This window comes from Homo sapiens, chromosome 1 (assembly GCF_000001405.40).
Source record: "Homo sapiens chromosome 1, GRCh38.p14 Primary Assembly".
Taxonomy (NCBI): Eukaryota; Metazoa; Chordata; class Mammalia; order Primates; family Hominidae; genus Homo; species Homo sapiens.
The window spans coordinates 13,662,582-13,890,625 of NC_000001.11; the positions used below are offsets into that span (position 1 = coordinate 13,662,582).

General features: G+C 43.2%; 1 protein-coding gene, 2 long non-coding RNA genes and 1 other non-coding gene across 17 annotated transcripts, besides 20 other annotated features; 2 read left to right on the plus strand and 2 right to left on the minus strand.

Annotated features, from left to right (window-relative positions):
* The first annotated feature begins 7,612 nt into the window (after positions 1–7,612).
* On the plus strand, positions 7,613–12,137 carry LOC105378612 (uncharacterized). The gene is made up of 3 exons (XR_946968.2): positions 7,613–8,070; positions 8,949–9,135; positions 11,660–12,137. It is a non-coding gene; the product is annotated as an uncharacterized LOC105378612 (long non-coding RNA).
* A 12,328-nt stretch (positions 12,138–24,465) lies between these two features.
* Positions 24,466–29,311, minus strand: LOC105376756 (uncharacterized). The gene is made up of 3 exons (XR_946969.3): positions 29,197–29,311; positions 26,153–26,245; positions 24,466–24,756 (listed from the first exon to the last, which is right to left on the minus strand). It is a non-coding gene; the product is annotated as an uncharacterized LOC105376756 (long non-coding RNA).
* A 4,177-nt stretch (positions 29,312–33,488) lies between these two features.
* LOC124900446 (small Cajal body-specific RNA 11) lies at positions 33,489–33,618 on the minus strand. Its single transcript, XR_007067400.1, has one exon.
* Positions 37,360–38,129: a silencer, noted in NCBI's record as "silent region_288". NCBI's record gives its function as "represses an Ori minimal core promoter by ATAC-STARR-seq in GM12878 lymphoblastoid cells {active_cell/tissue: GM12878}" and the evidence as "EXISTENCE:reporter gene assay evidence [ECO:0000049][PMID:35858748]".
* Positions 37,607–162,498, plus strand: PRDM2 (PR/SET domain 2). Of its 14 annotated transcripts, none has more exons than NM_001393986.1 (10): positions 37,607–37,719; positions 52,960–53,033; positions 68,419–68,536; positions 70,198–70,301; positions 79,424–79,576; positions 86,780–86,906; positions 110,497–110,607; positions 115,837–120,250; positions 153,846–153,989; positions 160,578–162,498. In NM_001393986.1, exons 2-9 carry the CDS (start codon positions 53,025–53,027, stop codon positions 153,964–153,966), a joined length of 5,157 nt encoding a protein of 1,718 aa, NP_001380915.1. In that variant the 5' UTR covers positions 37,607–37,719; positions 52,960–53,024; the 3' UTR covers positions 153,967–153,989; positions 160,578–162,498. The 14 variants fall into 14 exon arrangements, with proteins under 14 accessions (NP_001380915.1, NP_001129082.1, XP_047285950.1 ...); NM_012231.5 differs by lacking the exon at positions 37,607–37,719 and adding an exon at positions 41,173–43,064; NM_015866.6 differs by lacking the exons at positions 37,607–37,719; positions 153,846–153,989; positions 160,578–162,498 and adding exons at positions 41,173–43,064; positions 123,934–125,500.
* Positions 40,113–40,462: an enhancer, noted in NCBI's record as "active region_215". NCBI's record gives its function as "activates an Ori minimal core promoter by ATAC-STARR-seq in GM12878 lymphoblastoid cells {active_cell/tissue: GM12878}" and the evidence as "EXISTENCE:reporter gene assay evidence [ECO:0000049][PMID:35858748]".
* Positions 40,523–40,572: an enhancer, noted in NCBI's record as "active region_216". NCBI's record gives its function as "activates an Ori minimal core promoter by ATAC-STARR-seq in GM12878 lymphoblastoid cells {active_cell/tissue: GM12878}" and the evidence as "EXISTENCE:reporter gene assay evidence [ECO:0000049][PMID:35858748]".
* Positions 68,190–68,499: an enhancer, noted in NCBI's record as "active region_217". NCBI's record gives its function as "activates an Ori minimal core promoter by ATAC-STARR-seq in GM12878 lymphoblastoid cells {active_cell/tissue: GM12878}" and the evidence as "EXISTENCE:reporter gene assay evidence [ECO:0000049][PMID:35858748]".
* Positions 68,560–68,619: an enhancer, noted in NCBI's record as "active region_218". NCBI's record gives its function as "activates an Ori minimal core promoter by ATAC-STARR-seq in GM12878 lymphoblastoid cells {active_cell/tissue: GM12878}" and the evidence as "EXISTENCE:reporter gene assay evidence [ECO:0000049][PMID:35858748]".
* Positions 68,840–68,929: an enhancer, noted in NCBI's record as "active region_219". NCBI's record gives its function as "activates an Ori minimal core promoter by ATAC-STARR-seq in GM12878 lymphoblastoid cells {active_cell/tissue: GM12878}" and the evidence as "EXISTENCE:reporter gene assay evidence [ECO:0000049][PMID:35858748]".
* Positions 86,468–86,857: a silencer, noted in NCBI's record as "silent region_289". NCBI's record gives its function as "represses an Ori minimal core promoter by ATAC-STARR-seq in GM12878 lymphoblastoid cells {active_cell/tissue: GM12878}" and the evidence as "EXISTENCE:reporter gene assay evidence [ECO:0000049][PMID:35858748]".
* Positions 86,468–86,977: a biological region, named in NCBI's record as "ReSE screen-validated silencer GRCh37_chr1:14075835-14076053".
* Positions 86,759–86,977: a silencer, noted in NCBI's record as "fragment chr1:14075835-14076053 (GRCh37/hg19 assembly coordinates)". NCBI's record gives its function as "represses an EF-1alpha promoter that drives an FKBP-Casp9 reporter gene in an ReSE screen in K562 erythroleukemia cells {active_cell/tissue: K562}" and the evidence as "EXISTENCE:reporter gene assay evidence [ECO:0000049][PMID:32094911]".
* Positions 86,928–87,237: a silencer, noted in NCBI's record as "silent region_290". NCBI's record gives its function as "represses an Ori minimal core promoter by ATAC-STARR-seq in GM12878 lymphoblastoid cells {active_cell/tissue: GM12878}" and the evidence as "EXISTENCE:reporter gene assay evidence [ECO:0000049][PMID:35858748]".
* Positions 87,488–87,537: an enhancer, noted in NCBI's record as "active region_220". NCBI's record gives its function as "activates an Ori minimal core promoter by ATAC-STARR-seq in GM12878 lymphoblastoid cells {active_cell/tissue: GM12878}" and the evidence as "EXISTENCE:reporter gene assay evidence [ECO:0000049][PMID:35858748]".
* Positions 118,312–118,480: a silencer, noted in NCBI's record as "fragment chr1:14107388-14107556 (GRCh37/hg19 assembly coordinates)". NCBI's record gives its function as "represses an EF-1alpha promoter that drives an FKBP-Casp9 reporter gene in an ReSE screen in K562 erythroleukemia cells {active_cell/tissue: K562}" and the evidence as "EXISTENCE:reporter gene assay evidence [ECO:0000049][PMID:32094911]".
* Positions 119,571–119,730: an enhancer, noted in NCBI's record as "active region_221". NCBI's record gives its function as "activates an Ori minimal core promoter by ATAC-STARR-seq in GM12878 lymphoblastoid cells {active_cell/tissue: GM12878}" and the evidence as "EXISTENCE:reporter gene assay evidence [ECO:0000049][PMID:35858748]".
* Positions 130,200–130,700: an enhancer, noted in NCBI's record as "H3K4me1 hESC enhancer chr1:14119276-14119776 (GRCh37/hg19 assembly coordinates)". NCBI's record gives its function as "activates a minimal SCP1, AML or CMV promoter by ChIP-STARR-seq in primed H9 embryonic stem cells {active_cell/tissue: H9 hESC(primed)}" and the evidence as "EXISTENCE:reporter gene assay evidence [ECO:0000049][PMID:30033119]".
* Positions 139,170–139,943: an enhancer, noted in NCBI's record as "H3K4me1 hESC enhancer chr1:14128246-14129019 (GRCh37/hg19 assembly coordinates)". NCBI's record gives its function as "activates a minimal SCP1, AML or CMV promoter by ChIP-STARR-seq in primed H9 embryonic stem cells {active_cell/tissue: H9 hESC(primed)}" and the evidence as "EXISTENCE:reporter gene assay evidence [ECO:0000049][PMID:30033119]".
* Positions 140,717–141,490: an enhancer, noted in NCBI's record as "H3K4me1 hESC enhancer chr1:14129793-14130566 (GRCh37/hg19 assembly coordinates)". NCBI's record gives its function as "activates a minimal SCP1, AML or CMV promoter by ChIP-STARR-seq in naive H9 embryonic stem cells {active_cell/tissue: H9 hESC(naive)}" and the evidence as "EXISTENCE:reporter gene assay evidence [ECO:0000049][PMID:30033119]".
* Positions 141,491–142,263: an enhancer, noted in NCBI's record as "H3K4me1 hESC enhancer chr1:14130567-14131339 (GRCh37/hg19 assembly coordinates)". NCBI's record gives its function as "activates a minimal SCP1, AML or CMV promoter by ChIP-STARR-seq in naive H9 embryonic stem cells {active_cell/tissue: H9 hESC(naive)}" and the evidence as "EXISTENCE:reporter gene assay evidence [ECO:0000049][PMID:30033119]".
* Positions 148,798–148,847: a silencer, noted in NCBI's record as "silent region_291". NCBI's record gives its function as "represses an Ori minimal core promoter by ATAC-STARR-seq in GM12878 lymphoblastoid cells {active_cell/tissue: GM12878}" and the evidence as "EXISTENCE:reporter gene assay evidence [ECO:0000049][PMID:35858748]".
* Positions 151,295–151,344: an enhancer, noted in NCBI's record as "active region_222". NCBI's record gives its function as "activates an Ori minimal core promoter by ATAC-STARR-seq in GM12878 lymphoblastoid cells {active_cell/tissue: GM12878}" and the evidence as "EXISTENCE:reporter gene assay evidence [ECO:0000049][PMID:35858748]".
* Positions 181,631–182,205: an enhancer, noted in NCBI's record as "OCT4-NANOG hESC enhancer chr1:14170707-14171281 (GRCh37/hg19 assembly coordinates)". NCBI's record gives its function as "activates a minimal SCP1, AML or CMV promoter by ChIP-STARR-seq in naive H9 embryonic stem cells {active_cell/tissue: H9 hESC(naive)}" and the evidence as "EXISTENCE:reporter gene assay evidence [ECO:0000049][PMID:30033119]".

Genomic DNA, 228,044 nt, shown 5'->3' on the forward strand with positions numbered 1-228,044 from the left:
ATTTCACATAGGCACCCCACCCCCCCAAAGAAAAGAGGATTCAGCAACAGGCACAGCAATTTGCCCAAGATGACAAAGCTAGAAATGGTGGAAATTAGCCAGGAAGTCACGCTGACTCCAGACTCTGTGTAATTTACATGTCTCAGGCATTTTTACAAGAAAAAAAAAAAAAACCAGGCACAGTGTCTCATGCCTGTAATCCCAGCATTTTGGGAGGCCTCAGTGGGAGGATTGCTTGAGCCCAGGAGTTCGAGACCAGCCTAGGCAACCCCGTCTCAAAATAAATAAATAAATAGCTTTTTAATCCTCTAACCTAGCAATTCTGCTTCTAGAGGAATTGTTTTATAATTGTTTATAATGGCAAATAAACTGTCCTACATGTCCATCAAGGAGAGCGTGTTTACAAGACTTGTAGTATGCTCACCCCATGAAGTATTTTACACACAGTGATGAAAATGAATCCACGATGGCCATAAATGTTAGAAACGTAAGACTGAATTTTTAAAAGCCAAAGACCACACACCATATGATGACATTTTGAAAGCTCAAACCCAGTAAAAGAAGATAACACATTGTTTTGACAACACACAGCTTAGGTAAGCAGATTTTTTTTTTTAAGTCAGAGAGTGATAAAGACAAACTTTAGGGTAACGATCATCTGGGAGGATGGATCTAGGGAAGCAGAAGAAGGAATTAGGGGTGGGGGTTGTCCAAGTAAATGTGAGGCCTTTTGTAATGGTTTAATTCCAGGATTGACAAGCTAGAGCCTGCAGGCCAAATCTGGCCCTTCAACTGTTTTTGTAAATAAAGTGGGTTTTTTTGTTTTGTTTTGTTTGAGTTGGATTCTCGCTCTGTTGCCCAGGCTGGAGTGCAATGGTGCAATCTCACCTCACTGCAACTTCCACCTCCTGGGTTCAAGCAATTCTGCCTCAGCCTCCTGAGTAGCTGGGGTTACAGGCACCCACCACCATGCCTGGCTAATTTTTGCATTTATAGTAGGGACAGGGTTTCACCATGTTGGCCAGGCTGGTCTCTTTGGTCAGGCTGGTCTCGAACTCCTAACCTTGTGATCTGCCCGCCTCAGCCTCCCAAAGTGCTGGGATTACAGGCCATAAAGTTTTATCTGAACACAGACACACCAATTTGTTTACATATTGTCTATGCCGGCACTCACTCTACAATAGCAGAAATGAGTAGTTGCAATGGAGACTATATGGCCCATAAAGCTTAAAATATTCGCTATCTGACTCTTTACGGAAAAAGTTTGTTGTGACCTCTGTTCTTGCCTTGGATTGAGTAATAGAGTCCTCTCTTTAATAGCGGTAAGACATTCACCTCTCTGGGTCTCAGTTGCCCTATCTGTAAATAGGGATGATACTACTCTGTGAAGTAAGAAACTGTATCATCCTTTAATGTATGGAAAGTGGATTAGTGGTTTTTTAGGGCCAAGAGGTGGCGCTGGGGGGAGATGAGAATATGGAAATAGGGACTGACTACTAATGAGTAAAAAGTTTCTCTAAGGGGGATAAAAATATTGTAAATTAGACTGTAGTGATGATTGCACAACCCTATCAAAAGATCCACGGCTTCCTGCGGGATTTCTCAACCTCAGCACGATTGACATTTGGGGCTGGATACTTCCTTGTTGTGGGGCTGTCCTGTCAATGTAAGATGGTGAGCAGCCTCCCTGGCCTCTACCCATTATGGGTAGTGATGCCAGTAGCACTCACCAAGTTGTGAAAACCAAAATGTCTCCAGACATTGCCACATATCCCTGGAAGCAGCTAGGGGGAGTAAAATCACCCCCAGTTGAAAAACCACCGTTCTATAATAATAACCTGAGAAATTTCCTCTGCACAGCATTACCATAGAAAGGAGAGTCAAAAGTCTTGGAGTAAATAGTAGGACCTTTTTACCATGGAAAATGATCAGCTTTGAATCACTGGGCAGGGACTGAACTGGGCAAGTCTTTGCAAGGGCAACTTCCAAGGAGCAACAAAGGTGGCACTTGAGTAATTTGGAAAGTGATACTAAGCAAGTTGGAAGGCTGCTGTGTTCCGCTCATGAAAACATCTGCACCTAAGTGGTAAGAGTTAGCTGTGTGGTCCTGGCCAATTTCCAGCCCAGGTGACTGCAGTCTCCTGTTCTTAGTCTTCCCTCCAATTTCTGTAGGGCATGGTGCTTTTCTTTACTTCCTGTTCCATACCTGATGACTAAGCCATCATTAGTCTCTTCTAGTGATTAGTTAGGAAATATTAATTTTAAATCAGCAAAGCACTAGGGGAAGAAAAGGACAACTTGGGTTTCCCTTTTCATCCCCAAGGGATGTAACAGCGCACCCGTCAAATCCTTGGTGGAGAGAGAAACCTCCTTGAAATTATCTTGCCAAAAGAGAAAAACGGATTAGCCAATAGTTCATAAATTTGAAAGCATAGGGCTTTCTTTTGATGAAGGCCACTTCCTAGAGGAATGGAGAGGAAGCTTGATCACAGAGTTTAGACACAGTTGAAGAACCCAGTGCTCCCCATTTCCCCTCCCATACATGTCTCTAATCTGATGGTCCCCTTACATCCCATCCTTGCAGGAAATTGATTCTCTTTCCAGCCTTTGCTCAATCCTTGCTCCCATTTATTTATTTTATTTATTTACTTTGAGACGGAGTCATGCTCTGTCACCCAGGCTGAAGGGCAGTGGTGTGATCTCGGCTCACTGCAACCTCCACCTCCCGGGTTCAAGTGATTCTCCTGCCTCAGCCTCCTGAGAGCTGGGATTACAGGCAGCTGCCACCACACCCTGATAATTTCTGTATTTTTAGTAGGGTTGGGGTTACGCCAGGCTGGTCTCGAACTCCTGATCTCAGGTGATCCACCCGCCTCGGCCTCCCAAAGTGCTGGGATTACAGGCGTGAGCCATCATGCCCAGCCCCTTGCTCCCATTTAAACCGTCAGCCCCGAGCTTCAACCCTTAGAGGCCTGGTTTCTGCCCAGCATCAAAGTGAATGGGATAGTCCTAAAGGGACCAATTTGTCTAGATTGGTCCAAGACTTGGTGGATTTTAGCACTGAAGGAGGTCCCGGGCAATCTTTTGGTCCCCAGCAAAACGAAAGGGTTGGATAGCTTAACTCCCTGAAGGCCTCCTCCATATTTCATCTCTTGTAACCTCGCAGCATCCAGGTCAACCAGTGATTGTGCGTCTTAAAAAAACAGAGCAAACCACTTGAATGAGACAAGCAAATTGCAAATTAACTGCAACTCTTCCTGATGCCCACCAGAGGGCTCCTTCTTCCACATAAACAGCCCTGCTGTGCCCAAAGGAACAGAACCTTCCGGACTAGGAGCAATCAAGTTAAGACGGCTCTGACAGTCACTGCCTCACAGCAGAAGTAAAAGAAGAGGGCTACGTCAATGTCATTTCTGCCTCTGTTAACAAACAGAAAGCACTGCTTATGAAATGGGTTCTCCATTCGTGTTCCAGGAATAGCCTTTATTCCAGGTCCTCACCGGAACCTTGCAAAGTGGGAACCGCTGGTGAATGGCCTAAGGTCACAAAACCATCAAACTTCAAAGACCGCAGTCTTTCCACTGTACCAAGTTACCTTGTTATTTCAAAGAACAGTGAAATGAGAGCGTTACAAGCTGTTCCCTGGGCTTAGGGCTGTGGGTGTGGACAAGGGAGGCTGGATGTGGACCCAGTGCCTGAAGGGGAATTTGGTCAACAGCCATAATGAAGAGCAGGAATGGGGGTGGGCGTGCAAGGGCATCGCTTCACCATGTGGACACCAACAGGAGCAAGAGAGTAATGGGGAGGCAGGGACAACCAGCCCTTGTAAATTCCCAACTCTAAGACAGCTGACAGCAGCAGCTACCATGGCTGCCCCATCTCAGGGAGCTCAGAGCACGCAGCAGATGGGATGCAGGCAGAGAGTTCAAGGCTATTAGGCCTCAGCACTAACCAGGGAGTCCTTAAGGGAACCAGGTGGGACTGCGTGTGCCCCAGGCTCCAGGCCACCTGTGACTGCCATCTGCCAAAGGAAACCGACAGAGTCACCCCAAACCAAATTAAGAACCAGAGTGCCAAGAGTACCCATAAAAAGAAAGGGTATCTGCCAGTTGTTGTTAAAGCAAAGAAAAAGGAAGAACATGGCAAGTCTACAAATGAGCCATGATATGTGTTAACCCTGGAGTCAGTGCAGAGAACACACAACATTCTAGAAAGGGTTGGGGTAGTTGCGTGGGGAACTTCTCTTAGAACCGAAATCTTTTTTTTTTTTTTTTTACTTTTTTATTTTTTAATTTATTATTATTATACTTTAAGTTTTAGGGTACATGTGCACAATGTGCAGGTTAGTTACATATGTATACATGTGCCATGCTTAGAACTGAAATCTTGCAATTCAGTTCGATTTAGACTCCTCTGCTGCTTTCACCCTTTGCAGACAGGCCCAGCAGCCCTGGGGTTTGCTTGTTCTCACTTTCTTCTTTTTTGGAGAAAAATTCAGCATTAGGTTTCACTATGGCATAGAATAGTTTTGGTTTTTTTTTTTTCTTTTTGTTTGTTTGTTTGTTTTTTAGTCAGTCCCTACCATTTTGACAATCACACTTGGAAGACCAGCTGAGCTGTCAGGAAAAGGACTCCTTTCTGCATTACTTTAACCAAAACAACTATGGTTTTTAAAACTATACATTAGGCCAGCCGAGCGTGGTGGCTCACACCTGTAATCCCAGCACTTTGGGAGGCCAAGGCGGGTGGATCGCTTGAGGTCAGCAGTTGGTGACCAGCCTGGCCAACATGGTGAAACCCCGTCTCTACTAAAATTACAAGAATTAGCTGAACGTGGTGGCACATGCCTGTAGTCCCACCTACTTGGGAGCCTGAGGCAGGAGAATCGCTTGAACCCAGGAGGCAGAGGTTGCAGTGAACCGAGATCGTGCCACTGCACTCCAGCCTGAGCAACAGAGTGAGACTCCGTCTCAAAAAAAACCAAAAAAACCCAACAAAAAACCCCCTATACATTAGATTACTTTATCAGCCCTAGCTTGCCACCAAACGAACTAGGTTATCATTTCTGAGTTGCAAATAATTCTTTCCCCATGGATATATTTTTATCCAGAGTAACATCTGTCTAATTCAAGACTTGAAAAATAAAGCCCACGTGATTTCAAGAAAATGAGCACTTTTAAGTCGTGAAGTATGTTGTAGCCTAAAAAAGAAAAACGTAGTCTTCCAAGAGAACCATCTCTCCAGTAAGAAAAAAAAAAAGTTCTTTGACTGACAGCTCTTTTCAAGTGCAAATGAGAGTGACAGCAAGAAGAGGTTTAAAATTCTCATTGGGTTGGAGGATACTTCTGCTTTTTTAATGTAAATATTGATATGTAATCTGGGTTTGCCCTGTCAGAAAGCATTCATGCATACAAACATGCTCAGGTTTTTTCTGTTTTGTTTTATTTTGTTTTTTTGAGACAGAGTCTCGCTCCATCACCCAGGCTGGAATGCAGTGGCATGATCTCAGCTCACTGCAATTTCCACCTCCCGGGTTCAAGTGATTCTCCTGCCTCAGCCTCCCAAGTAGCTGGGACTACAGGCACACACCACCACACCTGGCTAATTTTTGTATTTTTAGTAGAGACAGGGTTTCACCATGTTGGTTAGGCTGGTCTCTAACTCCTGACCTGGTGATCCACCCGCTTCAGCCTCCCAAAGTGCTGGGATTATAGGAGTGAGCCACTGCGCCCGACTCATGCTCAGGTTTTTTTTGTTTTGTTTTGTGTTTTTGAGACAGAGTCTTGCTCTGTCACCCAGGCTGGAGTGCAGTGGCGCGATCTCGGCTCACTGCAAGCTCTGCCTCCAGGGTTCACGCCATCATCCTGCCTCAGCCTCCCAAGTAGCTGGGACTACAGGCGCGTGCCACCACCGGCTAATTTTTTGTATATTTAGTAGAGACACGGTTTCACCGTGTTAGCCAGGATGGTCTCGATCTCCTGACCTCGTGATCCGCCTGCCTCGGCCTCCCAAAGTGCTGGGATTACAGGCGTGAGCCACCGTGCCCGGCCTCATGCTCAGGTTTTTATACATATGCTCCAGTTCCTTTCCTCGGTAGACCCTGTATTCTTTTCTTTCTGTTTTGAGATGGGGTCTCACTTTGTGGCCCAGGCTCGTCTCAAACTTCCAAGCTCAAGTGATCCTCCTGCCTCAACCTCCCACATAGCTGGGATTACAGGCACTTGCCACTGTTCCTGGCCTGTTTCCTTTATAATGCCCTTCTGGGAAGGCAGAGAGTGTGCATTGTGGCTAATTTCAAGAAGGCAACTCTAAAGAGCACCCCAAAAACTTGCCCATAAATCAGTGAAAGAGCCAATATGATTATATAAGTGACGATCTCATTGTTTTTCTATCTGGTTAAAGTTTTTTTCACCAGACTTGTGAAAAAAGGAGTTGAATATACCGATGTCCAAAACACACACTTCCATATAGAGCGGGAGGGAATGTTGTGGAGCCACCATGGACAGAAGGGTGGCAATACGAAAACCTCAATCAGTGTTTCTCAGACTAGCTGCATCTGTAGGGTATTTAGTGGAGCTCTGCTGTACAGGCAGCTATCTGCATTTAGGTCAACATATTTTAAACTTCATTATAGTTCTTTGATACTTAAGCACTATTGATATTTAATAGTGCTTTGATATTTAATATTTGATATATAAATATATGTTTGATTTCATATTTGATTTACTATTTGATATATAAAAGCACTTTGATATTTAAGCACAAAGAGGCATTTTAAAATTAAGAATAATAATTGTTTATATTAGTGAGCAGGATAATACTCTCTTCTCTTTTAAGAAGGCGTCCATCTTTTTGTTTTTTGCTTTCTAGTTAACACATAAAGTTTATTTTTTTAATTTATTTTTAAATTTTACTTTAAGTTCTGGGATACATGTGCAGAACATGCAGGTTTGTTACATAGGTATACATGTGCCATGGTGGTTTGCTGCACCCATCAACCCATCATCTAGGTTTTAAGCCCCACATGCATTAGGTATTTGTCCTAATGATCTCCCTCCCCTTGCCCCCCACCACCCGACAGGTCCTGGTGTGTGATGTTCCCCTCTCTGTGTCCATGTGTTCTCATTGTTCAACTCCCACTTATGAGTGAGAACATGTGGTGTTTGGTTTTCTGTTCCTGTGTAAGTTTGCTGAGAATGATGGCTTCCAGCTTCATCCATGTCCCTGCAGAGGACATGAACTCATTCTTTTTTATGACTGTGTAGTATTCCATGGTGTATATGTGCCACATTTTCTTTATCCTGTCTATCATTGATGGGCATTTGGGTTGGTTCCAAGTCTTTGCTATTGTGAATAGTGCTGCAATAAAGATATGTGGGCATGTGTCTTTATAGTAGAATGATTTATAATCCTTTGGGTATATACCCAGTAATGGGATTGCTGGGTCAAATGGTATTTCTGTTTGTAGATCCTTGAGGAATCGCCACACTGTCTTCCACAATGGTTGAACTAATTTACACTCCCACCAACAGTGTAAAAGCATTCCTATTTCTCCACAGCCTCGGCAGCATCTGTTGTTTCTTGACTTTTTAATAATCAAGAAGGCCTACATCTTTCGTTGATGATGGACAGGTTGAACCAAAATCTGGTTCCAAATCCAGTTGGTTTTGTCTTGTATTTCTTACTAGTTGATATATTGGTCAGTCTGCTTTCTGTTGCAAGTGATAAACCTCAAATTAGCTTAATTTTTAAAAAAGGAATTCATTGACTTGTGTAATAAAAAAGTTCAGGGATACATCTAACTTCAGGCACGATGTCATCAAGAAACGGTCCCTCTTCATCTCTTGACTGCCTGTTTTTGTTTTTGTTTTCTGTGTTGCCTTTATTCTAGGCCTCTGTTCCAGTGATGGCAAAGATGACCCCAAGCTGCTCCAGACTCACGTGCCTTACTGCCTATGCTTTGAAAACGACAGAGAGTGTTCCTTTCACAGAAAACCCTGTGGCCGGGTGTGGTGGCTCATGCCTGTAATCCCAGTACTTTGGGAGGCCAAGGTGGGCAGATCACCTGAGGTAGGGAGTTCAAGACCAGCCCGATCAATATGGAGAAACCCTGTCTCTACTAAAAATACAAAAAATAATTAGCCGGGCGTGGTGGCACATGCCTTGTAATCCCAGCTACTTGGGAGGCTGAGGCAGGAGAATCGCTTGAACCTGGGAGGTGGAGGTTGCAGTGAGCCGAGGTCGCACCATTGCCCTCCAGCCTGTGCAACAAGAGCGAAACTCCGTCTCAAAACAAGAACAACAACAACAAAAAACAACCCTGCAAAAATCTCCCACAGGGCAGATGAATCACTGATCCGTCTTCCCAGATGTAAAGCCATCGCCATGCCCTAGAAATGCTGAGCTCATTGGACAGGTAGCCATCCCTCAAGCACGGGAGGGCGTCTACATGGACCACACAGCCTGGAAGCAGGGAGGGGTAATTTCCCAAGAAAAATGTAGGATGCTGCTGTCAAAAAAAGTGGGGCCTGTCTGGGTGTGGTGGCTCACGCCTGTAATCCTCTCACTTTGGGAGGCCGAGGCGGGCGGATCACCTGAGGTCAGGAGTTTGAGACCAGCCTGGCCAACATGGTGAAACCCTGTCTCTACTAAAAATACAAAAATTAGCCAGGTGTGGTGATGTGCGCCTGTAATCCCAGCTACTCGGGAGGTTGAGGCAGGAGAATGGCTTGAACTCGGGAGGTGGAGGTTGCAGTGAGCCGAGATCGTGCTACTGCGCTCCAGCCTGGGCAACGAGCAAGACTCCATCTGAAAAAAAAAAAAAAAAGTGGGACATAATGCCTCATAGGTAAAAACAACACTTGTCCACTTCATATACTAACTTAAAAGTTCCTAATTCATAATTTGTGACATTGAGAATGGCAGCAAGCATTTGGTGGCTCTCCCAGGCAGCTCTGAAGATGCAGCTAGAACAAGGACTAGAAATCACAGACCGATCTCTCAGGGAAGTCTCCTTCCCAGGCTGCTTCCCAGGCTCACCCAACCAGCAAGTCCATTTGAAGCTGGAAGATTCTGTGTCCATTTGGGAGGTAGTCAACTATGAATTCCTCTCTCCACTTTGGCTGCTATTGTCAGGTAAGCATTCCTTTTTGTTGTGTTGCATTTGAATGTGTTACTAAGATTATTTCCAATAATACTTCATTGAGTTACTTCTTCATGGAGTATAGAAAATTCCTGATTTTTTTTTTTTGTACTTTTTAGTGGAGAGGGGGTTTCACTGTGTTAGCCAGGATGGTCTCGATCTTCTGACCTTGTGATCCGCCCGCCTCAGCCTCCCAAAGTGCTGGGATTACAGGCATGAGCCACCACGCCCGGCCTTTTTTTTTTTTTTTTTTTTTTTGTGAGACAGTGTCTCGCTTTGTCGCCCAGGCTAGAGTGCAGTGGTGTGACCTCAGCTCACTGCAACCTCCGCCTCCTGGGTTCAAGCGATTCTCCTGCCTCAGCCTCCCAGGTAGCTGGGACTACAGGTGCCCACCACCACACCCGGCTAATTTTTGTATTTTTAGTAGAGACAGGGTTTCATCATGTTGGCCAGGCTGGTCTCAAACTCCTGACCTCAGGTGATCCGCCTGCCTTAGCCTCCCAAAGTGCTGGGATTACAGGCGTGAGCCACTGCACCCAGCCTGAAAATTACTGATTTGTAAGGAAGAAGAAATCAAACTCTTTATGATTAGACCAGGTGCATCACAATTTGATCTTAAAAATCTGAACCTCTTATAGCTTCAGTGCTAAAATCATGCAGTGTCATCCCTTGAGTAGGAGGCTCAGGTTGGCTGTGAAACTCAACACACACAGCACCAGTCTTGATAGAAGTCGTTCTGATTGTATTATCAGAGCAAGGAAGAAATATTTTTATTATCATTCAGTGTTGAGAATGTTTTAGTTTCCCTTTTGTTTCCTCTACAATCTATGAGTTGTTTCTTTCTTCTTTTTTTTTTTTTTCTTTTTTGAGATGGAGTCTCGCTCTGTCACCCAGGCTGGAGTGCAATGGCACGATCTTGGCTCACTGCAACCTCCGCCTCCTGGGTTCAAGCGATTCTCCTGCCTCAGCCTCCCAAGTAGCTGGGATTACAGGCATGTGCCACCATGCCCGGCTCCTTTTGTATTTTTAGTAGAGACGGAGTTTCTCCATGTTGGTCAGGCTGGTCTCGAACTCCCGACCTCAGGTGATCCACCCCCCCTCGGCCTCCCAAAGTGCTGAGATTACAGGAATGAGCCATCGCGCCCAGCCAAGTTGTTTCTTAAAGTTATTTAGTTTTCCAGACATATGGTATTGCTGTGGTCATCTTTTGTTATTAAATCCTAATTTTATTGCATTATAGCTGAAAAACCTGGTCAATATGTTATGTATGATCCTGTTCCCTTGGAATTTATTGAGGTTTCTTTTATGGCCTAATTTATGGTCTATTTTTATTAATATTTTTTCCATATGTACTCAAAAATGTGCAGAAAAAGATGATATATTCTGGCCAGGCACAGTGGTTCATGCCTGTAATCCCAGCACTTCAGGAGGCCAAGGCAGGAGGATGGCTTGAGCTCGGGAGTTCAAGACCAGCCTGGGTAACAGCAAAATCCCATCTCTACAAAAAGTATTCATAAGGCCGGGCGCGGTGGCTCACGCCTGTAATCCCAGCACTTTGGGAGGCCGAGGCGGGTAGATCATGAAGTCAGGAGATCGAGACCATCCTGGCTAACAAGGTGAAACCCCGTCTCTACTAAAAATATAAAAAATTAGCCGGGCGCGGTGGCGGGCGCCTGTAGTCCCAGCTACTCGGGAGGCTGAGGCAGGAGAATGGCGTGAACCCGGGAAGCGGAGCTTGCAGTGAGCCGAGATTGCGCCACTGCAGTCCGCAGTCCGGCCTGGGCGACAGAGCGAGACTCCGTCTCAAAAAAAAAAAAAGTATTCATAAAAAAATTAGCCAGGCTTGGTGGCATGTGCCTGTGGTCCCAGCTACTCAGAAGGCTGAGGTGGGAGGATGGCTTGAGCCTAGGAGGCGGAGGTTGCAGTGAGCTGAGATCACACCACTGCACTTCAGCCTGGGCAACAGTGTGAGACTCTGTCTCAGAAAAAAAAAAAAAAAGGTATATTCTATTCTTTAATATACAGAGTTTCTTCTCCCTCTCACAACTGTATACATACATATTATACAAACATATATTAATATAAGTAATATGTATTCTATATAAACATATGCATGTGTACATATGTTTATATATGTATATTTATATAGCTTGAATTTATTAATTATATTTTTTAGATCTTTGCTATCTGTGTTTTTTTCCCAAAGAGAAGTTTTTGTTTTTCTTTTTAAGAGACTATGGGTCTTGCTGTGTTGCCCAGGCTGGACTCAAGCTCCTGGACTCAAATGATCCTCCTGCCTCAGTCTCTAGAGTAGCTGGGACTAGAGGTGGGCACCACCATGCCCAGCTTTTATCTGTATTTTTGATCTCCTTGTCCTATGAGTTTCTATGAAGGTTTGTTGACATCTCTAATGATACCTCTTGATTCATCTATGTTTTAAAACTCATTACTCATTGCTTGATAAATGTTGGAGCCGTAGAGTTAGCAGCATGTATGCTTACAATTGTACACTCTCAGTGAGAAGCAGGATGAAGAGGAGGCAGTTTGTCTGGACTGAGATCCACGAACCCTGGGAATCTGGAGGCAGAGGGTATTGTTGAGATGACCAGAAAGCAGCCAGTTGGCCCACATCTATTTCATCAAGTCCTCAGCCCAGTGGAGGTTTGTGCTGCCCTCAGACACCAGTGACCTGGGATTTCTGCAGTCAAGAGGGAGCTAATAATGGTGCCAGGGTCACTTGGGGGAAGAAGCAAGAGCAGGACTTAAGATCTTTCCCCCAGTCTGAGCTCTTCATGCCACCGCCAGCTGCTTCTGCCCCGGCTGGAATCACCAACATCCCACAGCCCCTCCTGGGCAGCTTCAGTTAGGATGTCTAACTTCAGTTCCTGTTTTCGTTTGTTTGTGGAAACCATACTCTCTGTTTTTTAAGAAATCGTTTCTCACAGGAGGCTGAGGCAGGAGAATCGCTTGAACTTGGGAGGAGGAGGTTGTGGTGAGCTCAGATCATGCCATTGCACTCCAGCCTGGGCAACAAGAGTGAAACTCCATCTCACAAAATAAAATAAAATAAAATAAAATAAAATAAAATATAAAATAAAAATCATTTCTCCAAGGTTGATTTTGGGGGCAAGGAAACTGCAACCTGCACTGGTTTGCCATTTTGACACAAATCAGAAAAATTACCCCTGCATCCAAAAAAAAAAAAAAGGTGTTCACTTAGTTTTCCCTTCAGTCATCTGTGGTACTTTCCTTCTCAGCCTATGTATTCAAAGTGTACTTACAGCTTAGTTTATTGCACCACATGCTCAAAGGATGTAATTCAGTGATAGAGATTTGATTATCTTTGCAATTTTAAAAATGAAGGTAGAGTTGGCATACCATAAAATCACTCCATTAAACTACACAATCCAGTGATTCTTAGCATATGCAGGAAGTTGGACAGCAATCACCAAATTGCAGAAAATTTTCATCACCCCAAAAGAATTGCAGAAAACGTGCATCACCCCATTTGCAGTCATTTCTTTCTGTCCTCAGCCCTGGCAACCACACATCTATTTTCTGTCTCTGTGGATTTGATTTGGTATTTTGGCTAATTTGTATACGTGCAATCATACAATATGTGGCTTTTGTGTCTGGCTTCTTTCACTAGTATAATGTTTTCAAGGTTCATTCTTACTGACTATTGGTGCTTCATTCTGTTTTACAACTAAATAATTTGCATTTTTGGGCTATTAGAAATGATGCTGTATTGAATCTCTGTGTGCAAATTTTTGTGTGAACATATGTTTTCGATTTTCTTGGATATTTATCTAGAAGTAGAATTGCTGGGTCACACAGGAACTCTTATGTTTAACTTTTTGAGGACCTGCCAGACTATTTTCCAAAGCAGCTGCATTATTTTACATTCCCATCAGCAATGAATGAAGGTTCCAATTTCCCACATCGTTGTCAACATTTGCTATTGTCTGCCTTTTTGGTGATAGCCATGTCAGTGGTGTGAAGTAGTATCTTATAGTGGTTTTGATTTGCATATCCCTAAAGACAAATGAAATTGAACATCTTTTCATGGGTTTATTAGTCATTTGTATATCTTCTTTGGAGAAATGTCTATACAAATCCTTGGCCCCTTTAAAAATGGGGCTATTATTCTTTTTATTGTTGATTTGTAACAGTTCTTTATATATTCTGGAGATCGGACCCTTATCAGATATATGATTTATAAATATTTTCTCCCATTGTCTGGGTTGCTTTGTACTTTCTTAATAATGTCCTTTGATGCACAGGAGTTTTAATTTTTTTTTTGGACTAGGGTCTTGCTCTGTTGCCCAGGCTGAAGTGCAGTGGTGCAATCTTGGCCCACTTCAACTTCTGCCTCCCAGGCTCAAGTGATCCTCCCATCTCAGCCTCCCGAGTAGCTGGGACTACAGGCACCCACCACCATGCCTGGCTAATTTTTGTATTTTTTGTGAAGATTGGGTTTCGCCATGTTGCCCAGGCTTGAACTCCTGAGCTCAAGCAATCCACCTGCCTCAGCCTTCAAAACTGCTGGGATTACAGGCATGAGCCACTGCTCCCAGCCAAGAGTTTTTAATTTTGATGAAGTTCGAGTTATTTGTTTTTTTCTTTAGTTGTTTTTGCTTTTGTTATCACATCTAAGACACCATTGCCTACCAAATGCTATAGAGATTTACTCCTCTGTTTTCTTCTACAAGTTCTATGGTTTTATCTCTTACATTTAAGTATTTTGAGTTAATTTTTTTTTTTTTTTTTTTTGAGATGAAGTTTTGCTTTTGTTGCCCAGGCTGGAGTGTGGAGTACAATGGCGTGATCTTGGCTCACTGCAGCCTCTGCCTCCTGGGTTCAAGCAATTCTCCTGCCTCAGCCTCCCGAGCAGCTGGGATTACAGGCATGCGCCGCCATGCCCGGCTAATTTTGTATTTTTAGTAGAGACGAGGTTTCTCTGTGTTTGTCAGGCTGGTCCCAATTGAGTTAAATTTTATGTACAGTGTGAGAAGTAGGTGTGTTGTTCCATTTTGCATTACTATAAAGGAATACCTGAGGCTGGGTAATTTATCAAGAAAAGAGGTTTATTTGGCTCATGGTTCTGCAGGCTGTATAGGAAACATGGCACCAGCATCTGCTTCTGGTGAGGAGCTCAGAAAGCTTCCACTCATGGTGGAAGGTGAAGAGGGAGCAGGTGTGTCACAGGGTAAGAGAAGGAGTTTGTTGGAGGATAGTACCATACTCTTAAACAGCCAGATCTCCTGTGAACTCAGAGCAAGAACTCACTCATTACCATGAGGATGGCACCAAGCCATTCATGAGGGATCCACCCCCAAGATCCAACACCTCCCACCAGCTCTACCTCCGACACTGGGGATTACATTTCAACATGAGATTTGGAGGGGACAAGCATCCAAACCATATCAGTTGGGGGTCCAACCTCACTTTTTGCATGTGGCTATGCAGTTGTTCCAGCACCATTTGTTGAAAAGATTATTCTTTCCCCATTGAATTTTCTTGGCAATGTCAAAAATCAATTGACCATAACTGTATGGGTTTATTTCCAGTCTCTGGATTCTATTCCACTGATGCATGTCTGTTCCTATGCCACCATCACACTTTTTTTTTGAGATTGGATCTTACTATATTGCCCAGGCTGGAATCAAACTCCTGGATTCAAGCAACTCTCCCACCTCAGCCTCCTAAGTGGTTGAGACTACAAGTGTGCACCACTGTGCCAAGCTTTTATTTTCAAATTGTATATATTTAAGGTGTACAGTATGATGTTTTGATATACATATACAGAGTAAAATGATTACTATAGTCAAGAAAAGATTACTACAATCAAGCCAATTAACATATCCATCATCTCACATAGTTAACTTTCTTTTTTATGGTAAGAGCACCTAAAATTGTCTCTCTTAGCAAATTCTCAGTATATATAATACAAAATTATTAACTGTAGTACTCATGGTGTGCATTAGATCCCTAGACTTATATTCATAACTGCAACTGTGTGCCCTTTGACTTGTGTCTCCTCATTCTTTCCCTCAAATCCTGCCTCTGGTAACCACTGTGTTACTCTCTGTTTCTATGTATTTGACTTTTTTTAAAAAGATTCCACATATGTGAGAGATGATACAATATTTTTCTTTCTGTATCTGGCTTATTTCACTTAACATAATGTCTTCCAGTTTCATCCATGTTCTTGAAAATGGCAGGATCTCCTTTTTATGGCTGAATAATATTCTGTTGCCTATATATGCCACAAATCATCATCCAGTCATCCATTAAACGACACTTAGGTTGTTTCCAGTACTGCACTCTTGATTGCTGTAGCTTTGTAGTAACTTTTGAAACCAAGTAACCAAGTAAGAATCCTCTACCTTTGTTCTTCTTTTCTGAGGTTGTTACATCAGTATTTGATATTTGAATATTTCATGCAGACAGCATGGATTACAATGACATCTGTTTCTTTTTACTCTTTCAGTAATTGCCACTAGAAAATTTAAGATTATGTATATGGCTCACATTCTATTTTGATTGGACAGCACTGATCTGAGGTAGGGCAGGTTCCTGGGATTGGATGTTCTGGGCTGGGATCTTTTGTGATTCTCTCGGCCCTTCTCTCTTTTCTGTGTAAGTGTTATGCTCAAGCTGTTTCATGTAACGTCACAAGTGACTGCAGGTAAAATTGGGGTGACATTCTTTTTTGTTCATGTCTAACAGGAAAGAGGAAAAGAGAAAAACAGACTATCAATTGTGGGATTTTAGCTCTTCCCTTCACTTGAATTGTCTCCAGAAATAATCATATGTCCAATCCCAGTACAATAACAGCTTCCAGGAGAATGGCACTGTATTAGTCCGTTCTCATGCTGCTAATAAAGACTTACCTGAGACTGGCTAATTTATAAAGGAAAAGGTTTAATGGACTCATAGTTCCAAATGACTGGGGAGGCCTCACAATCATGGTGGAAGGCAAAGGAGGAGCAAAGTCACGTCTTACATGGTGGCAGGCAAGAGAGAGCATGTGTAGGGGAACTGCCCTTTATAAAACCATCAGATCTCTTGAACCTTATTCACTATCATGAGAACAGCACAGGAAAGACCCACCCCATGATTCAATTACATCCCACCAGGTCCCTCCCACAACACGTGGGAATTATGGGAGCTACAATTCAAGATGAGATTTGGGTGGGGACACAGCAAAGCCATATGAGGCACACACTGATTGGCTGCATTCTGATTTTCCCACCTATTATAGAAAAAGGAGTGGGATTATCATGATTAGATTAGCCTATTCCAGCTCCACCTCCAAGACGATATCCTCTTGGGGAGGACAACTGAACAAAATATGGCTTCTGTTATGTAAGCAAAAAAGGTGAAGACAACCTGGGCAGACAAACAGCAGAGTCTGCTCCATCTAATTTCAAACTTCTTTCTGTTGGTGTTTCTCTACTTAAAGAAGCAGGGTTATTCATTCTATTCATCTTTATATCCCTAGCAGCTAACATGGAACTCATGATGGTGGAGGTCATCTGACTCTGGTGGTAACAAAGCTTCATTGATGAGTTTTGGGGTTCCCATGGACAGCAAGCAGATCTCATATAACTGAAGATCCTAGCTTCTTTCTCAGGTTTCCTGCAGTGTTTATTTGGAATTTAACTTCTAATGCAGACAAGAAAATAGAATCAAGGGGCCAGAGCTAAAGTGTCTTCACATTGTATCTTTTTTTGGTGTTTCTAACTGGATCTGTGATTTAAAGTTAAAACATTAATCTGTAAGTTCATACAGACCCTGGTTCCATAGTAAAAAGCTGATGGCAGGTACAGCTTGCTTTCTAGATCTTACTGAGGTTAGGCACAGAATTTAGCTTTGATAACCAACTTCTCCATCTCTAGTTCATTCTGCTGTCATGTGACACCATACCTTCCCACAGGGTGGCTCCTCTCTACCCCATAGCCATATTACTTGACTGCTTTCTTCCCAACTTTATTGCCACCAAACTCATTTTCTTCTAATTGGAAAAACAGTTTCTTCGGAAATCATTTTCTCTGCCAAGGTTGGCGTCAGTTTCATTTTCCTGCATACTTTCCATGGGTTTGTTTGAATTACAGATGGCTTAACCTCTCATCTCAGTCTCTTCCAGCATCAGTACCTCAGAGCTCTTGGAAATAACTTGATCCTCGGAAAAACAAAACTCCACTTTCTAGTCTGACTTTCAGTATCATTCATAAATTGCCAGTGTTGCATGGAATTTTCCTGCCTGATCTCTAAATGGAAAAGAGAGTCATGGTATTGGGAACAAAAATTGGCAATTTGATTTTGATTTTTTTTTTTTTGAGATGGAGTCTCACTTCGTTGCCAGGCTGGAGTGCAGTGGTGCAATCTCGGCTCACTGCAATCTCCACCTTCTGGGTTCAAGTGATTCCCCTGCCTCAGCCTCTTGAGTAGCTGGGATTATAGGCGCCTGCCACCACGCCCGGCTAATTTTTTGTATTTTAGTAGAGACGGGTTTTCACCATGTTGGCCAGGATAGTCTTGATCTCCTGACCTCGTGATCTGCCTGCCTTGGCCTCCCAAAGTGCTGAGATTACAGGTGTGAGCCACCGCGCCCGGTCTTTGATTTTGATTTTTAAGAATTTTTTTCCTTTGTAAAGAATTTTAGGCCAAGCATGGTGGCTTATGTCTGTAATCCCAGCGCTTTGGGAGGCCGAGGTGGGAGGACGGCTTGAGCTCAGGAGTTTGAGACCAGACTGGGCAACATGGCAAAATCCCATCTCTACCAAAAATAGAAAAAAATCAGCCAGGCATGTGCTTGTAGTCTCAGCTACCCAGGAGGCTGAGGTGGGAGGATTGCTTGAGCCTGGAAAATCAAGGCTTCAGTGAGCCATGATTATGCCACTGTACTCCAGCCTGGGCAATGGAGTGAAACTTCATCTCATAAATTTTTTTTTAACCTTTAACATAGTTTTATCCCTGAAATGCTGAGAGAAGTAATAATCATGAGATACTTTCATGCATTTTTATTATCTTGGCAAGATTCAGCTTAGCTTCAGCCTTGTTCTGGCTTCTGGCTCTCTGCCAAAGTGAGGGGTGCTCTTCACTTTCATATTCAAGAAGACACAATTTTTTTTTTTTTTTGAGACGGAGTCTCACTTTGTCGCCCAGGCTGGACTGCAGTGGCGTGATCTCGGCTCACTGCAAGTTCCGCCTCCCAGGTTCACGCCATTCTCCTGCCTCAACCTCCCGAGTAACTGGGACTACAGGCGCCCGCCACCACGCCTGGCTAATTTTTTGTATTTTTAGTAGAGACGGGGGTTTCACTGTGTTAGCTAGGATGGTCTCAATCTCCTGACCTCGTGATCCGCCCACCTCGGCCTCCCAAAGTGCTGGGATTACAGGCATGAGCCACCGTGCCCCGCCAAGGAGATACAATTTTTACAGCACACTGAACTCATAATCCCACCCCTCCCATATTCAATCCACAAACATGTTGAGTACCCGCTATGGGTAAGGCACTGTGGCAGAGGTAGAGGAGATATCCCTCTTTGATGAACACATGCCACCATGTCCTACTATGTGAGAGATTCCATCATAAATGGCTTATTTTTATGTGCATTGTCTCTAACTTCATAACCTCCCACTGAGGCAAGTATTATTGTTATTAAACCTTTGGCACTATCATTGTTATTCATGGAGAGCTTGTAAGGTTTAGTGACTTGTCCAAGGTCACACAGCTAGTAAGTGGTGGAGGCAGAATTTAAACCCAAGACTACTAAGTGCAGAGCGTAAAGCTGACTTTCACACTGCTATGAAGAAATACCCAAGACTGGGTAATTTATAAAGGAAAGAGGTTTAATTGACTCACAGTTCTGCATGTCTGGGGAGGCCTCAGGAAATTTACAATCATGGTGGAAGGGGAAGCAAACACATCCTGCTTCACAAGGCGGCAGGAGAGAGGAGTGCCAAGCAAAGGGGGAAAAGCCCCTTATAAAACCATCAGCTTTCATGGGAACTAATTCACTATCATGAGACCAGCATGGGGGAAACTGCCCCCATGATCCAATGACTGCCCACCGGGTCCCTCCTATGACACATGAACTACAGTTCAGGATGAGATTTGGGTGGGGACACAGCCAAACTATCTCAGGTACTAATTAAAAAGTGCTTTAAACAGATGCCTATTGCAGGAGACCCAAGAAGGAGGGCTTCCACCTGGGAGGTCAGGAAAGGTTTCTCAAAGAAAAAGGCAGTAAATTGAATTGTGAAGGCTAAGAACATATTTAGGAAGCAGAAATAGAGGAAAAGAATTCTGAGGAGCAGTCATATTCTGAGCAAAGTTATGCAAGTCTGTGATGGGTTAGAGGAAAAGTGTGAACTGGAATTTGATGCATCTGGATGTGTAAGGTGTCAAGTCTGGACAGGGAGGTGAAATAGATCTGTGGAAAGATCACAAAAGGATTAGGAAAGCATCAGAGAAGGGGTGATTTGAGATGTGAGGGAAGGGAAATGGGAGGAATAGATTTCTGCTCCCGAGGAAGATGAGTGTCAAGATTGATATTGTCTGACTGAAGATTGGTTGGGTCTGAAGAAGGCAGGGACTGAGGGCCAGAAAAGGTTTCTCTACACCCTTTAAAATCAAGGTTATGGATCCAGATTTCTACATAAGATTGAGATATTAATCATATCCTTCAATATTTAAGGGGAAGTAGGATGGAAAGTTGTCATTGCAAACATTTCTAGAACTGGAATGTTGATGTTTGCACCCCAACTCACTTTTCACATCAGACTAAATGAGTTTAAGTGATTTGCCCATACCCATTCATTAATGTATTTGTCCCACAAGCATCTGTCACACGCAGGGTGCTGTGACAGGTACAGTAACAGGAATAAATAGCCTTGGATCCTGTCTTAAGGGAATTAACAATCTAGTGGTGGAGGTAAGTCATGCGTGCAAATACAGCTGGTCCCCCACTTACAGTGGTTCGATTTATGATTTTTGACTTTACAATGGTGCAAAAGCAATAAGCATTTAGTAGAAACCATATTTCAAATTTTGAATTTTGATCTTTTCCCAGGCTATCACTATGTTTCACTTTATTCACTTCATTATAAAATAAACTTTGTGTCAGATGATTTTGCCCAGCTGCAGACTAAAGTGTGTTCTGAACATGTTTAAGCTAGGCCAGGCCAAGCTCTGATGTTCTGTAGGTTAGGTGCATTAAATGCATTTTCTATTTATCATATTTTCAGCTTAAAATGGGCTTATCAGGTTGTAACCCCATGATAAGTTAAGGAGCATTCATACTGAAATTATAAGACAGAAAGTTCTAAATGGGATCAAAGAGGACTGATGAGCTCTAGGAAGAATAGACAGTTTAGAAATGGAGGGGGGGCATTTCTCCACACTGTTGGGTGAGGAAGAACCAGGAATGGCTCACAAAGAGGCAGGTGGGCAGGGTCTTGAAGAGTGAAGAGAATGTGAACTCGTGGACAGGCAGAAGGGCTTCCCTGGAAATGGGGAGTTAGGAAGAGAAGCCATATGCCAGGGGCGGGAATGAGTGAAGGGAATAAAGGCAGATGAAGCTGGAAGGTAAGTTAATGTGATGGCGTGCGAGGCCTTGACTTCCAGGCGGAATACACCGCCTTAATCAGCAGATTGTAAATCCCAGTCCCATAAAGGCAGGGCCAAGGTCTGTCTTGCTCACACTAAATCTCCCAAACCTTGCACGGTGCTCAATAAATCTACACTGAATGAATGAATGAAGCTGGAATAATTGAATCTCACTTTGACACCTAGTTAATTTAGTGATACCCATAACAATTTTTTTCACAGCTCTGGCTCATTCCATCTAAACCTGAACAGTGGGGTAAAAATAGGTAAAGGATGCAAGGTGGAAGGAAAGCAGCAGATTCTGTTCTTCCAGAACCCTCAAGAGAAAAAGGTTATTTAAGAGAAATAATAATTTTGACACTTGATGATGTTACATTTGCATTCTTCTTTTTGCTCTTAGTAACATCATTATAAATTTTTTCCAATAAATGCCGTGCGTGTGTACGTGTGTGTGCACTAGAACATAAGCATATTTTGTGTGAGAAATATACATATTTCTAACACAAATATGTATATCCTTTAAAAACATTATCAACCAATAAGAAATGTATGTGCATATTTGTATATATAAATATATTTACATTAGTATATGTAATTACATTTACATTTGTAATTACATATACATGTCTGTCTATTGGTTGATAATGTTTTAAAAGGTGTTTATATTAAAAATAAATACTTTATGTTATATAATAGTACTGAAGCAGAAACAAAAATTTCACTAGACCTCATGTCAAGACTCATCTGAGGCCGGGCACAGTGATTCACACCTGTAATTCCAGCACTTTGGGAGGTTGAGGCGGGTGAATCACCTGCCGTCAGGAGTTTGAGACCAGCCTGGTCAACATGGTGAAACCCCGTCTCTACTAAAAATACAAAAATTAGCCTGGCATGGTGGGGGGGGCCTGTAATCTCAGCGAGCTGAGATCGTGCCATTGCACACCAGCTCGGGCAACAACAGCAAAACTCCATCTCAAAAAAAATAAATAAATAAAATAAAATGACTCATCTGAATGTCACACAGTAATCTGCAGCTAAAGACATGAAAATACTAAAATATCTATAAACATGATCACACTTGTCTTTACTGTAATGTATTTTTTTTTCATAGTAAGAATCTTTACTGGAAATTTTACACGCACAGGAAAAGAACAAAGTGTAACCAAATGCAGATTTGGCAGCAAGCATTTAGTGCTACCCTTTCAGATGAAATATTGTAGATGTGAAAAACCAATAAAACCAACTTTAGCTACAAGCTTGGCCTCCAATACAGAAATAGTATTAGTGTATCACTGTATCATTGTTTTGGTTTATTTATTTATTTATTTATTTAGAGACGGAGTCTTTTTCTGTTGCCCAGGCTGGAGGGCAGTGGCGTGATCTCGGCTCACTGCAACCTCGCCTCCTGGGTTCAAGCAATTCTCCTGCCTCAGCCTCCCAAGTAGCTGGGATGACAGGCGTGCACCACCACGCCCAGCTAATTTTTGCATTTTTAATAGAGACGGGGTTTGCCACGTTGGCCAGGCTGGTCTCAAACTTCTGACCTCAGGTGATCCGCCCACCTTAGCCTCTCAAATTGCTGGGATTATAGGCGTGAGGCACTGTGCCTGGCCTGTGTGGGTTTATTTTATGTATCAACTTGGAGGGTGTTTCTGCATGAAATCAACATTTAAATTGACAAATTTAGGGTAAAGCAGATCGTCTTCCATAATGTGTGTGGGACTCATCCAGTCAGTTGAAGGCCTGAATAGAACAAACAAACAAACAAAAAATGGCCTCCACGAGCAAGAGACAATTCTCCAGCACACTGTTTTCAGACTTCATCTGCACCCTCAGCTCTCCTGGGTCTCAAGCCTGCCAGCCTTTGTACTGGAACTGGACTGTTGGCTTTCCTGGATTTCAAGCCTGCCAGCCCATACTGCAGATTTTGGACTTGGCAGCCTCCACAATCACATGAGCCTATATGCAATTAGCATATATACATATATATTATCCCGTTGATTCTGTCTCTCTGGAAAGCCCTGACTAATACAATCTTTTTTATTTTTATTTATTTATTTGGACATGTTTAAGGTAGGCTAGGCTAAGCTCTAATGTTCAGTAGGCTAGGTGCAGTAAGTGCATTTTCTATTTAGGATATTTTCAACTTAAAATGGGTTTAGCAGGATGTAACCTCACGATAAGTCGGGGAGCATTGGTAATGAAATTATAAGGCAGAAAGTTCTAAATGTGATCAAAGAGGACTGATGAGCTCTAGGAAGAATAGAGAGTTTAGAGATGGGGGTAGTTTCTCCACACTGTGGGATGGGGAAGAACCAGGAATGGCTCTTCTCCATCCCACAATATCATTGAGTAGCAATGTTGATGTGATTTTAGTGGTAGCCCTTGGCAGAACTGCGTTTTCTGATCTTAACTCTGTTGTTATGCTCCCGCTTGGGGAGGTTACAAAAATCAGGTGTAGGACACACAGTATATTCAGACTATAAGGATGCTGCTGAGATAATGGTATAGAAACATCTGTTGTATTCACTTCTTTTTTTCTTCTGTTTTGCTTTCTTTACCTATTTTCACCCTATCATGCTGTATGTACGTGTGTCAGCCAGCCAGGTTATTTTAGGAATTAGATGGAATAGGAAAAAAAACCCAAATGAATGTGTTAATGACTTTTCCTTATACATTTAGCTCAGAAATCTTAGCAGAAAATTTTCAGCGAAACTAGCAAAATTGAATCACCATTACGATATTGACTAGCCTCATACATACCACTCTTATAATTATATTCAGGCTTTTTGTATTGTAACTGCTTGTTAAATATACATTACAGACCTAGAGAAGATTTTTTTTTTTCTGTTTTCAAGTCAACTTTTGTTCTATTATTTAGTAATCTTCCAACTCCGGGAGAGAATATGAATTTTTTGAATTAAAAAGGATGTTATAAGTGACAGTACTTTTGTTCTCTGATTCAAAATAGTGACTATATATATAACATATACATTTTACGTTATATAAATATATTTGCCTATTTCATATTGTACTTTCATATATTTACATTTTTATTTTGTATTTTACATACGTATTTATATGTATATTTTTACATATCCCTATACATATAAAGTAATGAGTTTTTTTTTGTCATTGAAAGAACATTCTCATTTAACTGCAAATGTAGTTAAAATTTCGTAGAGACATCTTAAGAGGATTCAACATGAAGTCTCAAGTTATATAATTGTGGTTTTCTTTGTTTTGCATTGTTCCCCATATGTCACCTGTGATAAAGCTGAATTGCATGTGATTTTTACTTCACTAGTTTTGTTGAAAAATACCAAAAGTTTTTAGAAAAATGTGTATAAAATGTGTATTTTAGAGTGTTTCTCACAATGTAAGAGACAGCCTAACTACTACTCTATTTCTAACTCAAAATATCTCTCATTGTCAAATATTGCTGGTTTAGTTTTCAATTATAAAACAGTCCTGGGGTAATTTATATAAATACAACCAGAATAATAGATTTTAGAACTGGAAGGGATCATAGGGGTTTAGTCTAGCTTCTTAATGTTACATATATAAAAATCAGGCCCAGAGATGTTAGGTATCATAATTAAAATCATACAGATTCTTAAACCACGAATTCTTAGAAACAAAAAACACTAAAAAAGTTTTTAGTGGCTGAAAAAAATGTTTTAAAAAGAAACACAGGAGTCAATTTTATAGGTAAGAGTCATTTATAATGTTACATCAAAGATGGGTTTATTCCCTGCTAAAATATTTGTTTGCTGTCATCTAACTATAGCCATAACATTTCACCATGGTCAACTAGAAAAAGCAGTTGAGGTATTGTGATTTGTCAAGCCATGTGGGATATAAGAAACAATTCATAAGAAGGCCTATTGCTAATTTTAATCATGTCAGAAGAAGGAAAGTTTAACAACATTGTCCAGGGAGTGCGGCTTCCTCTGGCGTTGGTTTCTCTCTCTGAAAGTAGACATAATCCTGACTGGCATAAGAGAATGTTAATGAGGCTTCAGTCTTGCTAGTAAATTTTTTTGACATTTGCTCTCAGAGTAGCATGCATAAAAAGAGTATTATTAATATTTAGCTTTCCATAGTGCCATCATTATGCATTGCATCATGAAATCAATCTAGGAGACAAGGTCCCCCTCCAGTCTGCATGAAGCATGAGTTTGTTGATATTTTTAGATCAGGTACCCGCAGTAAGCGGAAATGAAGCTCTGGTTTTCTCATTGTAAGGGGGTTTTAGTTGGTTGTCGGGCATGCTGCCTCTTTGCCTCTACTAAGCACAGTCTTCACGGATTTTATAATGAGGAGCCAGGTGGCATGAAGAACATTCATTATTAAGAATAATGAGAAAATGGTATAATACAGAAAAATAAACTACAACATCCCTATTTTGACCAATGTATTTAACCTTTGCACTAATCAACTGTTTCCTCCCTTAATCAGAATGTTATTGATTAGAGTTCATGCACTTTCAACAGGGGCAAAAACTGGTTCTTGAGGGTCACAAAATCTTAACCATAAAACAGTAAAAAATTCCTGGCCATAAATTCTCATAATAAAAACCAAACACCAAAAAGTTCTCAAAGGCTGAAACAGATATTTTAACCAGAAGCACGGGAGCTAAACTTATATTTTAAAACTGTTTATAAGTCCAGAAGTAAACCCACCCATATATGGCCAAATGATATACAAGGGTATCAGGATCATTCAATGGGGAAAGACTGTTTTTTCAACGGATGGAGTTGGGAAAACTGGATATCCACATGTAAAGGAATGAAGCTGGACTCTTACCTTACACGATAAACCAAAGTTAACTCAAAATGGATCAAAGATCTAAGCATTAAGAGCTAAAAGTACAAAACTCTTAAAAACTTCGTGACATTAGATTTGGCAATAATCTCTTGGATATAAGAATAAAATCACAGGCAACAAAATAAATTATAGATACACTGGTCCAGATCAAAATTAAAATCTTCTGTGCATCAAATGACACAATCACCAGAGTAAAAAGGCAGCCCACAGAATAGGGGAAAATATTTGCAAATCATATATCTGATAAAGGATTAATAAAGAATCCTACCATCCAACAATAACAAAAACAACCCAATTAAAAAATGAGCAACAGATTTGAACAGACCTTTTTCAAAGAATATATACAAATGACCAGTAAGCACCTAAAAAGATACTCAACATTACAAACCATTAGGGAAATGAAAATCAAAACCACAATGCAATCGCATCCCACACCTATTAGGATGGCCACTATCAAAAACAGAAAATAAGCATTATTGAGCATATGGAGAAACTGGAACCTTTGTGCACTTCTGGTAAGAATGTAAAAATGGTGCAAACCCAGGCATGGTGGCACATACCTGTAGTCCCAGCTACTGGAAGGCTGAAGTGTGGGGATCGCTTCAGTCTAGTAGTTTGAGTCCAGCCCAGGAAACAGAGTGAGACCCCCATCTCTAAAATAAATAAATAAATAAATAAGTTGCAGTCACTACAGAAAACAGTATGGCAGTTTCTCAAAAAATTAAAAATATAATTATCAAATGATTCATCAATTCCACACCTGGGTATATACCCCAAAACATTGAAAGCAGGGTCTTGAAGATATAGTTGTACACTCATGTGCATAGCAGCATGATTTACAATAGTCAAAAGGTGGAAGCAACCCAAATGTCCATGGGCCAATGAATGAATAAATAAAATATGATATATACATGCAATGTAATACTATTTAGTCTTTAAAAGGAAGAAAATTCTCACACATGCTACATCATAGATGAACCTTGAAGACACTATGCTAGGTGAAATAAGCCAGTCCCAAAAAGACAACTACTATATAATTACACTTACATGAGGTAACTCATCAAATTCATGGAAATAGAAAGTAGAATGATGGTTGGCAGGGATTGAAGGAAGGGGGAATGGGAAACTATTGTTTAAATGGTATATATTTTCAGTTTTGGGCCGGGTACAGGGGCTCACGCCTGTAATCCCAGCATTTTAGGAGGCCAACACAGTAGGATTGCTTGAGTCCAGGAGTTTGAGACCAGCCTGGGCAACACAGTGAGACCCTGTCTCTATAAAAAATAAACAAAAATTAGCTGGGCATGGTGGGACGCTCCTGTAGTCCCAGATACTTGGGAGGCTAAAGTGGGAGGATCACTTGATCCTGGGAGGTCGAGGCTCCAGTGAGCCGAGATCATCCACTGCACTCCAACTTGGGTGACAGAGCAAGACTGTGTCTCAAAAAAAAGTTCGGTTTTGTAAGATGAAAAGAATTCTAGAGATGGATGGTGGGATGGTTGTCCAACAATGTGGCTGTACTTAAGTGCCACGAAACTGTACACTTAAAAATGGCTTAGATTGTAAACTTTACTTGGCATGTATTTTTGCCACAATTTTTTTAAAAAAGCTCTTTATAATCTTACATAAAAGATTAGCTTATTGCCTGCTACAATATGTTTGCTCTCCAGTAACTGTAGCCATTATACCTCACCAAAGTGTCTAAAGCACAGATATTCTATTAGTCCATTTATCATGCTGCTGATAAAGACATACCTGAGACTGGGCAATTTACAAAAGAAAGAGGTTTAATGGGCTCACAGTTCTACGTGGCTGGGGAGACCTCACAATCATGGCAGAAGGTGAAGGGCACGTTTCACATGGCAGCAGACAAGAGAAGAGAACTTGTGCAGGGAAACTCCCCTTTATAAAACCATCAGATCTCATGAGAATTATTCACTATCACAAGAATAGCATGGGAAAGACCCGCCCCCATGATTCAATTACCTTCCACAGGTTCCCTCCCATAACGTGGGAATCGTGGGAGCTACAATTCAAGATGAGATTTGGGTGGGACACAGCCAAATCATATCAGATATTTATACAGTACATAAACAGATATACAGTACATCTATGATACTCAAATTTCACAGCAGCAGGAGGAGCAATTAGGGAAAAACTGTCTAAAGAAGTCGCTGGGGAGGGAAGGTAAGGGAAGAAGGGAGATATACTTCCTTTCCTTGATGAGTCTGCAGTCCATACTCCAACTGAGTACACAAATGTCTAAAGGTGAGACTTGAAAGTCACATACTGAATAATCTATAGCAGGGTTTTAAAAAAGACATTTTTGGCCTGGCACGGTGGCTCATGCCTGTAATCCCAGCACTTTGGGAGGCCAAGGCAGGTGGATCACGAGGTCAGGAGATCGAGACCATCCTGGCTAACACGGTGAGACCCTGTCTCTACTAAAAATACAAAAAATTAGCTGGGCGTGGTGGCAGGCGCCTGTAGTCCCAGCTGCTTAGGAGGCTGAGGCAGGAGAATGGCGTGAACCTGGGAGGCAGAGCTTGCAGTGAGCCGAGATTGCGCCACTGTACTCCAGCCTGGGTGACAGAGCGAGATTCTGTCTCAAAAAAAAAAAAAAAAAAAAGACATTTTCGATATCTGGGGCTGAATAATTCTGTGTTGTGGAAGGGGACTGTCCTGTGTATTCTAGAATACTCAGTGGCATTTCTGGTCTCTACCTGCCAGAGGCCAGTAGCAGCCCCCACCCAATTAGGACAACCCAGACTCTCTCCAGATTTTTTTTTTTTTTTTTTTTTTTGAGACGAAGTCTTGCTCTGTCACTCAGGCTGGAGTGCAATGGTGTGATCTCGGCTCAACTGCGATATCTTCCTCCTGGGTTCAAGCGATTCTCCAGCCTCAGCCTCCCGAGTAGCTGGGACTACAGGCGCCTGCCACCATGCCCAGCTAATTTTTGTATTTTTAGTAGAGACAGGGTTTCACCATATTGGCCAGGCTGGTCTCAAACTCCTGACCTTGTGATCCACCCACCTTGGCCTCCCAAAGTGCTGGGATTACACGTGCGAGCCACCGTGCCAAGTTCTCTCTAGATATTTCAGAATGTTCCCTTGGGGGCCACTGCTCTCCAATTAGTTAAAGTTAACTATAATTTGGCCAATGAATGAATTTCAAGTAGAGGCTCATATAGGTTGGTTAGCAGGCTTATGAACCTAGCTCAGGTGTCTCAGCCCTGGCAGGTGTTGGCAGGTGTTTGTCTTGGCTATGACACCTGTATGGTTCCCTCAAATTGTTTAAATGATGACTTAAATGTGACAGAGGAATGCCATGTGTTTTTGACCCTGTTTGTGCAGCTTTGGAAAGGTATTATTATTCTACTGTTAGCCAAAACATCTTATAATGACAATACAGTTTGAAGTCTTAGGGAGGGGTGGAGGAGGGAAACATATAGTCAAGTTAAATTGGAAGAAAAATGAATTCAAAGTGCAGGCCCTGAGTTCTTACTTAGCTATGGCTAATGTGTTTCTATTTCAGAGATCGTATTTAAATTACAAAATGGTTGTTATCAATCAACATTATTGACGGAGGAAAGACTTGTACTTACCACTGTTTGGATGGCGGAGATGTGTACCACTCTGTTCACACTCTCAGGGGCTTAAAATATGGTTGGGACTTAAGATACACACACACAGGCAGGGCTTGGTGGCTCACGCCTGTAATCCCACACTTTGGGAGGTCGATGTGGGTGGATCGCTTGAGCTCAGGAGTTCGAGACCAGCCTGGGCAACATGGCGAAACCTCGTCTCTACAAAAAATATAAAAATTAGGTGGGCATGGTGGCACATGTTTGTAATCCTAGCTACTTGGGAGGCTGAGGTGGGAGAATGACTTGTGCCTGGAAGGTTGAGCCAAGATCGCACCACTGCACTCCAGCCTGGGCCACAGAGTGAGATCCTGTCCAAAAATAAAAAATAAAAAAAGATACACACATACAGCAATTAGACCCCGAGGCAACACAGTGTATGGACAATTGCTGATGGAGGTTATCACTGGATTCATAAAATGAGGAAAGAATGAATGTGGGCTCCACTCCTGTACTGGGTTGAACACTGTCCTCCCAAAATCCATGTCCTCCTGGAGTCTCAGAATGTGAACTTATTTGGAAATACTGTCTTTGAGATGTAATTAGTTAAGATGAGAATGAGCTGTGGTCGCAGTGGCTCACGCCTATAATCCCAGCACTTTGGGAGGCCGAGGCGGGCGGATCTCCTGAGCCCAGGAGTTTGAGACCAGCCTGGGGCAACATGGCAAAACCCTGTCTCTATTGAAAAAAAAAAAAAAAAAAAAAGATGAGGTCATACTGGACTAGGGTGGGCCTTAAATCTAATGGCTGGTATTCTTATAAAGAAAGCCGTGTGAAGACAGAGAGACACAGAGAGAAGATGGCCAGATGAAGACAGGGACAGATTGGAATAATTTATCTACAAGCCACAGAATGTCAAGGCAACCACCAGAATCGAAGAGAGAGGCATGAAACAGATTCTCCCTTAGACTCTGCAGAAGGAACCAACCCTGAGACACCTCTGAGGCTGTAAGAGAACACATTTCTGTTGTTTTAAACCAGAGGTCCTCAACCTTTTGGGCACCAGGGACCGGATTCATGGAAGACAATTTTTCCACCGACTGCTGGGGAGGGGTGAGGTGGCAGGGATAGAGGGATGGTTTTGGGATGATTCAAGCACATTACATTTATTGCGTACTTTATTTCTATTATTATTACATTATAATATATAATGAAATAATTATACAACTCACCATAAGGTATTAGGCTGGTGCAAAAGTAATTGTGGTTTTTGCCATTAAAAAGAGAGCAAAAACCACAATTACTTTTGCGCCAACATAAAACAATCAGTGGGAGCCCTGAGCTTGTTTTCCTGCAACTAGATGGTCCCATCTAGGGGTGATGGGAGACAGTGACAGATCAGCAGGCATTAGATTCTCATAAGGAGCTCACAACCTAGATCCCTTGCATGCACAGTTCACAATAGGGTTCTTGCTCCTATGAGAACCTAATGCTGCCACTGATCTGACAGGAGGCGGAGCTCAGGCGGTAATGCCAGTGATGGCGAGTGGCTTTATAAATACAGATTAAGCTTCCCTGACTCGCCTGCTGCCCACATCCTGCTGTGTCGCCCAGTTCCTAACAGGGTATCGGTCTGTGGCCTGGGGGTTGAGGACCCCTGTTTTAAACCACTGAATTTGTTTTGTGGCTCTTGGTTACAGTAGCCTTAGGAAACTAATGCAACTATGGGAAGATTTCATCAAAAAGCTGGCTTCTGAGGAAAGGCAAAATTTGGATGCAGGAGAGAAGGGGTGAGGAGTGAATCTTAGACAGAAAGCGGGGTGAAGAAAAATGGAGAGCACGGCATTTCTAGAATGCAGATGGGGATGGTGAGAAGCACAGATCCAGGGTAAGAGATGGTTCACCTTGGTGATGAGTGAGCACTGACTGGGTAGGTAGGACGGGTCATCTCATCTACAGACGCCCCTGTAAGGCAACACACTACAGCTTCGAATCTGGGGAAACAAATCCAGGCTTAGCGTTTTACTATCTCAGTGCAATCTGCTCATTTCTGGACCTGATTTATTTTCTATTCCTTCTCATGCTGCTTGCTATTTCCAGCTGAAAAATATTTTCACTTCATGTCTTTGCTGTCAATGTATATGTTTTATTCATGTTCTCGGTGGCGTATTAGTGAATTCATTCTGCCTTCAAGGAAGGCTTAAACTTCCCTTTGTATTCTCTGGAACAAACTGCATGGGTCTTTGAGCTTGTTACACTAAAAGTTTTGAAAGGAGTGACATCTGTTTGGGAAATTCTGAACTTTTCACCTAATTTATTAATATGTTTGGTTCTAGAAAATGTGATATAAGAAATACAATGGAAAAACCTAGCAACAGTGCTCTGGAGTTTTTTTTTTTTTTTTTTTTTTTTTTTTTTTTTTTTGTAGAATGGAGTGAAGTTATCTCTAGAGCCACATATTTGAATTGGTTAGAAATTTTAGCATCTTGGGCCGGGTGTGGTGGCTCATGCCTGTAATTCCAGAACTTTGGGAGGCCGAGGCAGGCAGATCACTTGAGCCCAGGAGTTTGAGACCAGCCTGGGCAACATGGCAAAAACTCATCTCTACTAAAAATACAAAAATTACCCGGGCATGGTGGCATGTGCCTGTGGTCGCAGCTATTCTGTAGGCAGGAGGACTGCTTGAGCCTAGGAGGTCAAGGCTGCAGTGAGCTGTGATTGCACTACTGCACTCCTGCACTCTAGCCTGGGTGACAGAATGACAGAGTGAGACTCTGTCTCAAAAAAGAAAAAAAAAGAAATTTTAACATCTTCAAGTCAGTTTTCTTTTTTTTCTTTTTGAGACGGAGTCTCGCTCTGTCGCCCAGGCTGGAGTGCATTGGCGTGATCTTGGCTCACTGCAAGCTCCCCCTCCCGGGTTCACGCCATTCTCCTGCCTCACCCTCCCGAGTAGCGGGGACTACAGGTGCCCGCCACCACACCCAGCTAATTTTTTGTATTTTTAGTAGAGACGGGGTTTCACTGTGTTAGCCAGGATGGTCTCGATCTCCTGACCTCATGATCTGCCTACCTCGGCCTCCCAAAGTGCTGGGATTACAGGCGTGAGCCACCGCGCCCGGCCTTTTTTGTTTTTTCTTAAGAGTAATAATGAAAAGGAAAAAGGTGTGGGGAGCGAGCCATCACGGAGCACGCTGGGAGCACAGGAATGCGGTTCTGGTTTCACACCAGGACTAGCCTGCTTTGTAAGTCCTGTCTCCTCCACTGGATCCTAAGTTCTTGGAGGAGAGGGGTGGCGTCTTTGCCCCTAGTGCCTAAGAGCATCTTGATGACCCGAAGCTGAATGAACAGCGACTCATCATGGACTTTGACATCAGAGAAGTCCTTCAATCCTGCCCCCTTATTCCAGCCAGCTGTGTCTCTCAACAATCTGAGCTTCAGTTTCTTCATCTGCAAAATTAGCAGCTGTTGCTGCTGTCGAGATGATGAAAAGACAACGTAGTATAAAGTGCCAGCTCAGACTTGGGGCTCAGTAAAGGTCACCCCTTTTCCCTTTCTCACATAACTACATTTCACCACTGCCAAGATCTGCCTATACATTTTGAGGCTGCGGGGTTTTTCTCACAGAAACTACGCAGCCAAAAGTGCCTATGACGCGGTAAGATGTATCTTTAGCCCCCAGAGTTGCTATGTCTGGACTTCATGCGTGAAGAGCGCAAGTTTCAGATCTTTTAGTGGCTGGCGTGCTTGCTTGGATGCCATTCCTTGCTCAGGTAAATGACGTGGCACAGGGATGGCGGGTGGAGAGAGTAAGGTGATGTAACAGAAGAGACGCTGGATTTCATAGAACATGATTTGCAGTCGCAAGAAAAGGGTCTCTTTTTTTTTTTGTTAAAGGTAAGCGATGTGTTATCTGAACAAAAGGTGAGTTCATTTGATTCAGCTGCACTGGATTCTCTTCCTTTGCCCATGCCTATGATCTTTTAATAGCTGTTCTTGCCTGACAGTCCAGGGACAGGATTTAGAACGGTGGCTTTATGCATCCAATGTTTTCTAATAATTCTAGCAATGAATAAAAAAAAATGTAAAAAAAAATCCTTCCCAGCCCCTACCGTGAGTATGTCGATGGAGGAATGACTAGTTAGGCACATGGAGTAGCATGGTTGTGTGTACCAGTTCCTGGTCTAGCTCTCATGCTTGTGTGTGTGCATGTCTGTGTGCGTGCATGCATGCTCTGGGGGTGGGGAGGTTGCTTACTAGAGAGCTAAATGGTCTATGTTCAAAACCTGGTTCCATTATTTTTTTTTCCATCTTAAATTGTCCTTCTCTTGCCTTGCAGAGCTAGTCCTAGTCTTATGACAGCCTTCCTAAGCTGAGAGGGAAATGGCTGTGTGTCCTGCCAAACTACCCTATCAGCTTGGTTGTATTACTAATGAGGCAAGTCCTTTTTTTTTTGAGACAAAGCCTTGCTCTGTCGCCCAGGCTAGAGTGCAATGGCACAATCTCAGCTCACTGCAACCTCCACCTCCCAAATTCCAGCAATTCTCCTATCTCAGGCCCCTGAGTAGCTGGGATTACAGGTGTGCGCCACCACTCCTGGCTAATTTTTTGTATTTTTAGTAGAGATGGGGTTTCACCATGTTGGCCAGGCTAGTCTCCAACTCCTGACCTCAAGTGATCCACCCACCTTGGCCCCCCAACGTGCTGGGATTATAGGCATGAGCCACTGCGCCTGGCCAAGGCAGGTCCTTGAACCCTTCCTAGCTTCAGTATCCTCAGCCGTAAAGGAGGATAGTGCTTATCACACAGGTTATGAGGATGAGTGAGAGAGTGCATGTAAAATACCTAGAACAGAGCCCAACAGAGAATAAGTATTGTTATCATTCGGGGAATTTGAAGTCCACTTATTCTCATTGGCAATGTACGGTAAACTCTTGGATCTCAGCTGTAAGATCTGCAATCTTTTTGGAAGCGCTACAGGCATTCCAGCTGCTATGCAGGGCAGGAGTGCTGTGGTTCCTATTATAATAATATGAACAATATACTGTCATTTATAGGCACAAGGTGCAGTCTGCAACATACTTGCTGTAATACATCCACATTGAGAGGGCCATGGAGAAGCCTTTTTTTCCAATTAAAAATATCTATTTAGCATTTATCGTGTGCCAGACACTCTTCTGGGTAGTGGGATGTTGTGGTGAATGATGATCATGTCTTCCATCACGGTACTGCCGCAGCAAGGTACAAAACCGGCCAGAACTGGTACCAGGTGTACTGGGGTAGAGTGGAGTTTGATTCATGTTGTCGACTTGGACAAAGAGTATATTTTTATACTTCCATCCCCATACAGAAACAGCCTGCAATACATTTCACCTTTTCAAAGGGGCAAAAGAGTGATATTTAACATATCACATGGATAATAAGTGCTCATTAAATTGTATTCTTGATGGCTCACATCTTTTTTGGATTACATGAATTATATATAATTATTTACCCTGAGAAATAGCACAGGTTGAAAAATAGACATATGTTCAAGAAATACACAGATGAAAACCACACAATGGCTGATTAAGGGTGGGGGTACCTCAGAGGAGACACCCAGCGTGGTAGGCTAAACAATACATTTTACCTTTTCAAAGAGGCAAAAGAATGATATTTAACATATCACATGGATAATAAGTGCTCATTAAATTATTGTATTCTTGTTGGCTCTGATCTTTTTCGGATTAAACAAATTATATTTAATTATTTACCCTGAGAAATAGCACAGGTTGAAAAATAGACATATGTTCAAGAAATACACAGATAAAAACCACACAATGGCTGATTAAGGGTGGGGGGAACCTCAGAAACGCTGAGGAGACACCCAGTGTGGTAGGCTAAATAATGGCCCCATACCTAAATCCACATCCCTAACGTCCAGAATCTGCAAATGCTACTTCATATGTAGTCTTGCAGACGTGATTAAGTGAAGGATCTTGAGATGGCCAGATTATCTGGGTGGGTCCTAAATCACATGTATCATTATGAGAGGGAGGCAGAGGGAATTTGACCACATACACAGGAGAAGATGACATGAAGATGGAGATAGAGATTTGAAGATACTGGCCTTGAAGATAGAGTGATGCAGTCACAAGCCAAGGCATGCTGGCAGCCACCAGAAGCTGGAAAAGGGAAGGAGCAATTCTCTGCTAGAGACTCCAGAGGGAGCCCGGCCCTGCTGCCACCTTAATTTTGGCCTAGTGATACTGATTTTGGACTTCTAGCCTCTAGAGTTGTGACAGAATAAACTTCTGTTGTCAGGGTTGGGATAATTTGTTACAGCAGCCACAGGAAACTAATATAGCCAGTCACTTTGGATTAATGAATTAATAACCGGAAAGACAACTACTGGCTACTCTGTTAACCAACCATCTAGTATCCATTCTGGTTCACCGTGCCACTTCTGATTTAACATCCTTTATTTTCCTTTTGCATTCTATTGAATGCCAGGTGGCCCATAGCTTTTCTCTTAAAATGGTGATTTCTATGTCAGTGTTTTGATGGTGGATGGAACAGTGGGGTCTCCCTATTTTCTTCATAGATACCCCAGATAATTTCGATGCATGGATCCAGTTGGAAGGTATTAATCTAGGTAAGGGGTGCAGAAGTCTGATGACTTTGCTCCACAACAGAGAATACTACTTTGATGACAGGCACGTGGTATCTCCCAGATCTAGGGTCTCTTTTCCTTGAATAGCGGAAGAAATAAGCAAACCCTTGAGGTTTGATTTATTTCCTTATTTTCTTAAGCCCTGTCACTTCTCAAGGCCTTAATAAAATTTACTCTAATGAGGTGATCTTCATTTGTTTACTATAACCGACTCGATCATCAGCTATAGCCTCATTCTTTTTTTTTTTTTTTTTTTTGATACTGAGTCTCGCTCTGTCACCCAGGCTGGAGAGCAGTGGGGCATCTTGGCTCACTGCCAGCTCCGCCTCCCGGGTTCACGCCATTCTCCTGCCTCAGCCTCCGGAGTAGCTGGGACTACAGGCGCCCGCCACCACGCCTGGCTAATTTTTTGTATTTTTAGTAGAGACGGGGTTTCACTGTGTTAGCCAGGATGGTCTCGATCTCCTGACCTCGTGATCCACCCGCCTCGGCCTCCCAATGTGCTGGGATTACAGGCTGAGCCACCGCGCCCGGCCTAGCCTCATTCTTTTACAATAAGATAACATGATATATGTTGATACAACACGTTTTCTTTCTTTTTTGAGATGGAGTCTGTCTCTGTCGCCCAGGCTGGCGAGCAGTGGGGCGATCTTGGCTCACTGCAAGCTCCGTCTCCTGGGTTCACGCCATTCTCCTGCCTCAGCCTCCGGAGTAGCTGGGACTACAGGCACCCGCCACGTCGGCCGGCTAAATTTTTGTAGTTTTAGTAGAGACGGGGTTTCACCGTGTTAGCCAGGATGGTCTCGATCTCCTGACCTCGTGATCCACCTGCCTTGGCCTCCCAAAGTGCTGGGATTACAGGCGTGAGCCACTGCGCCCGGCCAACACGTTTTCTTAAGATTAAACCTGTTACATAAATGATCGTTCATAATTTTTGGAAGCACACCTGCCCTTAGTATCCTGTTTTTCCACTGGGTGCTTTCTGCAGATGGCCAACGTAGCCATCACATTCGGATTCTTCCTGACTTCATTCTCAGAGGATTACTTTATCTTGAAGTGCTGAAGGCTCCAGGCACCATCTATAACGACAACTCCCAACTTTCCAGCTCATCTCCAGCCTGTGCTTCTCCCCGACTCAACTCATTTTCAACCACGTGCTAGGCCTCCACCCTTGGATGTCGAAGAGCCATCTCCAGTTCCACCCAGTTCATCTTCATCAGAACATCTATGAGTCGTCGTCTCTGCAGTCCATTTGTTTGCCCGCTTGGGAACAGCAAGCTCCTTAAGGGCAGGACTACTACCGCGCTCTCAGAGGCGCTGCACTGGAACATCGCGGGCACAGGGCAGCGTTGGTCACTGCTCCTGGGTACTAGGGCAGCAAATAAACCCAGCAGCTGCGTCTGTCTGCCTGGAGTTGGATCTTTTTGGTATAGATCCAAACGTAGAAGTATAAGGTCTACGTTTATGTACTTGTCAGATATTTAATGACCTCCAACGATAGACATGCCCCCCCAACACCTCCTTCAGTCTTTTTGATTCTTTGAGAATCTTTGAACCACGCAGGATCCTAGCCCTAGGGTGCGGTCGGACTTGCCGCGACGCCAGCCGCCGGGGTTCCTTCCCGAGGCGCCGCCATGGGATCCGCGGTGACCTACGAGGGGCGGCTGGGTGGTGGCCATTGGGCGACGGCGCAGGGTCAAGGGCCGGGCTCTGGGATCGTGGGGAGACCGGGGGTCCCGGAGCCCCCCAGCCCCGCAGGCCACTGCCTCGCCGCCCGACGTCACTTCCGACTGGAGTCAAGATGGCGGCGGCGCGGCCGCGGGCGCCGGGGCCGGCGAAACAGCGGCGGCGGCGGCGGCCCTCGGTGCTCTGAGGCGCTGGCGCGGCGGGCGCGGGTAAGGAGTGGCGCGGGTGGGCGGCCTCTGGGCTCGCGCCGGGACGCTGGTCCCTCCCCCCGAGGAGCGCGGCGGCGACGGCGGCGGCGACACGCTGGGGACCCGGCGCCGCAGGGATGGCCGGGTCGGCGGACGCGCCCCCTCAGAGGTCCCGGGCGTGCCGGGGGCCCCGGGACGAGGCGCGGGCCTCCGGGTCGGTGGCCCCGCGGGTGGGTGGCGGCGCCGGGCTCCTCCTTGTCGGCCGTGGGGTCCCTGCGGCGAAGTTCGGGATTCGGTTTGTCGCCGTGAAGAGCCGCGCGCCCCGCGGGGGACGCGTGCGGGCTGCAGAGACTGGCCGGGTGCGGGCGGCGGTGGGGCCACCTGGGGCCCCACGTGGGGCCGGGCGCCGTCCCAATTGTCAAGCCGCTGTGCTTTTCTCTTTTGTGTTCCCACTGAGTGTGTCTTGCACATTTGCACTCCAAATTTGTTTTGTGTCTTGCGTCTTTGTGTTTCCCAAATAGTTTTTGTGTGGTTTTAACCTGGAGATTGTCTCCCTCAATGTTCCCATAGACCCACGGGTGTATGTGTGTGTGTGCGCACGCGCGCGTGTGTGTGTGTTACAGACGTGCAACTCTGTTACTAATTTTGCTAATAAAGCTATCAATGAACCTCTTTTGATGGTGGTAAGTGAGACATGAAGTAAACCTAACAGGTCAGTGTCATTCCCCAAACCTTCGTGGTTCTTTCGATCCACGCGTGAGCCACCGACCCTCCGGGCTTGTAGCTTTGTGTCGGGCTGTGAGCTGCGGCAAAGACCCCATAGTTAACCGGGAAGTCCTGATTTCCTTAACTACGCAGCTGAAATTTCCCCTAACAGAAATTTCGTGCTGGCCCCTCACTTTTCTTTTAGTGTTGTATTGAGATTTTGGGTGTATTTGAGACGTGGAACGTCTTTTGCTGAATCCCAGTAGGTCCTTAGATCCCTTTAACCAGACACTAGAAGAATCATTTTTACCCCAGAACTCGACTAAAATGTTTAAGTTTTTGTTTACTCCAGGTTTATTAAAAGTGACCGAAACTTTTAACAACAAATGGAACTCTTCAATGATTTCTTTTACAATGGTACACACTTCGCCTCGGTTTGATCAGTTGTGTCCAAGTATTAGAAAAATGTAGGCCTTTTAAAAAAAAACATGATAGGAAATTTACATATATTAAGGAGGAGGAACTGAGACACACTGTCATACGTTCTTTTTTAGTAGGGTTCTGTGTTTTTGAGATGGTCCAAACTGCCCCATCACTCTTGAGGCTTCCGGACTAACACTTATTGGCCAAATTTTTACATGTAGAATCTTAGTTTAGCCTTGAGATGACCTTTAAAGATCATTTTTATTAAACCCCCTCATTTCGAGCTATGGAAACAAATCAAAATTCACAGTGGAACTAAAACTCATTTACATTTTCTGTGATTCCAGGGCTCTTTTTACTCAACACATCTGTTTTGGTTTGATTGAAATAAGTTAATACATTTTAAGTGCTTAGAAAAGTGCCAGAACATGATAATACTGCTCAGTAAATGTTTGCTTTTGTTGATTCTGAAGGTGGTTTCTTTAATTGAAAGGTTGGTATGTTCAGGTTTGTTTTTTCCTTATTTTGTGGACAGGGCCTGAAACAGTACAGTTTAAATCTGTAAGAATGTATTAATTTTGTAAGTACAAAACATAACAAAAGATTCTCACTGTAGAAAATTGGAAAGTAGAGAAAAGCACAAAGAAGAAACAGAAATTGGGCATAACCTTCCCCTCTTCAGATAACCATTGTTAACGTTTGGCAGATCTTCCTGTCTCTCTTGGTGTGGATATGCGTATTTCTTTCCTTATTTTACAGTTCATTCACATATATATATATTTATTTACATTTTATACAGGATTGATAATATAGTGTGTATATTGTTTGCAACCTGTCTTGCCTTATGATACGGTGAGCATGTATCCATGCCACTAACTAGTCAATATTATGTTTAATGGCTATTTAATATGTGGATGGGCCGTAAGTTATCAATCAAGTCCATATTGATCTGTAAGGTTTCTCAAGCCTGAGTTTTCTTTTCATTAAGATTTGTTTGAAAGTTTTTTTAAAATCGTGGGTTTTAAAGTTCTGTAATCTTTTGAGATTACAGTGAAAAATATAAATTCTGCTTTTTAGCATCTAAATAAGCATTTTTCTTGCGGGTGCAGTCATAAGAAGTAACACTCAATTTCAGCTTCCTTTCTTCCGTTCTTGGCTGTGGCTGTGCAGTTATGTACATATATCTGCGCCTATTCTTTTGATGATTATTTTACGTTAGATGTTTATTTATTCATGAGACTGTTTCTTTAAGCAGCCTGTTTCTTTTCAAGTTCCAAACCTGATTTACAAACCCTTTTTAAGTCCTGTTAAATCATAGACTTTCCAGGATGGAAAGCACCTTAGGTTATTTACTATTTTCATGTCTTCTGAGTAGCTTTTCATGTTATTTTTAATACTCATGCAGAAAAAAAACCAAAACAGCGGACTTCTACTAGAAAACTCCATAATGGGGAGTGGAAGAGGAGGAGGTTGATGGTTGGGGGAAAATCGTCAAACTTGCATGACGATGGGTAGCTAAGGGAGTTTCCAGATGATGAGGGACATCACCTGACTGTCCTTACCACAGATAACTGCCGCCCTGTGTCTAGGGCTTCACGCTTTGTGCGCTGAGCACCAGCTATGCTGTCACCTATGGTTACAACATTTGGTTAGAGGCCTGGGGTGGTGGTCCATCTCTCTCTTTTTGAAGCTACAAGTTTCTAGTTAGAGCTATAAAAACCACCTTTATGGAGTGTCTGAAAGCTGTGGACTCCATTACTGAAAACAATACTTAGCTTCCATTAAAGCAGAGTTTCTCAACCTCTGCACTTACTGACATTTGGGTGAGAGAATTCTCTGTTGTGGAGGACGATCCTGTACACTGTAGGATGTTCAGCAGCATCCCTGTCCTCTATCAGGGAGATGCCAGTAGCACCTCCTTCCAGTGTGACAGCCAGTAAAATCTCCAGACATTTCCAAATAGCACTTGAACCGCTGCAGTGAAGGAAGGCTCATCTAACTGTATGGTTGAATTATTGAAACAGATTATTGAATCTCTTTAAGAACTGTAAGGATAGACTAGATGGTTTACACCTTGAAGCCAAGAAGTGGACTTCAGGTCTGTCCACGTTCCTTTCCACCTTTGGTTTTGTGACTTTATTGAATGGTCAGTTTCAGCACTTTTGCTTCGGCATCAGTTTTGTGGCATGAGGTAAAACAATGTGAGGTATCCTGGAGATCATAAAGGAGTTTTCATGACGTGGAATCAGCATTCTTAGTATGCAGATTAAATTATGAAATTTGAATAAATTTGCATAGAGTTGATGCGTGGTAAATAATTTAAGCATATAGACCATTATGCTGAACAGCGCAGAAACAACTGTCTTCTAGAAAAGCAACTTGGTCCAGCAACCCCTTGAAGATTGATGGTAGAGGCTATGCTGTAGTTTTTCCGAAACCTGTTTTTTTGAAAACAACCAATTTGAGGTTATGCACAGAAATGGTGAGTTTGCCCTGAGGCAATAAGGCTTACTTTTGAAGTGCTTACCTAACTTTAACTTAATACATTATAATTTAAAGATAGTTCATTGATCTTTGTGGAAAACATGCAGCATTAATGCAGCTTTCCTCTAGGGGGAAAAGTATAAGTTGCCAAATCCTTATTTGTAATCTTTCTAAGTGTAGATAGTATTGATTGAATTTTTATTGTGGCATACGTAATCTTTAGTCGGAATGTATTGATAAATAAAACGTGAAAAGAGATGTGCTTTTGGAGCTACATTTGGTAGGGGTGGTTTTCTGAATTACAGAACATCTGTATAATTTCACTGGAATGAATGCATGTGTCGTTTAAATATTCTTTCTTAAAGAGAATGCCTTTCATTCCCCACCCCCACCTTCCTGAGGCATGAATTAGAGTTATTGTATGTAGTAAATCTGGCTCATTTGGAATGAAATATGCTTACAGTATTTTTCTTAGTACTGTATAGTATTTATTCTTAGAGTCTTGGTTCATGTCATGCCTATACTGTGTTTTCATTTATTAGTCCTTTGGAACATGCAATAAAGGAGATTTTACTGAATACTTATTATTTTCCAGCCATTTTGGTGAAAAGAATATTTTGTAGCTCTTGCAATAAATCATACTCTGGGTTTTGCTTTGAAAGAGCTGAATTACTTCTTGGCACAGCTTGTCTGAAATATGTAAAGCTAAGTGCAAGTGTTAGTTTGATTATAGGGGGCAGTCTGTCTGGAAATTGGTAAAACCCACACATTTTATATGTGCTTATATGTAGTTCTATTAAGACCTATGTTAAACTCTGGTGGGATAATTCCGTGGCACTTTCACATAATTTAAATTATGCCATGTAAGAGTCACTAAACCCTTATATACTTCAGTATGAATCCTGTACATTGCCCAAGACCTTGTTAAGAGAATGTAAATTAAATATAAATTGGAGTATCAGTGTAAAAGTGACATTCTAAATGTTCCTCACTCTGCGAGGCTTATTTTTTAGGGACTTTGCTATAATTCTGAAAGACTTAGTTTTACAGTACATCTGAAAGTAGGAGTTTTCAGAAGTATGGCTCTTGGGATAAATTTAGATTCTTAATTGTGAAGCTCTGTTACCACTTGTTAGAAGGCAGGTCAGCTCACCTGCTTGGGGAGGTAAATATATGAATGCACTCTCGAGTAATTTAATGGAGCCCTACCTCAATGTACAGAATGACAGTATCACAGATCAAGAATGGAGTACGAGTGATTTTCGGCTATGGTGGGGGTAGGTAGGTCACTTGTCCCCTGTTGTCTCTTACTATTTGTAAAGTGAAGACTATGATTAGTCTTTTTGATCGGGATGGTTTGAGATGAATAAAGAATAGGCAGGCAATTTGGATACTTTAGGCTTTTCAAGAACATTAGTAACATTTTTTCTTAGATATTTCTCCTAATACAATGAGTGTTGTGAAATAACATGGCAGTTATTGTTGAGAGAAAAGCCTTCCCAGTTATGTATTGAGTCCTTAGGCGTTTTGACCTTCCCTCCACTCTTACAGAACTTGGTGGAAGGGGCCACTATGTTTTCTACCTCCTTCCGTGCCTTTCACAAAGCCACATCCTGCACCGTCTACCCTTCTCTGTGGATATTTTTCCGCTTGGCAATTTCCTTTCCTGAGGCACCCACTTGGGACATCTGAATCTCCATCTCCATGTTGATGGCCCGTTTGTGCTTGGACGTGTTCTTCCACTTGAGACTGAGGTACTTTTCCCGGGAAGGTCGGGCATCTCCTTAGAGTCAGTAAAATGGAGCTCACTGGCCAGGCGTGGTGGCTCATGCCTGTAATCCCAGCACTTTGGGAGGCCGAGGCTGGTGGATCACGAGGTCAGGAGTTCGAGACCAGCCTGGCCAACATGGTGAAACCCCATCTCTACTAAAAACGCAAAAATTAGCCGGGTGTGATGGTGGGCACCTGTAATCCCAGCTACTTGGGAGGCTGAGGCAGAAGAATCGCTTGAACCTGGGAGGCGGAGGTTGCAGTGAGTCGAGATCGCGCCACTGCACTCCAGCCTGGGAGACAGAGCGAGACTCCGTCTCAAAAAAAAAAAAAAAAAAAAAAAATGGAGCTCACCACCTTTTACTTAAATATTGTCCCTACTCCTGACTGCTCTGTCTTTAAAATATATTCAAACCACCATTCCTGCAGTCACTCACATTCCAATTTTGGGACTCATCTTTGCCATTTCTTTTTTACCTCCTGTTCAGTTAGCTAACATTCTGCCCATTCCTTCCCTCTGCAGTGTCAATCATATTTTTTGTTTCAGCTCTTGACTGCAATTCAAACCCTAATTGCCTGTTCTCTTGGATTCTGAACTGACTTGCCCAGCCCCAGTCTTTCTGGCTGCCCTCTCCTCACCTACTTCCTTATTCTTTTCTGTCAACGTAATCTTCCTAAAATATTCAATTTTTCTTGCCAACACTGCCTTCTTAGTCCATCCCAGGTGCTAAAGCTGCCTTCCTTCTGGGCTGCTATGAAACCCGGCTCCTCTTACAGGTGATCATAGGCTCTGCTTCTCAGTCATTCTTCTTCCATCTTTCTCCACAGACCTTTTGGAATAGGGTGTGGAATAGGATTAGCAACTCCTCACACGGTATCTGAGAACTCTACCACAAGGTCAAGTTTAGATTTAACCTGGAACTAAGAGCCCCCAAGAACTGCCCATCTGTTCTGTCCTTGCTCTGCACTGAAGCTCACTTGAGTTGCACTGTTTTGCAGACTAAAGCAGACAAACATCAAAAGACAGTCTTTCATCTTTTTTTTTTTAAATCATAAATGGTTAGGCATTTCTCTTTACCTTGAAACAAGAACTAATGATTTATTTTGAGGAAATATACATTTTTTTTCCAAAAAAAGCTTGCATGTATGTAGTTTTAAGGGCCTCTTAAACTGTAGAATAGTGTACACACTTTGCAAACAGTAGGCATTGCCATTATTTTTAAATGTTTGTGAGAAGTAGTAACATATTTAGAGAATAAATCCCAAATCTCAAATTATTTAAAATAGAAGAGTCACTTTCTACCAAAACTAAAAAAAAAAAAACTTAATAAAATCTTCGGAGAAGACCTATAGAATCTTGTAGTAATATAAGTGTGCCTGACACCGTAGCAAAAGAGTTTAAGTTGTCATTTTATCTATTATGACTTCCAGTTTTGCTTTAGGTTGTTCACCTGTGAATTCAGGAAGCCTCCCCACCATTTATGTGCAGGTTGTATGGAAAATGAAAAGAGCTTCGAGCAGCTCCTTGTAAGATGCCTCTGTTGCTCAGAGAGTCTTCATGTGAGACATGAAGACTTTGGTGCCAGGACCACTACCCTGCCCGTGCTGCTGTAGTGTTCTTCCGCTTTTCAGGAAATTCACAAATCTTTTGCAGGATTCCTAGACATCTCTTAATTTTAAAAGTAACATCTGCATTGGCAACTCCAGTGGAAAAATAGTACACAGGGGTCAACTGAGGATTCATTTTGTTTTGGGAATTGTGAAATGAGCTATCATATGGCATCTTGCTTTAGAAATTTTGTCTGAGTTAGAAGCTTGGCATTTGAGCCTTAGTCAAGAATTGATTTAATTTTCCTTTTATAAGTTAAAGTTTTTATACATCTAATGTAGGGAAAATGTCAGAAAAGAATCTTTCATGGAAACTTCTGTTACTTTAATACTGTTTTGCAGGAGGTAATAATGGCCTTGAATCTGAAGCATAGTTCTCATCAGAGAGCAAGCACTGATTGGAAAACTCTTGTATTCTGACCTGCCCCCAGATTTTTACATTTGTATTTCTTGGCAATTAGTCTTAAAAATAAGGAAAGGAAATTAACATTTTAATTCAAGAGTCCTTTGATTGGATGGAGTTACTTCATGCAGGAAAATTGACAATAATTCTTTTTTTTTTTTTTTGTACTGTTGGAGGGGAGGAATATCCTATAGTGAGAGCTAAGATAATATGTTTTAATTTCTTTAGAGAAACTGGGTAGTTTTAATAAGGGGGTTGCAGGGAATTATTGTAGGAACCCTAAACAAAGCTTGAGATTTGTGATGTAATAAATTACATGTTCAGTGGAATATGACTTAGGTGTATAAATTTAATCAAAAGTATGAGGGAGAGCATATATTAATAGCTGTCAATAACAGCAATCAATAATAAAGAATAAATAATCAGCAACTGCCATACGTTTACTTCTGAGCTGGCACATTATTAATGGATGCTTGGAGCAGTAGATTTTGAAAATTTCCCCTTTAATCTTTTTTTTTTTTCTTCCCAAGTAAAGGAAGAGTTATTCTGACAGGGAAAGAACCCTGGAATGCCACAATCTAAATGCGGATTTATAGTCCTTTCCTAGCATATCAGCAGGTCCCTTATTTGCCATTTTGATATGGTGTTATTTAATTGCTCTAGGCCCATTGGAGCCGGAGGGCTGTTGACCTCAGAGCTCTATAAACTTAAATATATCAAACAAAAGCTTGAATCAGTCTCATTTTCTCACTGGAGCTCTGCAGCTCCAAAGCCACTGAGAACAGCAGACCCTTGGTTTTTCTAATCTGTTACATGGAAACTGTGTTATTAGTATCAGATCGTCCCACCTGGAGTAAACTCGATACACTCCACTTCGCTATTTAGGTTTCTCTGCTCTATGCATTCGGGGAGTCAGGGCCTGCGATAGTTGTCTGTCTGTCGTGTTCTAGGCCTCACTGAGGAAACTGATCATTGAAATGGGAGAAATTACTGGTTTATTTGTGAACATTCTATTCTTGTATCTCTTATATATTTGTAGGTAGGGAAATTGCTGTATATGATATACTCTGTGTTAAACATTGTCTTTTGGTATTGGGAGAAATCCTTCGGTGGGTGAGAGGCGTGAGTGGTTTCAAGCAGAAGGAATTTATTGCCTCTGGTTCAGCAGCTTGCCACACCTTTCCTGTCTGCGCAGTCTCTCTCCACACACATAGAATCTCCTTATTCTTAACGTATCAGGTTTGATTTTTCACTTTATTTAATTTGGTAATATAGTCTGCACTTTAATACCAAGGTTGGGGCTGTATTTTTTTAGTACGAAGCTAGATGATTACTCTTGTGAAATTGTATTATTTTAGAAAAGGAAAACTGATGAATTTTCATTTAGCAAATTCCTGGGCAGATTCAATATCTGTGCTTTTGTTTAGTCTAACAAGTGGATACTACATGTTTTCATATTGACATCTGAAGTTTACAGTTTTTTTTTTTTTTACCCAAAGTATTTTTATTGCTATATTAGCAGTGGGTTTTTTGGATATGTTTTTAAGGGCCACATAAAAATAGATTCAAGGAACAAATTAAATTGAAGTCCTAGATTTAAATGTTTGGTTTAAAGAATTTTCTACAACAAATTTCAACAGATTCTAATCGTGGAGTCTTTCTGAAGAAAAAAAGTTCACAGATTGTAATTTAGGAATTGTGCGTGGTAGTTTTCTATGACAATGAATACCTTAATAGCATTTTAAAATCAATAAAAACTGTTTTTGAGAAGTTGGCATATTTCAGACATTTTTATTATTTTTCTAGAAGTTTCAGGATTGCAAGAATCTTTTGGTCAGAGTAAGGTCAGTGTTAGACGACACTACAAATCTAGTCTGCTAAAAGCTGCATCATCTCTGTATTTGCTACAGTATTTATTTGCCTTGAGAACTACTTTCTGTGGTGATTAGCTTTAGAATTTTTTTTGTGTTGGCCATGAACTTTCTAAGACTCCTTTCCCAAAATGGCAACTGTTTTTCTTGTGTCTAGTCCATGTTTTCATTCTGGTCTTTTAAATTTGATAAAAACGTATTCTCTTACTTATTTCTGTTTTACTCTTTATCCATAAACTTCCTGAATCATGAAAGTTAAAGTTTTTTCTGATTCTTGATGTCACAATGTAGAATTTTTTGTAACTTAAAATAATTATAAAATAGTATAAGTGACCTCTATGTGTCTATTGCAAAGTTAATTATTTTCCAGTTACTCCTCCCTCCCTGCCAGAGATCTAAAGTGATCCTAAAGAAAATTGTAAAAAATAATATCAGTGATTTAGAGGTGAATGTACAAATCAAATATGTATTTTCCCAATTCTGTCCCTTGCCCCACAGATGTAAACTAATCTTTAAAAAAATCTGTTCTCCTACTTTGCCTTTCATATAGATTTGTAGATTTTTACAAGTCCGTAAAGGGCAGATATGAAGACAGTTTAAGTGTTACATGCATTACATTAATGCTAGTTTGTGTCTTTGTTTAGATAAACCTGCTTTATTTCAGAGGATTGGTAATAGAGGGTGCTGGGGCTGCAGGGCTGGTATGACCCAGGGAAAGGGCTGTCCCACATGTGTCTAGATTTTCTGGTCTCTGGACTTCCGTGTCAGAAGACAGCAGCTTAACAGTTGTTGAGGTTGTGTTGACACTTTATGGGACTAGTGTCTTAGTAATGACTCAAATTATTTTATTGTGGTTATATTGATACTGATCATTAATCATCAAATCATCTTTATGCTATTAATAAATGTTTCTAAGACTGATTTGTCTAGAACTTGAAAGCAATATCTTGAAAAGTTAAGTGCATATACTCATGTTATTAAAAATGTTAGATATGTAAAATAGAGATCAAGCTCTTATTTTCTAAGAGTGCATGCTCTTCTGGGACTGATAAATATTAAGGTGGGATAGAAGGGATATGTTAGACTTATTCGAGGGGTGCTGTACAAATATTCAAGAAGGTTTGATTAGGCGTGGAAATGCAGAAAAGAAACTAAGGCATAAGCCAAGGTCAGAGAAGTCCTAGGGATTTAAAGATTTTCAGTATCTGCTGTTAGCAAAGCAGAGGCACTTAATTGTTTAGCACTTCAAAAAAGAGCATTTGGCCGGGCGCGGTGGCTCACACCTGTAATCCCAACACTTTGGGAGGCTGAGGCGGACAGATCACGAGGTCAGGAGATCGAGAGCTTCCTGGCTAACACAGTGAAACTCCGTCTCTACTAAAAATACAAAAAATAGCCGGGCGTGTTGACGGGCGCCTGTAGTCCCAGCTACTCGGGAGGCTGAGGCAGGAGAATGGCCTGAACCCGGGAGGTGGAGCTTGCAGTGAGCTGAGATCGTGCCACTGCACTCCAGCCTGGGCGACAGAGTGAGGCTCTGTCTCAAAAAAAAAAAAAAAAGAGCATTTGGTAGAATTGCTAAGGTTTCAGTGATACGCTTGGAAAGATTTTTCTCTGCCTCTGCACTGCTGGATTGATCATTCCGTTTCACACGTTTGATAAAACCTTGGCCTGGAGATACCATGTATTAGTTAAATGGGTGTGTAAAGACAGGACTGTTGAAGTCAACACTGAATATGAAGGTTATGTAGGATTGCCATGGCACTTCCACGGGGGTTTTGAGCAGTGCTGGAGGAATCTTAAGGAAGTTATTCCAAACATTTTTAGATGCTGTAGTTGCTTTAGTATTCTATTGCAGCTCGTCACATGGTTACCACATTCAGAGGTTCTCAGTTGGAAGGGCATTTGAGAATGTGTGTACGTATTTTCGATTGTCAAAATGATTGGAGGCACTGCCAGTGTTGATTGCTCAAAGCAATGTTAAGTGCCCATAAGGAAAGGGACAGTCTTGCTCAAGGAGTTGGCCAGTCCAAAATGCAGGGTTCCTCTGTTGAGAGACTCCGCCCAGGTCTTACTTCTTTTCCTTTTACACCCCTTGTTTTTGATATAGTTGAATAAAGAATTAAGTTTTTAAAATAACATTTGAGAATTCACTGTCAGATTTACAGTGCTTTTGTTGTTGTACAATATTTTATGTATATAGCTTGACAATTTTGTGAGTCCAAGAGGGAGAGAGGAAAAAATGAGAGTCTGGTTTTTAGCAATTAGGATTTGGAAGTAATAGGGAGGAGGCTCTCCCCACACAGATATATAGTGAATCTTTAAGAAAAAGATGTTATGATCTTTCTTTTCTCTGGAAAGAAATAAGTGCATTCTCATTTGGACAGAGAGGAAACAGGTAGTGTAGAAAGAGAAGATTATTAATTATGTAGCAGTCTGAATTTTATTCTAACCTTTTTTTATTAAGAAAAAGATGATAGCCTGGGTAACAAGGTGAGACTCCATCTCTACCCAAAAAAAAAAAAAAAAAAAAATTAGCCAGGCATGGTGGCGCGAGCCTGTAGTCTTAGTTATTTAGGAGGCTGAGGTGGGAGGATCACTTGAGCCCAGGAGTTCGAGGCTGCAGTGAGCTATGATTGTGCCATTGCAGTCCAGCCTGGGTGAGAGAGTACTACACCATCTCCAGAAAAAAAGAAGAACATGAGATTCCTTGAGATAATCAAATAATGCAATGTTTTAAGTACTATTGTAATTATTCAATATCAGATGTTAGGATATCTCAGTTGTCTGAATTGTGCCTACAAGCTAGCAATGACAAAAGGTGAGGAAAAGAAAAGAAGTGTTAAATAAAGAGGGAAAACATGAAAAGCAGATGGTAAGAAGAAGGCAGCATCTCAGAAAACAGCAGCTCCATCCTCCCATGCCCTCAGGACCAAAACCTCAGTGCCATCCCTGACTGACTTTCTTTCTTTCATGCCTAAGATCTAAAACTGCAGCACATTTTGGGTGCTCGAGACCATCATGGCCAACATGGTGAAACTCCGTCTCTACTAAAAATACAAAAATATTGGCTGGCCTTGGTGGCACGTGCCTGTAGTACTAGCTACTCAGGAGGCTGAGGCAGGAGAATTGCTTGAACCCTGGAAGGAGGTGGGGGCTGCAGTGAGCCAAGATCACACCACTGCACTCTAGCCTGGCGACAGAGCGAGACTCCGTCTCAAAAAACAAACAAAAAAAAGAAATAAAATCTATCCATCCATCCGTCCGTCTGTCCGTCCAGGATCCAGTTACTTTTCACATCTCTTCTACTGGCTGAGCCATGCCCCCATTGTCTCTTGGTTAGACTGGGCATCAGCCTCCGACATTGCCTCTTCATGCGCCCCTCACCGACTCTGCACCAGCCACACCAACATCCTGGCTCCCTCTCTGCTTCCCCAGGCTGCAGCCTTGTGAGGCTTCTCGCTTTTGCTTCCACCTCCACCTCCATATAACATTTCTCCCCATACTTTCCTGGTTTGAAGCTCGTCCCTTTCCTGGCTTTTATGTAGACTGCTCCTTCTCAATCCTTCTCTGACCACACTGTTGAATTTGCATAGAGATTGTAGTAACTATCTCCCTCTCCATAACTCTTTATTTTTTTCTAAAGCGCTTTCATTTTCTGGCATGCCACATATTTTACTTATGTATTTACTGTGACTGTCTTCCCCAAAAGGGCAGTGATCTTCCTCCTTTCCACTGCTCAAGGGCAGTGCTTGACACATAGTGGGTGCTCATGGGGAGGCAGGAGTAAAAAATTGGTGAAATGTAGTTAAGATGCATTAGCAGAAACCAAAATTATGAGACCTTGACCGAATTATCTTAAGCTCTTGTTAATTGAGGATACCAGTGCTGTGCTTATTTTGGTGAAGGGGACCTGAGCTGGTTCATTGAAGGCAGCACAGTGCCTGCAAGTCCTTGGAAGAAGCTTCATAAATGATAGTGATGATGATACCGATGATTCTTGTGAGAGGGAAAAGGCAAACAAAGGGAAATGGTAAAGCATTATAGCTCTTTCCAAACATCTTTTATTACAACATTTGCATTTTACCGCAGATGTTTTTTGTTCTGTTCCTCAAAGAGAACTCCCCTGAGCCAGTGTTAATAAATCTACCTATAAAAGCTTTGTCAGAGGACACGTGAAACCCCTAACATCTTATTCACCTGGGGGAATAAGGTGTCACGCAGGGCCACCACGTGGAACTGGATAGTAGTCAGTAGGCGTTTCTGGTCGAGGGTCAGGTGTGCACATCTGAGGGATCACTAACCTCATCACTGTTTAATACCAAAATATACATTTTTTTTTTTTTGAGACGGAGTCTCGCTCTGTCGCCCAGGCTGGAGTGCAGTGGCACGATCTCGGCTCACTGCAAGCTCCGCCTCCCGGGTTCACGCCATTCTCCTGCCTCAGCCTCCCGAGTAGCTGGGACTACAGGCGCCTGCCACCACACCCAGCTAATTTTTTGTATTTTTTAGTAGAGACGGGGTTTCACCGTGTTAGCCAGGATGGTCTCGATCTCCTGACCTCGTGATCCACCTGCCTTGGCCTCCCAAAGTGCTGGGATTACAGGCATGAGCCACTGTGCCCGGCCCAAAATATACATTTTTAACTTGATAACAATCTTATGTCTTAGAGAAGAGGGTTGATTATGTTCAATATGTGATGTTTACTAAGGCAGGACATGTAAATATAGATGAGAAAGATGCTCAGTATTAAAATGTAAAGGAATGGACTTCATGGTTTAACTTGCAATTCTCTGGCTTTTTTTTTTTTTTTCCTGAGTACTTGCTTACCAAGAGTTTATATTGGTTTGGCTAGCAGTGAGCTGTCTAACAAGATGCAATCTCATGGAATACATCCTTATGCCAATTATGAATAAAAGTAGTTCAGACGGCCAGGCCCTAACTTAAATATAGTGCCTTTGGTGGTTAAGGGTGATCAGGTGAGTGGTTAAATAGATCAAGAAAAGGAAAGAAAAATCCAACTACCTTATTAAAAAACAAGGGTAAAATGTCAAAACAGTGGGTAGGCAGTAGGAAGAATGTCACTAAATTATGTATTCTTTGGGTTATTAACAATTAGAACATAATGTTACAATGTAAGCAGAGGCTTGTGGGTCAAGGAAGGAAAGATAAGTTATAAGCAAGTGCATAAAGAAATAGGAGAATTATGCCTAATGGTATGTGTATGTAAACGTGGGAAATGTTTAGAACCTTACAGTGGAAGTTCTACTTAAAGTGTCATGATTTAATTTATTATGAATTACATCAAATGACTCAAGGCATACGTTGCAGAAAGGACCATTTTCAGAGATTATTATTTAGAAACAAGTATGTCATACGCATTTACAAGAAATAATTTTGTCTTTTTATTTTACTATACTATGAATACATGGAACATGGGTTTTTAAAGGGACAATGTAGCTGTTTCCCAACATCTTTTATTAAAACATTTGCATTTTACTGCCAGTTTTTTGTTCTTTTCCTCAGAGAGAACTCCTGGTGGCCAATGTTAGTAAATTCAACTTTCTAATTCAGGAACTTGAAAAACAGAATAATGTAATGGGGTCTAATGGTGTTTACGTACAACACAGTATTGGTAAAAGAAAAAGACACTTATATTGCATAATAAGGTACTCAATAATGCTTTGTATTTCTATTAAGAAAGCTAATTTATTTCTTCTTAGGAATGATGCAGTTCCAAAGCAAAGATTTGATGTCCTCCTAATGAGTCCGCTTTCAGTTGTAGAGTACAGTGAAGCCCTAGCAAAGAGTAGTAAGAAATCTATTTTACTGGAGATAATAAATCTGACAAGGAAGCTCTCAGCATAGATTGAAGTTGATTTGGCATAGAGTTGCTTTATAAATAGCCCTTTCAGCAAACTCTACAGTTCTGTATGTGGTTTTAAATCCCTGTAAATTTGTAGGCAGGTACATATTACAATTGTCTGTTTTTCTTTTTAGGGTTCATGTAATCAAAGAAGTTTCTTTGTTGTGTGTATCTTTACAGAACACAACAGGAATTGAAAATGAATCAGGTGAGTTTAAAAATCAGAATTTATACAAATACATGACCTAGATGTTAGACCAGCTCTTGATTTTTACAAGATAGTAGCACACACATTCATTTCTCCTGGATTCTCATTTTTGTTTCTTAATACCATTAATTAGTTCATTGTGTTCATACCGTGCATTTGTTCGTGCAGTGGAATGTGCATTGTTTGGGCGTGGGTTGGCGTTTCTGTGGTTCCCTGAGGAGAGGACTCATTCTTAGGGATTTTCATTAAGACTTTCTTTTTGACCTCTCCCTTGCCACACTCTAGTGTGAGTTTTTTGTGTGTGTTTGTTTTGAAGCTTATTAAGCTTTCATTTTTAGCGTTTTTTATTTTGTGATTATTTGTTGGTTAAAAGACACATGCACACGTATGTTTATTGCGGCATTATTCACAATAGCAAAGACTTGGAACCAACCCAAATGTCCAACAATGATAGAACTGGATTAAGAAAATGTGGCACATATACACCATGGAATACTATGCAGCCATAAAAAATGATGAGTTCATGTCCTTTGTAGGGACATGGATGAAATTGGAAATCATCATTCTCAGTAAACTATCGCAAGAACAAAAAACCAAACACCGCATATTCTTATTCATAGGTGGGAATTGAACAATGAGATCACATGGACACAGGAAGGGGAACATCACACTCTGGGGACTGTTGTGGGGTGGAGGGAGGGGGGAGGGATAGCATTGGGAGATATACCTAATGCTAGATGACGAGTTAGTGGGTGCAGCACACCAGCATGGCACATGTATACGTATGTAACTAACCTGCACAATGTGCACATGTACCCTAAAACTTAAAGTATAATAATAAAAAAATAAAAAAAAGAGAGGATTAAAAGTTATTTATAGAGACTGCAAATGATCAAAGAAGAAACTTTAAGCATTTGTCCTTGAAAAACCTGTTCTCAGAATAAAAACAAGAGGGCAAATATTGAAATGTAAGATGTGTTTCTCTTTACAGGAGATGTGGGATTACCTGGTGATTAAATTATTCTGCTATGGATATTTTCATAGCTTCAAGGGTGTTCTGATAAGTAGAGCCAGTTATGTGGATCTAATAATATATTCTAGAGTAGGATTCTTATTTTCTGGTTTCAATATCATCTCTCTTGTAGTTACAGAAATACGTGGGTGTCAGAAATGTTTTCTTTTTAAAATGTTCATAAGCACTTACTTTTAAAATATGAAGGACAAAACCCAAAATATGAAGTATGTAATTTTTTTTTTAGTCCTTAGCTTAAAACTCTCAGACTTGAAAACATTTTGTATCCCTCATCAACTGAAACTTTAGACACCTTTTTTTTCATGTACAGGTGACTCTACCTAGAGATCACAAGTTCAATTTAATTAGCTGGGCCAAGTTTAATACATTCAGTCCTGTGCTGCATTGAGAGATGTGAAATTTTTGGATTCTTTTGATTTCATTACTTTCTTTATCAGAAATGTTTATTTTAATGCAGAGGACATATGTCATAAAAAACGAATCTGGCGAACACATGGGGCACATGCTTTCTATTATTTTAAAACTTGCAGATTTATTGACATGCTTTTGAAGGCAAATTATTTTTGAAATGGTGAGATGGGGGAGGGAAAAGAGAACAGAGTGGATTTTCACAGTCATCGTCCATCAAAGTTATACTCATATATATTTCATAGATTTCATTTATTTTCCTATTTTAAGATTGATTCTTATTACGAACCTGGTCACCCAAAGGAGCTCGGTTCTCTGCAGTCTAGGAACTGTTTTGTTGGAGGAGTCTTGATCCTGCGTTAGAATGGTTGTGAGTTCTTCCAAAGTGGAATCTAAATGTTAATATTGTTCTTGTTGCATCGCTGTTCAGAAATCATTTATTTGATATGTCTACATCTTTAACCTTAGGATTAATTATGCCTTAATTCTTGTACAGTATTAGACTTGTAATATTTCTAGTGAATTAGACTTGACACTTCAAACTTTTGCTTTATATTTCCATTATATCAAACTTGTGTTTAAAAAAGTCTGCTTGCCAGTCAAAAAGTGGTAGCAATAACTACTACTTTTTTTTTTTTTGGCTCTTTTATAATTTCGTTTTGCTTTTGACAAGTTTTAATATCAGATCTGCAGAAGACCGCCTTTGATCCCAAATGCCAAGTATCAGTGGAAAAGTGTCCTCTTATGTTTCTAATGGTTAACACATTTCTGATTTGGGTGTAATTTAAATGGTCTGGTAGTAATGAAGCTTTTATTTGGATTATAAAAATTGCCCACTTTTTATGAGTAAAATTTTTAGCATCTTTTGTTATATTTTCATTACTAGAAGAATATTAGTTATATGCTGTTTAGACCCAATTGTTATGGCATAAAATCTATCAGTGTTTTTCAACAATCACCCCAGTCATTCTTCAGGGTTAAGACTTATTTCAGGATAATTTACAGTTTTCCCTTCTCGTATTTATTGCTGTCATTTTCAGACAGTGAAAATGAGCAGTAAATGCTTGAAAAACTGAAAAATAACCACACAACAAAATTCAGATATAAAAAAGTTTGAACTTGAAGAAGATTGACTTATAAATAAAATCCCGATGGTTATTTTAGGGTTAGGTTATTCTCCCCAGGAATGGATCAGCATTGCTTTGATGGGTTTTAATTGTCAGTTCTGTTTCTTATGATGGGTATGGTCTCAAAGACAATAGCATAGAATAATTTGTTGATATATGCCTGACAGTTGAGTTTCAGGGACTGCAGGATCCTCGTCATGGGCATATCATATTGTTTGTTATTGATTCCTTTAGAAGAAGCAGTAGAGTCCACAGCCTGCCAGTACTTTCAGCACTGACTATTGAGGCGGCATTCTGGACTGTTGCGCTCAGTTGTATCAGTGTGTTCCAAGTCGGTCCTAGTGTGATAGCTCCCTCTGAGCCCAGCTCTCACAAAGCTCCCCGACCTACATATTCTTTGCTTTCTTTCTCTTCCCTTCTGTTCTTCACTCAAAACTCACCCCTTTCTTAATATCTCTTAACCTCTCAATTAGAGCCCAGCTTGCTCTGCATGTGAGTCTTCGATCCTTCCGCTTGAGCCCATGCCTGGGTGGCAGCGAGAGCAGTAGTCATTGTGCCTCCTCCCCTGGCTCTCCATGCTCCCTTCTCTCCATTCTCAGATCGTAGGTATCCTACTTGCTTCATTAACGTTCCACACCCATCCTGATACTTAACTTTTGAGATGTTCCACTGTTTTCCTTCTTATTTTCCTAGACTTATCTAGGAATGGCTTTATCTCAGGAATGGTTCCATTATCTCAGTTGTCCCTAAAATTCATTCATTCCTTCCCTCATTCATCGTGGACAGACTGTATCCCAGCATGTTATGGGTTCTGCAGTGAACTAGGTGGGCAAGGGCTCTGCCAGTAACATACTCCAAGAGGGAGACAGTTAAAAAGCAGGAAGACAAGCAAGGTAATTTCAGATAGTGAAAAGTGCTGTGAAGACAATTAAACAAGATCTTGTTATAAAGGATGATGGGTAGAGGTGAAAGAAGGTCTTTGGATTACATGGTCAGAGAAGGCTACTCTGTGGAGGTGATTGCTAGTAGAACTGAAACTTAGGTAATAACCAGGAACCAGATAGACACATGAAGATCTGGAAAAAGAAAATTCCAGGCAGAGTGAACACACAGTAGTACAAAGACCCTGAAGTGGAAATGAGCTTGGTAGTTCATGAAACGGAGAGCAAGCTATGGTCTGGAGCTTGGCCCTATCAGGGGCTCTGGGATAAGAGGACATTGGTGTGAGAGGCAAGTTTTATAGGGCCTTTAGGGCTACGGGACAGTGACACAAGCTGATTTTCATTTTTAGGATGTCCTCCCCACTGTGCTATGGAGACTGGATTGTAAGGGAGCAAGAGTGTGGTGATAACGTGTGTTCACTACTGAGATTAACACCATGCTTTAGGACAGTTTCTTCAGTTGGACGACTTAATGGACCTGACAGCTTTTTGAAAGAGGGTACTTTTTTGTATTTCAGAACTAATTTGACTCCTGTTCTTTTTAAAAAATGGTGTATAAGCATTTCTTGGTTTGTGTTTTCATCTGTTTATTGTTATAGCAGTCCTGCTCATTTCTTAACCAAATAATTTAATGCCATTTCAGTAAACTGAAGCTTGTTTGATTTTTTTTTTCCCATCGTTTGTTCCAGCATAGTAGCTTAGATTCTTGTTTGCAAATCTATACAAAGATGGGTTCGTAGAATTTTAGCGATTTTAATATGGTATGATTCTAAGCTGTTTTTTGCTTGTAACAGTTACTTTGGTGATTATTATTAGTCTATTGTAGCAATAATATATATTTTAGTATGAATATACTATGAATTGTTCTTAATATTAAGGAAAATTGGTCTAATCTATTCCGTCATGTATTGCTGCCACTTTCCAGTTAGTTTTGATCAAGTCAATATTTGAAACTAGGTGCTTTAATTAAATAGATTAAACTGATATAATACTTGCTGATAATTCTCTGGGCAAAGCATGTAAAAGGAGTTACTTATATAAATTTAAATGAGACGCTAATAAAATTTGCTTATTCTTATATACTTTTAAAAATAAAAACATTAGTATGTGTTGACCATGTAAGATGGTACATGCAGCTTTATGTAACAGCAGCCAATGCCAATGTTATGCTGTAGAGCAGAGTTACCTTGCTGATTACAGTCAATGTTTGTCTAAAGAGTATGGAGAGAAGGGCTGGGTAGGGAGAGTGGAGGAGGTTGGTTCTGTGGTTCATGTACCTGGAGCAGACCTGAGGAGGGTGGAGTAAATGGTCAAAGAAGTGTGGGCTCAGCTCTGGGGTCGCCAGAAGGACAGAGTAGACTTTGCCAGTGAGGTGGGGAACCTTTGGAGGGTTTTGAGGAGAGGGCTGTTAGAGTTGAGTTAAAAAATTCTTAATAAATACAAATAATGAAACTATTCTACAGGGCAGAATCAGGACTTGGTTACTGGTTGAAAATAATAATAATAAAAAATAGTAACTTACCGTGTTTCATATATGTCAGGCACTAGCCTAAGTGCTTTCCGTTCAGTAAGTCATTTACTATTGATTGCAACCACATGGGGTGGGCACCATTACTATCCCTATTTAACAGATAAGAAAGTGAATACAATCGGAAATATTTTCTTGGTGCATTAAAGTTTCATTTTAACATGATTTAAAGATGAGAATTTAGGATTTATTGACCTGTTTAGTTATTTGACTTTAAAAATCAACTTTGAGGTATAAGCTGCATACAGTAAAAGGTAACTGTTTTAACTGTATAGTACAAGTTTCACACCCGTGTAACTATCACTGCTGTCGAGTCATAGGACATGTCTGTCACCCCAAAAAGTTCTTTTCTACTGCTCTGAAGTTAGTCTTTCCCTGCCCAAGGTCACTACTGATCGGCTTTCTGTTCCTACACATTGGTTTTTCCTATTCTGGGGTTTCATAGGAGTGGAATACATATAGTCCTTGCCCTTTGCTGTTTGTCTCATTTTGGTCTTTATACTGTTTCTGAGATTCAGCCATATTGTTGCATGTATCAGTAGTTCATTTCTTTACGGGAGCTGTTTTATGGGAGACCATCTGACCATGTAGATATGTCTATTCATAATCTTAATTCCAAAGAGTTAGCGAAACCCTGGGATGGCTTTCTATCTTTCATCTTAGTTATCTCTCCCCCTTTTTTCTAATTCTAAAAATATATATGATATAAAAAGTTGAAACCACTTTCACTGTTTTATCATATTATTAATATAGAAGTATATTTTTTATAGATAATTATAAATATGAATCTGATTTTTTCACTTTAAAAAAAGACTTCTAAGTAAGGTGGTTGCTATCTGTTTTGACTTAAACCTCAACTAATAAATGTGTAGTTTAGGAAATTAGCATGTTGAATGAATAGTGGTAGCCCTTGAAATCTCATTTTGAATCATGTATTCTACTAGATAAATTAGCAAATTTTAGAAAATCTGGGACCTTGTCTTTCTGAATGAAAATATTATTTGTGAAATTCAAAAAAAAATTAACAACCTGAATAGCATTTCCTTAAGTCAGTGGAATGAGCTTGTGGCAAGAAGCCTTTCCTCTTATGTTAGGATAGTAACACTTCGGCAGAGAAAAAAGCTGTGGGACTGTTTTTCTCTGCCTCTCCTTTGATGCCCTCTAACTCACTCTCCTTGGTCAGTTCTGGCAATGTCATTCCAGCTGTGTGACCTTGGGCAAGTCCTCGGCTTATTTGTGTTCACTTTCTTATCTGTTAAATGGGGACAGTAATGGTGCCTACCCCGTGTGGTTGCAGTCAATAGTAAATGAGTTTATAGATGTAAAGCCCTTAGGCTAGTGCCTGACATAGGAAACACCGTAAATTATTATTTATTACTGTTATTTTTCAGCCGGTAACCATGTCCTGATTCTGTCCTGTAAAATAGTTTAATTACTATTACTGCTTGAATTCAGACCCAAACATCCCTTCTCTGGGCTATTACAGAAAGCTCCTGATTGATTTCCTCGCCAACGTTTTCCTCCCTATGGGACCATTCTCCATAGGCCTTACAGAACATGCAGCTCACCATCTGGGAAATCAGAAAAGCCAGCGGTCGTTGCGAGTTGTTGGGAATGTTTTCGTGGAGGAGCTGGGATTTGAACTTGACCTGGAAGGATGTGGAGGATATTGATCGTCAGAAGAATTGAGGGCCAGGTGAAAGTCTAAATTGAGAAAGGCCCAGAGTAGCAAGGGGACCTAATGTGGTGAGGGTAGGAGGGGCCAGAGGGTGTGCCAGGAACCCAGATGCCTGTAGGGGCCAGGGATGACCTGTAAGAGTAAAATGGGGATTTTTCTGTGATTTCTTCCAATAGAATTTTTTTTTTTAAATCCATGGGTAGACCGAACAAACCCCATCTGAGATGAAAGGCTGTAGCCCACAGTTTGTTGCTTTGGATGAAGATAGTTTGAGAAGTTAAAACTCAGTCTCACCAGTAACAGCCTCAGTGGGAGGCAGTAGAAAGCTCCTTCTCCTGCTTACCAATCCCCTGTCCCCACCCTCACCCATTCCCATTCTGTATTAGAATCTTCTGGACAAGAGGAGGGGATGAGCCCTCAGGTGACTTATTTTCTTTGCTTCTCTTGAACGTTGACAGTCTCTAAAGCCAGCAGACCAATGACTAGATTTTATTTAGAAAGTTTAAAAAGCGTTTTGAATCAGATACTTTGTAGACTGCTTATTCAAGAAGACAAAAGGTTCAGAGAAGTTGAATGTAGAGTAGCCTAGATGCCAGAAAGCCTCACCCCATCTCGTCACTCTCCTGCCCAAACCCTCTTGTGTCATCCCACCGCTCTCTGAATTGAGTCCAGCTCTTTGCCCTGCCTTGGTTTTGCATGTTCCAGTGGTGGCTGCCTCTGCTTTCTTCCCGTCTCTATTCTGGTGCAGCCGCGGTGGCCTCTTTTTATTCCTGAACAGCCCAGGCCCCTTCTCTCCTTGGCATGTTTGCCTGGACTGCTCAGTTCTTAATACATGACTCATTTTCATCTCTCAAGTCCAAGTCCCTGTGTGACATCTTCTCTGAGAGGCCTCCCCCTGCCATCCTAACTAAAGCACTGCACTGTCCCCTCCTTATCTCTCCTACATCACTCTTTAGGTCACTGAGACGTTGAACACCCCTAGTCTGCCACATTAGCTTGGGGTGCAGGTGGGCAGGACCTGCCCCTTCTCTTGGTTGCTGCGTTCCCCAGGTAGCGCTGCTCCAGCACATGGACACTTGCTGCTAATATGTGCAGGATGATTGGAGATTCCTGAATAACTTCAGGTTGGAAGATGTCAGTGGCAATGGGAACTGGAGAAAGGAATTGGACGTGACAGATTTTGAAGGATCAGCAGCAGGGTTTGGCTCTGTTGACCACCCTCACTTCCTGGAGTCTTCCCCAGCTTTGGTGATGCCATGTGCTTGGTGCCTCTTTGGCTCTGCGATGACTTCTAGGACTGGGACTCATTTGCTGTGCTTCTTCTTCCGTTTCATTCTTTGATAAGGGCATTCTGAGGGCTTTGTTTTCGGCTGTTCTCTCCTCTGCTTTCCATCGAGGATTCTCATCCACTTCCATGGACTCCATGGCCAGCTGGGGCTGTACTGCTCTTACAGCCATCTCTCTGTGCCCAGACCTCTGGGCAGTTGATTGCCAGGCATTTGTTTGCCCGTTCGCAGTGACCACTGCTCTGAGCTGGGCACTCTGTGCCAGGCTGTATCGAGGCGAGTAAGCACAGCCTGCCTGTCTACAGCCCTAAACTTGCCTCTCTGGAGAGGTGATTAACCAAGCCAACCAGGAAGGGCTTTCACAATACACAGGGCACACTGTTGCAAGTTGTGGAGAGTGTTGTAACAGAGCCATAGGGGAAATCCTACTAGGTTAGGATAGTGGGGACTAGCTTCTAGGAGGCTAAAGTGTTCTCTGGGTAGAGCCCAGGCCTGGAATACAAATGCAAATTGGCCCCTTTTGGTAACCTCACCTTGCTGGGGTCTCAGCTTCACCACCCTGGGGTTTAAAGTATTGGGAACTTTTCTTCTGCTTTTTTCTCCATTCCCTGCAGGAGCCTAAACGGGCATTGACAGTAAGTTGTTGTGTTTATTAATACTCTGAAGCCATTGCAACTTATCTCAGTTTATTCTGGTATATTTTGCTTTTTCTCCTTTAGAGATTAGCAGTGAAACCCTTCAAATGATAAAGACTCTTGTGCCTGTTTGGGGAAAGCAAATGTCACAGCCATGTTTTGTCCCTAACTTTGCATACTTGACACTGCTCACACTCTTTTCACATGTACATTGATGTAGAAAGTTATAGAAATTCCTTTTCATGGCTTTTTTTTTTTTTTTTTTGAGACAGGCTCACTCTGTCCCCAGGCTGGAGTGCAGTGGCACGATCTCGGCTCACTGCAACCTCCGCCTCTCAGGTTCAAGCGATTCTCCTGCCTCAGCCTCCCGAGTAGCTGAGACTACAGGCAGGCACCACCATACTCAGCTAATTTTTGTATTTTTAGTAGAGACGGGGTTTCACCATGTTGGCCAGGATGGTCTCGATCTCCTGACCTCGTGATCCACCCATCTCAACCTCCCAAAGTTCATGGCTTATTTTTAAGGGAAAATGTATAAAACAAAGTATGGAAGAAAAAGATATTGCAGGGCATAAAGGGAGAAAAAGGAAGGAGGAGGAAGAGGGGAGAAAGCTTATAGTTGTAACGCTTGTAGTTTTTAATGTTAACAGTTGTACTCAGGAAGTGGGGGAGGTGCCCAGGAAGGGGAGAACGTAGGACATGAATGTTTGGATTAAGCCCCCCTGCCTCCCTCCACTCTTGTAGGTTTGGTCTCTAGGAGTCGGTCCTGTCTTCTTAGCCCTGAGAGGGGAGGTACGATGGAAGACTGGAGGCGGTCTTAGTGCAGTAGCAGCTTGAGCTTTTTGATGATGTTTGTTGTATCTATGGATGTTTACCATATTGGAAATTATAACAAAGTATTTTGAAATAGTTATAGATCCACATGAAGTTATAAGAATAGTGTAGAGAGTCCTATGTACTCTATTTATTTTTGAGAAGGAGTCTTGCTCTATCCCCCGGGCTGGAGTGCAGTGGCATAACCTCGGCTCACTGCAACTTCCGCCTCCCGGGTTCAAGTGATTCACCTGCCTTAGCCTCCTGAGTAGCTGGGATTACAGGTGTGCGCCACCACGCCCAGCTAGTTTTTGTTTTTTTAGTAGAGATAGGTTTTTACCATGTTGGCCAGGTTGGTCTTGAACTCCTGACCTCAAGTGATCTGCCTGCCTCGGCCTCCCAAAGTGCTGGGATTACAGGCATGAGCCACTGCGCCCGGCCCAAGTCCTGTGTACTCTTTACCCAGCCTTTTCTAGCAGTAACATCTTACAAAGCTTTAGTACAATATGAAAGCTAGGAAATTGATTTGGTATAATAATGCTAGTTAGACTACAGGCCTTATTCATAAATCAGAAAAATTTAAAACATAAGATTAAACAATCACACATTTCATAAGCCACCAGAATGATGACATTTTCACACATGATAGCCTCCAGAAAACTCCACTCTACACATCTGAGAGTGAAAAAGGCAGACAACATCTTAGTGTTGTTATAGCAATAGCTCTGACCTTGTGGGCCCCAGAAAGGGAATTCTCAGGTGTCCACGGACTGTGAGGTATGAGACCCCACTGGGTTGGTGGTTAGAATGTAGACTCTGGAATCTGTCTGGATTTTATCTTGGCTCCACTACTTCAAAACTATGTAGCTTGGGAAAGTTACTCAGCAGGGCTGCTCTGTGGCATAGTATTTGAGAATCCAGACCCTGAAGCGAGATTGTCTGGATTGAAATTACCTAGCTCTGCCACCTGCTGGCTGGGACTATGGGCAAAGTTTAGTTTCATCTGTAACGTGGAGATCATAGAAGTGCCTATAGCAATTGGTAGTGTGCAGATTAAATGAGGTGATAAGTGCTCACAGTTGTATCTGACACATCTTGAACGCTCCATCTGTGTTAGTTGTGATTGTTACTGTTGTGATGATTAAATGAGGTAATGCATGTAAAGTGCTTAGCACAGATCTTGGCTCAGAGGATGGAATAAATGTTATATTCCCTAAGCTCCTCACCCCGTCCAGCATGGAAAGGTCATCCTGGGTCAGAGAAAATGTATCAGGAAAGCAGTAGAAGGGCCCTTCAGAGGCTCCCCAGCAAGGTCAAAACTCGTGAATCAAAATCTGTCCAAGGTTTCTTGTCTCAGGGAGCAGGAACAGAGAAGTTCTTCCTCTAGCCAGTGGGCTTCATGAGGAGGGGGTCCTAGCATGGTGCTAGCTCTGAGCAGACACTCAGGGAGTATGTGTTAATGACTGACGGATGGGCTGAATGAAGGAGAGACGCTTTGGCGATTAATTGGGGGAAGAGAAGCGGGTAGTGACTTTCTTTGAGTTTGAGGTAGGAAGTTGGAAACATCGAATTAATGAGATCAATTAATAGTTAATAACTAAATGACATTAAATTGACTTAAATTTAACATGTTAAATTTAATACATACTGTTCCAGATCTGTTCATTGATACATGTTTAAAGACTGTACTTCATTAAGCAGTCAAATAATGAGTCCTCATTGAGGTCAGCTAATAGGGAAGCAGAGAAGTTCTTTAGCTTCTTTCATATCACAGTGATCAGTGTTAAAAACCCATGAGACAGGAACATACTTCTATTCAGGGGCAGCAAGGACAGGGCGTACTGGGAGACGCCAGCAGCTGGGGTGCCTTGCGGAGCTTGCGATCTGCTCTCTGCTCTCTGCTTGATGACTTCTATTCTGCTTATTCTGGGTAGACAAGCGAATGGCGATGAGTGTTTCTCAGAGACCTTACCCCTGCCTGCCCCTCCTGCCTCAGTTCTAGCTGCTTCTCCTACCTTCTCTGCTCTGGACACATGGGTCTTTTTGCCTGGATACTGCGTTTCCTCTTAATTTGAGATTTGGTCCTGGCTGTTTTCTTTTCCTGACATGTTTCCCCAATATTGTCACAGATTCCCTTTCTACTTCTAGAGAGGCCTCAGCATTCTGTCTGAACAGGCATCTCCATCCCTACTCCATGACTGTGTTCCTTTTTTTTTTGAGACGGTCTGTCAGCCAGGCTGGAGTGCAGTGGCACGATCTCGGCTCATTGCAACCTCCACCTTCCGGGCTCAAGCAATTCTCTTGCTTCAGCCTCCTGAGTAGCTGGGATTACAGGCATGAGCCACCACGCCCAGCTAATTTTTGTATTTTAAGTAGAGACGGGGTTTCACCATCTTGGCCAGGCTGGTCTCGAACTCCTGACCTCAGGTAATCTGCCCGCCTTGACCTTCCAAAGTGCTGGGATTACAGGCGTGAGCCACCACGCCTCGCGTTCCCCTCTTTTTTTTCATTCGCCACTGATCGGAAGGCATGTGTCCCCTTTTTTGTGCTTGAGTTTTCTACAGGGCATCAGCCATTGTATGTATGTGTTTAATTTTGTCTCTATTTCTTACCAGAGTGATGCCGTGTTGAGGCAAGCGTGCTGCCTAGAACATTGCCTGGCCTGTAGCAGGGATTTGGAAATATAGAAATAAATAAATAGAGTAGATGGTGCAACTTATTTTAGACAAGATCAATCTGGGAAATAGTGCCAGGATCAAATTGTGATTCTTTAGTATAAGAATCAAGATGAACCTGTTTAGATATGATATTACATCTTATCCTGTCAGGATATGTACCAAGAAGAGATCCCAGTTTATGAGTATGTGGGGGAGAGAATTTTTTGAAAACATTCCTTTGTTCCTAAGGTTCACTTGTACATTGGTTGCTTGGAATTAATGGCATACCACATTTTCTAAAAAAGGATTCTTATATTGATCCAGAAGAATACCTACCTCAATTTCAAGAAATTCAGGCACATGTGGAGGAGATACTTCCTGATAGATGACCCAGCTCTTTCATTTATTTCTATCCCTCCTTTTTAAAAAAAGCTTTAAGTTAGCTTACAAAGAGCCATGTACTCATTCAAGTATTTAAGTGACAACAAACATTTGAAATCTACTGCTAAGCTGGGGGAACACAACACTGAATAAGATAGACACCATCTGTCTTCACTGCAGTCTCACAGAGGAGGCACACAGTAAACACACAGCTATACAAATAAGCATTTAAAATTGTGGTAAGAGCTGTGAAGGAGAACCAAGGAAGAAAAGAGGGTGGTTCTATTTCAGAAGTCCAGCCCATGAATCTACCTTCTACTTCTCAAATCATTGATTTTCTAGAAATGTTCTAGGCAGTTTGCAGCCATAGCCACGGCCATGGAGAGTCCAGCGGGGCTGTGGGGAAGAAGGGAGGGAGGGCCCTGGGGCTGCCCAGCGTCTGGGTTGTGCTGCTGTGAACTGAGGTGCTCTGTTGTAGTTTGGTCTTTTTGTAATGTGAAGGATACGACAATAACAGAAAAAGCTTTCCTCTGCTGGGTGTATGAGTCCAAAAGGAAAAACCAATGGGTCTAGTGGGACAAGATGTGGAATAAAGGAGTAATTTAAAAGAAAAAAAAGACAAAAAATAATGGGTTGACTTAAAACAGATAAACAAATACATAGGATTTTTTGGTATTTCTTTTTCCCATGGCTTCTCTGCTGAGGTCCTTCATGTTCTCGGGCGCTTCAGAAATTTTAATACATGTGATCTCTAACTTGTACTCAAGTTACACATTTCTTGTGGGAGTGACCATTCCTGCCTTAAGCACCATCTCCTGCTGACATTTCCATGGAAATCTGGAAGTTTTAGGTCAGAGGTTCTTAGATGATATTCCAGCAGAATCTTAAGTGAAAACTCCTTGATGATTAGGACTGACTATAGGCACTCGAATCAGACAGATATTCAGATCCAGGCTTTGAGCCCTTTAAGCAATGTCTCTAAGCTCTAATTCCCTGCTCTGTGTGGAGAGGGGGAGACACTGATAATACCTGTCTCTTGGACTATTTGGAGTACATTCTACCCAGCATGTAAGACAGCACAGTGCCTTGAGCGAGGAAGTTCTCAGTAAATACGAAGTTGTCATTAGAATTACTGTGAAAGTGCCTGGAAGTATCCGTTTAGGTTAGCAGACATGGTGACTTTTCAAAGCGGCTGTGCTCCTGGGGAGGATAAATGGTGCTGAGTGTTTGCCTAGGGTCCCAGCTGAGACGGAAGAAGAAAATCCCCTTTTACTTTACTAAATGGCCAGTGCTGATAGGACATCACTCTGGCTAATATTTGTTAATGTCACTTACTTTATCAGTGTTATGAAATAATCATTATGTAGCTTAGGATGCCAATGCCAACTACCAGTGTAATACCTTTTCCCTCTTTGGAAATAAATTGTTCACATTTCCAAAAATCCAGCTTATAGATTAAGAATTTAAAAATGGGGACACTATATTTAGAAGTGAAAAATGTCTATGGTTAATTTATTCACACTTTAGCTAATTAAAAATACCATAAGACCATTTTCTGGGGCTAATTGGCTATCTTATGTTTTGGAAAATGTTTCAGGGATATTGTTGGGACAAAGGTGTAAATCAAGCAGGAACAAAGCATTTGTGTGTCTGAAATGGAGGCTCAGTTGGCTCGGCTCTGCACGAGAGACAAACCTGTCTCTAGATGCCCTCTCTTGGGCTCTCGAGCTTGAAGCAGGCCAGAGAGTAGATGACCATGTTTATAATGACTGTGAGATTTATTTCTCTTGAAGTAGACTGTTGATAATTAATAAGCCAAAAATTGAAATGCTGAGAGTATGCCAGTTTGGATGATATTCTTTTCTTGGTACATATATTCTTGAAGACGACAAGAGCTTCCTGGTTGTGGGAAAAATTAATCTTTTTTGTTTGGGGTTTACTTTTGCCTGTGTTGGTTCATTTAAAAGTCCTGGAGAAGTGTTTCCCTGTGCAGTGAAATGAAACACACTCAGACTACAAAGCCTATCATTCTTAGCAGTGCCGTGATGTGCACATCAGCTCCGTAGGATATATGGTGTACTGGTTACTAGACCCTTGGTGTTCCTTTGATTTGAAAGTTAATGAGAAAATAACAGTCATATTCTCCCAGTTGGCTCAAATCTCTCCCTTCCTTACATACATATCTAATAGTAATCTTTTCTTAAGATTATGATGAATTCCAGCCTAAACTTTGATAAATAATTTAAAAAAATTCTCTGTTTCTTAGCAACTCTGTGATATCCTGGTGACTTTGCTGTTTAGTGACTTGGTAAACAGTGGTAAATTACTGTTTCCTGGAAAGGTGGCACTTGCAGTAAGGGACCACAATAAGTTGTCGTGTTTTGGGGTGGAATATTCAAGCCCCATCCAGTTAGGGGTTGTTGCTGGAGGGCAACATGGATGGGGCAGGGTTGGAGGGCCCCAGTAGCCTTTGTGGTGTGTGCTGAAAGCATTCATTGAAGTGGGCAGTGTTGGTTTTTATTTTTTAAATGTGCTAAGGTACTGATGGTAGCCTTTGATTTAGAAGTAAGCTTATGCTATATTTTGCTGCCAGATTCTATTTGTGTTTAAAGCAGTATGGTGGCAGAGATTATCATATTTTGGAAATGGCCACAGGTGGCTGGAACAAAATAGAGTAACACAGACATGCTTGAAGGTTGCAGTGGTTTCCTTTGGACAGTTACAAACAAGCATCAAAGCAGCTCCTCAAATGCTTGACATCATCGTTTTGGTCTGTCTTGCCAGCTTCAGGTTTCGGTTACATTTTTGCATACTTGCTTATTGAACCAGAAAAAAAAAAAAACCCATGATTTGAGTTTTCTTTCTTTTGCTGTGATCCTTCCATTTCTTGACTTGCAGAACACTACTGAGCCTGTGGCGGCCACCGAGACCCTGGCTGAGGTACCCGAACATGTGCTGCGAGGACTTCCGGAGGAAGTGAGGCTTTTCCCTTCTGCTGTTGACAAGACCCGGATTGGTGAGTGCTCCTCCTGTCACGGAGCAAGTCAGGCAGTAAAGAGCAGGTGGCAGTGAGGCTTCCTGCAGGGGCATGTCAGGTAGGGAGCGCACCATAAAAGCAGCAATTTACCCTTGACTTAGAAGATTATATGGTGTTGATGCATTTTCTAGTCAAGAATCCAGGTTGGACATGGGTTGTAAAAATAAAACCAGGAACACACAAACAGACACACACACAAACACACACACACACACGTAGGTCCCATCCCTCTTGCCTGAGTGTCCTCCTCCTCTGAGTCTCCCTGCTGAGCCTCACCCCACAGAACGTGTTGTTCCCTTCTCTCTGATTTCACCATGAGGAGCATGATTGTACCATTATATTCACTTCATTGTTTTGTAATATTTTTACACTTGGCTCTGTTATTGCTTGTGAGTGCCTTTATTTCTTATGTATCTTTGTGCCTCCAGTACCAGATACTTTGTGGACCCTCAGTAGATACTTGAATGAATGACATGCTGTGAGTGTATCTAAATTCTTCTGGCTGGGATTTCTCCTTGAACACAAACCAGGCGCGTGTGTGTTTGGTTTTTATGTGGCCTAATCTTTAGACAGAAGCTAAGGAAGTAAATTGTAAAACTTTAGTCAAAATACAGTCTTGGAATATATCATATTTATATCCCTGTTTCTTTTTTTTAGATGTACTTCCGATATCCCAATTTATATGTACATATGTATGAAAAAATTTTAATACATGCTTTTAAAAATTCTCATTGGAAACTTATTCATTGAGCAGTTTGAACATATTGTTCAAATGAAAGTGGTTGATTTTATAGCTCAACTGATTGTTGACTTACATAGCGGACTTACAGAGAAGTGGAATTTGTACATCCTAGCAGGATAGGACTGGCCCAGCCTTTACCCCCCATTCTGTATATGAGGAAACTGAAGCCAAAAGGTGAGGGAACCGATCTAAAGTGATGCTGTTGACTGCTGGGCCAGACTCCTGCCATTTTACTGTCTGCTTGCTCATTATATCGCTTTCCGTTATGGTCAGTGCATAGTAAATAGAAACAACCCTAAGAATACTGTGGATGAACAGCTATTTTGGCTGTTAGAAACTCTGAAAAGTGAGCCGTTCCAGTAGCTAAGTTTTCAGGAAGCTTAGTTAGGCAGGAAAGGGTTTTCTACTTTAAAGCAAATGAACTTCAAAACTATTTATTCATAAAACTATATTTCTAACCCTTTATAAGAACAAGTCATGTTCATTAGAGACAATTTGAACTTTATAAACAAGCAGACAGAGGAGTTCAAAAATCAGTTGTAGTTTCACTCCATTCCAATATTTTTTCTCTTCAGTTGTTGTGACTGTGTTATTCAAGTATTTGTGATCCTACTGTACGGGTAGTGTTACATGTAAAACATTTTAAAAGTATATAAAACATTTTTTTCTAATCGTAAAACAATATAGGTTCTTTATAGAACAGAAGAGTATAAAGAAGAAAAATAAAAATCCCCATTGAGGACTTGACTTAATTTAACTTGATCTCAGGCTATTTTAACATTAGCTTGATTTAGGCAGTCTAGCCTTTTAACTGTTTTGTGAAACTTAAGCGATTTTAATGGTTTCAATCTTTAAAATAACCATGATACATTATAAAAATACTGATTTTATTTTCTAGGTGTCTGGGCCACTAAACCAATTTTAAAAGGCAAAAAATTTGGGCCATTTGTTGGTGATAAGAAAAAAAGATCTCAGGTTAAGAATAATGTATACATGTGGGAGGTAAGAAGTAATTCTGATTCTTTGTTTTTCAGAGTTTTATGAAATAATTATTCTGTTCTCTCAGAATTTGACATTTTGAATTTAAAACAATCATTTTAATGTGTTCTTTAAAGTCAAGAATATTTTTATTAAAGAGAAAATGTGTTTCCCTGGATACAGACTGCTATTTATATATGCTTTTGTATTTTGAAACTGCTTGGCTGTCCTCAACAATAAATGTCAAATCCATGTTTTACATTGCCGTGTCCAGGGTGTTTTGCTTTGCAACTAAGACCGTGACTTCCTGTTTGATGGTTTGTCACTTCACAGGCCGCCACATAAACCCCATAAAAGACACTCTATGGTGGCTGCAAAGAAAGCACTGTTAGGTTCTTCTCTATATTTTAGAAAGTAATTTCTATGTTGCTAGGATATTCAGTTGGATATATTTAGCATATGGCACATATATAGAGCTTGTAATTTTTCAGGAGTTTTTCATCTATTAATTTCATGTTTTCCCAGCAATTCTGGAAGACAGCAGGGCATCTGCACACTCCTTTGAGAGGAGAAGCAGTCAGGAGACAGAGCTGAGCTCTCCTTCCCTGGGGGGCTCCACCCGGGAGGCCTGTAGATGCAGAACTAGAATGCATCTCTCCTGCCTCACTGGGAGGCAGTTAAGGTTTTCATTGCATTGCCTGAGTTCAAATCCTACCTCTAGCTTCGTGACTTGCAGCAGGGGACATAGCCTCTGGGCTAGAAAACCCTCAATTAAAAAAATAGAGATAGAAGATATCTCCTAGGATAGTTGTGAAGATAAAATTTGTCGTTGTTGCTTTTGTTGTTCCCTGGGGTATTGCGTAGGAATTCAGCATTTGTGATGAATTTAGTTCAAGTCAGTGCCCCCTGGAAGCCCCCCTGAGTTCTTAAAGGAGCTCCATGGTGTGACTCCTTTTCAAAACAAGTTAAGTTTTTGGATGATGAGAAAAAGCATTCCTGTCAGATTGTCTGAAACTGAATCACATCTGTTTTTTCACACATTAACATAGAAAAGCCTAAAAATAAAGTATGGCTAGGAAGTGTGTGGACACTTTTCATCAAGAAGTTCTGTGGCATTTGTATGGTTGAAGTATGCTGCTATTTTTCTTTATGCTCTAAGCTGTTTCCCAACTTGAAAAATCTGACAGTTTCTCCCAATAATTTTGAGTTATTTGTTTCTTATGAATTTGTTATAATGTATCTTCTGACTATTAACGGGGGGTGTCTTAGGAAATGAGGATTTACCACAAGAGTCATTGCATTCTGTTATTTCACCACTTTTGAGGTGTAAGAGTTCTGTATTTGTAGAAAAACTGCCCGGCCAAAAAATGTGAATTACTAAAGATAATGCCTGCATGATTAAAAATGTCTTGACCACAAAATTATGCTCCCAAATAAACTGCATTTTTAATTTTAGATGTTTCCCAAGGGAAACTAACAAATTGGCTCACCAGGTTTAACACTACGTTTAGTGAGAATAATGTCAAGGAACCAGAAACTGCTTTCTCTAGTGCTGTGTTTATAACACTAATCTTGAACAAATGCCATCAATATTAAACTTAAGTTAGTAGTACCTATTTTATCCCATGTAACAACTTGATGTTGTTGGGCATATTGTATAATTTATTAATAGTGCTTTTTGTACATTAAGCTTCATTTGCATTGAGATTCATACATAGTATGACTTGATAGTTGTTGAAAATTTGGAACCATGACTTATTAGAATTTCTTCTATAAACCTGTTAACATCCCATTGTTAATGTAAGATACTTCTTATATACTGTACTACTAGAGTTTGCAAATCTTTGATAAGAATCCTAGTTCTTATCAAGGGTGCCTTTTGTCTTCCTGCAATTAAAAAAAATCTCATTCAAGTAGTTCTGACTACAAAATATACATCTGATATAGAAACCTGTAAGCCTTTTGCTCTGTTAAAATAAAAGTGAATAGATATGACATACATGTGTAAGTATGTATATGGCAAAGGAAGTATCAATTATAATGTAAATATTTCTTAGAAGAAAATGACATTGAGGTAAGACTTAGTAGTTTCCTACTAACTTATTCCAACTCTGCTCTTACCCTCAGACCTGCATCAGAATGCCTTGTATTAATGTAACAGAAATGGCTTATCATCAGAATCTCATCTTGGCATTTGTTCTTCCATCAAAGCCCCTAAGACCAGCTTATCTTTTAGCAGCAGGGTCTTAGACCCCAGCCAGAATTCCATTTTAAAGCTAATCTAAGACAAAGTGTTAAATTGCTCTCCTTGAGCCCTTGATTATCTAACCCAGTCTTAAGTCCTCTAAGCTTTCACTGAAAACATTCTGTTAAATCAGAAATAACAGGAGAGAAACAGTAGAGTATCCTCAGGGTGAATGCACAAAATAGGTTCTCACAAGAAGAGAGCGTTCTTCGATGAGTTTCTGGCAGGGAGCCGCTAGCTAGCTGGCGCTCGGGACTTGGTGTTTTCGTTCTCTTGACTCTCCCCATCCGCACTGAGTAATCTGCCATATTTTAAAACCACCTCTGATAAAAGCCTTTTAGATGTACTTTTATGGGATTCAAATTGCTTCTAATTAACAGAACTTTAGAATTGCTTGGGTAAGAATTATTTTAGTAAGCTTTTTTTTTCTTTTCTTCTTTTTCTTTCAAATACACTTAGTTGTTTTTGGAGCAGTTTTAGGTTCATGGCAAAATTGAGCAGACAGTACAGATAGTTCCCAAATACTCGCTGTCCCCACACATGCACTGCCTTCCCCATTATCAACATCCTACAGCAGAGCGGGGCATTGGTCAGCCCATGAACCTGCACTGACATATCATTATTACCCAAAGTCCATAGTTTACATTAGCGGTCACTGTTTCTGTTATATGTTCTAATAAAGCTTTTAAAATTTAAAATTAATACATGCTCACTGCAACATAATAGAAACAACACAGAAAAATATATACAAGAACATAAAAATCATTGAAACTCCTATCATCCAGGCGCAACCACTGTGAACATCTTCCTGAACATTCTTTTAACTCCCTGCTTAGCTGCTTCTCTATTTTCAGCCTCACACATACACTGGTACATTTACAACCTATATGTAGAAATTGATTCAATTGAGATCAAACAGCACATGCAGTTTTTAATGCTTTTTTTTTCTTTCAGTATCTTGTGGACATATCTATGTCTACTACTTATTTACGTTATTGTTTGTTTCTTTTCTTTTTTTTTTTTTTTTTGAGACAAGGTCTTGCTCTGTCACCCAGGCTGAAATGCAGTGGCATGTTCACAGCTCATCCTCTGCCTCCTGGGCCCAAGTGATCTTCCTGCCTCAGCCTCCCGAGTAGCTGGGACAGGCCTGTGCCACTATGCCACTATGTCCAGCTAATTTTTGTATTTTTGGTAGAGATGGGGTTTCACCATGTTGCCCAGGCTGGTCTTGAACTCAGGGGCTCATGGGCTCAAGCGATCTGCCCGTCTCAGCCTTCCAAAGTGCTGGGGTTACAGGTGCGAGCCACTGCACCTGGCTTATTTACATCATTATTCCTATGCCTACCCACAATTTCATTGTATACCATTCATGATTTATTTAACTAAGCCTTATGTTGGACATTTAAATTGTTTTAATGTTTTTATGATTATAAATAATTTTTCAAAGTATAAAACTCATTGTATATAAATATGTGTTGACTTGTCTGATTATTTCCTTAAGATGAATTTCTAGAAGTATAAATGTTGTCAAAAAGTTATATACATTTTAACTTTTTATAAATTTTGCCAAACATTTTCTCTCCAGAAGGACTGTACTATTAATTATTTATACAACCACCAAGAGTATATGTTTCTTGCCAGCCTTTTAAAATCCAGTATTGTTAATCTTTTTAATATTAAATTGTTAAAAATATCTATTTTTGTAGAGGAAAACCAGTGGTCACTGCTTCTATTAATATTTACATTTTATTCATTCAGGCAACAAATTTTGAGGTCAGGAGAATAGAGGGAAGAAGTAGAATTGCATGTCAGTTAAAATTGATAGAGAAATTGTCTCTGTATAATGAGAAGACTTTAATGTAATTTTTAAAAGATATATAAACTTTTTTATCAGTCAGCGCTGCTATGATTAAATATTAACAGGTGAGTTTTATAGTCTTCGCTATCTCAGTTCTTCTGATTTCAAATTATTTGTAAGTTAAAATTGCAGGCAAGAAGAGAAGTCAACCAGCTGATTCTGCAGAACCTTTTCTCAGAAAGTACTTTTCAGCTCTCAGTGCTGCTTTCTAGCAGTAGGGAAAGGTTTAGATCACCAGGGAAATCCAACCTGCCACCTGTTTATTACAGCGCTGGAGCTAAGAATGGTTTTTACATTTTTAAAGGGTTGGAAAAATAAAAATGTTTTGTGACATATGCAAATTATATGAAATTCGAATTTCAGTTCATGAGTAAAGTTTTACTGGAACACAGCTCTGGTCATTCATTTAAATATTATCTATGGCTTCTTTTGCCCCATAATCACAGAGTTGAGCAGTGGTGATGGAGACCATATGGCCTGCAAAACTGCAAATATTTGTGTGTGGCCCTTTACAGAAAGTTTGCTGAGCCCTGGTCTTGATGTGTAGGGAAGAGTAGCAGTAGGAGTGAATGTGGTGATGTCTGGTTTCAGGTTTGCTGAGAAGCTGAGTGGTTAATAGCAGTGCATAGGTTTTGAATGAAGTAATTAAAGGTGTGGGATGGCTGTAGAATTGGTTGTCATAGAAACAGATGAGCCAATTACATTCCTCTTCTCTCAGGAACTGTAGGACAGACAAGGACATTGAAGTACAGAGAATTAAGTGATCTTTTTGAACAGGTTTACTTGTACTCAGATTGGCAGCTTGGTCTGGTGTAAAAAAAAAAACTCTCTTTGGGAGTTTATTTATTCATTCATTTAACCCCTATTAAGCTTTTAGCACATACCAGGCACTGTCTTAAGTTCTTGAACACCATGCTTGGCATAAAATGTTTGTGGTGTTATAAACTACTGGTAATACCTCATGGAAATTTTTATTTGTGGAATAAAGATATACTAGAAGTGACCTAGATCTTTCCACAGGCAAGAAATCTGAGTTCTATGTGGCTTCATGAAGTTCCTAACAAATCTGTTAGGAACTTACCCTCATTTAAAAGTAGGAATAAAGAAAAAAAAAGATGATCTCACTTTGGTAAAAAAGTGTTTCAGTGAAAGCCTTTTTTAAATAAGGGCCTTTTTAAAAATAATATTGTTAGAATATTAGTCCTGGAATCAGGCCAGGAGCCCATTTCTTGGTTGCTTATTCAGTCTTCTTCCTGTTAGCAAAGCCCAGAGACTCTTACACTTTTTTTGTGTTGTGGACCCTTTTGAGAATCTCCCCCGAAAGTACACAAATGCACATATGTGCACAAAATTTTGCATGTTACTTATACGGTTATATGGGATTCTTAAACATCTGTGGTTCATAGATAGAATTTCTGATTTAAGAGTGAAAATAAATTATTTGTCCAGTGGCCGTTCACTGGGGGTCTACTGTGAACCAGTCAACATTTGTTGTGCATTTGTTGCTGGGAGATTTTCCAGAAACATTTGTGTAGTTGTAGTATAAAATCTAGTTAGTCTAATTTTAAGAGAGGGTCTGTTAGTGCGGCTTCAAGGGCTCGAGAGGCCAAGCTATTTATTTTTTAAACTTGTATTTTAGTATCTCTATAAAAGTAACCTATGTTTTGGGAAATGTCCTCTGACAAGTGGGCTTATTGAAATAAAATGTGCTATCACCTGTTAGATTCTCTTTTATTTCCTTATTCTAGAATTTTCAGAACATTTTAGAATACAGTGATGTATTAGAATAGTTCTTAAAAGAAGTCTCTGATCTCCTAAAGTAATCTGAGGAGTGAAGTAGTTGATACTGAAGACCCGTTTTTGTCTGTAGTCACCAGAAATTTAATTCTGTAGGATGTCAGTTTTATAATCTTCAACAAACCCTTCAGGTATCTAATTCTGTAACTGAAACACAACTGGAATTTGAACATACCAAGAAGGTATAGTATTTTCTCGGTAGCAATGTCAATAAAATCCTTTATTTAAAAAAAAAAAGGCTTTCATTGAAACACTTTTTTACCAAATTGAGATTATCTTTTTTTTCTTTATTCCTTTTTTTTTTCTGAGACAGAGTCTTGCTCTGTCGCCCAGGCTGGAGTGCAGTGACGCGATCTTGGCTCACTGCAAGCTCTGCCTCCCGTGTTCACGCCATTCTCCTGCCTCAGCCTCCCCAGTAGCTGGGACTTCTGGCACCCGCCACCACGCCCGGCTAATTTTTTTGTATTTTTAGTAGAGATGGGGTTTCACCGTGTTAGCCAGGATGGTCTCAATCTCCTGACCTCATGATTCCTCCCGTCTCGGCCTCCCAGAGTGCTGGGATTACAGGCGTGAACCACCGTGCCTGGCCTATAAATGCTTTATTCAATCATCAACGTATTGTGAATGCCTTTATGCTGATCAATGTATTTCCACAACATCTGGTTATCTTTGCTGTCTTCTAATTACAGAAATAATGCATGTTTATTGGAAAAAATTTTCAAGTATATAGGTATATCTAACAGGAAATAAATCGTGCCATATAATCTAATTAATCATTTGCACCACAGTACTTTTTAGTGTCTAAGGTTTCAGCTATATGGATGGACCATAATTTACTGAGTTAATTCCATATTGTTTTCCATTTAGCCATGAATTGGAAGCAATTTACAGTAAACCACACTTCTGTGAACATTTTTGTATATACATCTGGGTACAATTGTCCAATGATCTCATTAGAATGAATTCCTACAAGTGTATGTGCTGGTTAGTCTGTGTATATTTTAAATATATATATATATTTTTGGTCAGGTACTGCTAAATTCTTCACAAAATCAATTTGTTTTCTGTTCAGAGGTGTTTGGGGGAATATCTGTTTTTTCACACCCTTTCCTATCTTTAAGAAATTTTTTTTGTGTGCCCATTTAAAAGGTTAAAATTGTTTTGCTTTCAAGTTATTTTTTATTAACTAAGTTTAGTATTATGAGGTTTTGGCTACGTGTATTCGTTTGTGAATTACTTCTTGGCCTATTTTTAAAAATTGAAGTGTCATCTTTTTCTACAAAAGCAAGTATTCTCTTTTTGTACATCAGTCAGTATGACTTAGAAGATGCCTTAGTCTCCTTTGAAACAAAATGAGTTATGTATGAATAAAAATTGTACTCAACTGTAACACTTTGCTTTTTGCAAATGGCTGTATTGACCTGAGAGCCAGGAAGTTGTGGCACAACCTATATTTTTATCCTGAGGCAGGTAGATAGACTCCAGCTACCTTGTGAACTGTGTGGTTTTCTTGGCAACTATCTCTGTGTTTGTCTCCGTAGTCTCATCAGTCTCAGTAGCTGTGCCAGTATTTGGGTGGGGAGTGAGTGGGACTTTGCCATCACTGCAGTAAATTAAAATGAAACTTATTATCCCTGAGCCCAGGGGCAGTTTATGTTGCAGATGGGGTAATAATGTAAGTTACTGTGTACAGATACTCTCCTTGGTGCCTATGATGATTAAAGTAACTACAGTGCACCTTCTAGCATGGTACCTGTTACGCAGTAGGTGCTCATTAGATGTTGGTAGTTCAGTTAACTAGGATGGTCAAGGAAGGCAGTGATACACAGAAGACAAGGAGATCTGAGTCGAAGCCTTTCTTTATGACAATTAAACAGGTGACTTTGGGAAAGTTATTTAACTTTTGAGCCTCAATTTTCACATGTTGAAAGGAGAGCTAATAAGCCTGCTACATAGGGTTAAATGAGATAATATGTCAGGCATGTAGCATTATGCCTGATGTTTGACTTTCAAGAGGAAGAAGGCAGTGTTAGGGCCCGGTAAGGTGGATGCTGCCCCTTGGCAATCACAGGCCTAGACACCCAGGCATGCCCAGAAGAGCAGCATCCTCACCATCAGCGGGGGGAGTGGGAGCTTTGTTCCAGAAGGAAAGTTGCAGTAAAGAAAGGTGATTAATGTGGGTACGGGAGGGAAGAAGGCATGAGTGGTGGGAATAATGAGAAAGAAATGGAAACATCTAGATTATATCCTTTCTTCCTAAAAATAAAGTAAAAGACTCATTTCTTTTGCCCAGCACGTCTGTCAGCCAGTTGATTCTGCAGTTCTGTTTCAGTGCCTACTCGAGTGTTTTGTAGACTGGTTTTGGGAAAATGTGTATATGTATGCATGTATATACAAAATTAAAGTTAAAAATAGTTGCCAAATAGATGTTCTTTTAAAATGAAGGATGATAAATAAGTGCTGGAAGCATCTGTGGGAGGAATTGGTGTGGGTGAGAAGGGAAGGCTTCTTGCAAGAGGAGATTTGATTTGACTCCTGGAAGGGGTTGAGGTTTTGGTCCTTTTCTTTTTGAAGGCCACTGATATTTCCCAGAGTCTATTCCATCACCCCTTCATCCTTGCAGATGCTCTGGATGGAGTATGTTTTAAGGGTCAGTTGAGTTTGCAGAAGCATCATATCCTGTCACCCATGTGCCTGGTTCACAATGCGTGTTCACTCCTGAAGTCCCTGCCACCTCTGCCAGAAAGGGACCTGCTGAATTGTATAGCCCTGCAGGGCCAGGTGCCATACTCGATTAGCAGAGCAACCCAGAAAGCTTGGGATTTGGGTGCTGCTGAATACCACTGCAAGCTGTTTTCCTTTCTAAGTCACACTTTACAGAGCATAGTTGTCATTTGTCTCTGTGTACGTATTTGTAAAGCATTTGGAGATCCCAAGCATGCTGACTATAGCTCTTTAAGTTTGTGTGTGTGTGTGTGTGTGTGTGTGTGTGTGTGTGTGTGTGTGTAGGGGTGGGGGGCGCGGGGCAAACAAACCTAAATAGAAAAATAATGAGAATTACAGTTTCGAATTTCAGTTTTCACCTTGTATTTTTCTTTTCTCTGTCGCTTGTTTTGTTTTTATGAAATGCTTTATATAGAGTACTTGCATATAATGAAAAAGAATTATCCTTAAAAGTTAAAAATGGAGGCATTTTAAAGATACTCCTATTTTAACAAAAGTTTTTTACTTTTCTCCATTTTCAAGGTGTATTACCCAAATTTGGGATGGATGTGCATTGATGCCACTGATCCAGAGAAGGGAAACTGGCTGCGATATGTGAATTGGGCTTGCTCAGGAGAAGAGCAAAATTTATTCCCACTGGAAATCAACAGAGCCATTTACTATAAAACTTTAAAGGTAACAGCATTAGAATTAATTTACTGTTAGTTACGCTGCTTGTGTTTTCCTTTTTCTTTTTTTGAGACGGTCTCATTCTGTCTCTCAGGCTGGAGTGCAGGGGCTCCATCACGGCTCACTGCAGCCTAAGCCTCCCCAGCCTTGGGCGATCCTCGGACCTCAACCTCCCGAGTAGCCAGGACTATGGGCACATGCCACCACACCCGGCTGAGTTTTGAATTTTTTGTAGAGACAGAGCTTTGCTATGTTACCCAGGCTGGTCTCAAACTGCTGGGCTCAAGCGATCTACCTGCCTCAGCCTCCCAAAGTGCTGGGATTACCGGCACAAGCCACAATGCCTGGGCCTGCTTATATTTTTCTAATGCTGTCCTTAGTTGTGACTGACAATGACTTTGCAGACCTGGGAGGGATTATATTGGGAAGTGCTTTATCCACACTCTTAAGGTTCTGTGTTTTAATATATGGTTACCTGTGTGTGTCATGGAGCTAAAGCATGAAGATCGTGTTAAGTAATTACACACTGCATCTTGAAAGATACTGATGAGTTAAGCATGTGGCAGCTGCTTCCCTTCTCCTATGACACAGAGGCATTAGGAACTGTCTGGCAGATTTATCCTACTGTAAGAAACTATCAGTAGGTATGGTGGGTCTGTGTTAACTGAATACACACTGTTAGTCTCTGATATTAATGCAGCCTTGGATTAGCTTTTCTTTTCCCTAAATTTTACTCAGAATACAAATTGAACAGAACATGTTTCTTCCTTTCTGCCAAATTTTTCTTTGGAGATATTAATTGTTGAAAAGAAGAAGAAAGTCATGTTTTAGGATTGGTAATGAGGTTATGGAGCACATTCAGGGACATGAGTGTGAGGAAGCGTGGAGTGTTGCTGCATTTCTTTGTTGAGCAAAGGCCATATCTCCCTCATTTTCATGGGTCACATTCTTTAAGAAGACAGATCCGGACGGGCGCAGTGGCTCACGCCTGTAATCCCAGCGCTTTGGGAGGCCAAGGCGGGCGGATCATGAGGTCAGGAGATTGAGACCATCCTGGCTAACATGGTGAAACCCCGTCTCTACTAAAAAATACAAAAAATAAGCCAGGCATGGTGGCGGGCACCTGTAGTCCCAGCTACTCGGGAGGCTGAGGCAGGAGAAGGGCGTGAACCTGGGAGGGAGGGTTTGCAGTGAGCCAAGATCACACCACTGCACTCCAGCCTGGGTAACAGAGCAAGACTCTGTCTCAAAAAAAAAAAAAAAAAAAAAAAAAAAGACAGATCCTCACATTATACATGGAGATATTCTAAGGCAGAATTTCCAGCCTGTTAAGATGGATGGTTGTTGCTTTTTGCAATAGATAGCAAAATTGCTATAAGGCAAGTTTCTCTTTATTCACTTACTTCCATTAAAAATGTCATAGGTTGGAGAATAGTCTATGGAAAAAATGATCTCCATGGAGTTGAACACTTTTGATGAGCACACATTTCAAATTGTGGCCAGCTTTGCAGTGTGCTGTGTTTTGTTAGTGTAGTGGCAGTAGGCCTTCTGAAGTTTAGTTAACCTGTAGCTGTTTAATTTTGCTGCATCTTTCCTGACATTGTTAGCCAACTAGACTGCCTTTTATCACATTTATACCCAGGTCCTTGTATCCAGTCCCTGCAGATTTTTTGTTACACTTTCTTATTTAGGACTTTAAAAACCTTGTTTTCCATTTTTATTCTGCTGGATCGTAGTAGCATGCTTTTCTAGTAGGTATTACTCTACAATTTTCTTATATAGGAGTGTGAAGTTGGATTCAAGAATGCATTGTTTCTCAGAAGTATTTAAAGGAGAAATACATATGGTTGAATCAGTGAGGTTGAATCCTGGTGGAGATGAAATACTAGCTAGGGGATGAATATGAGACAATCAAGGTAATAGGAAGGAAGTTTTGGAGGCATGCAAGCTCATGTAGATATTAGGACACTGCAATTCCTTCATTGTACTTCAAGTTAAAATGTGTTCATCTCTGATGCAAATTCACAGAAACACTGAGAATCAAGATAGAATAGTGGTTAGGAGAGTGAACTCTGAAGCCAGACTGCCTGGGTTAGATCTTGACTTGCTGTGACCCAAGGCAAGTAGGTGTGACCTTATTAGCTTTGTAACCTTAGCTAAGTCCTTCTGTGTGCCTCAATTCCCACATTGTAAGATACAGGTAATTATGGTATTGACCTCATAGGATTGTTGTGATGATTGCATGGGTGAATACGGATAGAGCTCCAGCACCTAGTAAGTGCTTATACATGATTGTTGTTATTTTTCACAAGGTGGTATGGTGTCATGGTCAGGAGTGGGGACTCTGGAGCAGACTGACTTGTGAGCAAATTTTGGCTTCTAGATATGTGACCACGCAAAGGATCTCTCTGTGTCTTAGTTTTCTCATCCATAAAGTGGAGGTAATAATAAAACTGCTTCATAGTTTGTTGTGAAGGTTAAACAAGCCAATATATATATATATATAAGGTTCTGTGAACAGTTCTTAGTTCAGTGTAAGTCCTCAAGTGTTAACTAGCTATACTAGTACTATTATTTTTACCTTTGTCCGAAATAACATAGTTCTGATTTTTGCAGACCTCCCCCAGTCTTTATCTTTGATATCTGCTCAAGTATGTACAAAGCCTTTCAGATTTTTTACTAGTGATTATCTAACTCTATTCTTCTAGATTAAGTGTCCCGTGGGTTAGGCTTTGTGAAGAAATTACATGTGCTGCTCTGTGGGCTCTGTATCTTCTCAACTTATTATTATACCCAGATAATTGGGAAATCTCAACACTGGTTTTGTTTGTAATATGATTAGAAATGATTTAAAATTCCTGAAAGTTAGCTGTTAAATCTGCTATCTATTCATTTCTCTGTTCATTAGTTTGGTGAATATCTATTGAGAGTCTACTGTATACCAAGTACTCTCCTATAGTAGTGAACAGGACAGACAAGGTCTCTGGTCTGGAGGATGTTTCGTGTTATAGGGGAAGAGGCAGATAATAAGTAAATAAGAAAGTAATTTCTGGTAGCGATCAGTGTGTTAAGACAGGGAAATGTGATAGAGACTAGCTAGGTAGGAGAGGGCTGCTTTGTCTCCAGTGAGTCAGGGAAGGCCTTCCTGAGGACAGACGTTCGAACCCCACTCCTTGGATAGGAAGGAGCTGGCCATGCAAAAGGTCTGCTGGAAGAACAGTCCAGGAAGAGGAGTGGTAGGAGCAAAGACCTTGGAGTAGGAATAAGCTAATGGTTTTTTTTTTTTTTTTTGAGACAGAGTTGTGCTCTGTCGCCCAGGCTGGAGTGCAATGGCGTGATCTTGGCTCATTGCAACCTCCGCCTCCCAGGTTCAAGCGATTCTTCTGCCCCAGCCTCTTGAGTAGCTGGGACTATGGGCGCATGCCACCATGCCCAGCTAAATTTTGTATTTTTAGTAGAGACGGGGTTTCACCATATTGGTCAGGTGGTCTCGAACTCCTGACCTCGTGATCTGCCCACCTCGGCCTCCCAAAATGCTGGGATTTACAGGCGTGAGCCACCGTGCCCAGCCTTTTGTTTGTTTTTTATTTTAAAGGAATAGAACAAAAGCCCATGTGGCTGTAGGGAGGAGGAGAGGAATCTTAGGAGATGAGGCTGTTGAGGTCTGCAGGGATGGATGAGTTTTAGGCTTAAGTGCTGTTCACCCACTGGCGAGTTGAGGCCGAGATCTGACCTATGATTTTTTAAAAGACCGTGCTGGGGACTGGATCGTAGGTGGGTATGAGTGGATGTACTGTGTGTGTTTGAGTGATTCTGGAATACTTCTCTAATTTTCTAATATTTCTGACACATTTTTCTAATATTCCTTACCCAGTATAAGGAATATTAGAACTCTTGCTTCTTCCTGATTTGTTTGGTAAAATTTCAAGTTTTATTTTATATATGCTGATGTTTAAAGGAGAGAATATGGAGCAGATTCTTGGTTTTATACCTGTTTGAACCCAAAGAGAAAGTGGGAAGAGTTTAAAATCTTTGTTGTTGTTAATTTTTTTAATATTAAAATATATTTAAAAAGAGGTTGTTTGGTCTTTTGACTTTATTTTTTTAATGTGGATTTATATTTCCTTTGTTGAAGGGAGTAGTTTTTCTTTTCTTCTGAACTTGACTTAAAAATGCTAACCAGTACAGAAGAAAAAAACCAATATATTATAATATGGAAGAAAACAAGCCTTGGTTTAAAAAAAATACTATTATTTTTCCTCTTCATAGGGTCTATTGGTGTAGCTGTTTTAATATAAAGTTGCGAAGCATATATCGCTCCGTAATATAACCATTTCAAGTTGCTAATAATTTTTGTTTTGTTTTCTACTACTTGTTTTTATTTATTTATTTATTTATTTATTTATTTATTTATTTATTTTTTAAGATAGGGTCTCACTCTGTCTTGTGGGCTGGAGTGCAGTGACACAATCTTGGCTCACTGCAGCCTCCACCTCCCAAGCTCCAGTGATTCTCCTACTTGAGCCTCCTGAATAGCTGTGACTACAGGCACACACCACCATGCCTTGCTAATTTTTGTATTTTCAGTAGAGACAGAGTTTCGCCATGTTGCCCAGGCTGGTCTCAAACTCCTGCGCTCAAGCGATTCGCCTGCCTTGGCCTCCCAAAGTTCTGGGATTGCAGCCATGAGCCACTATGCCCGCTAATAATTTTGAAGGCTGTTTAGCAGCTAACGAATGTGTTCCTCTTGATCTAACACTTCACCAGTGCTAGAAATTTTATATTTGATTTGTGATACAGATTCTGGTGTGTTTTTACTTTGTGTGTTTTGCAGCAACAAGAATATCTTAGGACATGAGTGCCCTCCCAAGTAGAGTTTGTGTGGATATTTAACTTCACCAAGTTGCTAGTTCAGTTAGCACTTCACTGACAACTGCAGTGGAGTGAACAGGGAAACTTAAGCTCTTATTCTTAGAGGTATCTTGAAAATGTCCGGTGGTATCTTCTAGCCAGTTCTCTGGTTATACCATTTCAGTGGGGGAATATATGGGGAATACATTTGTCTTCACTCCTTCCCATGCTCTTTTTTGCATTGGTTTGAAGACTTTTCATATTTCTGAGAACTCTAGTCATTTCAAATATTAGTTGATACCACTTCAATATGTGACTTATAACAAAAAAATAGAGAAAGTATACATTTGGAATTTACACAATCTAGAAACAGTTTACTTTAACATAAGCCTGTTCTTTCAACAGATTAGTTCATCAGAATGCCAAAAGGCGTTCTTGATGGCTGTTTTAATTTATTAATATATATTAAAGTAAGTTTTTTGGTTAGATTTAACTGGTTCAAGAAGGGAAATCATGTATTGGTTCAAAAATAAGAAAAAGGCAGATTTTAGCCTTCTTAGGGGTGGGTGAGAGCCAAGGAAACAGCTGCCTTGTTTTAATTTAAAGAATTTAGAATATTTTTAAATTTGGACTGTGTAGACAGTGAGAGTTCTGCAGAGAATTAAACGAAGTAATATTCACTTTTGGGGGCTTTATCTAGACTAGAAGGTATGTTGAAGTGAGGAACTATTTTGTTTCTAAACCGTAGGTGGAATCTCCCTCCCCGCAAAAAAAAAAAAAAAAAAAAGAAACAAAAAACAAAAAGGATCACTCTCTTGGATAACCATTGTGCAATGATCCAAATCAGGAAGCTAACAGCAACACATTATTTTACTAGCTAATATGTACACCTTACTCAGGTTCTGTCAATTGTTCCAATCATGTCTTTGTAGGAAAAGAAAACGTTTCCACATTCAGTTGTTATGTCTTATGTGTTTGGCTGGTACCTTAGTCTTTGTCTTTTATAACCTTTCAGTTTTGAGAACTGGTTGGTTATTTTGTAGAATGTCCCAGAGTTTGAGCTTCTCTTATGGTTTCATCATGATTAGATTCGACGTATGCATTTTGGGCAGAAATCTACCAGAAGTGATGCTCTGTTTTCTGTGCATCGTATCAGGAGACATATGATGTTGGTATGTCTTATTACAAAAGTGTTGTTTTTTTTCTTTTGTAATTAATAAATATTTTATGGGGAGATATTCTGAGGCTATGTGTTTTGTTACTCCTCAAACTTTTACCTACTTTTAGCATCCATTTATGATTCTTGCCTGAATTAATCATTACTGTGATGATTGCCAAATGGCGCTTTTCTAATTCCAACATTTCTTTTTTACTGATTAGTTGGGATCTCCTTTAAGGAAGAGCTTTCCTTTTTATTTACTTGTTCATTCCTTCCTTTCTTCATTCATTCACATGAGGCTGGACTCACGGATTCTCATTTTATTCAGTGGGTTTTAGATAGAATTTTACTTGTATTGATACCCTTGTAACTTTTTTAACAGATCATTTGTTGTGAGAGAAACCAATAGGCTGTTTCCCCAAATTCTAGGGGTGTGAACTTTGCACTCAGTGGATCTTTTCTTCGGGATCTTGTTCTGGGTGGAATCAATTTGATGGTGGCCCTCACTACTTCCAGTCATACGTGGCTTAAGAATGTGATGGTTTAGGAGCATAATACATGGGAGATACTTCCTGCTGTATTTAAAAGTTAAAATGTGGAAGTTTGATGTCCGGTCCGAAGGGCGAGGCACGGACCTCCCTGGACCAGAGCAGGTTGGTGGCCCCGGGCGGCCTCCCGTTGGCGGCTCTGGGATAGAAACCGCGGCGCATTTGTAAGTGCTTGCGCGTGGTTCCTCCTCGTTGTCCTGTTGAAGTTGCTCTTGGTCTGGAACGCGCGCTAGTCGTTGTCTTTCAGCACTCCGCTTTCCACACCGCACGCTTTTCAGTTATGCTTTACATTTCTCCTCGACTTAGATTTCGTGAGCAAAATGGGCCCATGTTTTATTTTTTCTCGTGCGTGGGCCGTCGTGAGGCTTTAAACAGGAAACTGGGACAGCACCCGGGCTCCGCTACCCGTCACCGGGCCTTCCGCGCCCCTCGCCCCACGCCGCGGGTGCGGTCCTCCCTCCAGCAGAGGGTTCCGGGCGCCGGCGCGGCCCGCACGGGGCCGGGAGCCCTTCCTGCCGGCCGGGTGCGCGCGGCGCCGCCGACAGCTGTTTGCCATCGGCGCCGCTCCCGCCCGCGTCCCGGTGCGCGCCCCGCCCCCGCCAACAACCGCCGCTCTGATTGGCCCGGCGCTTGTCTCTTCTCTCCCCGCAGCCAATCGCGCCGGGCGAGGAGCTCCTGGTCTGGTACAATGGGGAAGACAACCCTGAGATAGCAGCTGCGATTGAGGAAGAGCGAGCCAGCGCCCGGAGCAAGCGGAGCTCCCCCAAGAGCCGGAAAGGTAGGAGCCCCCCGGCCCGCCCGCCCGGCCCCGGCGCCACGCCCGCCCAGGACGCCGCCCTGCCGCCCTCGCTGCTGCTGGCCCGACCGCGAGGCGGGTCGCGGGCTCGGGCGGCGGCGCCCGCGGCATCTCGGTGACCTTTTCCGGACTCGGCCCTGCCCCGGCCCCGCTCCCGCCCTGCGGTCCCGCTCGGGCCCTGCGATCGCTGCCCTCCCGCCCTGCCGACCCGGCCCCGCTGCTGAATCACGGCCGCCGCGCGCTCGGGCTGTTTCTTAACTTGTGACTTAGCTCCTGGGCGGCAGAAAGTGCGCGGACGGCGTTCCGGGGCCGGACGTTCCCCCGCTGGCACCCCAAGCCGCGCTCCGCAGCCGCGCGCACGGCGGGCGCCCGAGCTTTCTCGCGGCTAGCTTGACAGCCCCGGCTCCGCAGACTCGGGCCCGCCGCGCAGGACGCGGGCCGCGTCGGTCGCGGAGTCGGGGTGTGGGAGTGGGGGAGGCAGAGACAGTGAGAGACAGAGACAGGAGGCGGCGGGGAGGGCAGGGAGACTGCGGGTGCGGTGGGCTTCCGAAAGGATGCCCAGGGGGATGTGGAAGTTAGAGAGCGTGTTGTTTTGTCGTTTTGACTCAATTCTCATAGTTTTACGACTTCTGATGATTTCGAACAAAAGGTAAAGTGTAGTCACACTTAAAAAGGGAGGGGATAATTTCTGGGTAGGAAAATAGTTTGGTTGGCTGTATCATATTTCCAGTGGGCATACTGACACGTTGGGGCTTTTTTTTTTAATGAAGAATTTTAATGTGAATTGGGGAATAGTTCATAGATCCCAGTTTGAAAATATGCCAAGGCACAGTATGGTTAGTTTCTTATTGATACAAATACAGGTTTGTGTTTTTTGTTTTTTTGTTTTTTTGTTTTTTTTTTGCTCTCCTTAGGTCTTAAGTAGATTTCTTTTTAGTCATCTGAACGAACGAGTCCATCCTTTATCCAGAACATTGCAAAGTGAGTTGTGGAAGTCATACTGTAAATAAAATCATATCGTAAACTCGATTTGGGAAAATGTTAAAATCGGCATTAAGGAATGTAGGCAAGAAGTCTGTTCTGATTTTTCAAGTATGTATTCTTTGTATGTCACCACAAAATGGAAATAGAATTAATTCCCCCGTGAAACAGTTAGTAGGCCTATTACTGAATATGCATTGTCTATTTATTGAATGTGATGTAGTCACTGCTTCAGAGCATTAAATGCTTTTGATCCTGAATCAGACGATCAGAGTCTAGAAAATTCCCAGTTTTTTTTTTTTTTAACTTTTAACTGAGTTCTGGGATTTTATTGCTATTAGGCTTAGTGCTTAACTGTTTGTAGTGAAAACTTTTTATGTAATTCAACTTGTTTCTTTATTTAGTATTCATTTTGTTTATAACTAATGTTACCAGCCTTCCGGGTAAGTTATTTGTAGGGGGCTGGAGATGGGGAGGACAGTACCCTCTTTACTGTGCCACTAATCATAACTAACTCCTGTACTTAAATAGATTTGTAGTTTAATAGCAACCTTACTTTAACGCTTTTCTCTGTTTGGCATACTTTAGTGTGCATGTTTAGAACATATGTCATTACTCTTTTGCTTTTTTGTTTATCTGTTTATTTTTCTCTTGGTTGGATTTGGGGAAAAACTTGAACATATACTTTTTGTTTTATTAGTGATATATGAACTTAATAGCTGCATTTTTATACCTGCGTAGACTGTTGGTGTTTCGTATTAAATAGTTCATATTTCTTATTATCCTATTATTTTGTACTACTCTGGGCAGCCTATAACCCAGAATCCTAGGTTTTAATTAATTAAAAGACTTATGTTTATGCAGAGCTCTCTGTTGGAACTTACAGTCTGTTTTTAACAGCTTACTGGTTAAAGAGACCTATTTGCTCTTTAAGACTTAAACTTTGGAGAGTTTAAGTAATGAGTCAAACCTTTTTTACTTTTAAATTAAATACTCAGTTAAAACCAATTTATAGCTTGCAAAGACCTGAAATGGAGTCTTTTTTTTTTTTTTTAATTAACTCAGTTCTGTTTAGGTCTTATGTGTGACCTCAAACATTTAAATAATATCTTTTCAGGCAGTGATGTCAGAGAGTGAATCAACATAAATGTCATTCAGAGGCAGTGTTAACTTAGTATTGCTGAAAGCCGCATGTTGAATACATAGAGCCGACAGGTAGATTGACAGTGGGCTTGACTTCATTTTCGTTATGAGACAGAGAGAAAAACAAAGGGCTGAATTCTTCATAGTTCTGGACCTCAGCTCCTTTGCGTGACAGCTGCTATACTTACAGCTGTGCATTGCATGTGGTGCCTTTCAGAATTCATCAGATCGCTGGTGGATCATAAGGCGTGTTTGGGTAGAGCAAAGCCCTGATTTCTTTATATACAAAGTAGTGGCCCCTTCTCTCTCCCCTCATCACCTTTCTTCTCTCCTCCCCTCCCCTCCCCTCCCCATATTCATTCATTCATCTAATGTTTATTGAGCCCCTGCTGTGTACTAGGCACTCTGCTGGGTTGTAGCACACAGTGATGAGCAAAAAAGCAGCGGCGACTCTTCTTATGGCGCCGACAAACGTTAAATCAGTAAATAGCTGATCAGTGCCTAGACAGTTGGCATGTAGTAGGCCCTCAATAAATATTCATTGATTGGCAATGACTCACACAAATGTGTTAGGAAGGAAAAGAATGCAGTGCTATGAGAACACAGTTCATATTGTCTGCGACCTTGGAGCGTGCATTTTTGCCATGGGCCAAAGATGGATATACATCAGCATTTTAAACTGGACTTTAATTTGGATTCCCAGATTTGTAATTGAGCTTCACTTTTTACATATCTGAGCAGCCTCTGTAAAATGGAAAATAAGTTCCTTAGATGGAATAGATTAATCTTTCAGGTAGAGAGCAAGGAGGGTTTTTAGTGTCAGGTGTTTCAGGCTATTTTAATGTGAACCACAGAAAAATTATAATTATAAAATAGCATAGAAACGGTCAAATTTAGAAGTATTTCTCATCTTCTTGATTTCTGTCCCCTGTTTGTTTTGGTGAGAAATGAGAAATTGAATTTGCTTGTTAGCAGTAAGCAATGACTGTTGGCAAATGCTCTTCCAGAGTGTAGATTATAATAGCAGAGTGTTTTCCCTGCTCTCTCAGTTACATAAGAGCCTTAACCTGAAGTTCTTTTACCTGGAGAAACAACAGTGGCTTTCTACAAATGGGCTTAGTGGAAGGAATGAAAAAGACGGGATGCCTGGGCGTTTACCAGGTGTGCGATCTTGGACAGCTCATGTCACCTTTCTGAGATGAAGTTTCCCTAGCCTTAAAAATGAATATCATCATATCGATGATGCTTGTGCCACCTAACCTCACAAAGTTGTCAAGAGCAAGTGAGATAATAGAAACATGCTCTGTGAAGCTGTGGGCTCTTGGGAACTGTAAGTACCACTCCTTAGAACATGGCTGGCGTTTACTTCCCTGCTACTTGCGGAGGAACTACTGAGTTGGTGACTCATTTAATCAATGGGGATTTATGGAGCACCTGTGTAAGCCCAAAATAAGCACTGGGTCTCTTCTTTCCCTCTTCCCTCCTACGTCACAGCCTCATTCTGTGCTGATTCACCCTTATTTTAGGTTCTAACCTATTGACCTCGCTGTTCACAGCAAATTAAGAGAGAAGAGTTTATAGCGGCAAGAAGTTTTTATACCTGAAAGCTGGATAGTGAAGAAGACAGAAAGTTTATTACAAAATCGGTAATGAATTATAAAGAACAAGTTCCTTAAGGTCAGTTAGTAGGTTCAGATAGTCCTTCCTAAAAACCGTCAGTAGTGCCTGAGAATATCAGCTATAGCTTATAAGTATTTATCTCAGCGACTCTTAGTCACCACAGAACAGTTAAATTATAATCAGCTTAGCAAAGTAATATTTTATCTGTCTCTACGATCAGAATTGTTTAAATTAAAAACCTTGGTACTGTGACGACACTCAAGTTTTTTGAAATTGTACATATTTGAAATTCTTCTCTAAAGGTGCGAAATAACAAGCCTTTAGAAACTTAAAATATAGGGAGGTAAGACAGCCACATGCAAAGATAACTCAGTCTAAGGTAGTCTAAAAAAAGTGCAACACGGATGGTATAGGCAGTAAGGACTATTGACCCTCCCTAAGAGAAGGAAAAAGGGATGCTGAGCTGGGCTGGGCTGGCTAGGGAGCCTTTATGTAGAAAGAGTGGCAGGATGGGGATGTTTCAGAAGAGAGAGAGGAAGGAGGAGGACATCAAGAGGAACCTTGGGGACTGAGAAGTTGTGACTGTGTGGATGGTCTTCCCTTCTGTTACTTAACAAGTATTCCTTGCATCTGTGTCAGGCACTATTCTGGGTGCTGGAGTTTCAGCAAAGAACTAAAATGACAAGGGTCCCTGTTCACATGGAATCACATTCTGGAGAGTGGGGAGTACAGGCCAACAGATGAAGTAGGTAAACCTTGTCATGTCAGTAGTGTTTTGCAGGGTGGGTGGAGGAGGTATGGCCTGACTGTAGGTGGGAGATCAGGGGTGACCATTCTGAGGTTGTGACATAAGTGACACAGGAAGTTCTAGGGGCTGAGGTCTCCAGGAAGAGGGACCTAGTTCTATTAGCAGTTCTACTCATGTAGAAACCTACATGAGTATTTTTGGATTATGAAACTCAGTTCTGCAAATGGACATATATTGGCCCTTTTTCTGCCAGGCGCTGCACCAAGTGGCTGGGTTGGTTGGTGGGGGAGATGAGAGAGATGACTACAGCAGGCAGCATCCTCCTCCAGTGCGGAGTCTCCAGTCCGTTTCATGACAGCCACGCACAGGTCAGACTTAGTGGGTGTTCTGGTTGATGTGGGAGAGAAGGAAAAGGACACTTTCCAAAATTGGATAACTTGTCCAAGATCACCCTACCAATGAGTGTCACAGTCAGAATTTGAACCAGTTTTCCCATGCCTTTTCTTCTACATAATGTGGAGCTTTTTGTCCACTCCTACATGCAGTTGACAACAACAGAAGTGACAGCATTGGTTCCATTTAAAGTTGAACTTAGAGAATACATTTAATAAAAGCAGAGAGTGGACGGGCTTCCGTGGAGTTTGATCTCCTAACCTTTCGTAGCAGCCAGCAGCTCTGTTTCAGGCTCTAAGCTGAATGACAGAGGCCTGGCTGTGGTGTCTGAGGATGATGGTAGATGGGCCCTATGCCTACTGGGTGCCTGGTGGGCAGGTCCTGTGCCCACTGACTTATAGGGCACTGGCCTGTGGTTCCTGTTTGCAGGTGCTGGAGCAGGATGTGGAGTGCTTGGACATGGCAGTATTCCTGTGTCTGGCTTTTTGCTGGCAAGCTTGTGGCATGAGACACAAATGAGCTGTTTCTGGGTTGGTCAGTCTTGGAGGGGCCTGTCTCTGCTGTAGCTTTCTGGCTGCCTCCTAGCTGAGGGTGCCTTTGCTGAGCATTGAATGTCCCGTCTCTGGTGGTTGCCTGCCAGGATGAACTCTGCTGCTGTTATGGTGGCGGTCTGTTTTTAAAAGCTCAGTACGGTTTTAATTAGTAGTTTTTCAACAGTAGGAGTTCGGGAATTATAAAAAATTTGCAGTTCTGCTGCTGCTACTGAATTGCTCCAAATTTAGATGAAAATGTTGGTCAGTATTTTCGTTTTGTGCCTTTGATTCTTATGTCTATCCTTGTTTACAGGGAAATTATGTGGATTAACGTAAATTTTTCAAAGCATTTTGCAAATTTTTTAGCTGTATTTTAGTGGGTGGATTTGCAAAAATCCTAACATATGCCATGATTAAAAAGTTTTAAATATCATAATTGAGTGTATTGGGAACCATGCTGTGCCCTATTTTTAGGTGGTTATTTTGGTTCTCTTGTCCATATGTAAATTGGAAGGTAAGACTTGCCTAATACAGAAATAAAGTTCGATTATGATTAAATTTTCTAAACTATATAAAAGAGGTAACAAGATCCTTATAGTTAGTTCAAAATACTTTAGTTGATTTTTACAAATCCACTTATAATTTGAAAGTAAAAAACCTAATTTCCTGTGTTTTCCTTAAATATGAACACTAGGTTATTTTTCTAAATGATGAATTTTTATTGTTTTTTTTTAAACTCGTTCAGTGTTTTTTTTTCCCTAGACAATTTCATGTTCCAGTTTACAGATAGCTGTTACGACATTCAAACCTAATGTTCGTGGGAGCATTATAGAGAGGAGGGTGTAGTTATTTTATTTTTCAATAAAATAACTTTTAAAGTTTATTTATTTTGTAGAGACAGGGTCTTTCTGTGTTGCCCAGGTTGGACTCGAACTCCTGAGCTCAAGCTGTCTCCCTGCCTTAGCCTCCCTAATAGCTGGTATTACAGGCTTGTACAGGGTGTAGCTTTGTATTTAAAGTTGCCTCTAAAGAATTGAGGAATTGGAGGCTGGGCGCAATGGCTCACACCTGTAATCCCAGCGCTTTGGGAGGCTGAGGCGGGTGGATCACAAGGTCAGGAGATCGAGACCATCCTGGCTAACATGGTGAAACCCTGTCTCTTCTAAAAAAAAAAAAAAAATACAAAAAAATTAGCTGGGCGTGGTGGCGGGCGCCTGTAGTCCCAGCTACTCCGGAGGCTGAGGCAGGAGAATGGCGTGAACCCGGGAGGCAGAGCTTGTAGTGAGCCGAGATTGCGCCACAGCACTCCAGCCTGGGCAACAGAGCGAGACTCCTTCTCAAAAAAAAAAAAAAAAAGAATTGAGGGCTTGGATAAATATCCCAAGAACACCATTGTGGAGGTTAAAAATAGACTTTTCTTTTAGTTAAATGTTGTATGGTGAACTGAAGCTGAAGTTTCAGGTAGACTGGCATGGTACTTTGTTGGCATTCAGATGGCTTGTTTATATTTCACATGCTGCCAAGTACAGGCCTGAAGTTTTATTTTGACCATCCATCTGGCTCAGAGTGTTTTATTAATATTCCTAATTTGGTTGAAATAGTTTAGAGGAGCTGAATGACATGGAGAAACAAAAGTTACTTGAAAATGCTATTCTCTAAGTGAAAAAGAGAAATACTGCAAGTAGCTGTTTTTCTTTTTGCCACCCAGATTAAACCAGTTTTCATACATTACAAGAGTTCTTGGATGAATTCATTTATTACAATGTATTTTGATGTGGACATATGTCATGACTTGACACTTATTTGCACATCATGTCATTATGCCATGAATTGCTCACTTCTGTTGATGGTGACAATGACAGCAGTTACACTCGTTTCTAGCATTATGTTGGTTGCTCTGTGTATACCATAGCTAATCCTCCCAATAATCCTGCGAAGTTGAGATCCATATCCTCATTTGTAGAAGAGGAAACTGATGCTCCGAGGGGTTATGTGCTTTGGCCGAGTTCACACAGGTCCTAAATAAAAGGCTCTGTCTGTCTAAATCCAGTTTTTATGCATGATGTTTCTAAGTAGGACAGTTATACTGTATAAATTGCAGTGTTTTATTTGCTTTACTAACTAGCCAAGGTGAATTTTCACTGCTCACTGTAAGAAGTGCCCACTTTAATTCTAAATACCAAGACTATGATTAAGTGAAGTGTTTGGTGTAGGAGAGACCAGTCATGGTGACACCTTCAGCTGTTTTTGCTTTGGAGATTTATGGATTGCATAGGTATATTGTATTCCTTCAAACACCCCAAATAGTTTTTAAAAACACAGATTGCATTTTTACTGCTTTCTAGCTATTGTCTTTCAAGTGTTTTTTAAATGACATATTTGTTGGTTTAAGTTTCTAATGAATATTTTCTTTCTCTTAGGTTTTATATTATTTTGGCATTAGTTTTGAAACCAAAAGAGCACAGTAAGACATTGCTTTTGCCTAACTCCCTCTGCAGTGCAGAGGATCGAGTTTAGGATTATAGAGCTCTTTCATTTTGTCTTATTGATGAGAAGCTTTAGCTGTCAGCTCTGCAGCACTGGTCTTGTGTTGAGACTGGGTTAACAGTCTGGTTGTTCCACCAATAAAAATACACATTTTAAAGTTTTCTTAAGCTGAATGTTATATAGACAATGAACATGCTTTTTAATTAATGTGTAGTCTAAAGATTAATTACAGAAACTGTAAGTGCAATTCTGATTTGTTTGTGGATATAATTGAGTTACATCATGCTTGTTAGTCTTTTCAGCTTTAGGTGGTGACATTTTGTTTTTTATTTGTTTTGCCAAAATGTTTATTTGCAGAGGTGGATAGCTTTTTTTTTTTTTTTTTTTTTTAACTTTCATTTAAGAGGAATGCACATGAACTATTTGAAGCAGTACCTTCCTAAGAGGTTTTGTTTGCTGATAAAGCTTTCCTATTCTAGCTGCTTGACTCATACCAGAGGAGAAGCATTAAAGAAGACCAGAAGGTGAAAAGAGTCACCCTAACCTATCCATGTGTGCTCTTGAATTTTCCTAAGGAGGGGCACGCGTTGATTTCCTCATTGTCTTTATCCCACAATAGATTCTTAGAATATGTATGTCTATATAAAATTTTTAAAACTGCTTGAGTTTGTAGCCAAATGTAATGTGGCTTTTTCTACTTGGAACTTTTACTGAGAGTACTTTATTTGATTGTTAAGACTTAGTAAGTCGTAGCCAGGCGCGGTGGCTCACACCTGTAATCCCAGCACTTTGAGAGGCAGAGGTGGGTGGATCGCCTGAGGTCAGGAGTTTGAGAACAGCCTGGACAACATGGTAAAACCCCGTCTCTACTAAAAATACAAAAATTAGCTGGGCGTGGTGGTGGCTGGAGCCTGTAATACTAGCTACTCGGGAGGCTGAGGCACAAGAATCGCTTGAACTTGGGAGGCGGAGGTTGCAGTGAGCCGAGATCGCACCACTGCACTCCAGCCTGGGCAGCAGAGTGAGACTTTGTCTCAAAAAAAAAAAAAAAAAAAGTAAGTAGTTAACACCCGCCCCAACCACCCAAACATACTGTAGGCAAGGCAGAACTACAGTTTGTAATCTATGCTTTCAATTTTCAAAGGTCTTTAGCATTTTTCTTTCTGTTCTAACCTGTTCTCTGAAAAATAGGAGAAGGTAACTTTGTTTAAAAGGTTAAAACTTGGTGCGTATATTAAGAAAATATCCTAAGGGATTCTGGGTAAGAGACTAGAAAATTCTCAGTGTTCTGGAGCATTTATTGTAGCTGCTTGCTATTCCTGCTTCTGTGGCCATGATCCTGAAATTTAAAAATATTTTGATGAAAGTTTTAATAATCTAGTCAACGTGTAGTTATTTTAGATGCTTATATATTAAAAGTACATACCATTTTTTATTTTTAATAGACTATTTGAATAGTTTCAGAGGCAAGAGATTTATTCTAATGAATAAGATAATGATACTGTGTGTGTGGTATATAAAAATAACAGTTTATAAGATAAGAATATAACATCTAAAATACTGCTAATTTGATACTTTTCATGACTTTCAATTTTATATGTTCTTGTTAGTTTAATCAGTGTCTGAATGATGAAAAACTAATTTCACTCTTAGTGAATTAGCTGTCTGTTACCAGTTATGGAGAGTAGCAAAGGATTGGCCGGTTAAAAAGAAAACTAATTCAGCATTGCTTAGGCTAAAATTCCCCTACCCTTTTTTTTTTTTTTTTTAAATGAAAACTACAGCGATAAACAATCTTTTTTCTTGTATTTATAAACCTACCTCTTGGGGCAGTCTTTTGTAGATTTCCTGAAACACCACATGCCAGAAAAATGAAGGCAAACTGGTTTGTTCACCCATGTTTAGAACCCCAAGACGGAATTATGTGCAATGTTTGAAGTTGCAATGCCGTTTAGAATGGGCAACAATGCAGTTTCTGAGCCTTTTGTTATTCTTTTTACCATTTGGCCTCTCAGGTTCAGTTTTCATTCTGTTGCCAGTTTGAGATGTAGGATATGCCTTTCTGGTTCTGTTGGCTACATTTTTGTCTTTCATGTTTGGGATTATCAGAGCCTGCTTCTCTGGAATAAAGAGATTACTGGCCATAAGCAGAATGTCTAAGGGCCTGTGAGAAATGAGAGTTCCTACTGTCCACCTCTTGTCTTGGTGCTTTTGCCATGACGATGTTAATGTTGGTCATAGCTGGGTCCCAAGTCTTCTAATCTTCTGTAGCAGGTTTACGCTGTGGGCAGCACCATGATGATAATAGTTGTAGTTTTGATCTTTTATATGTGGAACAATCTCCTTGACTGTTTACACACGATGGACTGTAATTTTTGTAGGATTAGCACTAATGTTGAAATTATAATTTCCCTTTGATATCCAAGAAAATAAGGAAAAAGTATCAATAATAATAATAAATATCATATGTTGTCAGTGGTCTCAATCTTGGATTTTTGGACCAGGGGTTTAAGATTCCAAATCTACTTGATTTTAGGAATTTTGTTAATTGCTAAAGGTGTGATCCACAGTGTCCTTCCCTTGTTAGGTGGGTCATGGGCTTGTTTGATAAGATCAAATTTGAGTGGTAAGCTTAATACCTATTTTTAGTTATTATAAATCCAGGAATTCAGGATAGAAGATAATGTAAATTACTGTTTGTATGCCAAGATAAAATTTGGGGTTGTAGTAGAGTGCAGAAAATATTAAATCAAGAAAAAGTGATACTTACTCAATTTCTGTCTGACCCTTTTAAGTTTTAAAGACAGGATCCTATAAATCTCATGGGTGATTGTCAGAAAGTACATGGAATTGGTGAACTTTGTTTTCATAGCAAATGATTCTTGTGCTTCCCCCTACCTTCAGTTTCTATGCTAAGCACATTAAAAAAAAAACCTGCCTAAAAATTTTTTTTAGTGGGTGGGAATATACTGCTTGGGCTTCAGTGTTGCTTTTGCATTAGATGCAGATTGATCAGTACTTTGAAAATGGATAGCTTGTTTAAAATGAGCCTGGAGTGTGCGTGTATGTTGGCTGGAGGGGAGAGGGGGAAAGTTGCTGACCCAGCTATACCTTGAGTGTTAGGAGATGTGCAGCATGCAGAATTTATTGTGATACACCAGAACATAGCTTTGGAATTAAGAGACCAGATTCACATACCAGCTGCACCAGTTAATTGCATTGTGACTTCGGATGGGTTACTCTCCATGTTTTGGTCCTTAATTTTTCTGTCTATAAAATGGGAATATGAGCTACCTACCCTACAAGGTTGCTGTGAGCATTAAGTGAGAACATTATAGGAACATTCCTGGCACACCAACCTTTGGTTCATCCCATTGTAATGGTGGGCACCAGCAAAATACATTCTGTGGTAACTGCCGTTCTCTGGCCGGTTGGCACACTTCTAAAAAAAAAAAAAAATGAGCAGTTTCACCATCTTGTGTAACAAGTTCTCTTAAAATCCATATATTTTCCTTTTGCATCGTGGAGTGAATTAAGTGGGTTTCAAATTAGTTAAGAGTAAAGGGCCTGTTTGGATCTGCACCTAAATAGCTACATCGTGGCACTAAGGAATTCTTCATGTGCAAGAAACCTGCTTCTCTCTTAAAAGCTGTCTTGTTTCACTGTTAACCAAACGAGGACACCTGTGGTGACATAGGTTGGTGCATTAGGTAACTCTTGGAATTTGATTTGTTCCATTTGCCTGGGCAGAAGCAAACACGTCTCACTGTTTGCTCGTCTTACCTTTATGTGGTCCAAAGCACTCATGACAGTTATAAGAGGATTTTATGTGAATGAATTTTTCTTAACATTTTCTTAGGTATTAAATTATCAGACAGCCCTGAAAGTAATTGTGTGGGAGCAGTTTCAGGGCTGTATATGACAAATTTTTTTTTACAGTCTTTCTGGGTGTGAAATCAGGAAAAAAACAAATGGACGAAAGGACAGTTTTCTTAGAAGGTGCTAATTAATTTGACGATACCAGTTTTCCGGGAAGAAATGTCCCGATGATCTGTGCAGCATCTTGACTGGGCTTTCTGAGGAGTTGGAGTTCTTTTTCAGCAGTCGCACAGGTACATTCCTTCTGTTGATACACAATGCTTGTACAAACTCACAGCTTAACTTTGTAATAACACAGGAGTCCCTGACCCCCAGTGTTGTCTACCAAATGTTGTGTTTACGTCCGTTTGTGACTGGGGAGAAGGGCCTTAGGTGTTACTTGATACTCAGAAGTCTCCTCTCCGAAAGATTAAGAACCACCACAGTGAACCAGTATGTTCAGTTTTCAAACTCAAGCAGAGACAGTTAGGAGCAATAAAATCAGTAGGTTACAGACTTTAAAAATGAAATACACTCACAGCTTACACTGTTAGAGCATTAGTATATACTGATGTGGACATGAGTGAGTGAGTGACAGAATTCTCTCTAACTTCTGTCTTCATTGGACTTGTACATTTTTATAATAATATCTGGGTGGGATCCTGTGAATCAGCGGAGAACAAATGAACAAAACAAATGGATGAATTAGGAATTGTTAGTGGAAGCAGAACGCCATTGTCTTCATATGAAGGAACATATGCCGACAATTTAGATTTGTAGGCGTGCACTTTCTGTAATTTGTTTAGTAGCATCTGTGGATACTCCTTACAATCGATTCCATTTATTGAGTCTGTGCCAGGCACTGTGTGGCATTCGTTTTGTGCATTACCTCATTTACTTCTCTTTGACAACAGTATCCGATCAGTATTACCAGTATATATCAGAGCTGGTTCCCATCTGCCTCGAATGGGATTATTTCTTGTTAATCAAATCATGGCCCAAGGGCTGCGCAGCAGTGTTTCATGCTATTTCACTTTTATGGGTATCTGTTTTTGTGGACCAAACTTACCTTGAGGACCTACTATTGTGAGTGCCACCACCACACTGGGGAAGGGGACAAGAGCCTAGCCCACTGTCTCGCCTCAGTTAGCGTCAGCTCTTTGCAGGGAGCACGAGTAACCTTGGAGACACAGGAACCTGCTGGGAGCAGGTGAAATGAGTGCATAGGTTGAGAGACCCTTTCCACCAGCCATTGGACGCTGGCCTAGGAAGGACTCCTGTTTCAAGCCCTAGTCCTCTGTGAGCCTTCCTCCCAGGCTCAGTTTGTTCCCTGTGGTCATTACTTTACCCCTATATTGGCAAAAAATAGAAAAGCCTCAGCTCAAGGACAATGTGGGATAATCCTTGGAGACCAGCACCAAGGAAGATTGTGTGCTTCTGAAAGGCTCCATTCTCAGTGCCAGAGCCTGTTAGCAAGGCCAGGTCCACAGCGCGCGCTCCTCAGGCTTCCCGGCTTTACCTGGCTCCCTTGGTGGATGGAACTTTACATCCTCCCCTGCGATTATGTGGATGATGTGTCGGTCCGTGAGTGCTCATAGAGGCACAGCTGCAGGCAGGAGGTGGCTGGGGCACAGTTGAGATCCTCCACAGCAGTGGGATCTGTTTGATCAGCAGCAGTGGAGCTGAGTCTGAAAACCTGTGCTGGAATAAAAGTGCCTCATTTCATGGTGGGCCGAGTGATTAGGTAGCTTAGTATCTCTGTAAATGCTCTTGTTTTTATAAACCTCTGCTAAAATGTGGCATATTCAAATGCCGTTGCTTAGTCTTTGCATTTTTAAGAGAAGCAAAATAAAGGCTGAGGTAAAGAATGATGATCACAGCCAACTGCCAAGACATCGACCCTTAGGTTAATACTGGCAGGCATTCAACATGATTGTTTAAATTAGATATTTGATTTAAATAATGATGGGTATAAGAACCAAGTGCGGTGAACAGGAAAAAGAATATGGGGTATGTGGCTGTTTGGAAAGAGGAAACAGATGATTTTTTTGTTTGAAGTGATGATGTGTAGCATGGAATTGAAAGATGTCTACCAAAAGGTTAACAGGGTAATTTGAATGCTAAGCATTTTTGGCTATTTAATGGTATCTCTTGTATTTTTAATCCCTTTAAAGTCTTTATAACTGTGTGTCCATTGTGGGTTTGATGTTACTGGGGATTGTGGTTTTTTTCCTGAACGGTTTTCCTGAGTTTTATGGGTAGGCAGTAGACAAGAGAGAAACACTTGAGCAGTACTTTTTGCCATCTAGGCCAAGTACAAAGTAGAGGCTTTTTCCAAATAGCACTTGTAAAACTGCGTATTTTACAAAATTTTAAAGTGTTATATTTTGTCTCAACCAATAAAAACATTTTCAATTATCTCATTGTTTTTACTTTTGTTGGCGTCTTCTTTATGAAAAATCATGTATTCATTTTTTTGTGTGTAATGTAACCAAGTGCTCATCTGAGAAAATACAATCAGATAGAAATATCATACCCTTATCAATACTCTCTCACTGGGAGCCACCTGCCAAAATCTGAATGTATATCCTCTTGATTTTCCTTAAATTTATCTCTGTGGATATATCGTAGCCTGATTTGATTAATTAGTCATGTGGCTTGACCATTGTTCATATGGGCATTTCTGTAACCAAATGTGAAGAATGAATTTTGAGTGTTTTCATTGTATCTTGTTTCATATTTATGTCAAATTTTTACTCCTTGAAAATATTTTAAAACGATGTTGTAGTTAATTCATCAGGATGCAGTATTGTAAAATTTGTCATGGGCTTTAAAGGGGGAAACATGATTTTCTTCTTAGCTGAGAGTAAGCAATTCTCGAGGGCGTGGCTGTCTCTTCTGTTTTCAGGGTTGCCAGGTACTGGAAATGCACCTCCTCTACAACACCTCCCACTTTGGTTTTTTCAGCCACGGGGGGCTGAGTCCATAAGTTGAATTAGGTTCTTTATTTTGTAGTTGCCTCGTCACTATTTATATGTAAGGTTTTCAGATTTTAGGTACATTTTTCAGGCTACTAAAAAAACGTGAGAAAGAAACCTAGAAATTGATTATGAAGTAGAACAGGTCAGCATCTTGTTTATATTTAATTATTCTCCCAAATCATTTTGTTCATGCCACAACACTTTTTGAGGCTCCAAAGAAGGTAAGGAAACTTAATGCTTTCTTATCTTGAATTTGGTGAAGTTTGTTTGGGAAGCCCTTTCTTAAGATGTGGAATTATCCAGTCAAAACCACTGAAAGCCTTTTTCTGACAGCATAAAAGCTCGGACTCCCTTCCGATGGATCTTTGCTATTCTCCTATCAGCCTGACATTTGGAAGAGTTAGGGTAGCCTGCAGCCTCCACAGCTGCAGAGGCTGTGCAACAGCCCCCCTGGTGGGAAGCAAGCATTTCAGGAATTTATACTGCAATCTGCAGAACTGCAAAATCTAAAACTTTTCCATTGTTTCTGTTGGAAGCAAAACCTAGAGTTGTGTTTTAATACCATGAGCTACCTAAAACCAGAGAGGTTTTATTTTTATAATTTGCCTCCAGGATTACAGATAGTTCTTGGTGACTTTAACTGCAGAAAAAGATTTGAAATTATGCCAAACGAGCTTAACAGAATTTTTTACTGTCAGATAAGTTTCAAAGTTATTTTAAGTGAAAAAGGAAACTATAGAAAATGCATGGCATGTTAACTTTTATAAAAACTAACTGTTGCAGTGTCTTACTACTTCAGATCTATGGGGCTTGCTTTGCCACTGATCGCGCCTTGACCAGTTGTAACAGCCACTTGTGATCCTCTGATAACCACACCCACCCCGCTGCAAACCTTTCTGAAAGCATTTCTGGTTGAGGCACACTGGTGCCCCCATCAGTCCTTCTGCCCAAGTCTCCCAGTTCTTTTGTTAATGACATTTGATGACTTCCAGAGTACCAAGTCATTCTCTTACATTAAAGCATACATTAAGAATATTGAAATGAACTGTTAATTCCTTATGGAAAACTTAATTTTAGGTATCCATTTCCAGCTTCTCTCTTCCTCTCTATCATCAACCCAACTGTAGAACGTTAAACTACTAGGCACATATGCAGCAGAGCTGAGGTCTAATTCCAGTCGACCTTCACCATCTCACACATAGCATCACTTGGCTATTCTTTTGTTTTTTTTTTTGAGATGGAGTCTCGCTCTGTCACCCAGGCTGGAGTGCAGTGGCGGGATCTAGGCTCACTGCAGCCTCCGCCTCCTGGGTTCAAGCGATTATCCTGTCTCAGCCTCCTGAGTAGCTGGAATTACAGGCGCGGTGGTACCGCGCCTGGCTAATTTTTGTATTTTTAGTAGAGATGGGATTTCACCGTGTTGGTCAGTCTGGTCTCGAGCTCCTGACCTCGTGTTCTGCCTGCCTCGGCCTCCCAAAGTGTTGGGATTACAGGCGTGAGCCACCGCACCTGGCCTGCACTTGGCCATTCTTAAGATAACAACTTTGCCATTATCCATCGATTCCTCTTCCTTACCAACACAATCTATTACAGATTGTAATTTTTAAAAATTTTATAGGAGTCATTTAACATGTACTTTATACTTTTCTCCTCCCAGTTAAGCCTTTTCATCTTGCTTTGAGAACTCTAACTTTACTCCAAACCAGATGTATCCTGAGTGATACTAGTGCCACAGCTGGCCTGCTGTCACGAAAGACACCTTTGACTTTGAAAAATTTGAAAGGCTGTATATTATAATGCATTGCTCATTCTTACCTGAAGTGCAGGTGACGGAGATGACCTTCAAGGCTCTTTTTGCTCCAGAGTGTTCTGGTTCTTCTCTCAGCCTTGAGCATAGTGAGTTCAACATCTACCCTGTTCCCTAGGGTCTGTGCCCTCAGCTTAGTCATATGCTTTTGTCAAAGCCTTTCTTCAACCTAGTGTGAAAGCATGGTTCCAGTCTTCAGTTTCCTAGGAAGGGCCCTCTTATGTAGGGGCAGGAAGAAGAGGAAGACTCTGCAAAAGGGTGAGATTCTAGATAGTAGTGTCTTAAGGCTGGGACGAGGAATTCTAAGAATGAAAGAAATACCAAGTTGTCAAATGTGAAGGAGAAACTTGGGGCAAATAAAGCCTGAAGAACTGTTGGGTTTTGTAATTATGGTATTAGTGATAGCCATGGGAATTGGATGCCTGTAGAGTAGAGAGGGTGGAAATTCAGTTGCAAGGATGAAGGACTGATGGAGGGCAGAGGAACTGGAGGCAGCAGGCACAACCCACCTTGGTGAGTTGGTATCAGCCCTGTTGGGAAGCCCGTGTCCTCGATGACCATTCATGGTACAGCTGTGGAAATCTCCCAGTTGGAGTCTTGTCTGCTTTGGAACCAACTGTGAAGCTCCCCAAGTGAAGATCGGATGGACCTAACTTCTGTGCACAGATATTTAATTCTGATTTTATCCTTCAGAGTTGGATAGCTCCCCAGTGAGGAGGCAGCACATCTAGAGTTACATATAGTTTTAAATTTAATTCATTTAAATCACCAAATGCATGAGCCTTCACTGTTGTGATGAATTTTTAATGTAACTTGAGCAAGGCTCCCAGAATTTTGCATTCTCTCTACTGCCTGAACATTTTAAGGTGAAACATTATTCTCTAGAATTTCCTACTGTGTCTGTCCAATTTATTAGGCTAGTAGAACATAGTCCAGACCTAGGTTAAATTTTTCATGTGACGCTTTAGGCAATTTTAATTTTGTAACTCATATCCCAGGCATCAGTGGTATAATGCTATACATAGTCTTAGAAAATAGTCATTATGGCTGTTGAATGTCTTTGTATGGTAACTATTTCACTACAAAATCCAGTTTTATTGATATTACTCAGTGGTGAATCATACTTGTTCAGATCAGGGTTCTGTGCTGTTGACTTGTTTCTGGCACAGGATAAAATAGAAATAAAAAAAAGCATTCCAATTTGATTGTTGCTTTTTTTTTTTTAAACTATAAATGCAGTTTAAGTCTTTGTTTTGTTTTTGAGACAGTCTGTCGCCCAGGCTGGAGTGCAGTGGCACGATCATGGCTCACTGCAGCCATGACCTTCTGAGGTCGAGTGATCCTCCCACCTCAGCCTCCCAAGTAGCTGGCACCACAGGCATACACCACCACGCACAGCTAATTTTTTCTATTTTTTTTTTTTTTTTTGGTAGATACGGGGGTCTCACTATGTTGCCAAGGCTGGTCTTGAGCCCCTAAGCTTAAGCAATCTGCCTACCTTGGCCTCCCAAAGTGCTAGAATTACAGGCATGAGCCACTGTGCCTGGCCGATGCAAGTCTTTATGCAACTTTTTTCACTTGCACTTGAAACCAGTGAAATAATGGATCTGTAGAGTGCTTTGTAAAGTAAGGTATGCTGCTGGATGCCGTGACTACATCTGTAATCCCAGCACTTTTGAGAGGCCAAGGCAAGAGGATTGCTGAGCCCAGGAGTTCGAGACCAGCCTGGACAACAGCAAGATCTTGTCTCTACAAAAAAGAAACAAAATTTAGTCAGGCATGGTATCACATGCCTGTAGTTTCAGCTACATAGGAGGCTGAGGCAGGAGGGATCACCTGAGCCCAGGAGGTCGAGGCTGCAGTGAATCGAGATCATGCCATCGCACTCTAGCCTGAATGACAGAGTGAGAGACAGAGTAAGACCCTGTCTCAAAAGAAAAAGTATGCATATTAAGTCATTATTGATATTAAGAAGTAACTATTAAGAGAAAGAACATTTTTAACATTTTGTCCTTGAGTTTTTTTTTTTTTTTTTTTTTGAGACGGAGTCTCGCTCTGTTGCCCAGGCTGGAGTCCGGTGGCGTGATCTCGGCTCACTGCAAGCTCCACCTCCCGGGTTCACGCCATTCTCCTGCCTCAGCCTCCCAAGTAGCTGGGACTATACTACAGGCGCCCACCACCACGCCCGGCTAATGCTTTTATGTTTTTAGCAGAGACGGGGTTTCACCGCACTAGCCAGGATGGTCTCGATCTCCTGACCTCGTGATCTGCCCACCTTAGCCTCCCAAAGTGCTGGGATTACAGGCGTGAGCCACCGCGCCCGGCCTTCTTTTTTTTTTTAAGATGGAGTTTTGCCCTTGTCATTCAGGCTGGAATGCAGTGGCACGATCTCGGCTCACTGCAGTCTCCACCTCCCGGGTTCAAGTGATTCTCCTGCCTCAGCCTCCCAAGTAGCTGGGATTACAGGTGCCCTCCACCATGGCTGGCTAATTTTTGTATTTTTAGTAGAGATGGGGTTTCACCCACCATGTTGGCCAGGCTGGTCTCGAACTCCTAACCTCAGGTGATCCACCTGCCTCGGCCTCCCAAAGTGCTGGGATTACAGGTGTGACCCACTGCTCCTGGCCCTTGAGTTTTCATTCTGGCTTTACAGCTACTGTAGTCGTGTGTCATTGGGCAAGTTATTTCACATCTCTGCCCTTTGGGTGTCTACCTTGTAAAGTGATTTATGCGTTGGGACTTTGGGGGCTTCTAGCAAAATTGATCCATTAAGTGGCAGGGGCATCAGTTTTACAATAAGGGCGCACAGTACAGGCCCAAGAATGAATATACTACATTGGTCTTATTCTCAGCAACTAAGTACACAGTTAAACATTATTTTTGGCATGTGAGCACCTTGATGCAGTAGATAACTGCTGTTTTCCTTCTGTTGTATTCAATTTCTCATCTTGATGTATTCATTTCTTTTCCTCATGCACATAGTGTTGTCCTGTCCCTCTGCTGTTCCTTGTCATCATTTCCATTTCACTTCCCTTGTGTTTCATTCCTCTTTCTTGTCTAGACCAAGCGGAGCAGCCAGCTGGCAGTAGCGCCCTGTAGGACCCCCAGGACCCGATGGTAAGTGCACTTGTGTGCTTGCCAGGCCTCCCAGCGGCTCCTGCTCCTCTGCCTCACAGAGAGAAGCTCACAAATGCCATCTCCCCTCTGTAAATGTCCTTATGGGTTTGGTTTTTTCTTTTAATTTGATGACATATAGGACAGAAATCAGGTGTCAGAAGAAATCAGTACTGGTTTAAGGAAATGTAGCAGGTTCCACCGCCTGTTGCTGCAATATTTGGCGGTTGTGAGGGACACCAAGCCTGTGTATGTGTGGGCAGGACCCCTGGTTCTGCTTTCTGTTCTGCCATAGGCTAATTACTTCCCCTCTGGCGCTGGCCTTCACTTTCTCCCACAAAATTGAAGGCAGGACAGGTGATTTCAATAGCCCCTTCATCTCTAGTCCAAGGCCCTCACGATGAGACGTAACTTAACTGATGGTTCTCATGAAGATTGAGAACATTGTTCCAGGTGTCAGATAATCTCAATTCCATGGATGAATGATATAGACTTGTGATAGACTCATTTCCTTGATAAACTAAGTGTGTTGGTATTCACCAAATTTAGTTTGGTGGTAAATTTAGTTCTTCATCTCTCCATTTTTAGAATTGGCTTATTAGTGTTATTCAAGTACTTTTTGTAGTTTTTAATACATGTATAGACCGTCGAGTGTGATCCAGAAATGCATTGATCTAGTCCAGTGGTTCTTAACCTGGGGAAATCTTCTCCCCAGGGGACATCTGGCCATGTCTAGAGACTTTGGATTGTCACAATTAGAAGGGGGGGTGCCACTAGCATCTAGTAAATAGTGGCTACAGGTGCAGTTAAACATCTTCCAGTGCATCAGACAGCCCACCCCACAGCCAAGGATGATCTGGCCCAGATGTCGTTCATGCTGCGGTTGAGGCGCCTTGGTACCCTGTAGTGGTCTGTGGCGGGATCCCCTCCTTAGTCCTCTGATAAGATACTGGAGATGTACCTACTGCAAATGGCTTCTCCTCACAGTGGATTGGGTTTCCAGGGTCATGGCTTTTAAAGAGGACACCTGGAGAGAGAAAAGGGAGTTCTCGCTGATTAGGTTTTGTTTGTCCAATAAAGGACATTTGACATTTAGTATCAGCTAGGTGCTCTAACATTCTTTTAGGTAGGGAATAAAACTTAAAATAGCACTTATGTTTTAGACAGTTATGTGATTTCATTTTGAGTGCATCTTAATGGTATTAAGATTGTACTTCCTTTTGTTAAGATATAAATCTAGACATTTTACTTATTTAATACTCTATTTACATGTAGAACAGTGTACTTGGCTTTTTATATGACCTACAGACTGGGTTTGTACAACACTTGGGAGGTTGTAGAAAAATCTTTGCATTTTTTTTTGCAAGTGACTGTATTACAAGAAATTGACATCGGTTTTTCTATTAAATTTTACACTGTGGCCCTTCTTTAAATGTGTGTGAGGTTTATGCAAGGAGTGAAGGTTTAGATTACACCTCTCCATTTTAATTTATTTTAAAAGCTCATACTAAGTAAGTACTAAGTAAATGATCAGTAAAAAAAGGCCACATTCCTTGGCCTGTTTGGGGTTACCTGAGGGGTATGTCTTATAAAAATGTCATTGTTTGGGTTCAGAGAAAAAGTTTCTGAATATGATTTTTGAATCTGTGGGCTACACCAGGAACTCTCTCTTCACATGGTAATAAAAGAAGCCGTGAATTTCCTCACACATCAGTTGCAGCACAGAGAAGTTATGTTATGTCAGTAGTCATTATATTTGCATTATGGATGTGGGTGGGCGATAAGCATTTTGTTTGCTCTCAGTAATCTAATACGGGCTGAGCATCACACACAGGCAGAACTAGCTTATGTCATAAGCATAAGAAAACTGATGGAAAGGAGGTAGAATCCAAATTCCCTTAAACAAAACTGGATCCCTGAAGAACCTTTGTCATTATCTGATTTAGACAAAATGCTGTTAAGTTGACAAAGGGAGAAAGAGTCACAAGAGGACGTTATGCCTGTGGAAAGGTGCTTAGATGTTTGTGCCCCTTATGGAGGGGATTGGCTTATAATTCTTCACCTGGAGACGTGTGTTGGTCATCTCCATGCAGATCCTTCACTCTTGTTATCACCAGAGTGTGGTCCCGGTGAAGTGTGTGCTCGTTTTTTGAGTTCCATTTTAAGTGCCTTTGGAAATGAATGGATAGACAGGCTATCAGGAATTTATTTGCTCAAACCCTGATAAACGTAGTGGCAAAAACATCGGATTTCCTATGGGCTGAAGAATTAGGTATGTAGGCCGGGCACGGTGGCTCATGCCTGTAATCCCAGCACTCTGGGAGGCCGAGGCAGGCGGATCATGAGGTCAGGAGATCGAGACCATCCTGGCTAAGATGGTGAAACCCCGTCTCTACTAAAATACGAAAAATTAGCCGGGCGTGTTGGCGGGCGCCTGTAGTCCCAGCTACTCGGGAGGCTGAGGCAGGAGAATGGCATGAACCCGGGAGGCGGAGCTTGCAGTGAGCCAAGATTGTGCCACTGCACTCCAGCCTGGGCGACAGAGTGAGACTCCATCTCAAAAACAAAGAAAAAAAAAGGTGTTTAAAATGGTATTTTAGAATTTACGTTTTAAGACTAACAAGCAAAATGACTGTTAAGGTTATGTCTCAAATTTTTGTCAAAATCTGGTGGTGTTTTTTAGGATTTGTTTTTGCTTTGTATTGTATTTGATGTTTCTACTTTTAATCTAGATGTTTTCAATGATGCTATTTTATGTCTCTGACCTCATTTTTGTCTGTTTACATTTTTAGCTAATTATGCTTCCCGGTAGTGATTCTCTGTTATGGAGTATGTAACTTTACGTGTATATAGCAGCTTTAAGTCGTTTTTAGTTTGATTTTACTAATGCAGAGATAAAAGGTGTCAGAGGCTTGTAGTTCTGGAAGCTGGTGGAGGTTTGTCTGGGGGAGAGCAGCGGAGAAAAAGGAGGATTGTTACGGAAGAATGGGGATCTGTCTGGATCTGAAGACTGAAACACCAGCTTCCAGAAAAATAGAAATCTGGTAATTAAAAAATGTAAAAGAAAGGTTGCAAATTCTGGTTAAATCCTAAAGAAACTGGGCTTCTGACTTCTTCAGTATTATTACTCCTATAGATAATTGTTTCTTATCTTCATGACTTTAGTTCCGTTGTTCCAACTTATGAGAACGATGTTGCAATTTAATCTTACCTTGTAAACGTATGGTATCACTTGGAATGCAGTCAGTGTTTCTGAATTCCATCCTCTGAATTGTTAATGAAATATTGACCTGGACTGGACCTACAGTCAGATCCCTTAGGGCTCTCAGAGTGCCATGCTGGTGGACAGTGAATTATTCATAATTACTCTGCATTTGGTATTTGAGCCATTGTGAATGTGTATCTTTTGAAATTCCGCAGAATCTCTGCTTCTCTTGTTTTGCTTCCAACAATTATGGATAATCATGTCTTAGCTAAAAGGGCCCCAAGTTATAACATACTGTTTTTCTCTAATATGCTTCTTACAAATAGCCAATCCCTATTAGCTGTGTGGCATTGAAATTCAATGCTATTACTAATTTTCCTTTGACATCAATAGTAACGTTACCTCATAATTTGATAGTCATTATAGCTATGAAGGGAACTAATGCCCAAGATTCTCAAAAATGCAAGATTGATGTGTTTCTTTCTTTTCCCCTCTGTCATAATTTACCTATATAACAGAGTATTTACAGTCATCATTCATTCCTTTCTTTAGGAATCCAAAGTGGTAATTGCCCAGGAATATACAGTGTTCTTGATTGGATTAATAATTATCTTCAGTAATTCAGAATAACACATGAGGGAATGAATGAATGAATAAATAAAAAAAAAATGAATGAATAAATTAAAAAAAATTGTGTTTCAGGGAAGAAAAAATCCCAGGAAAATAAAAACAAAGGAAACAAAATCCAAGACATACAACTGAAGACAAGTGAGCCAGATTTCACCTCTGCAAATATGAGAGATTCTGCAGAAGGTAAGCTTGTGATATTGGCTTGGTCTGAATTGGGTGTGTATGTACCCAGTGAATTTAACTTTGTATCTCTTTATATTGTCCTTCTGAGAATCATTTAGGATCTTTACGAGGTTAAACAGCAAAAAAGCTGCCTAAATTTAATGTGGTAAGCTGAGCCTTCTATATGCTACCTTCCCTTCAAACAATTGTGAAAGACTTTTCTTCTTAAAAATGAACTTGTTCCTTTGTTAAAATAAAATGAGACCAGGTGTGGTGGCTCACACCTGTAATCCCAGCACTTTGGGAGGCTGAGCCAGAAGGATCTCTGGAGGCCAGGAGTTTGAGGCCAGCCCGGGCAACATAGTGAGACCCTGTTTCTACAAAAGAAAATAAGAAAATTCACTAAGATGATGGCATGTGCCTGTAGTTCTAGCTACTTGACAGGCTGAGGTGGGAGGATCACTGGTGCCCAGGAGTTAGAGGCTACATTGAGCTGTGATCCCCCCACTGTACTCCAGCCTGGGTGACAGGGCGAGACTGTCTCTAAAAAAATAAAAATAATGATAATAAAATGAAACATATGATTGCATTTAAAAATAGCATGAAGTTCAAAACCATCAAAAAATAGTGATAGCAAGGACATGAGGAGGCACCTGGGGTGCTCGCTGTTTTCTATTATTCATCTGTGGAATGGTCACATGGGTATATATATTTAGTGAAAATTTTATCTTGCTATATACTCAACTATTTGTACACTTTAATACATGTACGTTTTATACTTCAAATTAAGCATTTACTTACAATGTCAGAGACTTTGATTTTTGTATAACAGAACAAAAAGTATACAGAATGAAGTGTGTTTCTGTTTTTTGTTGGAATTTAAATTCTTATTTTGTCTCTTCGTGTTTGTCCCCTTAAAATTTTCTCCTTTATAGTCCCTCTGGTGATAATATTCTAGGCCTGCCACGACGTAAGAATCCAACCAAGAGGCATGGATTGAAAGTTAATCAGAAAGACAGCTTGCCCTCTGCTCATTGCAGTTGGGCCACCATATTGAGACTATTGATACAGAAGGGAAGGAGGTGTGTCTTAATTTGCCATGGGCAAATTTTTGCAGATTGCAGCTTACTTGAGTTGTTTATAGTGAGCCAAGTAGGCAAATTTCAGAAGACAGGTTTGTGACTCTTTTAAGAAATATTTGTAGAGGAAAATAACCAGAATATTTTGGATGCCTTTCATAACCATTTTTAAGCACTGTTTGTGATGATAACATTCATAAAAGATATAATTTTCTGTGAAACAAGAATAGTCAAGTTCATTTCCCAGAGTCTTAAGACTAAGTTCTGCCTCCTCATTGCAGGTGTGCCGAGAGTTTTTTTTGAACAACAAAAATTACTAAGGAACCTCACTACCTTTGGCGGTAGAATTAGAAAACAGATTCAGCAGTCACCTACTCCCCTTCAGTAATTCGAGACAATTATTTTTCTCCTGACACAACATCAGGTCCCATGAAAAATGACACTTGCTGGCCTGGCGCGGTGGCTCACGCCTGTAATCCCAGCACTTTGGGAGGCCGAGGCGGGTGGATCACAAGGTCAGGAGATCGAGACTATCCTGGCTAACATGGTGAAACCCCGTCTCTACTAAAAATACAAAAAAATTAGCCAGGCGTGGTGGTGGGCGCCTGTAGTCCGGGAGGCTGAGGCAGGAAAATGGTGTGAACCCAGGAGGCGGAGCTTGCAGTGAGCCGAGATCGTGCCACTGCACTCCAGCCTGGGCGACAGAGCGAGACTCCGTCTCAAAAAAAAAAAAAAAAGAAAAATGACACTTGCTCTTCACCCCCCAGTATTTGGCACAGCTGGTCAAAGTGGTGTCGTAGGCTTCCGCTGAATGTTCTGCGTTGTCCTCAGCAAATGGTCTATACCATGAGCAAACAGTTCAGACTCTTCTTTGTGCTCCCAAACCTCCCTTTATGTTCAAAACTCCAGAGACCACATAAAGTGCGTGGATCCACTCTGGCATGGGCCGTGCTTGTTAATGGAGCTGTGCAGACTTCGGTTTATGTTACTTTGGACAGTTTTATATCTGGGATTGTTTACCAGTCATGGGGAAAGACATTTTTTCCCCATCAAAAGAAGCCACAGATTTTGACTGAAAATAAAGTCTGTTAGGAAATTTCTGAGCCTTAGAGTTGGCGTTTTCTGTTGTCTCATTTCAACTCTTTTGGCAGTATTCGGGGTCTCTATTGAAAATATCTTTGAAAAGAGAGGTAGCTCCTAATTTGAAATATGTTACTACTGTCGAATGACTGGTTTCCCACTTTGTGGAAAGCTCATGGAATTTATGAAATTAGTCTAGGGGGAGAGAAGGCTGTTTCTGTTTGGAAACAGAAACCTCATTGCTAGTAAATGGAGTAGCAGATGGGAAACAGTAATTCCCGATATTCCTGGGAAACAGCAAGGAGGCTAGGACTGAATAAGTGAGCTTGTATGAGTAATACTTGGCATTGACCTCTTCCCCACTGTATCCACGCAGTCCCCATGTCCAGTAGCAGGCCTCTCAGATCGTGAGGGTCTGGCTGCTCTTTTCTGCCTCCACTGCCTCTTCCCCTTTCCTTCTTAGCACAGCAGCCAGCATCTCCATTCTCATTCTGCTCTGCCAGTCTTGCTCCTCGGCCTCCAGTGATGACCTTCCCCCATCCCTTCACCCACCCTGCAGCCGAATCTCCCAGATGGCAGTCTCCTGCTTTCAGATACCTTCAGTGGCTCCCCACTGTCCCCAGATAAGTCCACATTAATTTACAGTGTTCTCTATGTTTTGACTCTTTTCTGCTTGCTTTTCCTCTTCTGTCCTTAATTCTTGTATTCTTCAGGTTCTGTCTGCTTAGTCCTTTCTCTAAGAAGCCTTTCCTGATTAATCAAACCCATATGAGATGCTTCCGTACCACACTCACTTCCATAAACACAGCCATCAATGTTCTACAGTTTCGTTGCCTTCCTGCTTGTGTGTGGCTTGTATTAAAGTGAAGCTCTCTATGGGTAAGGATCGTGACAGTCTTGTTTACCTAGTACTGGCAGATAGTGGGTGCTAAGTCAGTATTTGCAAGTGATTGGGGGAACAGCCAGGTAATGTAGCCTGGAGAAGAAGTCAGAATAGCTCTGCCTCCTCCGTGGAACCTTTCTTAACTCTCCTAGTGCCTGCAGTAGAGGGGTCCGCTTCTGCAGTGCAGCAAGTGGGACTGTCGCGACAGCAGCATTGGGGACCATTCCTACTAGCACGAAACCGCGATTACAGCTTCCGTCTTTAAGAATCCCCTCTTGTCCCTGTGTTTTCTTCCAGTCTCTTCTCCATTTCTTTTTCTTTACAGGTAAACTTGAAAGAGTTGCTAATAGTCTCCCTGTCTCTCCATCTCCTTCCATTCTCTTAGGAACTCTGTTAGACATTTGTCCCCACTACTCCACTTGCTGTCACAATCACAAGACCTCTGCCTTGGCAGATGGAATGTTCCATTCTCAGTCCTCATTTTATCCAACCCATCAGGAGTTCTGGACACAGCTGATCATGCCCTCCTTGAAGCAGTTTCTTTACTTTGCCAAAGGACCACCACTCTCTTGGTTCTCTGGATACCTCACTGGCCTTTCCCCCAGCCTCAGTCGTGGAGTCATCTGGGACACAATCCTCTCATCCCTCTTCTGCCTGCGTTCACTTGCCAGGTGACCTCATCCAGTCCAGTGCTCTAAATACCTTCTCTGGCCTTCTCTAGGACTTTGAAATTTCTAGGCCAGCCTCTTTGTTGAATTCCAGATTCATATAAAGCTGTCTACTTAATATATTTACTTGGATGTCTATAATCAGGTACCTTAAACTTTAGCACGTCTGAAGTAAGCTCTTGATTTCCCCCACAACACGCACATGCACACAGACCACAGTTGCTTCTCTTGTGGTCTTCCAACGTTTTATTAGCCAGGATTATTGCAGTTGCGTGGAATCTCCTCTTCTCTCTCACCACAGCCAGTCAGCAGGCATGTTGTCAACTTCATTGACAAAATATATCCAGAGCACTTGTAGTCCCGCCCTGCTGCCACCCCTGTGCCACCATCCTGCCTCTCCTGGAGGATGCATTGGGCCCCATCTTTCCATCTGCCTCCACCCTTGTCACCTAGGGTTCACTATCTTCCTTGTAGTAACCAGAGTGATTCTCTTGAATACAAGTCAGATTATATATTTCCGTTAGATCTTTCTGGTAGCTCCCTGTTTTCACTCAAGAGTAAAAGCCAGCAGCCTGCAGGGGCTTGTGTAAGTAGGCCCCTGTTTGCATCTCTAGTCTTACCTCCTGCCCTCACTTTGCCCAGCTTCCCCACCTCACCTCACTGATGTCTTTGCTGTTCTTTGAATGCATCTAGTATGTTCTTGACTCAGCGCTTATGCATTTTGAGGGTTCCTCTATCCAGTAGGGCTCCTCCTCCCACCCCCCCCCCCAATATTTGCATGCCTCATTTTCCTTAGGTCTCTCCTCCACTGTCACCTTCTAAGCAAGTCCTTCCCTGACTGCCTTCTACCACCCACCTCAGGTGGGCTAGGCCTAGGGACTCCGAAGTGACTGCAGATTTCTGTTCCCTTCAGTGAGATGCTCCTGAGTTCTTAATAACTTGGCTAGGCTTAGAAGAGATGATCTCCAAAGATTGTCTAGCTTGAAAAACTTGTGATTACATGATTCTGGAAAATGTTCTAGCTTCTGAGAATAACATTTTATTTAAGAGGGAGAGAGGATCATTTACTCCAGACAGACTTCCAAGGATCTAACCTGGTGATATGTCTGGTAAAGAACTGTTTCCAGTTTGGAATCATGAGAAATTAGAATTTACAACTACTCCTAAAATGTAGTAGTGACTACTCCAACACGATTTTAAACACTACAGTTTCTGTCAACAGAGTTGTATCTGTGTGCAACTAAACACAAATCCCCAGCTCCACACGGACATCCTTGTCTGTTGCGCTCGTGTGTGTCCTCACTGCCGGGAATATTGCCTGGTACGTGGCTGGTACCCTAAATACTTGTTGAATGAAGTGGATTCATATCCAATACAACTTTGTCAATTAAGTATATAAAGTAGAAGTAATTTATTGTTCATCATCATCTCCCTTATGTTTTAGGTGGTAAGAGAAATAACTTGAATCATTCAGATTGTTCACCAAGTAGCTGGTTTCCCATGCTTCACTTCCATGCTTCTGCTTCCATGTGCTTTCTAGGTCCTAAAGAAGACGAAGAGAAGCCTTCAGCCTCAGCACTTGAGCAGCCGGCCACCCTCCAGGAGGTGGCCAGTCAGGAGGTGCCTCCAGAACTAGCAACCCCTGCCCCTGCCTGGGAGCCACAGCCAGAACCAGACGAGCGATTAGAAGCGGCAGCTTGTGAGGTGAATGATTTGGGGGAAGAGGAGGAGGAGGAAGAGGAGGAGGATGAAGAAGAAGAAGAAGATGATGATGATGATGAGTTGGAAGACGAGGGGGAAGAAGAAGCCAGCATGCCAAATGAAAATTCTGTGAAAGAGCCAGAAATACGGTGTGATGAGAAGCCAGAAGATTTATTAGAGGAACCAAAAACAACTTCAGAAGAAACTCTTGAAGACTGCTCAGAGGTAACACCTGCCATGCAAATCCCCAGAACTAAAGAAGAGGCCAATGGTGATGTATTTGAAACGTTTATGTTTCCGTGTCAACATTGTGAAAGGAAGTTTACAACCAAACAGGGGCTTGAGCGTCACATGCATATCCATATATCCACCGTCAATCATGCTTTCAAATGCAAGTACTGTGGGAAAGCCTTTGGCACACAGATTAACCGGCGGCGACATGAGCGGCGCCATGAAGCAGGGTTAAAGCGGAAACCCAGCCAAACACTACAGCCGTCAGAGGATCTGGCTGATGGCAAAGCATCTGGAGAAAACGTTGCTTCAAAAGATGATTCGAGTCCTCCCAGTCTTGGGCCAGACTGTCTGATCATGAATTCAGAGAAGGCTTCCCAAGACACAATAAATTCTTCTGTCGTAGAAGAGAATGGGGAAGTTAAAGAACTTCATCCGTGCAAATATTGTAAAAAGGTTTTTGGAACTCATACTAATATGAGACGGCATCAGCGTAGAGTTCACGAACGTCATCTGATTCCCAAAGGTGTACGGCGAAAAGGAGGCCTTGAAGAGCCCCAGCCTCCAGCAGAACAGGCCCAGGCCACCCAGAACGTGTATGTACCAAGCACAGAGCCGGAGGAGGAAGGGGAAGCAGATGATGTGTACATCATGGACATTTCTAGCAATATCTCTGAAAACTTAAATTACTATATTGATGGTAAAATTCAAACTAATAACAACACTAGTAACTGTGATGTGATTGAGATGGAGTCTGCTTCGGCAGATTTGTATGGTATAAATTGTCTGCTCACTCCAGTTACAGTGGAAATTACTCAAAATATAAAGACCACACAGGTCCCTGTAACAGAAGATCTTCCTAAAGAGCCTTTGGGCAGCACAAATAGTGAGGCCAAGAAGCGGAGAACTGCGAGCCCACCTGCACTGCCCAAAATTAAGGCCGAAACAGACTCTGACCCCATGGTCCCCTCTTGCTCTTTAAGTCTTCCTCTTAGCATATCAACAACAGAGGCAGTGTCTTTCCACAAAGAGAAAAGTGTTTATTTGTCATCAAAGCTCAAACAACTTCTTCAAACCCAAGATAAACTAACTCCTGCAGGGATTTCAGCAACTGAAATAGCTAAATTAGGTCCTGTTTGTGTGTCTGCTCCTGCATCAATGTTGCCTGTGACCTCAAGTAGGTTTAAGAGGCGGACCAGCTCTCCTCCCAGTTCTCCACAGCACAGTCCTGCCCTTCGAGACTTTGGAAAGCCAAGTGATGGGAAAGCAGCATGGACCGATGCCGGGCTGACTTCCAAAAAATCCAAATTAGAAAGTCACAGCGACTCACCAGCATGGAGTTTGTCTGGGAGAGATGAGAGAGAAACTGTGAGCCCTCCATGCTTTGATGAATATAAAATGTCTAAAGAGTGGACAGCTAGTTCTGCTTTTAGCAGTGTGTGCAACCAGCAGCCACTGGATTTATCCAGCGGTGTCAAACAGAAGGCTGAGGGTACAGGCAAGACTCCAGTCCAGTGGGAATCTGTCTTAGATCTCAGTGTGCATAAAAAGCATTGTAGTGACTCTGAAGGCAAGGAATTCAAAGAAAGTCATTCAGTGCAGCCTACGTGTAGTGCTGTAAAGAAAAGGAAACCAACCACCTGCATGCTGCAGAAGGTTCTTCTCAATGAATATAATGGCATCGATTTACCTGTAGAAAACCCTGCAGATGGGACCAGGAGCCCAAGTCCTTGTAAATCCCTAGAAGCTCAGCCAGATCCTGACCTCGGTCCGGGCTCTGGTTTCCCTGCCCCTACTGTTGAGTCCACACCTGATGTTTGTCCTTCATCACCTGCCCTGCAGACACCCTCCCTTTCATCCGGTCAGCTGCCTCCTCTCTTGATCCCCACAGATCCCTCTTCCCCTCCACCCTGTCCCCCGGTATTAACTGTTGCCACTCCGCCCCCTCCCCTCCTTCCTACCGTACCTCTTCCAGCCCCCTCTTCCAGTGCATCTCCACACCCATGCCCCTCTCCACTCTCAAATGCCACCGCACAGTCCCCACTTCCAATTCTGTCCCCAACAGTGTCCCCCTCTCCCTCTCCCATTCCTCCCGTGGAGCCCCTGATGTCTGCCGCCTCACCCGGGCCTCCAACACTTTCTTCTTCCTCCTCTTCATCTTCCTCCTCCTCTTCGTTTTCTTCTTCATCTTCCTCCTCTTCTCCTTCTCCACCTCCTCTCTCCGCAATATCATCTGTTGTTTCCTCTGGTGATAATCTGGAGGCTTCTCTCCCCATGATATCTTTCAAACAGGAGGAATTAGAGAATGAAGGTCTGAAACCCAGGGAAGAGCCCCAGTCTGCTGCTGAACAGGATGTTGTTGTTCAGGAAACATTCAACAAAAACTTTGTTTGCAACGTCTGTGAATCACCTTTTCTTTCCATTAAAGATCTAACCAAACATTTATCTATTCATGCTGAAGAATGGCCCTTCAAATGTGAATTTTGTGTGCAGCTTTTTAAGGATAAAACGGACTTGTCAGAACATCGCTTTTTGCTTCATGGAGTTGGGAATATCTTTGTGTGTTCTGTTTGTAAAAAAGAATTTGCTTTTTTGTGCAATTTGCAGCAGCACCAGCGAGATCTCCACCCAGATAAGGTGTGCACACATCACGAGTTTGAAAGCGGGACTCTGAGGCCCCAGAACTTTACAGATCCCAGCAAGGCCCATGTAGAGCATATGCAGAGCTTGCCAGAAGATCCTTTAGAAACTTCTAAAGAAGAAGAGGAGTTAAATGATTCCTCTGAAGAGCTTTACACGACTATAAAAATAATGGCTTCTGGAATAAAGACAAAAGATCCAGATGTTCGATTGGGCCTCAATCAGCATTACCCAAGCTTTAAACCACCTCCATTTCAGTACCATCACCGTAACCCCATGGGGATTGGTGTGACAGCCACAAATTTCACTACACACAATATTCCACAGACTTTCACTACCGCCATTCGCTGCACAAAGTGTGGAAAAGGTGTCGACAATATGCCGGAGTTGCACAAACATATCCTGGCTTGTGCTTCTGCAAGTGACAAGAAGAGGTACACGCCTAAGAAAAACCCAGTACCATTAAAACAAACTGTGCAACCCAAAAATGGCGTGGTGGTTTTAGATAACTCTGGGAAAAATGCCTTCCGACGAATGGGACAGCCCAAAAGGCTTAACTTTAGTGTTGAGCTCAGCAAAATGTCGTCGAATAAGCTCAAATTAAATGCATTGAAGAAAAAAAATCAGCTAGTACAGAAAGCAATTCTTCAGAAAAACAAATCTGCAAAGCAGAAGGCCGACTTGAAAAATGCTTGTGAGTCATCCTCTCACATCTGCCCTTACTGTAATCGAGAGTTCACTTACATTGGAAGCCTGAATAAACACGCCGCCTTCAGCTGTCCCAAAAAACCCCTTTCTCCTCCCAAAAAAAAAGTTTCTCATTCATCTAAGAAAGGTGGACACTCATCACCTGCAAGTAGTGACAAAAACAGTAACAGCAACCACCGCAGACGGACAGCGGATGCGGAGATTAAAATGCAAAGCATGCAGACTCCGTTGGGCAAGACCAGAGCCCGCAGCTCAGGCCCCACCCAAGTCCCACTTCCCTCCTCATCCTTCAGGTCCAAGCAGAACGTCAAGTTTGCAGCTTCGGTGAAATCCAAAAAACCAAGCTCCTCCTCTTTAAGGAACTCCAGCCCGATAAGAATGGCCAAAATAACTCATGTTGAGGGGAAAAAACCTAAAGCTGTGGCCAAGAATCATTCTGCTCAGCTTTCCAGCAAAACATCACGGAGCCTGCACGTGAGGGTACAGAAAAGCAAAGCTGTTTTACAAAGCAAATCCACCTTGGCGAGTAAGAAAAGAACAGACCGGTTCAATATAAAATCTAGAGAGCGGAGTGGGGGGCCAGTCACCCGGAGCCTTCAGCTGGCAGCTGCTGCTGACTTGAGTGAGAACAAGAGAGAGGACGGCAGCGCCAAGCAGGAGCTGAAGGACTTCAGGTAAGCTCAGGAGCTGGTGGGAGGGAAAGACCGGGAAGGCGACAGTATCCTTGCCTACGGGTGTTTTTTGGTTTCTTGTTGCTTTTTTTTTTTTTTTTCCCCACTTAAAGGAAATAGCTGTTGTATAAGTTAAAGGCATGAAGGGTCATTGCTTTGGCTGCTTTTAGAGATGAATAAATAGTTCTAATTTCAGACTTAGGACTCACAAAGCAGTGCCACTTCTTTAATGTGGCCAGATGTAAATTGAATTTAAAACTATAGAAAAGCTCTCAAAAGTACTCTAAGAAAAGATGCAATCCTCTCAAACTTCCTTTATGTCTTGGGTAATAGCTCAGTGTCATGTGTCTTATTTTCCGATCATAGAACATTTCTTAGGTTAAGACGGGTCACTAAGTTCATTAGTAAACCATGTTACAATCTTGTTTAATATTTCTGTGACTTCAGCATAGATCTAGTACCTGACACTTTCTTTCAGAATTGCCAATGCTTAAATTTTAATAATTGATTGCATCGGTCAAAACAAAACATAGTCCTTTAAAAAGGTCTTATGCACTGTCCCCCACCTCCTGAACTCAGCCGTAGGACGGTAAACAAGTCAGGATCTGGATGGGAAGCAGAGCAGGAGAGACATGCTTGGAACTCCAGGCAGGACCCTTGCAGCTCTTTCAGGCCTGTGTGATACCCAGGGCATGTCAGCCTCATTTGTCAGTGCCTTTGTTTCCCCAGTAATGATAGAAGGATTTGTCTTAGATTTGAAGTGACTTTACTGCTTTATTCCCTGTGCTTCCTATATTAAGAACTGTTCTCAGTGACAGATGAAGAGAGGGCAGCGGTTAAATTTGTTACATTGGATTCTCAAACTTCCTGAGTCCTTTGTCCGAAGTGGATGTGTATTGGAATTCCTGCTGTTTCTGAATAGTTCAGTCTCATGTGAAAATTACTCATCAGATAGCATTTCTGCAAAATACTTTTAAGTCTTGTCTTTTCACAGGATGCCACCTGACTCTAGGCTTTCATGCTATAGCTTTTGGTGTCTGAAAATTCTTTGGTGTTTTAAGCAAGCAGAATTAGGGATCCTAAGTGTGGACGCGACTGCCATTTTGTAGAGGTCACGAGGACACAGAGGTGCCATTAGCCCTGCATGATTGATGAGGTAGAATTTTTAATGCTGGTGTGCCTTAAATCACAGCTAAAGATAGAGAAGAATCATTAGCTAAGGCTGATTTGAATGATTTACTGTAGGATTAATGGATCAGATTTTTAAAAAGTTACTTCATAAATGTGTTAAATATTTAGTTGCCATAGGTCTGACCAACGCTCGGTCTCTGGCCGCGGCACATACATAGGTAGCATCTTGGAGGTTAGCTCTGCTGAAAATAAGCACCTGTGTTATCAGCTGTCAAAGCTGCTTGCCTTTAGTAATTGAATTGTGCACCTGTTTGTGCTCAGTCTGTGTTCTGGTGGTGCCACACCAACAGGACATGATCAAATTGAGTCCTTTTCAAGTTGCTTGTGTCTTCAACAAGCAGAGTGTGCCTTCATTTTCACAGATTGTACTATAAAACACCTCCCAGGCGGTTGATGCTTTAGAATGTACTGTCTATCCCTTTTGTCTTCAGTATTATCTAAAAGAAATGCTTGTTTTGTACTTGGCCCTACTTACACAGTTCAAGGTTAAAGTTGATTTGGAAAAATTAAGTTCTGCAAAGAAAAGCTGTCAGAGTGACCATAAATTTATGAGGCCTATTCAAATAGCCTCTACCCAGTGTCTTTTGAGTAACCTTTAAGGCTACAAAGGACTAAAGGGCCTTAAAAATCATGTCTCTTCTTTGCCCCAGTTCATTTTCATTATTTTGCTTTGTTTGATAGTTAACAGAGGGTTACCTTGCTGGAGTGAAATTTTGCCTAAAAGGAAGCACAGAAGAATCAGATAAGAAAACACTGGTATTGTCCTAACCGTAGATGGTAATGACAGGCATTGGTGGCAGCTCTTCCTCCTCTGTGTGAGGTGCTGGAACTGTGCTGCGGACACATCTGTAGGTCAGGAATGTGATCCAGGGGTCCACTTACCAAGTCACCATAAACCTGTGATGTGTTCTTGGGAATTAGAAAACAGATGTTCATCAAGATAGATTTTGACTATCTGGACACAAAAGTGGGCATTTCTTTAAAGTGTTTGTTTTGGTCTTAGTACTTTGTAGTGAGTTTAGCACAAAACTGGGATTCCTAAACTTAGACCTGGGTAATATGATGATTGTCATTAACGTGTTGCCCAGGGCTCGTAGAGAGGAGGCCTCAGCCTCAGTGCATATTTGTTGCATTACACTAATAAGGAGTTGTTTGAACTACAGTCGTCTTTCTGTTTAAGTATAGTTCTACTTGTAAATTTCGTGTAGGGATGATTCCTGACACAAGGAATCATCACATCTATTACATGTCGAGGAATACTCACTTTCACTCTGTTTGCAGCTTGCTTTACTTACCCTGTTGGGTACACAGGGATTTCTTACAGAACAGGCAGCACATCCTTGTCCTGTGTTATTTCTTTACAACAAGCTGTGATTAAGAGCTAGTTTTCCATACTCAGATATTTTACATGTGAATGCCACTTTCGGATTCCACAGTTTTTCAAGTACATGCTTGCAATCAGCCATATGATTTTTCCATGAGTTTTCTACTTAACACTGAGGGTCATTTCCTGGAACACAAGCCATGGTGCCAGACAAGGTGTCAAAAAGCCATGTGCTCCAAATATTTTTCTTAGGAGAAAACACAGGAAAGCAGGCATGCCACAGTCATTCAGGTTCTCCTGCTGCAGCTCTTACTACAGTGACCCACCCCCCACCCCTCGCCATGGCTTTCTGGAGTGCTGAGTTTAAATCTGTTGCTAAGGGTTCATTTCCATGGGCTCCAGTAAAGCAGAAAGGGAAGGAAAGAGGTGTATTCTCTACTCACCTCCTACTCATCTTTCACCTTTGTAAACCCCACGGTGTTTTTGGGTTCTTTTTTTTTTTTTTTTTTTAATGAGACAGAGTCTCGCTCCGTTGCCCAGGCTGGAGTGCAGTGGCACGATCTTGGCTCACTGCAAGCTCTGCCTCCCGGGTTCACGCCATTCTCCTGTCTCAGCCTCCCGAGTAGCTGGGACTACAGGTGCCCGCCACCATGCCCGGCTAATTTTTTGTATTTTTAGTAGAGATGGGGTTTCACCGTGTTAGCCAGGATGGTCTCGATCTCCTGACCTTATGATCCGCCCGTCTCGGCCTCCTGCAGTGCTGGGATTACAGGTGTGAGCCACCGTGCCTGGTGTTTTTGGGTTCTTTAATGCTTCTTTTAGAGCCACATTTTTCTTTTCAAACCGAGTTCCCATCGCAGTCAAGAAAAAGGTAGAGAAGCAAAATGAAATTCTAGACCAAGTTTTTCCATTTACCAGGAATTGATTTAAAAAAAAAAGTGCTAATTTCTCATGCCTCCATCTCTGCTACATCCCTTGGAAATAAATGCGTGTAGTTCCTTGCAGGGTGTGTCTTCTGGGTAGGACGCTCGTTCCTAAATGCCTTCAGTCATGTATGTGTTGTCGTCTTAATAACATTTGTCTTACGGTCTATTCACCTTTTTCTTTAACATGGTCAATCATGTAAGGTTATGTTCTGTTGTCATTTATCTTCAGTTTTCTTATTTTCTAGGAACTTCCTGTAGAAAAGCCCCCAAAACAAAACAAACCTTAATTGACTAAAAAGTATTGCATGCTCAACTTAGGATAAGCACTACGGCAAAGGATACGAAATCTACCAAGCTTGCAAGACCAGTTGAAGCTGACTCAAAAATCCTAACATTCAGCTGATTGCCGGCAGGCTTAGAGTCAGGCATCTGCTGCTTCGGTGGGGGCCCAACGCGCATGCTGGGCGCCCGGGTGATTGAGATCCAAAGAGAAGGGCACTGTAAGACAGGCCAGATGAACTGGCTCCTCGTCATGGGACTGGTACCTCAGATCTGAGCATGGCCCTTGTTTTTGGCACGTAGCAGAGAAAGGATTGATTTGAACTTAACCTTGCAAAGCAAGTTGCCTGTTTTAGCAGTAGTTTGTTGTAGGTTTCAGGGATGACAGATTTGGATGCACTCATTTAAAACGTTTTGGTCACATATCAGCTCTTGATGCCTTTCTTTTAAATTAATTATAGACAGAGAGAGGCATTTAGCTGATCTCTTACCCCTGGTATTTCTTTTTTTTGTTGTTTTCGTTTTTTTAAATCACAAGTAGATTGCCAGCGTAATGGAGAGGAAACCAGATTGGATATGGACTCTTTTTTATGCCTATTCTGGTGTTGCGTTTGTATATCCAAATGGACGTTATCCTCTCAGATTCTTATCTGGCACTAATTTATAACTATTATATTATCAGAGACTATGTAGCAATATATCAGTGCACAGGCGCATCCCAGGCCTGTACAGATGTATGTCTACACGTAAGTATAAATGAATTTGCATACCAGGTTTTACACTTGCATCTCTAATAGAGATTAAAAACAACAAATTGGCCTCTTCCTAAGTATATTAATATCATTTATCCTTACATTTTATGCCTCCCCCTAAATTAATGACTGAGTTGGTGGAAAGCGGCTAGGTTTTATTCATACTGTTTTTTGTTCTCAACTTCAAAAGTAATCTACCTCTGAAAAATTTGTAGTTTAATATTTGTTTGGTGAATTTGTGCCACTTTAATCCTTCCACTATCATTCCCATTTTGTTACATTTCTGTTATGGGGACTTTATGTTGAAATATTGTATAAAGCATTTGTAGCAATTTAAAAATAAAATATTTAAAATTATTTAAATTGTTTTGGACGCTTCAATTGTATTATATGTGATTTACATTTCACTTTTTTTGTTGGCGTTGTTAACCCGGAGAGTGCTCCTGTATTGAACTTTGCTGTTAGTTATTTTATTGCTTCTTTTTGGAGAGTGCTATAAAAGACTATTCTAATGAAAACATTAAAATTTACAATTTGACATACAAAAAGGGGTTGTCCATTGATTTTAACCAATGTAGCACTGAGAGAGAGAGAGGTTAATTATAGATAGACAAGAGTGGTGTTTGTTGTTTTTCCCCTCCCAGCATTGAAATCATTGGGGCTTGTCAGATGTATTAAAAAAAGATTTGTTGTGCTATTGCTGCAAACACTTAATAACTAGAGGAGAATTTAAACAATGCATTTTATATTATTGTAACCAATAAAAAACTTTCTAAACATCTGTGAAAGGACTGCATTTTGTACATAATTGGGAGCAGTTAGGGGGTAAAACAAGGTGTGTGTGGAGGATTGTTCAGAGCCCGCACTCTAATTTAAAAGTGCGGCGTCTACTCAGCCCACCTGGCGTCTGTTCACTTGTTTCTATTTGACAGTAACTGAATATGTGCTCATTCCAGTTGGATTTCTATGTAGAGGGTGGACGTGTAGTCAGACAACGGTGCCGAGAAGTACCTTGTGAACTCACTCGGGTAAGAGTAAAATACAAAATAATTTCATCTGTGGGGTCTCTGTGCTTCCTAAAAGTTTACTGTAGTTTGTGGATTGATGTTTATTTCTATGGGCTTCCAAAGAATGAAACCAAAAAGTTGTGACATACTCAGTTTATGTGAAATTGCTGGGGTTTTTTAAGATTAAAAATGGCTGACTATAAGCGGTTTCCTATAGTTCATCATCATAGCACTTTGCTAACCACATCTGTCTGTCACTCCTCAGGGAAAGGTGGTGAAGGGATAGCCAGCTTCCCTTGGCCAGATGTTCTGGCATACGATATTCCTCCCTTAGAAAAACACGGAGGAGAGAGGTTGGTGGGAATCTGGAACTGGTCTTCGATATTAGTAGTTTTAAACAAATGAGGCTTCAACACACAGCAGTGCCCTGTGAGGAGTTGAGTGTTGTGAGAAAGAGCACGGTCTTGGATGAGAACTGGATTTCCATCCTAACCCATCTGCTGGCCGTTCATCCCTTCCCTGTGCCTTCAGTAAACGGGCCTCCAACAAGCGCCCTCCATGGCTGCGTCTTCTGTGTTTTAGCCTTGGGCAAGTTCCTTTACATTCTGGATCATAGTTCCCAGTCTGCAAAAAGTGGGGAGTAGACTGGCTGGTTTCTGAGTGCGCCCTCTAGGAGGAGATCTTTTCTCCTGGATCAAGATGCTGTCAGACACAAGCACTGGACTGAAAGAGTGGGATGATGGCTCGGTCTCCACAGTGTCCCTGGCTCTGCCTGGAACATGACAGGGACTCAGATGTTTACTGGAGGAGTCACCAAGGAACCACATCACATCCATCTCACCAAGGGAGAAGCTGCCCTGTTTGGGTTGCTTTGGCTCTTCTTTGATAGAGTTAAACGTTTTTAAAAAATCAAAAGCTAATTAGAGCCTTCCATCCCTGTTACCATTGAAACATTTCACAGTGTTTCTGGTAAATGCCTTGCTAGGCTGGCTGTCTTGTCCTCGTTGTTACAAGTACTTTCTAGCAAGATAATTTTACAAAACCAGCTTAATGTATTGAGTACTTAATGTATGCCTGGCTGTGTTGTAGGTGCTTAGGATACATCTCTGAACAAAATGGACAAAAATCCTGACTTCCGTGGGGCTTGTATTTTCATAGTGGCTTTTTTCCCCACTTTATACTTCATATTCCAAACCTCCTCGCTGTCACAGTTCCCCAGAGGCTAGGTGGACAAGGAGATGCTTCTAGCTTAATATCTGAATGCCAGTAATCTAGATGACTGCCGGCTTTTAATACTTAGCTTAAAATGACTCTACTAAAATTATAGCTCACTTAATGCATTTGATATTTTATTCATGTGGGTTTTGATTTGATATTGAACCTCGCTTTGAATATATTGACTTGAATCCATAAAAAAAATCATAAAGGGCAATTTACCTTGAAAGTGGATTAGAGCACAGGCGGATGAGAAAAGGGTTGACTAGGATATAAAGGCCACATTTAAAGTGTTTCAAAGACCAGGCTGATAGTTACAGAAAATGGTTTATCGTTCCCCGTCAGCCTTTACAGGCCCAGCTCTCATGGCCTCTTTCCTGCCTGATGGCACCACTCCTGCAGCTGCCGCTTCAGGCAGCCTCAGTGAAGGTTCTGGTGAAGCACTGCTGTTGAGCGTATGTTCGAGGGCCTTGCAGGTGTGGATGGGCCATTCTGCTAGACTTAACAAAACGGGGAGCCACAAGCCCTGCCCTTCAACACCGTGGGTTCCACACTTCACCTGGGGAGCTTGTCAAAACCACTAGTTCCAAGGCCCTACAATGAGTCCATTTAGGGCTGGGACCTGCCTGGGTAATATGTACTTTAAAGACCCCAGGTAAATTCAGGGCACAGGAGAATTTCTGAATTTAATATGGGAAGAATAACAGATGAGTGTAGCTCTCAATTGCTAGAGGATTGTGTGTGCTTTAGGCCTCGCAGTGCTGCATGGCATCCTTATAATTATCCTGCAAAGTGGGCACTATTGTTTTCCCGTTCTTTCTAAGGCTGGCGGGGCCGTGCATCTGGCGTTGGGGCATCAGGGTTATTCTGAAGCCAATCCTGAGCCGTGTCCACTTGGTGGAAAGAGGAGGTGGTGGGCCTTGAGGGTGAAGGAACCACGGGCCTAATGTGTAGTTTCTCTCTGGCTTATGTTGATTCCAAGGCCCAAGCCCCCTTGGGCCTTGCCCTTCTGGTGGCTTGACCTTTCCTGAAGGGTTTGCCTCACAAGCAGAACCTTGAATACACAGTATTATGGGATAAGAAAAATAAAGGTCCAGATTGGTGGGAATGATGACGTGACCGTTAAGATTTTAGACAGAACATCTAATGTCAAAATAGAAGTTGAATACGGTTTGAGGTTTGAGTGGGTGGCATGTAGGGAAAAAAGTGCGAAACTGCTCCTTGGTGCCATGGATCTCTGTGCTGCAGTCCCAGGCCCCTAGGCCCGATCCTTGCTGCCACCTACACAGGGTCATGTCACTTCCTCCCTCCCCCCCTTCTGCCCTTGTGCCGCTTCCTCTGAGTGGTGGTGGAAATGATCTGAGAAGCTTTAGGGTGGATTCAGTCTGGCTTTCCAATGCCTGCTGTTTGCTGGGTACTCTGCTGAGCATCTACAAGTCTTGGCAATGACAGCCTGAGGTTGGTGTCATTTACCGATGGAGAAACAGATTTGGGGAAAGTGATTTTGTTCCAAGGGCACACAACTCTAAGGTGGCAAGTTGGGATTTGAACTCCAAGCTACACTGTGCAGTCCATCGTTTTTATAGGTAGGGTTTTTTTTTTTTAAGGGATTTTATTTCTTCTAAATATAGAAAACAGGACGCAGTACCTTCTCCATAAAAGCTTTTCCAAGCATTAGTGAACAAGTGGAACAGTCATTTGTGGGTAAGGAAATCTTCCTGGTGCAGCGAGCCTTTATTAGTCAGGAGTTGCTCCTGGACCCATTTGCTTTTAGTTTCCCTCTCACTGTGGAATAAACTTCTACCCCCATCACAGACCAATTAGTTCAGGTCAATCAAGCTGGCTTTTATAGAGCCATGTGGTTCATCAACGGCAACGTGACTGTTTAACAGAAGCCAAGCTCATTATAGTAATACCCTTTGATTTTGGAGATGATTCTAAAGGCCCTGGGATCCTCAAGCATCTCCTCAGATACCGGCGGAGAACCTTGAGCTGCTGGGCATTAACCCAAAAAGAAAGTTGGTCTAGGCTGCCTCCCGACTTCAGCAAATAGTGTGTTTGTTACATGCAAAACAAACAGGTATTTACGTTCTGCCGATACCTTATTTTTAAAGTATAGGATTAGAACCTGGAGGGGGTGTGTAGGTTTCATTTAGTTTTCTAGATTAAGAATTGAGGAAACCATCATCACTCTACATTAAATTACTTGCAGTTGCAAAAATTGCATTTAATTGTGAGTCATTAAAAGGTACCCAGAAATACTTTTATTAAAATAAACTTGTCGACCTGTTGCGGGTAATAGGATTTGCACATGCCTGCATTTCTGCCTTCCTTATGTCAGCTGGATTTCTTTTCAACTCTTTTTTAAAATAGAAATTCAGGTGGACATTCTGGAGACCATAAACATTTTACGGAAGACTGGTGCCTAAATGTGCCTTCCCATGTCCAGCTAATAAACCATGGCAGGAAGTCAACAGAACAAGCCATGTTTCTGAACACCCTTTCATAGGTGCCACCTGAGTTACTCAGTGAGGGGAGAAAGAACTGGAGTGTCATTTCAGCAACCACAGAAAGCTACAGGTGAATTTTAAAGCCCAGGTTTGTGTTCTGATTCAGAACATATTTAAGCTAAGAATATTTCCTTATTCATGTTTAAACAGGAGCCTATGATACAATCTGGAATCCTACATCTACTGAGTCTTAGCATTAAATCTAAATGTACATTTAAAATAGGACTCACTTTAAAAAACCTGGAATTTGTGGCACAGGTAAGTTAACAAAAGGGCATTTAGGCCTTAGGAGACAGTTATGGGTATTTTAATTTTTTAACTTAAAAACAATTTCAGTGTACAGCAGTTGAATTTGTCGTAGCATTTAATCATTGGCCCAAAATATACTTTAATTTTTTTTATTGGAATGAAGTTATTTAAAACTCATGGATTCAATTTTCCTTGCGGTAACATTCTCTTCTCACTTGCTTTTTATAATCGCATCCAATCCTTGCCAACCCAGCTAGAGTTTAGAACATTTTCAGATGGCTTCTATTTCCAGGCTATTATTGGACTTGTGAATTCAGGCACATTCTCCTGTTGTGATTCAGTCAGCCAGCCATTCAGAAAACATCTTTCAACAGCCAATCTGAATCATCAAAGTGTCAGGCTGTAGATCTGAAGGACTTTGTCCTGGGACTCTTAGAGGACCCTCGGGGTGTAGCTAACCACCATGGAGGGAGTTGAGGATGCGCCTGGAGTGTCACTGGCCTTTCCAGCGCGTGGGGCACCTTTCTGAGTGCTTTACATTTTGAGCTCTCCCACATCTGACGGAGATGGTATTCTCATTTACAGATAGATTAACCGAGTCGGAGAGAGGCAACATCACTTGAATTATGTCCCATGGCTACAAGTGGAGACCCCAAACCCAGCCATCTGGTTCCAGAGCCAAGCTCAACTACAATTTGAAACCACCTAATCACTGTGCCCTTGGGTTTTAGAGAGACTTGCATGTACATAACTGTTGTGTCCCCCAAATGAGATGCTGATGGCCAGAGAGCAGTTTTACTGCAGAGAGTGTGTGTAGGATCATGGGAAGAACATGGGCATTGAATGCCTTCCCATCTAGGTGTTCCTTACCTGGGTGCTGTTAGTTACTGAGTGGCAGGGCATGCTGCCCACAGAGTGACCAGCTTCCTGGCCTGTAGGGGAGCTCTGTGCCCCCCACCTGCCACATGCCGTGCGCGTTACAGAAGGCAGCATGTGTTCCCAGTGAGGATCCAATGGCTGATGGCTGTGGTGGCGCTGGTGATGACAGTGGACGCTTAATCCGCGTCAGGTGCTCAAGTCCTCACAAAAACAGACCTAGGGAGGCACCGCTAAGGAAATTGCCAGGTCTTAGTAGCCGGCCCCGGGTGGAAAGGGGCAGCATGTGGGGAACTTGGATGATGGTGATCACTAAAGAACTTGGGGACGAGGCTGTTGCAGAAACGACTCACTTTTCAAAAGCCCTGAAAGAGAAAAAAGCCCTTTGTGGGAACTGAGAAACATAAGTTTCTATTAATTTCATGAGTGGGTGGTTCTATCCTTTGGTGAGGCTAGAGCTTTGTCAGAATTTTTAAAACACTCCTAAAGGCTTCTAGAATGATGTATTCTTTTCTATCTAGGTAAGTGCGGAGCAATTGAGTCCCGGCTCATGGAGAGCATAGAGCAGGGATGTCCAATCTTTTGGCTTCCCTGGCCCACGTTGGAAGAACTGTCTTAGGTCACACATAAAATATAGTAACATGAAAGCTGATGAGCTAAAACAAAAGAAAGATATCGCAAAAAAAAAAGTTAGTGTTTTAAGAAAGTCTATGAATTTGTGTTGGGCTGCATGCAGCTTGTGGGCTGCAGGTCGGACAAGCTTGGTACCTGGGGAGCTCCAGACATTGATTCTCCTGGGATCCCTGGAGCCTTTCTCAGTCTGAGACCAGGGCCCCTCATGGGAGCAATGCAAGTTGAGACAGAGCTTCAGTTCAGCCTGGTCTGCCATGATTACATAGAAATGGAAATTCCAAGTTCAGAATTTCCTGAAGGCCACTTGCATTCCACAGAAGAGATGGTGAGGTGCAGGCCAGCACTAGCCGGGGTTGAGGTTCTACTGTTTTCATGACAGGCAGCGGAATGTAGGTACGGGCATTGGCTCTGGACCTGGAAGGCTGATCAGCTGGCACCTCCTCCAAGAAGCCTTTCCTGACCATCGATCTGTCACACTGCCTGGTCCCTCATCCCTCTACTTGCTGTGCTTTACTGTTCAAGACCCTTAAGCCTTCTGTACATTCTGTTATGGACTCATTATGTTTGTTTACTCTATGTCTCCCCCTTCTTAGATGAGAGTTCTACCCAGGCAGGAACTTTGATTTCTTCACTGCTGCGTTCCCAGCATCTATTAATAGAATGGAGCCTGGCATGTAGTAGCTGCTCAATAAATATTTGTTGAATAAAATATTTGAATTCTGGCTTTATCATGTGTAGTTCTGTAAGCGTAATCTATGCAAGTTACTCAACCTCTCCGAGCCCGTTTTCCTTTCTGTGGAAGGGCAGTAATCAATCTGACCACAAAGAATTGCCACGAAGACAACTTTAGAGCAGCCTGGAAGGACCACAGATGCTGTTCACCCCAGTGAGTGCTGTCAACGTCAGCTGCTGTCAGCATCACTATTATGACTGACTGATGTCCTCTCTAATCTCAGTTTGAATCTGATGAAAAGTTGAGCCTGGCATGCCATGTATAAGATTTCATGACAGCGTGAGTTGTAGTAGCCAGAACATTCCCTCATTATCTCCTGCCTCTGCCCAGAGAGAAAGCTCTCAAGTGGCCTGTAACTCCTGGTTTGGCTACCAGTGGCACCAAGGACCTTTGCTGTGTCTTTGCCAGGCCAGAGCTGTTCCTCTGTGGACCAGAGCTGCTTCCTTCTTATAGCAGATGCTCCCACCCATCAGAACTAAAGAGAAGTGAGCTGTAAGACAAGAAATCATTTTCCAATTCAAAGTGAGAAAAAAGATGATTCATTCTTATTCTATCACCCCCTCCCTGTAACTTTCTATTTCTTTTGGTTTTGAATTTCAATGTCAATTTTTAAAAGGTAAGTTAAGAAGAAAGCATTTCATTAGCTCTGTCAAACCATGAAAACCAAATAACCTCGCTTTGCTGAAACAATAATAATGTAAGGATGATCACCGATAATGCTTGCTGGCCACGATGTAAATAAAGGGCTTTCCATGTATTACCTCATTTAATCTTCAAAAGAGCCCTATGAATAATTTCATGTTCTCCCATTTTACAAATGGGGAAACCGAGGCACAGGGAAGTCAAGCAATTTGCCTGAAGTCACAGATGGTAGGAGGTGGAGCCAGGAGTCAAGTCCAGGCAGTCTGTCTCATCTCTTAATCATGAGTTTGTGCTACCTCTCGTCTGTGGATCTAGGCGTGAGGAGGTAGAAGGGAGCCCCTGGTCACGCCCCTGTGCCGCCTTCTAGTGGCATGGCCTTTAAGCAGCAAAGAATGTGACTTGTAAGCACCTTGTCTGCTGGACAAGAAGCACCAGCAGATTTGAAGGAGCTGAAAACTGTGTTGCGGGTGAATGGATGTCTTTGTTCTTCCTGGGATGAACCCATTTTGTATCTTCTTGGGAAACCAGCATGTCTGAGGTTTCGGCCAGGCCTCGTTTTTACCAAGGTTGGAGCCTCATCCCTCCAGCTTTGTTAGAGAAGGAGCAGATCTAGATACTGAACAGCCCAGAGGATGGATGAACCTACTCTCTAGGGTCAACTTCTCCCCCTTCTATTTTCACAGAAGTCTTTCCAAGCCAGGGTTGACCAGCAGGTTTCCATTTGTGTAGGGGGAGCAGTTGCCCAGGGTGCTGCATAGAACTGGATTCTGAAGCTGGGTTCACACTCAGGGAAAGAGGGCTGGCTAAGTGACCCATGTCTGCCTTGTATGCAGGAAGGCGAGTGGTTCTGGAGTGCCAGGTATTTGCTGCCTGTGATGTCATTGTGTCTGCTACTTTTCTGCTTTTTAAAACTACACTGGACTCAATTTCACCCTTCTTTGAGGGTTCAAGGTAACCATCAATTAATACTTTGTTGTAGAAAAGATGATTCTGGCATATAGGAGATCCTGACCCCACACTAGAGGATCCAGAAGCTTGAGATGTGACTTTTGAGAAGAGCGTACTCCTCAAGATCTCCTTTTCCATCTGTCACTCATGGATATTGTCTGTACTTCCTGGCATCCTTCAGATATGCTTCTGTTAATTGTGGGCTGGGAAGCTAGATTGTGGTCCTGTTAATATCATATGTAAACAAAGAGATGGTTGGCCCTGAGAGATCTCCCAAGGACCTCCCTTGTAAGCAAAGTGCATTAATTCCAGAACATGGATTTGTGGACATGGTTTGCTCACTCATTAACAGTAGGTCTTGACCAGATGCGGTGGCTCACACCTGTAATCCCAGCACTTTGGGAGGCTGAGGCGGGAGGATCATTTGAACTCAGGAGTTCAAGACCAGCCTGGGCAACATAGTGAGACCCCATCTCTACAAGAAATAAAAAAGCCAGGTACAGTGGCACACACCTGTAGTCCCAGCTACTCAGGAGGCTGAGGTGGGAGGATTGTTTAAGCCCAGGAAGCCAAGGCCGCAGTGAGCTATGATTGCACCACTGTGTTCCTGCCTGGCCAGCAGAGTGAGACCCTGTCTCCAAGAAAGCCAAAAACCAAAACACAATAGACTTTGGCTCTTGGTTCTGTGCTGGTAAGTGATGTTGCTGGGACAAGTGACCTAGATAGGAGAGTATTAAGTATAACACACCGTATAATGGACTGCTTTTTTTCTTTTAAGCTCCCAAAACACGAGTTAAAGAAATGATTTGTGGAGGGAACGAAACAAAAGTTTGGGTAAAAGTGCAATCAATTCCTTTCTCAGCAAATATTTGTTGCCAGGTGAAGTTCCTTAGTTCTGAAACAAGAGTTTCCTTCTCTTTACCATCCTATGTCCTTTAATTTATGTTTAGAATAAATAATCTATTTGGTGCCAAGTGGTTTAATCTTGATAGTTTTAGAGAGCTGGTCCTTACAAACCCATGGAAGTACTGGTAGTTCACTACCTTTAGCAGAGATTGATGACCTGCCCATGAAATGGATTTCTCTTATGGATTCAGGATGTTACTCTGGAATTGTTTTGGAATTTCTCTAATGGCCAATGTTTATGTTTACAGGTGTGAGTTTTATACTCTTACTGTCTTCATTCTTATGTTAGGCTCCTGTGATTTAATTTTACGAGTGAGTTTAGTGAAAACAAATCTGTGTTAACTTTACCTTCACGTAGGAGCCAACTGTTTGATAGGCCTCAATGAACTGGTGTCAGATATTGTAGTTGAAATATATGCCGTGCCAGATTATTTCAACATTGTAATTAATGATAGGTTTATATCCTTTGAAAGCATTTTTAAAAATTACAGACACAGCTCGTGAGTGCCAGCTAACAGCAGGTGTTTTATTAAAGTGTTGTTCCGAGTTGTGTGTGGCACATGGCGAGGTAAGAGCATTTTGCGGTTTGGTTTGCGTTGTTAATTACAGCTTTAAATGCCATTTCCTGTCTGTGTTCCTGGGTGTGTGATGGGGCCCTAGTTTGGATCATCTCCCCAGGATGTTTGCTCAGTGGACCACCTACATTAAAAAATCACCTGGGTGATTAAAAGTTTCAGACCTACTAAACCATAATCTCTGGGGTGGGACTTTGAAATCTTCATTTTTATCAGCTTGTCACATGAGTCTTACCCAGACTTCAGAGGGCTTTTAAAGTATTATTACTTTTTTTAATGACATGGTATCACTCATCTCATCACTTAATTTCTTCTGATTTTGATTTTAAATTCTTTTCCTTTGCTTGTTTACCATCTCTTTGATATACTTACAGCAACATTTCAACTCTCAGAACACTTTCAATTATGTTTTTCCTTAATTCTTATAACAACCCGGTGATAGATGAGTCAGGGGCAGCTCAGGAGCTGGGGACATTTCTGAGTGTCGTAGGTAAGAGGGAATTGGGGGTTCGCCAACACAGCGCCCTGCATGTGTGTGTTCACCTGCACCCACCGTAGGCCTGAGCATGTGGTAGGAACTCAGTATTTGTGGAAGAAAAAGAAAAAGAAATCCTCAAGGATAATAGAGCCAAAGCTACCGCTCCGCCTCAGTGACCTACTTATGTGACCCTAACTCATGACCCTCTTGGTTTAAAATGTGAATGTTGGGGCAATTAACTGCTGGTGATTGAACAAAGAATGTCCGTTCATAGGTAAATGATCCATTAAAATCAAGCCGAAAGAAAAGGCTGGTGATAGCTAATTAAAATTAGTGTTACTGCCTCTGGGGATAGTCCTTAAGGTTAAGAATGCATAATGAAAGCCAATCAGTAACCCATAGAGACCAGTATAAAACTGCTAGCAACCCACTACAGCACAGTGTATTAATTCAAAGGTACTGGTGGAATTATAGTCTCCCCTCCCAGTCTACACTGGTACACACACCAAAGATTCGAGTCCTTACAGGCTGTCTTTGACTATAACTGAACATCATGGGGGTAGAACTATTCAACTATTCCTTCAGATTTCTAGGTTCTTTTTCCCCTATTTTTGGACCTGAAAATAGGGTCACCCTTTCTGTAGTACCAAGCTTGAATTTCATCTCCTGACACCTGACATCTCTTAAGGGGTGGGAATGGGGGGATCGATCCTTCCCTAGTAGAGCCTCCCAAAATACATAGCAATGGATGACTTTCCTTGCACATTTTCTGACTTTTGCTCAAAATAATGAATCATCTTCTTAGGGTTTAAACACTGATGGGTTTCATGGTGCCATGTGCATTTGAATGGGCTGTGTTAACAAAGCTGTTCCAAAAACCGGATCTGCAACACAGTATCGCTTGCCTTGGAGATTTCTCCTTCACCGTGGTGAGTCAGAGCTGCTGGGTAATGTGACTTAGTCAGCTGGATCAAAGGGTAACAAACACAAGCACTCCAGGCAAACACAGAGGTCTCCGCCACTTACTTCGTCACTAAGTCCGGCATGTTCACCATTGCCTAAGGAAGAACAGAGAATTAAGAATTGTGAGGCCGGGCGCGGTGGCTCACGCCTGTAATCCTAGCACTTTGGGAGGCCAAGGCAGGTGGATCACCTGAGGTCAGGAGTTCGAGACCAGCCTGGCCAACATGGTGAAACTCCTTCTCTACTAAAAATACCAAAAATTAGCTGGGCATAGTGACGGGCGTCTGTAATCCCAGCTACTCAGGAGACTGAGACAGGAGAATCGCTTGAACCCGGGAGGCGGAGGCTGCCATGAGCTGAGATCGCGCCATTGCACTCCAGCCTGGGCAACAAGAGCGAAACTCCATCTCAAAAAAAAAAAAAAAGTGAGAACATTTTGCAAAGCACAAGGCCTTGGAAAGTGGAATAGGACCAGAAATCCTTCTGAACTTTTTTGCTGGAACGCCAACTGTGGATAAAACATACAGTTGAAACCCAGCTGACTTTAGTTTGAGCGACCCACCAATATTAATGCATGTTCTTCATTGCCTCTGGAAATCCTGACCACTGCTCATAGGGAGAGTCCGTGTGCTTCCATTCCCAGCAGCCAAGTTAAATGCATGCCAAAGGTCAGTTGCATTTGTTCCCAAACCTGTTTATGCCGCTTGTATTTATTATCACACTTGCACAATCTAATTAAATATTATACAAGCCAATGACTAGCATAGAGCTATTTATGAAAAACAAGTTGAATACTTAGAAAGGCACATAGTAATTCGCTTAAAAATTGCAGTCCAACAAGGTGTGGGTGAGAAAATTAAAAATGTGCCGGGACCAGGGCAGAGATGGTAAAGGCATAGGAGGATTTTGTACTCAGATTCCCCTTATAAGTGTCTTAGTTTCTCTCTGCACTTTTAACAAAAACTGGAAGTTAACAGATGATGTAATGTGGGTGTGATTTAGTCCAGAAAGGCAGTGCAGATCTTGGCCATTCATTCATTCATTCATTCATTCATAAATGCGGGGCCTACGCCTGCTGTTACATGCCTGGCACTGTTTTAGGTGCCAGGGGATATAGCAGGGAACAAAACTGTCACAATGTCCTACTCCACGGAATTTATGTTCTAGTTGGTGGAGACAGGAAAGTAAGTAAATAGATGGCATGTCAGATGATAAATGCTAGGGAGAGAAATAAAACACAGATGCGGGAATAGAGACTTCTGGAGTGGAAATGGGGAGTGCCTTGATTACATGAAAGAAGATGGGGCCTGGCACCCATGGGAGGAGTGGGGCTCAGGAGGGGGCATCCCGCCTTACAAAGAAGAAGACAGCTGGGAAGGGAGGCAGGGCGCAAACTGTGGAAGTCTTGTTCCACCATCATTGTGTGCCATAGGGAGCGAAATCATTGGAGGTGGGTGAGGATGGGGAGATGTGGAGGAAGAGGGGAGACGGTGAGCAGCAGCCATGTGGGTAATCAAGGGAACGGCACCAGGGAACAGAGAAGGGCTGCCAGGAGGCATATGCGCTGGGAGCCCACCGGAGTTTTGGGGTCATGAATTTAAAATGCGGTCAGGCAGCATGTTTGTGTGTTTTTCTCCATCAAAAAGGTTGATGAACACACACACATCCCTCTATTTCTAATTAAGAAATGCTTAAATGTACCCATACTGACTCCCTGCTTTGAGTGACCAGCTGCTGGGCCGGCTCTCACTGAAGGAGGGTTGGGGGGGGTCTCCTCTCATAAGAGCCTCTCTGGATTGAACTCCATTGAGCTCCTGCTCTGTTCCAGGCACCATGCAGGCAGAGTTGGGAATGCTTCCCCAGCTATACGAAGTTGGCGTTAGGCCCGTTTCATAAAGGAAACTGTACTGAGGGGGCAGGTGACCCGCTCAGGCTGCTGGTGGTGGAGTTAGGACTGTCAGACTCTAAACCTCATGCTCTCTGCCTCTCCAGGAGCACCAGGTCAAACCAGATGGGTCAAAAGCCTCCACGTACCTAGTGTTCCAGTAGTGCCCCCTGGGGCTGGAGAGGAGGCCGTGGTGGGGAGGGCACTGCAGGCAGGGGCATCGACGTGAGCGAGGACTGAAGTGACATCCTATGGAGGGGGCAAGGGGAGGGTTCAGGCCAGGGCCCTTCTGTGCAGGAGGCCACTCTCCTGGAACTAAGTAGGGATAGGCTTTGACAAAGCCATCCCTTGCAGAATTCCCCTTGTGCGTTCACAGCGTATGTTTGCTTGGCTCAGCACTGTAACCCACAGTAACTGGCAGAGTGAGCGGTCAGTGGCTATCAGATAACTAAGGGAAATATGTTTGGGGTAGATGACAACCTGTCTCCTCTTCTTAGGAATTTACACTGCCTGTCAGCACATGAAAGGCTCAGAAATTGTGCAGAGACACGCCCGTTTGGTTTCACAAGCCTGTGCACTGGAGGTAAATGGCTCGGGCTTCCATCCCAGTTCTGCCGCCTGCCAGCTGTGTGTTCTTGGGCAAGTTGCCTAACTTCTCTGTGCCTTAGTTCCTCATCTGTAAAATGCACTAGTGCCCGTCTCCTAAAGTTCTTGGGAAGATTAAATTCATTATTCCATAACAAACACTTAGCACAGTGCTTGGAACACAGTAAGCAGGAAATGTTAGCTGCAATTATGCAAATGATTATGAGGACAAATACAGCGTCTGCGGGAACCAGTTCCACTGAACCTGGTTTCGGGAAATGCTGGTAACATGGAAGAAACACTGGGAGAGTTTTCATTCCACATGCGCCACCTGGCCGTCATTCTGTGGTCTCCCCAAATAGTGCCTGGCTGGGCTGGGTGTCTGTTTGAGCAGTTCTCAAACTAAATGGAGTGCAGGATCCTGGGAAGGTCTGAGCAGCCCAGGGTGGGGCCAGACAGCCAGGATCAGAGTCATCTGACACCTGCAGGCCTCCGTAGGCTCCTCGTGTGTAAGGTAGATTGAGCTGTCCCGTCCTGGCCACCTTACAGCCTGTTTGAGGACTTTGGGGATCACGAGCAGAAAGGTAGAAGGCACAAGAGCAGACTTTACTATTCAACCCCGGACCCTGGGCACATTCTGAGGATGAGACCTCCAGCTCCACAGGCCATGGTGCCCTTGGCCTTTGGGCAGCGTCATCCCCGTGTTGAACAACACCCGTTCAGGCACCAAGTGAGCGTGCCTTTCCCATGACAGTGCCAGCCCTGCATCTGGGACGCCCTGTCAGCCAGGCACACCCAGGCCTCCCAAGACAAGCTGGTTTTGACCTCTTGGGTAGCAAAGAACCCCAAGCTCCCACAGGCTTCTTGAGCATCGAGGCAGGAGCAGAGGGCGCCACAGGGAGCAGCTGCCTCTCATTGTTAGCATCCCTGGACCGGTTCCGGGTCGTCCAGTGTGGGCATCAGGCATCATGTTCTAGAAATTCTGGGTCCAGGGCAGATGCCACATGAGGCTTCTGAGACTCTCAGTCCCAGCAACTCCAAACCACACACGGGGTGAGCTCTTCTTTTCTTGGTCCTTGGGGTTTATGTAATCCCTTTGACTTCTTTGACCTAGATCATCTTTAAAAGATGGAACAGTGGCAATAATGAAGCTTTAGTGTCCTTACAGAATCTTACCATCTAAAAAGGGCTCTTCTGCTGGATCTCATAAGGGACCATCATCTCTTGCTTCCCAAGTTGGGAATCTGCTTTTTATATGTTCATCAGTCTTCACACACTTTGTGTTCGTGTTTTCTTTTTGGCTTCCCTCCTACTCTTAGAAGTTGCCTTTTGAAGAAAGCAATATGTTTCAGCTCCACAGGAGAGGAAAGAAGGGACAGGATTTGGGGCAGCCTAGAACCAGGTGGCTGCAGGGGAGCGTGTGATGGGAGGTGTGAAGGCAGAGGAGGGAGGAAGCTGTGAAGCTGGAGGAACCGCTCCTCCACCCTGCTGGGCTTCTCTCACCCGGGCTGGTCGTGTCACGGGCAGTGACGGTGTTTCCAGCCGAGGTGACATTCTCCAGACTTGAACCCCTGTGCTGAATGGAGTGGGGAAGGTGGGCTGGGGAGGCCTGAGGGCTGTAGGGTTAGGTTCACAGAACTGTCGTAAAAATGGGGACCTTGTCCCCTGGTTTGGGCGGGACCTTGGCAATGAGAGAAACCGTATAGGAAGCCACGCTGGGAGGATTTGGTTCTTGAGCAGCATGGACAGGCACATTTCAGGGTTGAACCGCACCAGGAGCCTGGCTTTGCCATCCATTTGTTCAGGAAACGTTCTCTGAGCACCAGCCTTTGCTAGGCCCCGTGGCAGGTTCGATGGGTGAGAAGTGAATAGACTCCAACCGTGCTCTCCTGGTGCTCCCAGTCCAGTGGGGGAGCCAGGTGGGTAGAGCCAGTTACAGAGATCTGAGTGCCCTCAGCGAGTCCTCGGGGGCTTCAACTACCCTTCTTCCCATCATCAATGTCCCCAAATAAGCAGTGAGCCTAGTCCTGTCTCCTCACTGCTCCCAAGAACAACCTGGAGTATGACTGTGAGCGAGTGCCTTGCTCGCTCTCCTCGGTTTCCTCGTCTGTAAGGGAAGGGCTGATCCCTGTGGCCTCTGGGGTCCCCTGCACTTCTCGGGTCTTGGCAGCAAAAGAGGCAGCCACAGCCGGGGGCTTTCCCCGCGGGCAGGTTCTCCGGGCCGAGGTCACTGCAGGCCAGGCCGGGCCAGCCTCCCTATCAACTGGGTCATGTGTTACGAGCTTCTCACATGCTGGGTATTTAGAGTTCAACCCAAACAGGTTTGGGGAATTCATGGCCTCTGAGGACCTCAGAACCTGGCTTAGAAGCTCCACAAAGCAGGGGCGTGATTGATCTTTTGGGAGCGTGGAGGCCACATTGGGGGCTCAGCAGTGGGCCCATGGCCTCCCTCAGGGCTGATGAGATGGAAGAAAAATGTGTCTGCTGAGGCCGACTTCAGCCCTGAAATCAGATCTGGGTGTGAATCTTCCCTCCCTTTGTCCTTCTATTCACACCTCTTAAGTACACGAGTTACTTAACCTCTCTGTGTTGCTGTCCCCTCTGCCATAAAAAGGGTATAACAGCCCATCTGCTGGGACTAAAGGGAGGATGACATGAAGACAGCGCATGGGCCAGTGTGTACTAATTCCTCATGGTCAACTGTGTTGTCCCCACTGTCCCCACCGGCTGTACTCAAGGGCTCTGTCTCACCTGAAGGCACCGCAGCGACTCCTTGGGCTGGTGGTGTCAAACCTTTACCCCTGCCCCCCAAGGCCTACGTTCATTCTCTCCCCTTCGGCCCCCTCATTTGGAGACTGTCTACAGAACTTCATCAAGCAGCAGCTCCTCTCCAGGCTTCAGAACGGGCCCCTGCTGGCCACTGCAGCCTAGCATGCTGCCCACACTTGAGACGCCGCTAAAGGTGTCCCCCAGCCCCATGCTCTTGCGGCGTCTGCATGCAGATGCCTCTCCCAGGGATCTTCTTAAACTGCAAATTCTGACTTGGAGTGGGTGGGAGCTGAGAGTCTGCATTACCAACAAGCTCCGGGGGGGGAAATGATGCCGCTGGTCTGGGGACCACATTTTGAGTACAAGGATCTAGACCAGTGGCCTGCAAAGACACCTTTTAAAATTCCCAATGCCTGGGCTGTACCTGAAACCAACGAAATCAGAACTTGTTGGGATAGAAAGCAGGCATCAGGATCGGTTTAGTATCCCCAGGGGATTGCAGTGAACACCCGAGTTTGAGATTCTCTGTTCCAGTGCCCTCTGAGCAAAGGTGGGTCCAGCCCAAAACAGACTGCCAGAGTCTTGAGTGGTCAATGCAGCTGCTCTATGGGCAAAGGCTCACCCCCACCTGGCTTTGGGATATTGGAAACAACTCTTCAATCCTCACTACTATGGGGACTGTGTCAGGGAGTGGGGCATGGGCTTTGGTGTCAAATGGTCCTGGATTCAAATCTTGGCTGCTTCTCTACTTGGCCGAGGGAACTTGAGTGTCCAGCTTCTTTATTTCTCTGAGCCTCAGAACCCTCCTCTGTAAAACCAGGACCATCACAGGCCCAGCCTTACAGGACTGCTGGGAATTTGAGGAGCTCCCAAAAACTACCCAAAGTAGCTCCTGGTGTATAGAAAGTGCTCAGTGGATGATGCGATGATGTTTTTTTCCCCCTTGCCTGACATCCTCATTTTACAGGCAAGACTTCTATGGCTCAGCGAGGTAGAGGCATTTTCCAGCGGCTACACAGCAAGTCCGTAATGGAGCTAGGATTCCAGCTCTGGGCTCTGGAATCCCCACCCCATCCTCCTTTGGGTTCCTGCCCTGCTTCTTTCTTCTCTGTCTTCTCAGCCCTTCCCCCAGGCTGGGGGCTTCATTTGAATGGGCAGGGGCTTCCTGAAGCACGTGGGCCTTCCCACTTGGGGAAGGTGGGTCCTGCAGTGGATGTCGACTGTTCCTGGAGGTGGCTGAGGGCCGATGGCTCCCACAGCTCCCACCTGTGGGCCCTCACCCAGCCCCCAGGGAATATCAGCATCATCACAGGCTTGTCTTACCTTTGCACCATCTCCCCACCCTCTGCCTTTCCCCTACCTTCAGCAAAAGTGCAGAATATCAGACACTGACTTCAAATGAATTGCACTCTGAGAATTTAGAGAGTTGTGTAAGACTTCTGCGGCCAGCGATGTGGCCTAACCAGCTTTCTGTATGGCTGTCCCAGGAGATCCCTCCTGAAGACTGTGAGAAAAAGGTGCAAGGAGGGACCAGGGCAGGCAGAGATCCCAGCCCAGGATGCCCATGGCGGTCTGGCAGGGAGCTTGGAAGAGCACCGTGGCCACGTGGGGACCCTGGAGCCCTGGAGAGCCCATGTCCTCTGAAAGCCGGCAGCTCCTTCCCTCCCAAACTCCTTTCCCTCCACCCTTCTTGAAGCGTCCTCTGGGTTCCTGCCTCCAGTGTCTCTTCTCCCCTTCTCTCTTGAACTCACTTTCAGGGTTTTGGCTCTTCTTGAGGAGCCATCAAACCAAGGTTATCAGCAGCCCCCAGGATGCTCAATGCAGTGGTTGGTTTCCAGTCCCATCTCCCTTGGCCCATCTGCGGCAGTGGACGCTGTTAATCCTTCTCTTCCTTGAAATACTCTCCACCTGGACACCGCCCTCTCCCAGTCTCTGCACATTACCAGCTGCTCCCCCGCATCCCGCCTCCATCCCTGGGCTCTGTCCCCCGCATCCCGCCTCCATCCCTGGGCTCTGTCCCCTCGCTCCGTCTCCGCTCCCCCTTGGTGATCTCATCCAGTCACATGCGTTAAATACCACCTGGATGCTGACCAATCCCGGGTTTCCACCCTCATCAGAATCTCCATTCAGCCGCCCACCTGACATCTCCCTTGGGTGTCTAGATTCAAATTTAATCTTTCCAAAATGAAACTGTCTCTCCATGAAGCCTCCCTCTCCTGCTGTCCTCCCTATGTGGGATGAATGGAAACGGTCCTGCTTGGAGTCCAGCTACCAGCTAGACTCCAACCTCTTCCTCCATCCCCACATCCAGCTCATCAGCAGATCCCCAAACTCACCCGGAATCCACAGCTTCTCTCAGCTCAGCCTCCTCAGCTGACCTGAGGTCCAGGCCACCATCATCTCCCTGGATGGTGGCAGTCACCTCCTTGCTGGTGTCCCCAGTTCCTTCCCTGTCAACCCACGGTCTGTGCCCAGCACAGCAGCCACTTTGGGTCATGATATTCCTCTGCCCAGAAGGACAACTGACTGACACCTCACTTGAAGGCCTATGAGACCCTCCCCTCTGCCCACATCACCTCAGACATTCCTGGTGGGTCTCACCTCAGGGCCTTTGCACTTCCTGTCCCCACTTCCTGGAACGCACAAGGCGTAGTATCCGGACCGATTGATCCCCCCACCCCAGGTCGTAGCCCACACACTGCCGTTTCCCATGTCACCTTTCCCTGTCTTCTCCTCCACTCTGACCTTCACTCCTGTTTCTTCAGTTTCATTTTCTCTTGTATATTTCAGTGTGTCTGGATTTCTCCCTTATCCAAAACCACTGGGGGCTGAATAAGAATGTGGTCATTTGGGAGCCAGGAGGCCTGAGTCTTGGCCTCGTACGGGCATCAAACTCCTTCTGAAATGAGTATCTTTCCTCTCTAGGCTACACTAAGTGACATGTAAAACTATGCTATATGTAGAGAACTTGACTTGTTTTATTCACTAAAACTCCTGTTGGCAAAGCACCTGGCACAGAATAGACACACCGTTCACCTGACAAATAGTAGATGACTGCTACTGTATGCCAGCCAGCGGCTGGGGTGCTGGAGGTGCCTCCGTGACAAACCAGCCTCCAATGCGCCCCCTCATGGAGCCTGCTAGACAGACAGTAAACAATAACCAGTAAACGCAGCTCTGTTGATGGGGATAAGCACAACTCAGAAAGTAAAAGGGAGTCGAGATGGGGAGTATCAGGGGGATTTGTGATTTCAAATAAAGTGGTTAAGCGAGGCTCACTGGGAATGAGACATTTGAACAGAAACTTGAAAGGGGGCCTGGGAGTGAGCCACAAGACCACCTGGGGGAAGAGTGTTCCAGGAACAGCCTGTGCCGAGTCCCTGAGGCAAGAATGGGCCACTGGAAATCTGAATGACTGAATGAAAGAATGAATGCATCCTTGAGGCCAGGAACAGAGCAGATGTTCTATTTCTAGACATGTTCTATTAGACGTTCTATTGTATAGATAATGCCCTTGCATTGTCTTCAGACTAGCAAGGAATTCTGACAAGTAAGAAATTAGGATCCCCAGGAGACGATGCTCTGAGGCACCATTTCTGAGCCTTCCTATGAGCCGGGAGTGGACCAGGTGTTTGAGGTCTGCCCTCTGCCCAATCCTTCCCCGTCCATACAGATTGGATGGTGTATGACATCCCCCTGTGCTTTCAAAGTCCATTAGTTTTTGTTCTAAGTAAAATGTCCAGAAATTTCCCTCCTAGAGTAGGCAGTAGAGCACACTTTGCCAGAGGCCAGACACTTCTGGGCAAAGCCTGTGTGGGGCACACAGCAGGTTCCTCCCAACCCTGCTACTATGTTTAAAATGTTCAACCACTGTGTATGAAAATCTTACCAAGGTAATGCTACACTCCCCTGCTTTCTAAAAACAGTTGATGCTGGGCCGGGCGCGGTGGCTCACGCCTGTAATCCCCACACTTTGGGAGGCCGAGGCGGGCGGATCACGAGGTCAGGAGATCGAGACCATCCTGGCTAACATGGTGAAACCCCATCTCTACTAAAAATACAAAAAATTAGCCGGGCGTGGTGGCGGGCTGAGGCAGGAGAATGGCGTGAACACGGGAGGTGGAGCTTGCAGTGAGTGGAGATCGCACCACTGCACTCCAGCCTGGGCGACAGAGTGAGACTCTGTCTCAAAAAAAAAAAAAAAAAAAACAGTTGATGCTGAACTTGTTCAACCCTTTCTTGATGTCTAGGATTGAGGACTACGTATCTCATTCATTTTGCCGGGATTTTATGGAGGAGCATCTTGGGGAGCATAGTAAGTCCATTTTCCCTCCCCTGCACTGAACAGATTTCTTGGTGTCTGAGAACAGCTGTGCAGTGGGAATATCACAGAGTCTTGAATTGCTCATTTCTTCCTTCCTTACATGTTGAGGGTCTATTATTCACTCACGCACAGTTAGGTACTAAGAATACAATGATGAACAAAACTCAACCACGCTCTGCCATCAGAGACCTTACGGCCCCCTGGGGAGACCTGCCTTTATCAGACAGTCGCAGATGCATGAGAAACTGCCCGTGTGGGGGCCGGTGTGGGAACCTGACCAGGGCCATGTTGCCTCAAGAGGGCGACCACAGAAGCATCTCCAGAGCAGTGGTTCTCAACCCAGCTGCATGTTGGAATCACTGAAGAGCTTAAAAATACCATTGCCCAATCCTGCCCCAGAGATCCTGATGTCATGTCCTGGCATGCAGCCCAGGCCTCTCTGGGTGAATCTAGTGAGGAGCCGAGGCTACAGGCCACTGGGAAATGGGGTCTACCCAGATTAGCTGGAGTAAACAAGAACAGAAGGGGAGAGATGGGCTGGGAGGGCAGTGCAGGCTGGACTTGATGTATCAAGGAACTTGGACTGCGTCCTGGGAGCCATGGGGTTTTGACAGGTTGCAGCAGGGGCGTGTCGTGGTCCGTTTTGCCTTTTGGGAAGACCGTCACACTTCTGTGGAACAGATGGGAGGGGAGCCAGTGTGGAAGTGAGAAGTCCAGTGAGGAAGGCGCCTTGCAGGACTCCAGGCGAGAGGTGGTCCCCGACAGTGGTAGAAGAGGAAGGAAGGCGGACTCGATGGAGCCAGTGGCAGGTGACGTGTAGCAGGAGAGAGTGACGGAGGGACCGTGTTGAGTCTCAGGTCTCTGGCTTTCAGGGCACAAATGCAGTGCTGTTCACCAAGAACAGGAGCAGGGTGGAGTGGCAGGCGTGAGGTGGGGTCATAATTTAAGTTCAGGAACTGATTTAAGGGGCCTTCTAGATGTCCAAGAGATGTCACGTCAGTGCGTGAATGGAGTTCAAAGGCCAGATGTGGGCTGGGCGTGGGTGCCGGTGAGTCATCTGTGTGAGGCTGGCCGTGGACGCCAAAGCCACGGATGCATCGCCTAGGGAGGGAGTCACCTGCAGAGATGACAGGCTGTGGTCCAGACCCCGTGTTCAGATCCTAATCTCACCAAGCATGACTCTGGGCAAGTTGTCTTAACAAAATTTGGGCTGCCATAACAGAATACCATGGACTAGGCGGCTTAAATGACAGAAATTTTTTTTTCACAGTTCTGGAGACTGGAAGTTCAAGATTAGGGTACCAGCATGGTTTGGTTCTGGTCGAGGCTCTCTTCCTGGTTCACAGACTGCCACCTTCTGTCTGTGTCCTCACATGACCTTTTTCGAGCACACGCATCTTCTTACAAGGCACAAGCACTAATCCCGTCATGAATGTCCCATCCTCATGACCTCATTAAACCCAGTCACTTCCTGAAGGTCCCACCTCTAAATACAATCACATTGGGGGTTAGGGCTTCAGCATATGAATGGGGTGCAGGGGACACAAAGGTTCCATCTATAACAGTTAACCTCTCTCAAGTTTGTCGACCTCTCAGGTTCCCCAAGGACGAAATTAAGCATGCATGGAACCCGGGACATCATGGCACATACATGGCCTGGCACATAGTATTTCCCTACCCTTGAACTTGCCCTCCTTTCCCGCTTCCAGGGAAGTGTCTGCTGTCTGCTACAGACTCTGTATTTGCCTCAATCTAACAGCTCTTTTCTTCCTCTTCTATTCATTTTGCTGCTTCTGATTGGCTGTGGACTTGTAAGCCATCGGCCGTATTCGTTTGAATTGTGTGTACAGTAAGAACAGCGTGCACTGAACGTGAAAGCTTGAGTTCTTTTTTCTTTTCTTTTTTTTTTGTTTTGAGATGGAGTCTCACTCTGTCACCCAGGCTGGAGTGCAGTGGCACGATCTCGGCTCACTGAAAGCTCTGCCTCTGGGGTTCACACCATTCTCCTGCCTCAGCCTCCCAAGTAGCTGGGACTACAGGCGCCCGCCACCACACCCGGCTAATTTTTTGTATTTTTAGTAGAGACGGGGTTTCACTGTGTTAGCAAGGATGGTCTCGATCTCTTGACCTCGTGATCCGCCCGCCTCGGCCTCCCAAAGCACTGGGATTACAGGCGTGAGCCACCGCACCTGGCTGAAAGCTTGAGTTCTGTGTGACTTTGTGCTCCTTAGGGACAGGCTGCAGGCCCAGGCATGAATTTTAGTGCCTGCATGCAGTGAGCTTCTGTCAGAGTTTACAGATCTGGGCCAGGCGTGGTGGCTCATGCTTATAATCCCAGCACTTTGGGAGGCCGAGGTGGGTGGATCACCTGAGGTGAGGAGTTGAGACCAGCCTGGCCAACATGGTGAAACCCCGTCTCTACTAAAAATACAAAAATTAGCCGGGCATGGTGGCAGGTGCCTGTAGTCCCAGGTACTCAGGAGGCTGAGGCGGGAGAATCGCTTGAACCTGGGAGGTGGAGATTGCAGTGAGCCAAGAAAGCACGACTGCACTCCAGCCTGAGCGACAGAGTGAGACTCTGTCTCAAAAGAAAAAAAAAGAGTTTACAGATCAGTGGGCACTGGTTGTGGATGGCTCAGACTTTCTACAACGTTCTAGGCTGTTCTCTGGATTGTGAAGGTTAAGGGGCCTCTGGATAAGTGAGGCAATGGCTCGTTAACGCTTACTTGCACAGTGACCATGCCATCACCATAACCCACAGGAAGCATCCTGTGACACTGTGCTCGCCCCCTGCTGGCTGATGGGGCATCCCCTTGTAACTGGAGGCAGTGCTGGGAGCGCACAGGCTGTCCTTGTGCCAGAGACTCTGGGCTCTGCCATCCCTGGACAGGGGCCGGGCCTGGGGAGGGTGTGTGGTCCTGAGACCATGTTTCCTCCACCTGCAAACCAGGGGCATCCCTCATGGCTGCCTCCACCCACCCACCCAATATTTCCTGTACCAGGTCCTGTGCCTGGGGACACAGGGGATTCCACTGTCAGCAAGACTCAGTCCCTGCCCTCAAAGACATCCTCTTCTAGTGTTGAAGGAGTAAGCAACTCGACAGGCAAGGTGATTGCTGTGGGAAAAGCTGTGAGCAAAAGGCCCAGAAAGTCACAGAAAGACAGAAGGAAGACAGAAGGGAACTCCAAAGGCTATGGGAACAGGGCTGGGGTTGCCACTAAGGTGGGGAGGTCAGAGAAGGCCTCTTTCAGGAGACACTTAAGCTGAGACCCACAAGGTGGGAGGGAGCTGTGGGCAGAGGAGGGCAGGGCAGGGGAAAGCCAGGCAGGGAGCAACCAGGTAAGAAGAGCTTGGCCTGGCTGAGAGACAAGTGCACAGGGTGAACACAGAGTGCGTGAGGGGACTGGGAGGGTCGCAAGCAGGTGCACAGCACTCTGTGTGGGAAGGCTTGGGCCACTTTTGCACTGGGCAGTGATGTGGTCCAGTGTCGTGGTCATGTCCGGTGGTCCTTATAAAGGCCTCTCTTGTTGCTTAGTGGAGAATGGATTGGTGGTGGGGGGGAGGGTGCAGCGTCGAAGTGGGGACAGTGCAGTGGCAATTGCCACAGTCCCCGTGGAAGGTGTTGATGCCACAGGTTGTGCTGGGTGGTGGCAATGGGAGTGGAGAGAGGTGTGTGGACCTGGAGGCAGAATTAAGGGACCCGGAGATGGATCAGCTTTAGGGTAAGCACAGCGGGGGGTCTCACAGGCCCCATGATCACAGCACACTGCTCGATGGTGTGCCTGCTTCAAATGTGTGTGGTTTCTAGGTCTATGGCCAATCCGAAGCAGCAAAATGAATAGAAGAGGAAGAAAAGGGCTATTGGGCTTTAGTTGTAACAACAACACGTTTGGCAGTGCCATTTCCTGAGAAGAGTGACAAGAGTCCAGTGTGGCTGGAGCCTGGTAGGGGCGGGAGCAAGGTGGGACCCTAGCATGTCCCACTTTGCCGTGTTAAAGTGAGATGCTCATTAGACATCCAAGTGGAGGGGCCCGGCAGGCAGTGGGTGTGCGGGTCTGGAGCCCTGCCCAGGAGTTTGAGCCAAAAGTCTGACCGAAGTGTTGACACAGAAGTCTTACCTGACATTCAGTCTTTAAGGACCAGTCAGGACCCTGGCTCACCTCCTGCTCCGATGCTTCCTGGGGTCACACCCACTAGGAGCATCTCACATGTGCTGGATTCTTCCCAGAAAGCAAAGTGCTCTCAATCCTGGTCACCAAAATGCTTCCAGCCCTGCTCTCTGTTGGCAGGCTGGCAGGGACTGTCTCCATTTTACAGAGGGGGAAACCGAGGCTCCGAGGCCGAGCGACAGGGAGTGGCTTACCCTGGGCCATACAGTCAATGAGAATGAGGATTATTAGAGGCCACCCCCAGGTCTCCAGCGGCCATACTGCATCCTCCTGGGGTGATGACTTCTCCATATGAGTCCACCAACCGCAACTGCTGCAGTCACGACACTGTGCTGATACCTACTGGAGTGCCAGGATGCCCTGCACGGAGACCTTTCTCCAAAGTTAATCATTACTGTAACCCCAAACTGGTCTTCCCGATTTGCAGAAGATCAACCTGGAACTCAGACAGGTCCATGACTCACTGAGGTCACACAGCTAGTGGGTGGGAACCAAGAATCATGAGGCTCTGCGCTAACTGCTACTGTGCCCTGGAGAAGCACCCAATTCCGGAGCCTTGGTCCTCGGTATTTAACATCTCGGGGTTGGGGGCACTGTGCTCTCATGAGTTCTTTGACAGTGAAGCACTTCTTGATCAGGAAGGACAGTCCCCCACGACATCCTGTCCCCGTCCTAACAGGAAACACCCAATTAGTGACCTGGTGTTTCTTCAAAATGGTGGCCTAAGGAGCTGAAAGCCCAGGGCTCTGCTCGCCTGGGAAAGTCTCCATATCCGTCTGAGCCTCAGTTTTCTCATCCGTGAAAGGGGTATAAAAGCACTTGTTCTTCCTACCTCCTGGGCTGCTGGGAGGGTTCAGAGAGAAAACTGAGAAAGTCCTTGGGAGTCATGGAGGCCATGTTCATGTTGGCTGCCGTGGTCCTCCATTAGGCCAGGCAGTGGATGAGGGGTAGCAGAGGGGCCTCTGCCTTCAGGGGTTTTGCCCCCGACCTACTCGTTCCACCCAGATGGACGCCCTGAGCCGGGGAGGAGGCGCGCCCCCTGGTGGAGACGCTATGGTTGCTGCATCCGCAGGAGCCCAGGCGGAAGAGATGCTAAAGGGAGCGGAGACACACTGGCTGGCTAGAGAGGCCTGGGAGGTCGGGGTGTTATTTTTGTGTGATTGATCTGGCTTTTGGATACTTAACAGCAGAGAAAGGGAGAAGCTGGATACTGATGATGCAGGGCTTGTCTGTCTCCAAAGCTTCTGCTGGTCTTGCTACACCACTGTAGACATTTCCCTGGGAAGGGGGACATCGTAGGGAGGGGACCTGCTCTTTGCCAGCTCTGTTTCTTATTGCCCAACAGGACACAGGAGTCCATGTCTCCAGCAGCCTCCCAGCTGGCTGTCTCCTCCCAGGTTGGGTCTCCTGGGGCACCAGCCAGCTAGAATGGGGTTGGCGGGGGTGGCCACTAGCTGCCTTGGTGGCCCGTCAGGAGCACAGTTGTATGAAGCATGGGTCCTCCGTTTCCTCCTTAACTCTTGCACAGGCGAGTAGACTGAGCTGACCGTGGGCCTTGGCTGCACAGCGCAGGGGAGGAATTCAAACAGGGGCAGCCCTGACCTTGACAGAGAGCCAGGCCCTTGGGGGAGGCTCACTCGTGACAACAGCAGGTCTCTTAGTCTTGTCTAAGGCTTTTCTCCAGCACCTTCTACATTTGCTTGTCTGTTGATGCATTTGCTTATTTTAATATTGATTGAGGGCTCCCTTGCCAACATTGACACTGTCAGCATTTGGGGCTGGTTAAACCTTTGTTGCGGGGGCCTGTCCTGGGCACTGTAGGAGGTTTGGCAGCACCCCTGGCCTTACCTTCCAGATGCCGGTAGCAGCACCCTTCCCTCAGGTATGAAAGCCAACGATGTCTCCACACATTACCAAGTGTGTACCCTGATTGAGAACCACTCATGTGAGCTCTACCATGTGCCAGCTTTGAGCTGGACTCCATTCCCGCCTCCTGTTCCCGCAGGCAGAGCTGGCTCTGCAAACACCTGGAGCAGGTAGGGTTCCGGGCGTGTTTGTCCCTCCTGCTTTCCTACCTGCCTGGCCTCCCACCTCCTCTGACCTGGGCCGCCTTGTCCAGAGGCCTCCCTCACTTTCCATTCTTCCATCTAGAGAGGTAGACAGGTGACAGGCTCTTTGTGCCTCAGTTTCCTCATCTGTAAATTAGGGATAATAACAGTATCCACCTGGGTAGGTTTTGTGAAGAGTTAGATTGTTTGTGTATGGAAAATACCTAGCACAGTTCTGGACATGCAGTGAGCCTGTATGTATCACTCTTACTCAGTGGATGTTTGTTTGTTTGTTTATTTATTTATTTGAGATGGAGTCTTGCTCTGTTGCCCAGGCTGGTGTACAATGGAACAATCTCGGCTCACTGCAACCTCTGCCTCCCGGGTTCAAGCGATTCTCCTGCCTCAGCCTCCTGAGTAGCTGTGATTACAGGCATCCACCACCACGCCTGGACAATTTTTTTTTTGTATTTTTAGTAGAGACAGGGTTTCACCATGTTCGCCAGGCTGGTCTTGAACTCCTGACCTCAGGTGATCCACCCGCCTCAGCCTCCCAAAGTGCTGGGATTACAGGCATGAGCCACCGCACCTGGCCGGATGTTTATTTTTATTGTGCCAAGCTGGGGATGCAACAATGAACAGGACAAAGATCCTGACCTTGGGATCTCAGAGCTCATGAGAAAGGCAGACACCTTATTCTGGGCTTTTAATTCAGGTGGGATGGGGACACCTAAGGGGCCTGTTGGAGGAACACCCCACCCAGGAGTTAAAGAAGGAAAGCTTCCTGGAGGAGGTAGCATCCCAGCTGGGCTATGAAAGAGAAGTACGAGTTAGCTGAGTGACGAAAGGAGAGGACTAATGGTGTGAGTTATCTATCTTTTAAATAAATTTTTTAAAAGCCCTTCTGAAAAAATCAAATCCCATTTACTGGGGGCGGTGGTTGGGGGTGCTTTTCTGTACAAATAGTACAAAACCATGCCCCCGAAATTCCTAGATTCACCTCTTTGGGAAGCCACGTCACCCCTGTGAGATACTCAGCATGGAAGTGCTTGGCACAGGATAGATGTGGAGTGTGGGGTTAAGGGCAATGGAGCTGCCTCCATTCCCCACAACCCAGCCCATGTGCAGGTGTGTTTGTACTTTGATAATAGTAACCTCCCCAGATGCTTTTTTCCTTATGGGTGTTGGGGCCTGGCAGGAGGGGAGAGCAGGGAGGCAGGTGGGGAAATGGAATCAGAGAAGGGCACAGCCGCTGTTCTGATGCAATCGGAGTCATTCTGGCTCACCTGCATGTCCACTGGGGGTCACCAGACGGCACTGCCCATCATGGTGTCTCAGAACCAGCCCAATGGACACTCCTCTTGCCCGTGCTTCTGCGATCGCCTCCGAGGGGAGAGAATTGGTGGATGGGACATGGAGAAGTGCACATTGGTGGTTAAAGCTCATGTCCTATTAGCTGATGCCAGGCACCTGGCCTCAAGGTGTCCAGGAAGTGCAATCCTATCCTGGCCTGGGAAGTGGTGACCAGCACTAAGGAAGCCCCCCCAGCAATGTCTAGGGCACCGGGCTGGGCTCCTGTGACAATGTGTGTTGTTCCTCTTCCTGCACAGCTACAGCCTCCGCTTGGCGTCCCGATGCTCTCCACCAGCGGCCCCGTACATCACCAGGCAGTATAGGAAGGTCAAAGCTCCAGCTGCAGCCCAGTTCCAGGGACCATTCTTCAAAGAGTAGACACTCTGGCTGCTCCCTGACAGGTACGAGGCAGGATGGAACAGCTTCTGGCACTGTTTGGGTGGGTCAAGGGGGTGTGGGCTTGGGTCTTGGGTGGGGAGGGAAGGAGAGAAAGCAGTGGGTGTGATTGCTTGTGTGTACCAGGCACGGTGCAGGGCCTCCCTCCAGGAGGGCACTTAGCTGAGTGCAGACTCCGGACCACTTGTTTCACATCCCAGCTCTGCCACTTGCTGGCTACGAACTTCAAGCAAGTTACTTAGTCTTTCTGAGCCTCAGTTTCCACATGTGTACAGTGGGCACTACAATAGGACCTACTTTATAGGGTGATTGTGACAATTACGAGTGTCAAATGTGCGAAGCACCTAGAAGAGTGTCTGTCACATAGTAAGCACTAGGTAAGTCATTATTGGAGTAATAATGATAAAAATAGTAATTATACTCAGTTCTTAATTGCCTCAGAGGCATTAAGCCCAGAAAAGATGACCGAGTTCCTATTCTCACAATGTTTTTGAAAGTCAAAATAATACAGGTGGAGTAACCCTAATCCAAAAATCCAAAATCTGAAATGCCCCAAAATCTGAACCTGAGTGAGGACATTCAAAGGAAATACACTCGAAGGAAATGCTCATTGGAGCGTTTCAGGTTTCAGATTTTTGGATTAGGGATGCTGACCCAGCAAGTATGTAGTGCAAATATTCCAAAATCCAAAAAAAATCCAAAATCAAAAAATTTCGGGTCTCAAGCATTTCAGACAAGGGATATGTAATCTGTCCTAATCCATAAAATATAAAACTCAGATTTATTTTGGACTAAAACAGCCTCTTCCTAGGTTTTCTGATGGTAAAAACCTGGAATTACTCTAAGATTTCTGTTGGATAAAAACATGGAAACCAGACTTTTCATTTTTGGAGTACCTGGATTCTGCTGGTGACCCACGAGCAGGCTTGGCCCTCCCTGTTGGTGACACCACACAACTGCATTCATTGTGTCCCCAAGGCCAGCATCTCAAAGTGATCAGAGGACCTCATACATCAGAAGATCTAGGATGCTTTTATAAATACAGACCTCAGAGTCCAGTTCCAAATGTACAAAATGGCCAAAAAGGCTCAAATCCCATTTACTGGACTATAGTACGAATAGGGCCAAACCCCATTAAAAAATCCCGAGTTCAGCCGGGCGCGGTCGCTCACACCTGTAATCCCAGCACTTTGGGAGGCCGAGGCAGGTGGATCACGAGATCAGGAGATCGAGACCATCCTGGCTAACACACTGAAGCCCTGTCTCTACTAAAAATACAAAAAAATTAGCCGGGCATGGTGGTGGGCGCCTGTAGTCGCAACTACTCAGGAGGCTGAGACAGGAGAATGGCGTGAATGCAGGAGGTGGAGCTTGCAGTGAGCAAATCCTGAGTTTACATCTCTGTGGGAAGTCACATCACCCCTATGAGATGCCCAGCATGGAAGTGGTTGGCACAGGACAGATGTTGAATACGGGGTTAATGGGAGGGAGGGGACTGGCCACCACCCCCCACAGCCCTGCTTGTATTGGTGGGTGGGTATTGATGGCACAGGCCCATCCTGGTGGGTGTGACCAGGGAACCTGCATTAGCAGATGGCCCCCTGGTTCTGGGACACGCGTAGGTTTGGGAATGTGTGCTTAACACGAGGCAGTGGTTAAAACACCAACCAGAGTCGTTTGGAATGAGAGTGTAGTTCAAGGCAAGAATGGGCTGAATTCTGAAACTCTGAGGTCTTTTGTATTATGCCAGGAAGAGAAGACCCTTTCTTCCTTCTGCCTGCCCTCCAACCCCAAGACCTCACTTCTCTCTTTCCTTTTTTTTTTTTTTTTTTGAGACAGAGTCTCGCTCTGTCGCCAGGCTGGAGTGCAGTGGCGCGATCTTGACTCACTGCATCCTCCACCTCCCAGGTTCAAGCGATTCCCCTGCCTCAGCCTCCTGAGTAGCTGGGACTACAGGCACCCGCCACTACTCCTGGCTAATTTTTTTTTTTTTTGTATTTTAGTAGAGACGGGGTTTCACCATGTTGGCCAGGATGGTCTTGATCTCCTGACCTCATGATCTGCCTGCCTCTGCCTCCCAAAGTGCTGGGATTACAGGCGTGAGCCACCGCTCCCGGCTGTTTACTTCTCTCTTTCTTAAGCAGTTGGAGTTTCTGGCTTGGCTTTATTCCTCTGGGGTTTGGGGAGGGGAGCAAAAATAAAATCCACTCTTGCCCAGAGAGTCTGTGGTCTGCTGCTGGAATTGAACCTGTCTCTCTGGGGCCGGCTGCTCCCTGAGAGGGGAACCTGGAGACTTGACCCTGAGCTGGAGTCTCATGGAACAATGTTGAAATGGACTGTAAGATAGTACAGAGCTGGGAGGCCCTGGGAGAGGTACCTCCCATTTTACAGATGGAAAAATTGAGGCCCCAAGAGAAGAGACATAGGACGTGGCTAGGGTCTTCTGGAAAGTGAGAGGCCATGCCAGGATGAACAATTCCGACTCTGGGAACCATTTGTGTCCAGCATCCTCCTTGCGGCCAAGGCTGCTACGTGAACCTTCTGTGTTGATGGGCACCCGGGACTTGCTTCCACCCCAGAGCAGGTGTTCTCTGCAGCCGGAGGGAGAGCCAGGTGCAGCTGGGCTGGCTTCCTAAACAGACTGGGCCATTTCTGTTGGCCACTGCAGGCTTGGCCATGACGAAGATGAAATGTATGTAGCATTTGCCAAGCCTTATGAATTTAGGCTCTGCCCCAGCACCAAGCACTGTCCTAGGTGATGGCCTTCTTTTTCCTTCTTTAAAAACATACAGTTTCCCAAGCGAAGCGATCAAATGAAGAGAGGCCTAACGTCATTTGCCTCTGCATCTTGTGATCTCTGTTTGCTCACCAACAACGAAGGCTCCAAACTCAGCAGTTTCGTGTAACTTGCTCCTTAAAATCTTCTGTAGCTTTTTTTCCATTTTTTAAATTGGTACTTACACCAAGCATGTGCTACTTATATTATTTTTAAAATAATTTTTTAAAAAAATCTCTTTATACTGTTTGCCTTAGTTAGCTCAGGCTGCTATCACAAAATACCACTGACTGTGTGGCTTAAATATTGAACAGAAATTTATTTCCTGATGGTTCTTGAGGCTGCAAGTACCAGATCAGGGTGCCACCATAGCCAGGTTCTGGTGAGGGCCCACTTCCTGGCTTGCAGACGGCCACCTCATTGCTGTGTCCTCACGTGGCGGGGGCCTGGGGGAGAGCAAGCTCTCTGGTGTCTCTTCTTAGAAGTCCACTCATCTCATCGTGAGCCCTGCTTCGTGATCTCATCTAAGCCTAATCACCTCCCAAAGGCCCCACCTCCAAATACCATCACAGGGAGGGGTTAGGGCTTCAGCATAAGGGTTTTAGGGAGACACAGTTCAGTCCATAGCACTGTTTAACATAGCTCCAGATTTATGAAAATGCCACAGCAAAGTATTTTAGTTCAGGAAGGTGTGTGCAGGTCAAAGCCCTCATTTTACAGAGACGGAAACTGACACGGAGGGGCGTGTGGCAGAACTGGCATCAACACTCTGGTCTTCTGATTCCCGGGACGGATCTTCGACTTCTAATTGGGCCGTGCCTCCTTGCAAAACTGTGTGTGCATGTGGGTTTTGTTCAGAAAAAAGGATGGCCTTCTCGAAGGACCCATGGCTTTGGCTGCTTAGCCTGCTCTTGCCCATTCCGGATTCAAGGCTTCGTCACCCGTCTCCCGGACAGTTTGAATGCAGCGAGAATGAACACAGAGGTGCTTGGTTTCTGGCAAGCCCTGCCTTTCACCAGCCTCTGTGGCACCCTCTTTACTGTGACTCACACAAAGCCCAGAGGTTTCTGTTCACTTTTAAGTGCAGAAAAGTGCTGTGCTGCCTAGTCTATAGGGAGGCTTCCTTTGCACATCCTGTCTTCACCCCGTGTCTTTCCTACCCCAGGGGTTCAGCGGGAGGCCCAGGGAAGGGACAGCCTCTCACCTGTTTGGCCACCATTGTGATCCTTCTCTCAGCTGTTGCTGCTCCTTTGGCTAAGACCAGCGGCCTCAGGGCCCTCTGTGGGCAGGATTTCTGACATGCGCTCCCTCCTGGGGTCCTGGGAGTGGGGGGTGTAGAGGTCGCCCATCCCGGCCCATCTCCCTTGTATGAGAGCTCCCCTCCACCTCAGGTCCAGCCCCCAGCTCCTGCTGCTGTGGCCTCCCCAGAGGGCTGCCCTCTCGGTGGGGGACTGGCAAGATGGCTCCTTTAATGGATCCCACGTGACCCAGGGGAGACCCACACTTGCTGGCCACGCCAGGCCAAGGGAATACAGCCACTCCATAGCCGGCCCCGCCTCTGCTTCCTTTTCTTCCCCCTGCCCTGGCTCATGGGCACGGGCACACAGGCCAGTCTGCTGCATAAGCAGGCGTCCTCTGGGAAGGGATGCCTCCTCTCTTGAAGACATCCCACTCCCCCGCAAACAGCCCTTTCCAGCCCCATCAGACATTTCAGGGAATTGAAATGAACATGCGTAGTGGTTAGGTGCACAGTGTCTGGAGCTATCCCTTCAGTGGCTACTTCACGCCTCTGTGTTTCAATTCACGCATCTGCGAAATGGGTTAATAATAATAATACCTCTCTCATGGGTTTGTTGAGAAGATTGCATAGGTTAGTGAATGAAAAACCCTTAGCAAAGTGCCTGGTATGCAATAAGCCTTCCATAAACAACTGGTATTATTATTATTATTATTGAAATATTACATTATTAGTGGTAGTAATAATAATAGCAGTAGTTATTTTTAGTAATAGTAATGGTGACCAGGTCCACTGGGCAAGAGAACTGTATCCCTGAACTTGGCCCAGCCCAATTCAACCCAATGCAGTGAACATTTATTTATTTATTTATTTATTTATTTATTTATTTATTTATTTATTTTGAGACAGGGTTTCACTCTGTCGCCCAGGCTGGAGTGCAGTGGCGCAATCTCAGGTCGCTGCAACCTCTGTCTCCCAGGTTCAAGGGATTCTCCTCCTTAGCCTCCTGAGTAGCTGGGATTACAGGCACCCACCATCACTAATGTATTTTTGTATTTTTGTATTTTTAGTAGAGACTGGGTTTCATCATGTTGGCCAGGCTGGTCTCGAACTCCTGACCTCAAGTGATCTGCCCACCTCAGCCTCCCAAAGTGCTGTGATTACAGGCGTGAGCCACCGCGCCCAGCCTGCAGTGAACATTATTAAGGATTCACCCATGTGCTCAGCTCTGGACTAAGCACTGTGAATGTGGTTTCTGCGGAGGAAGCATGCGGGAACAGCCATCCCCTCCCGACTGGAAGAGCACACAGATGCTGGAGTGAGTGAGCCTGACCTGGGTTCAAGTCTCACCTCTGCTGCTCATCATCTGCAGGCTTGTAAAAGTTATTTCTCCTCTCTGAGCCTCCATTTCTTTCATATAGAATGGGGATCTGTGTTGCCTGCCATGAGGGTTGTTGTGAACATCCAAAGGAAATTAAGCAGGAGTACAATCACTTTGGAAAACTGTTTGGCAGTGTTGACTGATGCTGAACATGTGGGTACCTCAGGACCCAGCAGTCCCACTGCAGGGGACACACTCAGCAGATATGTACCCACGTGCACCAGGAAATACCTATGAGAATGCTGATGTGTTATCTATGGACATCCTACGACCCAGCATTTCCGCTCAGCACAAATGCATACGTATTTGCACCATACGTGTCCTCTAGACACATATGAGAATGTTCTAGCAGCATGACTCACATGGCACCAAACTGGAAGTTCCCAGTTGTGGATCAGCAGAGGAATAGATGGATAGAGGTGGTGTATTTCTTTTTCTTTCTTTTTTTTTTTTTGAGACAGAGTCTCGCTCTGTCTCCCAGGCTGGAGTGCAGTGGCGCGATCTGGGATCACTGCAAGCTCCGCCTCCCAGGTTCACGCCATTCTCCTGCCTTAGCCTCCTGAGTAGCTGGGACTACAGGCACCTGCCACCATGCCTGGCTAATTTTTTGTATTTTTAGTAGAGACAGGGTTTCACCGTAGCCAGGATGGTCTCAATCTCCTGACCTGGTGATCTGCTCGCCTCGGCCTCCCAAAGTGCTGGGATTACAGTCGTGAGCCACCGCGCCTGGCCGAGGTGGTGTCTTTCTATAATAGCACACTACATAACAACAAGGTTGAAAACATCAACCACACATACAGAATGGGTGGCTCTCACAAACACTCGGTGGAAAAAGCCAGACGCAGGAGGAGATTACTGATTGACCCTATTTATTTAACTTAAAAAATGGGTGAAATCAGTCTATGCTGTTAGAGGTGAGGACAGTGGTTCTTCCCGAGGGCGGGAGGGTTCATGTATCCTTAAAGGGGTCACGGGTCAGGGGCTGATGGGCGGCTGTCACATTCTGATTCTTCATCTGGGTGCCAGCTCTGCAGGTGTATTCACTGTGAACATTCATCAAGCTGTGCTTTTTGCTCTATGTATGGTATGTTTCAATAAACAGTTTAGTTACAAAATTAAGTGCAATAACGCATGGACCACCATGGTCGGCACTGAATGTGTGCTTACTGTTATTATTTTTATTTTCTTTTTCTCCTCAGCACCTGAAGTGACCTGGAATCAGTGAAGCCAAAGGGACTGGCAGTCTGCCCTGCAGGGAGTACCGACCTATCCCAGTTGTGTGAGGCTGCGAGAGAAAGGGAGTGCATGTGCGCGCGTGCATGTGTGCGTGCGTGTGTGTTCACGTGTTCTCGTGCGGGCGCGTGAGTGGTCTTCAAACGAGGGTCCCGATCCCCGGGGCGGCAGGAAGGGGGCCGACTCCACGCTGTCCTTTGGGATGATACTTGGATGCAGCTCTTGGGACCGTGTTCTGCAGCCCAGCCTTCCTGTTGGGGTGGGGCCTCTCCTACTATGCAATTTTTCAAGAGCTCCTTGACCCTGCTTTTTGCTTCTTGAGTTGTCTTTTGCCATTATGGGGACTTTGGTTTGACCCAGGGGTCAGCCTTAGGAAGGCCTTCAGGAGGAGGCCGAGTTCCCCTTCAGTACCACCCCTCTCTCCCCACCTTCCCTCTCCCGGCAACATCTCTGGGAATCAACAGCATATTGACACGTTGGAGCCGAGCCTGAACATGCCCCTCGGCCCCAGCACATGGAAAACCCCCTTCCTTGCCTAAGGTGTCTGAGTTTCTGGCTCTTGAGGCATTTCCAGACTTGAAATTCTCATCAGTCCATTGCTCTTGAGTCTTTGCAGAGAACCTCAGATCAGGTGCACCTGGGAGAAAGACTTTGTCCCCACTTACAGATCTATCTCCTCCCTTGGGAAGGGCAGGGAATGGGGACGGTGTATGGAGGGGAGGGATCTCCTGCGCCCTTCATTGCCACACTTGGTGGGACCATGAACATCTTTAGTGTCTGAGCTTCTCAAATTAGCTGCAATAGGAAAAAAACAAATTGGGAAATGAAAAAAAAATGGGAAGATTAAAAAGCACAGGGGGAAGAAGAAGAGATTTCGGAGGCCATCCTGCCAGGGGCGGACGGGGCTGACTCCTGCTCTCTGGAGGACGGTCAGTCCATGTCTCGGAGAAACGGGTGAGCTGAGCTTGGCGTTTGGACCCAGTTCAGTGAGGTTCTTGGGTTTTGTGCCTTTGGGGCAGACCCCAGGCAAGGATGTCTGAGACCACTTGGGCGCTGTTTTCTCAGCTCCAATTTCAAGAGTGAGCTATCAAACCCAGAGCGGAAGGAGGGAGCTCTGATGAGCACGGTTTGTCACACGATAAAGGGATTTTTTTTTTCAGGGCTACTACGGTTGATCTTGCAACTCTGTAAATATGTATGTAGACACTTTTAAAAGCACGTATTTATGTCCCTGACTGTAAATGCTCCATTTTTAAAGTTTTATAACTTGTGTTATTTAATGAGTCAGTCAATCGGCTGCAGTATGGGATCTGATAAGGATCTAGGAGAAGGGTCTCATGCGGACCCTCACATGGGCAGAAAAATGGTGGTCATTGGCCGACATCACAGTTTTCCTGTTTCCCACCCAGCTAAAAACCGTTGTTTGCTTTAAATTTTCATAAACTGGAATCCTTTCACCCGCTCCTACAGCTAACCCTCACAAGCATGAAGTGCTGTGGCTGTTCCTTATCCTAATGATGCGCTTTTGTCCCGTAAATGTTAACACTCATGAAGCATACCCCGGCCTCTCAGTTCTTGAGGGCCTCCCCACCGCAGCAGCAAGGAAAGCTCACGAACCCCAAACCTGGCAAGTCACCTGCAGCCCATGGTGAGCTCTGGGAAGTGTGGTTGAGGCCTTGGGGTCACTCCTTTTTTGCATGTGCAAATGTGCTGGTCACCCTTCAACGCTCCCAGACGGTCAGGAAAACTGTTCCAATCATGAAAAGGGGGGATGATTTTGTAAAAGTGGCATTTCCTGGTCAGTGGTGGTCTTCAAGACGACAGCTCTGTATCTGCCATGTGAAGAGAATTAACAATAAAAGTGTGAAGAGCGATTGTGAGGAACAAGCCTGGGAGTGATCATTCTGGTTTCTGTGCTCTGTCTTCTGTGTTGGTGGTTTTGGTGGGAGGGCGGTGGGGGTCCCTGAATGCTCCCTCCCAGCAACGGGAGGAACCAAGGGCTCAAGGAAGCTCACTCTGGAAACGTCCCATCTGGTAAGTAAGGCTACTCTGCCACCTGCCAGCCAGTGAGTTGAACCACATCACTAAGACCAGAAAGACCTCTTTTGATTGCAAATATATTCTTGTCTTTAAACAGATTTATTAAGAGCTAATCCACAGATCATACCACTTACCCACTTAAGCACACACATCAGTGGCTTTTAGTATATTCAGTGTCATACAGCCACCTCCACAACCAATTTTTTTTTTTTTTTTTGAGAAGGAGTCTCGCTCTGTCGCCCAGGCTGGAGTGCAGTGGCATGATCTCGGCTCACTGCAAGCTCCGCCTCCTGGATTCACGCCATTCTCCTGCCTCAGCCTCCTGAGTAGCTGGGACTACAGGCACCCGCCACCACGCCAGGCTAATTTTCTGTATTTTTAGTAGAGATGGGGTTTCACCGTGTTAGCCAGGATGGTCTCGATCTCTTACCTCGTGATCCTCTCGCCTCGGCCTCCCAAAGTGCTGAGATTACAGGCGTGAGCCACCGCGCCCGGCCTCCACAATCAATTTTAGAACATTTTAATCACCCCTAAAAAGAAACTGCATGCCCATTAGCAGTTACTCCCCATTTCTCCCAAAGCCCCTACCCTTAGGCAACCACAGATCTACTTTCTGTTCCTATGGATTTATCTATTCTGGACATTTCATAGAAGTCTAACCAGATAATATGTGGTCTTCTGTGACTGACTTCTTTTACTTAGCATAATGTTTTCAAGGTTCGCCAAGGTTGCAGCACGTGTTAGTACTTCATTCCTTCTTATGGCCAAATGTTCCATTGTAGGAATAGACCATATTTCACTCACTCATTCTTCAGGTGATTTACTTTGGGGTTGGTTCTGCTTTTTGGCTATTAAGAATGTTGCTGCAGTGAACATTCATGTGACAGTTTTTCTGTGGACATAGATCTTCTTGGATATATAGCTAGGAGGGAACTGGGTCATATGACAACTCAAGAGTTCACATTTTGAGGAACTGCCAAACTATTTTCCAAAGTAGCTGCATGATTTCACATCCCCACCAGCCACACATAAGGATTCCAGTTTCCCCACATCCTTGTCGGCACTTGGCACCGTCTTTTTAAAATTTTAGCCACTCTACTGGGTGTGAATGTAAATGAATTCTTTGAAGGAACAACCATCCCTCTGATCACAAATCCTGGCAGAGTTAGGTGTCAGAGTCCCAAGAGGATGGGGATGGGCACAGGGGGATTCTGATGGGAAGTGAAAGACGTGTATTCTTGGGTTTGGGTGGAAGGAGACCCCAAAATGGTCTTTGTCCACATCCAAATATTGCAGAAAAGTAGGAGGAAGAACCCAAAGTTCTAGCTTTTCATTTAAACACTTCCTCTAAAAGGGAGAAGCGATGATGTGTTAGAGTTCTCCAGAGAAACAGAACCAGAAGGATATATATATCTACATATATATATGTAGATATATGATTTATTATGATGAATTGGCTCACATGATTGTGAAGGCTGAGAAATCCCAAGATCTGCTGTCTGTAAGCTGGAGACCCAGGAAAGCCAGTGGTTTGATTGAGTCCAAGTCCAAAGGTCTGAGAGCCAGGGGTGTTGACATAAATCCCAGTCTGAGAGCAGGAGAAGACATGAGACGTCCCAGCTCAACAGTCGGGGACGGGAAAAGGGGCAAATTACTCCTTCCACCTTTTGCTCTATCCAGGTCCTTAATGGATTGGACGATGCCACCCATAGTGAGGAGGGCCATCTACTGAGTCCGCAGACTCAAATGTGAATCTCATCTGGAAACACCCTCACAGATACACCCAGAAATAACGTTTAATCTGGGTATCCTGGGGTCAACTCAAGTTGACACATACAATTAACCATCCGCTCTTTGGAGGACAGTTATCTAGAAAGTAAACAAAGTAGACTCCCAGTGAGGTGAAATCCATGCATTCAACTCATCAACACTGGCTGGTCCCCTAGTCTGGGCAGACAGAGATGAATTTCACACAGGCCTTGCTAATGGGGGACTCACAGGGGGTGGTGATGGCTGGGGGAGGTGGGGAGAGTAGATGGAGGAGAAAGTGAACAATTTCAGGGAATGAAGAGTGTGGAGGCCAATCCTGGGTGCATTGAGAGCATAGCAATGGGACCTCAAATCCAGCCTGGGGCATCCGGGAAAGCTTCCTGGAGGAGGAGGGGACACAGGGGACTCTTGCAGATCCCAATGAGGTCTCCCCACCTAACCTCCGCATTAGGCTTTAGAAAGATTCATGAAGGGAAGAGAGGTCTTCTTAGTATTGCAAGTAGCCTGGAATCAAAATGAAAATGACATCCATCAGTGGACTACTTTTCAGCTTCATCAGATATTCCCACACATAATTCCATCCCATTCTTCCAACGGGCTTTAAGGTGGGCAGGGCAGGTCTAATGTCTGTTCTGCACTGATGTAGCTCAGTGAACTGGGTGACTCTTCCAGGTCACACCTACTCAGCATCAACCTGGACCCAAGCCAGCCCTTGCCTCCAAGACCATACAGGCACCCTTTACTGAGCATTGTGATGTGCCAGGTATTTTCTCCACATCCCCTCTCATCTCACAACCCAGCAGTATGAGTATCTCAATAGCTGTTTCATAGATGAAAAATGTGAGGCTCAGAGACATTCGATGATTTGGCCAGGGTCACATAGCTGGTAGATGTGGGCCAGGTATTGGACGCAAGACTTTCAGGGGCCCAAGGCCAAGATGTCCTACTCACCCATCCTTGCCCCTCGCTGCACCCTTTACCACTGTTTTAGCAATTCCTGATGATCTCAGGCCACCTTGCAAGTGGAAACGTTATAACAGAGGTCAATCCCTGACTCCCAGGGTACAGCAGTCAGCTCCTAGGCTTTTGCTTTGCCCAGATTTGTACCCATACAAGACACACAAGTTTAAAAGGTGTTGGAGCACCAGCCCCAGGTTAATCTCAGCTCTGCTCCATACTGGCTGTGACCTTGGGCTGGTCACTGGCCTCAGCTTGGTTCCTTGTTGGTACAAGGGGATGGTAGTCACTTCCACCTTCCTATGTTTCAGTGAGGATACAAATTACCTACTACTGGGTCTCTTTAGGGTAAGGATCACCTGGTCCTATTGTTAAAAGAGAGATTCTTGGTTTCCACTGCAGCAGGTGTTGAATCAGAATGGGGTTCAGGTTGTTGTATTGTCAACAAGCTCGGCATGTCCCACCAAGTTGAATGCCCGCTGTTTGAGGATTATGGCCATGGCAATGATTGAAAATAGCATTCCAGCCTCCACCAGAACAACAAATCGAGGTTGCCAGAGGCTCTGGAGTTTGCATTCAGCAGCGTCTCTGGTGACTCTTCAGAACGTTGCACTGGGCAGTGGCAGTGCAGGAAAGGGGAGACTGACTCCGGCAACGCCCACCTTCCAGGTGCCTCACAGAGCCTGCTGAACCTGATCACCTGTCTTCAGTGGAGAAACAGGACAGCGGTACTGAGACAGGGATCAGGAAACAGGGAGCCCCCATAGACCTCTGTGGCAGCAGCACGCAGAATGTGGACAGTCTCGACTTCCTTGGGGCAGGTTAGAGGGAACCCAGTGGGGACTGCAATGGAGGATCCAGCACTTCAGTAAGGTCTGGGATTTAGCAACCTGCTGAGTGACCAGGACTGTACGTGTGTCCACCAAGGGAACGTGAGGAGGCCACACGTACAGCTCACCAAACACATCAGCCGTGGCTGGGACAGAGTCTTCTTGGGTACCGCAGGTAGGAGCGGGGCAGAGGAGGGACCCGGCAGCTCACCTGGGGCTGTGATGCCACCTCCCACCAGCAGATGGGGTCCTCCCTCAAGTCCAGGCTCCAGGACATCCGGCTTTTGCCCAGGCCGGGGTAGGTCAAGTAGGTGAGCCGAGTGCTCCTGGTTAAGGCTGAAGTTACAAGGAGCCCTTGGAGCCACAGAGCTGCTCAGCTGAGGGGTTGGAAAGGAGTCCCTGAGCTCCCTACTCCAAAGAGGCAGGCTTGAGGTCCCACTCTGGCGTGAGGTAAGGGGAGAGATGCAGTGATGTGAGGTGGGGTGCCCAGCTGAGGGTGAGAGTCTGCTGGGCTGGAGGACCAGAAACTCAAACCGTCCTGACAGTTTTGCTGGCCATGGCTCAGCTGAGAAGACAGAACTGCCGACCCCCAGCTCTAGGAAGCCCGTGCCCAAGACGAGAGCCTGGCCTGGAGTTTCCCCCTCATTACAATAGGCTGGTGGGGAGGGGGCAGGGGGCCAACCCATAGCAAACGAAACCTTCAGCTGGTCCCCGATGGGCTGAGTGCAGAGTAAAGCTGTCCCATGCCCTCCTATCCTTCCTGCTAGTCCAGAGCAGGTCAGACAGGGAGGGCGAGTTTGCTGAGAGGGTGAGGCTGGTCATGTGACTCAGTCATCAGGTGGCTTCTATGCAGGGTTTGGGAGAGGGGACTGAGGGCCAGTAAGAGTCAGCATGTAGACAGATCTGAGATTGAGGATCTCCTTGCGTTTCACACCGTGACCACCTTACTTGTCTGCCCCTAGTTCTGGTCCTGGCAGCTTAGGATGCTGTGTGTGTCTTTGGACTGTGTGCACATCTCTGAATCCAATCAAGTCATTCTAAAAATGCTCCAAAGTCTTCCCATGCACTTAGAATAGAATTCAACTCCCCTTTCTGGTTTAGATGCCCCCCAGCCTCACCCTGCACCCTTCCCCACACGCCCATTGCCCTCTTCATTGCAGCCACAGTAGTCGTCTTTCTGATCCTGGGCTACATAAGCTCTCTTCTGCCACAGGGCCTTTACACAAACTAATTCCTCTGCCTGCAATGACTTTCTCTGCTTAGTCACGTGGATCTCTTCTCAGCATCCTTCCCTGAACACTTAGTCCAAAGTAGCTCATCATCTCTCATTTGGGCCTGTTGGTTTATTCTTCCCACTTATCATTACCTGAGAATTTCTAGTCTCCCGGCTTCTCCTGAATGTCATTCCTATGAGAGCAGAGGGACCACATCTGTCTTGTTCAATGCTGTATCCGGTGCCAATGACAGCACCCAGCACCTGTCAGTGGGGACCTACCTGTTAGTAGGTCCTCGGGATTCATTATGGGGCACATTGGGAGTCTTCCGTCAGAGAAATCGACCTCGGAGGAGACCTTGCTGACTCAGGGATCCAGTGCAGTTACGTGAAAATAGCTGATTTGCAGCTTCCAGGCTGGGCAGAGCACTTTGCTCAATTCTCAACCATGGCCTGCTTCTCTGTGTGGGTCTCTCTTGTCCACCTTCAGGACCAGGGGGAAAAATGAGGAAAATTTTGTTTTAAACATCACAGGTAGGGTAAGGGATGCCCATTTCCATTTGAATTTCAGATAACAAACAGATTTTAAAGTACAAATATGTCCCCAATATTGTATGGGACATATGTATGCTTAAAAAAAAAAAGTTGTTTATTTGAAATTCAAATGGAACTGAGAATTCCGTTCTGTTATTTGCTAAATCTGGCAACCCTATTCAGAGGGCCAGGCCTCTCTAAGATGCCCTTCTCTTCTTGGTCATCTTGAGGGGTTCCAGCTGGTCACTCTGAAAGCTCTCAGCCAGCCCTGGCCCTCTGCCCGGCAGTCAGGAAGCGGCTTCCTCTGCTCTTAACAGCAGCTCATGCCTTGGATGCGGAGGTCGCCAAATGTCAAGTGGGGTCCTGAGGACTCTAAAGAGTGTTCAAGTGGCTCTCGACTCCTGCCTACATCTTGGGATTGTGGCTCTGATCTTTAATTGATTCATAAAATAAAAAAAATGTTTAAATAAGCAAACTCCCTTTCTTGCCATCAGATGTGAAAGATTGCATGACAGAAAGGCAAACAAGTGACTGATTTTGGCATCAACTGGTAGGATTTTCAAACTAACATCATTCTTGGGCATCTGCAGCTGTAGGTCCCCTGCCCCTTCCCAGGGCCATGCTGGGTGAGCACTTCCAAACCAGATGTTGTGGAAATTTGGGCACTAGTGTGGTCCATATATGTCTGTCTTACCCAAGTGCTATTAGGTTCTACCAGCAGAAGGCTGAGGCTGAGAGTGGAGGGAAGGCAGGGGCCTGGCACACACCAATGCCCACCTTGAAGCCCAAGACAAGGAGGCCTCCACTATGAGCCATCTCTCCCTCTGTGACCTCTTAGGCCTGGGGTGTGCCCTAAGGAGCTCATAGCATGTGTGTCCTACCTCAGCACTGAGGCATGGGGAAATTCTTGCGTGTGATTGCTTAAACACAAAACTTTCTATTTTCTAGTTAGAAGATGTACATGGTTATTAACCCCATAAAAATAGAGAAAATCCAAAGAAATCCTGCCACTGATGGCCTTTTTTTTTTTTTTTTTTGAGATGGAGTTTCCCTCTTGTTGCCCAGGCTGGAGTGCAATGGTGCAATCTCGGCTCACTGCAGCCTCCTCCTCCCAGGTTCAAGCAATTCTCCTGCCTCAGCCTCCCAAGTAGCTGGGATTACAGGCATGTGCTACCACGACCAGCTAATTTTGTATTTTTAGTAGAGACGAGGTGTCACCATGTTGGCCAGGCTGGTCTCGAACTCCTGACCTCAGGTGATCCACCCACCTTGGCCTCCCAAAGTGCTGGGATTACAGGTGTGAGCCACCACGCCCAGTCTGATGGGTCCTTTAGTGCCTGATCCCTTAGGTTTTTATGATATAAATATTAGCAACTGGCTGTGACATCAACCTGCTGTGTGACCTCAAGAAGTTGTTGAACCTCCTCGTGCCTCAGTTTTCTCATCTATAAAGTGGGCATGATCATAGTTCCTTCCTCACAGGGTTATCAAGAAAATTGTTCGTTACATCAAAACACTTAGTGCCTGGCTTTGGATGTGAACTGTAAGCGTTAGGTATGATGTTAATCACGCTGGACTTTTAAACTTCAAGATGATTATTACTTCTACATTACCTTTAATGATGATGTTTGTAGGGGTACATAATATAGGCAGAATTTAGGTTACTTCTGTTTTCACACAGACACTGACAGTTTGGTACATATTTGCTCACACTATGATTATTTGCTGAGGGAGTGGCATGACCGTGTCGAGAGGCAGTGATAGATCAGTCTTATTGGATACACACCATGTGCCTTGCACTGGAAGTGTTTGCCTTAGGGAACCCTCTTGGAGGTGGGCTCCATTGGTGCTCCTATATTTGTGGAGGAGGAAACAGGCTTAAAGGGGTTGACCTCCCCTGAGGTCACAAATGGTGGAGCGAGCCACTGGTCTGGTTCTTGAAGGTGGAAGATGCCCCATGCTCAAATCCCAGTGGAGCATCCGCCAATGGCTGCAGCTGTCTGTGATCCAAGGCTCTTCCCTGGCCACCTAAGGCTCTGTGGTTTGCTTGATAACACTCCAGTTTCATCTCCTCTAAATTAGGGGACACTGCAAGGCTCCTGCTGGGAGAGGAGGGTAGGAGAAACTTGGAGAGTGTCCAAGAGCAAGGCCCTCCTGGCACAGGTAGGGATCCAGGTGCAAACCAGCTACCCTGAGGCCTGCTTGGCTGGGTTCCACTGTCTTGCGGAAATTACATTTTTACCAACGTGCCCTTTGTCTTCTGGGTACAGCCACGTGGAAGAGAGGCATGGGAAGGATTTGTATGCAGAGAGCAAGCATGGGCAATCTTTTCCCTTCTGGGTTGTTTGTTTGTGTTGTATTTAGATCTTTAACGGTGCACACCTAATATGAAACCAAAAAGCCTGATTTCTATGACAAGGTGCTGCCCACTGTGTCATCCTGAAGCCATGGACTTGAGGGAGAGGCTGTTGTCCAAGCAGAACAGAGGTAGAGATGATGCTGGGTGACTCAACTGGGGGCTGTGCCCACCATTCCCCATTCATTGTGCTGGGAAAGGGCCAATCATTTCTTAACATGGGCCTCCCGAGCCAGGCATTCTAGGTGGGCTTATCTGGCACCAGCTCCATGTACATCTGTTCTGCAGAGACCCTGCTGCTCCTGAAGGTCAAACCTAAATCTTGTGGCACAGCATCCCTGTGAAGGCACCTGCAGGGAGCAGGATCCTCAGGCAGGAGGAATGTGAAGAAGGGAGGGAGTGGCAGAAGGTGCCATCAGTGCTGCTGAAAAGCTGTACCTTGGATGGCCAGGGTCAGCTTTGTTTGCTTATTGTAGCTTCCCCTACACTGCCCTTTCCAAAATCATACACCTACTCACTGCTTCTGGTGGGATCTTTTCCGTGCGTGTGCAAGTTGGGAACAGGTATGTGCTCCACGCTGCACCTGCTGAGCCAGTCAGTGGTTGGGAGGGGACTCTAGTTTGACCTTTCCTGTCAACTAGATGGGGCCTGAGCTGGGTACAGCTCCTCGGGGCCTCCATCCCCTCTTCTTGACATGAGGCCTGTTCTCTGGTATGTCTCTGTCTCTTATGATCACCTTCCCTCCCTGGGTCCCCAGTGGATGCTGTCGGTCCATGCAGGAGCAGCCCCAGTGCGCAGCCCTTTTCCTTAAAAGCAGGAAGATCTTTTTAACCTGGAGAATGTGAGGTTGTGTGAACAGGAAGAGAGGGGGTGGGAAGGGCAATATGAGGGTGTCATTGTCCCCAAATGCTTACCATGTTTTCCCTCAATACAGGACCCAATGTGTGGCCTCGGGACAGAGCTATGACCTGTGGCATAGAAGATACAAGGGAACAGATTAGCCTAAGTGAAGGCTTGATTACTTTTTACTTTTTTTTTTTTTTTTTTTGAGACAGATTCTTGCTCTGTTGCCCAGGCTGGAGTGCAATGGCACGATCTCTGCTCACTGCAACCTCCACCTCCCAGGCTCAAGCGATTCTCTTGTCTCAACCTCCCCAGTAGCTGGGATGACAGGTACCCACCACCATGCCCGGCTAATTTTTGTATCTTTTTTTGTAGAGATGGGGTTTCACCATGTTGGCCAGGCTGGTGTCAAACTCCTGACCTCAGGTGATCCGCCCGCCTCGGCCTCCCAAAGTGCTAGGATTATAGGCGTGAGCCACCTCACCCAGCTTTTGATTGCTTCTCAATTTAAGAACATTTCAGGAATAGAGTCTTTATGATGGCCCCATTGAGCTTTTCCATCCTTTCCGTGTCACACTGAGGTCAGCACTATTGTACGGCCCACCTGTGACGTGGGAGGACAAAGGTTCAGAGCCAGTCCCTTGCTGGCTGCAGGATGCTGGGTGGAAGTGGGGGCTGAATGCAGGGTCCTTGGGTCTGTCTGCAGCAGTGAGGAGGGCTCAAACAGCAGCTTTGCATTTCTTTTCAGCCTTTCATGTTTTGCCAATTTTTCCTAAATTGGGCTCATTTAGCATAACGTTTTGTGAACCTCAAAAGTCTGTAACAGGTCTCAGTCAATTTAGGAAGTTTATTTCGCCAAAGTTAAGGACGTGTACCCATGACACAATCTCAGGAGGTCCTGACGACACATGCCCAAGGTAGTCCGGGCACAGCTTGGTTTTGTACATTTTAGGGAGACATGAGACATCAATCAATATATGTAAGATGAAATTGGTTTTGTCCAGAAAGGTGAGACAACTCGAAGCAAAAGCAGGACAACTTGAAGTGGGGAGCGGGCTTCCAGGTCATAGGTAGATAAGAGACAAATGGTTGTATTCTTTTAAGTTTCTGAATAGCGGTTCCAAAAGAGGCAATCAGATACGCATTTATCTCAGCTAGCAGAGAGATGACTTTGAATAGAATGAGAGGCAGGTTTGCCCTAAGCAATTCCCAGCTTGACTTTTCCCTTTACATTGATGATTTGGGGGCCCCAAGATTTATTTTTCTTTTGCAGTTTGTTGCAAATGTTTTATATCTGGGATGCATTCAACCCTATGAAAAGTGAAAGGACCTCTTGTGTAAAGGTGTGCTTGCATTCTCCGTACAGACAAATGACAAGAGCTGGATGATTGCTTTGGGGGTTAGGACGGGGACGTGAGAGAGTCTCTTCTGAATCCAGGAGGACACTTGTGGACTGGGAAAACTGTTCTTCCCATGTTCACAGCAGGAGACTGTGTCCTGGACCATCCTCCCCAGACCTTGGTAGACCTGAAGAGTCCCCTGTAGATTTAAGAACCCTTGAAACTTGCCAGAGCAAGCTGGGTGACCCCCACTCTAGAAGAGCGCTCTCCTGGAATCTCATCTGTTTGGAAGGTGGTAGCACCACATAGGCTGCTGGACAAGAGACACACGCAGCCAGCCACCCTCTGACTCTGCCCATGTGGACCAAAGTGACTGATTTGTGCTTGCACCTGCTCGTCACCCCTGTTGGAAGCAGCTGTATCCCTTGCAGGTGAGGGTAGAGGTTCAGGGATATTTGACAGTGATGGCAGAGGTGTGTTCTCTGCTGATGGAGCTGCCGCCACACCATAATCCCCAGTCCTGCCCCTACTGAAAGAGTGCTTATGCTCAGTGCTGGTTCCAGGCTTCCTGTTTGTCCCCTGCTGCACTCTGTAATGTGCTGGGCATAGGTAGGCAGCGACCTGCAATGGATGGTCGGCGCAGCTGAATGAAACGATCTGTTCTATCGGTACAAGAAGATCATCTGATGTTTTAGTGGACAACTTGTGTACTGGGGTGTACTAGTCTGCTCTGATCACCATAGTGAAATACCTTGGAGTTCTGGAAGCCTAAAATGAAAGTGTCAGAAGGCATGGTCTCTCCTGAATCCTCTCTCTTTGGCTTGCAGATGGTTGCCTTCTCACTGTGTCCTGACATGGTTTTTCTTCTGTGTGAAGACACATCCTGGTGTCTCTCCCTCTTCTTGTGTGGGGAACCTGTCCTATTGGATTAAGACCCATCTATATAATCTCATTTAACCTTAATTACTTCTTTAGAGGCCCTATCTCCAAATATGATCATATTCTGAGGTGTATTTGGGAGTTGGGATTTCAACAGATAAATTTGGAGGAGTGGGGCACGATTTAGTCTGAAACCTATGCAGGGAATTTGTCTTAGTCATTGCTTACTTAACATCATCAAACGGTCCTCTCTACCCCCACTGCCAAGGGCACACTGCCATTCCTTGCTAGGTTCACTGGTTCTAAGTGAACCAATGGGCCCTGGAATTCAGGCGACTTATCTATAAACTGTCCTACTGCATAAGTATCAGTCAGGATGTGCTGATTACGCTGCTGTAACAAACAACAGAATCTTAGTTGCTGATGATAAACGCTTAGTTCTTGCTCATAATACATGTCAATTGTGGACTGACTAGGAATACTTTCTCCTACTTGCTAACTCCAGGATCTAGACAGACAAAGTAGCTGTTTTTTTTTTTTTTTAACGTATTGTAAAAACAAACACAGGTACAGAAAACCACACAAAACAAATGTCTAGTTTGGTAAATTATAGAAACTCTCTTATAACTACCTCCAGATCAGGAAGGGAATGTTACCAGCTACTCATTCCCAATCACAGCTCCCACTTTCCCTCCAGAAGTAATTGCTGTCCTAACTTTCATGGGGATCACTTCGTTGTATTTGTTTAATTAAATTTTTTTTATTTTAGGATAATTGTAGATTTGCATGTAGTTGTAGGAAGTGTCTTACATTTCTTTGCCCATATGCTAATTGGATTGTTCACATCTAATTTAAGAAATAATACAGAGATTCTGTGTACCTTTGTCCAGCTTCCCCCAGTGGTAGCCATAATCCAACATTACAACCAGGATATTGACAGTGATAAGTCAAGATACATGACATTCCCATCACCACAAGAATCCCTCATATTGCCCTTTATGGCCACACTAACTTCCCTCCCACCCCACCTTCCCCTGAACCCCTGACAACCACTAATCAATTCCTCATTTCTATAATTTTGTCATTTCAAGAATGTCATATAAGTGGAATCATACAGTATGTATCCTTTTGGGGTTTGGGTTTTTTTTTTTTTTTTTTTTTGAGACAGGGTCTTAGTCTGTCACCCAGGCTGGAGTGCAGTGGCAGGATCATGGCTCACTGCAGCCTCACCCTCCTGGGCTCAACTGATCCCCTTACCTCAGCCTCCTGAGTAGCTGGGGTTACAGGTGCCTGCCACCACACTTGGTTACTTAAAAAAAAATTTTTTTTTTTTTTTTTGTAGAGGTGGTGTCTCCCTATGTTGCTCAGGCTGGTCTTGAACTCCTGGGTTCAAGTGATCCTCCCACCTCAGCCTCCCAAAGTGTTGAGATTATAGGTATAAGCCACTGCGCCCAGCTGGGGGTGGCTTTTTAACTCAGCATCATTCTCTGGGGATTCTTCCAGGTTGTGGTGTGTATCAATAGTTTGTTCCTTTTTATTGCTGAGTAGTGTTTCATGTTACAGATGTTGCACAGTTTGTTTAGCCATTTACCTGTTGAAAGGCATTTATTTCCAGTTTTTGGCTATGATCAGTATCGCAGCACTATTCACAATAGTAAAGACATGAAATTAACCTAGATGCCCATCAATGGTGGACTGGATAACGCCCCCTCCCTCCCTCCTTTCTCTCCTTTCTCTCCCTCCCTCCCTTCCTCCCTTCCTCCCTTCCTTCCTTTATAGAAATTGCCAAACTGTTCCAGAGTGGTTGTACCATTTAATGCTCCCATCAGCAATGTGCAAGTGATTCAGTTTCTCTGCACTCTTGACAGTACTTGGTGTTGGCACTAATTTTTTTTTTTTTGCCACTGTGGTTTTAATTTGCAGTTCCTTCATGGCTAAGGGTACACATCTTTTCATGTGATTATTTGTCATCTGTATCTCCTTCTCAGTAAAATATCTGCTCATGTTTTTGCCCACGTTTTGATTGAATTGTTTTCTCACTGTTGGGTTTTGAGAATTCTTTATATAGTCTGCATATCAGTTGTTTGTTGGCTATGTGGTTTGTATATATATATGTTTCTAGTCTACAGCCTGTCTTTTTATCTTTTTAGCAGGGTTTTTCATAAAGCAAACATTTTGAATTTTGATGAAATCTGATTCATCAATTTATGCTTTTATGGATCATGCGTTTGGTGTTGTCTATCAATTCCCCCAGCCCTAGGGTTTTCCTATTTTTTTTACATGATTTATAGTTTTACATTTAAGCCTATGATCCATGTTGAATTAATTTTGTGTAATGTGTAAGACTTAGGTCAAGGTTGTTTTTTTTTTTTAACCTATAAATATCCACTTACTCCAGCATCATTTGTCAAAAAGGCCATGTTTCCTCCATTGAAATGCTTTTGCATCTTGTCAAAAATCAGTTGGGCATATATGTGTGGGTGGGTCTATTTCTGTATTCCCTATCCTGTTTCATAGATTGTCTTTTCTTTTGCCTTCTTATGGCACTTGGAAATTGACTGTATGCCCATATCATGCAGTCTTAATTACCGTGGCTATAAAATAAGTCTTGTCCTTTCCTTTCCTTTCCTTTTTCCTTCCTTCCTTCCTTCCCTTCCTTCCTTCCCTTTCCTTCCTTCCTTCCTTCCTTCCTTCCTTCCTTCCTTCCTCCCTTCCTTCCTTCCTTCCTTCTTTCCTTCCTTGTTTTCTTTCTGAAATCTCACTCTATTGTCTAGGCTGGAGTAAAGTGGCATGATCTTAGCTCACTGCAACCTCTGCCTCCCGGGTTCAAGCGATTCTCCTGCCTCAGCCTCCTGAATAACTGGGATTACAGGTGCCTGCCACCATATCTGGCTAATGTTTTGTATTTTTAGTAGAGATGGGGTTTCATCACGTTGGTGAGGCTGGTCTTGAACTCCTGACCTCAGGTGATCCACCCACCTTGGCCTCCCAAAGTGCTAGGATTACAGGTGTGAGCCACTGTGGCCAGCCTTACAATAAGTCTTTCTTAAAGAAACTTTTCTTTTGGGGCCGGGCACGGTGGCTCACGCCTGTAATCCTAGTACTTTGGGAGGCCGAGGTGGGTGGATCACGAGGTCAGGAGATGGAGATCATCCTGGCTAACACGGTGAAACCCCGTCTCTACTAAAAATACAAAAAATTAGCCGGGTGCGGTGGCGGGCGCCTGTAGTCCCAGCTACTCGGGAGGCTGAGGCAGGAGAATGGCGTGAACCCGGGAGGCGGAGCTTGCAGTGAGCCGAGATCCCGCCACTGCACTCCAGCCTGGGCGACAGAGCGAGACCCTGTCTCAAAAAACAAATAAACAAACAAACAAAAAAACTTTTATTTTAGGTTCAGGGATACATGTGCAAGTTTGTTATGCAGGTAAACTGTTTATCACAAGGGTCTGGTGAAACAGATAGTTTCATCATCTGGGTAATAAGCATAGCACTGGACGGGTATTTTTTCTGATCCTCTCCCTCCTACCACCTTCTACCCTCAACTAGGCCCCAGCATCTGTTGTTCCCCTCCTAGTATCCATGTGGTCTCATTGTTTAGCTCCCACTTATAAGTGAGAAAATGCAGTATTGATTTTCTGTTCCTGTGTTAGTTCACTAAGGACAATGGCCTCCAGCTCTGTCTATGTTGCTGCAAAGAACATGATGTTGTTCTTTTCTATGGCTGCATAGAATTCCGTGGTGTATATGTACCACATTTTCTTTATCCAGTCTACTGTTAATGGGCATCTAGGTTAATTTCATGTCTTTGATATTGTGAATAGTACTGCAATGAACACACAGGAGCATGAATCTTTATGGTAGAATGATTTATATTTCTTTGGGTATATACCCAATGATGGGATTGCTGGTTTAAATGGTAATTCTGTTTTAAGTTTTTTGAGGAATTGCCACACTGCTTTTTCACAATAGCTGAACTAATTTACACTCTTATCAGCCATGTATAAGTGTTCCCTTTTCTTTTTTTTTTTGATGAGAAAATTGTCACATTTATTTACACACACATTATCTTGTGACTCTATCAATCCAGGTAAAAATAGAACTTTTGAAGCTAGTTAACACTTTAAATGATACTTTTAACAACTTAGTCCAAGAAACATTTATAATAACTATCATTTTTATTGGTTAAAATATATTGAAGGCCTTGCAGTGTTCCTAATGAACCTTATTCTCATGAATCTTTACAAAGACCATATGACATATGTAAGTCTATTCCCATTTTAGAGATGAGGAAACAGTTTCAATATGGTTTAGTACTTTGTCCAATAGACTCAGCAAATACATGGCACAGGGAATCTATATGCCATCTGACCTTTCTACTAAGTATTATGAAAGAAAGAGCTTCTTTCTTCAAGGAGATTGAGAGACTCCTCCATAGGCAATCACCCTTGCCTACATAAGGGGAGGTGACAGCAGGTAGCATTCCCTCACTCCCTCACTCATGGGGTGGCCCATATTCACAAGGGCTTATGTATAACTAGGACCCCCAGGCTCAGTGGGAAGTCGCAGAATACTTGTTCCTTTTTTTTTGACTTGGAACCAACCCAAATGTCCAACAATGATAGACTGGATTAAGAAAATGTGGCACATATACACCATGGAATACTATGCAGCCATAAAAAATGATGAGTTCATGTCCTTTGTAGGGACATGGATGAAATTGGAAATCATCATTCTCAGTAAAATATCGCAAGAACAAAAAACCAAATGCCGCATATTCTCACTCATAGGTGGGAACTGAACAATGAGAACACATGGACACAGGAAGGGGAACATCACACACCAGGGCCTGTTGTGGGGTTGGGGGAGGGGGCAGGGATAGCATTAGGAGATATACCTAATGCTAAATGACGAGTTAATGGGTGCAGCACACCAGCATGGCACATGTATACATATGTAACTAACCTGCACATTGTGCACATGTACCCTAAAACTTAAAGTATAATAATAATAATAATAATAATAATAATAATAATAATAAATATATATTAAAAAAAAGAAAAAAAAGTGTTCCCTTTTCTTCACAATTTCGCCAGCATCTGTTATTTATTGATGTTTTAATAATAGCCATTCTGGCTTGTGTGAGATGGTATCTCATTGTGGTTTTGATTTGCATTTCTCTAATGATTAGTGATGTCAAGCATTTTTTTAATATGCTTATTGGCTACATGTATATCTTCTTTTGAAAAATGTCTGTTCATGTCCTTTTCCCACTTTTTAATGGGGCTGTTGTAAATTTGTTTAAGTTCCTTATAGATTCTGGATATTAGATCTTTGTCAGATGCATAGTTTGCAAATATTTTCTCCCATTCTTTAGGATGTCTGTTTATTCTGTTGACAGTTTCTTTTGCTGTGTAGAAGGTTTTCAGCTTAATTAGATTCCATTTGTCAACTTTTGTTTTTCTTGCAATTGCTTTTGGCATTTTTGTTGTGAAATCTTTGCCAAGTCCTGTGTCCAGAATGGTATTTCCTAGATTATCTGCCAAGGTTCTTATAGTTTTAAGTTTTATATTTAAGTTTTTAACCCATCTTGAGTGGATTTTTGTATGTGGTGTTAGGTAGGTGTCCAGCTTCAATATTCTGCATATGGCTAGCCAGTTATCACTGCACCATTTATTGATGGAGGAGTCCTGTTTCTGTCAGCTTTGTTGAACAACAGATGGTTGTAGGTGTACAACATTATTTCTGGGCTTTATATTCTCTTCCAATGGTCTATGTGTCTGTTTTTGTACCAGTACCATGCTGTTTTGGTTACTGTAGCCCTGTAGTATAATTTGAAGTCAGGTAACATGATGCCTCCAGCTTTGTTCTTTTTGCTTAGAATTGCGTTGGTTATTCAGGCTCTTTTTTGATTCCATATGAATTTTTAAATTTTTTTTTTCTAATTCTGTGAAGAATGTCATTGGTAGTTTGATAGGAATAGCATCGAACCTGTAAATTGCTTTGGGGAGTATGGCCATTTTTATTATATTGATTCTTCCTATCTATGAGCACGGAATGCTTTTTCATTTGTTTGTGTCATCTCTGATTTATTTGACAAGTGTTTTGTAATTGTTGTGGAGATTTTTCATCTCCCTGGTTAGCTATATTCCTATGTATTTTATTCTTTTTGTGACAATTATGAATGGGATTACGTTCTTGATTTGGCTCTCAGCATGGATGTTGTTGGTGTATAGGAAGGCTACTGATTTTTATACATTGATTTTGTATCCTGAAACTTGCTGAAGTTGTTTTCAGCTCAAGGAGCTTTTGGGTAGAGACTATGGGGTTCCCTAGATATGGAATCATTCATTTACAAACAGAGATAGTTTAACTTCCTCTATTCCTATTTGGATACCTTTTATTTCTTTCTCTTAATTTCTCTGGCTAGGACTTCTAATACTATTTTGAATTGGAGTAGTGAGAGAGGGCATCCTTGTCTTGTGCTGGTTTTCAAGGGGTGCTTGTACTTCTGGCTTTTGCCCATTTAGTGTGATGCTGGCTGTCGGTTTGTCATAGGTGGTTCTTAATATTTTAAAGTATGTTCCTTCAGTGCCTAGTTTATTGAGGGTTTTTAACACGAAGCGATGTTGAGTTTTATCAAAAGCCTTTTCTGCATCTGTTGAGATAATTGTGTGGTTTTTGTTTTTACTTCTCTAAATGTAAATGAATTACATTTACTGATTTGCACATGTTGAGCCAACCTTGTATCTCAAAGATAAAGCCTACTTGACTGTGGTGGATAAGCTTTTTCATGTGCTGCTGGATTCAGCTTGCAGTGTTTTGTTGAGGACTTTTGCATCTATGTTTATCAAGGACATTGGCCTAAAGGTTTCTTTTTTTGTTGTGTCTCTGCCAGGGATTGGTATTGGGATGATGCTAGGTAATTTATAAAGGAACTCACTCCTGATGGGAGATGATTGGATCATGCGGGCAGTTTCTGCATACTGTTCTCATGATAGTGAGTGAGTTCTCACGAGATCTGAGGGTTGTAGAAGTATGTGACAATTCCTCCTTCACACACTTTCTCTCTCTCCTGCAGCCTTGTGAAGAAGGTGACTGCTTCCCCTCCTGCCATGATTGCAAGTTTCCTGAGGCCTCCCAAGCCATGCAGAACTGTGAGTAAATTAAACCCCTTCCTTTATAAATTACCTAGCCTCATGTATGTCTATAGCAGTGTGACAATGGACTAATACAAGAAGGGACTCCTCCCACCTCATTCTATAAGGTTAGCATCATGTGGGGATTATGGGGATTACAGTTTGAGATGAGATTTGGTTGAGGTCACAGAGATAAACCATATCACTCCTTCTCAGTTTTTTAGAATAGTTTCAGTAGGAATGGTATCAGCTTTTCTTTGTACATCTGGTAGAATTCAGCTGTAAATTCGTCTGGTCCCAGACTTTGTTTTGGTTGGTAAGCTTTTTATTACTGATTCAATTTTGGAACTCATTATTGGTTTGTTCAGGGATTCAGTTTCCTCCTGGTTCAGTCTTGGGAGGTTGTATGTGTCTAGGAAATTATCCATTTCTTCTAGATTTTTTAGTTTGTGTGCATAGAGGTGTTCATAGTAGTCTCTGATATTTTTTCCTGTGGGATCAGTGGTAATGCCCTCTTTGTCACTTCTAATTGTGTTTATTTGGATATTCTCTCTTTTTTTTCTTTATTAGTCTAGCTAGCAGTCTATCTAATTAATCTTTTTCAAAGAACCACCTTCTGTATTCATTGATCTTTTGTATGGTTTTTTATGTCTCAATTTCCTTTGGCTCAGCTCTGATTTTGGTTATTTCTTGTCTTCTGCTAGCTTTAGAGTTAGTTTGCTCTTGCTTCTCTAGTTCTTCTAGTTGTGATGTTAGGTTGTTAATTTGAGATCTTTCTAACTTTTTGAAATAGGGATTTAGATCTATAAACTCCCACTTAATACTGCCTTAGTTGTGTCCCAGAGATATTAGTATGTTGTATCTTTTTCTCATTAGTTTCAAAGAATTTCTTGATTTCTTCCTTGATTTCATTGTTTACCCCAAAATCACTCAGGAGCAAGTTGTTTAATTTTCACTTAACTATATCGTTTTGAGTGATTTTCTTGGCATTGATTTCTACTTTTATTGTGCTGTGGTCTGATAGTGTGGTTGGTCTGACTTCATTTTTTTGAATTTGCTAAGTACTGTTTTATGTCCAATTGTGTGGTTGATTTTGGAGTATGTGCCATGTGGCAATGAAAAGAATGTATATTCTGTTGGCTTATAGGATTTCTGCTGAAAGGTCCATTGTTAGCTTGATGGGGATCCCTTTGTAAGTGACCTGCCCCTTCTCTCTAGGTGCCTTTAACATTTTTTCTTTCATTTGGACCTGTGGGGGTCCAACCCACAGACCCTGACCTAGTGATGGATGAAAGACGTACACTGACACAGATATTTTCTCTGTCAGTCTGGCTAAGAGGCTCTGCTCTGAGTGTGGAGCATTGCCTCAATAAGCCGGTGAAGTTCACATTTATTTAGCACAGATTAAATGACAAAAGTCTCAAGTAAACACCATTAGAGGGTAATTAATATTGCCGACCCCCCGAGTAGAGAGCAATTATGCACCCATGGTTGATCAAAGGTTGGTCTTAGGACCACATAAATAAGCTATTTAGATAAATGCCCCACATTCCCTTGATATTTGCTTTTTTTGCTATCAACAAAGGCAAAGAGGATTAGGCTGCCTTCAGCCAAATCTGTTACTGAAGCCATGCAAACCCCCTGGCCTTCCAAGAAACTTTGTGTCTATTCCCTATAACTATATCTATAATTTTTTCCAACCACACTGATTGATCCCCTACATGGACTCTCGAGGGGGGTGTCTCACTCACTCACCCTTTCCTATATGGATAGGTTCTCCTGGCTCTGTGCTGAGCCCAGAGAGGCTGGTGCCCAGCTTTGCTCTTCTCTGCTCTCTGTGTTCCCTTGCTGCCTGGATGGAACCCACCGTGGTTTCTCAGATGATCTGCCTGTAGGGTCAGTGTTCATTAGTTCTTTTCTTTACACTCCATGACAGCAATACACAAGAGCTGCTTCTAGCCCACCATCTTGGCACTGCCCTACATTAAGTCTTAATTCCTCAGGCTTTATTCTTTTTTTCCGAGGATTATTTTAACTACTACAGTTCCTTTGTATTACTATAAAACTTTGGAATAGTCTCGTTTATATCTATAAAAAATCTTGCTGGGATTTGGATACGAATTGTGTAAAACCTATACACAGTTTAGGAAGTTCCTATCAGTTTAGGAAGAATTGTCATTTTTACTATGTCGAGTTTTCCAATCTGTGAACATGGTATCTCTTCATTTATCTAGTTATTCTTTTATTTCTTTCATGAATTTTATGTAGTTTTCAGAATAAAAGTCCAATATAGACTTAGTTAGACTTACATCTGAGTATTACGTTTTCTGAATGATTGTAAATGGTATTATATTTTAAATGTGGATGTCCATGCATTCCTAGTGAGTATAGAAAATGCAATTGATTTTTTGGGTGTAGATCTTGTATCTTTTTTTTTTTTGAGACAGAGTCTCACACTGTTGACTGGGCTAGAGTGCAGTGGCACAATCTCAGCTCACTGCAACCTCTGCCTCCCAGGTTCAAGCGATTCTCCTGCCTCAGCCTCCCTAGTAGCTGGGATTACAGTCATCCGCCACCACGCCCAGCTAATTTTTTGTATTTTTTTAGTAGAGACGGAGTTTCACCATGTTGGCCAGGCTGGTCTCGAACTCCTGACCTTGTGATTTGCCCGCCTTGGCCTCCCAAAGTGTTGGGATTACAGGCATGAGCCACCACGCCTGGCCAGATCTTGCATGTTGTGACTTTGATAAACTCACTTTGTAGTTCTAAGAGTTTTTGGTAGATTTTTTGGGATTTTTCTATATATTATAGGAAATCGTGTTATCTGAAAATAGAAACTCCCTTCCTTCCTTCCTTCCTACCTTCCTTCCTTCTTTCTTTCTTTTTCTTTTTCTTCTTACATATATGCTTTTCTTTTCTTTTTCTTTTTTTTTTTGGCTTTATTGCACTGTCTAGAACTTCCAGAACTATGTTGAATAAGAGCTGTGAGAGCATTTATTCTTGCCTTGTTTCCAACCTTAGGGGAAAAGCATTCGGTCTTTTGCTATTAAGTATAATGTTAGCTGTAGGTCTTTTGTAGATGTTCTTTATCAAGTTGAGGAAGTTCCTGTTCTTCCGACTTTCTGAGAGTTTTTTGTCATAAGTAGATGTTGACTTTTGTCAAATGTCTTTTCCTACATCAATTGATATCATCATGTGACTTACTTTTTAGCCTGTTAATATGGCATATCACTTTTAATAATTTTTGAATCAGAAATCTGCCTTGCATTCTTGGGATAAACCCCACTTGGTTATGTTGTATAATTCTTTTAATATATTTGCTAACACTTTGTTTGTTAAATTTTTTTGTCTATATTCAGAAGGAATATTGACCTATAGTTGTCTTTTTTTGTACTATCTGTTTGGCTTTGGTATCAAGGTAGAACTAGCTTTATACATTCAATTGGGAGTATGCTCTTCTTTTCTGTTTTTTGGAAGAGATTGTGTGGAATTAGTGTTAATTCTTCTTTAAATGTTTGGTAGAATCCTCAAGTAAATTTATTTGGGCCTGGAGATATCCTTTTTGGGAGTTTTTTTTAACATTATGAATTTCATTTATTTAATAGTTATAGGGCTATTGAAATAATCTATTTCATATTGGATGAGTTGTGGTAATATATGTTTTTAGATGAAATAGATCACTTCCTCAAAGTCATCAAATGTATGCGTGTATTCACAGTATTCTGTTATTCTCCTTTCAATCCCCTGTATTATTCCTGATGTTTCTAGTTCTGCTAGTCTAGTTGCGTTTATCTATTTTCTGATCTTGTCAAAGAACCAACTCTTTTTTCATTAAAAAGAGTTTATTTCTGTGTATATTATTTTCTGTTTTAAATTTCACTGATTTTTAAAATCTTATCTTTATTATTTCACTCCTTCTTTTGCTCTGGGATTCTTCTTCCTTTTCTAGGTTCTTGAGGTAAAAGTTTAGATTATTTACTCAAGAGTTTTTCTTTCTTCAGATGTATGCATTTAGTGCTGTAAGTTTCCTTTTCAGTTTTAGCTGTGTCCCAGACATTTTATGTTGGATTTTCACTTTCATTCAGTTTAATGTATTTTTAATTTTTCTTGAGACTTCCTTTTTTGATTTATGGATTATTTAGATGTATATTGCTTAGTTTCTAAGTATTTGGAAGTTTTCCTCTCATCTTCTGCTTTTGGTCCTCTGACCACATACATATTCTGTATGATTTTATTTTTTAAAAACTGTTGAGGTTTGTTTTATGGCATAGGACATAGCATATCTTGGTGTATGTTTGGTGGGCACTTACAAAGAATGTGTATTCTGTTGTTGGGGTGAGTGTTCTAAAAATGTCAGTTAGAACTTATTTGTTTGTAGTTAATATGATTTGGCTCTGTGTCCCCACCCAAATCTCACCTTCAATTGTAATGCCCATAATCCCCACTTGTCAAGGGCATGACCAGATAAAGGTAATTAAATCACGGGGGTGGTTTTGCCCATGCTGTTCTCGTGATAATGAGTGAGTCTCATGAGATCTGATGGTTTTATAAGCATCTGGCATTTTCCCTGCTTGCATTCACTGTGTCCAGCCATCTGTGAAGAAGGTGCCTGTTTCTCCTTTGCCTTCCACCATGATTGTAAGTTTCCTCAGGCCTCCCCAGCAATGTGGAACTGTGAGTCAATTAAACCTCTTTCCTTTATAAATTATCCAGTCATGGGCAGTTCTTTATAGAAGTGTGAAAACAGACTAATACAGTAAATTGGTACTTCAGACAGTGGGGTACTGCTACAAAGATATCTGAAAATGTGGAAGTGACCTTGTAACTGGGTAATAGGCAGAGGTTGGAACAGTTTGGAGGGCTCAATAAAAGAAAGAAATATGCAGGAAAGTTTGGAACATCCTAGAGAATTGTTGAATGGCTTTGACCAAAATGCTGATAGTGATATGGACAATGAAGTCCAGGCAGAGGTGGTCTCAGATGGAGAGGAGAAACTTGTTGGGAACTGGGATAAAGGTGACTCTTTCTATGCTTTAACAAAGAGACTGGTGACATTTAGCCCCTGCCCTACAGTTCTGTGGAACTTTGAACCTGACAGAGATGATTTAGGGTATCTGGTGGAAGAAATTTCTAAGAAGCAAAGCGTTCAAGAGGGAGCAAAGCATAAAAGTTTGGAAAATTTGCAGCCTGGCCGTGATGTAGAAAATAAAAACCTGTGTTCTGGGGAGAAATTCCAGCCAGCTGCAGAAATTTGCATAAGTAATGAGAAGCCAAATGTTAATCATCAAGACAATGGGGAAAATGTCTCCAGGGCATGTCAGAGGTCTTCAGGGAGCCCCTTCCATCACAGACCCAGAGGTCTAGAAGGGAAAAATCAGTTCGTGGGCCAGGCCCAGGGCCTTGATGGTTTGTGCAGTTTGGGGACTTGATGCCCTGCATTCCAGCTGTGGCTAAAAAGGGCTGACGTACAGCTCAGGCCATTGCCTCAGAGGGTGCAAGCCCTAAGTCTTGGCAGCCTATATGTGTTGTTGGTCCTCCAGGTGCACAGAAGTCAAGAATTCAGGTTTGGGAACCTCTGCCTATATTTCAGAGGGTATATGGAAATGCCTGGATGTCCAGGCAAAAGTTTGCTCCAGGGGCAGAGCTCTCAGGGAGAACCTCTGTTAGGGCAGTGCAGAAGGGAAATATGGGGTCAGGGCCCCCACACAGAGTCCCCATGAGGGGTCTGCCTAGTGGAGCTGTGGGAAGAGGGCCACCATCCTCCAGACCCCAGAATGGCAGATCCACCGACAGTTTGCACTGTACTCCTGAAAAAGCCACAGACACTCAACACAAGCTCATGAAAGTACCTGGGATGGGGGCTGTATCCTGTAAAGCCACAGGGGCAGAGCTGGCCCAAGACCATGGGAGCCCACCCCTTGCATCAGCTTGACATGGATATGAGACATGGAGTCAAAGGAGATCATTTTGGAACTTCAGGCTTTAATGACTGCCCTATTGAATTTTGGACTTGCATGGGGCCTGTAGCTCCTTTGTTTTGGCCAATTTCTCCCATTTGGAACAGGAGCATTTATCCGATGCCTATACCTCCATTGTATCTAGGAAGTAATTAGCTTGGTTAATTTTACAAGCCCATAGGCCGAAGGGACATGCCTTGTCTCAGATGAGACTTTGGACTGTGGACATTTGAGTTAATGCTGAAATGAGTTAAGACTTTGGGTAACTGTTGGGAAGGCATAGTTGGTTTTGAAATGTGAAAAGACATGAGATTTGGGAAGGGCCAGGAGGGGAATGACATGGTTTGGCTCTGTGTCCCCACCCAAATATCACCTTGAATTGTAATCTCCTGATATGGTCTGGCTGTGTCCCTACCCAAATCTCATCTTGAATTGTAACTCCCACAATTCTCAAATGTCATGGGAGGAACCTGGTGGGAGGTGATTGAATTATGGGGGCAGGTCTTTCCTGTGCTGTTCTTATGATAGCAAATGAGTCTCACGAGATCTGATGGTTTTAAAAACAGGAGTTTCTCTGCATAAGCTCTCTCTTGTCTGCCACCATGTGAGACATGCCTTTCACCTTCCACCATGATCGTTAGGCCTCCCCAGCCATGTGGAACTGTAAGTCCAATAAACCTCTTTCTTTTATAAATTGCCCAATCTTGGATATGTCATTATCAGCAGTGTGAAAACGGACTAGTACAGTAAATTGGCCAGTAGAATAAGGTGTTGGTGAAAAGATGCCTGAAAATGTGGAAGTGACTTTGAAGCTGGGTAACAGGCAGAGGTTGAAAGAGTTTGGAGGGCTCAGAATAAGACAGGAAAATGTGGAAAGTTTGGAACTTCATAGAGACCTGTTGAATGGCTTTGCCCAAAATGCTGATAGTGATATGGACAATAAAGCCCAGGCTGAGGTGGTATCAGATGGAAATGAGGAACTTGTTGGGAACTGGAGCTAAGATGACTCTTGTTATATTTTAGTGAAGAGACTGGTGGCATTTTGCCCCTTCCCTAGAGATTTGTGAAACTATGTACTTGAGGGAGATGATTTAGGGTATCTAGCAGAAGAAATTTCTAAGCAGCAAAGCATTCAAGATGTGACTTGGGTGCTGTTAAAGGCATTCAGTTTCAAAAGGGAAACAGAGCATAAAAATTTGGAAAATGCATGGCCTGACAATGCAATGGAAAGAAAAATTCTATTCTCTGAGGAGAAATTCAAGCTAGCTGCAGAAATTTGCATAAGTAACGAGGAGCCAAACGTTAATCCCCAAGACAATGGGGAAAATGTCTGCAGAGCATGTCAGAGACCTTTGTAGCAGCCCTGCCCATTACAGGCCTGGAGGCCTAGGAGGAAAAGTTGGTTTTGTGGGCCAGGCCCAGGATCCCCATGCTGTGTGCAGCCTAGAGATTTGGTGCCCTGTGTCCCTGCCACTGCAGCCATGGCTGAAAGGGGCCAATGTGGAGCTTGGACTGTGGCTTCAGAGGGTGCAACCCTCAAGCCTTGGTAGCTTCCATGTGGTGTTGAGCCTGTGAGTGCACAGAAGTCAAGAATTGAGGTTTGGAAACCTCTGCATAGATTTCAGAAGATGTATGGAAATACCTGGATGCTCAGGCAGAAGTTTGCTATAGGGGTGGGGTTCTCATGGAGAACCTCTGCTAGAGCAGTGCAGAAGGGAAATGTGGGATGGGAGCCCCCACACAGAGTCTGTACTGGGGCACCACCTAATGGAGCTGTGAGAAGAGGGCCACCATCCGCCAGACCCCAGAATGGTAGATCCACTGACAGCTTGCACCATGCTTCTGGAAAAAACCACAGACATTCAATGCCAGTCCATGAAGGCAGTCAGGAGGGAGGCTGCCTGCCTGCAAAACCATAGGGGCGGAGCTTCCCAAGACCATGGGAACCCACCTCTTATATCAGTAAGACCTGGATGTGAGACGTGGAGTCAAAGGAGATCATTTTGGAGCTTTAAGATTTGACTGTCCCTAGGTTCTTGGAGGCTGCAGCTTTAAGTGAAATTGTATACCCTATAAAGAAATCAATTTACCATAGGTTAGTTGATATAAACAAGAGTTAAGTTCTTATGGCAGATAGCGTGTTGTTTCACTTAAAAGCCTCAGTTTCCGCGAACCTATCGACAACATTAACTGAGAACTTATTTTAAAGCAGGTTTTGAATGTGTTATCAAAATGGTAAAGAATATTTAATAAATTATCAAAATCAAGTGATGGTCATCAAAAGAGACATATAAATAGCTGACTGCTACAAATATGTTTGTATGACTTTTGGACTAAACTAAAACAATAAGTATAAAATGTATTAAGCACAGCCAAAGATGTACTTTTTTTCCATCTGGATCTGTGAATTTTAGGAGGGATCTTTTTTTGCTGTCATAGCCATTAAATCCAAGTACTTGTATATCATGCCCTTAAAATTAAGACTATGAATCACTGTGTCACAAAGTACTAAACCAACATTTCAAATATAATGAAGCACATTCAATAATATTGCTATGTTTAAACATATGAATACTTACAATGTTTTTCATAAAAGTAAAAGGGTTTATTATTACTAAATTAACTTTAAATTACTCCAACATAAAATAAAATGAAACATCTGTTAAAAAAAAAAGACTTGACTGTCCCTTTGGATTTGGGACTTGCATGGGGCCTGTAGCCTCTTTGTTTTGGCCAGTTTCTCCCATTTGTAAGAGGAGCATTCATTCAATGTCTGTATCCCCATTGTATCTAAGAAGTAGCTAATTTGCTTTTGATTTTACAGGCTCATAGGTAGAAGGGAGTTGCCTTGTCTTGGATGAGACTTTGGACTGTGGACTTTTGAGTTAATGCTGAAATGAGTTGAGACTTTGGGGGACTGTTGGGAAGGCATGATTAGTTTCGAAATGTGAAGATATGAGATTTGGTTGGGGCCGGGGTGGAATGATATGGTTTGGCTCTGTCCCCACCCAAATCTCTTCTTCATTGTAACTTCCACAATGTGGGAGGAACCTGGTGGGAGGTGATTGAATTATGAGGGTAGGTATTTCCTGCACTGTTCTCATGATAGTGAATGACTCTCATGAGATCTGGTGGTTTTAAAAATGGAAGTTTCTCTGCACAAGCTCTCTCTTTGCCTGCCACCATTCACATAAAATGTGATTTGCTCCTCCTTGCCTTTTGCTGTGATTGTGAGGCCTCCCCAGCCATGTGGAACTGTGAGTCCAATTAAACCTCTGTCTTTTGTAAATTGCCCAGTCTCGGATATGTCTTTATCAGCAGCCTGAAAGGGGACTAATACATTCCCCTAATTTCTACTTGTTAAGGGCAGGACCAGGTGGAGGTAATTGAATCATGGGGGCAGTTTCCCTCATGCTGTTCTCATGATAATGAGTGAGTCTCATGAGATCCGATGGTTTTATAAGTGTCTGGCATTTCCCGTGCTTGCACTCACCCTGTTCTGCCACCCTGTGAAGAAGGTTCCTGCTTCTCCTTTGCCTTCCACCATGATTGTAAGTTTCCTGAAGCCTCCCCAGCAATGTGGAACTGTGAGTCAATTAAACCTCTTTTCTTTATAAATTACCCAGTCTCAGGCAGTTCTTTATAGCAATATGAGAATGGATTAATACAGTAATGTTTTGATTTTTCATATCTTAGCTGATTTCTTTCTGGTTATTTTATCAATTGTTGAAAGAAGGGTGTTAAAGTTTCCAACTATTTTTATGGATTTGTCTATTATTCTGTCCAGTTGTATCAGTAGTATTTCACATATTTGGAGTTCTGTTGTTTGGTATATACATGCTTAGGATTTCTATGGGCCATGTAAAAAATACTTTGCCAATTTATGTCTTTTAATTCATATAATTAGATTATTTACATTTAATGCAATTGTTGATATGTTGGAGGTTAAATCTATAAATTTTGTTTTTTCTTTCCATCTTTCATTTGTTGTATTTACCTGTCAGTTAATTGACCATTAAAAATTCAATTTTAATCTATTAGTAGTGTTTTTGAGTATATCTCTTTGTATCTTTTCACAGGTTTTTGAGTGGTTGCTCTAGGCATTATATTATACATACACGACTATCAGAGTCTACTGGTATCATCATTTTACCACTTCAAGTGAAGTGTCAAAATTTTACCTACCTTATGCTCTTTTACCTTCCCCTATTTATAGCATAATTACATTAAATATTTCCTTTATACACATTCAGAACCAGATCCGACAGTGTAATGTTTGCTTTATCAATCAAATATAGTTTAGAAAACTCAAAAGAAGGAAAGCCTATTATATTTACTTATAATTTTGTTTACCCCTTTTTTTCTTTATTTCTGGTTGTATTAGTTGCTGCTGTAACAGATTACCCCAAACTTGATGGCTTAAGACAAAGCAATTTTTTATTATCTTATAGTTCTGGAGGTCAGAAGTCTAAAATGGGTTGACAGGGCTACATTTCTTTTGAAGAATTTAGCAGAGTACCTGCTCCTTTGCTGATTGTTGTAATGGAGCGAATCTGTTCTCTTGCCTTTTCTAGCTTTTAGAGGCCACCTGTATTCCACGGCTTATGATCCCTTCTTCCACGTGAAAGCCATCAGTGTAGCATCTTTAAATCCTCCTCTTTCTTTCTGCTTCCATTCTCACAGTTTTTTCTATTCTCTCTCTCCTGCCTCCCTCCTAAAGGGACCTCTATAATTATATTAAGCCCATCTGGGCAATCCAGGATAATCTCATCTCAATATCCTTAATTCAATTACATCTGAAAAGTTCTTTTCATTATGTAAAGTAACATGTTCACAGGTTCCTAGGATTAGGATGCAGACATCTTTGGGAGGCCATTATTCTTTTTACCACAATGATATTCCAAGTGTAATCTTTTTTTCATTGCCTTTCTGTTTAGAGAACTTTTAGCAGAGAAAGGGTAGATTACTCTTTCTAGGGTGACAAATTCTCCTACTTTTCCTTCATCTGAGAATGTCTTGGTTTGCCCTTTATTCCTTAAGGAAATTTTCACTGGCTGTAGGATTCTAAGTTGACAGTTCTTTTCTTTCAGTGGCTGAAAACTTTGTCACTCCTTTCTGGCATCCATGGTTTCTGAATGAAAAACTCTCTGTCATAGAAGTTGCTTTTCCGCCATAGGGTATAGTTTCCTTACTATCTTATGTGCCCAGGCACTTTTTGTACATTTCCTGCCCCAGACACACCTGGAATCAGCTATTTCTCCAAGAAACCCTGGTTTCTTCTAATGAGGAATGTTGCTTCACAGTGACAGTTGGGTGCTAGGGAATGCTCCTTGCCACTGGGCCTGGAATACAACCAACGTTTTCTCTTTTTTGTTGTTGTTCATTTTTTAAAAAAATTTTATTTTAGGTTTTGGGGTACACGTGAAGGTTTTTTACATAGGTAAACATGTCACAGGTTTGTTATACATATTATTTCATTACCCGGGTATTAAGCCCAGTACCCAATAGTTGTCTTTTTTGTTCCTCTTCTTCCTCCCACCCTTCCCCTTCAAGTAAATCCCAGTGTCTGTTGTTTTCTTCTTTGTGTTTACAGGTTCTTATCATTTAGCTCCCACTTATAAGTGAGAACATGCAGTATTTGGTTTTCTGCTCCTGCATGAGTGAGATGGTTTGGCTTTGTTTCTCCACTGAAATCTCATCTTTAATTGTAACCCCATGTATTGAGGGACTTGGTGGGAGGTGACTGGATCATGGGGGAGTTTTCTCCCATGCTGTTCTTGTGATAGTGAGGGAGTTCTCGTGAGATCTCATATTTTAAAAGTGGCAATTTCCCCTGCCTGCTCTTTTTCTCCCACTGCCATGTATGAAGGTACTTGCTTCTCCTTAGTCTTCCATCATGATTGTAAGTTTCCTGTGGCCTCCATAGCCATGTGGAACTGTGAGTCAATTAAGCCACTTTTCTTTATAAATTACACAGTCTCAAGCAGTATCTTTATAGCAGTATGAAAACAGACTAATACAGAAAATTGGTACCAGGAGAGGGGTATGCTCTAAAGATAACCTGAAAATATGGAATTGACTGTGGAACTGAGTAATGGGCAGAGGTTGGAACAATTTGGAGGGCTCAGAAGAAGACAGAAAAATGTGTGAAAGTTTGAAAGTTCCTAGAATCTTGTTGAATGGTTTTGATCAAAATGCTGATAGTAATATGGACAGTGCCAGGCTTAGGTGGTCTCAGATGGAGATGAGGAACTTCTTAGGAACTGGAGCAAATGTCACTCTTGCTATGCTTTAGTTGGTGGCATTTTGCCCCTGCCCTAGAGATCTGTGGAACTTTGAACATAAGAGAGATGATTTAGGGTATCTGGTGGAAGAAATTTCTAAGCAGAAAAGCATTCAAGAGGTAACCTGGCTGATTCTGAAAACATTCAGTCATATGTGCTCACAAAGAGATTATCTGAAACTGGAACTTTTATTTAAAAGAGAAGCAGAGCATAAAAGTTTGGAAAATTTGCAGCCTGTCCATGAAATAGAAAAGAAAAACCCATTTTCTGGGGAGAAATTCAAGCCACCTGCAGAAATTTGCATAAGTAAGAGGAACAGAATGTTAATCCCCAAGACAGTGGGGAAAATGTCTCCAGGGCATTTCCAAGATCTTCATGGCAGCCCCTCCCATCACAGGCCCAAAGGCCTAGGAGGAGAAAATGGTTTTGTGGGCTGGTCCCAGGGCCCTGCTTCTCTGTGCAGCCTGGGAACTTGGTGCCCTGTGTCCCAGCCACTCTGGCTCCAGCCAAGGCTAAAAGGGGCCAACGTACAGCTCAGGCCATTGCTTCAGATGGTGCAAGCCCCAGGCTAGGTGGCTTCCATGTGGTGTTAGGCCTGTGAGTGTGCAGAAGACAAGAGGTGAGGTTTGAGAACCTCTGCCTAGATTTCAGAGGATTTATGGAAATGCCTGGATGTCAAGGCAGAAGTCTGCTGCAGGGGTAGAGTCCTCATGGAGAACCTCTACTAGGATAATGCAGAGGGGAAATGTGGAGTTGGAGCTCCCACACAGGGTCTCCACTGGGGGACTGCCTAGTGGAGCTGTGAGAAGAGGGCCACAGTTCTTCAGTCTGCAGAATGGTAGATCCACTGATATCTTGCACTGTGCACCTGAAAAAGCTGCAGGCACTTAACGCCAGCCCATGAAAACAGCCTCAGGAGCTATGCCATGCAGAGCCACAGGGGCAGAGCTGTCCTAGGCATTAGGAGCCCACCCCTTGCATCGGTGTGCCCTGGATGTGAGACATGGAGTCAAAGGAGATTATTTTGGAGATCTAAGATTTAGTGAATGTCCTGCTGGGTTTTGGACTTGCATGGTGCCTGGGACCCTTTGTTTTGGCCAATTTCTCCCACTTGCAATGGGAACATTTGCCCGACGCTTGTACTCCCATTGTATCTTGGAAGTAACTAACTTGTTTGTGATTTAATAGGCTTATAGGCAGAAGGGACATTCCTTGTCTCAGATAAGACTTTGGACTTGGACTTTTGAGTTAATGCTGGAATGAGTTAAGACTTTGGGGAACTGTTAGGAAGGCAAGATTGGTTTTGAAATGTGAAAAGGACATAAGATTTGGGAGGGGCTGTGGTGGAATGATATGGTTTGGCTTTGTGTTTCCACCCAAATCTCATCTCAAATTGTAATGTCCACATGTTGAGGGAGGGACGTGCTGGGAGGTGATTTGATCATGGGGGTGGTTTTCCCCATGCTGTTCTTGTGATAGTGAGGTGTTCTTACGAGATCTGATTGTTTAAAAGTGGCAGTTTTCCCTCTCTCTCTCTCTTCTGCCACCATGCAAGAAGGTGCTTGCTTCCCTTTTGCCTTCTGCCATAATTGTAAGTTTCCTAAGGTCTTCCCAGCTATGCAGAACTGTGAGCCTATTAAGCCTCTTTACTCAGTCTCAGACAGTATCATTATAGCAGTGTATGGACTAATACAGTTACTTTGCTAAATATGATAGCCTCCTGCTTCATCAATGTTCCCACAAAAGACACAATCTCATTCTTTTTTATGGCTGCATGATATTCCATGGTGTATGTATACCACATTTTCTTTATCCAGTCTGTCATTGATGGGCATTTAGGTTATTCCATGTCTTTGCTACTGTAAATAGTGCTGCAATGAACATTCGTTTGCATGTGTCTTTATGCTAGAATGCTTTATGCTCCTCTCGGTAAATATCCAGTAATGGAATTGCTGGGTTAAATGGTAGTTCTGCTTTTAGCTCTTTGAGGACTTGCCATACCGCTTTCCCCAATGGTTGAACTAATTTACATTCCCACCAACAGTGTATAAGTGTTCCCTTTTCTCCACAACTTCATCAACATCTGTTATTTTTTGACATTTCAATAACAGCCATTCTGATTGGTGTGAGATTATATTTCATTGTGGTTTTGATTTGCATTTCTCTAATGATCAGTGATATTGAGATTTTTTTCATATGCTTGTTGACTGCATGTATGTCTTCTTTTGAGAAATGTCTGTTCATGCCTTTGCCACATTTTAATGGGGACTTGTCTCGGATGAGACTGAGACTTTTTTTCTTGTAAATTTGTTTAAGTTCCTTATAGATGTTGGATATTAGACCTTTGTCAGATACATAGTTTGCAAATATTTTCTCCCATTCTGTAGGTTTTCTGTTTACTCTGTTGATAGTTTCTTTTGCTGTGCAGAAGCTATTGAGTTTATTTAGATTCTACTTGTCAATTTTTGCCTTTGTTACAATTGCTTTTGGTGTTCTTGTCATGAAATCTTTGCCAAATCCTATGTCCAGGATGGTATTGTCTAGGTTGCCTTCCAAGGTTTTTATAGTTTTGGGTTTTACATTTAAGTATTTAATCCATTGTGAGTTGACTTTTGTATATGGTGTAAGGAAAGGGTCTAGCTTCAATCTTCTGCATATGGTTAACCAGTTATCCCGGCACCATTTATTGAATAGAGAGTCTTTTTCCCATTGTTTGTTTTTGTCAGCTTTGTCAAAGATCAGATGGTCATAGATGTGCAACCTTATTTCTGGGCTCTCCATTCTTTTCCATTGGTCTATTTGCCTGTTTTTGTACCATTACCATGCTGTTTTGGTTACTGTATCCTTGTAGTATAGTTTGAAGTCAGGTAACATGATGCCTACAGCTTTGTTCTTTTTGCTTAGGATTGCCTTGGCTATTCATGCTCTTTTTTTGGTTCCATATACATTTAAAAATATTTTTTCTAGTTCTGTGAAGAATGTTATTGGTAGTTTGACAGGACTAGCATTGAACCTGTAAATTGCTTTGGGCAGTATAGCCATTTTAATGATACTGATTTTTCCTATCCATGAGCCTGGAATTTTTTTTTTATTTGTGTCATCTCTGATTTTTTTGAGCAGTGTTTTGTAATTCTCATGGTAGAGATCTTTTACTTCCCTGGTTAGCTATATTTCTAGGTATTTTGTGTGTGTGGCAATTATAAATGAGATTGCCTTTCTGATTTGGCTCTTGGTTTGACTGTTGTTGGTGTATAGGAATGGTAATGATTTTTGTACATTGATTTTGTATCCTGCAATTTTGCTGAAGTTGTTTATCAGCTGAAGGGGCTTTTGGGCTAAGACTATGAGGTTTTCTAGATACAGAATCATGTCGTCTGCAAACAGAGATAGTTTGACTTCGTCTCTTCCTATTTGCACGTTCTTTATTTCTTTCTCTGATTGCCTGGTTACTCTGGCTAGGACTTCTAATACTATGTTAAACAGAATATAACCAGTGTTTTCAATGGGGCATGTAGCTACAATCTTGAATTTTGCTAATCACCAATGCAGAGAAAAAGGGGACTTTGGAGGGTTTTTACATCTGCAACTAAATGCTCTGTCATAGAGTGATGCATGTTACTTCCATTCCTAACTCATTGGCCAGGACTAGTTGCCTGGCCTTATCCAATCATAAGGGGCCCAAGAAATGCACTCCTATCATGAATCTTGGAAGCAAAAATGGAAAATATTTGAATGGTAGTAATGTACCTCACAGTACGAGAACCCCATATGCAGCCTGGTCTAATCAATTAGACATCAAATTAATGTTTAGAAAATGTATTGAATCAGAACTGAAAGTGGTAGGGACAAACACAATGTTTGAAGTCAGATCTATGTTTGAATCTTGATTCCTCTGCTACCTAGTTCTGTTTCCCTGAATGAGTTATATATTGTCTCTTTCCGTATTTGAACTGGAGATGATGATTGCATATTATTTTGTGGGATTATTTTAAGGAATAATGGAGAATGCATGTAAAGCTTCTAGCCTATTTTCTAGAACATAGTAAATGCTCAATGCTTAGTAACTCTACTATTTCCTCTTGGTGGAAATTTCTACCTATGTTTTTTGAAACTTAAAAAAAACTTTGTTTCTTACTACCTAACCTGCCATTGTGAAACTTAATTTTTTAAAAATAAAGTAATATGCATTCATAGTTTAAAAGTTAAATTATCATGTCTGATAACAAAATAGCAGAACTCTTGCCAACCTTTTTACCCCAAATTTTCATTTCCAGAAGAAACTACTTTTAATATTTTTAGTTGCTTCTGGTATTACCCATTTATATATGGTATGCTAATGTCACCTAAAATTGAAAAAAATCAATGAATATTATCTATTATAGTTGGCCCTGCATATCCATGGGTTTTATATCTGTAGATTTAACCAACTGTAGATAAAAACCTGCAGATATGAAGGTTGACTATACTACACCATTTTATATAAGGGACTGGAGCATCCCCAGAATTTGGTATCCACAGAGAATCCTGGAACCAATCCATCATGGATACAGAGGGCTGACTATACACATCTATAAGAGAAAATGAGGATTAGGCTTCCATACCAACCTCTCCCACTATAACCCATAAATTACAATTTTGCATTGAATTAATAGTCAGTAGTCAGTCTCTGTCGTGATGATGCAAACATGTTCTGTGCTGAGCCAGTAATAAATTGTGATTGCTTTTTTTTAAATTTCTCCACCCCTGCATTTTGTTTTATTTGCTTAGTTATTTATTTGCCTTATTTTCTGTGCCCATCCCCAGAGTCTTTGCCAGAGCTGTAAAACACCTCCGTATGGTCAAACTGGTTCTCTTGCTTTCTTGTTCTTGCTCTCTCTCTCTCTCACTCTGAGATATTCCCCTAAAGTCCTAATCCTTTTGTTATCAACTAGACTGGGCGCTCCCTAGGTGACTCAACAGCTGCCACTCTCCTTGGTCTTCCTTTTACTATCATTTCAAGGATTCATGTCATATCCTCTTGTGTTAGGATCTCAGAAGCAGGAGTTCCATGGGCCCACATTTCTTGGTTTATTCCCTTTCTTTATTGGATTCTACCTTTTAGTAGCTTCCTGAAAAGCGTGCATGGGAATGAAATTTGAGTCTCTACTAATCTAAAAATGTTTTTTTTTTTGTACTTTCAAGCTTCTTTTATAACTTAACCCAGCAGAATTCTAGGTTGAAAATTACATTTCTAAGGGCTTTGTTTCATCCTTTTTCAGCCTCCAATGTTCTTGCTGTCAAGAAATCCAGTATGCTGGATGCCATACCTGTTTTTCTTTAGAAGCTTTTAGGATCTTCTCCTGATCTCTGATGTTCAGACAGAAACTTCACAATGTGGCTAGGTATGAGTCCCTTTACATTTGTAGTACTTGCTGGGTACACTGCTCGGACTCTGAAATGTTGTTATAATTTTTGAATATTAAGAAAGAAGTGTTTCTTTTCTCTTTCTGGAACATTTATTATTTAGATATTTAGCTCCTGGAGTGATCTATCTGTTTTGCTCTTGATTCATTTGTTCTATTTTTTTTTTTTTTTTTTTTTTTTTGGTGAGACTTTCTCAGTGTTAGACTTCAAGTCATCTCTTAAAAATTAAATCTTTTTTTTTTTTTTTTGAGACAGAGTTTCACTCTTGTCGCCCAGGCTGGAGCTCGGTGGCACAATCTTGGCTCACTGCAACCTCTACCTTCCGGGTTCAAGCGATTTTCCTGCCTCAGCCTCCCCAGTAAGCTGGAATTACAGGTGCCTGCCACCATGCCTGGCTAATTTTTGTTTTTTTAGTAGAGATGGGGTTTCACCATGTTGGCTGGGCTGGCCTCGAACTCCTGACCTCAAGTGATTCACTCACCTCGGCCTCCCAAAGTGCTGAGATTACAGGCATGAGCCACCATGCCTAGCCTCATTTTTATTTTTTAAGATGTCTATTTTGTTATTCCTCTGTATTAACATCTCACAATTTCATGGGTACAAAATCATCTCTAACTCATCTTCTTTTTTGCAGTCATCTGATATATAATACATTGACTATTTCTAGAGAGCTTCTTTTTTTAGCTTTTATTTAAATTATATAGTTCTTTTGTATTCCAGTAACTATTCTAGGTGGTTTTACAAGTATTTACTTATTTGATAATCTACCTCTTATGAGGAAGGTCTCATGAAGTGATCCAAAGTCATTTGTTCAAGTCCCACAGGTTGCAAATGGCAGAGCAGGGATTTGAACCCAGGCCTTTGGCTCTAGAGCCCATGCTCTTAGCTACAATAACTAGGAGCTACATGCTTCCCTCAGGGGTCAGTCATGTCAGAGTGGGCTGTTTTGTCATACTTCGAGAGACACAAATGCTGGCAGGAAGCCTTGTATGCATGGGTGATGCTTGTCTGCTGGTGAGTCTCTCACAGGGTGTTTGGATAAAGACCTAGACATTCAGCAGGGACTCCTAAGTGTCAGTATCTCAGGAGTATCCTGAAAGGAGATGTATCGGGGTGATAAAAAACTGGCTTTAGCATTCTGATTGCTGCGTGGAGAAATACAATATATAGGCTTTTTCTTAATTTCCCTGTTTTTATTACAGCCTTGCTCTTGCCTTTAGCTGTGCTTGGCATTCATGAGTCCTGGGACTTTCTGGCTCAGCTACTCTCTGCAGTGTCCTTACCATTTTAAAAAATCACATTGCAGGAAGGGGGATGGGCAATCTAAGTGTTCCTTACAAATTTTCAATTCATTTTCCTATTTTTCAGCCCTCTTCCAATACCTACCTTCAGAAATGCCCTCTGCCTCTAGTTCTGAGCCTTTCTGGATTTCTATGATGTGTGTTGCAGCTTTCTGTTGACTGCCTTCCACTCCTCCTTGCCACGCCACTCCACTTTCAGCTTTCTCTGCCTTACGATGATCATCCTTTAGACATCTCCCTTCCAGCTGTCAATGTTTGTTGACAATTTATCTTCTCCCATCTCCCTCCTTCTTGTTGCCTTAGTGGCTTTCTACTTTTTTATTTAAAAAATTATCATTCTGCCCAGGCGTGGTGGCTCACGCCTGTAATCCCAGCACTTTGGGAGGCCGAGGCAGATGGATCACCTGAGGTCAGGAGTTCAAGACCAGCCTGGCAAACATGGTAAAACCCTGTCTCTACAAAAATACAAAAATTAGCTAGGCATGATGGTGGGTGCCTGTAATCCCAGCTACTTGGGAGGATGAGACAGGAGAATCGCTTGAACCCAGGAGGCGGAGGTTGCAATGAAGCGAGATCACACCATTGCACTCCAGCCTGGGTGACAAAGTGAGACTCTGTCTCAAAGAAAAAAAAGATATTCTATTGGAGTTATGGGAAGAGATTATTATAAATTCATGTTTAATCTATCACATTTAAACTATTTATTTATTTTGAGACAGGGTCTTGCTCTGTCATCTAGGCTGGAGTGCAATGGAGCAATCATGGTTCACTGCAGCCTCCACCTCCCAGGCTCAAGCGATCCTCCCACCTCAGCCTCCCAAGTAGCTACAGGTGTGTGCCAACGTGCCCGGCTAATTTTTAAATTTTTTTTTGCAGAGATGAGGTCTCACTGTGTTGCCCAGGCTGGTCTCAAACTCCTATGCTCAAGCAATCCTCCCACCTCAGCCTCTCAAAGTACTGGGATTACAGGCATGAGCCACCATGCCCAGCCTGAAAAACTACTTTTAAAAGAGGGAAGCACTTTATCCTTACAATGATCCAGACCTGAGCCTGTAGGTGAAGACCTCTTGAGAAAGAAGGCACAATAGAAGGGCAAGGCATTTGGGAATGATGGCTTTGTGCAGTACCTGTTATGTGATAGCAAGTCATTTATAATCTATATGAAGAAGGTGTCACTTCACATTAGAAAAGGGTAAAAGAAGGATAAGAAATGACTCTGATCTGGGAGAAATAAAAAATTAGACAAGTTTGGATTAGGGAATTCTACTTCTTGTAGCTTTTCCATTTTCCAGCCTAGCCCCCTGGGAACCTGTTTCTGGCATAGGATATAATCAATGTCTGGAGTCCTCTCTGCATGTGAGGTCAGTCTTTATGTGTTGCAGCTATTGAAATACGTTTTCAGCCCAGAGTTACCTGGAGGATATAGCACCTGTCTTTGCTTGGATACTATAGGGAGAATAATTGCTTCATAGTCTTTCAAAGGATGAACTTTCATTATGTGTAATAGACTCTGGCAATGGTGCTAGCACAGCACTCATATTCTCTTCCTAACAATTTCTTGATATTTTCAGGGATTACTTCTTCCCCTGTGTGGGTGCTTTAGCTAGGACAAGTCAGGTCAGTTCTTCCCATCCTGTTTAGTTGCTGAGAGGGCATTTCCTTCCTCATGCCATCCTAATACAGCCTGGGAGTAGGCAGGAGACCCAAACTCTGTCAGTCAGATGCCCTTGTCTGAGACTTTGAATTCTGAGAGTGATGCAACACCAGAAAAAATGGTTGGCAGTCATGCATCTCAGCTGCTGTTCACTGATCAGATACTTATGCTTTATAAGTATAGTTGGCTTCTGCAGTCTCTGCTTCCAAGTCCCTAGAGATATCTTAGATGTTCTTGTACCAATTAGGGTTCTGGCTGCAAGCTACAGTACTGACTGTGGCTTTCTCAAGTAAGAGCAAGGAATGTATTGGAAGGATATGGAAACTAGAAATTGGTGGGAGGCTGAAGGACCAGACTTAGAACCTGGGCATGAACCAAACATGCTCTAGAGTGTTAAGAAGTAGGAAGCATGAAAATCAGATTTTAATAGAAACAGTCCACCAGAACAAATTTGCAGCTGCTGACACATGCTGCTATGTCATTAAACCACCCCCATAGCTACTTTGGGATTATTCTCTTTTTTTTTTTTTTTTGAGACGGAGTCTTGCTCTGTTGCCCAGGCTGGAGTGCAGTGATGTGATCTCAGCTCACTGCAAGCTCTGCCTCCTGGGTTCATGCCATTCTCTTGCCTCAGCCTCCCAAGTAGCTGGGACTACAAGCACCCACCACCATGACGGGCTAATTTTTTGTATTTTTAGTAGAGATGGGGTGGGATTATTCTTAATTGTCCTTTTGTCTCTACCACTCTCTGCAGATTCAAAGTGTCAAGTGGGATGGAGGGTGTGCCAAGACTGGGTCACGTACCCGGCCACTGATTTTGGATTCCACGCAGCCAGAAGTGGGCAGGCCCACCAAACTGCTGATTTCCACTCCAGGTTTCCCTAACTTCATGTGGGTTCTGCAAATTCCCAGTTTCCTTCCAATAACTTCTCTTTGTTCACTAGCCAGAAGCCTGTGTCTTATATATAAAGATCCCTCTACAATCAGGTAGGTATCATTCTTCCCACTGAACTCTGTTTATTGGTGCATCTTAGAACTTTGGAAATCTTGAATTCTAGACTGCGTATTTGTTCTTGACCCATCAGCTTGATTATAATGTTTAGGGGAGAAAACAATTTGTATGTCTTTTGCTTATAGCAGTTTATCGAGGACTGGCCACGAAGAGCATTTTCTACTTTCTTGGCCCTGGAGCTGGCAGTTCGCATTGAAGTGTCAGCAGTGAGCAAAGTCACCAGCACTTGGAGATGGGCCTGTAAAGTGAGTCAGTGTGGCCAATCCATTCCCACTGGGCACATTCAAGCTTGAGTACTTTTCTCTGAGGAGCTCATTACTGTGGGGGTAGGGAGGCAGTTTCAGGCAGTTTCATGTAAACATGAACGAGAAACCACTTTGCCCGCTACTAGAATTTGGTTAAGGAGATTTAACTAGTTCTGGGGAACCAGAACTCCCTGGGAAGCTGTGTGTAAAATGTGCTTGTGTGTAGGCACGCATGCTAACTTTTTGGAGGAGAGGGTCCCTGGTTTTTAGGAACCAATAGGGGTCTACAATATCCAAAAATACCCATTGAATTGTGTTGTGAATTCTGAGCTTCTTAAAAATGAAGAAGTGGTGTTAGCCACATAACTCTGAATTTACTAAAAACTATTGAATTGTATGTTTAAATGGGTAACTTGCACATATGTGAATGATAGCTCAAGAAAGCTTTTAAAAACTAACCCTTGGGCTGGGTGCGGTGGCTCATGCCTGTAATCCCAGCACTTTGGGAGGCCAAGGCCGGCGGATCACAAGGTCAAGAGTTAGAGAGCAACCTGGCCAACATGGTGAAACCCCGTCTCTATTAAAAATACAAAAATTAGCTGGGCGTGGTGGTGCATGCCTATAGTCCCAGCTACTCAGGAGGCTGAGGCAGGAGAATCACCTGAACCTGGGAGGTGGAGGTTTCAGTGAGCCAAGATTGCACCACTGCACTCCAGCCTGGCAACAGAGCGAGACTCTGTCTCAAAAAAAATAAATAAATAGAAATAAAAAGTAAAAAGTAACCCTTTAGTACTAACCTATTTTTGAGCTGGGGATTGCCTGAACGATGGGCTCATCTTGGGTCCTCAGTGAATTTGGGTATTATTGAGCTTCTTGGGATGTCATTGCCTGATACCCAAATACAGTCATTTGGTGGTGCTTCTAAGTGAGTTATTGGCTTTCAGTCCTGGACCGAGGACCATATCTAATCCCATGATGAGTAGAAGAAAAAGCTTATTTCATTTGCTGCCCTAAGAATGATTGTAGTTCTGGTAATGGGTGAAGATATGAGTGCACTGAAAGTTTAGCCAAAATCCTTCACTTTAATGAGCCTCAGTTCCCTCCAGCTGGTACTTGTCACCCTGTTAAGTGATCAGGACTCAAGATATTTTGTATTATTTGGGGGGAACTGCTATGTAGTGATATTGGGGACTATTGCACTCAAACTGAAACAAAAATCAGGAAAAATTAACGTTGGACCCTCCTGGGATCCTACAGAACACATCAGGCAATTAGGGGGTCAACATAGCGAGCATTAAGTAAAAATAAGTCGAATCTATCTTGTGTGTAGCCATAAAAATGCAAGCGTGCCCATATCCTGTTCATGGCTAATTCTTGGGTGGCTTCCATCACAGCTGCACAGAGTCTGAGCATGTGACCATGGCCTGGGTGGCCCTCTCACCTTGGCCCATTGCTCTGTTCCACCTGCTCCATGCCACATGCCCCTCCTAGCCCACCATGCTCTTTTTTCGTCTTTGAAGCTTTGTTTATGCTCCTTAGGATCACTCCGTTCCTCCTAGCCAGCTCCTCTTCTTTTCCACTCTGTAAAAGTTTGCCTGCTATTGTCTCTTCCAAGAGTCCTCCATGGCCCTGCAGAGTGCTTAGGTATCCTACTCCCAGCTTCTTACCATCACTTCCTTTACCACCCTGTGCCATTTGTAATGCCACTTCCTTACACCCATGTGCGCTTGTGTGGGCAGGAGGCTTTTTGAAGCTGTAGTGCCCTAAGTTACTTATACACAAAAATCCTGCAACTGCTCTCTCCCTGGGTAGTAGCTACTCTTGTAGCTACCCTCATTGAAGAGGTCAGTGAGAGCCAGGTCTGCCTGGAGATGGGGTAGAGGAGGCCCCACTGAGACTTGTGCTCTAGAGAACAGCTGGCTCCATATTCTGGAATTCAAGGGCTATGTTAGTTTCCTAGGGCTGCCACGACAAATTTTCATAAACTGGGGGGCTTAAAACAGCAGAAACTTATTCTCTCACATTTCTGGAGGTCAAAAGTCCTAAGTCAAGGTATCAGCAGGGCCATGCTCCCTCCGAAAGCTCTAAAGGGGGGTCATTCTTTGACCCTTCCAGCTGCTGGTGATGGCCAGCAATCCTTGGTGCTCCTTCCCTTATGCAACTCCAATCTCTGCCTCCATCTGCACGTGGCCTTTCTCCTGTGTGTCCCTGTGTCCAGATTGCCTTCCTCTTACAAAGGCACTAGCTACTGAGTTAGCGTCATATCCTAATTTGATGTAGGGGGGATGTGGCCCACCGTAATCCAGTATGACCTCATCTTAACCTGACTACATCTGCAAAGACCTCATTTCCAAATAAGGTCACATTCACAGTTTCCGGGCAGACATGGATTTTTTGGTGGGTTACCGTTCAACCCAGTCTATAAGTTCCTCCTTCATATGTTCCCCCTTCACTAAATAGTTCATGCATCCTCTCATTTGCCAGCTTTAAAAGCCTGGAAGTCACTCATAATATTCTTTCTTCCCCCTCTTTATTCTATCTCTGAAACAGATCCCACATGGATCACATTTGTCTGTCTTTCCATTTCTTCCTGACCACCCTGGCTGGGGCTACGATCATCAGAATGACTTTCTTTGCTCCTCCTGTTGCCTTACTATCGCCCATCCTCTCTTCTGCAGCTGGGGATATCTGTTTGAAACTTAAATCAGGATGCTACTTGGATTGACCCTTCCAAAGCCTGCCCATTGTGCATTACAGAAAACCCGAAAGACTTATGGCTTGTGAGGCTCTATGTGGTCCAGCTGCTGCCTCCTGTCCCAGCATCACTTCCGGCCACTCTACCTCTGGCTATGCTCCAGCCACAGTGACACCTTTCGGTTCCCAGAACATATTTGCATGTCCTTTCCTTAGCACGTGTCCTGCCTGTCCTCCTGCAACCCCCAAAGCCTACCCCTTTAACCAGCTAATTAACCAATCATGCAGGTATTCGCTTCAATGCCACTCTCTTGATTTAAACACTTCTCTGACCGCTGAGTCTACAGGGGTACCCCTATCAATCTCATTATGCCCTTTGTGGGGACGATGCACTTGTCCCTTGCAATTATGCTTCTGTGATTGCCTGTTTAATCTATGTCCACCCTGTTACACTATTAGCTCCATGAAGGCATGGGTCATCTTGTTCACAGCTGTATCCCTTGTACCTGGAAGAACATCTGGCACAGATATTTGCAGGAATTAATCTTAGCCATCACTTCCCCGTCTCCCCAGTTATTTCTTCGCTCATTAGATATTCAAGTGCCCTTTCCATGCTTGACCTTGTGCAGCACTAGGGAAGATAGATGTGTGGCACTCAATCTCCTTTCTGTGTTGTACTGGGACTCTTCCTTTTTTACACAGTGTCCTGTGGCTGGTTGGAGGAGGCCTCACGCTGTACAAAAACACGTGCATTGGACATGCGTCTTGCAGCTACAGGCCCCTGTGGCCTACTTTTCTGTGCTGTTTTAGGTTCCTTCCTCCTTGGCTCCTAGTGTGCCTATGAGACTTCTCAGCTCTCAGGGACAAATCCAGGAGGAGCGGGCTGTGGCCCCAGGAACCTCCTTCTGGAATCCTGGCATGACTGAGTTACTCTTCTCAGGGTGGGCACTATCCTAGAGACCTAGCACCTGGATTTGATTTATGCCCTACCATTAAAAGGTGCTGATAATTTTCTAGGTGAGGGATTGAGGCCTGCAAAAGGTCAGAGTTTCACACTGTGTGGCCCAGCCCCTCCTGGCCAGGGAGTTTGACTCTGGAGATGACGCTCTTAGCTGCCCCACTGTCACCATCTGGGTTCTCCGGGATGTAGACTTCAGGCCAGAATTAATACTAAGGGAGGTTTTAGGGAAGTGCTCTTGGGGCCCACCTTAGGGAGGAGGTAGAGTCAGGACTGGACAGAGGGAGAAGTTCATTACCATGAAGGACCCACAGCCTGGCTGACCCCACAGGTTTCCTGGAAGCTGAAATGACTTGTTGGAGTGCCCCACGTAGAGCCAGAATGGCCAGGCCATCTTTAGATATGAGGAGTGGAGGGTTCGTGGGGACAGCGGGAGGAGGGTGGGAGTAGGAGGGATGTGCCCTTTGGCCTCTCTGCAGCTGAGGCCATCCTGCAGGAACTTTAGCACCAATAGCAGCCCAGCAGCCAGCCCTTTCTGGAAGGAGGGATCTGGGATCTCATCTGCTACACTCTTTCCTCCTACTCGCTTTTTGTGGATAATTCTAGAACTTTCCACCACTTATCTGTAAGTGGAGTTTTTCTCACCTTAAATAATTGTTGCAGTTCTTGAAAGTGAAATATCCTTTAAAAATTGCTAGTGGTCATTTCAAGGATAATCTGGCCCAACCAGCTGTATCATCCCAAAGCTTTTAGACTTTTTTATCTGTCAAAGCCAAGGGCCATCTGCTCAGTGTGGCAGAGAGGGCTGTGGAATGGTGGCAAACCAAGACTCTTGATAAGGAGTAACTTAAAGGGGATTGTTTGCAACGTAGGAGCCCCTTAGTCTGAATGCAGAGCTAAGTTAGTAGTTAAGCAGAATGAATGGAAAAGGAGCATGAAGAGAAAAACCCAGCTGAGTTTCTGCTAAGTAAAAAGTCAGCAGGGGGCCACCCCATGCATTCTAGCTGCCCTGGTGATCTGCCACGGGAAACTTGTCCTGTCTCCTCCCACCTCCTGGAAGAGCTGAGAAGTCATTCTTATCTGGGAAATCAAACGTAATTCTTCATCTATATCAGGGAATGGCAAACTTGTTTTGTACGTATATTGTTCTGTATGTACATTCCGTAAATGTACATTTATAGAACATACGTATATTCTTCACAGTTATATCTAAATTGACATTAAAAAAATGAAACTGTCCTGTTCCTTCTCTGTGTGACCAGCCAGCACCATTAAGCTATTGCTATGTGCCAGGCTCTGAATAAGTGCTTTGAATAGCATCTTTCTTTCTTTCTTTCTTTCTTTCTTTCTTTCTTTCTTTCTTTCTTTCTTTCTTTCTTTCTTTCTTTCTTTCTTTTTAACTTTTAAGTTTAGGAGTACAAGTACAGGTTTGTTACATAGGTAAACTTGTATCATGGGGATTTGTTGTACAGATTATTTCTTCACCCAGGTATTAAGCCTAGTATCCATTAGTTACTTTTCCTGATTCTCTCCGCCTCCTACCCTCTACCCTTCAAAAAGGCCTCAGTGTGTGTCGTTCCCCTCTATGTTTCCATGGGTTCTCATCGTTTAGCTCCCACTTGTAAGCGAGAACATGCGGTATTTGGTTTTTTGTTCCTGTGTTAGTTTACTAAGAATAATGGCCTCCTGTGTCCTGCAAAGGACATGATCTTGTTCTTTTTTGTGGCTGTATAGTATTTCATGGTGTATATGTACCACAGTTTCTTTATCCAGTCTATCACTGATGGGCATTTAGGTTGATTCCACGTCTTTGCTATTGTGAATAGTGCTGCAATGAACATACATGTGCATGTGTCTTTATAACAGAACTATTTATATTCCTTTGGGTATATACTCAGTAATGGGATTGCTGGGTCAAATGGTATTTCTGTCTTTAGGTCTTTGACGAATCACCACACTGTCTTCCACAATGGCTGAACTAATTTACACTCCCACCAACAGTATATAAGTGTTCCTTTTTCTCCACAACCTTGCCAGCGTCTGTTATTTTTTGACTTTTTAATAATCACCATTTTGACTGGTGTTAGATGGTATCATAGTGTGGTTGTGATTTGCATTTCTCTGATGATCAGTGATGTTGAGTTTTTTTTCATATGCTTGTTTGGACACATGTATGTGTTGTTCTGAAAAATATCTGTTCATGTCCTTTGCCCACTTTTTTATAGTTGTTTTTTTCTTGTAAATTTGTTTAAGTTTCTTACTGTGCACAGGGTATTTGATGGAATCCTTACAACCCCATGAGACAGGATGCACCCCTTTTTCATAAGATAAAAACCAAGATTTAGAAAAGTTCACCAAATTGCTGGGAGCTACACAAATAGAGAGCAGGAAATAACAGAATTCTGTCCTGGGTCTGATTCTACAGCTGTTAACCTTGCTCCCTATACCTCCTGTTAGAGCAGGATTCCTGTCTGTGCTTCCTCTGCGTGCTCCTGACCACGTACAGTTTCCTTCCTGGGGGGGAGTTGGCTGGGAAGGCGAGTGAGCATTGTGGTCACTGTGTTTCATGGGTGAGCAAGTAAGCCACCAACTAGACTAGAACCAGCACACATTGGCCAAATATGGCCCATGGCTCTCGAATGGTCTTTACATTTTTATTAATTTATTTATTTTTAACTTTTATTTTAGGTTTGGGGTACATGTGAAGGTTTGTTACATAGGCAAACACGGGTTGTACATATTACATATTGTACATATTATTTCATCACCCAGGTATTAAGCCCAGTACCTAATAGTTATCTTTTCTGTTCCTTTCCCTCCTCCCACCCTCCCCCATCAAGTAGACCTCAGTGTCTGTTCTTCCCTTCTTTGTGTTCCTAAGTTCTTATCATTCAGCTCCTGGGTTTTTACATTTTTAAATGGCTGAGAAAAAAATCAAAAGAAGACTACTTTGTAACACATGAAAATTACATGACATTGAACTTTCAGTGTCCATAAATAAAGTTTTATTGGTACACACCCATGCTGATTTGTTTACACGCCATCCATGGCTGCTTTTGTGCTATGACAGCAAAGTGGAGTACTTGCAACAGAGACTGGATGGCTTGCAAAATATTTGCTATCTGGCCCTTTGCACAAAAATTTTGTTGACTCCCGATCTAAGATGAAGAATGATGTTTGATCTCTCAGATAAGAATGACTTTCTAAGCTCTTCTGGGAAGTGGGAGGAGATGGGACACTTTTCAGGGGGCAGATCCAAAGGGCAGCTGGATACGAAGTCGGATTAATTGAATTATATATATGCTTATATGCATTGTTCTGGAACATTCTTTGCAGTAACCAGGGACTTGTTTTTCAATAGGTCTTGAGCGAATGTCTCTGTGGTGGCTGTGCTCTGATGAATTAGTGCTTTTCCTGCAAGCTCTTGCCTTGAAACCTGATGTGTTTCTATTATGTCATGTTCTTCTCCAAGTGCTGGCACCCCTGAGCAGCTTTGTCAGTACAGGATGCTTGTCAATTTGACAGCTCTTGCCACAGCAGATCAAAGAAGCATTACTTAGTGATTAGCACGAGGAGTTTCTACTCAATAAACCAGTGAAGAGCTGCCATGTACCAAGCCCTGCACTAGGTGCTGAGGGCATGAAGGTGAGTGACAGCCACTGTTCTTAGGCCGTCACTACATGGAGTGATGGGTGAGATGTCAGAGGATCTTAGGATTCTTTGGTTGTAAGCAACAGAAGAAGATTCTGGCTAATCTCAGCCAAAGACCGTGCATAGGGAGGCTATGGAATAATTCACAGGAGAAGCTGAGCAGCCAGGCTCACAAAGGACAGGGATACATAGCTCTGGGGACCTAAAGAGAGGAAATACAGTCAGTCTCTTCTGGAGTCTATGCCATTGGGACAAATTTGTTCTCACCATTTTTCTCAACTTCATCAACATCAGGTTGCCTCAGCATGAGAATCTGGCTTGACCTCAGTTCTGTGTCCACTTCTTTGCCTAGAAGAGAACAAGATTCATGATTGACAGTGTGCCAAGGCTGTTGCAGGGGTGCAGGGGACTTCCCAAAGGACATGAGGTTCTGTTGTTGGAAAAAGGAGTAAGTGCTGTTGGGCAAGGAAAACCAGGTTCCGCATTATGGAAGCATAGAGGAAGATGCCCAACCCAGCCTGGTAGGTCAGGGAAGACTTCCTGGAGGAGGAAACAACCAAGCTGAAACCAGAATGAAAAGTCAAGTTAACCAAGGCAAGGGGCAAGAAGGAAATGAAACATCACAGGCCAAGAGAATTACAGGTGCAAAGGCCTGGAGGCCAAGGGCATTACCGTTGTCTGCAGAATAAAAGCTCTTCCCTGTGGTCTGTAGGAGTGATGGGTCACTTTGCCCAAAGACTTGTACTTTTAAAGATCAGAGTCCATGCTCTCTCCATCCCCCTAGAGTCCTTGAGCTTCCCAAGGTCAACTGAGCCTCATGGAAAACCTCAGGCTGTGACCCCCTCCCTCCCAGCGAGTCTTCAGGCTTCAATGAAATCTTGAACCTCCAGCACTGAGACTTAATAGGAAAAAAAAAAAAAATGCTGCTGCAGCCTTGAGCATTTTTATTGCTCCTCTCTGGCTCCAGTGGGGGAGGCCTCCAGTTGTGAGCTGCCTGAACTGATTCGCACTGGCCTCAGTCACAAATTGTGGCTTGGCATTTATAACAGCCACAATCCACGTGTATCGATTATTTAGAAAAAGAAATGAAGAGATGGCCGAGCAGCTGCCTCCTTAAACATCTGCTCTTGTCACATTTCATCCTGACGGAAGAGGGGGCTCAAACTGGGAAAGGGAGAGAAAGCTCTATCCCCAGTTTAGATCTCGTTTGTGTCTCGGGAGATAGCCAGTGGCTTTTATTCACCGTCTTTGATTAATCAGTTCCTCTTTATTCATGTGAAAAATCCACAATCACCCGGGGGGCTCCTTGGAAGGATTCATTGTTCTTTGCGGGCTGGGCTCAGTTGCTTCTGTTCTGTGTTCATGGGGCTAATGAAAGTGGAGCCACTGTCTCTGTGCTGGCTGTGCTTTGATGACTTGGCGCCTCTCCTGAAAACTATATTTCTCTGATTAAGCCGATGAGTTTGCTTCCTCCCTTCCCCTCGGTCATTAGGAAGTTGTTCCTTCCATGCTAATGACGGTGGGAGCTGTGGGGAGGAGTCTGGGCCTCCTTTCCATTCAGAGAGCGCTTGGTCAAGCAATTATAGTCCAAGATCCTTCCGATGGAGTGAGCCCAGAGGTGAAAAAACAAAACCCACAGTAGCGCCAACCCTGGAATGGAAAGAAGCCGAGTTAGTGCCTGCAGTTGAAGAGTTGAATGGCGCCTTGACCAACAGTGGATGTGCTCTTCAGTGCCACGTGGGAGGGAGGCAGACCCCCCCCACTTCCCCCAGACGGCTTGACTGGAGCTGGCCAGGTTTGATCAGATTCCGGCCAAGCTCTACTTTAACTTGGACAACTCACTGGCTCTCTGTGATACAGCTGCCCCCTGTAAAATGAGGGGATTGAACTAGATACATGTGTTAGTCTGCCCAGGCTGCCGTAACAGAATGCCACAGACAGGGTGGGGGCTTAAACGACAGAAATTTATTTTCTCACAGTTCTAGAGGCTGAAGTCCAAGACTGAGGTGCAGGCAGGGTTGCCTTCTGGCGAGGCCTCTTTTCCTGGTGGGCAGGTGGTTGCCTCTGTGCCCTCCCTCAGCCTCTCTCTGTGCTTGCTCAACCCCATGCCTCTCCCACGTCTCAGGAGGACACCAGTCCTACTGGGTTAGGGCCCCACCCTTATGATCTCACGTAACCCTCGTTACCCTCTTGTAGATCCCTTCTCCAAACACAGTCACATTGGGGGTTAGGGCTTCACCATGAAAAAAACAATTCAGTCCATAACAATGAGAAAACTTGCACTCCAAAAAAGTAAGGGAAGTTGTTGACATTTCCATACGAAGAGTCAATTGCTGGGTGATTGGAGAGGACTTTTCCCAGCTATACAATCATCCCTCACCCCATTCCTACTTGAGAAACCCCTGCCATGCTGAGCTAGTCTCACTGATGCCATGATGAACTGCTATCACTGGTGGCTGTGTTTTCCCATCCCTGTGTTGAGTTGTAGCAAACTCCACTGGTTGCCCACCCAAAAGCCATTTACCCCCTCTCCTTTGTTAGCTAAAGGGTCCCCATGATGACTTTTATGGGTCCTGGGTACTTTTGCCCTTGGGGGCTCCATTCCTCTACAAAAAACATTTAAAAATTATATAAGTGATGTTTGAAGTAGACACCTCACTTATTGTGAGAAGTAAACCATTTCTGTGGGCTCCTAAAGGTGTCATTGGCTCTAGGCCCTGGTGCCTACTCTGCTCGACAGGTAAGTCAAACTGGGGTCCACCCTTCCCCGCCTTCTGTAGGGAAGGATGACCTTCCACCAGCCACATGGGGATATCGAGAGTGGGGAAAACCATTCCCACAGCTGCTGACCTGGGCCTAGCCAGGGAATGCCATCTGGCCAGTGAGATGGGAGGGACAGTTTCCCAGAGAACTCCTAAAATGGGTTTCTTTTCCCTTAATGAGATGCATGAGGGAGAAATAGCCCTTCTTTTCCTGGGCCCTCTCATGCCTCTGTGTGGCAGCTATTTGGAGATGATGAGGCAATGCTAACTCACGGGGGGTGGCGGGGGCAGCACACAAAGGGTGGAGGGTACCTGAGTCCCAGATGATGCCGTGGAGCCATGGCATTAACCATCATGGGACTGTCTTGGTCTCTGCTAGGGCTGCTGTGATGGTAACGAAGTACCACAAAAGAGATGGCTTAAACTACAGACATTTACTGAATCTCAATTCTGGAGGCTGGATGTCTGAGATCAAGGTGCCAGCAGGGTGGGTTCTTTCTGAAGGCTGTGAGGAAGAATCTGTTCCATGCCTCTCTAACTTCTGGGGGTTTTTCTGGCAATCATTAGCCTCACTTTACCTGTAAAAGCATCCCCCCAGCCGGGCGTGGTGGCTCACGCCTGTAATCCCAGCACTTTGGGAGGCCAAGGCGGGCGGATTACGAGGTCAGGAGATGGAGACCATCCTGGCTAACATGGTGAAAACCCGTCTCTACTAAAAATACAAAAAATTAGCCAGGCGTGGTGGCGGGCACCTGTAGTCCCAGCTACTCAGGAGGCTGAGGCAGGAGAATGGTGTGAACCCGGGAGGCGGAGCTTGCAGTGAGATGAGATAGCGCCACTGCACTCCAGCCTGCGCGACAGAGTGAGACTCTACCTCAAAAACAAAAAAACAAAAAAACAAAAAACAAAAACAAAAGCATCCCCCTATCTCGGTCTTCATCTCTACACGGCTTTTTCCCTCTGTGTGTGCCTGTATCCAAATCTCCCTTTTTAAATAAGGACATCAGTCATATTGGCTCAGGGCCACTCTAATGCCCTCATTTTAACTTGATGACCTCTGTAGAGACCTCATCTCCAAGGCTGCATTATGAGGTTCTTGGGGGTAGGACTTCTACATAGAAACTTTTGGGGATACAGTGCAGTCCATAACACCTACCTGGAGACTGGTTTTGGGGTGACAAATCCCCTTATTTTTTATTTTGATTTTTTTTTTTAGAGACAAGGTCTCTCTCTGTCGCTCAGGCTGGAGTGCAGTGGTGTGATCATAGCTCGCTGCAGCCTCCAACTCCTGGGCTCAAGCGATCCTCTTGCTTCAGCCTTCTGAGTAGCTGGGACTACAGGTGTGCTCCACCATGCCTGGCTAATGTTTTTAGACGAGTTATTGCTCAAGCCTTTTGAGTTGGGTTTTTGTTACCTGTCATCTGCCTGACGCCCGAATTGCTGAAAGAGATCTCAGTAGGGCTGTCTTGCTCTAGCCTCTGGCATCATGGGTTTCCCTTCTCATCCTCAGGCCCTACTAGGAACTGTTTTTGTTTTTGTTTTTGAGACAGGGTCTTACTCTGTCGCCCAGGCTGGCGTGCAGTGGCGTGATCTTGGCTCACCGCAGCCTTGGCCTCCTAGGCTCATGCAATCCTCCCACTTCAGCCTCCCAAATAGCTGGGACTTACAGGCACATGCCAGCACACCTGGCTAAGTTTTATGTTTTTTTGTTTGTTTGTTTTTGAGATGGAGTTTTACTCTTGTTGCCCAGGCTGAAGTGCAACGGCACGATCTTGGCTCACTGCAACCTCCACCTCCTGGTTCAAGCGATTCTCCTGCCACAGCCTCCTGAGTAGCTGGAATTGTAGGCGCCTGTCACCATGCCCAGCTAATTTTTTGTATTTCTAGTAGAGATGGGGTTTCATCATATTGGCCAGGCTGGACTTGAACTCCTGACCTCAGGTGATCCACCCGCCTCAGCCTCCCAAAGTGCTGGGATTACAGGTGTGAGCCACCACGCCCAGCCAGTTTTATGTTGTTTTTGTAGAGACAGGGTTTGGTCCAGTTGCCCAGGCTGATCTTGAACTCCTAGGCTCAAGTGATCTGCCCACCTCGGCCTCCCAGAGTTCTGGGATTACAGGCATGAGCCTCCATGCCCAGCCCCCTACTAGGAATTGTACTATCTCATTTTCTTGCTGTTGGAGATGTTCATGGGCAGGTCCATGAACCAAAGCCCTGCACAGACATTCCAGCTAGAGATCAGCACATGCAAAGGCCCTGAGGGAGGAAAGAGCTCAGGGTGTTTGAAGAAACCACAGAAATGAAACGGCGCTGATGCCCTTGCCTCTTCTGGTGGCCACCTGCACTGCCTGGCTGGTGGTCCTGTCTTCTGTCTTCCAAGCATATTACTCTGATTTCTGCTTCCGTCGTCACATCACCTTTCCTCTTACAAAGACTCTGGTGAAGAACCAGGCCTGCCTGGGTACACAGGATCATCTCCCCACCTCGAGCTCCTTCACACAGTCCCATCTGCAAAGTCCCTTTTGCCACCTAAGGTAACATATTCCCAGGGTCTGGGTATTAGGACATGAACATCTTTGAAGGGGGCGTTATTTAACCTACTACAGGGAATTAGACTGTCACATGTATTGATTTATCTCGTAGTGCAATGGCTGCTTGGAAGTGGATGCTTTCCTGCCCATTTCTGCTCCTGGTGTTGAAGTAATTACTTTCCTATACCTTGATGCAGGGTCAGAGGGTGGGAGGTGCAGTGAATAAACTCTAAGGCAGTGCATCTCAAAGTGTGGCCCTGTACCAGTAGCACCAGCAGCACCAGTGTCTCCCGGGAGCCTGTTAGGCATGCAGGTCCTCCAGCTCCGCCCGCCCCAGACCTCAGAATCAGAAACCCTGGGGATGTGGCTTAGCCATCTGTACTTGAAGCCCTGCCTCATGATCCTGCTTTTATTTAAAATTTTGATTTTTGCATTCAATTTGAAATATTTGGAATTAAGATACTACTTGTCTTGACTATTGAGATTTTTTGGTTTCTCCTTCCCTTTTGCACCTGGGGGAATGCCTTGATTGCCTTACTCTAGAAAACAAAGGTCACTGAATCTCCGATCAAAACCTGAGTTCCCCCAGGAGGTCCGTGTCGTGTGTGACACAGACCTCGACCTACTCGGGCAATCACAGATGCCTTCTACATGGACATGACGTCAGGACTGAGAACTGAAGGCTGGAAGGAATTAACCTGGTGAAAAAAAAGTAGGGGCATCCCAGGCAGAGAGAGACGTAGAAGCAAAAGCTGGATGTTTGGAGGGAATGCAGCAAAGAGAGGGCCTGGGAAGAACACTGTGTGTGTGATTCCTTTAACAAATATTTATTGAGCTCCTATTGTGAGCCCTGGGGTCTTCTGGCCTTTAACAACCCAGAATTCCCCCCACACATTGACTTGGAAGAGCCTAAGAGAGGCAATCGGAACAAAGGTTGGGTCTCGGCGTGCCTCGGTCACGTTGGCAAAGGATGCCCCAGGTACTCTTCCGCCCAGAAATGGTGTTTGGCACCTAGCAAATCAGCCGGGGAAAGTACAAAAGGCCCTGCATCTCATAAAAGATGCATTTAGCACAGGTTTCTATTTCAGAGCTAATGGCATTAGCTGTTTTGTAGAAAGTAAGAAAGCACAATTACCCTGTTTTAATAACATGGTTGACAGCACAGCTCTAATCCTGGGGGATTCTGGGTTTACATTTTGAGGTTTCTGTAGCAAGCGAGTTCTTAGTACCAAGCTAGCGTGTAGCCTTATGTGCCAGTTTGCCTAAAACACTCCTGGCTTATACCTCATGTTTATTAATAGCACCCTCTTTCACCTTCTAGTGTCCCAGTTTGGGCAATAAATGACACAATCACCTTAGTGACACAAAACTGAGAACGCTAAGCCCATGCTTGATGGAGCAGCTCCCCACCAGCTCCTTAGAGAAATCCATCCCTAGCAAAAAAAGAATTCACCAAATCTCAGACTGTGCCCCTTCACCCATTAATGTTTGAGGCCATGTCCGTGCTAGGTATTGCTCTAAAATCCAGGCAAAAGAGACTTCCTAGGATCTGATATCAGACTTTTCACTGTACTCAGGAAAATGCTTAAGTAGAACAAGGGGAAACAAAGACATCAGTAAGATAAAGTAGCACTCACTTTTATTTAATAGGTCACTCCTTAAATGTGAAGGCTTTTCCAGGGACAGTGGTTGGGGAATAGAAAACCTTCCGGTGAAAGCGAATATATTGCTCCAATTCAGTGTTTAATTGTTTAAAAAATTACAACTGTACAAGTTTGTTTTGGACAATTCAAAGGAATAATGGCAATGCTCTCAGTTGTCCTACTGCTTTAGGGTGAGAGTTATTAAGTTTGATTTGAATCCACCCAGACTTTTAAAAGTAAATTTTATTGAAGCGTAACAACAGCAAGAACACAGATGGTAAGATGGAGCTGCTGTGTCCAGAGAACATTGCAAGCCCCAGGAGACTCACTGGGGGGTCCTCCCGATTACCAGCCACCATCCTTAAAGGGGACTACCACCCCGAGCCCTCAGGCTAAAGAGTCTATGAAGTCCAAAAAGATAAAACTAAATATAGGCCGGGCGCGGTGGCTCACGCCTGTAATCCCAGCATTTTTGGAGGCTGAGGCGGGCGGATCACGAGGTCAGGAGATTGAGACCATCCTGGCTAACATGGTGAAACCCTGTCTCTACTGAAAAATATAAAAAATTAGCTGGGTGAGGTGGCAGGCGCCTGTAGTCCCAGCTACTCGGGAGGCTGAGGCAGGAGAATGGCGTGAACCTGGGAGGCAGAGCTTGTAGTGAGCCGAGATCGTGCCACCGTGCTCCAGCCTGGGCGACAGAGCGAGACTCCGTCTCAAAAAAAAAAAAAACAAAAAAAAACCTAAACTAAATGTAGTTATACATGTATTTTATGTTTGGCTTTTTCCTCCAACCTTGAGAATCATCCATGTTGCATGTATTTTGCTCACTCTTATTCCTGGGTGGGTTCCATTGTATGAATATACCCTTTCATTTTGTTCTGCTGTTGATGAAAACTTGGATTATTTGCATCTGGGGGCCACTATGAATAATGAATGCATCTGTGAGCATTCTGGTAATATGTTGGTGCACCTGTGAATGCATTCTTCCAGGTCCGTACCTGGGAGTAGAACTGCTAGGTCATAGAGCAGATAGATGCTCAACTTTAAAATATAATAGCAGACAGTTTTCCAAAGTGTTTGCAGGACTTGATGCTTACACCAATAGGGTCTGAGAGTTCCTATTGCTCCACAGCTTTTTCAACACTTGGAATTGTCCATCCAATATTGGCTATTGTGTTGGGTATGTGTTTGAATTTCATTGCGGTTTTAATTTGCTTTTCCCGATGAATAATGGGGGGTGAACATCTTTTCATATTGGCCATTTAAATACCCTCGTTTGTGAAATGCTTGTCCAAGTTTCCTGTCTACTTTTGTTTTTTTGTTTGTTTGTTTGTTTGTTTGTTTTTTAAGACAGGGTCTGGCTCTGTTGCTTAGGATGGAGTGCAGTGGTGCAATCTCGGCTCACTGCAACTTTAGCCTCCTGGGCTCAAGCCATCCTCCCACTTCAGCCTCCTGAGTAGCTGGGACCACAGGCGCGCACCAATATGCCTGGCAAATTTTTGTATTTTTTATAGAGACAGGGTTTCACCGTGTTGTGTAGGCTGGCCTCGAACTCCTGGACTCAAGCAATCCTCCTGCCTCGGCCTCCCAAAGTGCTAGGATTACAGGCGTGAGCCACTGCATCCATTCCTGTCTATGTTTTAACTGAGTTTTTTGCCTTATTGATTTGGGGGAGTTCTTTCTATAATGAGAATATGAATCTTTTCTTGGTTATAGGTGTTACACATTTCTTTCTTTCATCAAGAGACAATAATAAGAGAGTAGAAAGACTAGTCACAGAAATGGGAGAAGTTCTTAACTTTGATATCTAATTTATCAATCTTTTCCCTAATGGTTGGTGCTTTTTGTGTCTCGTTTAAGAAGTATTGCCCGCCCACCGTTACCAGAGCCATAGAGGTATTCTCTATCACTGTCAAGAAGTTTTGTTTTGCCTGGGTGTGGTGGCTCACACCCGTAATCCCGGCACTTTGGGAGGCTGAGGTGGGTGGATCACTTGAGGTCAGGAGTTCAAGACCAGCCTGGCCAACACAGTGAAACCCCGTCTCTACTAAAAATACAAAATTAGTTGGGCGTGGTGGCGGGCGACTGTAATCCCAGCTACTCGGGAGGCTGAGGCAGGAGAATCACTTGAACCCAGGAGGCGGAGTTTGCAGTGAGCCGAGATCGCACCACTGCACTCCAAGCCTGGGTGACAGAGCAAGACTCCGTCTGGGGAAAAAAAAAAAAGTTTTGTTTTGATTTCACATTGAAATCTACAATCTGCATGTAACTCACTTCCATCTATGGTGTAAAGTGGAGGTCAACTTTCACTTTTTTTCTCCATATGAATTTCCACTTGATTGACCGCCATTAAGCATCTCCGCTGCCCTGCAGTGATGGTGTTGTCCTAATGCAATAGTGAGTCAGCTTCTGGACACTTTATTCTCATTATTGATCTCTCTGTGTATTCTTAGCCCAATACCATGCTCTCCTAACTACTGAAGCTTAATTATCTGTCTGGAGCATCTGGTGGAACAAGTCTTCATTTCTGGTGGCCTTCACCAAGAGCTTTTGGCCCTTTGCCTTTCCAGTTAAATTCTAGAATCATCTTGTCAATGTTTACAGAAAATCTGCTTAAATTTTGATCTGATTAAATGTGTAGATTAATTTGGGAGAATTGAAGTTTTTACAACATTGAGTCATCAAACTATGACTCAGTGGTGCATGTCTTCATTTGTTTAGGTTCCTTTCCTTTCTGCCCGTCTCATAGATTTCTGTAGAGTGGTCTTAAGGGCTTTTTGTTAGATTTATTCCTTGTTATTTGATATATTTTGATGTTAATGTTATAGTTTCTTAAAGTTTATTTTGTTCCACATCCAGTAATATAATTTACATTTTAACGTGTACCTTATGCTTATGTAGCAACATTGCTAAGTTTATTCTAATAATTTATCTGTATACTTTTCTTTTGGGATTTTCTACCACAATCATGCCAACTGCAAATAGTGACAATTCTATTTTTCTATTTCAAACCTCAAATCTTGTCTCTTTTACTTCCAGTATAATGTTGTATAGAAATGATGATAGTGGCCATTCTTGTCTCATTCCTCATCTTAAGAGGAAGCTTTCAATATTTCATGAATGTTGTGAAGGATGTTTTCTGTAGGCTTTTTAATACAAATTATTTATCAGATTAAAAAAATTCTCTTTATTCTTATGACACTTTTTGAGATGTGAATTAAGGTTTGGCAAAGGGACAATTTTTGTAATGTTCTCTGTGTTTTTTTTTTTTTTCTGAAGAGAATGTATACGCTGTACTTGTCAGGCACAACTGATCCATTATATATGTCTGTTAGTCAATATGTTAATTGTGTTCAATTTTTCTGTATTGCTTGCTTTTTGTTTAGTTTTTCACTTCTGGGTTTAGTTTTTTGCAGTTTGTCAATTTTTTGCTCATGTTTGGAGGCTTGTTAAATTGATCATTTTGTTATTATGAAGGATGTTTTTGATTGCTAGAACTGGGTTTTTTTTTTTTTAATTTTTAAGTCTACTTTGTCTGATAGCAACATAGTATACTAGCTTTCTTTACAATTCTTTTTTCTCTCCTTTCCTGATATCTTTTGGATTGATTATTTTTATACTCATTTTCCCTTCCTATTAGTATGGTGATTTTGTACGCTTTTATAAACTTTCAGTGGTTATACAAGAGATTGTAGTATGTATCCTCGACTTATTAATGTCTAATATAAATTAATCCTTCTATTTTTCCCTGGACAATGCAAGGACCTTAGAACATTTTAATTCCATTGTTCTTCTTTCAACTTCTAAGCTATTTTTGCTCTGTATTTTATTTCTATATATACTTTAAATCCTACAGTGTATCACTGACCTGTTAATATAAGATAAATTAATGTTAACCATTAGTAATTATGAATTCATAGTCAACATTAAGTTATATTTAATTTAGACTTAGCCACAATTAACCTTTTCACAGCTCTTTGTTCGTTTCCATGGCTCTGAGCTTCCACTTGGCTTCATTTTTCTCCTCCTTGAAGAAACTCCCTTTAGTGTCTTCTTGATGTGTCTGCTGGTATTAAATTTTCCTAGATTTCTTTGGTCTGAAAATTTCTTTATTTCACCTACATTATTGAAGGATATTTTCAATGCATATAGAGTTCCACATGGCAATTATTCTCTTTGAGCACTTTGAAGGTCTCATTCACTGACTTCTGGTTTCCCTAGTTGGCGTTGAAGTCAGATGTGGGTCTCTGTTGTTGTACTGAAAGTTCTTTGTTTTCTCCTCATCCTGACTTCTACAGCTGCTTTTAAGACTTTCTCTGTTATTGGTTTTCAGCTTATTACTATGATAAGCCTAGGTATGATTTTCTTTTTATTTATCCTATTTAGGGTTCATTGAGCTTTTTAAGTGTTAATTTACACAGTTGCAAAGCTGTATTGATCAAGGTTCTTCAGAAAAACAGCGCCAATCGGATATATATAGACATAGAAGAGGAGATTGATTATGGGTCTTGGTTTGCATGATTACAGAAGCCGAGTAGCCCCATGATCTGCTGTCTGCAAGCTGAAGACCCAGGAAAGCTGGCGGTGTCATTCCGTCTGAGTCCAAAGGCCTGAGGACAAGGGGAGCTAATGTTATATCCCAGTCCAAGGTTGAAGGCCTGAGAACTGCGGTGGGGGCTGCTAGTGTAAGTCCTGGAGTCTGAAGGCCCAAGAACCAGGAGCCCCAGTCTCCAAGAGAAGGCAAAGATGAATGCCCCAGCTCCTCAAGAAGACACAGAGAGAGGGAGTTTACTTTCCTCTCTCTTTTTTTTGTTCTATTCAGGCCTCAACATATTGGATGATGTTCACCCAACATAGGTGAGGGTGGACCTTCTTTACTCAGTTGCTGATGCAGACACTGACCTCTTCCAGAACCACCCTCACCAACACACCCAGAAGTAACCAGCTATCTGAGTATCCTTTAACCCCTTCAAAAGCTTCTTGCAAGAGGAGATTTGATCTGACTCCTGAAAGGGGTTGAGTTTTGGGTCCTTTCTTTTTTGAAGGGCACGGATACTGCCTAGAGTCTGTCCCATTGCCCCTTCATCCTTGCAGATGCTCTGGATGGAGCATGTTTTAAGGGTCAGCTGAGTTTGCAGAAGCATCATATCCTGTCACCCATGTGCCAGGTTCACAATGCGTGTTCACTCCTGACGTCCCTGCCAACCCTGCCAGAAAGGGACCTGCTGAATTGTATAGTCTTAACCCTGTCATGTTGACACATACAATTCACCATCCGAGGTATTAACAGTTTCTCCTGATATTGCTTCTACTCCTTTTCTCCTACTTCTTTTCTTCATCCTCTCTTTCTTATTTGTCCTCCCTTTCTGGGATGACAGTTAAACCCATGTCAGACCTTTTAACTGAATCCCTATGTCTCGTCCTTTCCTCTATCTTTCCTATCCTGTTGTCTGTGCTTCACTCTGACTTTCTTCTGACTGATCTACCATTTCACTAATTCTTTCCACCTGTGTCTAATATCGATTTGGTAAATTTTTATAGTTTTTTCCCCCAAATCCTGTACCTTGCTCCATTTCCCTAACCATGTTAAGCAAACTTATTGTGGACTGTGTCTGATATCTGGATTGCTAGTGGTCCTTCCTTCCTGCCTTCCCTCCCTTTCTTCCTTCTCCTTCCTTCCTTCCTTCATTCCATCCTTTCTTCCTTCCTTCTTTCCTTCCTCCCTCCCTCCCTCCCTGCCTCCCTCCCTCCCTTCCTTCTTCTTCTTTTTCTTTTCTTGATAGGGTCTTGCTCTGTTGCCCAGGCTTGGAGTGCAGTGGTGTGATCTTGGCTCCCTACAATCTCTGCCTCTCAGGCTCAAGCTATCCTCCCACCTCAGCCTCCCCAGTAGCTGGGACTACAGGTGTGCACCACCATGTCCAGCTAATTTTTGTATTTTTTGTAGAGACAGTATCTCACCTTATTGCCCAGGCTGGTGTTGAACTCCTGAGCTCCAGCAATCCGCCCACCTCAGCCTCCCAAGGTGTTGGGATTACAAGCGTGAGCCACTGTGCCTGGCCTGGTGGTTTTCTTTTTGTTGTCTGTTTCTCTTGCCTTTTGACCATGTTGTCTTTGTCCAACTAATTGTTTTTCTTAAACTGTAGGAAAACTGAAAGAATAGTATAGTAAACATTTCTCCCACAAGTCATTTGAGAGTCTGCTGTAGACATGATGCTCCATCATTCCCAAATGTTTTAGTGTGTGTTTCCTACACATCAAGGACATTCTCCTACTAACCACAGCACAACTATGAAATTCAAGGAATTAACATTGATCCATCACTACTCTAATTTGCAAGCTCCATTCAAGTTTTATTGGAACAATTCAGGATCACAGGCTGCGTTTAGTCCGGTTGCCTCTTTACTTGCTTTCTATTTGGAACAGTTCCTCAGATTTCCCTTAACTTTTATGAACTCGCCACTTTAAAAAATTATAGGACAGTTATTTTGTAGGCTGTTCTTCAGTGTGGGTTTATAAAACGTTTTCCTGATTCGTTGCGAGTAATAGATTGTTGTCAGGAATACTGCAGAAGTGATGCTGAGTTTTCTTATTGCATCATTTTAGGTGGTACATGGTTTTGATTTATCCTATGACTAATGATGTTAACTTTGTTAACTAACTTTGATTAAGATAGTGTCTTCCAGGTTTGCCCACTGTAAAGTCACTCCTTTTACTTTTTGTGATTAATAAAGATTTTATGGGGACAGAGTTTGAAGCTGTAAGTTTACTGTTTCTCATCAAGCTTTCACCCACTAGATTTAGCATTCGTTGACATTTCCTGCCTGAATTATAACTATGAGAGGCTGTCAAATGGCAATTTTCCAAGTCCATCATTTTGTGCATCTATTGGTTGGCATTTGACTATAAAGAAGAACTTTTTCTTCTATCTCTCTATGCATTTATTTGTGGATATATTTATGTATCCATCCATCCATCCATCCATCCATCCATCCATCTATCCATATGGACATATAGATTTCTATTCAATGAGTTCTAATTCATTATCATCACTTTTATATAAAAATTATTCTTGATTTGGCCAGTGAGGGTTTCTTCAAGCTGGCTACTGTGTGTTTTTGGAATGTCTCCATCCATCTTGGAGAAGTTCCTTGCTTTCTGGCTAAACAACATGTCAAGATATCTTTGTGTTTTTCATGCACCAGCCCTGGACCAATCAGCTCTGGTTCCTTGTAGCAGAGGAATGATATTTAGAGCATAGATCTTGTTTTTAGGATAGCTCATTGCTATTGGGGTATCTCTGTTCCCAGGCCCTCTCAGTGGACAGAATTAGGGAATATAGTATGTATATTCTGATGGATACACACATACATCTAAATCTAGATTTATTTATGTGACTATATATAGATTAAAAACCAAGAGCTTATACCAATGTTTATAATTTCTATTCAGCATCACAGATTTCATTCTAGCTTTCCCTTGTCTCTAACAGTGAGACCTGGCTCCCATTATCCTCAGTATGTTTACTTATTTGCCCAATCTCATCCTGTGTAACCAATCTCCTATTGCTGTTGCTGCTTCTTGTGTGAATGCCTTTACTCATCTTACTTGGGCTCTGACCCTAAGGGATTTCTGTCATCCCTCCTTACTTCACAGATGTTGTAAGTTTCTGCAGTGCAGTGATTATCACATTTGTCTAACAAATGCCCCTTTATCTTGCTTGGGTTCTGACTTAGTATTGGGCTCCACCACCTACTCCTTTGGCAAGGATTTCTACCTCTCTTGCCCAGTGTTTTGCATTGAGTTGAATTATTCAGGAAGGAAGGAAGAAAAGTAGATACCTTGTTATTTTAAATTCAGTGCTAGACAGTATTTATGAAATTATAAAAATAATTTAAGACCTAGGGATAATGATGATGAGTGATGATAATGATATTCCTCCAGAGAAACATTATGTTCACTCCTATAGGTTCTGTTGTGACAGAATAAAAGACAATGTTAGCTCTTTCTGACCTGGATCTATTAATCAGTGATTTCTCTAGTCAAAGAAAGGGCTAACTTTATAAATAAGTCTGTTTAGAAATCTAATGAAGCTCCTTTTGAGCCAATTACTATTTCAGCATCTGCCATTTTTAAGGTTACTGGAATAATAGGACTTAGCTCTGCATCAGGACGTTAGAGCCCTCATACACAGCTGGTGGGAATGTAAAATAATAAAGCCACAGGAAAACACTCTGGCAGTTCCTCAGAGCATTAAACATAGTTACCATATGACCCAGCAATTCTAGTCCTTGATCTATACCCGAGATAAATAAAAATAAATGCCCACACCAAAAATTATACACAAATGGTTATAATGGCATTATTCATAATAGCCAAAATGTGGCAACAGCCCAATGTCTATCAACAGATGAATGGATAAACAAAATGTGGTATAGTCATACAATGAAATATTATTCAGTCATTAAAAGAAATGAAATATTGGTATATATTACAAGTTGAATAAACCTTGAAGAGATCGTGCTAACTAAAAGAAGCCAGACAAAAAGGTTCACATATCATATGATTCTATTCATAGGAAAATCCAGAATATGGAGATGAATGGATACAGAAAGTAGATTAGTGGTTGATTAGAGTTGAGAGGGTGTCGTGGAGTAGAGGTGAGAGCTAAAGTGTACGGGTATCTTTCTGAGGTGGTGAAAGCGTTCTAACATTGACTGTGGTGATGGTCGTGCATGTATTTGCATATACTAAAGATCACTGACTTGTACACTTCAAGTGGGTGAACCGTATGACATGTGAATTGTATCCCAATAAAGCTGCTTAAGCATTAAAAAAAAATAAAGACATTCATTGTGACTTGCTAGGAGCCTTGGATCAATCTGGAAACATTTGTGGGATATGAGTTAATAGCACAACTTCCCAAGGACATAGATAATAGCTAGTTTCAAAGCAGAGGACCAACCTGTAGGCCCATTCATCCTATAGATTACTACGAATGGCTGTATAACTTTCTGCCGGGTAATCTTGGGCAAAGGACACGAATTTCTCTAAGCCCAGGTTTCCTCATCTGGGAAGAGGGCACATTAGTATCTGTCATTAAATAAGAATGTTTGTGGCGCTCCTGATGCCCTCCAGCTCATGTCACATAGCAGCCTCCACTTACTGATAATTTAGTATGCGAAATAAAGTATCATAAAACAAGTTGCTCTAAGCTTGGTGTCATGTTTTCCTAAATTGCTCTTCATTTTATCTCTGTCTATAACAGCTGGCTGGGGTACTCTGCACCTTTTGGGAACTGTAGGTGATAACAGCTGATGTACTGAGCCTGAGTTGATGTGTGCACGCGGCTCTTAACTCCTGTGAGAGTATGAGTGTGAGGACAGTCAAGGGAGAGGCCTTTGGGGTGAGTCAATTGAAATCCTATAGAACTGAAGACGTACTAAGGAGATTGTTGGGTCTGTCCTGCGGACCCTGGCTGATGGATGAAATGAGTACTCATACAGAGGTATGCAGTGGCTAGGTGGCTGCCTGGTTTAGTGGCCAGAGAGCAGCCCCGAGAAGCTGGAGCTGCTTGCTTTTACTCAGTGCAGGCACAATGCCGAAAACCTGGAGCCAACACAACCTGTAGGTAATTAACATTTATTGTTCCCCTTTCAGGGAACGTCTTGGGCGGGTGATCAAAGGTCAATTCCTGGTCAATGTAAGTAAACAAGCCTGTTTAAGATAAATTCCCCCACACTCCCTTGCCCTCTGCCTCAGGGTTATAGGACAGCTGCCTTCAGCTATTCTCCCCCGGGGCTCTGCAGAACCTTCCGACTTTTCAGAAGGTTTGTGTCTTTTCCCTATAGTTTTTCCCACCACTCTGACTCATCCCCTACAAGAAATCTTAAAAATAAGGAGATAATTATTGATTTGAACCAGAGCAAATTTATATTATTTCTTATCTAAAAAGCCCGAACTAGACTTTAAAATGTTTTCAGTATAACAGGATATTTATGCTAGCCTTGTCCGAATGACTTGCCCAAATTCCCTCCCCAACCCAATCCTCTTCCTTCTACTGAAACAAATCCTACTTCTCTTCTTAGATCCAGGTCTAACACTGCCTCCTATAAAGTTCTCCCTGAAGGCTCCAGCTGTCACCTGTATTAGAATGACAAGACCTTTCATGGCCGTAATTCCCAATGTGCTTTCGTGTCTTTCCACTTGTGTACTTAATCATTCTTTGTGTTTATCATATATACATAGATACATTTTGTGTTGCTTTTCCCACTGTCTCTTCATTCCTTCCCTCTACCACTTTCCATGCACACCACTGTCCCATCTACCTGTGGTTAGCCTAGGGTTAGGGATCAAATAGATATTAAATAAATGATCCTTATTAATGCAGATGTAACAAGAGTCCTATACATCAGTTAATGACTTCTCCTGTGTGACTTTCTTTTGACCTCTCTCTCCAGAGACATTGCAGTACCTGAACACGTCTCTGTGAGGAATAGGCTTGTATTGTAAATGAATGCAGTCCATGCTGGGTGTAACAGGATGGCAAGCATTCCATATAAAGGGGGTAATTGCTGCTCCAATTTATTGTGGCATGAGACATGCAGACTCAACACTATCAAATCTGACTCGTCTTGAAAAATTCAAAATCCAAACGTCTTAAAATGTTAGCCACTAACTTTAAAATTTGAATATTGATAGCATAGTTTGAGGAATCAGTAGATAGGATAGAGAGCTCAAGAATATACTCATGTATATGGAAGCGTGATAGGTAATAATAGTGATGCCACAGTGGAAAAAGATAGGTAGGGGGCCTTGGTCAGTTCGAGCTGCTACAGTGGAATGCCATAGACTGGGTGGCTGATAACCAACAGAAATGTATTTCTCACAGTTCTAGAGGCTGGAAGTCTGAGATCAGGGTGCCAGCGTGGCCTGGTTCTGGTGAGGGTCCACTTGCAGATTGCAGGCTGCCAGCTTCTCTCTATGTCCTCACTTGGTGGAAAGAGAGCTAGAAAGTTCCCTGGGATCCCTTTTATAAGGGCAGCAATCCCATTCACAATGGCTCCACCCTCATTATCGTATCACCCCCCCAAAGGCTTTGTCTCCTAATTGTATCATATCGAGAGTTAGGATTTCTACATATCAGTTTTGGAGGAACATAAACATTCAGCCCATTGCATAAGGAAAAGATGGTTTTGGGAAAACTGTTTTACAATCTTGAGGGGAAAAAGGTGAACCCTACCGAATACGAGATATAAAAATAAGCTCCAGATAGACCCGAGTATGAAAGGTAAAACTATAAAAAGGCTAACTTTGCAATCAAGAGGGAAGGATGTTTTAAGCAAGACCCCCAAATCAGACTATAAGTCAAAAGAGCAACTGACCAGATTACCCTAAAATTAAGTATTTCAAGTCAAGGAAAGACACCATGGGTAGTTAACAGC

Excerpts from the sequence above, each read along its gene's own strand:
- PRDM2 (NM_001393986.1), top strand. Across the intron at positions 86,907-110,496 it reads CTCCCCCAAGAGCCGGAAAG|GGAAGAAAAAATCCCAGGAA; the intron begins GTAGGAGCCCCC and ends ATTGTGTTTCAG. Across the intron at positions 110,608-115,836 it reads TATGAGAGATTCTGCAGAAG|GTCCTAAAGAAGACGAAGAG; the intron begins GTAAGCTTGTGA and ends TGTGCTTTCTAG.